General features: G+C 44.3%; 2 protein-coding genes and 1 pseudogene across 3 annotated transcripts; 1 reads left to right on the forward strand and 2 right to left on the reverse strand.

The window, feature by feature from the left end:
* The first annotated feature begins 1,842 nt into the window (after positions 1 to 1,842).
* On the forward strand, positions 1,843 to 234,144 carry LOC121531212 (annotated as a pseudogene).
* LOC121531236 (carboxypeptidase A1-like) lies at positions 66,108 to 71,746 on the reverse strand. The gene is made up of 5 exons (XM_045205127.1): positions 71,687 to 71,746; positions 67,417 to 67,507; positions 66,784 to 66,983; positions 66,442 to 66,526; positions 66,108 to 66,317 (listed from the first exon to the last, which is right to left on the reverse strand). Exons 1-5 carry the CDS (start codon positions 71,744 to 71,746, stop codon positions 66,130 to 66,132), a joined length of 624 nt encoding a protein of 207 aa, XP_045061062.1. The 3' UTR covers positions 66,108 to 66,129.
* LOC121532150 (leucine-rich repeat neuronal protein 3-like) lies at positions 184,280 to 197,927 on the reverse strand. Of its 2 annotated transcripts, none has more exons than XM_041837899.2 (2): positions 197,690 to 197,927; positions 184,280 to 187,321 (listed from the first exon to the last, which is right to left on the reverse strand). In XM_041837899.2, the coding sequence occupies exon 2, from the start codon at positions 186,939 to 186,941 to the stop codon at positions 184,851 to 184,853; it is 2,091 nt and encodes a 696-aa protein (XP_041693833.1). In that variant the 5' UTR covers positions 186,942 to 187,321; positions 197,690 to 197,927; the 3' UTR covers positions 184,280 to 184,850. The 2 variants fall into 2 exon arrangements, with proteins under 2 accessions (XP_041693833.1, XP_041693834.1); XM_041837900.2 differs by lacking the exon at positions 197,690 to 197,927 and adding an exon at positions 195,356 to 195,422.
* Positions 234,145 to 254,185: the final 20,041 nt, after the last annotated feature.

Consider the following 254,185-nt stretch of genomic DNA (forward strand, 5'->3'; position numbering starts at 1 on the left):
TCCATACCCAACCCTCCAGTACGTCGTGACGAACTCAGTTATAAAACTCTGTTTTGACCAAAATGATCCTATTTACACTTTGTAGTCAAATTTGACACTATAATTAATGTATCTGACTCATATCGATGTAACATAGGCTGTTTAAAACCAGATAAATTGGTTCTAAGGGGCAGTTGACCATTAATTGGTTAGGCGGTTGTGTCCTTGAGCGGATCTTGTTCTGTCCGTGTCTACCTGTCTCCTGTCTCCTGTTCTTTTCTCCTCTGTTCTGTCTGTTTGAAAGGCTTCTATTATTATACTTCTAAGGTTTCTATCTCCCTGAGTGGAAACACTTTTGAGGTGGGGGACAATACTGGTACCTACCTATTCAATAACATTCAGTAACAATGTTTGTCAAAAAGCTGTGCACGTTGATTTAGGCTAGCCTACATTTTGCACATTCAACCAACTAGCCCAACAGGTTGATGCAACACTGTATCAAGGAAGTTCAAATAACAATTAAACTATTTTGAAACAACTAATATTGTTGACAATTTTCACCAGCCGTGTGCAAACAGTATTTGCTCAGAGGGCTGTTATTCTTTCAAAGCAATAGCCACTGCTATGTTGCGATATGTGTTTTGTTTTGACTAGGATTTCAGACAGCCAGGACACCAGTTCGGGAAACACTATCAATCTTTTATGTAGACTTTATTTGACATTCTCACAAATGGGTGCTAGGTGTGCTGAGTTGAAGTTAATAAGCATAGTATTAGGTAAGGACATGAACCACCAAGGCCTCTTTGATGCACCTGCCCTCTGAAGAGGAAGGTTTGTCACAACAAAGTTTGAGTATCTGCCAGACGGGTATACTACTATTGAAGCTAGATCAATTCAGGCTTTTATAAAGCTAGCCAGCTTCAGTTAGCTTCACATTCCAGCTCAGGCTTTATCCATACTACGAAGGTGGATATTGATCTTGCAGCTGCAGCTAACTCAAGCAGGCTTGTAACTGCACGTGCATGTCGCACATGGCTAGTCAAATGCCTAACTATTCATTGAGACAATGCTGAACTATCAATCCATTGGTGAGTCATTTCTGCCAAAATAAACATGAAAGAAAAGTTATCTTGGAAATTCAGCAGGCTATGCTGTGAAATAGGTGCCGTTTTCTTTTGTTGCTATCGTTAAGGCCGTCTTTGATGTGATTTGGCGTTATCAATGCACAAGCACCTTTTTCCCCCACAGGTTTATTGATTAAAATAATTTACTGTGCGTGAACTTTCAAATGCATCATGCCATTACTAAATGTGTAATGTGATAAGTATTTTAATAACTATTTTGAACAACAATAACATTTTGATTAATAAAATATTTAAATCAGTCGTCTTCCTCAAATGAAGGGGATGATGACTCAATCTTTCAGAGAGGGAGGGAATCTGATTTCATTGGTCCTTTATTTGTTAGTTTTTTTGTAAGATATGTTTGTATATTGTGTTGTAATTGTTGTAAATGTATTGGTCCTCAACTTACCCATTTTCATTCAGGGTAAGTGGAGTTAGCCGTGAGTTAGCCTGACAAGGAGCAGGTTAGTTCTGAAGGATTCTCTACCTGGCTGAAAGGTGAGCCACTTTCATATGACCGGTTATCCCGAGTTGAACTCAGAGTTGACCAAAGTTACCTCGCTAACTCCTCAAACCTGCTTAGTAGTATAGGGCTGAGGTGGTTGTGTTATTCAAAGCCACTGATGCATTAGCCTGTCTATGGTCTTTGGTCTGTCTGTGTCACTGTGTTATTTCACACTTGTCTGGCCGTCCTGCTGTCCTCTCAGAGAACAGAGTATGAAAAATGCCTGCATGCAATATGTACTCTCTGAGTGAGAAATTACACAAATTACATTCTGATCTTCTCAATACAAACTCCCTACTATCTGATTCTCCATTGGTTGTTGCATGCCAAGTTCTTATGGCAGTGTTCCCATTCTGATGGTTTCTTTGATGGTGATTGGCTGAACTGTGTTCTTCTGTCCCAGGTGATGGCTCAGCAGGCGGGGCTGAGCGCACGTATATCCTGGCGTTCGTGAGCGGCTTCTTCATGGCAGTGCCAGTCACCATCACTGTTCTGGACCTCTTCGCCTATGTAGCACGAGTAGAGGGAGCTTCAATGCAGGTGAGACTCTCTCTCTCTGTCTCTCTCTCTTTCTCTCCCCCCCATCAATTCCTTCTGATCTTATTGTACTTTTTCAAAGCCCCACTTCCCTTTGTAGCAGAGTTAATGAAATCTAGGCATCATACCGTAAAGAGAGAGAGGGAGAGGTTCTCTTTACAATGGAAAATATTGGCCTCACCTCACCTCACTTGTTTTCAACCTTTATTTTTAATGCAATCATAAATACTCAAACCCATGTTTCATTCTGCTGTCAAACAGAGTTAATCTAGAGGTATACACATGTAGCTATACAGGTATCAAGATAAGGAAGTCAGGCAATTAAGACCCATTGGTTTCACCTCATTGGCTGGGTCTTGTCCTCCGTGTTCAGTGTTGGATGGCAACTTCAGCCTCTTGGGAAAGGTTGACTAGAGAATCCATACAGCGCGATAGCCTTCTAACATGGGAACTGAAGGGCCTTGTAGGAGCTCCATCACTGATAAAATAAATCTGGATTTCTATAGAAGAAGAATTGAAATTCCTAAATAAAGACATGCTTCAGTCAAGTCAAATGAAAATGTCAGTCCATATGTCACGACTTCCTCCGAAGCTGCCTCCTCTCCTTGTTCGGGCAGGCTTCGGCGTTCGTCGTCACCGGCCTTCTAGCCACTGCCGCTCCTCATCTCATCATTCCATTTATTTTGTCTTGTTTATTACACACACCTGGTTCATATCCCCTCATCAGTACCTGTATAAGTGTTCCCTCTGCCCCCTTGTCTTTGTGTTTGATTGTTTATTGTGGAGGTTAGATTAGCTCGGTGGAGCTCTTTGTATGTTGTATCGCTGGGATATTTCACCATTCGCCTTGTTGTTTTGAGTGTTTGATGCATTGTTGCGTACCACTGTGTTTTCAGAATAAACCTTTTATTCTGTGATTCCTTCAAAATCACTTACCACACCATAGTTCTTGTTTCCTTTGTACCATCCCTCATGATGTCCAATTACAGATAGTTACCTAGTATTTATATTGTTTTCTAAAAAATACATTGTGAAATGTAACAACTAATGTTTGCCTGAAGAAGATGGTTATTGATCTCTCTCCTCTCATCCTATAATACTACTTAGTGAATCAGTACGTTCACATACTGAAGGCTGTTTACACTGTTGGAGTTGTTCAGATTTCTCTATGTTAAAGTTGCATAGACAGACAGTTGTTTTACTTGGCCTCTCCTCCTACAAGACTGTTATAGCCCTCACAAAACCCCATGTCTTGCCTTAGGCTGCCTGCAGCACAAGATTGAATTGTTGACCAGACAGTCTTATTTTATTCAAATTTCTGGTGTTGTTGTTTTTCCGTTTTTATCAATTCTAGGGTGCTTTCCAGCTAGCAAGCTAGACAATACAGCATGTAATATGGTAAAATATGACTAAACGTGAAAATGATAACATATCCAACTGTAACAGATAAATTCCGTGGCTGGCAGCACTCGTAGGGATATTTATTTTCAGCAGACAGATAAGAGATATTCTGTCAATTACCTCAGCAAGCGTGAAATGGCCTGTGCACATCCTGTTTAATGAATCATTCTGCCTGTGTCATGTCACCCGCCGCTTGGAGTGGGGCTTTGTCACACACTAGCTCTTCGATAAAGTGACACAAACAGTTTGTGACAAACTAAGTTGTAAGAACAAATTATTTCTGGGGGGGATTTAATGGCCTATAGGCCTATATTATTGTACAATAGTTGCAGTTATGGTTGTTGGAGAATCCTGTGGAGTTTCGTTTCACACTGAGAGTGAAATGGTTGATTTAGGCTTGTTTATGGAGTCACTGGTTAGAGAAGAGAATTTTGGTGGGTTTGTTCAGTAGGAAACGAATCTGGGAGGTTCTGTCTGAATGTGTCCAACCCTGATGTACAGTTGTGGTCAAAAGTTTTGAGAATGGCACAAATACTAATTTTCACAAAGTCTGCTGCCTCAGTTTTGATGATGGCAATTTGCATATACTCCAGAATGTCATGAAGAGTGATCAGATGAATTGCAATTAATTGCAAAGTCCCTCTTTGCCATGAAAATGAACTTAATCCCCAAAAAACATTTCCACTGCATTTCAGCCCTGCCACAAAAGGACCAGCTGCCATCACGTCAGGGATTCTCTCGTTTACACAGGTAGGAGTGTTGACGAGGACAAGGCTGGAGATCACTCTGTCATGCTGATTGAGTTAGAATAACAGACTGGAAGCTTTAAAAGCAGGGTGGTGCTTGAAATCATTGTTCTTCCTCTGTTAACCATGGTTATCTGTAAGGAAACGCGTGCCATCATCATTGCTTTGCACAAAAAGGGCTTCACAGGTAAGGATATTGCTGCTAGTAAGATTGCACCTAAATCAACCATTATTCGGATAATCAAGAACTTCAAGGAGAGAGGTTCAATTGTTGTGAAGAAGGCGTCAGGGCACCCAAGTAAGTCCAGCAAGCACCAGGACCGTCTCCTAAAGTTGATTCAGCTGCGGGATCGGGGCACCACCAGTGCAGAGCTTGCCCAGGAACGGCAGCTGGCAGGTTTGAGTGCATCTGCACGCATAGTGAGGCGAAGACTTTTGGAGGATGGCCTGGTGTCAAGAAGGGCATCAAAGAAGCCACTTCTCTCCAGGAAAAACATCAGGGACAGACTGATATTCTGCAAAAGGTACAGGGATTGGACTGCTGAGGACTGGGGTAAAGTCATTTTCTCTGATGAATCCCCTTTCCGATTGTTTGGGGCATCCGGAAAACACATTGTACGGAGAAGACAAGGTGAGCGCTACCATCAGTCCTGTGTCATGCCAACAGTAAAGCATCCTGAGACCATTAATGTGTGGGGTTGCTTCTCAGTCAAGGGACAATTCTGCCTAAGAACACAGCCATGAATAAAGAATGGTACCAACACATCCTCCGAGAGCAACTTCTCCCAACCATCCAAGAACAGTTTGGTGACGACCAATGCCTTTTCCAGCATGATGGAGCACCTTGCCATAAGGCAAAAGTGATAACTAAGTGGCTCGGGGAACAAAACATCGACATTTTGGGTCCATGGCCAGGAAACTCCCCAGACCTTAATCCCATTGAGAACTTGTGGTCGATCCTCAAGAGGCGGGTGGACAAACAAAAACCCACAAATTCGGACAAACTCCAAGCATTGATTATGCAAGAATGGGCTGCCATCAGTCAGGATGTGGCCTAGAATTTAATTGACAGCATGCCAGGGCGGATTGCAGAGGTCTTGAAAAAGAAGGGTCAACACTGCAAATATTGATTATTTGCATAAACTTAATGTAATTGTCAATAAAAGCCTTTGACACTTATGGAATGCTTGTAATTATACTTCAGTATACCATAGTAACATCTGGCAAAAATATCTCATAACACTGAAGCAGCGAACTTTGTGAAGACCAATACTTGTGTCATTCTCAAAACTTTTGACCACGACTGTACTCTGTAACACACTGTAGGTGTGTTGTGCATCATTCTGTATGCATGTGTTGTGGAATAGATTCTTCTTGACCTCTGTACTGACCTTTGCCATGCTCCTGAGTTGTATGGTTTTAGAATCTTATGAAGCTAGTTAGCCTACAGCCATGTCTCAGGACAATTCTGACCCCTGGGCCCGTATCCACAAAGCATCTCAGAGTAGGAGTGCTGATCTAGGATCAGTTTTGCCTTTTAGATCATAATGAATACGATTATGTGGACAGATCCTAGATCAGCACTCAGATCCTAGATCAGCACTCCTACTCTGAGACACTTGGTGGATATGGACCCTGATCTCATAATCTGAACATAGAGCTGATAGACCTATTCTCAGAATGCTGAATGCTTCTTAGAATGCAGAATGCTTCTTTGAATGCTGTATGCTTCTTAAAATGCTTCTTGAAATGTAGAATGCTACTGAGTATGTAAATTCCATGGCAGATAATATATGCACACATTAATCTGACATTTAATATGGTTGAGTAACCTTTCCAAACCACTAAATTTGAAATGTAAGATGTTTTATAGAGGGCTACTGTGTTTTTCCACCCATATATGTCAGTGTGAATCAGTAGACACAGGAGGACATAGGCAAAAGCCATCACAGTATGGCATGGCAGGAGGATGCCACTTCTCTTTTCTGAGAAGAATATGTCACTTTGAGAACAATATGTTACTTTGAGAACAATATGTTACTTTGAGAACGATATGTCACTTTGAGAACGATATGTCACTTTGAGAACGATATGTCACTTTGAGAACAATGTCACTTTGAGAGGAATATGTCACTTTGAGAACAATATGTCCCTTTGAGAACAATAGGTCCCTGAGGTATTCAGTGTGTTATGTGTTCAGTCAGTCCCCTGGTTGTCCTTTCCTTGACCTTTGCTGCTGTACTTCTGTTCAGGAGGACACTAATGACAATGCTGCTGTACTTCCCCCCGATCCTCATATTTTTGTCTGACTCATCTTGTTTGTGTGTGTACGTGTGTGTGTGTATCCTCAGCCCTCTCTGAATCCTGAGGGGAATGTGACAGGGTCTGACGTGGTGCTGCTGAACCTCTGGAGTGTGAGAAACTACCAAGTATGACGAGATGACATTGTGTCAGTCCTGTAAGTAACTACAATTTAACCACGTTTACATCCACTGTTGTTTGTTTGTTTGCTGTCATACATACTGGGACCTTGTTTGTTGCTTAGATCAAGTGGATTTCACCTGTGGTACCATTGATGTTGTCACGACTTCTGCTGAGGCTGCCTCCCCTCCTTGTTTGGGCAGGTTTTGGCGTTCGTCGTCACCGGCTTACTAGCTACTGCCGATCCCATTCTCATCACTCCACTTGTCATGTCTTGTGTTGTCAATCACACACACCTGGTGCTCATTCCCCTAATTAGTATGTGTATAAGTGTTCCCTCTGTTCCCCATGTCTTTGTGAGTGATTGTTTATTGTGAGAGCGAGTAGCTCGGTTGAGCTACTCTTCCATTTGTATTTGCCAAGGTGGAATATTTTCCCTTGTTATAGTTTCGTTTTCACGCTGGGTGCGTTTTATATATGTAAACGGAATAAACTCTGGACTTCGGTGTTTTACCTCCTGCGCCTGACTCATTCATTCACACCTCGTCACAGATGTACTGTACATATCATACAGTGCCTTGCAAAAGTATTCATCCCCCTTGGCGTTTTTCCTATTTTGTTGCATTACAACCTGTAATTTAAATTGATTTTTATTTGGATTTCATGTAATGGACATACACAAAATAGTCCAAATTAGTGAAATGAAATGCAAAAAATAACTTCTTTCAAAAATGTCAAAAAAATAAATAATGGAAAAGTGGTGCATGCATATGTATTCACCCCTTTGCTATGAAGCCCCGAAATATAATCTGGTGCAACCAATTACCTTCAGAAGTCACATAATTAGTTCAATAAAGTCCACCTGTGTGCAATCTAAGTGTCACATGATCTGTCACATGATCTCAGTATATATACACCTGTTCTGAAAGGCCCCAGAGTCTGCAACACCACTAAGCAAGGGGCACCACCAAGCAAGCGGCACCATGAAGACCAAGGAGCTCTCCAAACAGGTCAGGGACAAAGTTGTGGAGAAGTACAGATCAGGGTTGTGTTATAAAAAAAGATCCGAAACTTTGAACATACCACGGAGCACCATTAAATCCATTATTAAAAAATAGAAAAGAATATGGCACCACAACAAACCTGCCAAGAGAGGGACGCCCACTAAAACTCATGGACCAGGCAAGGAGGGCATTAATCAGAGAGGCAACAAAGAGACCAAAGATAACCCTGAAGGAGCTGCAATGCTCCACAGCGGAGATTGGAGTATCTGTCCATAGGACCACTTTAAGCTGTACACTCCACAGAGCTGGGCTTTACGGAAGAGTGACCAGAAAAAAGCCATTGCCTAAAGAAAAAAATAAGCAAATACGTTTGATGTTCACCAAAAGGCATGTGGGAGACTCCTCAAACATATGGAAGAAGGTACTCTGGTCAGATGAGACTAAAATTGAGCTTTTTGGCCATCAAGGAAAACACTATGTCTGGCGCAAACCCAACACCTCTCATCACCCCGAGAACACCATCCCCACAGTGAAGCATGGTGGTGGCAGCATCATGCTGTGGGGATGTTTTTCATCGGCAGGGACTGGGAAACTGGTCAGAATAGAAGGAATGATGGATGGCACAAATACAGGGAAATTCTTGAGGGAAACCTGTTTCAGTCTTCCACAGATTTGAGACTGGGACGGAGGTTCACCTTCCAGCAGGACAATGACCCTAAGCATACTGCTAAAGCAACACTCGAGTGGTTTAAGGGGAAACATTTATATGTCTTGGAATGGCCTAGTCAAAGCCCAGACCTCAATCCAATTGAGAATCTGTGGTATGACTTAAAGATTGCTGTACACCAGTGGAACCCATCCAACTTGAAGAAGCTGGAGCAGTTTTGCCTTGAAGAATGGGCAAAAATCCCAGTGGCTAGATGTGCCAAGCTTATGGAGACATACCCCAAGAGACTTGCAGCTGTAATTGCTGCAAAAGGAGGCTCTACAAAGTATTGACTTTGGGGGGGTGAATAGTTATGCACGCTCAAGTTCTCTGTTTTTTTGTTTGTTTCACAATAAAACATATTTTGCATCTTCAAAGTGGTAGGCATGTTTTGTACATCAAATGATACAAACCCCCCAAAAATACATTTTAATTCCAGGTTGTAAGGCAACAAAATAGGAAAAATGCCAAGGGGGGTGAATACTTTCGCAAGCCACTGTATGTGTGTACATGAAGAATTATAAGATTGTTGTATTTCGCCCCAAGCCTTGGCCTGTACATCAACCATCCTTACTGTACTTCATGTTGACATGGAAACAACATATTTCCGTCCTTTCAATATCTGTGTTTCATCTTTTTCTATCCTGATATATCCAGCTGACCTTTTTGAGTCATTGACGACTCTCCCTAGCAAGGCTGATATGATTAGTGCTTCTCTCTAAGCCTCCGGGCTCCAGCCATGATACAATACACCAGTAGTTCCCAGCTCCGGTCCTCGAGTACCCGCAACAGTACATCTTTTTGTCGTCGTCCCGGACAAGCACACCTGATTCTACTTGTCAACTAATCATCAAGCCCTTGACAAGTTCAATCAGGTGTTTTTGTCCAGGGCTACAACAAACATTTGTGCTGTTGGGAATACTCGAGGACTGGAGTTGGGAAACACTGCAATACATAATGTGATCCATAGAGTGAAGGGCAGGCTGCCCATATGTCTGTGAGTTGCGTTGAGTTTCATCCTCTCTAAACTATTCTCCTAATCCTCATCCTCGTCCATGTCAGTAGATGACTTGTACCACCTTACTTACCTGCAATCACTCCTCCACTCCCCTGCCACGCTGAGGAGCACCCAGAGCTGGCTTGCTAACCCCCTCTTTAGCACTCTCTCTCTCTCTCTCTCTCCCTCTCACATGCTCTCTCCCTCTTTCCCTCTCACTCTCTCTGCGTGTTGAGTAGGCCTCTGCCCACGGCTGGCTGAACAGTGACGCTCTGCTCCCCTATAACTCCCCTGTGCCTTTTTTAAAGTAGAGAGCCTGTTGACACTGTTGGCTCCACAGCCGAGACTGGGGAGGGAGAGGGGGAGGGAGAGGGGGAGAGAGAGAGAGAGGATTATCAAGGCTCCAATTAGAGCGCCACGTTCCACGTCAAGGCTCCCTGCTTTCAGACACACTCTTTGTTCTGAAGCACCGTGAGAAGCCAAATGTGGCCCTGGCTGCTAATGAAAAAGTGTGCGTCACATATGGCACCGTATTCCCTATATAGTGCAATACATTTGACCGGGGCCCATAGGGATGTAAGGAAATAGGGTGTTATTTGGGAATCAGTAAAAATCTCCCCTGAAAAAAGTATCCTCTCTCGCACTCTCTCCTCGTAGACTCAAGTCCCTGGGCGCACTAATCCCAGCCTACTTATCTGTTTTTGTTTTTGCGATGGCTTCTGAGATGGCTTCTGAGACACCCCTTCTAGCTCTGACTCTACTGATAGCTATGATATTGAGGAAAAATTTACTTTCTATGCCTGTGATATGTGCTTGTCCCACCTAGCTATCTTAAGATGAATGTGCTAACTGTAAGTCACTCTGGATAAGAGCATCTGCTAAATTACTAAAATATAAAACGCAAATGTCTGATGCATTTGTGTTGTGTTGCTTTGATGGGATTCAGGTTTGATGTTGTTTGATGCGGAAGAGCAAGGGGTCATGAATAGGCAGACATGTTTTAGTTTGATTTATTCGCATAAAAGAAGACAAGCCCAAGAGGGCTTATATAAAAACCACACCTAAAAGATATGGTTAAGGAATATGTAACCGCATGATGTATTTTCTGTCTTCATCAGCTAAACTGGGTTTGACAACCTCTGTCTCCTTTGGTACATTGCTTCAGAAAGTTTTGATTTATTTTGGTTCTACATTACTATTCTAATTCAGCATGGATGTCCACATACCACTCATCAATGCAAGTCTCCCTTAGAAAAGAGGTCTTCTGTCCTCAATGTGGCTACCTGGTTAAATAAAGGTTAAATATAATAAATAATACATTGCTGTGAGGTTTGCTGTGATGTGCCCTGTGGATTGAGTCGGCTGAGACAGACAGACAGCGGCAGGCAGGCAGGAAAGCAGGCAGGATAAATCCCTCTTTCATAATTACCCCAAGATGGCAGCCTCTCCCTTCCCTTCCCTGCAGGGGACGTGTTGTTCAGCCATTACAGGGCTCTACAGTGAGAACATTTTACTCGCATATGCACCTACATTTTCCAACTTAGGCGCACATGTGCTCCTTGTAAGAAAGGTCAGCGTAGAGTCCTGCATTATGAAGCACTATTCCTGGCAGAGCGAAGAGAGGGAGTGAAGGAGACAGAGGGAGAGGGAGGGAGAAAGAGGGAGGGGGAGAGGGAGTGAAGGAGAGAGAGGGAGGGGGAGAGGGAGGGAGAAAGAGGGAGGGGGAGAGGGAGGGAGAAGAGGGAGGGGGAGAGGGAGTGAAGGAGAGAGAGGGAGGGGGAGAGGGTGGGAGAAAGAGGGAGGGGGAGGGGGAGTGAAGGAGAGAGAGGGAGGGGGAGAGGGAGTGAAGGAGAGAGAGGGAGGGGGAGAGGGAGGGAGAAAGAGGGAAGAAGACAGGGAGCTGGAAAGGTAGAAGGAGAGAGAGAGAGAGAGCTAGCGCGGAATGCTAATCTAACGTAATCTGACAGTGGGTTTAGCCTGAGAGCAGTAAACAGTAACTGTGTTTTCCACAGTCAATGCTAAGTGATACGGCAGTGTCTTATGGCAATGTAGTCACACACCATAGAAATATAATTACAGACTCATTGACTTGAATGAGAATACCCATTCTAGTAATTATATTTCTATGGTACACACACTCAGCATGTAGTGGTATATTGTGGTAATAAAACAGCTGTGTGTATTTGTGTCTGTTCACAGACTATCTACAGTTGAAGTCGGAAGTTTACATACACTTAGGTTGGAGTCATTAAAACTCATTTTTCAACCACTCCACAAATGTCTTGTTAACAAACTAGTTTTGGCAAGTCGGTTAGGACATCTACTTTGTGCATGACACAAGTAACTTTTCCAACAATTGTTTACAGACAGATTATTTCACTTATAATTCACTGTATCACAATTCCAGTGGGTCAGAAGTTTACATACACTAAGTTGACTGTGCCTTTAAACCTCTTCGAAAATTCCAGAAAATGATGTCATGGCTTTAGAAGCTTCTGACATAATATGAGTCAATTGGAGGTGTACCTGTGGATGTATTTCAAGGCCTACCTTCAAACTCAGTGCCTCTTTGCTTGACATCTTGGGAAAATCAAAAGAAATTAGCCAAGACCTCAGAAAAAAAAATGTAGACCTCCACAAGTCTTGTTCATCCTTGGGAGCAATTTCCAAACGCCTGAAGGTACCACGTTCATCTGTACAAACAATAGTACGCAAGTATAAACACCATGGGACCACACAGCCTTCATACTGCTCAGGAAGGAGACGCCTTCTGTCTCCTAGAGATGAACGTACTTTGGTGGAAATCAATCCCAGAACAACAGCAAAGGACCTTGTGAAGATGCTGTAGGAAACAGGTACAAAAGTATCTATATCCAAAGTAAAACTAGTCCTATATCGACATAACCTGAAAGGCCGCTCAGCAAGGAAGAAGCCACTGCTCCAAAACCGCCATAAAAAAGCCACACTACGGTTTGCAACTGCACATGGGGACAAAGATCGTACTTTTTGGAGAAATGTCCTCTGGTCTGATGAAACAAAAATAGAACTGTTTGGCCATAATGTCCATCTTTATGTTTGGAGGAAAAAGGTAGTAACTTGCAAGCCGAAGAACACCATCCCAACCGTGAAGCACGGGGGTGGCAGCATCATGCTGTGGGGGTGCTTTGCTGCAGGAGGGACTGGTGCACTTCACAAAATAGATGGCATCATGAGGAAGGAAAATTATGTGGATATATTGAAGCAACATCTCAAGACAACAGTCAGGAAGTTAAAGCTTGGTCGCAAATGGGTCTTCCAAATGGACAATGACCCCAAGCATACTTCCAAAGTTGTGGCAAAATGGCTTAAGGACAACAAAGTGAAGGTATTGGAGTGGCCATCACAAAGCCCTGACCTCAATTCTATAGAAAATGTGTGGGCAGAACTGAAAAAGCGTGTGCGAGCAAGGAGGCCTACAAACCTGACTCAGTTACACCAGCTCTGTCAGGAGGCATGGGCCAAAATTCACCCAACTTATTGTGGGAAGCTTGTGGAAGGCTACCCAAAACGTTTGACCCAAGTTAAACAATTTAAAGGCAATGCTACCAAATACTAATTGAGTGTATGTACACTTCTGACCCACTGGGAATGTGATGAAAGAAATAAAAGCTGAAATGAATAATTCTCTCTACTATTATTCTGACATTTTACATTCATAAAATCAAGTGGTGATCCTAACTGACCTAAAACAGGGAATTTGTACTAGGATTAAATGTCAGGAATTGTGATAAACTGAGTTTAAATGTATTTGGCTAAGGTGTATGTAAACTTCCGACTTCAACTGTATCTCTGGTATTGCGATGATCCCTGTTTTAGATCTGCACTATCACCCATGTACGTCATACGTAATAATACATAGGGTATATATTGCACTTTCCTAAGACTCAAACACACTTAATATCATATCCTAACCTTTTTTTATTATCTCATTCTTTTAAGCTTTGCATATCCACCAATCAACCTGCATGCTTTTGAGAATTATTAAAAATGGCAACATGTGAAATACTGTAGATCTGTATCGACAGCCTTGGTCGAGAGGGATTTTATTAAAACCACAAAAAGCTGCTTTCTTATCTGCCAAATAATCTCACCCTGGCCTGTACTGTATTTACATTTCAAAAGTGGTATTGGACTACTGCTACAGCAAGTCAGACTGATTTCCTCCTGTAATTGGTATTCATTTTAAACGCAAATTGTCCAAGGGAATATTCCGGTCCTCTGAGTAATTTCTTATTTACAGAATAGACTACTCCTCGTTTCAGGGCCAGGCCATAGTAGTGGATGAGGAAAATGGTTCTGTCACCATGTTTATGAGTGCATATACTGTATGGAAAGCTATCCACCGCATTGGGTATTTGTCCTGCTTTCAGACAAGACCATTACAAAGCTGATTGATTTTATGTTCTGCTGTGAACATAACCATTTGGTTCTGAGCAGCCCTGGAAACAGATTTCTGCAAAATATCATTTTCTTGTGGAACGGGAGAAGTGCTACTCCCCAGGTTATAAACAGGTGTCATAACAGATGACTAAATCCCCTTTCCTGGCTATGTGCTTTTGATTATGACAAGGTTTTACGATTACCTTCCTGGTACAAGACGAGAGAAAAACAGAAGTTTAAAGTTTTGACACAAAAGTTTTTCCCTTCTAAAAGTGTATGAATATTCATGGGATGCACAGCAGCAGCTCGGTAAACATTCAAAAGCTTCAAGTCTTCATTCTCTGAAGTTTCTTCTCTTCCTGTCACTCGTCTTTGAAGTGGGGATGCCAGGAAGAGAGAAACAGCATCCCTTCAGTTCGGTTGGACTGTATTGAGTTTGTGTAATTAGCATCAACAGAATCCAGTTCAGTTACAGCTCACAGAACTCCGGTACAGCCCAGCTTTGTTGAGCTGTGTTTTAGCCAGCCATGACCAAAGCCCATTGTTTTGGGATTGGGTTTAGAAAAAAAGAGAAGACAGAGGGGGGAAAAAAGGCAAGCAAAAGCCTCTGAGATACTTAATCTAGGAGACTCTGAGCTGACAATCTCTCCTCTGCAGAAATGTTGCTTGGGCAACAGCGGAACGCGGTTGGTGGAGGTAGGAGTTCCTTCCTGGAGACAGGAACAGGGGAGCTGACTTCCATGAGCCATGAGGTCCCTGCGGAAACAGAGGAACAAACTCCAGACCGCACACTCTGGCCCCTGGGGAGGGGATGGGAGGCCAGGGAAGGGAAGGAGGGAATGGAGGAGAGGAAAGGGGAAGTGTTGAGAAGGGAAGGAATGGTATGGAAGAGCATGTGGGAGGTTAACGGCGTTTGTTTTGCCAAAAGTGATCGCTTCTGTCTCCTATCTACCAGATATGGATGTTTTGACATGTCTGTTGCCTGGTGGTCGCTGGCTGTAAGAGTGTCATTATCTGTCATTTGTGTGAGTGCAGCAGGAGCGTGATGTCCGGGTAATGGCCATTGCCCTCTGAGCTAAGGATCCCTTCCTGCGAAACTGCAAGTGCACACGTGTGCACATTCACGCGCACACACACACGCACATAGTGCTCCGAGCATTCACACCTGCATTCACAAATGTGCTTATTTTTCTCTTAAATGTTCAATAAAGACGTTGTTCCCTCCAACTCGCTCAGAGGCAGCCATTTCATTCAGCATGTTAATAAGAATGGACTGAATTAGTAAATTAATTGAATGACCTGTGAAATCTCATCACTTTACTCATATTTATATATGTATGCATTCCTGTTCATCAGAGCAGTAAATTAAGTATTCATATCGTCTCTGCTTAAAGATTTATGGTCATGCTTTTACGCTAAGTAGCTGGTAAATATCCTCCATGTGCAGTTAGCCTCCTGTCACTGTTTCAGTGTGCTATCTATGCTATCAGGATGGTCCTGATGTTAAGAGTTTTTGATTTAGTCTGGAGTTAGATAGCTTCCTCTTCAGTGGCAAAAAAATAAAAAAGTAAATCTGTTTTATTAAAATAAATAGTCTTCAAATTCAACGCAAGATTGTATTGACAGTTTTTACTACTTTGGTGTCAATGGTCTCTCACCATTCGATACATAAAGTATTTCTTTCTTTCTCATTCTGTGAAATAGATTTTATTAAACTGAATGAACTGACCTTAGTCTTATATCACAGGTCATCTTCTTTATATAGTAAATTATCTGATGGAGTAGCCCACTACCATTGACATTAAGGATTGGTTATGATCCACCCCTTCCTGGTACTTTATAGGGTTAGTCCTATTCGGGATCCTTGGGATTTCCCTACCCTAAACCCTAACCTTAACCCCTACCCTTACCCTTACCCTAACCATGAACATAACCATAACCCTTACCTAACCATAACCCTAACCTTACCTTAACCATTTTAAGGACATCCCAAGGTTCCCGGATAGCAAGGACCTACTTTTTAGGCCTGTCTCCTCTGAACCCCCAAAGTCCTATATGCATTATTTGAACATGTTTTATCTGACATGTCAATTCTTAGATGTGGTTCAGTGGTAAGAGCATGCTGGAAAAACCAGGGTTGGAGGTTTGATTCCTGATTGGGCCACTTATACTGAATCCCGGCGTATGTGTGGCTTTGGATAAAAGTGTCTGCTAGCTAAATTATCATATTACACAGGGCTGACCCTGGGCTGACCAGCCAGTGCTCATAGCATGCATTTCACTTGCATGTCAGTCGTATTTCAGGAGCATGCATTTCAGTAGTATGCATCCTCACTGTCATAACACGGACATGGACTTCTAAAACTGCTGGGAGAGAGCGGAAGCAACAACAGTTCTAATTCATGGGGTTTGCATTTTTCCTAAGCCTGGCAATGCTTCTTCTTACTGGAGAGCAAATTATGATTATTTGAAGAATCGTTCGAATAAGTGCATTTTTTTGTGTCTGCAAGGCTGCACTTGTTATTCATCCATGCATTGGGCTATGAAACACATTTTTACGGCCACACCATTTGGTTAAGATGGCGTCGACGGAGGGCATCTCGCCTCGAGCTCCTACAAAACATTGCAGCGTTCTACTTTTTCTAGTGTTTTTCTAATGTTTTTCTCAAATGTTCTTACTCAGTTTGTTTTGTGCATGTAGTTACTAAAAGAAACACTTTTGCTGGTCCATGCTTGTGATGATAAGAAGATCCGCCGACACTGTACTCTGTTTTCAAAGGTTTATTATAACAAAGGTTCCAGCATCGAATTTTGACAAACACCTGCAGATGTCTGGAAAACAGCCCGAGCCAATCTGATTAGCTATTCCCTCCTTCTATTGTTCAAGACATGGTTTTATATCGTACATGGCCAGAGCATGGCGTGATTCTAACATCCAATCCCTGGCCATTACATATCCTCTTTTCCAGGAATTTAGTAATGCTTTCCAGATGTTTCAGCAAAAAGAGCCACGTTCAGCTGTTACACAATTTTGTAAACGTCAGCACAATCCTAGACTCTTAAGATACTACATATTTCCCCCCTTCGAGACTAATTAAGTCTCGAAAACAAAAAGAATAGGATTATGACAAATAACAATTCTTGCTCTTGAGTAACTTTAACAATAAACCAAAATTAATGGAGATTAAACACATGTTTATATAGACACATTTTTGTATGTAGTGTAAATACATTATTATGGAGTGTAAATAAATTGTCATGGAGTGTAAATGAATTGTCATGGAGTGTAAATGAATTGTCATGGAGTGTAAATAAATTGTCATGTAGTGTAAATGAATTGTCATGGAGTGTAAGAGCGAAAAACCTGTCTGGCAGCTTTCATTCCAAATATCCATCAGTCAGTCAAGACAGGAAAATTCTCTCACGGCCCCTCTGCCCTAGGCGACCACCTAAGTACTCCAGATCAATTCACATCTTCATGAATACATTTTAAGCTATGATGCAATTGAATACATATGAAACCCCAGCAAACAAAATACAATCAAAATGTCCACATTCAGGCTGGTCGACCCATCGGACCCTCCTGTGGATTCTCTCTGTCCTTGCCTAGACCCCATATCCCTAAACTTCAACGAAATAAACAAAAACATCTGAGGTCCCCACATGTACCCAACACAGAAAACATAATTCTTCAAAAATTAATACAGAAAGAATATAACACTGGAATGTAGTCCACAACACTTCATTTCCTCCACAGTGTCGTCTTTCAATGCAACGTTGATGATGGAATCGGAACATTTCCACTCCTTCCTTGTTCCACTTCCTCCAGTCCATTCATATTGTCCATGTTTGAGTATTTGAGTCCCTCTACATATTCCCCCATATGCTTCTGGAAGAAAAGAAAATACCAAACAGTATCTTTTGCAAAACAACATATGCAAATTAAAACATCAATGTCAACTAAAAATGATATATAAAATTAGATATAAAATGAATCACATTCCATTTCCCCCTTTGATTCATCACAATAATATAATCATCCCACAATCAGATATTCCAAATTTCCTAGAGTTATTTCAACCCTAGTTTTCATAACATTTTAGTCTGACTTTTTCCAATTTTATCTTTCTCTAATTTTTTTTTTTTTTTCAAAAACCCATTTCACTGATTTATTCACAAAACTCTTTCCCATTTTCTGAGGATATTAAATCGGGAAATTCCCACCTGCTGATGACTTCTTTACACAATAACTTTGCAACCGACTGAGCATATTTTAGCTTAGTTGAACATCTTATGCACCACTTGGTATATGAATGTAACCAAGAATAACAGTCACACATTATTTTTCGGACAGATTATGCACCTACCTATGACATAGTCAATCTATTCAAGAAAATATGGTTCCCAAAAACTCTACTCCTTTGTGATCTTTATCCTAATCTCCCCTTTTACAACATTAGCTAACCCATAGCTTCCTAAATCATCATGGTTTCTCCAAAACAATAATTGATTGCTACTCTAACGATTTTTCTCTTTCATTGTCTTCAAAACACTTGCTTTCGAAAGTCCTTCAATTTATGGTTCAATTCCTTGGATTGCTTCATCTTTCAATGGATGCTGATTCTTCCAAGGATGTCTGGCTCCTGGTCGAAGTTCAACTTTCACCTCAATTGAGCTCAATATCAGTCCTACTTTGATATCACAAACATTCTTGAACTTTTTTTTTTCAACATCTCTTCTTCCATAGATTCTCAATCCATCTTCACACTTCAAACACATTCATTTATCTTCCGTACAGCTTATGACTCTCCTTGTCCTTGAGCCAAAATCATCATTTTCAGAAATCGCTGATTTTCACTCCTCCAAATCCTTCTCATAATTAGTTGATTTGACATAGTGAGATGTGTAACCTCTTCAGGCTGAACACAGATAAAAGCCTTTCTGCTATCCATCATTACTTCCCATAGTCCATTGTTTACTTTCACTTCAATTGTTGGATCTTTTTCTCTTCTTCTCTAATCGGTGCTATCAGTTGAAACTCCTCCTTTTCGGATCTTCTGGGCACCTCTAGAATTCTTGCTCCTTTCCTCTAAAGGGTTCACCTGTCCTCCAGATGATCTTCACTTGCTCCTGTATCTTCCTCTGAAATTATTTCTTTCCAGAAACTATCTATGGATATGAAACAACTTGTACCACTAGTTGTGGCTGGTACAGTTGCATTTGACCTTGTTCAGTTGAAACTGTAGCAGTGATTGTTGATTTGGTTCACACTGATTCTGCATAACCAAAGCTTCTCTTCTCCTTCTTCTTCTCCACCAGTTGTATTTGATTGAGTTTTCTGAGAGTTTCTTGGTCCTGTTCTTTCTGGTTGTGTTCCTTTTTCCGGTACAGATCCACTTGATGGGCTATATGATCTGTATAGACACCTTTGTCATGCTCCCAAGTCCAATCACTTCTGCCAGTTTGCTCCTTACCGGTAAGGGCAGTCCCATCTGTAGTTTAGCTCTCAAGATTGACTGCTCAATTTGACTCACATCTGGATCATTTCCGGTAATATTTCTCCACACTTGATGAACTCTTGACACGTAGGCTCTTGGATTTTCTTGTTGTCCTAGTGGGTCAATCAGAATGTTGTCAGGATGCACATTTGTTGGAAACGTATCCTTCAGTGCTCTCCACAGCCGATTCCTACTTGCAGCCAACAATTCAGGATCGTTCACTGCAGTCCCCACATATCTATGAAGTCCAGCTCTCTGAAAAATTTCTTCCATGCCTGGAATCCCAAGGAGATTAGCCAAAAGTCTCTTGATGTCTCCTATGGCAGACTGTGTTCCCACCGTAATTTCTTCCAACTTTGAAATCCAAGGATATGCTCCATCTTGAAGAGTAGGCAGCTTCTCAAGTATATCTGACATATCGGTATTCTGCAAAGGCTTATATTCTAGGTTTTGTCCTCGAATGATCACCGGCATAATTTTCTTACTAGTGCCATCTTTCCTTGGCCTCAATGTATATCTCTTCTCAGATTTTTTGGGGATTCTTTTTCTCAGCAGCTTCCTTTCCTTCATCTTCAGCTTCTCGAGTCGTTCTTCTAGTTCTTTTACTTCTTCTAAATTATTGGCCTTATGCAGGAATGATACGCATCGGTCTATATCTCTTTGTACTTCTTCTGTGTTAGTCATTGGAGGATAAAATCCTCTTGAATATGAAGCACCTTTAGTCTCCAAATCTTCATCGCTGTCTCCATCTTCATTTTCATCAGGGCTTGAATCGCTTGTATTCTTCTTCTTCCAACTTCCATCACCCCTTCTTTCCGCTCTGGCCAACCTCTGTCTGATGACAGGGTCATATCCACCCATGATCTCTTCTGAATCACTCTGATCATCATCATCATCATCATCATCATCATCAAGTTCCATCCTCCTTGATCTCACTCTACCCTTAGTCTCCAGACATCTCATTTTCTTCCGTCTTCTGGATTCATCTTCATCGTTGTTTCTGCGGGTACCCTATCTATTATTAATCTATATTTCTGATGCAATAATCACTCCTGGATTATCATTGTAAGCTGAGAACAAACATCCCCAAGCTCTACTTTTTGAACCTATCTTATCGCTGAAATATTTTATCAATTTCTGTTTGAGAATGAAGGGCAATTTTTGTTTCCCTTGCCGGATAACCTAGCAACACTTTAATTAAAGGATTACCCCTATTTCAACCCGTGTAATGACTTTCATAGTCCTGATATCTTTTTTCCCATTGTAATGACTATGTTATGTGTTTCCCTCTTGTTTCCCTCTTTTTTTTTTTTTTTTTTAAATTAAAAAATATTTAATCAATTAATCCAATCAATCATTTAACCAATTAAAGCAATCAAAAATCTAATCAATCAATCAATCAATTACCAATCAAATCAATCAATCAACCAATTAAACCAAATCAATCAATCAATTAATTAAAAATAAAATCAATCAACCAATTCAATCAATAAATCAATAAATCAATTAATTAATTAAAAATAAAATCAATCAACCAATTCAATCAATAAATCAATCAATCAATTAATTAATGAACCACATCAATCAACCAATTAACTAAATCAATCAATCAACCAACCAACTAAATCAACCAATTCAATCCATCAATTCAATCAATATATCAATTTGTTTGTGAATTCTATTTTACCAAATTATTGATTGGTGGCAGTCTTACCACATCCGATCAGGAAAGGTAAAGGAAAGTAGTCAACTCCAGAGCAATTAAAAAAATAAAAGATCTGTACCAACTCACAACCCAATTGCTTAATAAGCACCTAATTACCTTAATTTTACAGAATAATGTTAATGCTGGATTTCCAAGACAACTCTAATCAATACAAGTCATTCACGGAAACTGTAATGTGCAATTATCAATTACATAAATTCATCAGTCTGTTGCCAAGCTCTTGCGAAATGGTCACAACATGAAATATTCTATGTAAACACAATGTATCAATTATATCCTGTAAGGGAAAGTAGATTTGTGAATAATGACAGCACTGGCCTTGATTTGGACTGGGTTGCCGTCACTGGTGTCAGTTGATGTCAGCCCCTCCTCTTTCTCTCTCTCTCTCTCTGTCTCCTCCTTCTCGTCTCTCGTATGACAGAAAGACAAAAGCACAAAGAAGAGTTTAGTGTATATATTTTTTCCCACATTCACGCTAAGAAATAAGCAAACAGCTTAACTCAGGAATATTATAAATAGCTCAATAACATTTTATTTTATTCATTTATATTATTATTATTATTATTAATCCGTCAATATATCTGTCATTCACCAACTCAACCGATTATCAACCAAACAGTTTTACAGTCAAGCAATAGTTAATTCAAGAGAAGATTTCACTTGTGTGCAAAATTCCCCCTCCCGTTTTCTATTTTGTCTGCACTGAAAACGGACTCTCCCGTTCTCTCTCCAGTTCAGTGCAGGGGAGTGGCTAAACTCACAAATCCTACGCGTGCGCAGTTCAGTCACCAATGTGATTTCAGAGTGGTAGGAGCGGACAGAGCAGACTGTTGCTCCGTTCTCTCCTCCCATAGACAATAACACTTAAGACTTTAACAGAGCTCACAAACTGAACACATAGAACATACAGAACACAGAACACAAACCCACTACCAAGCTTGTTATCTTTCACTTATCTGCAGATTTATAGTTATGCTGTTATCAATTACAAAACATCTCTATACACTCTTAAAAAGTCCTCCCTGTAGGCTCATGATTCGTTAGTAAACGTTCTCTTTTTATAGAGACTCATAAGATCTTTAAACTTATAGTCCTTCCAGGGGGCTCATAGTTTATATAGTTTAAGAATTACAAACGTTCTCACAAACAGAGACTCATAAGATATTTAACCTTAACTGTGTTGTAGGGGTTTCAACTTTTTACTCTAGGGGCTTAACATTTGAAAACCAAGATACCTAACACATTTATTTACAAGAGACTAAAAACTCTGCTCAAAACCTTAGTCGACACACATCTGGAAGTCATCAAGCCCGCAGCCACACTCACTCCGTTCCACACACACACTCGCTGACAGAGAAATGTGCTTTTTCCTCCTCTCAGACACACACATAGTTACATACAGGATCCATTAATACAAAGCAAACTTGCTCATCGCCGTTCCTTTTGTCTTTTAAATTCTTTTGCTAAATTTCTGCTACCTTCCGGTTTTAGACATTCAAAAGAGAGGATTACTTCAGACAGATGTTTCGTCAAACAAATTCAGAGCGGTAAACGTACAATTGAACATATTGTCTTAAACCAGCAGTCCCGAGAACTGACTTGAGAGTCAATCTAATAACTATCAAGATTTATGGCCCATCTCTAATGATCGCCTCGTTTGAGGGCTTCCTTAAATTAACGGCGCCCTAAAAGTATACTGTTAACTCATATCACGCGTTATCCTCTAAGCCTTTCATTGGACACTCCTTTCACTTTTATTCAAGGCAAAATATGTGTGTCCAAATCGGTGTGCCCTACAGACACTCCCCACTGTTTGCGTTGTTCTCAACGCAAACTAATTCAGAAAATTTAGAACGGAACTCCTACCACACAGCAAACACCAGCAAAACGCACGCACAAGTAATTTAACGGTACATCTCTAACGCACACACTCTCTGGACTCACAAAACGGCCAGCGTCCAATGTAAGGGATTAAACTCACCTTATTTTTGCCGGCTTCTTTGAGCGGTAGTCGTTTTGTAGCCCAGGAATGGAATGCAAAGAAGAGACGTAGCACGTCCCAAAAAGAATAAAAATAAAATAAAACTACCTCGTCGCCATTAATGTAGTTACTAAAAGAAACACTTTTGCTGGTCCATGCTTGTGATGATAAGAAGATCCGCCGACACTGTACTCTGTTTTCAAAGGTTTATTATAACAAAGGTTCCAGCATCGAATTTTGACAAACACCTGCAGATGTCTGGAAAACAGCCCGAGCCAATCTGATTAGCTATTCCCTCCTTCTATTGTTCAAGACATGGTTTTATATCGTACATGGCCAGAGCATGGCGTGATTCTAACATCCAATCCCTGGCCATTACATATCCTCTTTTCCAGGAATTTAGTAATGCTTTCCAGATGTTTCAGCAAAAAGAGCCACGTTCAGCTGTTACACAATTTTGTAAACGTCAGCACAATCCTAGACTCTTAAGATACTACATGCATTACTTCATACACCCGGTCAGAACTATTGGAATATGAATCACCATCCACCCAACCTTCCCGAATTGCCGGAGACGGCGGAACAATGGGCTAGCCTCTTCGGTGAGACCTCAGGCTGCCTGGGAGTCCTACCGGAGGGAAGGAAAAGGAGATGCCAACGGAGAGATAGACGTGGCGGGGTATTAGTGAGATTAAGACGCCGGGCGACCCTTCCTCCATTACCGAGCATACTACTCGCCAATGTTCAATCATCAATTAATAAAATTGAGGAACGTCAAATTTCTGCCCTGCTAGAGCTACCCCTGTCAACTGTAAGTGCTGTTATTGTGAAGTGGGAACATCTAGGAGCAACAACGGATCAGCCGCAAAGTGGCGGGCCACACAAGCTCACAGAAAGGGACCGCTGAGTGCTGAAGCGAATAGAGTGTAAAAATCGTCTGTCCTTGGTTGCAACACTCACTACTGAGTTCCAAACTGCCTCTGGAAGCACCGTCAGCACAATAACTGTTCGTTGGGAGCTCCATTGCCGAGCAGCCGCACACAAGCCTAAGATCACCATGCGCAATGCCAAACGTCGGCTGGAGTGGTGTAAAGCTCGCCGCCATTGGACATTGGAGCAGTGGAAACACGTTCTCTAGAGTGAAAAATCACGCTTCACCATCTGGCAGTCCGACGGATTAATCTGGGTTTGGCGGATGCCAGGAGAATGCTACATGCCACATTGCATAGTGCCAACTGTAAAGTTTGGTATAGGATAAATAATTGTCTGGGGCTGTTGTTCATGGTTCGGGCTAGGCCCCTTAGTTCCAGTGAAGGGAAATCTTAATGCTACAGCATACAATGACATTCTAGACAATTCTGTGCTTCCAACTTTGTGGCAACAGTTTGGGGAAGGCCCTTTCCTGTTTAAGCATGACAATGCCCCCATGCACAAAGCGAGGTCCATACAGAATGGTTTGTCGAGATCGGTGTGGAAGAACATGACTGGCCTGCACAGAGCCCTGACCTCAACCCCATCGAACACCTTTGGGATAGGCCTAATCGCCCAATATCAGTGCCCGACCTCACTAATGCTCTTGTGGCTGAATGGAAGCAAGTCCCTGCAGCAATATTCCAACATCTAGTGGAAAGCCTTCCCAGAAGAGTGGAGTCTGCTATAGCAGCAAAGGGGGACCAACTCCATGTGTTCACATACTTTTGTTCATGTACGACCTATGCAGATCGATCAAGATGGAGAAACACAAGTGTCGGGACAAAGTGGATGCAATTCAGCAACATGTATGTGGCAGGGGCCCCTAACAATCACTGATTAAAAAAAGAAAGCCAGCCACATCGCGGACATCAACACCGCCCTAATGGAAGAGCTAAACTCATTTTTATCACACTTAGAGCACAACGACGACTCTCAGTGTCCGAGGAGATCCTGAGGACAACGAGGGCTACGTACTTACGGTCTCCACGGAGGACGTGTGTAAGTCATTGAAACGTGTTAACCCTCGCATGGCTGCCGGCCCAGATGGCATCCCTAGCCACGGCCAATATCTTCTACCCCAGACCATCAGGCTGCTGAATAGCCACCACTAGTGTGTGTGAAGTGGGGATCTGACCAAGGGTCGAATTGCTCGCTCTTACTTAATCCATGGCTGTCCTACCTTATCAGAGACTGAAACCAGACTGTGGCCTTTTGCCTCTCTCCTCAAACAAAGTGGAAAGAGCGGCGCCAGAGTTGAACAGAGTTTAGACTAATCATGAGTAATTACAGCATGACAGGACGGAAGAGAGGTGTGGGTTTTGGGTATGTTTGAAAGATTAAGTGTGGACCTGTCATGTTCAACAATCAATCTTTAGGTCAAGCCAGGGAGAGCCAGGGTTGAACAGAGTTTAAAACGGAACATTATTATTTATGAATGACAAGGGCTTGATTGATTGTAATAATATTGTTTCTAAATTGAAGAGAAGTCAAATTTAGCCGCTATCATAGACTAAGGAAGTGGGCGGAGCGGTAGAGAGCAGGAAACTGAAGATAATGGTGGGGGAACCAGAGGGAGGGACTCTAAACTAGGATGTGTGTGAAAATGACTATATAAACGGAGAGCTGAGAGGGAAACGGGAGGTGCACTGCAGATCATCTCGGCATACGTTACTCTGTGTAATAAAATCTATCTTGATTCTACAAAAACTCTGGAAGAACTTTGATTTATAATAAAGTATAGTGATAACTTTCCACATCACACTACTACAGTTGAAGTCGGAAGTTTACATACACTAAGGTTGGAGTCATTAAAACTCGTTTCTCAACCACTCCACAAATTTCTTGTTAACAAACTATAGTTTTGGCAAGTCGGTTAGGACATCTACTTTGTGCATGACACAAGTAATTTTTCCAACAATTGTTTACAGACAGATTATTTAATTTATAATTCACTGTATCACAATTCCAGTGGGTCAGAAGTTTACATACACTAAGTTGACTGTGCCTTTAAACAGCTTGGGAAATTCCAGAAAATGATGTCATGGCTTTAGAAGCTTCTGATAGGCTAATTGACGTAATTTGAGTCAATTGGAGGTGTACCTGTGGATATATTTCAAGGCCTACCTTCAAACTCAGTGCCTCTTTGCTTGACATCATGGGAAAATCAAAATAAATCAGCCAAGACCTCAGAAAAAAAAATACAGACCTCCACAGGTCTGGTTCATCCTTGGGAGCAATTTCCAAACGCCTGAAGGTACCACGTTCATCTGTACAAACAATAGTATGCAAGTATAAACACCATGGGACCACGCAGCCGTCATACCTCTCAGGAAGGAGACGTGTTCTCTCTCCTAGAGATTAATGTACTTTGATGCGAAAAGTGCAAATCAATCCCAGAACAACAGCAAAGGACCTTGTGAAGATGCTGGAGGAAACAGGTACAAAAGTATCTATATCCACAGTAAAACGAGTCCTATATCGACATAACCTGAAAGGCCGCTCAGCAAGGAAGAAGCCACTGCTCCAAAACCGCCATAAAAAAGCCAGACTATGGTTTGCAACTGCACATGGGGACAAAGATTGTACTTTTTGGAGAAATGTCCTCTGGTCTGATGAAACAAAAATAGAACTGTTTGGCCATAATGACCATTGTAATGTTTGGAGGAAAAAGGGGGATGCTTGCAAGCCGAAGAACACCATCCCAATCGTGAAGCACGGGGTGGCAGCATCATACTGTGGGGGTGCTTTGCTGCAGGAGGGACTGGTGCACTTCACAAAATAGATGGCATCATGAGGAAGGAAAATTATGTGGATATATTGAAGCAACATCTGAAGACATCAGTCAGGAAGTTAAAGCTTGGTCGCAAATGGGTCTTCCAAATGGACAATGACCCCAAGCATACTTCCAAAGTTGTGGAAAAATGGCTTAAGGACAACAAAGTCAAGGTATTGGAGTGGCCATCACAAAGCCCTGACCTCAATCCTATAGAAAATGTGTGGGCAGAACTGAAAAAGCGTGTGCAAGCAAGGAGGCCTACAAACCTGACTCCGTTACACCAGCTCTGTCAGGAGGAATGGACCAAAATTCACCCAACTTATTGTAGGAAGCTTGTGGAAGGCTGCCCGAAACGTTTGACCCAAGTTAAACAATGTAAAGGCAATGGTACTAATTGAGTGTATGTAAACTTCTGACCCACTGGGAATGTGATGAAAGAAATAAAAGCTGAAATAAATCATTCTCTCTACTATTATTCTGACATTTCACATTCTTAAAATAAAGTGGTGATCCTAACTGACCTAAGACAGGGTATTTTTACTAGGATTAAATGTCAGGAATTATGAAAAACTGAGTTTAAATGCATTTGGCTAAGGTGTATGTACATTTCCGACTTCAACTGTATTGTCCCCCCTACTCAGCCTTTCTGCCTTTCTCCTTGCAGGGCTGTTGTCCCTCACAGTGTGTCAAATGGGCAATCTACGTAAACCTTTTCACCTGCTGTTTCTACAATACAAGGATTTTAGACGTTTAAACAACACAGGGGATTACTAATTTTCAACCTACCTCAACCCTTCTGCCTCTCTCATGCTCTGCTGTTGTCCCTCACATCCCCTCTCTCACACAGTGGCTCAGCTCCCTGTTCCATTCCACTTTTCAGATGTGATGAATGAATGCCTCCGCCTCTGGTAAATTTCTACGTTTAAATAGGTCGCCTTGAACTCGGATGTGCCTCCAAAAAGTTGATTGGGGTAAAATTCCAGTCAACAACCGAGAAAAATTGCAGCGAGTCCTTAGTGGTTGTATGTGTCAACATGAGATATGAAGGGAGAGAGAAGCAGCAGCAGGCCAATGTAATGAGAACCTCTGAAAGAAAGAGAGAGGCGCTGCGGGTAGATTGAAGCAGGGCAGCTTGGGGGGAATGAGCTATAGGTCTGGGGTTCAGTTATTCAGAACTCCTGCCAGTACATCTACAATGAGACGTATTCCTAATAATAGGATTGTACTGTAAATCAGAATCTATATCTGATAAAACACTGCGCTTGCATGAACACAATGAGGTAGGGTTGCATTCAGAGGGAACTGCGTAGATAGCAGTTTTTCATGGAATGTGGAAAATGCCCACTTGGCTGTGGTGATCTGTTTTCACTTCAACTACATTTATTACAGCCATCATTGGCTTTATTTGTTCCTCTCTCTCTCCCTTCCTCTTCTCCTGGTGATTTTCCTGATGTTCAGAACCTGCCTTTACAAGGAGAAAGTGAGAAGAAAAAACAGTTGGTCTCCAAACACAAATGATGTTGTTCATTACATGGGAGCCCTGTCATCAGCCCCAGCGGGTACTTTGCTTATGCAGCGAGGAGATATCCCTCTCATTCAGCCTCTGTGTAATTCTACAAACATCAAAGCTGCTTTCCTGGCATCCATCAGCAGGCATGCAATGAAATGGGAATTACCTCGACATGAAAAATTCCCTAATTTCTCCAAAAACAGAAGCAGCAGCAGCTTGGAAGCACCCTGCCCACACCAAGTGAGCTGAGCGCAGTGGTCAGGTTACTCACTTGACACATTGAGGGCATGATAAAAGCTTTAAGTTAAAATTGGGCTCTGGATGGAAGGAAATTGGTGTTTGAAATTTCACAGGGACAGGATTGTTAATTTAGGCTGTTAGTGACACATTTCCAAGTCAGAGAAACTATAAGCATTATCCTGGCTCTGCCCTAAATGGAGGATGTTTACGGAACCGAACCAAACTTAGTTGTGACCTGAGGGTTATTGAGTTCACTTGCATCAATAGTAGGGGTAGGTCTACAGACTAAATGACCCTGGATTGCTTCTTCATTGGTAGAAGTGTGTCAATGTAGGATAAGTGAAAAATTAAGTGAATCCTTGAGGGTAGAGATCTAAGCAGATAACCATATACTGACACAGTACATTTTGAATCCCCAGGGATTACCATATTTTATCCTTCCAAAAGTATTGGGACAGTGACACATTTTTTGTTGTTTTGGTTCTATACCTCCAGCAGTTTGCATTTTAAATAATACAATGACTATGATGTTACTAAACTATACTTTAGACTACTTTAATACATATATAAGTGAATTTGTCCCAATACCTTTGGTCCCCTAAAATGGGGGGACTATGTACAAAAATGGCTGTAATTTCTAAACAGTTCACCCGATATGGATGAAAATACCCTCAAATTAAAGCTGACACTCTGCATTTTAACCTCATAGTCATTTCAAATCCAAAGTGCTGAAGTACAGAGCCAAAACAACTAAATGTGTCACTGTCCCAATACTTTTGGAGCTCACTGTATGTCTTTTCTAAAATATGCCTTCTAAACAAGAATCCATCCAAGCATATTTTCAGAGCTCGACTTCTCTGAGGACTATTTGAAAGATTGCTGATGGTTTATGGTTCTCCCACATGCTATCCCACAGTGCTGTGTGTTAAATTCCCTGTCGCACACACACACACACACACACACACATACACAGAGCTGTGTGTTAAATTCACTGTCACACACACACACACACACACACACATACACAGGGCTGTGTGTTAAATTCGCTGTCAGTGTCGTTTTAGCACGGTTATGCTAATTGGGCTGAGGGTTAGCGTAGTGGTGGTGTGGTGATATGAGGGCTGCAGATTACGACCCAGCGAGCCACTGTCAACACACTAAACCGTAATAAGGACCTCACCCTGGATCTGACTGGAGGAGGAGAGCACAGTCAGAGCAAGGCAGTGTGTGGGTGGATGGGAGAAGAGAGCAGGATTATATAAACATGAATGTTCTTTCCTGTGGCAACCGAAAGAGCAACACAAGAACAGAGTTATCAGTATGTAGGAGGAGGATGATTAATATATGTTTTAGCTAAACTGTGCCTCTTAATGTTTCAGTGCTTCATGTTTTCTGAAGTGCTTCCCCTCCAGTAATGTATCTCTCTCTTTTTCTGCCAGGTTGGCAGGCATACATCAACTTAAAAATGGATTGTATCGCTGTGCGTTGGTAGTGGCACATCATTCCAGTCATTAAGGCTTGTGCTCCAGCATCACATGGGTCATGGATGTTCACACGCGTGTACCAGTCGCAGCACTGGTAACCGCTAGGCCTATACAGCTAGCTATAGGGGAGAAATTAGAAACAAAGCAGATATGCAGTCAATTTTCAGAGAATGGTCGTCTCTGCCAGGAAAATCTAAGGATGCTTCTTTCTAAGCTCAAGTACTGTGTAGGCATGAACAATTGTATAAGTGGACCTTGTGTCTCTGTATCTGCATGTAGCAGCTGCGTGTGGAGGCTTTACATTAAATTCAGTACGTTGTGGAAATGGTGTGTCAGTGCTAGGATTAGTGGGAGTTATGTAGCACTTATTATTCTATATTTTATATCGAATATTTTATCATAGAGATAAAAACCTGTTCTGTCTCTATGTATTTATATTATTATGTTGTCATTCTAGTTGAGGCGCCTGTTTTGGAGATAGTGGAGTTAACTGTAGCAATGGGTGGCAGCAGGCAGGCAGGCTCCTCACCTTTAGTTCAGATGTGGGTATTTATAAACCGTCATTGAGGGAGACGGATGGTTTGTCCTCAGGTGGCTGAGCTCCACTACACTTTTTTTTTTGGGGGGTGAGGAGTCGATTCTTCCCTCCTCTCCCAAGCTGATGGGGAGGCACAGGGCAGGAGCAGCCAGCCTGGCTGTTATTTTAGGTCTAGTGATTTGTGCTCTGCCTCAAGGGGTCTGGCCCCAAGGCAATCAGGCAGGGGCCTAGTACACAATACACACACCATCCATCCAGCCACTTCGTCCCTCCCTTCCCTTTTGTATTCATGACTTTGAGTGGATCTCTTGTTGTGAGGACAAATAGAATGCCGTAGGTGAGCTGTGTCTGTGTTTCGGCCACCGCAGGTGACAGGCTCCACAGCGGGGGGGTTGGGGGGTGGCAATAAGCATTCAGTCATCCGATCTGCCACTGGAAGCAGCGACCCAGACGCCACCTGGGCTGACTTAACCCATTTCTCATCTCACCTCCACTGAGCTCAGAGGAAAGGTAGGGAGATGGAATCTGCTCTGCAGCAGTCAATGCCCCATCGCTGAATAGGAATGAAATATATGAATGCAACAGCTCTTTTGCCAGGGTTCTCAAACTTTTTTGCTGCTCAACTATAAAACAGTCTGAAATGCACGTACATTTTGATGGAGTAACTCGTTTTTACCTATCAGGTTATTTGGTTAATTGATGATGCAGTCTACTTGCTTTTGGCAGGTCTTCCACTGAATAGGTTGAATTCAATCAATCAATCAATCAAATGTATTTATAAACTCCTTTTTACATCAGCAGTTGTCACAAAGTGCTTATACAGAAACCGATCCTAAAACCTCAAAGAGCAAGCAATGCAGAAGCACGGTGGCTAGGAAAAACTCCCTAGAAAGCCCGAAATGAGGTAGGAATCAACATGGTAGAGATAAAAACACAGCAAACAGAGGACATAGAAGGGACAGTATGTGGGTATGTGCAGGTATATACAGTATGTGGGGGGAGTGTGGTTGTGATGGAAGATGGTGTGTGTGTTTTTGTGATTGGAAAAGTGTGGTGAGTTAAGTGAGTGAAAAAGGAAAATGGTTGCAAATACCAGAGCCCATGTGTGTCTGCGAGCAGGAGTTGTGACAGAGAGAGTTTTCAATTTTGTGCAGTTATGGGATATACATCTTTACATAAATTACAAATATAGTCTATTTATTTATTGTCCTATCATGATGGAACGGTCCCCAACCCTATACCCTAGACACCCACCTGAGCGACCCACACACTAAGGGAAAGTCCTTATCTGTTTTATAGGCCTACTGCAAGTAGCCTATACGCAGCCAAGACAGAAAGATAAACGTGGTCAGAGACCCACTGAGCAGCACCGGCCCCTCAAGAGTCTGAGCCTGCCTGGCAGGGTTGGTCCAACAAAGCCAAAGCCCCCGGGTGGGTGAGCATAATATATAAGGAATTTCTCAAAGCTGCTAATGAGAACCTTAACGACATTGTACCTAGCCGGTGGGAATTCCGGTGGAGACTCCTACCCAGGTAGTGGCAGTGCTGGCAACACTAGCTGCAGTAACCAATGGGGAGGGGGTCACACTCTGACAATCAGAGAGGGGGCAAATTATTGTGGCCCTGGCGGCACAAAATAATCAAAAGGTCTGACTGCTCAGAGATGCTTGGGGAAATTATCACAATGGGGGACCAGCGTGTGTGTGTTTCAGGGGGAAGAAGTGTATCTGAGCTCCATCAGCTAGGACTTGAAATTGTTAAATTTTGCATGCCTTCTCAAACAGCTACAACTGTATATGCATTCGCACATCAAGTCTTCTCTTGAGTTGGACTCGGGGATGGAACAACTGTTGAACATCTGAGCTTGTGGTTGTTTGTGGGGGGAGGGTGGGGATAGTGTGTTTATGTATACCACATCTGTTGCTAAGGGGTAATGATGTTAGGGACTGTATAGGATGAATAACAATAATTGTTCCCAAAAATAATAATTGCTTGCCAAAAAATGTACTTTTTGTAATGCCAGTCCTTGTTATCGGTAACAATCCTTTGTATGAAGTGCCTACATTAGAGATAAAAACCTGTTCTGTCTCTATGTATTTCTATTATTATGTTGTCCTTCTAGTTGAGGCGCCTGTTTTGGAGATAGTGGAGTTAACTGTAGCAATGGGTGGCAGCAGGCAGGCAGGCTCCTCACCTTTAGTTCAGATGTGGGTATTTATAAACCGTCATTGAGGGAGACGGATGGTTTGTCCTCAGGTGGCTGAGCTCCACTACACTTTTTTGGGGGGCATGGAGTGAAGAGTCGATGCCCTCCTCCTCTCCCAAGCTGAAGGGGAGGCATATTATTCGTTAATTGTGGAATTAAATTAAGAAAATTGGAAAAGCATTCCAGGTGAAGCTGGTTGAGAGAATGTCAAGAGTGCGCAATGCTGTCATCAAGGCAAAGGGTGGCTATTTGAAGAATCTCAAATATAAAATATATTTGGATTTGTTTAACACTTTTTTGTTTACTACATGATTCCATATGTGTTATTTCATAGTTTTGATGTCTTCACTATTATTCTACAATGTAGAAAATAGAAAAATAAAGAAAAAACCTTGAAGGAGTAGGTGTGTCCAAACTTTTGACTGGTACTGTATATATATATTTTTTATAACAGTATACAATACAATTGAGGTGAGGGAGTTGGAAATGCTTTTGGCTGTTAATCTGCTTCTGTTCTGTAGGTGGCACTGTGTGCTCTTTTTAAAGGATGGGTCCCAATCTCTCAAAGGCCATTGGATCCAGGTGGACAGGGGTGGTCTGGGACAACAACCCAACTTGGGATAGGGGGAGGTTTTAGCGGGTGGAATAGTGGAGAACAATTGGAGGTTTACTCAGTAGCAGTGCAAATATCCTGGTAGAGCTATATGGACACTCAATCATCATGGTACTTTTTAATGGTAAGTTTACAAACATACAGTACCAGTCAAAAGTTTGGACACACCTACTCATTCAAGGGTTTTTCTTTACTTTTACTATTTTCTACATTGTAGAATAATAGTGAACACATCAAAACTATGAAATAACACATATGGAATCATGTAGTAACCAAAAAAGTGTTAAACAAATCAAAATATATTTTAAATTAGAGATTCTTCAAATAGCCACCCTTTGCCTTGATGACAGCTTTGCACTCTCTTGGCATTCTCTCAACCAGCTTCAGCTGGAATGCTTTTCCAACAGTCTTGAAGGAGTTCCCACATATGCTGAGCACTTGTTGGCTGCTTTTCCTTCACTCTGCGGTCCAACTCATCCCAAACCATCTCAATTGGGTTGAATTCGGAGGATTGTGGACGCCAGGTCATCTGATGCGGTACTCCATCACTCTCCTTCTTGGTAAAATAGCCCTTACACAGCCTGGAGGTGTGTTGGGTCATTGCCCTGTTGAAAAACAAATGACAGTCCCACTAAGCCCAAACCAGATGGGATAGCGTATCGCTGCAGAATGCTGTGGTAGCCATGCTGGTTAAGTGTGCCTTGAATTCTAAATAAATCTCAGACAGTGTCACCAGCAAAGCACCCCCACACAATAACACCTCCTCCTCCATACTTTACGGTGGTAACTACACATGCGGAGATCATCCGTTCACCCACACCGCGTCTCATAAAGAGACTCCAGACCAAAGGACAGATTTCCACCGGTCTAATGTCCATTGCTCGTGTTTCTTGGCCCAAGCAGTTCTCTTCTTATTATTGGTGTCCTTTAGTAGTGGTTTCTTTGCAGCAATTCGACCATGAAGGCCTGATTCACACAATCAACTCTGAACAGTTGATGTTGAGAGGTGTCTGTGACTTGAACTCTGTGAAGCATTTATTTGGGCTACAATTCTGCAGCAGAGGTGACTCTGGGTCTTCCATTCCTGTTGCGGTCCTCATGAGAGCCAGTTTCATCATAGCACTTGATAGTTTTTGCGACTGCACTTGAATAAACTTTTAAAGTTCTTGAAATGTTCTGTATTGGTTGAACTTCATGTCTTAATGTAATGATGGACTGTTGTTTCTCTTAGCTTATTTGAGCTGTTCTTGCCATAATATGGACTTGGTCTTTTACCAAATAGGGCTATCTTCTGTATACCCCCCTACCTTGTCAAAACACAACTGATTGGCTCAAACACATTAAGAAGTCCCCTGTAGCTCAGTTGGTAGAGCATGGCACTTGCAACGCCAGGGTTGTGGGTTCGTTTCCCACGGGGGGCCAGTAAAAAAAAATATATGCACTCACTAACTGTAAGTCGCTCTGGATAAGAGCGTTTGCTAAATGACTAAAATCTAAGAAGGAAATAAATTCTACAAATTAACTTTTAAGAAAGTACCCCTGTTAATTGAAATGCATTCCAGGTGACTACCTCATGAAGCTGGTTAAGAGTGTGCAAAGCTGTCATCAAGGCAAAGGGTGGCTATTTGAAGAATCTCAAATATAAAATATATTTTGATTTGTTTAACACTTTTTTGTTTACTACATGATTCCATGTGTGTTATTTCATAGTTTTGATGTCTTCACTATTATTCTACAATGTAAAAAATTGTAAAAATAAAGAAAAACCCTTGAATGAGTAAGTGTGTCCAAACTTTCATATTATATTATGATAAATAGAATTGAAACTTGTATCTCATTATGGTAAATGGTGAAATAAGTATAGCCACTTTTAATTGTAATGGCTTAGCAGATATTAAGAAAAGACAATCAATATTTACCATGCTAAAAGAGAAGGAACATAATATCTGTTTTGATAACAATTTTGGATGAAATTGTGTGGAAAAAGGACGGGGGGGCGAAATTAACTTCTCCCTTGGGCAAAGAAACTCAAAAGGGGTGATGATATTAATTAACAATAATTTTGATCCAAATGTGCAAATTGTCCAAACAGATCCGCAAGGTAGATGGGTTCTTTAAAATATTTTATTGGACCATAAACAGAATTGGCTCATTAATCTATACGGTCCAAATAATGATGATCCACGTTTCTTTGAAAATATATATAATAATTTATCAAGCCTACAAGCAATACAAGACTCTATTATTATGGTGGGAGATTATAATACAGTTTTAAATACCTCAATGGATCGTAAAGGAAATCACATTACAAACTATTACCCTCATGCACTTAAGGAAATCACGAATATTTTGGATATATTGGAACTAGTGGATATATGGAGACTTAAATATCCTGACCTAGTGAGATATATAGGGCGAAGGATTAATCAAGCTAGTCGTCTTGACTACTTTCTTATGACATTCTCACGGGCACCAAAAGTTTAAAAAGTGTTGAAAGGGGACAGAATTTCCACCTGGGCGAGTATATTGGAAATGTAATCAAACCTATTGGATGACAACTTGTTTTTAACCAGGACAGAATAATTTATAACTGACGTTTTCCAACATAACATAGGTATAGCAGATCCCCTTATTGTATGGGGCACTTTTAAATGTGCCTTTAGAGGCCATGCAATTCAATACTCGTCTTTAAAACAAAAGCAATTTAGGTCAAAAGGGTTCATATTAACAAAGAAAATAGAGGGACTAACAGTACAGATAGATAGCAATAAAAACTGTACCATAGAGATAAATAATAAGTTAGAGGAAAAACAAAAAGAACTGGAGGAACTTATTCAAGAAAGGGTAATATATTAGACAAATAAAGCGACCTAGATGGAGTATGGGGAAAAATGCACCAAATAATGTTTTAATCTTCAACATAGAAATGCTACCAAAAAGGATTCACCAATTAACAGAAGTGAATTGTAAGTTTTTTTTCTTCTATTAGTAATCAACAGCTGCACAGAAAGACTCATGTGAAGACCAAATTACAGAGGAGGAACTTCTTGATGCAATTTAAGCCTTTAAGTTCGGGAAAACTAAAGGGTTGGATGGCATACCAGTTGAGGTATATCAAACCTTTTTTGATGTACTCAGAGGACCGTTATTAGCATGTTTTAACCACTCCCATATAAATGGTAGATTATCAGATATTCAACTAGAAAGTCTGATTTCACTATTACTGAAACAGGACCCAGGTGGTAAATATAAATATGCAGTCCATTAAAAAAAGTGGAGGCCCCTTACACGTCAGTGTTGTGATGCAAAAATTCTAGCAAATGTATAGATTTAAAAAGGTATTGTCGGATATTATTTATCCTAATCAGACAGGTTTTTCACATGGACGATACATTGGAGATAATATAAGACAAGTACTGGAAACAAAAGAACACCATGAAAAATCTGGGAAACCAGGCCTGGTATCCAAAGCTGACTTTAAAAAGGCTTTTGATAAAGTACGACTGGAATTTATATATAAATGCCTGGAATATTTCAATTTTGGAGAATGTCTTATACAATGGGTTAAAGGTATAGTAACCCTAGATGTAAAATAGTTAATAATGGCTACTTCTCAGAAAGTATTAAACTGTCAAGAGGAGTAAAACAAGGTTGTCCACTATCGGCATATCTATTTATTATGGCCATCGATACGTTAGCTATTAAAATCAGATCCAACAATAATACCAAGGGGCTAGAAATCCAGGGCTAAAAACAAAGGTGTTACTGATGATTCATGTTTTTTTATAAACCAACAATTTGGATCCCTCCATAGCCTCATAGAGGATCTAGATAATTGTTCTAACCTCTATGGATTACAACCAAATTATGATAAGTGTACTACACTGAACAAAAATATAAACGCAACATATAAAGTGTTGGTCCCATGTTTCATGATCTGAAATAAAAGATCCCCGAAATTTTCCGTATACACAAAAAGCTTGTTTCTCTCAACTTTTGTGCACATTCACTACCAGTCAAAAGTTTGGACAGGCCTACTCATTCCAGGGTTTTTCTTTATTTTTACAATTTTTTACATTGTAGAATAATAGTGAAAACATCAAAATTATGAAATAACACATATGGAATCATGTAGTAAACAAAAAAGTCTTAAACAAATTGTGGTGTCTAAGGAATTTATGATTTTGCTGACGTTTGCAAATGGTGTGTTAGAGGAACTTGGCTCTGCTTGCGGAAACATCTGGAAAACATTATTATAGGGGCCCCCTAAAACAGAGGAGAGTCTGCTATGTAGGAACCCTGGGATTGGTCTGTATGGGAAAACACCCATATTATGTTACATAGGGCATAGGATATAAATACTTGGTTAAAACAAAGGAGGACAGAATAATCATATTTGAGATTGGGCGGTTATTCTCCAGATATTCTGCAGATATCTGTAAATTTAAGCTGGAACCCTTTGATATAAATAAACCTTTATAATCAAAGTACAGCGTCAGCGGATTTCCTTGTTTTCACAGCATAATTAGCAACGTTTTCTCGACACCACAAAATCAAAATATATTTGAGATTGGAGATTCTTCAAATAGCCACCCTTTGCCTTGATGACAACTTTGCACACCCTTGGCATTCTCTCAACCAGCTTCATGAGGTAGTCTCTTGGAATGCATTTCAATTAACAGGTGTGCCTTCTTAAAAGTTAATTTGTGGAATTTCTTTCCTTCTTAAGGCTTTGAGCCAATCAGTTGTGTTGTGACAAGGTAGGGGTTGTATACAGAAGATAGCCCTATTTGGTAAAAGACCAAGTCCATATTATGGCAAGAACAGCTCAAATAAGCAAAGAGAAACGACAGTCTTACTTTAAGACATGAAGGTCAGTCAATACGAAAAATTTCAAGAACTTTGAAAGTTTTTTCAAGTGCAGTCGCAAAAACCATCAAGCGCAATGATGAAACTGGCTCTCATGAGGACCGCCACAGGAATGGAAGACCCAGAGTTACCTCTGCTGAAGCGGCTAAGTTCATTAGAGTTACCAGCCTCCGAAATTGCAGCCCAAATAAATGCTTCACAGAGTTCAAGTCACAAACACCTCTCAACATCAACTTGAGAGGGGACTGTGTGAATCAGGCCTTCATGGTCGAATTGCTGCAAAGAAACCACTACTAGACACCAATAATAAGAAGAGAACTGCTTGGGCCAAGAAACACGAGCAATGGACATTAAACCAGTGGAAATTTATCTTTGTGAGACGCGGTGTGGGTGAACGGATGATCTCCGCATGTGTAGTTACCACCGTAAATCATGGGGAAGGAGGTGTTATGGTGTGGGGGTGCTTTGCTGGTGACACTGTCTGTGATTTATTTAGAATTCAAGGCACACTTAACCAGTATGGCTACCACAGCATTCTGCAGCGATACGCCATCCCATCTGGTTTGGGCTTAGTGGGACTATCATTTGTTTTATAATAGGACAATGACCCAACACACCTCCAGGCTGTGTAAGGGCTATTTTACCAAGAAGGAGAGTGATGGAGTGCAGCATCAGATGACCTGGCCTCCACAATCCCCCTACCTCAACCCAATTGAGATGTTTGGGATTAGTCGGACCGCAGAGTGAAGGAAAAGCAGCCAACAAGTGCTCAGCATACAGTGGGGGAAAAGTAATTAGTCAGCCAACAATTGTGCAAGTTCTCCCACTTAAAAAGATGAGAGAGGCCTGTAATTTTCATCATAGGTACACGTCAACTATGACAGACAAATTGAGATTTATTTTCTCCAGAAAATCACATTGTAGGATTTTTAATGAATTTATTTGCAAATTATGGTGGAAAATAAGTATTTGGTCACCTACAAACAAGCAAGATTTCTGGCTCTCACAGACCTGTAACTTCTTCTTTAAGAGGCTCCTCTGTCCTCCACTCGTTACCTGTATTAATGGCACCTGTTTGAACTTGTTATCAGCATAAAAGACACCTGTCCACAACCTCAAACAGTCACACTCCAAACTCCACTATGGCCAAGACCAAAGAGCTGTCAAAGGACACCAGAATGTAACGATCCCGGCAGTCTGAGTCGGGTCCTGTCTGTGGACTAGTTTTTCTGCTCGTGATCTCCAGTTTCCCGAGGGTTCTGGAACGCTCCGGGGAGCTCTCTTGAGTTCCGCACCTGCATCCCATCAGCAATCTGCACACCTGGTCCTGATCATCACCCTTCTTAGGCTCTGGCCTAACATCCATTCCCTGCCGGATCGTTAGCCATGAACAGTAGGTTTACCAGAGTATCAGTCTTAGAGCTTCTAGCGTTAGTTTTGTTGTTTTGCACCTTGTTGGTTTGTTGTTTACTTACCTCCGTTTTGTTCCATCTGCAGTCACTCGTCCGGAACCTTCATCCAACCTCTGCCTGGTGGTCGGGCGGCTGCCGAGCCATGACTGGATCAACCACTGCACCCCCAACAACTAATCAACGCCGCCCGCTCTGTTCCCTGGATTATTCAGCATCACTCTTGACTTTGTAAATAAACACTCACCTTCGTTTCAACTTACCTTGTCCTGGTCTGCTTCTGGGTTCTGGCTTTGTAACTCGTGACAGAACGATCCGGCCAGTAATGAACCCAGCGGACCTGGACTCTGTTCGCCATGCCATTACCCATCAGGAGAAGATGTTGGGCCATCATAGCACGGAGCTACAGGAGATCGCGTTGGCAGTTCGGAACCTTTCTACCGGTCTGACGGAGGTCCAGAACCAGCGCAAGTTTCCGGTGGAGGATCCACTACCGGTTTCACCCATCTCGCCTGCCGCGTCTGGAGCTGTGTCCTTCCGTGAGCCCAAGGTTCCGACGCCGGATAAATATGAGGGGGAGCTGGGAAGATGCCGTTCTTTCCTTATGCAGTGTGGGTTAGTGTTCGATCTACAGCCCTACTCTTATGCCACAGACAAGGCTAGGATAGCCTTTGTGATTGAGTTGCTGCGTGGTCGAGCGCTGGAGTGGGCTTCAGCCGTTTGGGAACGACAAGACCCCTGCATGGCTTCATACCAGGGGTTCACGGCCGAGATGAGGAAGCTCTTCGACCATTCCGTCCGAGGGAGGGACGCAGCTAGGCGCCTGTTTTCGCTTCATCAAGGAACTCGCAGCGTGGCCGACTTCGTGATCGAGTTCAAGACGTTGGCTGTGGAGAGTGGGTGGAATGAGGAGTCTCTGCAAGCGGCCTTTTACCAGGGTCTGTCGGAGCAGCTCAAGGATGAGTTGATCTCCTATCCGGAGCCTAGTGACCTGGACAGCTTGGTAGCCTTGTCTATTCGGGTGGATAATCGAGTCCGTGAGCGAAGGAGGGAGAAGCAATGGGGTCCGTCCAATCGATCAGCTTCTCAGGTTCCAGTCGGGTCGGGATTGGACCAGAATACGTCGATCATCGTCCACCACACAGGATTAGTGGAGAGGTCCTGTCTCCCGATTCTGAACCAATGCAAGTAGGGGCGGCACGGGTTAACCAAGGAGGAACGCCAACTCAGACGTAGGACTAACTGTTGCCTCTACTGTGGTGGTTCGGGACATTACCTCGCCACCTGTTCCCGGCGGTCGTCAAACTGCGCGGGCTCGCTAAAGTTGGGAGGACTTTTAGCGAGCCAGTTTCGACCTCTCAATACCTCTGTCAGACCCCGTTTCCCGGCTACCCTTGTGAACAGGAATCAGAGCTTAGCGATTAACGCTTTTATCGATTCAGGTGCCGATGGAAGCTTTCTTGATGCCGAGTTGGTGGAACAGCTGGGGCTTTCCAAGGAGCAATTGCCGGAAGCCATTGAAGCGACCACTCTGAACGGCAGTAGTCTGGCACGTATCACGATGAGGACTGAACCGGTTAAGATGCTGTTGTCGGGAATCATTCGGAGATGATTTCATTCTTCATTCTGCCGTCTTCCCATGTTCCTCTGGTCCTTGGATACCCCTGGCTGAAGGAACACAATCCCACGTTCGATTGGGTGACGGGCAAGGTAACGAGTTGGAGCCTTGATTGTCATGCTAACTGTCTCAAGACTGCCTGTCCCCATTCGGTTCCCAGTCAGGTGATTGAGGCTAAACCCCCAGATTTGTCCCTGGTTCCCGAGACATATCACGATTTGGGGGAAGTGTTCAGTAAGCAGAAGGCTCTGTCACTCCCTCCCCCACCGACCATATGATTGTGCCATCAACCTGTTCCCTGGAGCTGTCTACCCCAAGGGAAGGTTATACAGTATCTCCCGCCCTGAACGTGAGGCTTTGGAGACCTACATCAAGGAGTCCCTAGCTGCTGGTCTCGTTCGTCCCTCGTCATCACCCCTGGGGGCAGGATTCTTCTTTGTGGGTAAGAAGGATGGCTCTCTTCGACCGTGTATTGATTATCGGGGGTTGAATGACATCACGGTCAAGAACAAGTATCCCCTGCCCTTGATGAGTTCTGCCTTCGACTCCTTACAGGGTGCTACGGTGTTCACCAAGCTAGACCTACGCAATGCGTATCACATGGTCCGGATCAGAGAGGGAGACGAGTGGTTGACGGGTTTCAATACACCGATGGGTCACTTCGAGTATCAGGTGATGCCGTTTGGACTGACCAATGCTCCAGCGGTATTCCAGAGTATGGTGAACGACGTCCTGAGAGATATGATCGGTCTCTTTGTGTTTGTTTACCTGGATGACATTCTGATCTTCTCGAAGGAACCTTCCGACCACGTCCAGCATGTCCGGCAGGTTCTGCAGCGATTGTTGGAGAATCGCCTGTTCGTGAAGGCCGAGAAGTGCGAGTTTCACGCCCACACGACATCCTTTCTCGGGTACATCATCTCCAGGGGGGAGATTAGGATGGACCAGGAGAAGGTTAGAGCGGTTCTGGAATGGGCCCAGCCCGGTACGAGATTGCAGCTCCAGAGATTTTTGGGGTTTGCGAATTTCTACCGCAGATTCATCCGGGATTACAGCCGTGTGGCCGCTCCGTTAACTGCCTTGACTTCCAGTATCAGGAGCTTCAAGTGGAATCCGGAGGCGGATCGAGCGTTTCTGGATTTGAAGAGGCGATTCACCAACGCACCGATTCTCTCTCAACCGGACACGGCCCGTCAGTTCGTCGTTGAAGTGGGACGCGTCTGATGTGGGAGTTGGCGCCATCCTGTCGCAGCGATGCTCCACGGACAGTAAACTCCATCCCTGCGCCTACTACTCCGTCGCCTTTCGCCTGCGGAGAGGAATTACGATGTGGGTAACCGGGAGCTTCTCGCGGTGAAACTTGCCTTGGAGGAGTGGCGCCACTGATTGGAGGGGGCGGAGCAACCGTTTATTGTCTGGACTGACCACAAGAATCTTGCTTACGTGCAATCGGCTAGACGTCTCAACTCCCGTCAGGCCAGGTGGTCGTTGTTTTTCGGACGATTCAATTTTTTCCCCTGACGTTCCGACCTGGATCTAAGAACGGCAAGGCGGGACGCCTTGTCTCGGATGTTCTCCAAGACGGAGGAGAGTGGGTCCAAGACCGAGACAATTCTCCCCCGGAACTGCGTCGTGGGAGCTGTTAGGTGGAAGATTGAGGAGGAGGTGATGGCGGCCCTTCGGACGCAGCCCGGTCCCGGTAACGGTCCACCCGGTCGGTTGTTTGTGCCTGAGTCGGGTTCGTCCTGCGGTCCTCAAATGGTCCCACGCCAGCAAGATGGCTTGTCACCCTGGCGTGGCTCGGACGATGGCGTTTCTTCGCAGACGTTTTTGGTGGCCTGCCATGGCCGAGGATACTCGGGGTTATGTTGCTGCCTGTCCAGTGTGTGCGCAGAATAAGAGTACCAATCGGCCCAGCTCTGGACTACTTCACCCCCTTCCTATTCCCCGGCGACCATGGTCGCATCTGGCCCTGGACTTTGTCACTGGGTTGCCCGCTTCTGAGGGGAACACGGTCGTTCTGACTATCGTGGACAGATTCAGCAAGTTCGCCCACTTTGTGCCAATTGCCAAGCTTCCCTCTGCCTCGGAGACGTCCGAGATCCTGGTTAGGGAGGTTTTCAGGGTCCACGGTTTGCCCAGTGATATCGTTTCCGACCGTGGCCCTCAGTTTACCTCTGCTGTCTGGAAGTCCTTCTGTTTGGCCATTGGAGCTACAGTCAGTCTCACATCTGGTTTTCACCCCCAATCTAATGGTCAGGCGGAGAGAGCCAACCAGAAGATGGAATCCACGCTACGCTGCCTGGCCTCTTCCAACCCCACCTCCTGGGTCTCTCAGTTGCCTTGGGTTGAGTATGCCCACAATACTCTCCCCTACATCTGCCACTGGGATGTCGCCCTTCCAGTGCCTGTATGGCTACCAACCTCCCTTGTTCCCTTCTCAGGAGAAGGAGCTCTCAGTGCCTTCTGTTCAGGCCCATATTCGCGTTGCCACCGGACCTGGCATCGGGCCAGAAAGGCACTCCTTAGAGTTTCGGACCGGTATCAGCTCCAGGCGAATCGTCGCCGGATCCCCGCTCCCACCTATACCATCGGAGATAGGGTCTGGTTGGCCACACGGGATCTTCCTTTACGGACTGAGTCTAGGAAGTTGTTACCGAAGTTCATTGGTCCGTTTGTGGTGGAGAAGGTGATCAATCCAGTGGCAGTTCGACTCAAACTACCGAGGACGCTCAGAGTCCATCCCACCTTTCATGTCTCCTGCCTCAAGCCTGTTTTCCTCAGTCCTCTGTTGCCTCCTCCGCCTCCTCCTCCTCCTCCTCGGATGATCGGAGGTGGTCCTGCCTACACGGTGCGACGCATCATGGATTCCAGACGGCGGGGCCGGGGTTTCCAGTATCTCGTGGACTGGGAGGGGTATGGTCCTGAAGAGAGGAGTTGGATTCCGCGGCGACAGATCCTAGATGCTGACCTCATTCGTGACTTCTACCGCCTCCATCCTGGCGCTCCGGGGAGTCCGCCCGGTGGCGTCTGGTCGGAGGGGGGGCACTGTAACGATCCCGGCAGTCTGAGTCGGGTCCTGTCTGTGGACTAGTTTTTCTGCTCGTGATCTCCAGTTTCCCGAGGGTTCTGGAACGCTCCGGGGGAGCTCTCTTGAGTTCCGCACCTGCATCCCATCAGCAATCTGCACACCTGGTCCTGATCATCACCCTTCTTAGGCTCTGGCCTAACATCCATTCCCTGCCGGATCGTTAGCCATGAACAGTAGGTTTACCAGAGTATCAGTCTTAGAGCTTCTAGCGTTAGTTTTGTTGTTTTGCACCTTGTTGGTTTGTTGTTTACTTACCTCCGTTTTGTTCCATCTGCAGTCACTCGTCCGGAACCTTCATCCAACCTCTGCCTGGTGGTCGGCGGCTGCCGAGCCATGACTGGATCAACCACTGCACCCCCAACAACTAATCAACGCCGCCCGCTCTGTTCCCTGGATTATTCAGCATCACTCTTGACTTTGTAAATAAACACTCACCTTCGTTTCAACTTACCTTGTCCTGGTCTGCTTCTGGGTTCTGGCTTTGTAACTCGTGACACAGAAACAAAATTGTAGACCTGCACCAGGCTGGGAAGACTGAATCTGCAATAGGTAAGCAGCTTGGTTTGAAGAAATCAACTGTGGGAGCAATTATTAGGAAATGGAAGACATACAAGACCACTGATAATCTCCCTCGATCTGGGGCTCCACGCAAGATCTCACCCCGTGGGGTCAAAATGATCGGTGAGCAAAGAATCCCAGAACCACACGGGGGGACCTAGTGAATGACCTGCAGAGAGCTGGGACCAAAGTAACAAAGTCTACCATCAGTAACACACTACGCCGCCAGGGACTCAAATCCTGCAGTGCCAGACGTGTCCCACTGCTTAAGCCAGTACATGTCCAGGCCCGTCTGAAGTTTGCTAGAGTGCATTTGGATGATCCAGAAGAGGATTGGGAGAATGTCATATGGTCAGATGAAACCAAAATATAACTTTTTGGTAAAAACTCAACTCGTCGTGTTTGGAGGACAAAGAATGCTGAGTTGCATCCAAAGAACACCATACCTACTGTGAAGCATGGGGGTGGAAACATCATGCTATGGGGCTGTTTTTCTGCAAAGGGACCAGGACGACTGATCCGTGTAAAGGAAAGAATGAATGGGGCCATGTATCGTGAGATTTTGAGTGAAAACCTCCTTCCATCAGCAAGGGCATTGAAGATGAAACGTGGCTGGGTCTTTTAGCATGACAATGATCCCAAACACACCGCCCGGGCAACGAAGGAGTGGCTTCGTAAGAAGCATTTCAAGGTCCTGGAGTGGCCTAGCCAGTCTCCAGATCTCAACCCCATAGAACATATTTGGAGGGAGTTGAAAGTCTGTGTTGCCCAGCGACAGCCCCAAAACATCACTGCTCTAGAGGAGATCTGCATGGAGGAATGGGACAAAATACCAGCAACAGTGTGTGAAAACCTTGTGAAAACTTACAGAAAACGTTTGACCTGTGTCATTTCCAACAAAGGATATATAACAAAGTATTGAGAAACTTTTGTTATTGACCAAATACTTATTTTCCACCATAATTTGCAAATAAATTCATTAAAAAATCTACAATGTGATTTTCTGGATATTTTTTTCTCATTTTGTCTGTCATAGTTGACGTGTAATTTTGGCCCATTCCTTTTGACAGAGCTGGTGTAACTGAGTCAGGTTTGTAGGCCTCCTTGCTCGCACACGCTTTTTCAGTTCTGCCTACTGTCACGCCCTGGCTCTGGGGACACTTGTATGTTGAGCCAGGGTGTGAGTGTTCTTTGTTTATTCTAGTTCATGTATATCTATGTTGGCCAGAGTGGTTCTCAATCAGAGGCAACGAGTGTCAGCTGTTGCTGGTTGTCTCTGATTGGGAACCATATTTAGACAGGCTGTTTTCCCACAGTGTTTGTGGGATCTTGTTCCTGTGTAGGTTTGTGTTTTGCACCTTTGGACGTCACGTATCGATTTGTTGTTTTGTTCGTGTAATCATTTAATAAATAAGTATGTTCACCTTCCACGCTGCGCCTTGGTCCTCCTCCTTCAGCGAACGTGGCAGAAGATCCTACCTAGACTGGACCAAGCAGCGTGTCCAGGAGCCAACGCCAGAGGTATCGCTAAAGGACATCAACCTCGACTGGGTCAAGCCGCGGGAGGAGGAGAGAGGCTGGACTTGGAAGCAGAGGAGCAAAAGTCTGGAGAGAGCTATGGAGGCCTGGCCCACAGGGAGGAGAGACCCCCAGAACATTTTTAGGGGGGGGCTCACGCGGTGGACGACGGGGCAGCAGGAGGCCGCGATAGAGCGGTCCAGCGGGTTTGCAGAGGAGGCCGCCAGGTTAAGGGGGCCACTGGTCACAGAGGGGAGGGAAAGTGTAGAGGCACGGCGAGAGTTACTGTGGTGTGTTACCAGTCCGGTCCGGCCCGTTCCTGATCCCCGCGTAGGGCCAGTGGTGTGTGTCCCCAGTACGGTCCGGCCTGTTCCTGTTCCTCGCATCGAGCCTGTGGTGCACGTCGTCAGCCCGGCCCGGCCTGTTCCTGCTCCACGCACCAAGCCTATGGTGCGCATCGTCAGCCCGGTTCGGCCCATTCCTGCTCCCCGCACCAAGCCAGTGGTGCGCGTCGTCAGCCCGGTTCGGCCCATTCCTGCTCCCCGCACCAAGCCAGTGGTGCGTGTCGTCAGCCCGGTCCGGCACATTCCTGCTCCCCGCACCAAGCCAGTGGTGCGCGTCGTCAGCCCGGCCCGGCCCGTTCCTGCTCCCCGCACCAAGCCAGTGGTGCGCGTCGCCAGCCCGGTCCGGCCCGTTCCTGCTCCCGCGCACCAAGTCGGTGGTGCGGCGTCGCCAGCCCGGTCCGGCCTGTTCCTGCTCCCCACACCAAGCCAGTGGTGTGCGTCGCCAGTCCGGCACAGCCCGTGCCTGTTCCACCGGTGCCTGGTCCGGCACCGGTCAGCTGCTCCACGCCGGAGCTAGAGCAATCCGCTCCACCGGTGTTCAGTCCAGCTCCGGCCAGCAGGGCCAGACCGGACCAGGGGTATTTGGGGGGTTAGAGAGGGAGTGGGAATCATGCCCGAGCCGGATCCGCCGCCAAGGCGGAGGTGCCCACCGGTCCCTCCCCTGTGGTATTGGTTGGCGCGGTCGGAGTCCGCGCCTTTGGGGGACTGTCACGCCTGGCTCTGGGGACACTTGTATGTTGAGCCAGGGTGTGAGTGTTCTTTGTTTATTCTAGTTCATGTATATCTATGTTGGCCAGAGTGGTTCTCAATCAGAGGCAACGAGTGTCAGCTGTTGCTGGTTGTCTCTGATTGGGAACCATATTTAGACAGGCTGTTTTCCCACAGTGTTTGTGGGATCTTGTTCCTGTGTAGGATTGTGTTTTGCACCTTTGGACGTCACGTATCGATTTGTTGTTTTGTTCGTGTAATCATTTAATAAATAAGTATGTTCACCTTCCACGCTGCGCCTTGGTCCTCCTCCTTCAGCGAACGTGGCAGAAGATCCTACCTAGACTGGACCAAGCAGCGTGTCCAGGAGCCAACGCCAGAGGTATCGCTAAAGGACATCAACCTCGACTGGGTCAAGCCGCGGGACGAGGAGAGAGGCTGGACTTGGAAGCAGAGGAGCAAAAGTCTGGCGAGAGCTATGGAGGCCTGGCCCACAGGGAGGAGAGACCCCCAGAACATTTTTAGGGGGGGGCTCACGCGGTGGACGACGGGGCAGCAGGAGGCCGCGATAGAGCGGTCCAGCGGGTTTGCAGAGGAGGCCGCCAGGTTAAGGGGGCCACTGGTCACAGAGGGGAGGGAAAGTGTAGAGGCACGGCGAGAGGTACTGGGGTGTGTTACCAGTCCGGTCCGGCCCGTTCCTGATCCCCGCGTAGGGCCAGTGGTGTGTGTCCCCAGTACGGTCCGGCCTGTTCCTGTTCCTCGCATCGAGCCTGTGGTGCGCGTCGTCAGCCCGGCCCGGCCTGTTCCTGCTCCACGCACCAAGCCTATGGTGCGCATCGTCAGCCCGGTTCGGCCCATTCCTGCTCCCCGCACCAAGCCAGTGGTGCGCGTCGTCAGCCCGGTTCGGCCCATTCCTGCTCCCCGCACCAAGCCAGTGGTGCGTGTCGTCAGCCCGGTCCGGCCCATTCCTGCTCCCCGCACCAAGTCGGTGGTGCGCGTCGCCAGCCCGGTCCGGCCTGTTCCTGCTCCCCACACCAAGCCAGTGGTGTGCGTCGTCAGTCCAGCACAGCCCGTGCCTGTTCCACCGGTGCCTGGTCCGGCACCGGTCAGCTGCTCCACGCCGGAGCTAGAGCAATCCGCTCCACCGGTGTTCAGTCCAGCTCGGGCCAGCAGGGCCAGACCGGACCAGGGGTATTTGGGGGGTTAGAGAGGGAGTGGGAATCATGCCCGGAGCCGGATCCGCCGCCAAGGCGGAGTGCCCACCCGGTCCCTCCCCTGTGGTATTTGGTTGGCGCGGTCGGAGTCCGCGCCTTTGGGGGGGGGACTGTCACGCCCTGGCTCTGGGGACACTTGTATGTTGAGCCAGGGTGTGAGTGTTCTTTGTTTATTCTAGTTCATGTATATCTATGTTGGCCAGAGTGGTTCTCAATCAGAGGCAACGAGTGTCAGCTGTTGCTGGTTGTCTCTGATTGGGAACCATATTTAGACAGGCTGTTTTCCCACAGTGTTTGTGGGATCTTGTTCCTGTGTAGGATTGTGTTTTGCACCTTTGGACGTCACGTATCGATTTGTTGTTTTGTTCGTGTAATCATTTAATAAATAAGTATGTTCACCTTCCACGCTGCGCCTTGGACCTCCTCCTTCAGCGAACGTGACACCTACACATCTTCTATAGAATTGAGGTCAGGGCTTTGTGATCGCCACTCTGATACCTTCACTTTGTTGTCCTTAAGCCATTTTGCCACAACTTTGGAAGTATGCTTGTGGTCATTGTCCATTTGGAATACCCATTTGCGACCAAGCTTTAACTTCCTGTCTGATCTCTTGAGATGTTGCTTCAAGATATCCACATAATTTTCCTTCCTCATCTTTTTTGTGAAGTGCATCAGTCCCTCCTGCAGCAAAGCACCCCCACAGCATGATGCTGCCACCCCCGTGCTTGACGGTTGGGATGGTGTTCTTCGGCTTGCAAGCATCCACCTTTTTTCTCCAAACATAACGATGGTCATTATGGCCAAACAGTTCTATTTTTGTTTCATCAGACCAGAGGACATTTCTCCAAAAAGTACGATCTCTGTCCCCATGTGCAGTTGCAAACCATAGTCTGGCTTTTTTATGGTGGTTTTGGAGCAGTGGCTTCTTCCTTGCTGAGCGGCCTTTCAGGTTATGTCGATATAGGACTCGTTTTACTGTGGATATAGATAATTTTGTACCTGTTTCCTCCAGCATCTTCACAAGGTCCTTTGCTGTTGTTCTGGGATTGATATGCACTTTTCGCACCAAAGTACGTTCATCTCTAGGAGACATAATGCATCTCCTTCCTGAGCGGTATGACGGCTGCGTGGTCCCATGGTGTTTATACTTGCGTACTATTGTTTGTACAGATAAACATGATACCTTCAGGCGTTTGGAAATTGCTCCCAAGGGTAGCCGGAGAGTAGAGCATTGCAGTAGTCTAATCTTGAAGTGACAAAAGCATGGATTCGCTTTTCTGCAAAATTTCTGGACAAAAGATTTCAGATTTTTGCAATGTTACCTTCCATCAGCAAGGGCATTGAAGATGAAACGTGGCTGGGTCTTTTAGCATGACAATGATCCCAAACACACCGCCCGGGCAACGAAGGAGTGGCTTCGTAAGAAGCATTTCAAGGTCCTGGAGTGGCCTAGCCAGTCTCCAGATCTCAACCCCATAGAAAATATTTGGAGGGAGTTGAAAGTCTGTGTTGCCCAGCGACAGCCCCAAAACATCACTGCTCTAGAGGAGATCTGCATGGAGGAATGGGACAAAATACCAGCAACAGTGTGTGAAAACCTTGTGAAAACTTACAGAAAACGTTTGACCTGTGTCATTTCCAACAAAGGGTATATAACAAAGTATTGAGAAACTTTTGTTATTGACCAAATACTTATTTTCCACCATAATTTGCAAATAAATTCATTAAAAAATCTACAATGTGATTTTCTGGATATTTTTTTCTCATTTTGTCTGTCATAGTTGACGTGTACCTACGATGAAAATTACAGGCCTCTCTCATCTTTTTAAGTGGGAGAACTTGCACAATTGGTGGCTGACTAAATACTTTTTTTCCCCACTGTATGTGGGAACTCCTTCAAGACTGTTGGAAAAGCATTCCAGCTGAAGCTGGTTGAGAGAATGCCAAGAGTGTGCAAAGCTGTCATCAAGGCAAAGGGTGGCTATTTGAAGAATCTCTAATTTAAAATATATTTTGATTTGTTTAACACTTTTTTGGTTACTACATGATTCCATATGTGTTATTTCATAGTTTTGATGTCTTCACTATTATTCTACAATGTAGAAAATAATACAAATAAAGAAAAACCCTGGAATGAGTAGGTGTGTTGAAACTTTTGACTGGTACTGTATATACATATACAGTTGAAGTCTGAAGTTTACATACACCTTAGCCAAATACATTTAAACTCAGTTTTTCACAATTCCTGACATTTAATCCTAGTATAAATTCCCTGTCTTAGGTCAGTTACGATCACCACTTTATTTTAAGAATGTGAAATGTCAGAATAATAGTAGAGAGAATTATTTATTTCAGCTTTTATTTCTTTCATCACATTCCCAGTGGGTCAGAAGTTTACATACATTCAATTAGTATTTGGTAGCATTGCCTTTAAATTGTTCAACTTGGGTCAAACGTTTCGGGTAGCCTTCCATAAGCTTTCCACAATAAGTTGGGTGAATTTTGGCCCATTCCTTTTGACAGAGCTGGTGTAACTGAGTCAGGTTTGTAGGCCTCCTTGCTCGCACACGCTTTTTCAGTTCTGCCTACTGTCACGCCCTGGCTCTGGGGACACTTGTATGTTGAGCCAGGGTGTGAGTGTTCTTTGTTTATTCTAGTTCATGTATATCTATGTTGGCCAGAGTGGTTCTCAATCAGAGGCAACGAGTGTCAGCTGTTGCTGGTTGTCTCTGATTGGGAACCATATTTAGACAGGCTGTTTTCCCACAGTGTTTGTGGGATCTTGTTCCTGTGTAGGTTTGTGTTTTGCACCTTTGGACGTCACGTATCGATTTGTTGTTTTGTTCGTGTAATCATTTAATAAATAAGTATGTTCACCTTCCACGCTGCGCCTTGGTCCTCCTCCTTCAGCGAACGTGGCAGAAGATCCTACCTAGACTGGACCAAGCAGCGTGTCCAGGAGCCAACGCCAGAGGTATCGCTAAAGGACATCAACCTCGACTGGGTCAAGCCGCGGGAGGAGGAGAGAGGCTGGACTTGGAAGCAGAGGAGCAAAAGTCTGGCGAGAGCTATGGAGGCCTGGCCCACAGGGAGGAGAGACCCCAGAACATTTTTAGGGGGGCTCACGCGGTGGACGACGGGGCAGCAGGAGGCCGCGATAGAGCGGTCCAGCGGGTTTGCAGAGGAGGCCGCCAGGTTAAGGGGGGCCACTGGTCACAGAGGGGAGGGAAAGTGTAGAGGCACGGCGAGAGGTACTGGGGTGTGTTACCAGTCCGGGTCCGGCCCGTTCCTGATCCCCGCGTAGGGCCAGTGGTGTGTGTCCCCAGTACGGTCCGGCCTGTTCCTGTTCCTCGCGTCGAGCCTGTGGTGCGCGTCGTCAGCCCGGCCCGGCCTGTTCCTGCTCCACGCACCAAGCCTATGGTGCGCATCGTCAGCCCGGTTCGGCCCATTCTGCTCCCCGCACCAAGCCAGTGGTGCGCGTCGTCAGCCCGGTTCGGCCCATTCCTGCTCCCCGCACCAAGCCAGTGGTGCGTGTCGTCAGCCCGGTCCGGCACATTCCTGCTCCCCGCACCAAGCCAGTGGTGCGCGTCGTCAGCCCGGCCCGGCCCGTTCCTGCTCCCCGCACCAAGCCAGTGGTGCGCGTCGTCAGCCCGGTCCGGCCCGTTCCTGCTCCCCGCACCAAGTCGGTGGTGCGCGTCGCCAGCCCGGTCCGGCCTGTTCCTGCTCCCCACACCAAGCCAGTGGTGTGCGTCGTCAGTCCGGCACAGCCCGTGCCTGTTCCACCGGTGCCTGGTCCGGCACCGGTCAGCTGCTCCACGCCGGAGCTAGAGAAATCCGCTCCACCGGTGTTCAGTCCAGCTCCGGCCAGCAGGGCCAGACCGGACCAGGGGTACTTTGGGGTGTTAGAGAGGGAGTGGGAATCATGCCCGGAGCCAGATCCGCCGCCAAGTTGGAGTGCCCACCCGGTCCCTCCCCTGTGGTATTTGGTTGGCGCGGTCGGAGTCCGCGCCTTTGGGGGGGGGTACTGTCACGCCCTGGCTCTGGGGACACTTGTATGTTGAGCCAGGTTGTGAGTGTTCTTTGTTTATTCTAGTTCATGTATATCTATGTTGGCCAGAGTGGTTCTCAATCAGAGGCAACGAGTGTCAGCTGTTGCTGGTTGTCTCTGATTGGGAACCATATTTAGACAGGCTGTTTTCCCACAGTGTTTGTGGGATCTTGTTCCTGTGTAGGTTTGTGTTTTGCACCTTTGGACGTCACGTATCGATTTGTTGTTTTGTTCGTGTAATCATTTAATAAATAAGTATGTTCACCTTCCACGCTGCGCCTTGGTCCTCCTCCTTCAGCGAACGTGACACCTACACATCTTCTATAGAATTGAGGTCAGGGCTTTGTGATGGCCACTCTGATACCTTCACTTTGTTGTCCTTAAGCCATTTTGCCACAACTTTGGAAGTATGCTTGTGGTCATTGTCCATTTGGAATACCCATTTGCGACCAAGCTTTAACTTCCTGTCTGATCTCTTGAGATGTTGCTTCAAGATATCCACATAATTTTCCTTCCTCATCTTTTTTGTGAAGTGCATCTGTCCCTCCTGCAGCAAAGCACCCCCACAGCATGATGCTGCCACCCCCGTGCTTGACGGTTGGGATGGTGTTCTTCGGCTTGCAAGCATCCACCTTTTTTCTCCAAACATAACGATGGTCATTATGGCCAAACAGTTCTATTTTTGTTTCATCAGACCAGAGGACATTTCTCCAAAAAGTACGATCTCTGTCCCCATGTGCAGTTGCAAACCATAGTCTGGCTTTTTTATGGTGGTTTTGGAGCAGTGGCTTCTTCCTTGCTGAGCGGCCTTTCAGGTTATGTCGATATAGGACTCGTTTTACTGTGGATATAGATAATTTTGTACCTGTTTCCTCCAGCATCTTCACAAGGTCCTTTGCTGTTGTTCTGGGATTGATTTGCACTTTTCGCACCAAAGTACGTTCATCTCTAGGAGACAGAATGCATCTCCTTCCTGAGCGGTATGACGGCTGCGTGGTCCCATGGTGTTTATACTTGCGTACTATTGTTTGTACAGATAAACATGATACCTTCAGGCGTTTGGAAATTGCTCCCAAGGGTAGCCGGAGAGTAGAGCATTGCAGTAGTCTAATCTTGAAGTGACAAAAGCATGGATTCGCTTTTCTGCAAAATTTCTGGACAAAAGATTTCAGATTTTTGCAATGTTACAAAGATGGAAAAAGGCAACTCTTGAAATATATTTTATGTGTTCGTCAAAAGAAAGGTCAGCGTCCAGAGTAACGCCGAGGTGTACAGACGACTGTACAACCATCGAGATTCATTGTGAGATCCGACAGCAGATATCTTTGTTTCTTGGGACCTAGAACTAGCATCTCTGTTTAGTCAGAGTTTAAAAGTAAAACATTTGCCGCCATCCACTTCCTTATGTCTGAAACATAGGCTTCCAGGGTAGGCAATTTTGGGGCTTCAACATGTTTCATCAAAATGTACAGCTGTGTGTCATCTACATAGCAGTGAAAGTTAACATTGCGTTTCTGAATGACAACACCAAGAGTATATAGTGAAAACAATAGTGGTCTTAGAACCTTAGGAACACTCAAAACTTACCATTGATTTGTCAGAGGACAAACCATCCACAGAGATTAACTGATATCTTTCCGACAGATAAGATCTAAACCAGGAAAGAACTTGTCCGCGTAGACCAATTCCGGTTTCCAATCTCTCCAAAAGAATGTGGTGATCGATGGTGTCGAAAGCTGCACTAAGGTCTAGGAGCACGAGGACAGATGGAGAGCCTTGGTCTGACACCATAAAAAGGTAATTTACCACCTTCACGAGTGAGGTCTCAGTACTATGATGGTTTCTAAAGTGTTTCTATACATTATGTGTCTTCAGGAAGGCAGTGAGTTGCTGAGCAACAGCTTTAAAAAAAAGTTTTTTTGAGGAATGGGAGATTCGATATAGGCAGATTGGTTTTTTAAATGTTTTTCAGGATAGGCTTTATTACTGCTACTATTAGTGAGTTTGGTACACATACGGAGGATAGGGAGCCATTTATTATGTTCGACATAGGAGGGCCAAGCACATAAAGTAGCTTTTTTCAGTAATACAGTTAGAATATGGTCCAGTAGACAGCTGGAAGGTTTAGAGGCCATGACTATTTTTGTAAATGTGTCGAGGGATACAGGATAAAAAAACTTGAGTGTGTCCATTGATCCGAGGTCCTGGCAGTTCTGTGCAGACTCAGGACAACTGAGTTTTGGAGAAATACGCATTTTCAAAGAGGAGTCCATAATTTGTTTTCTAATAATAATGGTCTTTTTGTCTAAGAAGTTCATCACTGCTGAAGCGAAGGCCATCCTCACATGGGGAATGCTGATTTTTCGTTAGCTTTGCAACAGTATACATTTGTTTTTGTACTGTCAAACCCTGATCTGTTTCAACTGTCTTGTGCTTGTCTCGTCAAGCCTACCAGCGTGTTTTTCCAGTACTCCTGTTTCTCCCTTTCCCTGTTTTCTAGTTTTGACCACTGTGCCTGCTCTGACCCTGAGCATGCCTGCCGTTCTGTACCTGTCTGACACTGTCCTGGATTACTGACCTCTGCCTGCCCTGACCCTGAGCCTGCCTGCCCTGACCCTGAGCCTGCCTGCCGTTCGGAACCTTACTGACTCTGCCATGGATTACCGACCTCTGTCTGCCCTTGACCTGTCGTCTGCCTGCCCCCTGTTTTGTTAATAAACATCTGTGATTCGAACTGTCTGCATCTGGGTCTTATCCTGAGTTCTGATAGTACGAACTGGCCATGACTGACCCAGCAGACTCGAACCAGCTCCACAACGCCGTCTCCTCCCAAGGAGCCACCATTGGGAGGCACGAGGAGTTACTTCGAGGTCTTATGGAAGGATTCCAGATGTTGGCGGAACGCATGACCGTGCCTTGAATACATTGCTGGACCAATTCCGCAGATTATCTGTTAGGCAGCCAGCCACGACAGTAACCTCCCAGCCCCTCAGTAACCCCGCTGTCAGCAGCGCGTTTCTCCAGGCCACCCCGGCTTCTCGAGAACCCTGCTTACTTCCTCCGGAAAGCTTCGCTGGAGAATCAGCAAACTGTCGGGCGTTTCTCTCCCAGTGTTCCCTCATCTTCGAGCTGCAGCCCTCGTCCTTCCCCTCGGACCGCTTGAAGATAGCGTATCTCATAACGCTGATGTCCGGGAGGGCTCTCGCCTGGGCTACGGAGGCGTGGGAACAACAATCTGCCGTGTGCTTCAGTCTGGAGGAGTTCGTGGCTGAGGTGAAAAAGGTTTTCGATTCTCTGTTATCCGGGAGAGAGGCTGCCCGGAAGTTACTCCAGCTTTGTCAAGACTCCCGCAGTGTGGCGGCCTATGTGGATGATTTCCGCACGTTGGCTGCCGAGAGTGCCTGGAACCCGGAATCCCTGTTCAACATGTTCCTACATGGATTATCAGAGGAGGTTAAAGACAAGTTCGCAGCCCAGGAGCTGCCTACGGATCTCGACTAGCTCATCGCCTTGACCATCCGGATCGATGGGCGGCTACGGGAACGTAGGAGGGAGAGGAGGTCTGATTCCGGTCCCACTCGCTCGCCCAAGGATCCCACCTCGCCTCCGAGGAATCCCGGAAGTTCCCGGCGTCTACGTTCCTGAGAGAATCCGAGGTTACTGAGTTCCCACCGAGAGTCTCTGAGGATACGGAGGCTAACCGGATGTTTGTCCCAGATGCTGCCCGCTCCCCAGTCCTAGAATGGGCTCATTCCTCCAGGCCTGCCAGCCACCCTGGCACCTGTCGGACCCTGGCCTTTGTGTGACAATGCTTTTGGTGGCCCACCATGGTCCCTGACGTCTCCTCGTTCATCGCCGCCTGCACTGTCTGTGCTCAGAATAAGACTCCTTTGCAAACTCTGTCTGATGGCAACACCACTATCCTCACGGTGGTGGACAGGTTTTCCAAAGCCACCCATTTCATTCCCCTCCCCAAGCTACCCTCTGCCAAGGAGACGGCCCAGCTCATGGTGCAGCACGTCTTCCGGATCCATGGCCTTCCGGTGGACATGGTCTCCGACCATGGTCCTCAGTTCTCGTCCCGGTTCTGGAAGGCGTTCTGCACACTCATTGGGTCATCAGCCAGCCTGTCCTCCGGGTTTCACCCCCAGTCTAACGGCCCCAGTCTCTTCGTTGCCTCGTCTCCGCCAACCCCACCACCTGGAGCCAGCAACTGTCGTATAAATATTTGACAAAAAAATAGTCAACTCAAAAATATCTCTCAAGAGACTGGAGCTTGTGAATCCAGAAATTAGACTTTATTATTGCGTAACAAAGCCGTGCCACTCCATGGAACAGCTGTCTCTCTTTGGCTTAGAGATCTCTTATACACACACACAAATGCACAGTCATGTATACATAGCTTACAAAGCTACTCCCGTTAAGATCACTGATTAACATCTTTAACTGCCACGCCACTATTATCTTTGAAAGTCCAATAACACATGTTGTTTACTCCAAAAGGCCATGGGCGCTTTTGCCTCTTTCCCTTATCTCATTATATTGGTGGCATGGCTCAGACACTTTTAAAAATAAAATACATACATTCATCAAAGCATGTTTACACATTGTATTGACTATATTCCTTATTTAGACATGCATCTGGACTTATAAAATGTCAATCATGTTTACTATATTTTATCTTTGACATTTCCCAACATTTTCCTTAATGATACATAAAATATTACCATATAATCCCCCCTTTGGGACATTCCAACAATGTCCCAAATAATACAAAGATTAATTTTAAAATGAATGTAAGCATGCGCATTTACTTATTCTTATCCTTGCCATATGTGGTTACTTTTCATATGCATATATTTAAACCAATATATATTCCTCATTGTTTGACCCATCCTGTCAACGGGTGCTGAAGGTGGGTGTGGTGTATGAATCAGGCGCAGGACGCAGAGGCTCAGTCCAAAGGCTTTAGTGCAATATTCACAAAAGACAAAAGCACAATAAGCCCGAAGGCGAATACACGGCGCACACAGGCGACCAAACAAACGGCGCACAAACATGTGCAAAAAAACCTCTCCAAAACACTGGAGGGAAATAGTAGCTCCAACACGAAACAGAAGCGCAATCACACACAAAGACACACACAACCAACGAGAACTAAATAGGACACTAACGAGGACTAACAAGACACAGGTGTACAACATCAAGACAAAACCAAACGAACATGAAACATAGATCGGTGGCAGCTAGTACTCCGGGGACGACGACCGCCGAAGCCTGCCCGAACCAGGAGGAGGAGCAGCCTCGGCCGAAACCGTGACCGTACCCCCCCCTTGACGCGCGGCACCAGCCATGCGCCGACCCCTGCCTCGGGGACGACCAGGAGGACGCGGAGCAGGGCGCGCGGGATGGTCCCGGTGGAACTCCGACAGGAGAGATGGGTCTAGGATGTCCCTCCGCGGCACCCAGCACCGCTCCTCCGGGCCGTACCCCTCCCACTCCACGAGATACTGGAGACCCCCCATCCGGCGTCTGGAGTCCAAGATGGACCGAACGGTGTACGCCGGAGCCTCCTCGATGTCCAGTGGGGGCGGAGGAGTCTCTCCTATCTCATTGTCCTGGAGTGGACCAGCTACCACCGGCCTGAGAAGAGACACATGGAACGAGGGGTTAATATTCTTATACTCAACAGGTAGATGTAACCTATAACACACCTCGTTCAATCTTCTCAGGACTTTAAAGGGGCCCTCACAAACCGCCGACCCAGCTTCCGGCAGGGCAGGCGGAGGGGTAGGTTCCTGGTAGAGAGCCAGACTCGATCTCCGGGTGCGTACACCGGCCCCTCACTGCGGTGGAGATCGGCGCCCGCCTTGTGACGAAGGACGGCCCGCTGCAGGTGGACGTGGGCAGCGTTCCACGTCTCTTCCGAGCGCCTCATCCAATCATCCACCGCAGGGGCCTCGATCTGGCTCTGCTGCCACGGTGCCAGAACCGGCTGGTAACCTAATACACATTGGAAGGGGGTTAGGTTGGTAGAGGAGTGGCGGAGAGAGTTCTGGGCCATCTCGGCCCAGGGGAGGTACCTTGACCACTCCTCAGGCCGGTCCTGGCAATACGACCTCAGAAACCTACCCACATCCTGGTTGACACGTTCTACCTGCCCGTTACTCTCCGGGTGGTACCCTGAGGTCAGGCTAACCGAGACCCCCAAACGCTCCATGAACGCTCTCCAAACACGGGAGGTAAACTGGGGGCCTCGATCAGACACTATATCCTCGGGCACCCCATAATGCCGGAAGACGTGGGTAAATAGGGCCTCAGCGGTCTGTAGGGCAGTAGGAAGACCCGACATAGGGAGAAGACGACAGGCCTTAGAGAACCGGTCCACAACGACCAGGATGGTGGTATTCCTCTGAGAGAGGGGAAGGTCTGTCACAAAATCCACCGAGAGGTGGGACCATGGTCGTTGTGGAACGGGCAGGGGTTGTAACTTACCCCTGGGCAGATGTCGGGGCGCCTTACACTGGGCGCACACCGAGCAGGAGGAGACATAAACCCTCACATCCCTAGCCAAAGTAGGCCACCAGTATTTAGTGCTAAGGCAATGCACTGTCCGGCCAATACCCGGATGTCCAGAGGAGGGGGACGTGTGAGCCCAGTAAATGAGTCGATCCCGAATCTCGAGCGGAACGTACCTCCGACCCTCAGGACACTGTGGAGGGCTGGGGTCGGCACGCAACGCTCGCTCGATCTCGGCATCGACCTCCCACACCACCGGTGCCACAAGGCAAGACTCCGGTAGTATGGGAGTAGGCTCAACGGACCTCTCCTCCGTGTCATACCGCCGGGACAGCGCATCTGCCTTACCATTCTGGGACCCAGGGATGTACGTGATTTTAAATACGAACCTGGTGAGAAACATACTCCATCGAGCCTGGCGAGGGTTCAGTCTCCTCGCTGCCCGGATGTACTCCAGGTTCCGATGGTCAGTCAAAATGAGGAAAGGGTGTTGAGCCCCCTCAAGCCAATGCCTCCACACCTTAAGGGCTTGAACTACAGCTAACAGCTCCCTGTCCCCAACGTCATAGTTACGCTCCACCGGGCGGAGCTTTTTAGAATAAAAAGCACAGGGGCGGAGTTTAGGTGGCGTGCCAGACCGTTGAGAGAGAACGGCCCCTATACCTGCCTCAGACGCGTCCACCTCAACCTGAAAGGGTAATGCGGGATCCGGATGCGCCAGCACCGGAGCCGACGTAAACAGGTCCTTCAGTCTCCCAAAGGCCCTGTCCGCATCAGCTGACCACTGCAGGCGCACCGGACCCCCTTTCAGAAGGGACGTGATGGGGAGCTGCCACCTGTCCAAAACCCCGGATAAACCTCCGGTAGTAATTCGCAAAGCCCAAGAACTGCTGCACCTCCTTTACAGTAGTTGGGGTTTGCCAATTACGCACAGCGGACACACGATCCACCTCCATTCTCACCCCCGACGCGGACAACCGATAACCCAAAAAGGAGACCGACTCCTGGAAAAACAGACATTTCTCTGCCGTGACATATAGGTCGTGCTCCAACAGCCTCCTCAATACACGACGCACCAGGGTTACATGCTCGGCTCGGGTAGACGAGTACACCAGAATATCATCAATGTACACGACCACCCCTTGTCCCTGCATATCCCGGAAAATGTCATCTACGAAGGATTGGAAGACTGATGGAGCATTCATCAACCCATATGGTATGACCAGATACTCGAAATGACCTGACGTGGTACTAAACGCTGTCTTCCATTCGTCGCCCTCCCTTATGCGCACCAAGTTATACGCGCTCCTGAGATCCAATTTTGTGAAAAACCGTGCTCCATGTAATGACTCCGTCATGGTCGCAATCAGAGGGAGTGGATAACTGTATTTCACAGTAATCTGATTGAGACCACGGTAATCAATGCACGGGCGCAACCCTCCATCTTTCTTCTTCACAAAAAAGAAGCTTGAGGAGGCGGGAGAAGTGGAGGGCCGAATGTATCCCTGTCTCAAAGATTCGGCTATGTAAGTCTCCATAGCTTTTCTCTCCTCTTGAGACAAAGGATACACATGGCTCCGTGGGAGCGCTGCTCCTGCCTGGAGATCAATCGCACAATCCCCCTGTCTATGAGGAGGCAACTGTGTCGCCCTAGTTTTACTAAACACGAGAGCTAAATCCCCATATTCAGGCGGAATGTGCAGTGCGGGCACTTGGTTTGGACTTTCCACCGAAGTCGCCCCCCACGGAAACACCCAGACATCGCCCCTCGCACTGAGCAGACCACCCATCGAGAGCCCTCTGTTGCCACGAAATAGCAGGGTTATGGGTGCTTAACCAGGGAATTCCCAGCACCACCGGGTACGCAGGAGAGTCGATCAGATACAGCTGTATAGTCTCTTCATGACCCCCCTGCGCACACATTCTATGTGGCGCTGTGATCTCCCTAATCAGCCCCGACCCCAACGGGCGGCTATCTAAGGCATGAACGGGAAAAGGGTTTTCAACAGGTAGGAGAGGGATCCCTAAATCTAAACAAAACTTCCGATCAACAAAATTCCCAGCTGCGCCTGAATCTACTAGCGCCTTATGCTGGGAATGAGGTGCAACCTGTGGAAAACAAACAGGTATACAAAAGTGCGCAACAGAAAGCTCTGGGTAAGTGGGACGTCTACTCACCTGGGAGGCCCCCCCAGTGCGTGACCTGTTGTCTTCTCCCCCGGAGAACCCTCCCCAGCACCTGGCCGCAGTGTGCCCTCCACGACCGCACTTGGTGCAGGAGACAGACCCCCTCGGGCTCCTCCTCCTCCTGTCTCTAGCGCCGGCACCCCCGAGCTCCATAGGGCTCGGCTCGGAGGTGCCGGAGGGCGGAATGGAAGGACCCCCCTCGGGACGTCCACGGGTGGCCAGCAGGGTGTCCAGACGGATGGACATATCGACCAACTGGTCGAAGGTAAGATGGGTATCCCTGCAGGCCAACTCACGCTGAACGTCCTCCCGTAGGCTACATCGAAAATGGTCGATGAGGGCCCGTTCATTCCACCCTGCGTCCGCCGCTAGAGTCCGGAACTCTAAAGCAAACGCCTGTGCGCTCCTCCTCCCCCTGTCTCAGGTGGACTAGACGCTCCCCCGCCGCTTTGCCCTCAGGTGGATGGTCGAACACGGCCTTGAAGCGACGGGAGAACTCGGCGTAGGAGATGGTGTGGGCGTCCATCTTCCTCCACTCGGCGTTAGCCCACTCCAACGCCTTGCCCGTGAGACAGGAGATGAGGGCGGAAACGCTCTCGTGTCCCGAGGGCACCGGGTGTACAGTGGCCAGGTAGAGCTCCACCTGCAGGAGGAACCCCTGACACCCGGCAGCTGTTCCGTCATTCGCCCTCGGGAGCGAGAGCCGAATCCCCCTGGGTTCCGAACCTGGGACTGGTGGACCGACCGATGGGGTGGGCAGGGTAGGTGGAGGTGTGGGTACCCTGCTGGCCTCCCATCGGTGCAAGGTGTTGATTACGTCCTGTAGAGCGGTCTCCAGTTGTCTTATCTGGCCATCTTGCCCACGGATATGCTCCTCGAGCGACACAGGCAACACTGCCGATCCTGCTGATTCCATTATGGTGTGTGATTCTGTCAACGGGTGCTGAAGGTGGGTGTGGTGTATGAATCAGGCGCAGGACGCAGAGGCTCAGTCCAAAGGCTTTAGTGCAATATTCACAAAAGACAAAAGCACAATAAGCCCGAAGGCGAATACACGGCGCACACAGGCGACCAAACAAACGGCGCACAAACATGTGCAAAATAACCTCTCCAAAACACTGGAGGGAAATAGTAGCTCCAACACGAAACAGAAGCGCAATCACACACAAAGACACACACAACCAACGAGAACTAAATAGGACACTAACGAGGACTAACAAGACACAGGTGTACAACATCAAGACAAAACCAAACGAACATGAAACATAGATCGGTGGCAGCTAGTACTCCGGGGACGACGACCGCCGAAGCCTGCCCGAACCAGGAGGAGGAGCAGCCTCGGCCGAAACCGTGACACATCCTGATGAGGACCCAGAGCCCAGTCAGGTATTGGATACAAGTTTGGAAGGTTTTCCTCTAAATTAACCTCCAAGTTTTTCTATTAGGCTTTGTAACCATGGCAGGCCCATCCACCCCCAGGAACAACTTCATACAAACATTCAGGATTCCCAAATTCCCAAAATGTCCCATATTCATTTACCTACTGTCCTGGAGCTCCCTGAACTGGGTGTATTTCTTTATAAACATTGTTCCCCACTTTTGTTTAGTTATAGCATTTCCCATATATGTGTTAGTATCCTATCACATCAACATATGCAACTTTGTCTTAACAATAATATCTAGGACATGTTAAGAATGGTGTCAATATCTTTAGCTTACATAACCTTTTTCACCCATATCACAAGTATTATAACAATCAAAATAATCAATATCAGTATCTAATCCATTAATTGCAATGTCAACATCACTAAGCATTAATATTAATAACTTATTCAGATCAATCAGTCCACTTATAATTTACAATCATAATCAAATTAATTACCCAAAACAACTTTGGAATGACAATTCTTAGTTAGTCACCTTTGTTCCATCATTCAAAGTTAAAACTCTCACCTTGGCACATATTGACACTGGCGGAATGTATATTTATGTTATAATAATTCTAGCATTAACTTCCTCATAACGAGAATTACAACAGATCAGTATCTTAATGCATTCCTAGTCCAAATTACTATAAATTTAGTAGTGTAATACCTCCTTAATCAACATACTACCTCAACTAACAGTCCCTTCCTCTACCGGCACTCAATCTTCTGGCGTCTTCATTATGTTCTTCAGATAGCTTCATAGTTAATCTTGGATTACCCATGGCAATGTCCCTATTCCAATGTCACACCTGAACCGCCCCACCTTCACCATCATTCTGTTTTGTCCATTTGCAAACCAGTATACCCAAACTAGGAAGAACGTTGCATTTGCATAGACCTCTCTCCTCCTGCTCACTCCACATGGACTCCTGTCACATTCTTGAGAGAAAAGGCACAAAAGAGAAGGCAATTGATTGCTTTGATTTGATGCTGGATTCAGGTCTCCTGGCAGAGGTGGTGTCGGACAGGAACGTCTTCACCGCCTTTGTTGTTCCTCTTCAGCCGGGTAGAGGGTTTTTGGTTTTTATTGAGGTTTACACCGTTCTGGACCGAATTATTTCTGCTATGCATTACGACACCATCCGTAGTAACCTCAGGAAAGGACAGATCATAACAGTTTAGTTGAGTTAATTTCCAATCCAAAACATCCCTATTAACATTGTCTACATGACAAATCATTATGTTTCATCACTCATTCTTAATACCCATTTCTATCTAATGCCTGATAGATTTTTCTTTGAGGGGTCCCTGTATTCCAAAGGCTATCTGTTTAAACACCCCCTATTTTCACATTCTCCCTCGAATTCTCCCAAACTATATAACCCAATTGTTTTACTTTAACATTCCTATATTTTTGCTCATAATCTATTTGACATTACTCTGGTGTTTCCCTTTTCCTTGTTCCTATTCTAACAATTCAGCGCACATAAAACAAAATAAAATCCCATAAGACTTAAACCCCTAGGCTTTTCCTTAGCCGCACTGCTACCACTCCATCACCCCCAACATGCTTCGTTACCTCGAAATCTCAAATATGCTATCCCTTGCCTCGTTTGTGGTACTTTCCCACATGCCTGTGGCCCTAGCAGAGCAAAGGAAACAACTACTTCAAGGTCTCAGAGCGAGTGACGTCACCGATTGAAATGCCACTAGCGCGCACCGCTAACTAGCTAGCCATTTCACACCGGTTACACTCACCCCCCTTTTGACCTCCTCCTTTTCCGCAGCAACCAGTGATCCGGGTCAACAGCATCAATGTAACAGTTTTGCTTCCGTCCCTCTCCTCGCCCCTACCTGGGCTCGAACCAGGGACCCTCTGCACACATCGACAACAGTCACCCTCGAAGCACCGTTACCCGTCGCTCCACAAAAGCCGCGGCCCTTCTACCAAAATAGTTTACTAATGTGATGATGGTTTCCCCGTTACCTTCTGTGGACATACCCCTTCCTTAACTATTATTAGTCCCTCTGATCTGCATTTAATCTGGACCCCCATTCTACACAGTGTATTTCTTTCTACTAAATTAACTGGAATTTGTTCTGACACTAATATATGTACACGTAACTTTTTCCTGCTTTTTATTCTACTGGAATTGTCATATATATTAGCTGCGTTTGTCATGAACATTTTATTGTCTGTGCATCTTTGCCTGACATGGGGTTGGTGAGAGGCATAATTTGGATTTACACATGAGGAAGTTGTATATAATAATATGCCATTTAGCAGACGCTTTTATCCAAAGCGACTTACAGTCATGCGTGCATACATTTTTTTTGTTTTTTTTGTTTTTGTGTATGGGTGGTCCCGGGGATCGAACCCACTACCTTGGCGTTACAAGCGCCGTGCTCTACCAGCTGAGCTACAGAGGACCACATGTAATATGAAGTGAGAGGCTCAGAAGCACTACATGTTTGTGTGTGTGTTCTCATAAGATTTGGTGAAGGCATATGTCATGCAGCCTATGATGAAGCATCATCATGGTGGAGGAGGGCATTATGGGGTGGTAGTCATGGTTACCCCAAGAGGAGCACCTTGATACGTCCGATCCACGTGAAAATGTGAAACAGTATTTGTGCTTTATGATGTTGTAAACTTTGTTGTATTTTCTTTGTTGGCTATTTTTGAGGTGAAGATAAATTGCAGGGTCTTTTTAAAAAGTGCATTTACTGTAAAAAGTGGGCTTTTGAGGAGTGCAATACCTTTCTGAGGCTGAAGTCTGGCCTGTTTGTGTGTGTGAACCAGATGCAAGAAGCCTGTCATTTCAACTCCTGACAATAAACACATTAGCTCTGTCCATTACGCTCCATCCATTAAACTGGTTGATCTCAGTTTAGTTTTTCTATATTAAATAAAACGCACAATGTATATTCTGATGCGAACTGGTCATTTTGTTGAGCCTTTTTTATGTCACGTAGTGTTTGAAAACGTGAATTAAATGAACTAGACAACAGAAGACCGAAGGTCTCACGTATTCATTCATTGGTCCATTTTACTGACATGATTTCTAGTGCACTCTTGTGGACTTCATGGTATCATCAGCTTGAGCTACATACTGAATATCTACAACAGTACAGAAAAGCATAACTTTGTTTTACACAGGCGTTCACATGATCGTATCATAGAGATATATATATATATATATATATACACAATTGTAGATGTCATGGTGACCCCTCTAGTTGGTGTTGTCCTTGGTGTGCTCCATGATGGCCATCAGAGCCAGCCAAGCCTCCTTGGCTGTAGGAAGGATCTGATTGGCTGGCAGGATGAAACTATAGAGACCAGTGTCTCTCAGCTCGAAGGTGTAGGAGTATTTGATGCCTTGGTTGTAGGACCAGTCAATAGTGATGCCACTGGCTCGGTCTAATGGAAGATAAGCACATTATTTGTATACATTGTTCCTGTATTAGACCTTGTTGTGGCTGTGTTGAGCCTAAGAAGTAGCCTTTCATGTATTTTTTGTGAAAGTGAGTGGCCCGTCACTTACATATGGTGGTCATAACGCTGCCGTGTCTGTAGGAGGTTCCAGACAGGGTAGCCAGGTCAGTGATGGCCTTCCTAGCCAGGTCGTGCTGTGGGTGAAATGTAAAATAACGTCAAGAGACCTGTACAGCTTTTGACAATTTAAGGTCATGTTCGATGGCAAAACGTTTCCTTTTTGTGTATACTGAGCTTGACCTTGAATTGACCTGTCAAAGGCCTTAAGCAAAACCAGTTGTACCCTGTTTGATGATATAAAGTGCATTATTGCCTCACATACAAAACACAAATGACTGAGACATGGCTAACGGTCAAGGGAAGGTAGGAAGACTGTCTCTGCCAGACTCACCAGTTCTCTCTGGTCCTTGCAGGGGGTTGCAGTGTAGCCATAGGGGTACATTATCCTCTGGGAGTAGCTGTGGATGTCGATGAAGGCCTTCAGGTTGCCATGAGACTTGACAAAGTCCACGATGGACTTGACCTCAGACTCCGTGTGAGCCTTGGGCCCGCAGTAAGTCTGATCGCATGGGTTACTGCTAGAGCCGGCGGCTAGGGAAACAGAGTGGAATACAACCAACATCACGCCAGGGACAGTCCAACCACAACATTGACACACTTCCTTTGAAACTGTAAGTCACCATAGGGGAGGAGATCATTTTCTCAACAACAAAAAAACACAACAACGTATTTAATCCTGACAATTAAATAAGGCAGCATCCTGGGGACCCCAAGGGGTGCACATTTAGTTTTTTTTGCCCGAACACTACACAACTGTTTCAAATAATCAAAGCTTGATGATGAGTTGATAATTTGAATCAGTTGTGTAGTGCTAGGGCAAAAAACTAAATTGCACCCCTTGGGGTCCCCAGGACCGGGTTTGGGAAAGGCTGTAGTAAGACAAACTTTTTTGTGGACAGTTTATGCAATTTTAAACAGAATGTGTTGAGCATCGTTCAAGAAGCCGATAGAAGACATAGCTTACTTCCAAAACCAGCATCCCAGTTCCTGTTGAGGTCAGTTCCATCACAGGAAGAGCCAGGGTTGGGCTTCCTGCTCTTACGCCACATACAGTTCTGTGGAACATGCAAGGTCAACATATTCAATGGTTTGGTAAGACTCCATGCGCATTCACTCTAGCTGACAAGGAATGGATGAATGAATCAAATCAAATCAAATCAAATCAAATTTTATTGGTCACATGCGCCGAATACAACAGGTGCAGACATTACAGTGAAATGCTTACTTACAGCCCTTAACCAACAGTACATTTATTTAAAAAAAAAAAAGTAAGAATAAAACAACAACAAAAAAAGTGTTGAGAAAAAAAGAGCAGAAGTAAAATAAAGTGACAGTAGGGAGGCTATATATTCAGGGGGGTACCGTTGCAGAGTCAATGTGCGGGGGCACCGGCTAGTTGAGGTAGTTGAGGTAATATGTACATGTGGGTAGAGTTAAAGTGACTATGCATAAATACTTAACAGAGTAGCAGCAGCGTAAAAAGGATGGGGTGGGGGGGCAGTGCAAATAGTCCGGGTAGCCATGATTAGCTGTTCAGGAGTCTTATGGCTTGGGGGTAGAAGCTGTTGAGAAGTCTTTTGGACCTAGACTTGGCACTCCAGTACCGCTTGCCGTGCGGTAGCAGAGAGAACAGTCTATGACTAGGGTGGCTGGAGTCCTTGACAATTTTGAGGGCCTTCCTCTGACACCGCCTGGTATAGAGGTCCTGGATGGCAGGAAGCTTTGCCCCAGTGATGTACTGGGCCGTACGCACTACCCTCTGTAGTGCCTTGCGGTCGGAGGCCAAGCAGTTGCCATACCAGGCGGTGATGCAACCAGTCAGGATGCTCTCGATGGTGCAGCTGTAGAATTTTTTGAGGATCTGAGAACCCATGCCAAATCTTTTTAGTCTCCTGAGGGGGAATAGGCTTTGTCGTGCCCTCTTCACGACTGTCATGGTGTGTTTGGACCATGATAGTTCGTTGGTGATGTGGACACCAAGGAACTTGAAGCTCTCAACCTGTTCCACTACAGCCCCGTCGATGAGAATGGGGGCGTGCTCAGTCCTCTTTTTTTTCCTGTAGTCCACAATCATCTCCTTTGTCTTGGTCACGTTGAGGGAGAGGTTGTTGTCCTGGCACCACACGGCCAGATCTCTGACCTCCTCCCTATAGGCTGTCTCATCGTTGTCGGTGATCAGGCCTACCACTGTTGTGTCATCGGCAAACTTAATGATGGTGTTGGAGTCGTGCCTGGCCATGCAGTCATGGGTGAACAGAGAGTACAGGAGGGGACTGAGCACGCACCCCTGAGGGGCCCCCGTGTTGAGGATCAGTGTGGCAGATGTGTTGTTACCTACCCTTACCACCTGGGGCGGCCCGTCAGGAAGTCCAGGATCCAGTTGCAGAGGGAGGTGTTTAGTCCCAGGATCCTTAGCTTAGTGATGAGCTTAGAGGGCACTATGGTGTTGAATGCTTAGCTGTAGTCAATGAATAGCATTCTCACGTAGGTGTTCCTCTTGTCCAGGTGGGAAAGGGCAGTGTGGAGTGCGATAGAGATTGCATCATCTGTGGATCTGATGGGGCGGTATGCAAATTGGAGTGGGTCTAGGGTTTCTGGGATTATGCTGTTGATGTGAGCCATGACCAGTCTTTCAAAGCACTTCATGGCTACAGACGTCAGTGCTACGGGTCGGTAGTCATTTAGGCAGGTTATCTTAGAGTTCTTGGGCACGGGGACTATGGTGGTCTGCTTGAAACATGTTGGTATTACAGACTCAGTCAGGGACATGTTGAAAATGTCAGTGAAGACACTTGCCAGTTGGTCAGCACATGCTCGGAGTACACGTCCTGGTAATCCGTCTGGCCCTGCGGCCTTGTGAATGTTGACCTGCTTAAAAGTCTTACTCACATCGGCTACGGAGAGCGTGATCACATAGTCATCCGGAACAGCTGGTGCTCTCATGCATGCTTCAGTGTTGCTTGCCTCGAAGCGAGCATAGAAGTGGTTTAGCTCGTCTGGTAGGCTTGTGTCACTGGGCAGCTCGCGGCTGTGCTTCCCTTTGTAGTCTGTAATAGTTTTCAAGCCCTGCCACATCCGACGAGCGTCAGAGCCAGTGTAGTATGATTCAATCTTAGACCTGTATTGACTCTTTGCCTGTTTGATGGTTCGTCGGAGGTCATAGCGGGATTTCTTATAAGCGTCCGGGTTAGAGTCCCGTTCCTTGAAAGCGGCAGCTCTACCCTTTAGCTCAGTGCGGATGTTTCCTGTAATCCATGGCTTCTGGTTGGGGTATGTACGTACGGTCACTGTGGGGGACGACATCATCGATGCACTTATTGATGAAGCCAGTGACTGATGTGGTGTACTCCTCAATGCTGTCTGAAGAATCCCGGAACATGTTCCAGTCTGTGCTAGCAAAACAGTCCTGTAGCTTAGCATCTGCGTCATCTGACCACTTTTTTATTAACCGAATCACTGGTGCTTCCTGCTTCAGTTTTTGCTTATAAGCAGGAATCAGGAGGATAGAGTTATGGTCAGATTTGCCAAATGGAGGGCGAGGGAGAGCTTTGTATGTGTCTCTGTGTGTGGAGTAAAGGTGGTCTAGAGTTTTTTCCCCTCTGGTTGCACATTTAACATGCTGGTAGAAATTAGGTAGAACGGATTTAAGTTTCCCTGCATTAAAGTCCCCGGCCACTAGGAGCGCTGCATCTGGATGAGCGTTTTCCTGTTGATTAATGGCCTTGTACAACTCATTCAGTGCAATCTTAATGCCAGCATTGGTTTGTGGTGGTAAATAGACAGCTATGAAAAATATAGATGAAAACTCTCTTGGTAAATAGTGTGGTCTACAGCTTATCATAAGATACTCTACCTCAGGCGAGCAAAACCTCGAGACTTCCTTAGTATTTGATTTTGTGCACCAGCTGTTGTTTATAAATATACACAGACCGCCACCCCTTGTCTTACCAGAGTCAGCCGTTCTGTCCTGCCGATGTAGCGTATAGCCTGCTAGCTGAATGTTATCTGTCACGATTCAGACAGACGACCAGAGGACCACAATTGCGTCACACCAGAAAGTTTATTAAACTTAAGGGAAGGGAAGTAGGGAGTGAATGAAGGCTCCAGGGGTAACAGGGATCCCGTCCAAAGCGCTGGGTCTGTGCCCCCCCCAGTGGCAGCGATGCGTCCTATGAAGCCGGTGGTGGGTGGTCCAGAAGTCCTGGGGGGGGGGAGACACAGACACAACAGGGCGGAATGAAACCAGGCAGCAGTACAGTTCAAGGGAATCCAAAATACGTAGTAGCAAGGCAGAAGGCTGGTCAGAGTTACCGGGATTGAAGAGTAGTCAGGAGTCGTAATGGCAGAAGCAGGTCTGGATCTCCTAAGGCAGAAGAGTATCCAATAAACAGGCAGGTCCGGGGTCACAAAACCAGGGTGAGCCAGAAGCGCGAGCAAACAGGTTCCGGGTGTGAGCTTTGCAGACGATCTGACACCGGAGAGCTGAAAGACAGGGCCTTAAATACTGGGAGAGGTTAGTGGGTAATGCAGCGCAGCTGGCAGAGTAATTAGAGCCGAGCAGAGCAGGGACAGGTGGAGCTAGTTAGGCTGAGTAGAGAGAGGGAGGTGAGCAGAGTGGAAGATAGTGGAAACCAATTAAGGTGGTAACCCGGTGGAGTGAGAGGGCTCATGACAGTTATCATTGTTGTCGTTCAGCCACGACTCCGTGAAACATAAGATATTACAGTTTTTAATGTCCCGTTGGTAGGATAACCGTAATCTTAAATCGTCCATTTTATTCTCAAAAGATTGAACGTTGGCTAATAGGATTGATGGAAGAGGCAGTTTACTCGCTCGCCGTCGGATCCTTACAAGGCATCCGGATCTGCGTCCGCGATATCTCCGTCTCTTCCTCACGCGAATGACGGGGATTTGGGCCTTGTCGGGTGTCTGTATGATATCCTTCGCGGCCGCCTCGTTGAAGAAAAAATCTTCGTCCAATGCGAGGTGAGTAATCGCTGTCCTGATATCCAGAAGCTCTTTTTGGTTATAAGAGACGATGGCAGAAACATTATGTACAAAATAAATTACAAATAACGCGGAAAAACACACATAATAGTACAATTGGTTAGAGGGCTGTAAAACGGCAGCCATCTTCTCCGGCGCTGTTCAATGAAGCATCAGATCTGCCATTACAGAGGATCAGTGGATGGATTAGTAATGATAAAAACCCATTTCTGATGTTAGGAACTCACAGTATTATGGGTGTAGTAGTAGCCATCTGGGTTGGTCACAATCTCCAGGAAGATATCCATGTTGTCCAGAATGGCAGTGAGTGTGGCGTCACGTATCTTTCAGCTCGATACAGTCAAGCAAGTACGACTCTCTTTTACCCGAGAACTAGATCATGTATATATAATTATCATACACACCTCTATATCTCATCATTCAAACTTCAGAGTGCGACTCATTTACACCATTTATACCACTCTTATTCCATATTTATACAATGTTGTTCTCAAACACGCTTAATTACTATTTGTATAACCTACAGGAATATTTTATTCTATCAAAGGGCCCAAATTTGGAATGTTAACCCTATCCCAGTTATTATTTTACTGTAGTCAATTTATCATAATACTACATCACCTCTAAAGTTTCTAAATATAATGTCAGAAACATACCCTAAAAGATTGATCAAAATACAATGCATAGACATCATGTGATCACACCGGTACACGTGACCTGTTCCTCCAACAGGATTTATTCTACCCATTCTGGTAACGTGAATTTTCTACACTCAGTTGGTCAATGAATATCCACGCACCATTTATTCTTCTCTTTCCTAATGTGAGATTAGGCACGCCCTTTCTCCATCAGACAGAAGCTTCAAACGACCTCAAATATATTTCCTTTCCTTACAGAAAGGCTATTTACTTGCAGGATTTCTTATTATTCTCACTCACACAGATGAGCAGCCACTTGTGCCCAAATGAATCAGACAGTTTAATGACTCACAGTAGCCCAAGCAAACCACTCATCCACATGATCAGACCTACTCTATTTAACACTTTCTCTATATTTTGAAGCCTTAGTGACTGTTTAACCCGTTCACCTACTCAGAATGACCTGACTTTTTTACCTGATCGACCCTGCCTAACTTTGGCATCACCACAACACAGGATAACGCCCCACCTACCCGAGCAGACCTCTAACAATGAATTCCTCATTAGAGCGGTAACCGTAGGTCCCAAATTTAGCTAGCCACCTGCCCGTTCAGCCCTCTGGAGCGCTAATTTTAGCTCTCCAAAGCGGTATCCACAGGATTTCTATTTATTTAGCCCCCTAGGTGATACACTTCCTCGACACACCTGGACTTTTACTACGCTTTCCTAAGCGACCTGTAAATTCTTCCCTTCTTCTCTGATTTACTTCCTCGACACAGAAAATAAGCAGTATTGCACAGGATTTCGCCTACCTAAGCAGCCTATAAATGATACACTTCCTCGACACGTTTATAGCGGTATTCGTAGGACTTAACATGTTATTGTCTGATCGCTCAACCAGATGGACAACCGCCCGTGCCGAAATGACCCAGACAGAGCGATCAGCAGGATGAATCAAATGAATCAAATGAATCAAATGAATCAAATGAATCAAATCAATTGAACAGACGGTTCAGACGAACAACAGAGTGACATCGACATGTATTCTTAAATTCAAAAGCTCCCAGTCTCTAATTTTCTGGTTCTTAAATTTGGAGAGACCTACTTGGTATTTCTGCAGCTGATGCCGTGCCCTGGATCGAACCACACAAACGTTTATACTATATAAGTAAGAACTTGGCTTACCTTTTAAAAGCGGCCGCTTTTGTTTGTATGGTCCGTCCAAGCCGTTTCATAACTGCAGATGTACACCGTCTCTGGTCCCTTTTTTTCAACTCCTGGCAAGCTCGCCAAATATTTGACAAAAAAATTGTCAACTCAAAAATATCTCTCAAGAGACTGGAGCTTGTGAATCCAGAAATTAGACTTCATTATTGCGTAACAAAGCCGAGCCACTCCATGGAACGGCTGTCTCTCTTTGGCTTAGAGATCTCTTATATACACACACAAATGCACAGTCATGTATACATAGCTTACAAAGCTACTCCCCTTAAGATCACTGATTAACATCTTTAACTGCCACGCCACTATTATCTTTGAAAGTCCAATAACACATGTTGTTTACTCCAAAAGGCCATGGGCGCTTTTGCCTCTTTCCCTTATCTCATTATATTGGTGGCATGGCTCAGATACTTTAAAAAATAAAATACATACATTCATCAAAGCATGTTTACACATTGTATTGACTATATTCCTTATTTAGACATGCATCTGGACTTATAAAATGTCAATCATGTTTACTATATTTTATCTTTGACATTTCCCAACATTTTCCTTAATGATACATAAAATATTACCATACAACATGTGTGGGTAGAATACGCATTCAACACTCTCCCCTGCCCAGCCACTGGTCTCTCGCATTTCGAGTGTTCGATGGGTTATCAGCCCCCGCTCTTCCCTGAGCAAGAGCAAGAGGTCAACATACCCTCGGCCCAGATGTTTGTCCGCCGCTGTCGCCGTACCTGGAAGAGAGCCTGGTCTGCTCTTCTCAAGACCACCTCCAGGTATCGATGACAGGCGGACCGCCACTGGACCCCGGCTCCCCGTTATCGTCTCGGGCAGAGGGTATGGCTGTCCACTCAGGATCTGCAAACTTTCCCTCCTTTTTATCGGCCCTTTCCCCATCTCTAAGATCCTTAGCCCCTCTGCTGTTCGTCTTCTGTTGCCCCGCACCCTCCGTACACATCCCACTTTTCATGTATCAAGGATTAAACCTCTGTCTCACAGCCCTCTGTCTGACACTGCCCTGGATTACTGACCTCTGCCTGCCCTGACCCTGAGCCTGCCTGCCGTTCAGTACCTTACTGACTCTGCCCTGGATTACCAACCTCTGCCTGCCCTTGACCTGTCGTCTGCCTGCCCCCTATTTTGTTAATAAACATCTGTGATTCAAACTGTCTACATCTGGGTCTTATCCTGAGTTCTGATAACTCAATCAGGTTGGAAAAGTAGGCTAATCGAGCAGCAGTGAGGGCTTTTTGATATTGCACGGTACTGTCTTTCCAAGCTAGTCAGAAAACTTCCAATTTGATGGAGCACCATTTCAGCTCAAATGTTCTGGAAGCTTGCTTCAGGGATTGGATATTTTCTGTATAACAGGGAGCTAGTTTATTGTGACAGTTTTTTTTTGAGGGGTGGGGGTTTAGTGGTGCGACTGCATCCAGGCTATTACGCAAGGTAAAGTTTAGATCCTTGGTTAGGTGATTAACTGATTTTTGTACTCCGTCCTTGCGTAGGTGGAGTCTGGAAGTGCATCTAGGAATCTTTGGGTTGTATCAAAATGTATAGCACGGCTTTTGATAATCCTTGGTTGGGGTCTAAGCAAATTATTTGTTTTGCGATTGCAAATGTAATAAGATGGTGGTTCAATAGTCCAGGATTATGATGAAAAACATTTAGATCCACAATATCTATTCCATGGGACAAAACTAGATGCAGGATATGATTGTGGCAATGATGGCTCCGAAAGCACTTCTCTATGTGAATATTGAAGTCACCAAATATTTGAATATTATCTGCCATGACTGAGGTCCGATAGGAATTACAGGAACTCAGTCAAGAACAGTGTATACGGCACAAGAGGCCTGTAAACAGTAGCTATAAAACGTGATTGAGTGGGCTGCATAGATTTCATGGCTAGAACCTCAAAAGACAAAAACGCAGTATTAAATGTTAGCAACACCTCCGCCTTTGCAGGATGCGTGGGGATATGGTCACTAGTGTAACCAGGAGGCGAGGCCTCATTTAACGCAGTAAATTAATCAGGCTTAAGCCATGTTTCAGTCAGGCCAATCACATCAAGTTCATGTAATTATGTTCAGTGATTAGTTCATAGACTATGACTACCTTGGAAGTGAGGGATCTAACATTAAGTAGTCCTATTTTGAGATGTAAGGTATTATCACAATCTCTTTCAATAATGACAGGAATGGAGGAGGTCTATATTCCAGTGAGATTGCTAAGGCGAACACCGCCATGTTTAGTTTTGCCCGACCTAGATCAAAGCACAGACACGGTCTCAATGGAGAAAACTGAGCTGACTACACTGACTGTTCTAGGGACAGACTCCACTAAGCTGGCATGCTGTAAACAGCCTGCAGCCTGGCTTGCACCCTGTGTGGACTCCTGAGTGGCGCAGTGGTCTAAGGCACTGCATCGCAGTACTAGCTGTGCCACTAGAGATCCTGGTTTGAATCCAGGCTCTGTCGTAGCAGGCCGCGACCGGGAGACCCACGGGGCGGCGCACAATTGGCCCAGCGTCGTCCACGGTAGGGGAGGGAATGGCCGGCAGGGATGTAGCTCAGTTGGTAGAGCGTGGCGTTTGCAACGCCAGGATTGTGGGTTCGATTCCCACGGGGGGCCAGTATGAAAAATAAAATAATGTATGCACTCACTAACTGTAAGTCGCTCTGGATAAGAGCGTCGACTAAAATGTGAATGTAAATCTCATTGAGGAGTTAGAGCCCTGTCTATGTTGATATATAAGATGAGAGCACCCCTCCAGCTAGGATGGAGTCCAGCAGGCTGGTCCTGGTTGTGGGTGGGTCCCAGAAAGAGCACCAATTATCTACAAATGCATTATTTTGGGAGGGGCAGAAAACAGTTTTCAACTAGCGATTGAGTTGTGTGAGTCTGTATCACTCCCCCAAACAGGGAGGGGGCCAGAGACAATTACTCGATGCCGACACATCTTTCTAGCAAAGTTACAATCTATGTTGCGCTTGGTGACCTCTGACTGTTTCATTCTGACATTTCTGGTACCGACGTGGATAAAAATATCCCTATACACTCTACACTCACCAGTTTTAGCCTCAGTCAGCATCATCTTCAGATTAGCCTTTACGTCGATAGCCTGCCCCCTGGTAAACAATATATGATCGCTGGATGATTCATTTTAAGTCTAATATTGCTGGTAAAGGAGTTGCCAATGACTAGGTATTTCAATTTATCAGTGCTAATGGTTGGAGGCTTCAACGGCTCAGACCCCGTAACGGGTGGAGGAGAGGCCTGAGAAGGCTCTGGTGCTGACTCCAACTCGTTGCTTAGTGGGGAAAACTGGTTGAACGTTTCTATCGGCTGAATGAGCCACACCGGTTGAGCATGCCGACAGCATTTCTTTCCAGAAGCTGTCGGAAAATTGTCCAGCTGCGGGTACTGTGCGGGGGATTAACACTACTACCTGTATTTACTGGTCGCTGTTTAATCCTTTCCTACACTTAAATTGCCCTTGCCTAACGATTGCGTCTGAAGCCGGGATTGCAACTGGGCTATCCTCACCATAAGGCGATAGTTCTCCTAAATATTATGAGTACAGCGAATTGGTCTGTATACTGTGGTTAGTTCTGTAGGCTATGTCATGTTGTTAATGTGTCTATACTGTAGAGCTAACTCAGTGTTACCCACCCTAACCCCTTATCCTGTCAATGAAGATAAATGATAAGGAGAGAAGACCTGCAACCAAGGTTATAGCCTACCAACGCTGTTACCACGCTCCCCTCCTTCCGCTTAGGCTAAAGCTTGTGAACAGACTTAATGGTCAGTGCCTCTGCTCGGGGTGTGGTCCTTGGAGAGACTGACTCAATGGAGTGCGTGATAAACAGTCTCTTCCAACACCACTGTTAGGCAGACCTGGGTTCAAATACTATTTGAAATAATTTGAAATAATGAATCAGTGCTTGATTGAGCTTGCATGGCTTAATGAAAGATTAGAATAGTACCAAAACTGTAAACCCTGCACATCTGCCACTCCATGCAGACCAGAGCAAACACTCAGTGTTTGAAAGATTTCCAATAGCGTTTGAACCTAGGTCTGCCGGTAGGGGCTTTCTGTTATCTCTCATCTTAGCTGGGCAGCAGATCCAGACAGGAGGAGAGGAGAGGATGCTCCTTCCGTTTAAACGATGAAAGATGACCCATAGCCTTAGGCTGGGGTGTCTGTGCCACACTCCCGCTCCAAATCAACTGCTCAGGACCCAGGACGAGCTCCCACAGCGACCCTGCTTTAAAGATGATACATTACACAGGCACACCAAGGGCACCCTCTCGATAAAACTAGGAATCTTTCAATAAATGTGATGTTCTGTGACATGGATTTCCAATGGCTTCTATGACTCTGAATCTCACTATCTCATTGGTTTCATTTTAACAATCGAAGACCGTCGCCAAAAACACAGACGGTTCTGCCGAGTTGTTCTGCCGAGTTGTTCTGCCGAGTTGTTCTGCTGAGTTGTTCTGCCGAGTTGTTCGGAGAAGGAAAGAGATGAAGGCTCCACACCACTCTTTCACTTAAATGAGAATGTGTTCTCAGTCAACTTACCTGGTAAAATAAGGGTAAAATAAATTAAATCCCCCCCTCCCTTCTCCAGACTATCCCTGGAGACCTTCTCCCATTCCTCACTTCCCTCATCAACTCATCCCTGACCTCTGGCTGTGTCCCCTCTGACTTCAAAATGGCCCAAGTTGCTCTCCTCCTCAAGAAACCAACACTTGAGCCCTCTGGTGTCAAAAACTACAGACTGGTATCCCTTCTTTCTTTTGTTTCCAAAACACTTGAGCATGCTGTCTCTGACCAAATCTCTCACTGTCTCTCTCAGAATGATCTTCTTGACCCTAACCAGTCAGGCTTCAAGATGTGTCACTCAACCGAGACTGCTCTTATCTGTGTCACGGAGGCTCTCCGCACTGCCAAAGCTGACTCTCTCTCCTCTGTTCTCATCCTCCAAGATCTATCCGCTGTCTTCGTCACCGTGAACCATCAAATCCTCCTCTCCACCCTCTCAGGGCTGGGCGTCTCAGGCTCTGCACACTCCTGGATTGCATTCTACCTGGCAGGCCGCTCCTACCACGTGGAGAGGGTCTGTGTCTGCACCCCGTGCTCTCACTACTTCTCTCTATACACCAAGTCACTCAGCTCTGTCAAATCCTCACACAGTCTCTCCTATCATTGCTATGCGGATGGCACTCAGCTACTTTTCTCCTTCCCCCCTTCTGACACCCAGGTGTCGTCATGCATCTCTGCATGCCTGGCAGATATCTCAGCTTGGATGTTGTCCCACCACCTCAAGCTCAACCTCGACAAGACGGAGCTTCCCTGCTCCAAGACCTCTCCATCATGGTTGACAAATCCATGGTGTCCCCCCTCCCAGAGTGCAAAAAACCTTGGCGTGACCCTGGACAACACCCTGTCGTTCTCTGCAAACATCAAAGCAGTGACTCACTCCTGCAGGTTCATGTTCTACAACATCTGTAGAGTACGACCCTACTTCACACAGGAAGCGGCGCAGGTCCTAATCCAGGCAGTTGTCATCTCCCGTCTGGACTACTACAACTCGCTGTTGGCTGGGCTCCCCGCTTGTGCCATCAAACCCCTGCAACTTATTCAGAACAATGCAGCCCGCCTGGTGTTCAATCTTCCCAAGTTCTCCCATGTCACCCACTCCTCCGCACTCTCCACTGGCTTCTAGTCGAAGCTCACATCAACCACAAGACTAGGGTATTGCCTACGGAGCAGCAAGAGGTACTGCTCCTCCATACCTTCATGCTATGCTCAAACCCTACACCCCAACCAGATTACTCCGTTCTGCCACCTCTGGTCTCTTGGTCCTCCCATCCTTACGGGAGGGCAGCTCCCGCTCCTCCCAATCCAAGCACTTCTCTTTCCTGGCACCCCAATGGTAGAAACCAGCTTCCCCCTGAAGCTAGGACAGCAGAGTCCCTGGGCATGTTGTCATGTGATGTAGCACCCTCTCCTCTCTCCCTACACCTGTTTGTGTGTGCGTGCGCGTGTGTGTGCGTGCGCATGTGTGTGCGTGCGCGTGTGTGCGCGTGCGTATGTGTGTGTCCGTTGTCGTCTCGACATTAGAGGCTGCTGCTGCCTATTGAAATCACTGGCCACTTTAAGAAATGGAACACTAGTCAATTTAATAATATTTACATATCTTGCATTACTTATCTCATATGTACAGTATATACTGTATTCTATAATATTCTACTGTATCTTAGTCCATGCCGCTCTGTCATTGCTTGTCCATGTATATATTCTTAAATTCCATTCCTTACTTAGATTTGTGTGTATTGGGTATACAGTGGGGAGAACAAGTATTTGATACACTGCCGATTTTGCAGGTTTTCCTACTTACAAAGCATGTAGAGGTCTGTAATTTTTATCATACGTACACTTCAACTGTGAGAGACGGAATCTAAAATAAAAATCCAGAAAATCACAATGTATGATTTTTAAGTAATTAATTTGCATTTTATTGCATGACATACAGTGGGGAAAAAAAGTATTTAGTCAGCCACCAATTGTGCAAGTTCTCCCACTTAAAAAGATGAGAGAGGCCTGTAATTTTCATCATAGGTACACGTCAACTATGACAGACAAAATGAGAAAAAAAAATCCAGAAAATCACATTGTAGGATTTTTAATGAATTTATTTGCAAATTATGGTGGAAAATAAGTATTTGGTCAATAACAAAAGTTTCTCAATACTTTGTTATATACCCTTTGTTGGCAATGATACAGGTCAAACGTTTTCTGTAAGTCTTCACAAGGTTTTCACACACTGTTGCTGGTATTTTGGCCCATTCCTCCATGCAGATCTCCTCTAGAGCAGTGATGTTTAGGGGCTGTCGCTGGGCAACACAGACTTTCAACTCCCTCCAAAGATTTTCTATGGGGTTGAGATCTGGAGACTGGCTAGGCCACTCCAGGACCTTGAAATGCTTCTTACGAAGCCACTCCTTCGTTGCCCAGGCGGTGTGTTTGGGATCATTGTCATGCTGAAAGACCCAGCCACGTTTCATCTTCAATGCCCTTGCTGATGGAAGGAGGTTTTCACTCAAAATCTCACGATACATGGCCCCATTCATTCTTTCCTTTACACGGATCAGTCGTCCTGGTCCCTTTGCAGAAAAACAGCCCCAAAGCATGATGTTTCCACCCCCATGCTTCACAGTAGGTATGGTGTTCTTTGGATGCAACTCAGCATTCTTTGTCCTCCAAACACGACGAGTTGAGTTTTTACCAAAAAAGTTATATTTTGGTTTCATCTGACCATATGACATTCTCCCAATCCTCTTCTGGATCATCCAAATGCACTCTAGCAAACTTCAGACGGGCCTGGACATGTACTGGCTTAAGCAGGGGGACACGTCTTGCACTGCAGGATTTGAGTCCCTGGCGGCGTAGTGTGTTACTGATGGTAGGCTTTGTTACTTTGGTCCCAGCTCTCTGCAGGTCATTCACTAGGTCCCCCCGTGTGGTTCTGGGATTTTTGCTCACCGTTCTTGTGATCATTTTGACCCCACGGGGTGAGATCTTGCGTGGAGCCCCAGATCGAGGGAGATTATCAGTGGTCTTGTATGTCTTCCATTTCCTAATAATTTCTCCCACAGTTGATTTCTTCAAACCAAGCTGCTTACCTATTGCAGATTCAGTCTTCCCAGCCTGGTGCAGGTCTACCATTTTTTTCTGGTGTCCTTTGACAGCTCTTTGGTCTTGGCCATAGTGGAGTTTGGAGTGTGACTGTTTGAGGTTGTGGATAGGTGTCTTTTATACTGATAACAAGCTCAAACAGGTGCCATTAATACAGGTAACGAGTGGAGGACAGAGGAGCCTCTTAAAGAAGAAGTTACAGGTCTGTGAGAGCCAGAAATCTTGCTTGTTTGTAGGTGACCAAATACTTATTTTCCACCATAATTTGCAAATAAATTCATTAAAAATCCTACAATGTGATTTTCTGGATTTTCTTTTCACAATTTGTCTGTCATAGTTGACGTGTACCTATGATGAAAATTACAGGCCTCTCTCATCTTTTTAAGTGGGAGAACTTGCACAATTGGTGGCTGACTAAATACTTTTTTTCCCCACTGTAAGTATTTGATACATCAGAAAAGCAGAACTTAATATTTGGTACAGAAACCTTTGTTTGCAATTACAGAGATCATACGTTTCCTGTAGGTCTTGACCAGGTTTGCACACACTGCAGCAGGGATTTTGGCCCACTCCTCCATACAGACCTTCTCCAGATCCTTCAGGTTTCTGGGCTGTCGCTGGGCAATACAGACTTTCAGCTCCCTCCAAATATTTTCTATTGGGTTCAGGTCTGGAGACTGGCTAGGCCACTCCAGGACCTTGAGATGCTTCTTACGGAGCCACTCCTTAGTTGCCCTGGCTGTGTGTTTCGGGTCGTTGTCATGCTGGAAGACCCAGCCACGACCCATCTTCAATGCTCTTACTGAGGGAAGGAGGTTGTTGGCCAAGATCTTGTGATACATGGCCCCATCCATCCTCCCCTCAATACGGTGCAGTCGTCCTGTTCTCTTTGCAGAAAAGCATCCCCAAGGAATGATGTTTCCACCTCCATGCTTCACGGTTGTGATGGTGTTCTTGGGGTTGTACTCATCCTTCTTCTTCCTCCAAACACGGCGAGTGGAGTTTAGACCAAAAAGCTCTATTTTTGTCTAATTAGACCACATGACCTTCTCCCATTCCTCCTCTGGATCATCCAGATGGTCATTGGCAAACTTCAGACGGACCTGGACATGCGCTGGCTTGAGCAGGGGGACCTTGCGTGCGCTGCAGGATTTTAATCAATGACGGCGTAGTGTGTTACTAATGGTTTTCTTTGAGACTGTGGTCCCAGCTCTCTTCAGGTCATTTACCAGGTCCTGCCGTGTAGTTCTGGGCTGATCCCTCACCTTCCTCATGATCATTGATGCCCCACGAGGTGAGATCTTGCATGGAGCCCCAGACCGAGGTTGATTGACCATCATCTTGAACTTCTTCCGTTTTCTAATAATTGCGCCAACAGTTGTTGCCTTCTCACCAAGCTGCTTGCCTATTGTCCTGTAGCCCATCCCAGCCTTGTGCAGGTCTACAATTTTATCCCTGATGTCCTTACACAGCTCTCTGGTCTTGGCCATTGTGGAGAGGTTGGAGTCTGTTTGATTGAGTGTGTGGACAGGTGTCTTTTATACAGGTAACTAGTTCAAAAAGGTGCAGTTAATACAGGTAATGAGTGGAGAACAGGAGGGCTTCTTAAAGAAAAACGAACAGGTCTGTGAGAGCCGGAATTCTTACTGGTTGGTAGGTGATCAAATACTTATGTCATGCAATAAAATGAAAATTAATTACTTAAAAATGATACAATGTGATTTTCTGGATTTTTGTTTTAGATTCCGTCTCTCACAGTTGAAGTGTACCTATGATACAAATTACAGACCTCTACATGCTTTGTAAGTAGGAAAACCTGCAAAATCGGCATTGTATCAAATATTTGTTCTCCCCGCTGTATGTTGTGAAATTGTTAGATATTACTTGTTAGATATTACTGCACTGTCGGAACTAGAAGCACAAGCATTTCGCTACACCCGCAATAACATCTGCCAAACACATGTATCTGACAACTAAAATTTGATTTGATTTGATTTGTAGCGTAATCCTGGCTGTTAGGCTTGACTCTGAACCACTCTCTGCAAACTGCCACTTTCACTTACTGTGGTTTGTACCATTTCTGTCAGTCATGTCACATGATGTATTCAGCAGCCAACCTGCCTGTCTGTCACAACCGCCTACCTCGCTGGAGTACTACTTCTTCTGCCTGCCTATTCACACGTTGCTACGGTAACAAGTGGAAACTGTGGCTGTATTGCTATCTCTACCTCTACCCATGGATGACATTTTTCATAAATTTGGTGTGCAGGTAGTGGATGCAAATTGAAAAGGGAACGATGATTATGGAGGTGGCATTTAAATGAACAGGGATGTAGGGCTGCGATTGACTTCAGGAAAGACCAACAAAAATCATCCAACCACCATTTGTTATTTTCTTCATTTCTTTACAAGTACAGCATTATCTTTAAGCAGGCAGCTATTCTATTTATTTCTTAAATTCATACGTGAACTCAGGATTAGTTAAAGCCTCAGGTTCCTTATTTACAAAGAAGTGATAAGTCATTACCTATTCAAGCAGTTTGTTAATAAGATATTTAAGCACAATATATTTCATATTTTTCTATTTGGCTTTTATGGTCTACTGCACTAGACTCAGTATAGCAACAGTTTTAGACTCAGTATGGCAACAGTTTTAGACTCAGTATAGCAACAGTTTTAGACTCAGTATAGCAACAGTTTTAGACTCAGTATAGCAACAGTTTTAGACTCAGTATAGCAACAGTTTTAGACTCAGTATAGCAACCATTTTAGATTCAGTATAGCAATAGTTTTAGACAGGTTCACTTGTCATTATTCCCCCACAAAACACTAGATCAATTTTTGTTGTTGTTACACGGATGGTCAGGGGGCCGGAACATAATTACAAATAATTTGTAGACTGCAAATTGACTGCAAGAAGCCAAAACAGATCTAATATTTGACATAAAAAATCACCCGTGGGCCAAATTCTGTCCGACAGTTGGGAAACCCTGCACTAGACTACTGCAACAGCGTTTCCCCTGCCATAACCCCTCACATTGGTTTCACAAAAAAGAGAAGATGATGGGAAAGTGCTGTTTTTGGATATTAATTAGCGATTGTCAAGGATGCACAGAAATTCCAAAGTACAGTGCATTCGGGAAGTATTCAGACCCCTTCCCTTTTCCCACATTTTGTTACGTTACAGCCTTATTCTGAAATTGATTGAATACATTTTTTCCTTCATCAATCTACACACAAGACCCCAAAATGACAAAGTGAAAACTGGTTTTTAGAGCAAAGTACAGAGAGATCCTTCATGAAAACCTGCTCCAGAGCGCTCAGGACCTCAGACTGGGGCGAAGGTTCAGCTTCCAACAGGACAATGACCCTAAGCACACAGCGAAGACCACGCAGGAGTGGCTTCGGGAGAAGTCTCTGAATGTCCTTGAGTGGCCCAGCCAGAGCCAGGACTTGAACCCGATCAAACATCTCTTGAGAGACCTGAAAATAACTGTGCAGTAACGCTCCCCATCCAACCTGACAGAGCTGAGAGGATCTGCAGAGAAGAATGGGAGAAACTCCCCAAACACAGGTGTGCCAAGCTTGTAGCGTCATACCCAAGAAGACTCGAGGCTGTAATCGCTGCCAAAGGTGCTTCAACAAAGTACTGAGTAAAGGGTCTGAATACTTATGTAAATGTGATATTTCCGGGTGGTTTTAAAAATACATTTGCAAAACATTCTAAAAAACTGTTTTTGCTTTGTCATTATGGGGTATTGTGTGTAGATTGATGAGGAACAAAAAATGATTTAATACATTTTAGAATAAGGCTGTAACGTAACAAAATGTGGAAAGAGTCAACGGTTCTGAATACTTTACGAATGCACTGTATGTGTGGTTTTTAGTTCCGATTATTTGTTTGCCATATGTGATCTATAAGAGAGCTTCATAAATTGTTTATTCGATTGTGGGGTCTGAATAGTGTGAGAAGACAACAATATATTTGGTGAGAATCACAACATAGGGTACAAAATCTATTCTAGCTCTTAAAAGGTCAGTATCCTACATTGGGTGTACAATTTTCAATTACAGCATTATTTAATCTGCAGTTATTCTTCTGCTATTTATACTGTTACCAATAATATTTACATGTTAATAGTATCTTCTGATAACAATTATTATGTCTCATACTAAATGCAATCTATTAGCTTCCAATATGTAGGTATGTACAGTGCAATCGGAAAGTATTCAGACCCCTTGACTTTTTCCACTTTTTTTTCCCACTTTTTTTCTACTGAATTGGTTTTCATCAAGGATCTCTCTGTACTTTGCTCCGTTCATCTTTGCCTCGATCCTGACTAGTCTCTCAGTCCCTGCCGCTGAAAAACATCCCCACAGCATGATGCTGCCACCACCATGCTTCACCGTAGGGATGGTGCCAGGTTTCCTACAGACAGGACGCTTGGCATTCAGGCCAAAGAGTTCAATCTAGGTTTCATCAGACCAGGGAATCTTGTTTCTCATGGTCTGAGAGTCTTTAGGTGCCTTTTGGCTAACTCAAAGCGGGCTGTCATGTGCCTTTTACTGAGGAGTGGCTTCCGTCTGGCCACTCCACCGGATTGGTGGAGTGCTGCAGAGATGGTTGTCCTTCTGGAAGGTTCTCCCATCTCCACAGAGGAACTCTAGAGCTCTGTCAGAGTGACCATCGGGTTCTTGGTCACCTCCCTGACCAAGGCCCTTCTCCCCCGATTGCTCAGTTTGGCCGGGCGGCCAGCTCTAGGAAGAGTCTTGGTGGTTCCAAACTTTTTCCATTTAAGAATGATGGAGGCCACTGTGTTCTTGGGGATCTTCAATGCTGCAGAAATGTTTTGGTACCCTTACCCAGATCTGTGCCTCGACACAATCCTGTCTCGGCGCTCTAAGGACAATTCCTTCGACCTCATGGATTGGTTTTTGATCTGACATGCACTGTCAACTGTGGGACCTTATATAGACAGGTGTGTGCCTTTCCAAATCATGTCCAATCAATTGAATTCACCACAGGTGGACACCAATCAAGTTATAGAAACATCTGAAGGATGATCAATGGAAACGGGATGCACCTGAGCTCAATTTTGAGTCTCATAGCAAAGGGTCTGAATACTTATATAAATAAGGTATTTCAGTTTTCTATTTTTAATAACTTCACAAAAATGTCTAAAAGACTGTATTCGCTTTGTCAGTATGGGGTATTGTGTGTAGATTGCTGTGGAAATTATTTATTTAATCCATTTTAGAAGAAGGCTGTAACATAACAAAATATGGAAAAAGTCAAGGGGTCTGAATACTTTACGAAGGCACTTTATATCTAGCTGTCAGGTAACACGTTCTGATGAAATGGCTTGTCCTGCACTTTGTAAAAACCCAGAGCGCATTGAGTGAATGTTGGAAAAAGATCTAGATTCCTTTCTAAACATAGCAATGTGAATGCAAAGAGAACTCGGACCACAAAATAGGTGAAGTGAACTGGCAAAAGAGTTGAGTCCTCATTCAAAGGCAAGGGCAGTTTGAATACAAAGAGAACTGAGTTCTTTAGCTTTTTTTACCACCGAGTTCACTTTAAAGAGGACTGAGATCGGTTCTTTTAAAGAGGACTAGATGTGAAAACACCCTTAATGTTGTTCATACGTCACCTTTCCAGAGATTTGCTTCAGCATGACATTATTACATCCCTTTATTGAAGAGCCAATGATCAGTGGTGTAAAGTACTTAAGTAAAAATACTTTAAAGTACTACTTAAGTAGTTTTTTGGGGTATGTGTACTTAACTCCGTACATGGAGTCTGACAACAAAAAATACTTGTTACATTTTGAATACTTAGCAGGACTTGAAAATGGTCCAATTCACGCACTTATCAAGAGAACATCCCTGGTCATCCCTGCTGCCTCTGATCTGGAGGACTCACTAAACACACATGCTTCGTTTGTAAATTATGTCTGAGTGTTGGAGTGTGCCCCTGGCTGAAAAACAATAAAATGGTGCAGTCTGGTTTGCTTTATGTAAGGAATTTGAAATGAGTTATACTTTTACTTTTGTTTTTAATACTTAAGTATATTTTAGCAATTACATTTACTTTTGATACCTAAGTATATTTAAAACTAAATACTTTCAGATTTTTACTCAAGTAGTATTTTACTGGGTGACTTTCACTTTTACTTGAGTCATTTTCAGTGGCGATTTTAGCATGGAAATGTTAATGGGGCAAAAATATAAAATAATTGAGGATGCATGCTAGTAAAGCCACTACACAACACAACACAACACTAAACAATACATGAATTGCACTATAACAGTGACAAACGGTGCCCACAAACTGTTAGGGCCTACATAAAGCTGTTCCAACAGCAGTCCCAACATCTTACCACTGCTACACCTGGCTATCAGCAGAGCCTTGTCTGGCAGCCTCATTTACTGCCTTTAAAAAAAACATAGCTGACATGGCTGACCTGCTTAAACAAATGTGGTTTCTACTGACAATTGAGATGTACAAACTATGGCATAAGGGGACGACAAGCGGATAAGACATTAATGAGCAAGCTAGGACGAACGTAGTCAATATAACTATTTGTGCAGCACTTTTGAAATGTACAGCGACAGAATTCAGAACATGGGCCGTTCTTACAGTGTTCTCCCTGTACACCAAGTCAGAACCGTAGGATAAATAAAGGGGGCATATAAGCAGACAATGAAAGCTCTTACAATATTAAATGATTACATTTCTCTAAAAACAGGCTATAGGCTACATGTGCACCACCAAGTCAGAACAGTAGGCGAAATTAAGAGGGGAAAATAGACCAAATTATTAGGGTGAGGCACATGGGCTACTAACAGCTTACATTTTAGTCATTTAGCAGACACTCTTATCCAGAGCGACTTACAGTTAGTGAGTGCATACATTTTTCATACTGGCCCCCCGTGGGAAACGAACCCACAACCCTGGCGTTGCAAGCGCCATGCTCTACCAACTGAGCTACTGGGGACTACACAACTACTACACAACATACACTTAGTATTACTTTCTTAGCTACAGTATACATATCTCCCTGGCATATTACATCTTTTATGCAGCAGCATACAATACATTTTTGGACTCACCTTGTTGTGCTGTGCTCACTTGAACAGGAAGGTGGCGCGGCGGTCCTTCGTGGGCAAATTTTGTCATCAAACTTTGTCATCAAAGTCTGGCATTCTCTGGATTTATGGTGCTTTCAAGTCAACTGGTAACTCTGAAAAAAACAAGGTTGAATCATGATGACGTCAGTGATCTTCAGGTCGTAGCTCTAGAAAGAGGCCCGAGTTCCTGACTTACAATTCTGAGTTGGATGACCGTTCAAAACGTATTTTCCCAGTTGGAGCTAGTTTTTTCCGAGTTCCCAGTTGTCTTGAACTCACTGAAGTCAGATTTCCCAGTTCCGAGTTAACAGTTGTTTTGAGTGCGGCAGAAATCATGCTGGATTGACAGCATGGCCAATGTTGAATGTTTATAATTTTAAGCTTGGAAAAGAGACCCTTAAACCCAGATTTGGGACCACACAGACACTCCACTGAATAGCAGGCTAGTGATTGCTTTGCAATGCTTGCAGTTAGCCACTGATTCCTTCCAAACACTCATTGTTGAATTTGTGATTTCCAATTTGTTGTGTAATGTTTATGTCCAATGGCCAATGAGCACCGATACATTTTATCTATAATTTCTCTTCATAATTTCTCTTCATATGACAAGGATTAAAAAGGATTTGCCAGTAGATTGTCGACTTGATTCATGATGATGACTGTTAGCTAAGATTTTGAAAGTATGATGTTGACATGATCAGTCCAATCAAAGCTACTGTAGATATAACGTGATTTGACGTCATTTTATCTGTGGCCAATGACCTTGAGCCTTCTTGGATCGGCACTTCTAATGTAACTCTATGGCAGCACCCAAGGGACTTGAATTTTCGAGCTCTACCCTTAGATTTGGCGGTGACGTAGTGTCCCCATAAGTGACAGAACACTGAGCCAATCACGGCGCAACTAGAGAACATGACCAACCCCTACGCTCCGTATTTTCCGCTGGCTACCACAAAAAGCGCTGAGCTAGGCTGAAACACCTGCATTTTGGAGCTGCCTTACTCAAGAAAGCAAAAAAGAGACCATGTTTGTATGCGGCTTTATTAACTCAATGATGAAAAAAAATACATATATATATATTGTTTGCACACTGATATGTGACATTAATGCCAAAATAACATGCAAAACAGGCAACCCCCCCAAAAATGTGGGGCTCAAAACAGGTGGGGCTCTGCCTCACCTGCCCTGAATGACGGGTCGCCACTGGTCATTTTCTATTAAGGTGTCTTTACTTTTACTCAAGTATGACAATTGGGTACTTTTTCCACCACTGCCAATGATTTCCTGCTCTTGTTCCATTGACTTTCATTTGCATAGTGTTATTTGTAGATTATACTTAGCTAGGTCCTTTGAGTTCAAGACAACAGCAACCAATAGGCTGTGGTGTGTAACACTGTGAATTTTCACAAGAAGCACACCTTTTGCTTAATTCATTCACAAAGTAAAATATAATGTGGATAACAAAAAAGCTAAACCAAGTTCCAACCATAGAGATCCTATTAAATGATTGTTCTAATTCTATTGCTCCAACAACCAGAGCTGGGGTACAGTGAGGAAAATGTCCAAAGACTGACAGAAGTGGGGATGGGATCCTTTGTTGCTGGCTCAAAGGAAGTGAATGATTGAGTGAGTGAGTAAGTGAGTGAGTCGTTTCATCTGGCTGAGTAATTTAAGACTAATTAAGTGGTGGTTGCCATGGCCCCCGTCCTCTGGCTGGCTGACAGGTGGCAGTAGAACGCATGACCTTGCTCTCTGCTGGTTACTATGACAGCCAAGAGCTTCCTGGCTCCCCTCCTTTCCCCTGCCATGACACTGCAGGAGTCTGCTTTGGATTGAGCTGCTTTGATGGTTTATTTCTTCTTTATGATTTGTTCATGATGCATCATGTGTGGTGGATGTTATTGGCTACAGGCAGTTAGGTTTGCAGTTTGATGGGTCTGTATTTTGACAGTATTCAGTCAAACAGTCACTTATTCTTACTCCAATGTGGATATCTTAAGTTAGATGTAATGAAACAACATCAAAAGTGTCCTCCTCAAACATGATATCGTTTCCTGTCACATCCAAATAGGAATCTGAATATTTTCCTTTGCCTTACTGAGAGTAAAACTGTCCTGTGGAGAAAGATTTTGCCCATGAAAGCTGCCTGCTATTCTTACAGATTGTTTTAGCTCCCCCAGAAATAGCCAGTTCATATCAGTTTGTATTTTTCTAAGCATTTCTTGATTTTTTAAAACTCAATTTAGGGGCCTATCAAAAACCAATGTCCTTTTGCAAAGGGAATGTCATGTGTTCGCCGAATGCTCAGGTGTATTCATTGGGCTATGTCATTCAAGCACCAAAGTAATTCAAATGTTTGGTCTTAATTAGTAGAAGATTTAGTCATCCCTTTCTCCTTTTGCTCTATTTTCTGCCTTGTTGTGTAGGATTCTGCCTTGTTGTGTAGGATTCTGCCTTGTTGTATAGGATTCTGCCTTGTAATAATAATAATAATAATAATAATAATCCTTGTTGTGTAGGATTCTGCCTTGTTGTATAGGAGTCTGCCTTGTTGTGTAGGATTCTGCCTTGTTGTATAGGATTCTGCCTTGTTGTGTAGGATTCTGCCTTGTTGTGTAGGATTCTGCCTTGTTGTGTAGGATTCTGCCTTGTTGTGTAGGATTCTACCTTGTTGTATAGGATTCTGCCTTGTTGTGTAGGATTCTGCCTTGTTGTGTAGGATTCTGCCTTGTTGTGTAGGATTCTGCCTTGTTGTGTATAGGATTCTGCCTTGTTGTGTATAGGATTCTGCCTTGTTGTGTATAGGATTCTGCCTTGTTGTGTATAGGATTCTGCCTTGTTGTGTAAAGGTTTCTGCCTTGTTGTGTATAGGATTATGCCATGTGATAATCATCTCAAATTAATTTAGCATGGGTGAGAGGAGAAAGAGAAAGCACTCATTTCTAGTTCAAACACAGCAAGCAAGCACACAGTTCAAATTAATCTTACATTATCATAGGTCACTGAATTAATTTTCCAAATGGCAATTGGTGTGATTTCTCCTGGGAAAAGTGACTGGCACGTTGGCCTGGCTGGTGTATTTCTGCATGTGAATTTCCAGTTATGATGAGATAAGATGCAGTCGACATGATTTGTCGGGTAGAGGCAGGCAACCTAGGATGTGTCCCAAATGGCACCCTATTCCCTTTATAGTGCCCTATGGGCCCTGTTCAAAAGTAGTGCACTATATATGGAATAGGGTGCCATTTGGGATGCAGCATAACATGCTCTGTCTGTTGGGAGATGCAGGCAACCTAGTGTGTAACTGAAATGGTAATCTCAGTCGTAACCCAGAACCAGTACTGACTGAAATGGCTGCTCACTCAGCTCTGTCCAGTGGATGGAATCCAGGCAGATAAAACATGATGAAAAGCATTGTGAGTCGGTGGGTGTGGAATTTATGAGTCGAAGATGTTATAGAATTAAGTAGATGCACCTTGAAAGGCATAATTTAAACTAGAGCAGTAGTGGTAAGCCTATTCACTATTCACCTCTACTCAGTCACTGAGGACGGACTAAACATTTCTGATGGTTTTATTTCATCCCATTTACTTAATTAGTCAATTATTGGATTGATGGATTGATTGGCCAGAGTGGTCAATCACAAATCACATCACCTGGTTTCCCATGCAGGTCTTAGCCAGTTAATGATATAGAATTTAAAATATACCTATGCTGTGAAGCTAGACTACAATTCTCTTGATTATCCTGTTGAGACACAACAATTTGCCCCCTGTAGCTGTGTGACATTTGGTGAGGTAGACTGTTTATCCATTGAACCGTAGGAAACCAGTAGGAAAAAATGAGTAGATGTGACTTTGACTAATTGCCTCAAATGAGTAAGGCGGGAAGTTCAGGATTGTTTCCATTAATTAAACTTCAGCTGCTAAGTAATTGTCGCTCGGAGACCGAGAGGTCTGTAAGTTACAGTAACTGTTCTCTGGCCATATTGGACTAGGAGAACAACTCCAAAAGCCTTGAAGTGCTCTCCACCAGTAAACTAAGCTATTGCCTCACAAACCCACACACAACTCCAGCCATTACTTTAACAGGGCATGGCTATATTTTCCCCAGCCTGTAACTACTATTGGCATGGGGCAGTTTATGTGTTACTTGTGTAATTACATCTTTGGATACCCTTCTGAAATCAATAGGAAGTGCCAGCATAAAGCACAGCCATTGAGCTGGACACGGTCCTGTGTTGAAGGCCGTGGTAAGAAACAGTGCGGCTTGCAGCAGATATTGCATGCGTCCCAAATGGTACCCTATTCCCTTTATAGTGCACTACTTTTGACCAGGGCCCATAGGGCTAAAAAGGGAATAGGGAGCCATTTGGGAATCATCCATTACTCACCAATGACAGAACAGAACAGAACAGAACAGAGGCCTTGGGAGGATTCTAGAACTAGAACTCCCCAGGAGGCTGGTGTCATCATTTGAGGCTATTTGACATCAAAGTCACTCAACAATGTGACGTCTTCTTTTTAAAAATCAGTGGACCTGTGTACAGATTGCCATTACGCAAGCAATTAAGTCTGTGGTGTTACCAAACTTAAAGTAGTGCAGCCTCTCAGCTTGTTCATTTTTAATCTAGGCCCATTTCTGGAGGTGGGAGTGATCATCGTTTGTAGGTACCGCAGGCTAATTTTCAGTAGACTACAGGGAGCTAAAATCTGCTGTTGCTTGTCAATGCTACTGATGACTGTTCATCATATACAGTACCTTTAATGCACACTTAGTACATTGTGGTCCAAGCCAAGACGAAGATCCTATTATAGACGAAGATCCTATTATAGACAAAGATCCTATTGTAGACGAAGATCATATAATAGACGAAGATCCTATTATTGACGAAGATCCTTTTATAGACTAAGATCTAATGGATCCACTTCAGTACGACCAGCTTTTTGCCAATGGTGGCTACGTCCCAAATGGAACCCTATACTCTATATTGTACGCTCCTTTTGACCAGGGCCCATATGGTAGTGCGCTCTATAGGGAATAGGATGCCATTTGGGAGACATGCATCGTTTTTACACTTCTCTATCTGGAGGAGGAGACGTGTTGTGTGCCAATAACGTCACTGGACTATAGTCTCTAATGTTATGTAAATGAAACGCTCTAGTCTATTTTTTATGAAATATTCATCCTGTAAGGCATGGAAAAACACCTCTATTTTTCTCCCTATAATGGCTCATTTGAATTATAATGTGTCATATTATTGTTGTCTGTTTTGTTCCTAGTTCCTGGGTGTATAGCCCAGTGGCAGGTCATTATGCACCTGTATGTAAGCGGTGTCTGGTCCGGAATGCATCCCAAATGGCACACTATTCCCAAAATTGTTTTTATTTAACCTTTATTTTGACAGGGAAGTCATACAGAGACTAGAGTGTATTTTACAGATGAGCCCTGCATAAATAAACTATACACATACAATATACAAAATTAGAAAACAAATTAAGAAAAACAGACACATATATCAGCATAGAGGTCTCCGGTCATTACGCTGAACTGACCAAGGGGGACCAGAACATCTCATTTCAGAGAGCTCTGTAAATTGTTCCACATAAAGGGCTAAAGAAAACTAAAAGCAGCTTTAACCAACTCTGTGGGGACCGATGTGACCTCCAGTGTTATCCAAGCCTGAGACCAGGTTTGGTAATTTGTAAGTCTAAATAGAATTAATGATGATAGATACATAGTTTCTGCATGAGTGCCTTGTAGATAAACACAAGAAAATGCTGCTCTCTCCTTACATACAAAGAGGCCCAACACACTTTTTGATACAAAACACAATGGTGAGTTCTATAAGCATCACCAGTAATAAACCTAATGGCACAATGGAAAACAGCATCTAGTGGTTTAAGTTTAGATGCTGCTGCATGCATACTGTATATACTGAACAAAAATATAAACACAACATGCAACAATTTCTAAGATTTTACTGAGTTACAGGAACAGGAAATCAGTCAATTGAAATCAATTCATAAGGCCCTAATCTATGGATTTCACATGACTGGGCAGGGTTGCAGCTAGGGGTGCAATCATTCTGATTGGCTGGACCTGCACCCATTGGCTGGACCTGCCCCCCCAGATGATCCCGCAGGTGAAGAAGCCAGATGTGGAGGTCCTGGGCTGCCATGGTTACACGTGGTATACAGTTGCGAGGCCGGTTGGACATACTGCCAAATTCTCTACAATGACATTGGAGGCAGCTTATGGTAGAGAAAGGAACATTACATTCTCTGGCAACAGCTCTTGTGGACATTCCTGCAGTCAGCATGCCAATTGCACACTCCCTCAAAACTTGAGACATCTGTGGCATTGTGTTGAGTGACAAAACCGCACATTTTATTTAGTGGCCTTTTATTGTCCCCAGCACAAGGTGCACCTGTGTAATGATCATGCTGTTTAATCAGCTTCTTGATATGCCACACCTGTCAGGTGGATGGATTATCTTGGCAAAGGAGAAATGCTCACTAACAGGGATGTAAACAAATTTGTGCACAACATTTTTGAGAAATAAGCTTTTGTGCATATGGAAAATGTCTGGGATCTTTTATTTCAGCTCATGAAACATGGGACCAACACTTTGAGTTTCTATTTTTGTTCAGTGTAGATAATATCCCCATAATCTAAAATGGACATAACAGTGGCCTGGACAATTTCCTTCCTATTAACAAAAAATTCACCAGCTCAGTGACATGTTTTTTAAATGAAAGTTTGTCATCAAGCCAGATACCAAGATATTTGTAGGAAAGAACTTGTTCAATTTGTGTACCGTTCAAACTAGTCTTTACAAATTCATTTCAATCTGGGTTATGGGACCTAGAAAAAAGCATGCATTTTGTTTTGTTTGCATTTAGCACTAACTTTAGATCCAATAGTGACCTCTGCAGTGCTTGAAAATCAGACTTAAAATGTGAAAAGGCTTGGCCATCCGATGGAGCAATGGAATACAACACTATCATCTGCATACAAATGAATATATATATATATTTTGAAACCTTCGGCAAGCATCAGTACCCAACCCTATCGAGGACAGCTTATTTAACAGAATAACATGGTGTACAGTATCAAAGCTTTTGACAAATCTAAAAACATGGCAGCATAACTCTTTCTATCATCTAAGGCATTTGCAATATCATTTACAACAAGCATGGTAGCCGTAGTGGTGCTATGTTTAGGTCTGAATCCGGATTGATTAACATGAAGAATACCATTTACAGATAACGTAGCTGTTTGTTGACCAATTATTCTAGTATTTTCACAAGACAAGGGAGCCTGGAAATGGGTGGATAATTATCAAGATCACTACTATCCCCGCCCTTATGGAGTGGTAGCAACAGAACGCTATGACCAGAACTGTATGACCAGAACGCTATGACCAGAACGCTATGACCAGAACGTTATGACCAGAACGTTATGACCAGAACGCTATGACCAGAACGTTATGACCAGAACGCTATGACCAGAACGCTATGACCAGAACGTTATGACCAGAACGTTATGACCAGAACGTTATGACCAGAACGCTATGACCAGAACGTTATGACCAGAACGGTATGACCAGAACGCTGTGACCAGAACGGTGTGACCAAAACGCTATGACCAGAACGTTATGACCAGAACGTTATGACCAGAACGCTATGACCAGAACGCTATGACCAGAACGGTATGACCAGAACGCTATGACCAGAACGCTATGACCAGAACGGTATGACCAGAACGCTATGACCAGAACGTTATAACCAGAACATTATGACCAGAACGCTATGACCAGAACGTTATGACCAGAACGTTATGACCAGAACGTTATGACCAGAACGCTATGACCAGAACGCTATGACCAGAACGTTATGACCAGAACGCTATGACCAGAACGTTATGACCAGAACTCTATGACCAGAATGCTATGACCAGAACGTTATGACCAGAATGGTATGACCAGAACGCTATGACCAGAGCGTTATGACCAGAACGGTATGACCAGAACGCTATGACCAGAACGCTATGACCAGAACGTTATGACCAGAACGGTATGACCAGAACGCTATGACCAGAACGCTATGACCAGAACTCTATGACCAGAACGCTATGACCAGAACGCTATGCGGTCCTTGGTCAAAAGTAAGGCAATGTGTAGGGAATAGCATTTGGGACACTGCCCAGGATGTGAGTTGACTCTGAACAGTCCGACAGGATGTTGTTAGAATAGTTTTGGCATGGCTGTCGTTATGTGAAGGTGTCTGTGTGGCTGTCTGACTGTCGTTATGTGAAGGTGTCTGTGTGGCTGTCTGACTGTCGTTATGTGAAACTGTCTGTGTGGCCGTCTGTTTTCCTACAGTGACAGGCCTAGTTCACGACCCTGCCCCAGGGATAGTTCTATTCTAGCCTTCATGTTAGCCTCATTAACTGGAGTGTTGGAAGAGTTTTACATCCACATGTCACATCTGTCAGAGGAATAGACCATAGATGAGTGCATTCCCAAATGGCACCCTATTCTCTTTATAGTGCACTACATTTGACCAGGGCCAATAGGGAACAGGCTGCCATTTGGGAAGCAGATGTAGTGTTGGAAGTTTCACGTCCATGTCTCATCTGTCAGGAGAGTGGAGCTGTGGAGGTGGTTTGAAAATGACGGTCCGCCTGTTTTTGCATCCTTTTCATAGCCGCTCCTCAGATTGCTATGCATGACTCATTAGTATCATTATTGGGAGCCAAAACAAGGAGAGGAATCTCACTAATAAAGGAGGGTGCATGGTGTCTATGATCCGCTGGCTGCTGTGCTGTGTCCTAAATGGCACCCTATTGGCTAGTGCACTACTTTTGACCAGTGACCTGACCAAAGCCTATGGGTCCTGGTCAAAAGAAGTGCACTATATAGGGAATAGGGTGCCATTTGGGACGCATCCTTAGCCTTAGCACAGAGGAAATGTGTCTTGTAACTATTGTTGTGTGATGTTCTCCGTCTCCCATCAGGACTCATGTTTAAAGCATGTTTAAAGCATGCTTCCAAAAATCAGGCTGTCTGATTTTTGGAAGTCGTCTTATTTCGCTGCAAATAGAGAATGCGTCACAAATGGCACCCTATTACCTACATAGTGCACTACTTTTGAACAGAGACCTATGGGCCCTGATGCACAAAATAGGGAATAGGGTGCCATTTGGGACACAGCCTGAAAGAGAGAGCTCATCTCTGGGCCGGCCAGCAGGACGTCTCTCTGTGATTTTGATAATGGAGACTGAGACGGAGACGGCAGCTGGAGAATCTATTGTTGCTGCTACTCTGTTGGAGGCATCTCTGTTGGAGCCTGAACGCCTTGTCAGACTTTCCGTCTGATAGAGTTACACACATATCATTTAGCCTGTCTGTTAGCTGCCCTGGACTCTTTTGCTGAACAACTATTTTAGCCAAAAAATGTATTCTGTTTGATATTCCATGTTCTCCTTTTTGTTTTTTTGGACCAGGATGTTGTAACTTAACAGTTCCCTCTGGTGTTAACAGTTCCCTCTATTTCTCTATTTATCTGAGCTTCAGAGTGTCGGTTTGTTTAGTCTCCCTCGTAGTTGTGTTTGTAGGGGTCAAACATAAGTCACTCTGCGTTTGTGTTCTGTCTCATCAACGCCCTGTTGGACAGCCTGCACTGTTCATTATTTTAATATTCCATATTCCCTATTTAATTCCCTGTTTCCTATTCACATTCACATTCCCTATTCCCTATCTACTACTCCCTATCCACTATTCCCTATCCACTATTCCCTATCCACTACTCCCTATCCATTATTCCCTATCCACTACTCCCTATCCACTACGCCCTATCCACTATTCCCTATCCACTATTCACCACATCGACTCCTGTTGACGTTTAGAAACCCTCTGTTTCAGTGTGAAAATGGCACAGGGCATCTGGTCTGTGTTGTTCTGTGCCGTGAGATGAGACGCCATCCAGTAGATATAACACCACCGGTCACAGCGAGCCCAGTGTGATGGTGGCAATACATAGTGATGATTGCTTCCCATGATAAGACAGACAGCAGAATGAGATGACGGGCCTCTCCTGTGAGGATGTGTTTATGAGTCTGAGACGTCTCACAGTGTAATGTCTTTTGAAGGGCCTGTTTTTGTAACTCTCTAACACAGATAATCTATCTCTGTCATACATCTAGATGTACTCCCTCCTATGGTTTGTTTCTGTCTCCCACACTCCCTTGTGTTTCATATAATGAACGAAAGTGTCAGTTCGTTCAGGCAGTTGGACAGACAAACGTTTATTTATTTATTCAATCTTTATTTAGCCAAGAAAGTCAGCTAAGAACACTTTCTGATTTACAATGACACCTGATATTTACCTGAATTGAACTGATATTGACAAGTTTCAGTATTATAGCAATTAGCTGGTTTTCCTGCCATTAACATGAAGCTGGTTTGAACTGTGTGGTTGATAACACACTGCAAATGACTTGATTAGTGTAGAACATGGGTTGATGAAATGGGCCTCATTAGTATGAAGATAGCACTGTGTTTGTTTGGCTAATTGCTTTTCAGAACTCTATTTACAGTCATGATGAATGTAGATACAGTGGGGAGAACAAGTATTTGATACACTGCCGATTTTGCAGGTTTTCCTACTTACAAAGCATGTAGAGATCTGTAATTTTTATCATAGGTACACTTCAACTGTGAGAGATGGAATCTAAAACAAAAATCCAGAAAATCACATTGTATGATTTTTAAGTAATTAATTTGCATTTTATTGCATGACATAAGTATCTGATACATCAGAAAAGCAGAACTTAATATTTGGTACAGAAACCTTTGTTTGCAATTACAGAGATCATACGTTTCCTGTAGGTCTTGACCAGGTTTGCACACACTGCAGCAGGGATTTTGGCCCACTCCACCATACAGACCTTCTCCAGATCCTTCAGGTTTCGGGGCTGTCGCTGGGCAATACAGACTTTCAGCTCCCTCCAAAGATGTTCTATTGGGTTCAGGTCTGGAGACTGGCTAGGCCACTCCAGGACCTTGAGATGCTTCTTACGGAGCCACTCCTTAGTTGCCCTGGCTGTGTGTTTCGGGTCGTTGTCATGCTGGAAGACCCAGCCACGACCCATCTTCAATGCTCTTACTGAGGGAAGGAGGTTGTTGGCCAAGATCTCGCGATGCATGGCCCCATCCATCCTCCCCTCAATACGGTGCAGTTGTCCTGTCCCCTTTGCAGAAAAGCATCCCCAAGGAATGATGTTTCCACCTCCATGCTTCACGGTTGTGATGGTGTTCTTGGGGTTGTACTCATCCTTCTTCTTCCTTCAAACACGGCGAGTGGAGTTTAGACCAAAAAGCTCTATTTTTGTCTCATCAGACCACATGACCTTCTCCCATTCCTCCTCTGGATCATCCAGATGGTCATTGGCAAACTTCAGATGGGCCTGGACATGCGCTGGCTTGAGCAGGGGGACCTTGCGTGCGCTGCAGGATTTTAATCCACGACGGCGTAGTGTGTTACTAATGGTTTTCTTTGAGACTGTGGTCCCAGCTCTCTTCAGGTCATTGACCAGGTCCTGCCGTGTAGTTCTGGGCTGATCCCTCACCTTCCTTATGATCATTGATGCCCCACGAGGTGAGATCTTGCATGGAGCCCCAGACCGAGAGTGATTGACCATCATCTTGAACTTCTTCCATTTTCTAATAATTGCGCCAACAGTTGTTGCCTTCTCACCAAGCTGCTTGCCTATTGTCCTGTAGCCCATCCCAGCCTTGTGCAGGTCTACAATTTTATCCCTGATGTCCTTACACAGCTCTCTGGTCTTGGCCATTGTGGAGAGGTTGGAGTCTGTTTGATTGAGTGTGTGGACAGGTGTCTTTTCTACAGGTAACGAGTTCAAACAGGTGCAGTTAATACAGGTAATGAGTGGAGAACAGGAGGGCTTCTTAAAGAAAAACTAACAGGTCTGTGAGAGCCGGAATTCTTTCTGGTTGGTAGGTGATCAAATACTTATATCATGCAATAAAATGCAAATTAATTACTTAAAAATCATACAATGTGATTTTTTTATTTTAGATTCTGTCTCTCACAGTTGAAGTGTACATATGATAAAAATTATAGACCTCTACATGCTTTGTAAGTAGGAAAACCTGCAGAATCAGCAGTGTATCAAATACTTGTTCTCCCCACTCTATGAACAGCCTCTGACATTTCTGTTGTAAATGCGAGAACATTACCCCACGCTTGTAGTATTTGTATTAATTTACCGTTTATCCCAGAAGGTAACAATATGGAAGAGTGCTTGTCTATGAATTGTCATACAATTCTGTATCATACAGCAGTGGTCAGATTGAACCCTATTCACCATCAGTCAGAATCTACAGTATGTAACCAACCTCTGACTCTGGCTGAGAGGGGTCAGGCTACACTGTGTCCACTCTCAATGTCAGGCCAGGAGTCAGGACACAGGAGAGTAAAGTAACGCTAACATTACGTATGGTTGACGTTACGTATGGTTGACATTACGAATGGTTGACGTTACGAATGGTTGACGTTACGTATGGTTGACGTTACGTATGGTTGACATTACGAATGGTTGACGTTACGAATGGTTGACGTTACGTATGGTTGACGTTACGTATGGTTGATGTTACGTATGGTTGACGTTACGAATGGTTGACGTTCCGAATGGTTGACGTTACGTATGGTTGGATTTACGTATGGTTGACGTTACGAATGGTTGACGTTACGTATGGTTGACGTTAGGTATGGTTGACGTTACGTATGGTTGACATTACATATGGTTGACGTTACGTATGGTTGTCCATCAAAATCTATTTTACAGTATGTAACCGACCATTGATTGAGAGGAGTCAAGCTACACTATGTCCAACTGCCCACGTCAGGCCACATGGGTACAGTACTTCAGCAAGTAAAGCTAACACACTGGTATCCCAGTGAGTGGATGTTATGTACGGTTGGTCAGGTAGGGTCGTCCATCTCTGAGTCCGAGCAGTGGTGAGTCTCTAAGGGCTCTAGTGCCGGTCCTTGCTGGCCCTCCCACCCACCGTGATGGTTGATTATGTTAAGTGCCAGCCTGTGGACACAAGGGCCCAGTCAGAGAGATATGTAACTTTTATAAATTGTGTCTGCCTCTTTTGTCACTGGTTCTTATCACCATTTTAAATTAGACAAAGTGAGAGACGGAGATGAGAGGGAGGGAGGGAGGGAGGGATAGAGGGAGGGAGATGAAGGGGAGGGAGGGAGGGATAGAGGGAGGGAGATGAGAGGGAGAGAGGGAGGGATATAGGGAGGGAGATGAGAGGGAGAGAGGGAGAGAGGGAGGAGAGGGAGAGGGAGAGGGAGGGAGTGAGAGAAAGGGAGATGAGAGGGAGAGAGAAGGAGGGAGAGAGGGAGGGAGATGTGGTCCTCTGTAGCTCAGCTGGTAGAGCACGGCGCTTGTAACGCCAAGGTAGTGGGTTCGATCCCCGGGACCACCCATACACAAAAAATGTATGCACGCATGACTGTAAGTCGCTTTGGATAAAAGCGTCTGCTAAATGGCATATTATTTATTATTATAGATGAGAGAGAGAGGGAGGGAGATGAGAGGGAGAGAGGGAGGGAGAGAAAGGGGGGAGGGAGGGAGATGAGAGGGAGAGATGAGAGGGAGGGAGAGAGGGAGGGAGATGAGAGGGAGGGAGGGAGATGAGAGGGAAAGAGAGGGGTAGATGAGAGGGAGAGAGGGAGGGAGAGAAAGGGAGATGAGAGGGAGAGTGGGGTGGGGGGAGAGCAAGAGAGAGAGGAAGAGAGAGATGAGAGTGTGAGAAAGGGACATGAGAGAAGGGGGAGGGAAAGCGAAAGGGAGGGAGGGAGAGAGAGATTTTTTGATAGCATGCTGGAGGACTGTGGGATGAATGAGGGTCTGGTTGGACTTACTGTAGTGAGAAAACACTACCCACCTGCAGAAATGCTCCCTTCACTGCCTCACAGCATTATATCCTATCCAGTGTATTTTTACTGTAGTATTAGTATATGCATGCACAAGAAACATGCTGTTGGTAACAAATCATATGCAGTCGGGTGGTGTCTGGTATAGAAAGCCGGGCTACAGTACAGAACTGTATTGTGTGTGCTCAGATAAGACTGCCATTCATTTCAGTGTGTTGTAGAGTTGTTGACAGATGTACACAGAGGATGAGGTTGATACAAATCAAACCTGTTCTGTAGTACGAGACTGCTGCACAGCTGTCAGACGCAAAGAAGCCGAACAAGTCTGTTGCACGGTTCCCCGGGAAACGCTCCAGTACCTTTACCTTTATGCTTGCTCCCCCTCCCCTCCCCTCCCCCTCCCTCCCCTCCCCTCCCCTCCCTCCCTCCCCTCCCCTCTCGTATCATCTCTCTCTCTCTCGCTCTCTCTCTCTCTCTCTCTCTCTCTCTCTCTCCTTCCCTACCGCTCTCGTTCTTTCAAAGAAGCCAAACAAGTCTGTTGCATGGTTCCCCGGGAAACGCTCCATAGCCTTTACCTTTATGCTTGATCTATGCCTCCCCTCCCCTCCCTCTCTCTTTCTCTCTCTCTCTCTCTCTCTCTCTCTCTCTCTCTCTCTCTCTCTCTCTCTCTCTCTCTCTCTCTCTCTCTCTCTCTCTCTCTCTCTCTCTGTTTCCACTCTCTCCTCTCTCTCCCCTTCCCTACCTCTCGTTCTTTCTATGTCTCTCTCTCTCTGCGTCTCACTATCTCTCACTGTTTTCTCTCTCTCTCCTTCCCTCCATCTTTCGTTCTTTCTCTGTCCCTCTCGGTCTGTCTCGCTGTCTTTCGTTCTTTCTCGGTCTCTCTCTCTTTCTCTTGTCTCTCTCTTTCTATCTCTCTTCACCAAGTATAATCTAGTTCTACAACTAGCCTATCTTCCTATTGTTTCATTCAAATCCTGCCACCTGTCATATCACCTCTACCTTACCTGTCACCCTAGACCCACTTCAATTTGCTTACCGCCCCAATAGATCCACAGACGATGCAATTGCCATCACACTGCACACTGCCCTATCCCATCTGGACAAGAGGAATACCTATGTAAGAATGCTGTTCATTGACTATAGCTCAGCATTCAACACCATAGTACCCTCCAAGCTCATCATTAAGCTCGAGGCCCTGGGTCTGAACCCCGCGCTGTGCAACTGCGTCCTGGTCTTCCTGACGGGCCGCCCCCAGGTGGTGAAGGTAGGAAACAACACTGGGGCCCCACAAGGGTGCGTGCTCAGCCATCTCCTGTACTCCCTGTTCACCCATGACTGCGTGGCCATGCACGCCTCCAACTCAATCATCAAGTTTGCAGACGACTCAACAGTAGTAGGCTTGATTACCAACAATGACGAGACCGCCTACAGCGAGGAGGTGAGGGCTCTGGGAGTGTGGTGCCAGGAAAATAACCTCTCACTCAACATCAACAAAACAAAGGAGATGATCGTGGACTTCAGGAAACAGCAGAGGGTACACCCCCCTATCCACATCGACGGGACCGCAGTGGAGAAGGTGGAAAGCTTCAAGTTCCTTGGCGTACACATCACCGACAAACTGAAATGGTCCACCCACGCAGACAGTGTGGTGAAGAAGGCGCAACAGAGCCTCTTCAACCTCAGGAGGCTGAAGAAATTAGGCTTATCACCTAAAACCCTCACAAACTTTTTCAAATGCACAATTGAGAGCATCCTGTCGGGCTGTATCACCGCCTGGTACGGCAACTGCACCGCCCACAACCGCAGGGCTCTCCAGAGGGTGGTGCGTTCTGCCAAACGCATTACCGGGGGCAAACTACCCACCCTCCAAGACACATAGAGCATCCGATGTCACAGGAAGGCCAAAAAGATCATCAAGGACATCAACCACCCGAGCCACTGCCTGTTCACCCCGCTATCATCCAGAAGGCGAGGTCAGTACAGGTGCATCAAAGCTGGGACAGAGAGAATGAAAAACAGCTTCTATCTCAAGGCCATCAGACTGTTAAATAGCCATCACTAGCACATTAGAGGCTGCTGCTGCCTATTGAAATCACTGGCCACTTTAAGAAATGGAACACTAGTCACTTTAATAATGTTTACATATCTTGCACTACTCATCTCATATGTATATACTGCATTCTATTCTATAACAATCTTCTGTATCTTAGTCCATGCCGCTCTGTCATTGCTTGTCCATATATGTATATATTCTTAAATCCCATTCCTTACTTTTTTGTGTGTATTGGGTATATGTTAGATATTACTGCACTGTCGGAGCTAGAAGCACAAGCATTTTGCTACACCCACTATAACATCTGCTAAACACGTGTATGTGACAAATAACATTTGATTTGATTTGATTTGTCTCAAATTGGATCACATCTCCAGATACTGATGTATTTTATGGTACGAGCAGTGGAAGAGAGTGGGATAAAATGACAAAGTGAACTGTTGAATGAATGGTCTGGTGTGCCGCAGTACTGTGTGTGTGTGTGTGTGTGTGTGTGTGTGTGTGTGTGTGTGTGTGTGTGTGTGTGTGTGTGTGTGTGTGTGTATGACGGAGAACAGAGAGAGAGGGGAAAGTAAAGCAAAGGGAGGGTTAGCTGCTGTCAGTGTGCGACAGCGTCTGGATCTATCTTCCCTCGCTTAAACCCTTGTTTGTTACTGATGGCGAGGCGCGTCTACGGGTCCTGCTATACAGATGAAGGATGGGGGCCGGTGGAGGATAAACAGAGCAGCCCTCTCCCTCTCTCTCTCTCTCTCTCTCTCTCTCTCTCTCTCTCTCTCTCTCTCTCTCTCCCTCCCCCACTCCCCTTCTGTCTCTCTGCTGAATGTGACTATATTTCTATGGTTTTATAGTCTGGCCTTGTATGAGGTTATGAGCCCCGTGTGGGTGGGTGGGTGTGTGTATGCATGGAGAGACACTGGCTTTGGATCTGAAAGGATTTTGATTTGCCCTGTGGTCTCTCATACCATCTCACGGATGACACAGCACCATTAGCCTGTTTTCTGAGGTCTATCCTCAGTTGTTGTCCAATTTGTTGAGGGAGCAGCTGGATGGCTCCTTCCTTATGCCCCTTTGGGTATACACTATTCAAGAGCTAGTCAGAAAATAGCTCCTTTTGACATAAAAGTGGAATCTTCTTCGCGTTTGGATTTTTATCAATGTATGATGTGCTTTCAGAATGTGTCCCTCACTTTGTTGAAGTAAACATCCTTATAGTTTTGAAAGACGTAAATGATGACGAGACAAGCAGTGCTTGTTATTTTTAAAGTTAGAGTGAACCTTCATTTATACGTGTCATTGTAATGTTGCGCAACTAACACAATTCGGTCTGGGCAGCCAGTAGTTCGTCAACACGTTTCTCCGTCTTGAACATTACTCAGAGAAGAGACTTTTATTTATTTCTCTCTCTCTCTCTCTCTCTCTCTCTCTCTCTCTCTCTCTCTCTCTCTCTCTCTCTCTCTCTCTCTCTCTCTCTCTCTCTCTCTCTCTCTCTCTCTCTCTCTCTCTCTCTCAATTCAATTCAATTTAAGGGGTTTATTGGCATGGGAAACGTATGTTAACATTACCAAAGCAAGTGAAGTAGATAGTAAACCAAAGTGAAATAAACAATAACTTCCTTTTAAGTGGTTATAGAATTTAACGGCTCTTTTCTGGATTTTGATAATTAGCGGGTATCGGCCTAATTCTGCTCTGCGTGCATTATTTGGTGTTTTCTGTTGTACAGTGAGGATATTTTTGCAGAATTCTTCATACAGAGTCTCAATTTGGTGTTTGTCTCATTTTGTGAATTCTTGGTTGGTGAGCGGACCCCAGACCTCACAACCATAAAGGGCAATGGGTTCTATAACGGAGTCAAGTATTTTTGGCCAAATCCTAATTGGTATGTTGAATTTTATGTTCCTTTTGAGGGCATAGAAGGCCCTTCTTGCCTTGTCTCTCAGATCTTTCACAGCTTTGTGGAAGTTACCTGTGGCGCTGATGTATAGGCCGAGGTATGTATAGTTTTTTGTGTGCTCTAGGGCAACGGTGTCTAGATGGAATTTGTATTTGTGGTCCTGGCAGCTGGACCTTTTTTGGAACACCATTATTTTTGTCTTGCTGAGATTTACTGTCAGGGCCCAGGTCTGACAGAATCTGTGCAGAAGATCTAGGTGCTGCTGTAGGCCCTCATTGGTTGGTGACAGAAGCACCAGATCATCAGCAAACACTTGACTTCAGATTCAAGTAGGTTGAGGCTGGGTGCTGCAGACTGTTCTAGTGCCCTCGCAATTCGTTGATATATATTTTGAAGAGGGTGGGGCTTAAACTGCATCCATGTCTCTCCCCATGGCCCTTTGGAAAGAAATGTGTGTGTTTTTTGCCAATTTTAACCGCACACTTGTTGTTTGTGTACATGGATTTTATAATGTTGTATGTTTTTCCCCCAACACCACTTTCAATCAATTTGTATAGCAGACACTCATGCCAAATTGAGTCAAAAGCTTGTATGAAATCAGTGGTCCTCTGTAGCTCAATTGGTAGAGCATGGAGCTTGTAACACCAGGGTAGTGGTCTGTCGTATGGTAATTTGGTAAAACGCCAATTTGACATTTGCTCAGTACATTGTTTTCACTGAGGAAATGAACTAGTCTGCTGATAATGATAATGCAGAGGATTTTCTAAAGGTTGCTGTTGACGCATATCCCACAGTAGTTATTGGGGTCAAGTTGTCTCCACTTTTGTGGATTGGGTGATCAGTCCTTGGTTCCAAATATTGGGGAAGATGCCAGAGCTAAGGATGATGTTAAAGAGTTTAAGTATAGCTAATTGGAATTTGTGGTCTGTATATTTTATCATTTCATTGAGGATACCATCAACACCACAGGCCTTTTTGGGTTGGAGGGTTTGTATTTTGTCCTGTAGTTCATTCAATGTAATTGGAGAATCCAGTGGGTTCTGGTAGTCTTTAATAGCTGATTCTAAGATTTGCATTTTTTATTGTAATTTTTTTATTTCACCTTTATTTAACCAGGTAAGCCAGTTGAGAACAAGTTCTCATTTACAACTGCGACCTGGCCAAGATAAAGCAAAGCAGTGCGATAAAAACAACACATAGTTACATATGGGGTAAAACAAAACATAAAGTCAAAAATACAACAGAAAATATATATACAGTGTGTGCAAATGTAGCAAGTTATGGAGGTAAGGCAATAAATAGGCCATAGTGCAAAATAATTACAATTAGTATTAACACTGGAATGATAGATGTGCAAGAGATTATGTGCAAATAGAGATACTGGGGTGCAAATGAGCAAAATAAATAACAATATGGGGATGAGGTAGTTGAGTGGGCTAATTTCAGAAGGGCTGTGTACAGGTGCAGTAATCGGTAAGGTGCTCTGACAACTGATACTTAAAGTTAGTGAGGGAGATAAGAGTCTCCAGCTTCATAGATTTTTGCAGTTCGTTCCAGTCATTGGCAGCAGAGAACTGGAAGGAATGGCGGCCAAAGGAGGTGTTGGCTTTGGGGATGACCAGTGAGATATACCTGCTGGAGCGCATACTACGGGTGGGTGTTGCTATGGTGACCAATGAGCTAAGATAAGGCGGAGATTTGCCTAGCAGTGATTTATAGATGGCCTGGAGCCAGTGGGTTTGGCGACGAATATGTAGTGAGGACCAGCCAACAAGAGCGTACAGGTCACAGTGGTGGGTAGGATATGGGGCTTTGGTGACAAAACAGATGGCACTGTGATAGACTACATCAAATTTGCTGAGTAGAGTGTTGGAGGCTATTTTGTAAATGACATTGCCAAAGTCAACGATCGGTAGGATAGTCCGTTTTACGAGGTCATGTTTGGCAGCATGAGTGAAGGAGGCTTTGTTGCGAAATAGGAAGCTGATTCTAGATTGAACTTTGGATTGAAGATGCTTAATGTGAGTCTGGAAGGAGAGTTTACAGTCTAACCAGACACCTAGGTATTTGTAGTTGTCCACATTCTCTAGGTCAGATCCGTCGAGAGTAGTGATTCTAGTCGGGTGGGCGGGTGGGCGGGTGCCAGCAGCATTCGATTGAAGAGCATGCATTTAGTTTTACTAGTGTTTAAGAGCAGTTGGAGGCTACGGAAGGAGTGTTGTATGGCATTGAAATTCGTTTGGAGGTTTGTTAACACAGTGTCCAATGAAGGGCCAGATGTATACAAAATGGTGTCGTCTGCGTAGAGGTGGATCTGAGAGTCACCAGCAGCAAGAGCAACATCATTGATATACACGGAGAAAAGAGTCGGCCCAAGAATTGAACCCTGTGGCACCCCCATAGAGACTGCCATAGGTCCAGACAACAGGCCCTCCGATTTGACACATTGAACTCTATCTGAGAAGTAGTTGGTGAACCAGGCGAGGCAGTCATTTGAGAAACCAAGGCTATTAAGTCTGCCAATAAGAATGCGGTGGTTGACAGAGTCGAAAGCCTTGGCCAGGTCGATGAAGACGGCTGCACAGTACTGTCTATTATCGATCGCGGTTATAATATTGTTTAGGACCTTGAGCGTGGCTGAGGTGCACCCATGACCAGCTCGGAAACCGGATTGCATAGCGGAGAAGGTACGGTGGGATTCGAAATGGTCGGTGATCTGTTTGTTAACTTGGCTTTCAAAAACTTTCGAAAGGCAGGGCAGGATGGATATAGGTCTGTAAGAGTTTGGATCTAGAGTGTCACCCCCTTTGAAGAGGGGGATGACCACGGCAGTTTTTCAATCTCTGGGGATCTCAGATGTTACGAAAGAGAGGTTGAACTGGCTAGTAATAGGGGTTGCGACAATTTCGGTGGCTATTTTTAGAAAGAAAGGGTCCAGATTGTCTAGCCCAGATGATTTGTAGGGGTCCAGATTTTGCAGCTCTTTCAGAACATCAGCTGTCTGAATTTGTGTGAAGGAGAAGCGGGGGGCATGGGCAAGTTGCAGCGGAGTGTGCAGAGCCGTAGCAAAAATGCTTGTTGAAATTCTCGATTATTGTAGATTTATGGTGGTGATAGTGTTTCCTAGCCTCAGTGCAGTGGGCAGCTGGGAGGAGGTGCTCTTATTCTCCATGGACTTTACAGTGTCCCAAAACTTTTTGGAGTTAGTGCTACAGGATGCAAATTTCTGTTTGAAAAAGCTAGCCTTTGCTTTCCTAACTGCTTGTGAATATTGGTTCCTAACTTCCCTGAAAAGTTGCATATCGCGGGGGCTGGTCGATGCTAATGCAGTATGCCACAGGATGTTTTTGTGCTGGTCAAGGGCAGTCAAGTCTGAGGAGAACCAGGGGCTATATCTGTTCTTAGTTCTGCATTTTTTGAATGGGGCATGCTTATTTAAAAGCACCTTTAAAGAACAACCAGGCATCCTCTACTGATGGAATGAGATTGATATCCATCCAAGATACCTGGGCCAGGTCAATTAGGAAGGCCTGCTCGCTAAAGTGTTTTAGGGAGCATTTGACAGTGATGAGGGGTGGTCATTTGACCGCGGACCCGTTACGGACGCAGGCAATAAGGCAGTGATCGCTGAGATCCTGGTTGAAGACAGCGGAGGTGTATTTAGAGGGTAAGTTAGTCAGGATGATATCTATGAGGGTGCCCATGTTTATGGATTTTGTGTTGTACCTGGTAGGTTCCTTGATAATTTGTGTGAGATTGAGGGCATCTAGTTTGGATTGTAGGATGGCCGGGGTGTTAAGCATATCCCAGTTTAGGTCACCAAGCAGTACGAACTCTGAGGATAGATGGGGGGCAATCAATTCACATATGGTGTCCAGGGCACAGCTGGGGGCTGAGGGGGGTCTGTAGCAAGCGGCAACAGTGAGAGACTTATTTCTGGAAAGGTGGATTTTTAGAAGTAGGAGCTCAAACTGTTTGGGCACAGACCTGGATAGTTTGATAGAGCTCTACAGTAGATTGCAACTCCACCCCCTTTGGCAGTTCTATCTAGACGGAAAATGTTGTAGTTGGGGATGGAAATTTCTGAATTTTTGGTGGCCTTCCTAAGCCAGGATTCAGACACTGCTAGAACATCAGGGTTGGCGGAGTGTGCTAATGCAGTGAATAACTCTTAGGAAGGAGGCTTCTGATGTTAACGTGCAGAAAACCAAGGCTTTTACGGTTACAGAAGTCAACAAATGATAGCTCCTGGGGAGTAGGAGTGATACTGGGGAATGCAGGGCCTGGGTTAGCCTCTACATCACCAGAGGAACAGAGGAGGACTAGAATAAGGATACGGCTAAAGGCTTTAAGAACTGGTCTTCTAGTGCGTTGGGTACAGAGAATAAAGGGGGCAGATTTCCGGGCATTGTAGAATAGATTCAGGGCATTATGTACAGACAAGGATATGGAAGGATATGAGTACAGTGGAGGTAAACCTAAGCGTTGGGTAACAATGAAAGCGATAGCATCACTGGAGGCACCGATTGAGCCGGTCTTGGCTTGTATGGGGGGTGGAACAAAGGAGCTATTTGAGGCAGTTTGAGAATGACTTGGGGTTCTATATTGAAATTGTATAATAAGAACTAACTGGAACAGCAATAGGCAAGGCATATTGACATGGGAGAGAGGCATAAAGCAAGCACAGGTGTTATTAGAGAGAGCTAAGACAACAACTGGTAATGGCGATGAAAGTTTGGGCTGAGGCTAAACAGATAAACAGGACAGGGTACCGTGTAAAGGAGCATTTGATCATGTATATATTTTCCCAGAAGTGGTTAGAGTCTATGGATTCTTCAATTACATTGAGCTGATATCTGACATGCTGTTGCTTCTTTTTCTGTAGTGTATTTCTGTATTGTTTAAGTGATTCACTATAGTGAAGGCTCAGGTTTTCTGGGTCTCTATGTTTTTGGTTGGGTAGGTTTATCAATTTCTTTCTTAGGTTTTTGCATTCTTCATCAAACCATTTGTCATTGTTGTTACTTTTCTTCGCTTTCTGTTAGATATTTTTAGATTTGATAGGGAAGCTGAGAGGTCAAATATACTGTTTAGGTTTTCTACTGCCAAGTTTATGTAGTGTCTGAGGGTCTATGATTTTGCTGACATTTGCAAATGATGTAATGGATGAACTCTACTCTGCTTTGCTGAAACATCTGGAAAGCATTACTACATAGGCTTCTTGGAATAGAGGACATTTGGAGATATGTGGGGAGGCCGGGGATTGGTCTATTAAAATCACGCCATATTATGTTACATAGGATATAAATACCATGTTTTGAACAAAGGACGGGGAGAGACAACATATTAACAGATTGGGCCGTTGTTCTCCAGATATCTGCAGATGTCTGTAAATTGACGCTGGAATACTTTGAAATAATAAACCTTTATAATCAAAGTACAGTGTAAACGGACTTCTTATCATCACAGCATGGATCAGCATCGTTGTCTCTGACACCACATAAATGGCGATGAGGATGGGATCGTGCTACGTCTTTTCTCTGCATTCCATTCATGGGCTGCGAAGTGACTCCCGCTCAAGACGCCGGCAGATAAGGTGAGATTTCTCACAGTTTTGGGCGCTGGTTGGTTCGTGTGCTTGTGTGTGTGTGCGTTTAGATGTACCGTCAAAGGACTTGTGTGTGCGCTTTGCTGTTATTTGCTGTGTGATGGGAATCCGTTCTAAAATTCTAAATTTGTTTGCGTTGGGAACAACGCAAACAGGGGGGAATGTATATAGGAATTATTAACACTGGGCACACATATTTGGCTTGAAAATGCATGAAGCAATAAGGCCAGGAAATAAGGAAAAAGTATACTTTTAGGACGTCGCTGATTAAGGAAGCCCTCAAACGAGGTGATCATTAGGATGGGCCGAAAATCCTAAAAGCGCATTAGGTGAATTTAGGTCAGTCCCGGGGACTGTAGTTTGTAGAAGATACATTCAATTGCACGTTACCTCTCGGAATATAGTTGACGAAGTATATGTCCGAAGTAACCTCTCATTGAATAATCTGCAACTCGAGGTAGCACAAATTTAGGAAGGAACAATGACAAATAAGGAGCGACGGTAGCATGCTTAGTGTATTGTATGAACGGATGCATTCTTGTTTGAATTGTGTGTGTGAGAGCCTATGCGTGTGTGTGAGTACATGGAGAGGTCTCTGCTGTGTTCCAGCTGTGTGTCGACTAAGGCTATGACAACAGGGGTTTTAGTTTTTTGTAAGGAAATATGTTAGTTATGGTTAAAACCTTATGAGTCTCCATTAGAGAGAACTTTTAATACTTGTTAAAAAACTATGAGCCCCTGGGAGCACGATTATTTGTAATGGATTAGAAAATAACTATAAATCTGCAGATTAGAATAAGTGACAATAACAAACTTCGAAGTAGGATTTGTGTTCTGTGTTGGTTTGTGAGTTTTGTTAAGTGTTACTGTTTGTCAAAGGGGGGAGAGAACGGAGCGACAGCGGGTCTGTCTACTCTGTTGTTTAGACTTGGAGAGAGCTGCCTGAGAGCTCCATCCACTCTGAAATCGCACTGGTGAATGAACTACGCACGCGTGGGATTTTATGTGTTTAGAGTTACGTAGAGCAAATATGCCACTCCCCTGCCTGCACTGAGCTGCTGTGACATGCAGATAGAGTAGAGAGGGAGATGGAGACTTACATACGATTAAAGTATTCTGTTTGATAAGTGGCTGTTGTTTAACTATGAAACTATTTGATTGAATTGATAAATGAGAGATATGTTGACAGATTAAAAATAATTAAATAAATAAATAAAATAAAATGTTATTGAGCTATTTATAATATTCCTGAGTTAAGCTGTTTGCTTATTTCTTAGCGCGAATGTGAACATAGGTATGCATAAAATACTAAATTATTGTCTGTTCTTTGTTCTTCTGTCATGTGAGAGACGAGAAGGAGGAGAGAGAGAGAGAGAGAGAGAGAGAGGAGGTGCTGACAAGTGCGTCACGCGACAGGGTGTGCTGCAACAGATCAAGTCCAACTAAGGCCAGTACTGTTCTATCCACAAAACCCATGTGGTATCTGAGGAATTGATGACTTTGCTAATGGTTTCAAATGGTTTTAGAGGATGTTGACTCAGCTTAAAGGGAGCATCTGGGGAGTAGTTCTATAGGGGCACCCTAAAGCCGAGGAAGTCTGTTAGGTGGCCTCCTGGGATTGGTCTGTAGGGAAAATACCCATATTATGTTACATAGGGCATAGGATATAAATACCATGTTTTGAACAAAGGAGGACAGAATAATCATATTTGAGATTGGGCGATTATTCTCCAGATGTCTGCAGATATCTGTAAATTGAAGCTGTAACCCTTTGATATAAATAAACCTTTATAATCAAAGTACAGCGTCAGCGGATTTCCTTGGTCTCACAGCATTATTAGCAACGTTTTCTCGACACCACAAAATGGCGACGAGGTATTTGGTCGTGATGCGTCTTTTCTCAGCGTTCCATTCATGGGCGCCGAGCTGACTTTCGCTCCAGAGTCCGGCAGATAAGGGTGAGTTTTCTCACTACTTTGGGCACTGGTTAGTTCGTGTGTCTGTGTGTGTGCGTTGAATGAATGCACCGTTAAGAACTTGCACGTGTGCTTTGCTGTTATTTGCTGTGGGATAGGAGTCCGTTCTGAATTTGTTTGCGCTGGTAAACAACGCAAAAAGGGGGGAGTGTCTATAGGGATATTTTGCTTGAATAAAATTCAAAAAGAATACAATGAAGGAATAAGGCCAGGAACTAAGAAAAATGTATACAAATTAGGCCATTGCGAATCTATGGAAGCCCTCTAAGGAGGCGATCATTAGGATGGGCCGGAAAATCCTAAAAGCACGTTAGGTGTATTTAGGTGAGTCCTAGGGGGCTTGAGGTAGTGGTATATATATTCGGTTGCATGTTACCTCTCAACATATGGTTGACGAATTATATGATTGATGTGACCGCTCATCGGATGTCCGCGGAACTCGTGGTGGCAAGAATTTAGGAACAATGGAATTATACGGCGCAATGGAGGTAGCATACTGCCTTAGGGGTCCATAGGAATGGGATAAGCCTCTTAAACTGTATGTATGTATGTATGTATGTGTATGTGTGTAGAAGAGAGTAGGATTTGTGTTCTATGGTTTGTGAGCTCTGTTAAAGTGTTACTGTTTGTCTATGGGGGGTAAAAGAGAGGAAGTACAGCGGGACTGTCTACTTTCTGTTGTTTAGGCTTGGAGAGAGCTGGGAGAGAGCTCCCTCCACTCTGAAATCGCAGTGGTGAATGTACTACGCATGCGTGTGATTTTATGAGTTTAGAGTTACGTAGGGCAAATGTGCCACTCCTCTGCCTGCACTGAGTTGCTGGGAGACGCAGACTCAGAACAGAGCAGACAGAGAGAGAGGAGTGGGGGATTTGAACATGAATGGAGAGTTCTGTTTGTTAAATAGGCTGTTGCTTAATGATGAAACTATTTGAGATCTATTGAATTGATAAATGAGAGAGATATGTTGACGGATTAAAAATTAAAAATATAATTAAATAAATAAATAAAATAAAATGTTATTGAGCTATTTATACTATTCTTGAGTTAAGTTGTTTGCTTATTTCTTAGAGCGAGTATGACTAGAGGAGTATTGAATGGTTGAAATAACTCAGTGAGTGCCTAAACTACTAAATTATTGTCTGTTTCTTTGTTCTTTTGTCATATGAGAGACGAGAGAAGGAGGAGACAGAGAGAGAGGGGAAGTGCTGACGAGTGCATCAGGCGACAGTCTGCTGCAACGGATCAAGTCAAATCAAGACCAGTACTGTTCTATTTACAAAACGTACCTTCCCATAGAGGATATTTTGTGTGCCTAGCATATTTGATGTTATGACAATTTGACAAAAACTTGGCAACAGACTGATCAATTGATGAAATTAAGAATTGCATTTTGGAGTTTTTGTGCATGAGTGGGTTTGATTAGAGATGAGGGGCAATCGAGTACTGACATTATTCTGTAAAATTAAGGTAATTGGGTGCTTATTAAGCAATGGGGTTTGTGAGTGCTGTAGTGTTGCAGGATTAGAGGTCTATCTTTTTTTGGGTTGCTCTGAAGTTGACTACTTTCATTTACTTTTCCTGATTGGATGTGGTAAGATTGCCACTAATCAATAATTTGGTAAAATAAAATAAAATAAAATGAATAAATAAATAAGTAAATTTATGAATAAATTAATAGATTAATTAATTAATTTGGGGAAGAAAAAAAAAGAGGGAACAATAGGCTACATAGTCTAAAATAATGAAATCATTCACAATAAAGGAATATAAAAGAGTTGTTACAAGGGGGAAAAAGGACATAAAAACTATGAAGGTAATTACTCCTGTTGATGTAGTAGAAAATAGTAATCCTCTAGTTAATGGTATTGCAAGGTTATCTGGAAAGGGAATAAACGTTGGCATGACATTGAACAACCATAGCTAGTGGAAGGGATTCTTAACCCTGACGTCATCAACATGATGAAAGTGATTGAATAATAGAGAGAGGAGAAGCAGAAACGACCATAAAGATGAATCCAAAACTCAAAAAGTAAGAAGAAAATGAGATGTCTGGAAACTAAGGGTGGAGTGAGGTTCAGGAAGATGGAACTTGAAGATGAAGAAGATGATGATGATGATGATGATGATCAGAGTGATTGAGAAGAGATCATGGGTGGATATGACTCTGTGATTAGAAGGAAGTTGGCAAGAGAGGAAAGAAGAAGGATACTAGAGATGTGATCTCTGATGGAAGTTGAAGGAAGAAGAAGGATACTAGAGATTCGATCTCTGAGGAAAGTGAAGATGGAGAAAGCAATGAAGATTTGGAGATTAAAGGTGCTTTATGTTCAAGAGGATTTTATCCTACAATGATTAGCAAAGAAGAAATAGAAAGAGATATAGACTGATGTGTATTATGCCTGGATAAAGGGGAATAATTTAGAAGAGACAAAGAGAACTGAAAGAACAACTCAAGAAGCTGAAGATACAGAAGAGAAGAGAAAAAACTGCTGAGAAAAGGATCCCAAGAATTGGAGAAGAAGTATACATTGAGGAAAGGAAAGAGGGCACCAGTAAGAAGATGATGCCAGTGATCATTCGAGGACAGAACCTAGAATATAAGCCTTTGAAGAATACCGATATGTCAACAACTAGAAAGAACAGGACCAAGAAAGACTCAGAAGACTTGATGAAATACAACTGGGGGGAGAATAAGAAGGAGAAGAAAAGCTTTGGTTATGAAGAATCAGTGTGCACCAAATCAACAATCACTGCCACAGCAAGGTCAAATGCAATTGTACCAGCCACAACTAGTGGTACAAGCTGTTTCATATCCATAGATAGTTTCTGGACTGAGAAAGAATTGGAGAGGAAGAGGACGAGAAGGCTTAGAAAGAGGAAGAGGAGGAAGATTTAAGCCATACTTCCAGCAATCTTAAGAAGTGGGTTATAGTTGTGGACAGGTTGGTGACTTTGCCTGTGAGAGTAATGGGCCAGAAGGAAACACAAGAAATAATTTCAGAGGAAGATACAGGAGCAAGTGAAGATCATCTGGAGGACAGGTGAACCCTTATAGGGGCAAGGAGCAAGGATTCTAGGGGTGCCTAGAAGATCCGAAAGGGGGGTGTCAGCTGGTAGCACCAGTTAGGGGAAAAAGATCCAACAATTGAAGTGAAAATAAACAATGGACCATGGGAAGTGATGATGGATAGCGGAAAGGCTTTTATCTGTGTTCAGCCTGAAGAGGTTACACATCTCACTATGTCAAAATCAACTAATTAGGAGGGGGATTTGGAGGAGTGAAGATCAGCGATTTCTGAAAATGATGATTTTGGCTCAAGGACAAGGAGAGTCATAAGCTGTACGGATGACAAATGAATCTGTTTGAAGTGTGAAGATGGATTGAGAATCTATTAAAGAGGAGATGTTGCAAAAAGTTCAAGAATGTTTGTGATATCAAAGTAGTACTGATATTGGATTTGTGAAATCAGCCCAATTGAGGTGAAAGTTGAACTTCGAAAAGGAGGCAGACCTCCTTGGAAGAATCAGTATCCATTGAAAGATGAAGCAATCCAAGGGATTGAACCAGAAATTGAAGGACTTTCAAAAGCAGGTGTTTTGAAGACAATAGAAAAATCCTTAGAGTAGGAATCAATTGTTATTTGGGGAGAAACCATGAGGGGTTGATAGTAGCACCTCTGGACCTGAAGTGTAGTGGACTACATTCCAGTGTCTGCAATGATATATAGACATATTTGCATGTGTAATACATAATTTGTGTTATATTCTTTCTGTATTAATGTTTTGAAGAATTATGTTTTCTGTTGTTGGGTACATGTGGGGACCTCAGATGTTTTTGTTTATTTCGTTGAAGCTTAGGGATATTGGGTCTAGGCAAGGACAGAGAGAATCCACAGGAGGGTCCGATGGGTCGACCAGCCTGAATGTGGAAATTTTTGATTGTATTTTGTTTACTGGGGTTTTCATGTGGTTTTCATGTGTATTCAATTGCATCATAGCTTAAAATGCATTGATAAAGATTTATAAATTGATCTGGAGTACTTAGGTGGTCGCCTGGGGCAGAGGGGCCGTGAGATAATTTTCCTGTCTTGACTGATTGATGGATATTTGGAATGAAAGCTGCCAGACAGGTTTTTCGCTCTTACACTCCATAACAATTTATTTACATTCCATAACAATCTATTTACACTCCATACAAAAATGTGTCTATATAAACATGTGTTTACCCTCCATACATTTTGGTTTATTGCTGAAGTTACTCAAGAACAAAAATTGTTATTTGTCATAATCCTATTCTTTTTGTTTTTGAGACTTAATTAGTCTCGAAGGGGGGAAATATGTAGTGTCTGAGGGTCTTTGATTTTGCTGACATTTGCAAATGATGTAATGGATGAACTCTACTCTGCTTTGCTGAAACATCTGGAAAGCATTACTACATAGGCTTCTTGGAATAGAGGACATTTGGAGATATGTGGGGAGGCCGGGGATTGGTCTATTAAAATCACGCCATATTATGTTACATAGGATATAAATACCATGTTTTGAACAAAGGATGGGGAGAGACAACATATTAACAGATTGGGGCGTTGTTCTCCAGATATCTGCAGATGTCTGTAAATTGACGCTGGAATACTTTTAAATAATAAACCTTTATAATCAAAGTACAGTGTAAGCAGACTTCTTATCATCACAGCATAGATCAGCATCGTTGTCTCTGACACCACATTTACACCTTCACTATTACAGTGGAACGTTTTGTCCAGGAAGTTGTCTAAAAGGGATTGAATTTGTTGTTGCCTAATTGTTTTTTGGTAGGTTCCTTCCATCTATAGCATTTCTTAATATTATTCAGTTCCTTTGGCTTTGATGCCTCATGATTGAGTATTGCTCTGTTCATGTAGACTGTGATTTTGCTGTGGTCTGATAGGGGTGTCAGTGGGCTGACTGTGAACGCTCTGAGAGACTCTGGGTTGAGGTCAGTGATAAAGTAGTCTACAGTACTACTGCCAAGAGATGAGCTATAGGTTTACCTACCATAGGAGTCCCCTTGAAGCCTACCATTAACTATGTACATACCCAGCATGCGACAGAGCTGCAGGAGTTGTGACCCGTTTTTGTTGGTTATGTTGTCGTAGTTGTGCCTAGAGGGGTATATGGGGGAGGGAATGCTGTCACCTCCAGGTAGGTCTCTCTCTCTCTCTCTCTCTCTCTCTCTCTCTCTCTCTCTCTCTCTCTCGGTCTCTGGGTGTCTCTCTGTCTCTCTGTCTCTCGCTGTTGCTTTTCTATTAACGGGGGAACATTTCAAAGAGAGCAGAACCACACTGTACGGAGTACCGTATGGAGATAAACAGGCTGTTTTGATGTTTGAGGACAGAATGGCTTTGAGGAGGTAGACTAGCAAGAGAAAGATAAAAAAAACTATTCTCCATTTAATGTCTGTGTTGCATGATGGACCAGCGCTTGGCGACATTGGATTTCAGGAGCTACGCACAGAATGCTAACTCTGTGTCCCTGGTGCTATAAAAGACCCCAGCCACCCCTGGAGTGAACAGTAGAACGGTAGAGGTTGGTTACTGGAGTGAACAGTAGAACGGTAGAGCTTGACTACTGGAGTGAACAGTAGAACGGTAGCGCTTGGCTACTGGAGTGAACAGTAGAATGTTGGAGCTTGGCTACTGGAGTGAACAGTAGAACAGTAGAGCGTGGCTACTGGAGTGAACAGTAGAACGGTAGCGCTTGGCTACTGGAGTGAACGGTAGAACGGTAGCGCTTGGCTACTGGAGTGAACAGTAGAACGGTAGCGCTTGGCTACTGGAGTGAACAGTAGAATGTTGGAGCTTGGCTACTGGAGTGAACAGTAGAACAGTAGAGCGTGGCTACTGGAGTGAACAGTAGAACGGTAGCGCTTGGCTACTGGAGTGAACAGTAGAACGGTATGGCTTGGCTACTGGAGTGAACAGTAGAATGTTGGAGCTTGGCTACTGGAGTGAACAGTAGAACGGTAGCGCTTGGCTACTGGAGTGAATAGTAGAACGGTAGCGCTTGGCTACTGGAGTGAACAGTAGAATGTTGGAGCTTGGCTACTGGAGTGAACAATAGAACGGTAGCGCTTGGCTACTGGAGTGAACAGTAGAACGGTAGCGCTTGGCTACTGGAGTGAACAGTAGAACGGTAGCGCTTGGCTACTGGAGTGAACAGTAGAATGTTGGAGCTTGGCTACTGGAGTGAACAGTAGAACGGTAGCGCTTGGCTACTGGAGTGAACAGTAGAACGGTATGGCTTGGCTACTGGAGTGAACAGTAGAACGGTAGCGCTTGGCTACTGGAGTGAACAGTAGAACGGTAGCGCTTGGCTACTGGAGTGAATAGTAGAACGGTAGCGCTTGGCTACTGGAGTGAACAGTAGAATGTTGGAGCTTGGCTACTGGAGTGAACAGTAGAACAGTAGAGCGTGGCTACTGGAGTGAACAGTAGAACGGTAGCGCTTGGCTACTGGAGTGAACAGTAGAACGGTAGCGCTTGGCTACTGGAGTGAACAGTAGAACGGTAGCGCTTGGCTACTGGAGTGAACAGTAGAATGTTGGAGCTTGGCTACTGGAGTGAACAGTAGAACGGTAGCGCTTGGCTACTGGAGTGAACAGTAGAACGGTAGCGCTTGGCTACTATAGTGAACAGTAGAACGGTAGCGCTTGGCTACTGGAGTGAACAGTAGAACGGTAGCGCTTGGCTACTGGAGTGAACAGTAGAACGGTAGAGCATGGCTACTCTACTCTCAGGCCCCGTTTTATAGCTGGCCTTCTTAAGTTTACTTCATACAGGCAAGAATAGAATAACTGGAAATCACATTGACTGGTTTGAAGCCCCCCCACCCCCCTTGTAGTTGAGGTCCAAGAAGAGACTTTCTGTCCACTCATTATGAATGCATGATCTGAGTCCTCAGACAGTCAGTGTATTACTTGGTAATCATGTCACATTACTTAATTGTCCCCTAATTTACTGGGGGATATTTTCCTAATTAAAACCCATTAATCATAACTTGTATCATGTGGATTATGCCAATCAGACCAGCTGTGTTGGAATGTTGAATACTCATAAAGTAACCGACGGCTGCTGGCAAGTTTTAGGAACTAGTAGCACAGGTTCACATGACATGAGACACTGTGGCTACTTGATGTAGTCTTCACCCCCTCTGCAATACACTACTGCGAGTGTGTCTTTGTCTGTGTTAAACTAAGAAAGAGCTCTTGGTAGAATATTATGATCGACCAGATCATCATTTCTGACCATGTGTGAACACAAACAACAACGACAGGTTTTAAATGGTTGTATCATGTAGCGATATAAAGATTTGTGTCCTGCTGTTAGGGTTTATGGACTCAAATCAAATCAAATCACATTTTATTTGCCACATGCGCCAAATACAACACGTGTAGACCTTACAGTGAAATGCTTACTTACAAGCCCTTAACCAACAATGCAGTTTTGAAGATAATTTTTTAGTGTTAAGTGTTAAGTAAAAGATAGATAAGTATAACAGTAGGGAGGCTATATACAGGGGGTACCGGTACAGAGTCAATGTGCGGGGGCACCGGTTAGTCGAGGTAATTGAGGTAATATGTACATGTGGGTAGAGTTAAAGTGACTATGCATAAATAATAAACAGAGTAGCAGCAGCGTAAAAGAGGGGGTTGGAGTGTGTGGTATCTAAATAATGATGCTAATTATGCTGTGAGGACAAGGAATCCGCTGACGCTGTCTTCGATTATAATAGTTTATTACATCGAAGATTTCAACCCCAATTTACAGACTTCTGCAGACATCTGGAGAACAACTGACCCAATCTCTAATATGTTGTGACTCCTCGTCCTTTGTCCCAACCATAGTATTTATAATCTGTAACATGATATGGGTGGTTTCCCCTACAGACCAATCCCAGGACGCCACATAACAGACTTCCTCTGTTTTAGGGTGCCCCTATAGTAATGCTCTCCAGATGCTTCCACAAGCTGAGTCAACTTCCTCTAACACACCATTTGCAAACATCAGCAAAGTCATAAACTGTTTATACACTACATATTTCCCCCCTTCGAGACTAATTAAGTCTCGAAAACAAAAAGAATAGGATTATGACAAATAACATTTTTTCTTATTGAGTAACTTTAACAATAATGGAGAGTAAACACATTTTTCTATGGAGTGTAAATACATTTCTATGAAATGTGTGTGAGAGCGAAAAACCTGTCTGGCAGCTTTCTTTCCAAATATCCATCAATCAATCAAGACAGTAAAATTCTCTCATTGCCCCAGGCGACCACCTAAGTACTCCAGATCAATTCATAAATCTTTATCAATGCATTTTAAACTATGATGCAATTGAAAACACATGAAAGCCTCAGAAAACAAAATACAATCAAAAATGTCCACATTCAGGCTGGTCGACCCATCGGACCCTCCTGTGGATTCTCTCTGTCCCTGCCTAGACCCAATATCCCTAAGCATTCACGAAATTAACAAAAACATCTGAGATCCCCACATGTACCCAACAACAGAAACCATCATTCTTCAAAAATTAATACAGAAAGAATATGACACAAATTATGTATTACACATGCAAATATGTCTATATATCAGTGCAGACACTGGAATGTAGTCCACTACACTGCATCTCCTCAGCAGTGTCGACTTTCAATGAAACATCGATGATGGAATCTGAACATTTCCACACCTTCCTCGTTCCACTTCCTCCCGTCCATTCATATTGTCCATGTGTGAGTATTTGAATCCCCTCTACACATTCCCCTATATATGCTTCTGGAAGAAAAGAAAACACCAACCAGTATCTTTTGCAAAACAACACATGCAAATTAAAACATCAATATCAACAATAATATAAAAATTATATATAAAATGATATATAAAATGAATCACATTCCATTTCCCCCTTTGATTCATAACAAAATACTAAATATCACAATAATATGTAAAAACGTGAAAAATGATCGGATATTCAAAATGGATATCTATCCATCAATACTCCATCCAGTCCCACTTGTTCATCTCCATCTAGATCAGTAACAGTTAACAACGGCATCTGAGTGTTTTCTCCAGGCAACCCATCTCAATATCATAGCCTTCGCAAAAGTCAATAACAAAGTACAAAAGCAAAACATCACACACAGCACTATAAGAGCTGCTACTAAAATCTGAACTATCACTGCTCCCACTGGGCCTAACTGATCTTGCAACCAAGACTTCGCTGACCATCCAGCTCCTTCAGATCTACCAAACGCATCCCTTATATTCTTCAATGCATCCATAACACTAGTGATATTATCGGAACTGTCGGGGATCAAAGTATAACAATCATCCCCCGTCAAGTTCATAGCCAAACATAATCCACCTTGTTTTGCTAAAATATAGTCAAGAGCCATGTCATGTTTCAACAGCGTCAGTCTGTGACTTCTTTGAGTATTTGACAGAAGGTTAAACCCTCTTATCGTTTCATTTGCAAAACCCTGCAAAGTATAGGTAATATTATCAATGTGATCTGCCAAAACTGTTACCCCATACCATGGAAAAAGTCCAAGTCCCCACTTCTCTCCTAGACTTATCCTCCAATGGTAGGCTTCCAGACTATGAAATTTCGCCATGTCCCTTTTCACCCTATTTCCAAACCTAGAATCAGATTTATCTGTTTCCGGTGCTTCCCCTCTTTTAATGGTAAAAACCTCATATGGAAGCTGCAACGTCGACATGTAACAACATCCTGTCCATCCATAGGGTAAGAATATATATGCTTTATCACCACAAACCCACCAAATATCTCTAAAATTCCCAATAGTCACATTACCAGGCAAAAGCTGATCTTTCACCATCAAAGTCCTGCTCTTCTTACTAACTGGAACATAAAAAGTTACATTATATTTCTCATTACTAACCTTACGTTCATGCTTACCCAAAGTCATCATATAATCATCACAATCTGATATTCCCATAAACATACCCTTTCCATCATATGTTTTATTTGAACAAAAACAGCTTTTAGCCCTCACAGGTTTCACCTCCAATGCTTCAGGAATCGCTGTTAACTGATTTTCCTTCCGATCTAACAAATTCACATAGGGTAATTCATTTAACCAATAACACTTAAACCTAGGCCTAAACAAATGCTTCGACAACGACATTATTATATCTGTTAATGATTGTTGCTGATACAACAGCCATGATAAAGCATAAGATTGACACGTACTTGATAGAGGTTGAGCCACCGTCTCTAAGATTGAACCCCATGTGCCTGGTGCTGGAATTCTCAACAGACATGGACGCTCAAGATTCCTCACTGATCTTACAGAATGAGTTAACTGCTGGAACCATAGATTCCTACCTGCCCATCCATCTTTAATTTGCAAAACAGAAGAATGCCTTCCATTTAGTTTCTCTCTTCCCTAACGAGCGGTATTGATCAGATATATCTTCTTGTCTTCCATCAAAATCAAAGAACTCATCCTGTACCTCCAGGATAGTATTCTGCACTATTTCAGATGAATCTACATCATTCTCTACTACCATCTGCTCTCCTATTTCAACACTATCCTTACTACCATTCACAGCACTCTCCATCCGTATCATAAACTTCTGAGTCACTCTTACTACATCCTTTAGTTTCAGAAAAGTTGTTGTTGGTGTCTGTGTCACATTTCTTAAATTTGTTATTGCCTTCGTAACATTAATCTCTTTCAAAGTTACTGTTAAAATAGTTGCTTTAGTTGATGTATTAACACTCTTAATTATTTCCAGTGGCAAACTGACAGATATCCTCTGTGTATTATTTACTGTTGGAGTGGCTACTGTAATATACATCTCCTGAACTTCTTTGGTGACTGTGGAAGCTTCAACAGACTTTAAATCTTCCATCATAAGCGTCACCTTACGAGTTACATAGCCTTTTAACCAATAATTCTTAACCGGAACAAATTTTAACGCTGGCTCTAAATAAGTACACATATATTCTCCCTGATCTTCCCATGTAACATTACGCAAAATAAGTTAGCAATCACTCATAACCCTCTTCCACTTCATATCGTTGTACAAAATATACTTCCTTTGACTAGGGGGCACAGCTTCTACTTCTGGTCCTGATAACAACACTTCTTCTCCATAATTATCTCTCCACGTGGGAGGAATGTCACCACCCCACTCCTTCTCTCACATCTACAAGGAAGCTGAGCTGACTGTCCTAGAGTTACTTCAACCCTAGTTTTCGTAACTTTTTTTAGTCTGACTTTTTCCCCAATTTTTTCAAAAACAATTTCACTGATTTATCCACAAAACTCTCCCCCACTAATTTGAGGATATTTGATCGGGAAGACCCCACCTGCTTATGACTTCTTTACACAAGAACTTGGCAACCAATTGAGCATCATTTAGCTTAGTTGGACAGGCCTCCGGCCATCGTGAAAATCTATCTACAACCACCAACATGTATCTTTTCCCATCAACTGGTTTTATCATATCAACAAAGTCGATAACCAACTCACGCATAGGACCTCTCGGTGTAGGAATGTAACCAGGAAGAACTGTCACACCCCTGCGAACATTATTTTTCAGACAATTTGTGCACCTGCCTATGACATAGTCAACCTGTTCAAGCAAATATGGTGCCCAAAACCTCCTAACCTCCCCCCTTGCAACATGAGCTAACCCATGTGCTTCCTGAATCATCAGACCTAATAGGTCTAGAGGCGCTACTATCAACCCCTCATGGTTTCTCCAAAGACAACAAAGGATTGCTACTCTGAGGATTTTTTATTATTGTCTTCAAAACACCTGCTTTTGAAAGTCCTTCAATTTATGGTTCAATCCCTTGGATTGCTTCATCTTTCAATGGATACTGATTCCTCCAAGGAGGTCTTGCTCCTCGTCGAAGTTCAACTTTCACCTCAATTGTGCTGATTTCACAAGTCCAATATTGGTACTGTGTTGAGACCTCAAACATTCTTGAACTTGCAACATCTCCTCTTTCACAGGGTCTGAATCCATCTTCACACTGCAAATAGATTAATGTGTCATCCGTACAGCTTGTGGCTCTCCTTGTCCTTGAGCCGAAATCATGATTTTGAGAAATCGCTGATCTTCACTCCTCCAAATCCCCCAAATTCTCTTTCATCAGTACAAAAACAGCTTTCTCTGCTTCTGTCATAATTTCTCCTATTTGCTTCTGCTCATAGCCTTCAGAAACCAACAAGGTCACATGTGGCACACTCTTCTCAATCTCCAATTCTTTATCCAGATAATCGTCTGTGTTTATCTTCATAGCTGCTTGTGGTCCTAAAATTATGCAACATGAGCTGAGTTGAACTTTCTTTGGTTGATGACTCGTTGGTATCTTTCATCAGTTTTTGTCCTTCATTTTCAGACAGCTTAAGAACACCCAGCTCTCTTTGTCTCTTTTCTTTACGTTGTTCCCTTTTTTTCTCCTTCTTCTTTTAATCACCCAATTACCTTAATTTTACAGAATAATGTCAGTGCTGGATTTCCAACACAACTCTAATCAAACCAGCTCATGCACAAAAAACTCCAATATGCAATTCTTAATTACATCAATTGATCAGTCTGTTGCCAAGTCCCTGTCAAATTGTCACAACATGAAATATGCTAGACACACAAAATATCCTGTATGGGAAGGTAAGTTTTGTGAACAGAACAGTACTAGCCTTAATTGGACTGGATCCGTTGCAGCACACCCTGTCGCGTGACGCACTCGTCAGCACCCTCTCTCTCTCTCTGTCTCCTCCTTCTCATCTCTCATATCACAGAAGAACAAAGGAACAGACAAGAATTTAGTATTTTATGCACTCACTGGGTTATTTCAACCATGCAATACCCTTTTAGAAATGCCTATGTTCACACTCGCGCTAAGAAATAAGCAAACAGCTTAACTCAGGAATATTATAAATAGCTCAATAACATTTTATTTATTTATTTTTAATCCGTCAACATATCTCTCATTTATCAATTCAATAGATCTCAATCAAATAGTTTCATCGTTAAGCAACAGCCGATTTAACAAACAGAATACTTTATTCGTGTGTAAGTCTACCCCTTCTTCTCTGTCTGCATGTCACAGCTGTCACGCCCTGGCTCGGGGGACTCTCGTATGTTGAGCCAGGGTGTTAGTTTCTATGTTTTGTTGTGGGTCTAGGTTATTGTATTTCTTTGTGTGAGTGACTCCCAATCAGAGGTAACGAGTGTCAGCTGTTGGCTCGTTGTCTCTGATTGGGAGCCATATTTAAACTGTCGGTTTTCACTTTGTGTTTTGTGGTTTCTTGTTCTCGTTGGGTTGTGTTCAACTGTAGACGTCACGTTTCGTTTGTTATTTTGATCGTATGATCATTTATCTAATAAAAGATGTTCACCTTCAACGCTGCGCATTGGTCCTCATTAGACGATCGTGACAGAAGAAACCACCAAGATGTGACCAAGCAGCGTGTCCAGGAGCCATCGCCAGGGAGATCCCTGACAGATCTCCTTCGCCTCCTGGACTGGGTCGAAGCCGAGTGAGGAAGAGAAGGGCTTGACATTATGGCAGAAGGGCGAAAGGCTGGCGAGGGACATGGACACCTGGTCCACGGGTAGGAGAGACGCCCCGAAAATTTTTAGGGGGGGGCTCACGACGTCGGACCAGCAGGAGGCCGTGATAGAGCGGCCCAGTGGGTTGCCGGAGAAGGCCGCCGGGTTACGGGGGCCACTGGTCGAAGAGGGGATGGAGGAAGTAGAGGCACGGCGAGAGGTACTGGCGTGTGTTGCCAGTCCGGTCCGGCCCGTTCCAGATCCCGGTGTAGGGCCAGTGGTGTGTGTCCCCAGTACAGTCCGGCCCATCCAAGCTTCCCGCACCAAGCCATTGGTGTGCGTCGTCAGTCCGGCACGGCCCGTGCCTGCTCTCCGCATCAAGTCTACGGTGCGTCTCGTCAGCCCGGCTCTGCCCGTTCCTGCTCCCCGCACCAGGTCTGTGGTGCGCGTCGCCAGCCCAAGTCCGGCCCATTCCTGCTCCCCGCATCAAGCCTGTGGTGCGTCTCGTCAGCCCGGCTCTGCCCGTTCCTGCTCTCCGCACCAGGTCTGTGGTGCGCGTCGCCAGCCCAGTCCTGCCCATTCCTGCTCCCCGCATCAAGTCTGTGGTGCGTCTCGTCAGCCCGGCTCTGCCCGTTCCTGCTCTCCGCACCAGGTCTGTGGTGCGCGTCGCCAGCCCAGTCCGGCCCATTCCTGCTCCCCGCATCAAGTCTGTGGTGCGTCTCGTCAGCCCGGCTCTGCCCGTTCCTGCTCTCCGCACCAGGTCTGTGGTGCGCGTCGCCAGCCCAGTCCGGCCCACTCCTGCTCCCAGCACCAAGTCTGTGGGGCGTTTCGTCAGCCCTGTCCGGCCCGTGCCTGTTCCCCACACCAAGCCAGTGGTGTGCGTCGTCGGTTCGGCACGGCACGTGCCTGTTCCACTGGAGCCGGATCCGCCGCCTAGGCGGAGTGCCCACCCGGTCCCTCCCCTGTTGTGTTTCGTTGGCGCGGTCGGAGTCCGCGCCTTTAGGGGGGGGTACTGTCACGCCCTGGCTCGGGGGACTCTCGTATGTTGAGCCAGGGTGTTAGTTTCTATGTTTTGTTGTGGGTCTAGGTTATTGTATTTCTTTGTGTGAGTGACTCCCAATCAGAGGTAACGAGTGTCAGCTGTTGGCTCGTTGTCTCTGATTGGGAGCCATATTTAAACTGTCGGTTTTCACTTTGTGTTTTGTGGTTTCTTGTTCTCGTTGGGTTGTGTTCAACTGTAGACGTCACGTTTCGTTTGTTATTTTGATCGTATGATCATTTATCTAATAAAAGATGTTCACCTTCAACGCTGCGCATTGGTCCTCATTAGACGATCGTGACAACGGCAGCTCAGTGCAGGCAGGGGAGTGGCATATTTGCTCTACGTAACTCTAAACTCATAAAATCCCACACATGCGCAGTTCATTCACCAATGCGATTTCAGAGTGAGAAGAGCTCCCAAGCAGCTCTCTCCAAGCTAAACAACAGAAAGTAGACAGACCAGCTGTCCCTCCGTTATTTCCCCAACACAGACAAACAGTAACACTTAACAGAACTCACAAACCAACACAAAACATAGAACACAAATCCTACTTTGAAGTTTCTTAACTTCACTTATCCTAATCTGCAGATGTATAGTTATTTTCTTATCCATTACAAAACATCTCTATACACTCTTAAAATCCTCCCTGTAGGTTCATAATCTTTTAACAGTTATTAAACGTTCTCTTTTTATAGAGACTCATAAGATTTTAACCTTAACGTCCTTCCAGGGGGCTCATATATAGTTAACAATTATTAACGTTCTCACCAACGGAGACTCATAAGATTTTAACCTTAACTTACATATTTCCGTACAAAAAACTAAAACCCCTGTTCTCAACCAAAACATATATATGTATATATCTCTAACATAAATCTTATCCTAACATGAGTCGACACACAGTTTAAACACAACAGAGACGTCTTTATTTTATTTTATTTTTTTCTCCCACACACACACACACAATTCAAGAGGAATGCATCCGTTCCTACGGTCCTCTAAAGCATGCTACCGTCGTTCCTTATTTTTCATTGTTCCTAAATTTCTGCTACCTCGAGTTTGCAGATATTCAAATGAGAGGTTACATCGAACATATACCTCGTCAACTATAAGTCGAGGGGTAACTTGCAACCGAATGTATCTACCACAAACCCCAATTCCCAGAACTGACCTCATAAATCAACCTAGTGAGTTTTCAGGATTTTCGGCCCATCCTAATGATCGCCTCGTTTGAGGGCTTTCCATAGATCAACGACGTCCTAATTTTTATACATTTTTCCTTGGCCTTATTCCTTCATTGTATTCTTTTTGAATTTTATTCAAGCAAAATATCCCTGTGGCCAGTATTATCAATTCCTATAGACACTCCCCCCTGTTTGCGTTGTTTCCAGTGCAAACAAATTTAGAAATTTAGAACGGACTCTTATCCCACAGCAAATAACAGCAAAGTGCACACATAAGTCTTTCAAACGGTACATCTCCTCAGCGCACACACCCACATAAGCAAACGAACCGACCAGCGCCCAAAATTGTGAGAAATCTCACCTTATGTGCCGGCGTCTTGAGCGGGAGTCACTTCGTAGTTCATGCATGGAACGCTGGAGAGACGCAACACGTCCCAAAGGTCCTCATCGCCATTCTGTGGTATCTAAATAATGATGCTAATTATGCTGTGAGGACAAGGAATCCGCTGACACTGTCTTCGATTATAATAGTTTATTACATCGAAGATTTCAGCCCCAATTTACAGACTTCTGCAGACATCTGGAGAACAACTGACCCAATCTCTAATATGTTGTTACTCCTCGTCCTTTGTCCCAACCATAGTATTTATAATCTGTAACATGATATGGGTGGTTTCCCCTACAGACCAATCCCAGGACGCCACATAACAGACTTCCTCTGTTTTAGGGTGCCCCTATAGTAATGCTCTCCAGATGCTTCCACAAGCTGAGTCAACTTCCTCTAACACACCATTTGCAAACATCAGCAAAGTCATAAACTGTTTATACACTACAAGTGCAATCTTAGTGCCAGCATCGGTTTGTGGTGGTAAATAGATGGCTACGAAAAATATAGATGAAAACTCTCTTGGTAAATAGTGTGGCTTTTTCATGGTGGTTTTGGAGCAGTGGCTTCTTCCTTGCTGAGCGGCCTTTCAGGTTATGTCGATATAGGACTCGTTTTAATGTGGATATAGATACTTTTGTACCAGTTTCCTCCAGCATCTTCACAAGGTCCTTTGCTGTTGTTCTGGGATTGATTTGCACTTTTCGCACCAAAGTACGTTCATCTCTAGGAGACAGAACGCGTCTCCTTCCAGAGCGGTATGACGGCTGCATGGTCCCATGGTGTTTATACTTGCGTACTATTGTTTGTACAGATGAACGTGGTACCTTCAGGCATTTGGAAATTACTCCCAAGGATGAACCAGACTTGTGGAGGTCTACAATTTTTTTTCTGAGGTCTTGGCTGATTTCTTTGGATTTCCTCCAATGTCAAGCAAAGAGGCACTGAGTTTGAAGGTAGGCCTTGAAATACATCCACAGGTACACCTCCAATTGACTCAAAGTATGTCAATTAGCCTATCAGAAGCTTCTAAAGCCATTACATCATTTTCTGGAATTTTCCAAGCTGTTTAAAGGCACAGTCAACTTAGTGTATGTAAACTTCTGACCCACTGGAATTGTGATCCAGTTAATTATAAGTGAAATAATCTGTCTGTAAATGAATTGTGTCATGCGCAAAGTATATGTCCTAACCGACTTGCCAAAACTATAGTTTGTTAACAAGAAATTTGTGGAGTGGTTGAAAAACGAGTTTTAATGACTCCAACCTAAGTGTATGTAAACTTCTGACTTCAACTGTAGCTAGGTATGATCAACTCTCTGAACTCATTTACTATTCTCCTACCGTTTTTTGGGGGTAGGGTATTTCATGAGTTTTAGGATATTTCATGAGCATTAACATTCCAACACAGCCTGTATCTCAGCACAGGGTTCATTACACCACCGCTAAATCAAGAGACATCAAGGCCTGTAACATACTTTGTTTCACAGAAACATGGCTCTCCTGGGATATTCTGTCGAAATCGGTCCAGCCAGAGGGGTTCTCAGTTCATCGCGCAGACAGGAATAAATATCTCTCTGGGAAGCAGAAGGGCGGAGGTGTGTGTTTCATGATTACCACTCATGGTGTACAGTCGTGGTCAAAAGTTTCGAGAATGACACAAATACTAATTTTCACAAAGTCTGCTGCCTCAGTTTTGATGATGGCAATTTGCATATACTCCAGAATGTTATGAAGAGTGATCAGATGAATTGCAATTAATTGCAAAGTCCCTCTTTGCCATGAAAATGAACTTAATCCCCAAAAAACATTTCCACTGCATTTCAGCCCTGCCACAAAATGACCAGCTGCCATCATGTCAGTGATTCTCTCGTTAACACAGGTGAGAGTGTTGACGAGGACAAGGCTGGAGATCACTCTGTCATGCTGATTGAGTCAGAATAACAGACTAGAAGCTTTAAAAGGAGGGTGGTGCTTGAAATCATTGTTCTTCCTCTGTTAACCATGGTTACCTGCAAGGAAACACGTGCCGTCATCATTGCTTTGCACAAAAAGGGCTTCACAGGCAAGGATATTGCTGCTAGTAAGATTGCACCTAAATCAACCATTTATCAGATCATCAAGAACTTCAAGGAGATAGGTTCAATTGTTGTGAAGAAGGCTTCAGGGTGCCCAAGAAAGTTCAGCAAGCGCCAGGACCGTCTCCTAAAGTTGATTCAGCTGCAGGATCAGGGCACCACCAGTGCAGAGCTTGCCCAGGAATGGCAGCTGGCAGGTTTGAGTGCATCTGCACACACAGTGAGGCGAAGACTTTTGGAGGATGGCCTGGTATCAAGAATGGCAGCGAGGAAGCCACTTCTCTCCAGGAAAAACATCAGGGACAGACTGATATTCTGCAAAAGGTACAGGGATTGGACTGGGGTAAAGTCATTTTCTCTGATGAATCCCCTTTCCGATTGTTTGGGGCATCCGGAAAAAAGCTGCCATCAGTCCTGTGTCATGCCAACAGTAAATCATCCTGAGACCATTCATGTGTGAGGTTGCTTCTCAGCCAAGGGAGTGGGCTCACTCACAATTTTGCCTAAGAACACAGCCATGAATAAAGAATGGTACCAACACATCCTCCGAGAGCAACTTCTCCCAACCATCCAAGAACAGTTTGGTGACGACCAATGCCTTTTCCAGCATGATGGAGCACCTTGCCATAAGGCAAAAGTGATAACTAAGTGGCTCGGGGAACAAAACATTGAAATTTTGGGTCCATGGCCAGGAAACTCCCCAGACCTTAATCCCATTGAGAACTTGTGGCCAGTCCTCAAGAGGCGAGTGGACAAACAAAAACCCACAAATTCTAACAAACTCCAAGCATTGATTATGCAAGAATAGGCTGCCATCAGTCAGGATGTGGCCCAGAAGTTAATTGACAGCATGCCAGGGCGGATTGCAGAGGTCTTGAAAAAGAAGGGTAAACACTGCAAATATTGACTCTTTGCATAAACTTCATGTAATTGTCAATAAAAGCCTTTGACACTTATGGAATGCTTGTAATTATACTTCAGTATACCATAGTATCATCGGACAAAAATATCTAAAAACACTGAAGCAGCTAACTTTGTGAAGACCAATACTTGTGTCATTCTCAAAACTTTTGACCACGACTGTACAGACAATCACGGACTACAAAGGAAAACCAGCCACATCGCCGACACCGACGTCTCGCTTCCAGATAAGCTAAATACCTTCTTAGCCCGCTTTGAGGATAACATAGTGCCACTGACGAGGCCCACTACCAAGGACTGTGGCCTCTCCTTCTCCGTGGCCGACGTGATTAAGACATTTAAGCATGTTAACCCCCGCAAGGCTGCCAGCCCAGACGGCATCCCTAGCCGCATCCTCAGAGCATGCTCAGACCAGTTGGCTGGTATGTTTATGGACATATTCAATCTCTCCCATTCCCAGTCTGCTGTTCCCACATGCTTCAACATGGCCACCAATGTTCCTGTACCCAAGAAAGCAAAGGTAACTGAACTAAATGACTATCACCCTGTAGCACTCACCTCTGTCATCATGAAGTGCTTTGAGAGACTAGTCAAGGATCATATCACCTCTACCTTACCTGTCACCCTAGACCCACTTCAATTTGCTTACCGCCCCAATAGATCCACAGACGATGCAATCGCCATCACACTGCACACTGCCCTATTCCATCTGGACAAGAGGAATACCTATGTAAGAATGCTGTTCATTGACTGTAGCTCAGCATTCAACACCATAGTACCCTCCAAGCTCATCATCAAGCTTGAGGCCCTGGGTCTGAAAACCGCCCTGTGCAACTGCGTCCTGGACTTCCTGACAGGCCGCCCCCAGGTGGTGAAGGTAGGAAACAACATCTCCACTTCGCTGATCCTCAACAATGGGGCCCCACAAGGGTGCGTGCTCAGCCCCCTCCTGTTCTCCCTGTTCACCCATGACTGTGTGGCCAAGCACGCCTCCAACTCAATCATCAAGTTTGCAGATGACACAACAGTAGTAGGCTTGATTACCAACAATGACGAGACCGCCTACAGGGAGGAGGTGAGGGCTCTGGGAGTGTGGTGCCAGGAAAATAACCTCTCACTCAACGTCAACAAAACAGAGATGATCGTGGACTTCAGGAAACAGCAGAGGGTGCACCCCCCTATCCACATTGACGGGGCCGCAGTGGAGAAGGTGGAAAGCTTCAAGTTCCTTGGCATACACATCACCGACAAACTGAAATGGTCTACCCACGCAGACAGTGTGGTGAAGAAGGCGCAACAGAGCCTCTTCAACCTCAGGAGGCTGAAGAAATTTGGCTTGGCACCTAAATCCCTCACAAACTTTTACAGATGCACAATTGAGAGCATCCTGTCGGGCTGTATCACCACCTGGTACGGCAACTGCACCACCCGCAACCGCAGGGTTCTCCAGAGGGTGGTGCGTTCTGCCGAACGCATTTTCGGGGGCAAACTACCCACCCTCCAAGACAAATACAGCACCCGATGTCACATGAAGGCCATAAACATTATCAAGGACATCAACCACCCGAGCCACTGCCTATTCACCCCGCTATTATCCAGAAGGCGAGGTCTGTACAGGTGCATCAAAGCTGGGACCGAGAGAATGAAAAACAGCTTCTATCTCAAGGCCATCAGACAGTTAAATAGCCATCACTAGCACATTAGAGGCTGCTGCTGCCTATTGAAATCACTGGCAACTTTAAGAAATGGAACACTAGTCACTTTAATAATGTTTACATATCTTGCACTACTCATCTTATATGTATTTACTGCATTCTATTCTATAATATTCTACTGTATCTTAGTCCATGCCGCTCTGTCATTGCTTGTCCACATATGTATATTTTCTTAAATTCCATTCCTTACTAGTTTTGTGTGTATTACGTATATGTTGTGAAATTGTTAGATATTACTTGTTAGATATTACTGCATTGTCGGAGCTAGAAGCACAAGCACTTCGCTATAACATCTGCTAAACACGTGTATGTGACAAATAACATTTTATTTTATTTTATTTTATTTCATCCAAACAATTTGATTCTTAATTCTGGACCTGGGTAGATATAATAACTATGTCTGTCTGGAGTGAACCATTCTAATCCCCTGCCTATTGACGTTCATGAGTTTAATCAAGGAAATATCCTGCTTCCAGGTCTTTTGAATGTGAACAAATGGAATAATCATAATATTCAACCTTTTGAGAGTCATTGAACTGAAATTCCCTATTTCACTCTACCCTTTATACATGCGTCTGAACAGTGAGCATACATAAAGTTGAAGTCGGAAGTTTACATACACTTAGGTTGGAGTGATTAAAACTATTTTTTCAACCACTCCACAAATGTCTTGTTAACAAACTATAGTTTTGGCAAGTCAGTTAGGACATCTACTTTGTGCATGACACAAGTCATTTTTCCAACAATTGTTTACAGACAGATTATTTCACTTATAATTCACTGTATCTCAATTCCAGTGGGTCAGAAGTTTATATACCCTAAGTTGACTGTGTCTTTAAACAGCTTGAGTCAATTGGAGGTGTACCTGTGGATGTATTTCAAAGCCTACCTTCAAACTCAGTGCCTCTTTGCTTGACATCATGGGAAAACGAAAAGAAATCAGCCAAGACCTCAGAAAAAATGTGTAGACAATTCACAAAATAGATGGCATCATGAGGAAGGAAAATTATGTGGATATATTGAAGCAACATCTCAAGACATCAGTCAGGAAGTTAAATCTAGGTCGCAAATGGGTCTTCCAAATGGACAATGACCCCAAGCATACTTCCAAAGTTGTGGCAAAATGGCTTAAGGACAACAAAGTCAAGGTATTGGAGTGGCCATCACAATGCACTGACCTCAGTCATGTAGAATATTTGTGGGCAGAACTGAAAAAACGTGTGCGAGCAAGGAGGCCTACAAACCTGACTCAGTTACACCAGCTCTGTCAAGAGGAATGGGCCAAAATTCACCCAACTTATTGTGGGAAGCTTGTGGAAGGCTACCTGAAACGTTTGACCCAAGTTAAACAATTTAAAGGCAATGCTACCAAATACTAATTGAGTGTATGTAAACTTCTGACCCACTGGGAATGTGATTAAATAAATAAAAGCTGAAATAAATAAATAATTCTCTCTACTATTATTCTGACATTTCACATTCTTAAAATAAAGTGATGATCCTAACTGACCTAAGCAGGGAATTTTTACTAGGATTAAATGTCAGGAATTGTGAAACACTGAGTTTAAAAGTATTTGGCTAAGGTGTATGTAAACTTCCGACTTCAACTGTATACCAACTAGGTTAGCATAAATCTGAGGTTGATGCTACACATTGAACTCCATCTAAATATGATGGTAAGGAAAGTGAAGAAGTACTAGATGTAATTGTTGATTTCATGCACTCCAAATTACTGTTGGAGTGGAATAATAGGCCTATACCCTGATCATGTGTGTCAATCATAATAATGCTATTCTTATCCAGCTCCCCAGACTGAGCCTTTGTTTTGGCTTTGGCATGATCAATCAGGTTGAAACGTTGTAGATTTCAGAAAAATGTGTAGGCGACATTTCTTGAAAAAAAAGGGAAAGTAAAAAGCAATTAATTACTTACAACTTGAGAAGTGTCTCTCTCTGGTATTTAATGTCCTCATATCACCATTGATCTATCAGATGACAACACCAAAAACATCCTAATATTAGTCTAGTCAATATGTGTTTTGACTGCATGTTGAGAGAGAGAGGAGATTGAGAGAAAGGCTACTCATTTTAGCAGAAAATGGTTTGAAACCACTTGCCATATTCTGAAAATGAAAAACAACAAGTATTCCCTAAATAATGTGTTCCATATTCATAATTATGATATTAATGATTTATTACACCAATAAAGCAAACATGCTTATCAACATATTTGTAATCACATGTAAATGAATGCCATACATTCCTAGTATCCTGTCTTCCTCTCCTCAGATGGTGAATTAAAATGGTATCTTAAGTGTATGTTCAATAGCTGTATGTTCAGTACCGTCCAGCTCCATACGAGGACCAAACTATGAATTGTAATTGCAAGAGACCAATATTCCAATTTCCTACACGTTCCTACACAAATTCCTATTCCAATATTTCAACACATTCATTCCTTTCAGAACTCTTCAGTATGACCCAACATCAGCATTGAGATTAGAGTGAATTCTGTGTTGTTTATCATGACTTCTGAAGGAGTTCGGAATCACAAGTTGAACTAATTACACTAGCCAAAGCCCAGTGCTCATTACGAGCAAAACAATTATAATGCAGGACGAAAAGAAATACACCCCAGAATATTTGATGTTGACTAGACCTCTGCATATCCAGTTATCTCCCTCCAGATCTAATTTAATTGTACTGTTTGCGCACCTCACTTAGGGGAAAAGTCAACTTAAACAATCTAATAAACTGAGGAAGCTTTAAAGATAAAAGTCCAGGGCACATTAAAGTAAACATTTTACACCACATCAAAAAAGAATATGCAACCCTCAGTGTCCCAGTGCAATTGCCGGTGAGGAAAAACAGCCTTGAGTGGAGACTAATCCTGAATGGCACCTTATTCCCTACATAGTGCACTACCTTTGACCTGTGCTCTATATAGGGAATAGGGTGCCATTTGGAATGCAGCCCCAGATTCCAGCCTACAACCACTGCTATCAGATGGCTTATCTAGCTACCTACCTCCTGCCTGGCCTGTACTGTATGCCAATAATACTTTCTAAGACTTGTTTTTTTATAAAAAAATGTAAAGCAAAGATATACACAAATAATTAATTGTCTGATGAAATTGCTTTAGTAAGGGGTACATAACAGGGATGCCCTCTGTCCCCCTTCTTGTTTGCACTGGCAATTGAACTGCTTGCAGAAAGAATTAGACAGGACCAAAATGTAAAAAGTATCAGTATTTTTAAAATGAATATAAACTAAACTTATTTGCAGATGATCTCCTGATATGCTTGCCCAATATTGAAAATACATTTTCAGAATACTATAATTAATACAAATAATGGCAATAGGAAAAATAAATCTAATTAAATAGAACAATATTGCCATTGTCACGACTTCCGCCGAGGCTGCCTCCCCTCCTTGTTCGGGCAGGTTTTGGCCTTCGTCGTCACCGGCCGATCCATTTATCATCACTCCACTTGTCTTGTCTAATTAATCACACACACCTGGTCCTTATCCCCAATTAGTCATTGTATAAGTGTTCCCTCTGCTTCCTTGTCTGTGTGGGTGATTGTTTGTAGTGAGCTTTGTGTAGCTCGGTTGAGCTACCCTTACCTTGTTGTTGCCAGGGTAGATATTTCCCCTGTGCCTGAGTTTTGTTGTCGCATGCTTGCGCAACTGTTTATTGATGGAATAAACTCTTTGGATGCGTATTACTCTCCTGCGCCTGACTCCTTCTATCACACGCATCACAGAATCACCCACCCGCTATGGAGTCAGCGGGAGAAGAGCGCATGCCTGGAGTCGTGGCACGGGTCCAGGAGCACTCCATGATGCTGGCCAGCTTGGGGGAAGCGATGGATCGGGTTCTTCAGGTCGTCCAACGCCTGGAGAGGAGCAGACGCGATCTGTCGAGACCAGCTGGCCAACCAGATCCAGCCACCTACACCCCAGCACCATGAGGGATCCAGATATCCCGACCACGGGCGTTTGAGGGGACAGCGGCGCTGTGCCAGGGATTCCTCCTCCAATTGGAGCTTTACTTCGCCAGCATCAGGCCGGCACCACCGGAGCAGGTGAAGGTGTCTGTCCTCGTTTCCTGCCTCTGTGGGAAAGCCCTGGAGTGGGCCAATGCGGTGTGGGACGAAGGAGGAACCGCGTTGGAGGACTACAGGGAGTTCGCTTGCCTCTTTCGGGTGGTATTCGACCACCCGCCCGAGGGTCGAGAGGCGGGTGAGCGACTGGTCCACCTGAGGAAGGGGACGAGGACCACGCAGGACTTCACGTTGGAGTTCCGGACGCTGGCAGCGGGGTCCGGGTGGAAGAGCGGGCCCTGATCGACCATTTCCGGTGCCATCTGCGGGAGGACGTCCGACGGGAGCTAGCCTGCCGGGACACCATGTTGTCCTTCGATAAACTGGTGGACATGGCCAATCGGTTGGACAACCTTCTGGCAGCCAGAGGACGTCCTGGTAGGGGTCTGCCCGTTTCCACCCCGGAAGACTCAGATCTCGAGCCGATGGAGCTGGGTGGAGCCGCCGGCCGAGAGAGCGGAGGAGGACAGCGACAGTGCCACTCTGGTGGCACGAAGGGACAATCCACCACATGTCGTAGTAAACGTTATTTTGGGCCTGGAGGCGGCAGGCAGGGCACTCATGCATCACCCCAGGTATCGAACACCAGAACTGGTTCAGAGCCCTCTGTTGCGCACTGTACCCTACCTATCCACTTTCCCGATCACATGGTAGTTCCCCAGTGTAAGGCGCTAGTCGATTCAGGTGCAGCTGGGACCTTTATGAATAGGGCATTCGCATGCCGTCAAGGCATTTCATTGGTTCCCCTCTCCATTCCATGTCCCCTCAGAGCATTCGATAGTCGACCATTAGGGTCCGGATTTGTTACGGAAGTCACTATACCACTCACCATGATCACCCAGGAGAATCATTTTGAGCAGGTGATTTTTGCGATTATTGAATCTCCTGCTTTCCCTGTGGTTTTAGGTATCCCTTGGTTAGCACTCCACAACCCCACCTTCTCATGGCCGCAGAGGGCTCTCACGGGGTGGTTGCGTGAGTGTCAGGGTAGGTGTCTAGATGTTTCCGTTGGTGCAACCAAGGTGGAAAGTCCAGATAGTACCTCCACCGTGCGCATTCCCCCCGAATACCGTGATCTGGCGCAAGCGTTCTCTAAAACGCAGGCGACTAAGTTACCACCTCACCGGGCGGGGGATTGCGCGATAAACCTCAGGGTAGACGCTGTACCTCCCAGGAGTCATATATACCCCCTGTCACAGGCGGAAACGGTGGTTATGGAGACATATGTCACCGAGTCCCTGCGTCAGGGGTACATACATCCCTCCACTTCACCCGCCTCCTCAAGTTTCTTCTTTGTGAAGAAGAAGGACGGAGGTCTGCGCCCGTGCATTGATTGTCGACAACCTGGTGCGTATCCGAGAGGGAGATGAGTGGAAGACAGCATTCAGCACAACCACGGGGCATTATGAATACCTGGTGATGCCCTATGGTTTGATGAATGCTCCCTCAGTTTTCCAGTCCTTTGTGAACGAGGTATTTCGGGACATGCTTGGTCGCGGTGTAGTGGTCTACATCGATGACATCCTGGTGTATTCCGCTACTCGCACTGAGCATGTGTCCCTGGTTCGCAAGGTGCTGGCCCGACTGTTGGAGAATGACCTTTATGCTAAGGCAGAGAAGTGTATGTTTTTCCAGCAATCCATCTCCTTCCTTGGATACCGCATTTCCACCTCAGGGGTGGAGAGGGAGGGAGATGGCATTTCAGCCATGCGTAATTGGCCGACTCCAACCACGGTTAAGGAGGTGCAGCGATTCCTTGGCTTTGCCAACTACTATCGAAGGTTTATCCGGGGCTTTGGCAAGGTCGCAGCTCCAATCACATCCCTGTTGAAGGGTGGGTCGTCCCAGCTCCACTGGTCTGCTGAGGCGGATCTGGCCTTCAGGAGACTGCGGGGTCTGTTCACCTCAGCTCCGGTACTAGCCCACCCCGATCCATCACTACCGTTTGTAGTGGAGGTGGATGCGTCCGAGGTAGGGATGGGAGCTGTCCTATCCCAACGTTCGGGCACGCCACCCAAGCTCCGCCCCTGTGCCTTCTTCTCGAAGAAGCTCAGCCCGGCGGAGCAGAACTACGACGTTGGTGATCGGGAGCTGTTGGCTGTTGTCCGAGCTTTGACCGTGTGGAGGCATTGGCTCGAATGGGCGAAACACATTTTCCTCGTCTGGACGGACCACCGTAACCTGGAGTACATCCGGGCAGCGAGGAGGCTGAATCGTCGCCAGGTCAGGTGGGCCCAATTCTTCACCCGGTTTGATTTTACATTGTCATACATTCCGGGTACGAAGAACGTAAAGGCAGATGCACTGTCCCGGCTGTATGACACAGAGGATAGGCCCAGAGACAACACCCACATACTCCCGGCCTCCCGCATTGTGGCGCCGACGCGGATATAGCGCAGGCATTACGCACAGATCCATCTCCACCGCAGTGTCCAGCTGGACTGCTGTACGTGCCTGCTCTTATCCGTGATCGTCTGATCATCTGGGCACACACGTCACCCTCCTCTGGTCACCCAGGTATCGGTCGTACAGTGCGCTGCCTGAGTGGAAAGTACTGGTGGCCTACCTTGGCTAAGGACGTGAGGGTGTACGTCTCCTCCTGCTCAGTGTGCGCCCAGAGTAAGGCACCTAGGCACCTCCAAGCGGGTAAGCTACAACCGTTACCAGTTCCACAACGACCATGGTCTCACCTTAGCATTGATTTTCTGACTGATCTTCCCCTCTCCCAAGGTAACACCACCATCCTGATTGTTGTAGACCGCTTCTCAATGTCCTGCTGCCTCCTTCCTCTGCCCGGTCTCCCCACGGCCCTGCAGACTGTGGAGGCCCTGTTTACTCACGTCTTCCGGCACTACGGGGTACCAGAGGATATAGTGTCTGACCGAGGTCCCCAGTTCATGTCCAAGGTCTGGAAGGCGTTCATGGAACGTCTGGGGGTCTCGGTCAGCCTGACCTCTGGGTTCCACCCCGAGAGTAATGGGCAGGTGGAACGGGTAAATCAGGACGTGGGTAGGTTCCTGCGGTCCTACTGCCAGGACCGGCCGGGGGAGTGGTCGTTGTTCTTGCCATGGGCAGAATATGCCCAGAACTCTCTCCGCCACTCCTCCACTAACCTAACGCCTTTCCAGTGTGTTCTAGGTTACCAACCGGTTCTGGCACCGTGGCACCAAAGTCAGACTGAGGCTCCTGCGGTGGATGACTGGTTTCGGCGCGTGGAGGAGACGTGGGATGCTGCCCACGTTCACCTCCAACGCGCCGTGCGTCGTCAGAAGGCCAACGCTGTCTGCCAACGCAGTGAGGCCCCCGTCTTTGTACCGGGGGATCGGGTCTGGCTCTCGACCCGGAATCTGCCCCTCCGCCTGCCCTGCCAGAAGCTGAGCCCACGGTTTGAGGGGCCGTTCAAAGACCTGAGGAGAGTCAACGAGGTCACATATAGGTTATTACTTCCCCCTGATTACCGTATTAACCCCTCGTTTCATGTGTCTCTCCTCAGGCCGGTGGTAGCTGGTCCGCTCCAGGAGTCTGAGGTGCAGGAGGTCCCTCCACCTCCTCTGGACATCGAGGGGGCCCCGGTGTACTCGGTCCGTTCCATCCTGGATTCGAGGCATCGGGTGGGGGGCCTTCAGTACCTCGTGGAGTGGGAGGGGTACGGTCCGGAGGAATGGTGCTGGGTCCCGGTGAGGTATATCCTCAATCCCTCCATGTTACGGGATTTCCACCGTCGCATTCCGGCTCGCCCTGCTCCGCGTCCTCCTGGCCGTCCCCGAGGCCAGGGTCGGCGCGCTGCTGGAACCGTGCGTCAAGGGGGGGTACTGTCATGACGTGCTTAGTCCCCTCCTGTACTCCCTGTTCACCCATGACTGCATGGCCAGGCATGACTCCAACACCATCATTAAGTTTGCCGATGACACAACAGTGGTAGGCCTGATCTCCGACAACGATGAGACAGCCTATAGGGATGAGGTCAGAGACCTGGCCGTGTGGTGCCAGGATAACAACATCTCCCTCAAAGTGATCAAGACAATGGAGATGATTGTGGACTACAGGAAAAAAAAGAGGACTGAGCATGCCCCCATTCTCGTCGACGGGGCTGTAGTGGAGCAGGTTGAGAGCTTCAAGTTCCTTGGTGTCCACATCACCAACAAACTAACATAGTCCAAGCATACCAAGACAGTACCAAGACAGTAGTGAAGAGGGCACGACAAAACCTATTCCCCCTAAGGAGACTGAAAAGATTTGGCATGGGTCCTCAGATCCTCAAAAGGTTCTACAGCTGCACCATCGAGAGCATCCTGACTGGTTGCATCACTGCCTGGTATGGCAACTGCTCGGCCTCCGACCGCAAGGCACTAAGAGGGTAGTGCGTATGGCCCAGTACATCACTGGGGCCAAGCTTCCTGCCATCCAGGACCTCTATACCAGGCGGTGTCAGAGGAAGGCCCTAAAAATTGTCAGAGACTCCAGCCACCGTAGTCATAGACTGTTCTCTCTGCTACCACACGGCAAGCGGTACCGGAGCGCCAAGTCTAGGTCCAAGAGGCTTCTAAACAGCTTCTACCCCCAAGCCATAAGACTCCTGAACATCTAATCAAATGGCTACCCAGACTATTTGCATTGCCCCCCCCACACCTCCCTTTACGCTGTTGCTACTCTCTGTTTATTATCTATGCATAGTCACTTTAATAACTCTACCTACATGTACATATTACCCCAATTACCTTGACTAACCGGTGCCCCCGCACATTGACTCGGTACCGGTACCCCCTGTATATAGCCTCGCTATTGTTATTTTTACTGCTGCTCTTTAATTATTTATTACTTTTATTCCGTATTATTTTATATTGTATTTTGTTGTGATTTTTTTTGTATTCTTTCTTAAAACTGCATTGTTGGTTAAGGGCTTGTAAGTAAGCATTTCACTGTAAGGTCTACACCTGTTGTATTCGGTGCACGTGACAAATAAAATGTGATTTGATTTGATTTGATATTAAGCTATTATAAACTGGTTAGAGCAGTAAAAATAAATGTTTATAAACGGTCTGATATACCACGGCTGTCAGCCAATCAGCATTCAGGGCTCAAACCACCCCGTTTATAAATTAGTTTATACTGGATTAAGCGTACATTTTCGTAACTGTAATTTCGTTAGTTATGTTCCAACATTCCCTCCATCTTGAGCCAATATCAGTTATTTTTAAGTCTTGGTTCCAATAGTTAATATTTTTTTCCTATCCAACTGATATCATGTGATATCATGTGAATATCATTTTCTGACTCAAATAGGAATCCTTCAAGATTGCTCTTAAAATCGAAATTTCGTGATATGAAACTTTTAAGTTGCATGTATTTGAAAATATCTACATTGGTCAGTCCAAAATTGCTTTTTAATTCTGTCATGGAAATAAATGTATTTCCTATTACCAAGTCATTTACGGTTTCTATGCCTTTAATTTCCATGTGGACTAATTTATCGGTGAATTCTGAAAAGCTATCCAAGGATTGTTCCATAGGGGTGTGTTTTAAGGGAGTAATATTGGTTCTTGTAGAATATGTTTAATTTTCTTCCATATTGTTATACTGTTCTTAACTATGAAGTTGTTAACGTTCTTAGATTTAACCTTTAAAAATAGACATGTGAAAAGAATCTGGGGATGAGCATGCTTATCTTCAGTGTGTACCCATTGTTCCTCTTTAGTGTCTTTTAACTATATGTCGCAAGTAAAAGCCTTGGGTGGCGAGATGATTCAATTCCAAATCTGGAAGGTTAAAACCACCCTCAGACACAGGAAGATGTAAAACTTCCCTATTTATTCTATGAGTTTTATTTGCCCATATAAAGTCAGTTATGACTGAGTATACTTTTTTAAAGAATGTATTTGGTGAGGTAATTGGTATTACCGAGAATAAATATAAAAACTTTTGGAGCCATGACATTCTGAAGAGGTTTATTCTACCTGTAAGATTTATGGCAATATTGTTCTATTTAATTAGATCTGCTTTCATATAGTTAAGTCATGGGATAAAGTTATCTTTATATATTTGTGGTTTGTTGTCACTTATTAAGTATTTGATATTTTTTGTGGTCCACTTAAAGGATTGCTGTAGATCACAAGTTTTTCTTTTTCTTTTCCTATTGCTATTATTTGTATTTTCTATAGTATTCTGAAAATTGATTTTCAATATTGGGCAAGCATTTCAGGAGATCATCTGCAAATAAGTTTAGTTTATATTCATTTTTAACAATACTGATACCTGTTACGTTTTGGTCCTGTCTAATTCGTTCTGCAAGCAGTTCAATTGCCAGTGCAAACAGGAAGGGGGACAGAGCACCTTTCTAAAGCAATTTCATCAGATCATTTATTATTTGTGTATATTTTTGCTTAAAAAAATTAATAAAAAAACAGGTCTTAGAAAGTATTATTGGCATACAGTACAGGCCAGGCAGGAGGTAGGTAGCTAGATAAACCATCTGATAGCAGTGGTAGTGGGCTGGAATCTGGGGCTGCATTCCAAATGGCACCTTATTCCCTATATAGAGCACTGGTCAAAAGTAGTACACTATGTAGGGAATAAGGTGCCATTCGGGACGCAGCCTGGATTAGTCTCCACTCAAGGCTGTTTTTCCCACCGGCAAATTGCAATGGGACACTTCCCTGCCCAGATCCACGGAGTCTGAGGGTTGCATATTCTTTTTTGATGTGGTGTAAAATGTTTACTTTAATGTGCCCTGGACTTTTATCTTTAAAGCTACCTTCATCCCCTCTATTAGATTGTTTAAGTTTACTTTTCCTTTATGTGCGGTGCGCTAACAGTACATTTAAATTAGATCTGGAGGGAGATAACTGGATATGCAGAGGTCTAGTCAACATCAAATATTCTGGGGTGTATTTCTTTTTGTCCTGCATTATAATTGTTTTGCTCGTAATGAGCACTGGGCTTTGGCTAGTGTAATTAGTTAAACTTGTGATTCCGAACTCCTTCAGAAGTCATGATAAACAACACAGAATTCACTCTAATCTCAATGCTGATGTTGGGTCATACTGAAGAGTTCTGAAAGGAATGAATGTGTTGAAATATTGGAATAGGAATTTGTGTAGGAAATTGGAATATTGGTCTCTTGCAATTACAATTCATAGTTTGGTCCTCGTATGGAGCTGGACGGTACTGAACATACAGCTATTGAACATACACTTAAGAGACCATTTTAATCCCCATCTGAGGAGAGGAAGACAGGATACTAGGAATTTATGGCATTCATTTACATGTGATTACAAATATGTTGATAAGCATGTTTGCTTTATTGGTGTAATAAATAATTAATATCATAATTATGAATATGGAACACATTATTTAGGGAATGCTTGTTGTTTTTCATTTTCAGCCTATGGCAAGTGGTTTCAAACCCTTTTCTGCTAAAATCAGTAGCCTTTCTCTCAATCTCAACATGCAGTCAAAACACATCTTGACTAGACTAATATTAGGATGTTTTTGGGGTTGTCATCTGATAGATCAATGGTGATATGAGGACATGAAATACCAGAGAGAGACACTTCTCAAGTTGTAAGTAATTAATTGCTTTTTACTTTCCCATTTTTTTCAAGAAATGTCGCCTACACATTTTTCTGAAATCTACAACGTTTCAACCTGATTGATCATGCCAAAGCCAAAACAAAGGCTCAGTGTCACGATCGTCTAAGGAGGAGGACCAATGCGCAGCGTTGAAGGTGAACATATTTATTTCGAGAATGATCACACGATCAAAACAACAGACGAAAACGTGATGTCTACGGTTGAACACAAACCAAATAAGAACAAGAAACCACAAACAATGAATGCCTAACGGCTACCTAAGTATGACTCCCAATCAGAGACAACGAGCTACAGCCCTCTCTGATTGGGAGCCACCCTGGCCAACATAGAAATACAACGACTAGAACATAAACAAATGAACACCCTGGCTCAACATACGAGAGTCCCCAGAGCCAGGGCGTGACACTCAGTCTGGGGAGCTGGATAAGAATAGCATTATTATGATTGACACACATGATCAGGGTATAGGCCTATTATTCCACTCCAACAGTAATTTGGAGTGCATGAAATCAACAATTACATCTAGTACTTTCCTTACCATCATATTTAGATGGAGTTCAATGTGTAGCATCAACCTCAGATTTAAGCTAACCTAGTTGGTATATGTATGCTCACTGTTCAGACACATGGAGAAAAGGCTTCTTCTCTAGTATAAAGGGTAGAGTGAAATAGGGAATTTCAGTTCAATGACTCTCAAAAGGTTGAATATTATGATTATTCCATTTGTTCAAATTCAAAAGACCTGGAAGCAGGTTATTTCCTTGATTAAACTCATGAAATTCAATAGGCATGGGGATTAGAATGGTTCACTCCAGACAGACATAGTTATTATATCTACCCAGGTTCAGAATTAAGAATTTGGATGAAATTATATGGGAGCTCTGTTTTCCTCGTATAGCTAACACTCATTACAATCTCATGGCTCGTTTAGGGGGCGATAATTCATCATAATATGTATTGTGGTTTTATGCTTTAGGCATTACTAATGTCCCTCATCTTCTGCTGTCATGACAACCTTTCAGCTATACTGTAGCAATGGGTGTGAGAGACTTTTTCACAATCAACACGCATTGTTGGTTATAAGTTGTTGGTTATAAATCTCGACCATAATGGTGCTGTCAAATACAATCTTATTAGTGTTTGAATATACTGTAAGCATTCAGTAATGCACCATATAGAGGTAATTAGTCAATGGTAATTGGGACACAACATTTAATGCAGTACAATATTATATATCCCTGTAAAGGACATTACTGCATCTATTTCAGTCTGTCTGTCCCATAGCTAAATAACATTTAGTTATGTCTCTGTGGTCTGTCCTCTCTAGTGGGAAACACTTTTTCTGTGGACATCAGACTTGTGTCATGGGGTTCAGGTGTCATGTTTTATAACCTTTATATATAGGCCTATTAGATGTACAACTTAGATAATGCTCTCTAGCTGACTTCCTTTCACCTGGATAGCTCTTCTTTTTTTTTCTTTTTTCCTTCTTTCTTTTTTTCATGGGGATAGATCAGCTTTAATATTGCAGATAGATTGTAACTTCCAACATTAGTTATTATGTTGTTATTAGTTGTTGTTAGTTGTTATTAGTCCCATCCTTCAGCTCCATTCAACACCTCCCATCTATCTCTTAACACCATCCATATTGGATTTCTATTTGCCATATATTTTTCAACATTTTTTTTATTTATTTTTTATTTTTTTTATTTCACCTTTATTTAACCAGGTAAGCCAGTTGAGAACAAGTTCTCATTTACAACTGTGACCTGGCCAAGATAAAGCAAAGCAGTGCGATAAAAACAACACAGAGTTACATATGGGGTAAAAAACATAAAGTCAAAAATACAACAGAAAATATATATACAGTGTGTGCAAATGTAGCAAGTTATGGAGGTAAGGCAATAAATAGGCTATAGTGCAAAATAATTACAATAGTATTAACACTGGAATGCTAGATGTGCAAGAGATTATGTGCAAATAGAGATACTGGGGTGCAAAAGAGCAAAATAAATAACAATATAGGGATGAGGTAGTTGGGTGGGCTAATTTCAGATGGGCTGTGTACAGGTGCAGTGATCGGTAAGGTGCTCTGACAACTGATGCTTAAAGTTAGTGAGGGAGATAAGAGTCTCCAGCTTCAGAGATTTTTGCAATTCGTTCCAGTCATTGGCAGCAGAGAACTGGAAGGAATGGCGGCCAAAGGAGGTGTTGGCTTTGGGAATGACCAGTGAGATATACCTGCTGGAGCGCAGACTACGGGTGGGTGCTGCTATGGTGACCAATGAGCTAAGATAAGGCAGGGATTTGCCTAGCAGTGATTTATAGATGGCCTGGAGCCAGTGGGTTTGACGACGAACATGTAGTGAGGACCAGCCAACAAGAGCGTACAGGTCACAGTGGTGGGTAGCGTATGGGGCTTTGGAGACAAAACGGATGGCACTGTGATAGACTACATCCAATTTGCTGAGTAGAGTGTTGGAGGCTATTTTGTAAATGACATCGCCGAAGTCAAGGATCGGTAGGATAGTCAGTTTTACGAGGGCATGTTTGGCAGCATGAGTGAAGGAGGCTTTGTTGCGAAATAGGAAGCCGATTCTAGATTTAACTTTGGATTGGAGATTCTTTATGTGAGTCTGGAAGGAGAGTTTACAGTCTAACCAGACACCTAGGTATTTGTAGTTGTCCACATACTCTAGGTCAGACCCGTCAAGAGTGGTGATTCTAGTCGGGTGGGCGGGTGCCAGCAGCGTTCGATTGAAAAGCATGCATTTAGTTTTACTAGTGTTTAAGAGCAGTTGGAGGCTACTGAAGGAGTGTTGTATGGCATTGAAGCTCGTTTGGAGGTTTGTTAACACAGTGTCCAATGAAGGGCCAGATGTATACAAAATGGTGTCGTCTGCGTAGAGGTGGATCTGAGAGTCACCAGCAGCAAGAGCGACATCATTGATATACACAGAGAAAAGTGTCGGCCCAAGAATTTAACCCTGTGGCACCCCCATAGAGACTGCCATAGGTCCAGACAACAGGCCCTCCGATTTGACACACTGAACTCTATCTGAGAAGTAGTTGGTGAACCAGGCGAGGCAGTCATTTGAGAAACCAAGGCTATTTAGTCTGCCAATAACAATGCGGTGGTTGACAGAGTAGAAAGCCTTGGCCAGGTCGATGAAGACGGCTGCACAGTACTGTCTATTATCAATCGCGGTTATAATATCGTTTAGGACCTTGAGCGTGGCTGAAGTGCACCCATGACCAGCTCGGAAACCGGATTGCATGGTATTCGAAATGGTCGGTGATCTGTTTGTTAACTTGGCTTTCAAATACTTTCGAAAGGCAGGGCAGGATGGGATGATTTTAACAAAAGTTCTGAACCCTTCTATTCTCATTGTTTCTACAGATTGTAAATTGAAAATAAACATTTTTGCTAAAAGTATTATTATATTATTGATCGATTGACTATGACTTTTCAGATTACCCAGTAGTGCTGGGTTAGCTCCAGGTAAATATTGCAATCCTTCAGCAATTCCTGGACCTGTGACCAAAAACAAGCTACAAATGGACAGTACCAAAACAAATGATCTAAGGATTCTGTCTGTTCGCGGCAAAATCTGCAGAGCTGGGAAGATTGTACCCCCCATATAAATAACATTCTATTGGTAGCAAGAATTTTGTATAATAATTTAAATTGAAAAATTCAATGTTTTGAATCCTGCGTCGTTTTGAGTATCAGTTCATAAACACTATGCCATGGAATCGGTACGTCAAAAATCTCTTCCCAACTATTTTGCAATCTATATGGGACGGCTGTCAATCTTTTGGTCCTTAAATGAAACTGTTATATATTTTTATTTATCACAATTTTATTTAACCAATTATGTTATTTAATGCAGGGCCGACAGACACGTTCCTTACCTTTTCCCCCTTCCACTAATTTCTGTCCTCCAAATTCATAGTCATTATATAAATAGGCCCATTACATTTTTTTCTGGCTTGCCGTTCCAAATAAAATTGAATATTTTTTTCTCATATAATTACAAAAACTATTCGCAAGACTATAAGCAAATAGGTAAACTGGGATAATACTAAAGAGTTAATCAGGGTGATTTTTCTACAAATAGACAGGTATTTACCTTTCCATGGTAGTAAGATCTTATCTATTTTTGCTAACTTTCTATTAAAATGTATTGGAGTGAGATCGTTTATTTCATTTGGGATATATATTCCGAGTATATCCACATCACCATCAGACCATTCTATTGGTAAACTACATGGTAATGTAAAAATTGTATTTTTTAGTGATCCAATACGTAATATAGTACATTTATCATAATTTGGTTGTAATCCAGAGAGGTTAGAACAATTATCTAGATCCTCTATGAGGCTGTGAAGGGATTCAAGTTGTGGATTTAAAAGAAAACATCAATCATCAGCGTACAATGACACCTTTTTTTAAGCCCTGGATTTCTAATCCCTTGATATTATTGTTGGATCTGATTTTAATAGCTAACATTTTGATGGTCATATTAAATAGATATGCCGATAGTGGACAACCTTGTTTTACTCCTCTTGACAGTTTAAAACTTTCAGAGAAATAGCCATTGTTTACTATTTTACACCTAGGGTTACTAGACATGATTTTAACCCATTTTATAAGAGATTCTCCAAAATTGAAACGCTCCAGGCATTTCTATATAAACTCCAGTCATACTTTATCAAATGCCTTTTCAAAGTCTGCTATGAATAGCAGGCATGGTTTCCCAGATTTTTCATAGTGTTCTATTGTTTCCAGTACTTGCCTTATATTATCTCCAATGTACCATCTATGTAAAAAAAAACCTGTCTGATTAGAATGAATAATGTCCGACAATACCTTTTTAATTCTATGCACTATACATTTTGCTAGAATTTTTGCATCACAACACTGAAGTGTAAGGGGCCTCCACATTTTTTAATGGACTGGATCTTTATATTTCCCACTTGTATCCTGTTTCAGTAATAATGAAATCAGACCCTCTTCTTGAGTGTCTGATAATCTACCATTTACATAGGAGTGGTTAAAACATGCTAATAACGGTCCTCTGAGTATATCAAAAAAGGTTTGGTATACCTCGACTGGTATGCCATCGAACCCTGGAGTTTTCCCAGACTTAAAGTCTTTAATTGCATCCAGAAGTTCCTCCTCTGTAATTTCACCTTCACATGAGTCTTTCTGTATGGCTGTTAATTTTACATTATCAATAGAAAAAAAATCCCCACAATTAGCTTCAGTTAGAGGAGATGGAGGCGACTGAAAAAAAAATATATGCTTAAAGTACTTTGCTTCCTCCTTCAAAATATAATTTGGTGAATCATGGGTGACTCCGTCATTTGTAACCAGTTTCAGTAAATTCTTTTTGGTAGCATTTCTATGTTAAAGATAAAAAAAATATATTTGGTGCATTTTCCCCCAAATTCCATCCAGTTTGCTTTATTTTTATAATATATTACACTTGATCTTTCTTGAATAAGTTTCTCAATTTCTTTTTGTTTTTCCTCTAATTTATTCAGAGCCTCTATGTTACAGTTTTTATTGCTATCTATCTGTTCTGTTAGACCTTCTATTTCCTTTGTTAGTATGGACTTTTTTGACCTAAATTGCTTTTGTTTTCGAGATGAGTACTGAATTGCATGGCCTATAAAGGCTTCTCTCTTCTTAACGTTGTTAACACATAGCCTTTACTAACTCTCCCAATGTTCAAGAAATTGATAAAATCACCAACATTGTCTTATCAGCAGCAATCAATAGAGCTTGACTGTATTATGCAGTTCACAAGGGACCAGTTGACATGCACTTACTGTTGCTAGTACTATTTCCATGTCCTCTGCTCCATAAAATATTTTATAAACTAATGCATTCAGGGAAGCTGGGGGTGAAACACTGCTTTTCAAATATACAGGTTGTGATGTGCTCAGAGTAGGTTAGGTGTCAACGACTATCATGTTACAACGGTCAAACCATTTCCCAGGAAGGAATTCCAAGAGGCAGCATCACAAAACAAGCAGCAATTCAGCAGAGAACTGTGTAAATATAGAAACAGAACCCTGTTGGGATCTGTTAGAACCCTGCACGAAATCGAAACGGAATGCTTGTTTCATTCAGAGACTAGTAAGGATGGGGGTGGGCCCTCTGCTAAACGATCTGTTTATACGAACTGCCTCTACTCAGCTTTAGATAACCACACACAAGGCTGCCGGATTCATTTCCAAGGCTTTTTGTGGACTCTCTTCAATTGAACAGTTGCCAAGGAAACCTCCATGTCCAAGGCTAGTCCTATTGTGTGTGCCCACATACTCCCTGAATGTTCTGGCCTAGATTACCATCCTCCATAGTGATTCTGGGAAACCATGAACCAAGTATTTATCTCTTACATATTTATGTAATCTGTTTTAAAAGCACCCACTAGACAAGGGAAACAGTAAATAATGGTTGTACGTCCTGTACTGTACAAGGGCGTAAAGTTATGATGTTCATATACTGTAGCAGTGAACAGGAGAGTTTGAAAAAGGTTTCCTAATACCATTCCTAATCATCTATCCATCTTCTCCCCTCATCACTCAATTAGATTGTGTATTCTTCTGTCCTCGTAAAAAAAAAAGACTTTATGAATTTCATAACTCAATCTTTATCTTTTCCTCTCTCAGGACAACTCCCGAACTCTTTAATTTCCTCCCAGAATAGGATTAGATTGGCCAGGGCTGGGTTTCTGGGAATATGTAATTGAAAGTTGGCACTGTCATATATCAAAGGAAGGCAGGCTGTGGCTAACTGTACTGTGGCTCTGAGCTCCCCCGCTGGGGCATCAATATGGGGCTGGGCTGGGCTGGGTAAAGGAGATGGAAGTGTCCTGCTCTATGAAATAGTGTGACAGATGCATCACCTTAAGTGCTCCCCCACGGGTCATTAGCATAACTGAACAAAGGACTGGACTTACTGTTTGTGTGTGTGTGTGTGTGTGTGTGTGTGTGTGTGTGTGTGTGTGTGTGTGTGTGTGTGTGTGTGTGTGTGTGTGTGTGTGTGTGTATGTGTGTATGTGTGTGTGTGTATGTGTTGCGAGCATGCCTGCACCCTGTGTGCAGGCGTGCGTATATCTCAATGAGGATAATATTTTTTCCCTAATTGGTCATTTGACCAATCACATTAGATCTTTTCACATCAGATCTTTTTCAGAGCGGAATTAGTGGAAAACATATCAGAATTGGGATGCCTGTCTAAATGCAGCCATTGAGCCACAGAGCCAGGCTGGATCATGTTTAATGTAAATAGCGCAAGCCGCAGACCGTAATTAAACCCAGAGAGAAATCATCAGAGATGAGGAAGGCCTTACTTACTCTGCCAGAGAAATCATCTTCACCCTCTCTTAATTCTCTCCTCCTCCTGCTCCCCCTCCTCCCCCTGCTCCTCCTCCTCCTCCCCCTGCTCCCCCTGCTCCTCCTCAACCTCCTCCTTCTGCTCCTCCTCCTCCTCCTCCTCCTGCTCCTCCTCCTCCTCCTCATCTTCTTCCTTGTCTTCTTCCTCCTCCAGTTTTTTGTCCTCTTCTTCTCCTTCCTCATTGGCTGTAGTTCTTCCTCTACCTCCTTCTCCTCGTCCCCCTCCTTCTTCCTCTCATTCCTCTTACTCCTCTTCCTTCTCCTCCTCTTCCTCCTCCTTCTTCTTCCCCCTCCTACTCCCTGTCCTCTTCCTACTTATACCAACAGGCTGGCTAAGTCCAGATGCACTCCTCTCCTCCTCAGTCCTCTCTGAGTCACCCAATCATTTTCAGGCCGATCCATCAATCACTTTATTTACTGCCAATCAATAGGAGGCTGTTATCTATCAGCTGTCAGGGGCCTCATGTCACAGCCATCGATCTGCTGCTTTATAGATGACCTACACCCAGCTCTGCTCTACTGGGGTCACAGGGTCAACTGCCCAGGCCTGTCGATATCCGATCATGACTAGTTATCTTCATTGAGTCATAGACATGACCACTCTTCAATATCTCCTGGGTACCTCGTCTGTCAATGAAGTTAGACTAGAGGGCCTGTTCTGGAGTGAAGATTACTGTGGCTGTGGGTCATTACAGTTCCAGTCAGATAGTGTGTATAGTGTGTGTAATAGTGTGTGTAATAGTGTGCAGTCAGAGTTATACAAGTGCTTTTGAACTAGTGAACTGTCAGGTCAGGGCTGTGTGGGAAATGGGAACCCAGTTTTTCTGGGCAAGCAGTGATAAAATGTCCACATGAGTGTTTGATGCTGTGTGTGGAGCGGTCCATGGTACTGCGAATCTCGTGTGACACCTCACTCTTTTTGTTACACTGAACATGTCTGTACTCAAATTACTCCAATAAAGGTTTCTTATTTATCCCCTACATGAAACAGATCTCAAGTATGTTTTAGCATATTTATTTTCTTCAAGGACTAAAACGTGGACAAACTAACTAAACATTAGATGATTCAGAGGACAAAATGCCTGAGAGTTTGTTTCCATTCCCTATTCACAGTCATACCATCTAGGGCTAGGTCTATATTGTATAGGTTGTCCTGTCAAATGTCAGAATAATACATATTCCATGATGTCAACCCTGGGATGGAGAGGATCAAGGCAACTAAATATGATTAAACTATTTTCAAACTTATGACGGAACATGAAAGGAAATGCATGTATTGATGTGTTTTGTTGCTGCTTTTGTTGCAAAAAAGCAGTAGGCTTAATTTGAATTCCTTCCATGTCTTGTAGAGTGTTCAAAATAAATGCTTTCAGAAGATTTTATTTAAATCTTCGTGTGTAGGGAAGTGCCAGAGTTTTTTATAGTATATTTTCCTAAAATGACCACGTTGTATATGTTTTATGTGCTGTATCTCTATAGTGTGTTGTGCTACATTTTATATTTACTATGCCCAGCTTGACTATTCTCCATTGTATACTATTAAGGAGGACAAATATACTGCAGTAAGGTTAAATGTTCTCAAGCCCACTGGACTGTAGCCCTCTCTATCTGGACTAGGGCATGGACCTCTAGCTGGTTCTGCTAGGCGTGTGTTATGTCTTCTCTACCCTGATGCTCACCTCAATAACCTCCTGTAATAAAGGCCTGGCTACTCAGCCCAGCGCAGAGCATTCAGCTTGGACACCAGGGACTATTGATTGGCAGAGTTAATGGTTATGGTTATCTGATGTTCCTGTAAGACCACCTTTTAGAGTCCTTAAATGCCCTTGAAGATAATGACAGATCAAAATCAGCAAGCACACACACACACACGCACACTGACACACATACACACATGCACGCACACACGTGCACACACACTCCATCAAAAGACTGACAGAGCAGCATGTTAAGTTTGACTATGCAGGACTGTCAGTCACCTACAGTGCAGTGAGACAGCCATGAAGGACGTTGTTAATCAACCATGCTAACCTAGTGATGGCACTGATGTCATTTCAAGGGCGTCTGTCAATCGTGCTGTCTTTTGAGGCTACAGATGTAGGATCTTAATTTGATCACGATGTTGCAGGAAATGTACAATTTTTAGGGTATTTAAGATTTTAAAAGGCTTCTGTTACGTCTCCTCCCGTTGCTCCCCTCCGGCGCTCTAATTCGCCAGTCTACTGAGCCACCGGTCTGAGCGCACCACCTTGGCAACACCGGAATGGAAACCCAACGCACCCTAATCACCTCCAGCGCACCTGCATCTCATCATCTCATCACCACCCCTATATAGCCCTGGACTGTTCAGTGTTGTGTTGTGTGTGATTGTTAGTGTCGTGTCGTGTCCTCACGCTTTGTTCTCTTGCTCAGTGTTAAGTAAACCTCTACATTGTTGATTCCTGCGTCTGTGTCCTGCCTCCTTTTATCCTCAGTACTCATCACAGCTTCTGAAGTTTGTAAATTCCACTTCATTTTCCCTTACAGAAAATGTATCAACCACTATAAAAATGTCCATTAAATATAATCCAGATAATAATTCACATTTCCTGTTGCTGCAGGATTATTGTCCTGCTGTAGGTCATTCCCATGTAAAGGGACTCATGAGCACCAACGTGAAGTTCATAGGAGTTCATATCAAACTGTCAAATGAAAGCTAAGAGTATTTATATTTTTGAGAAATTAAGGAATATATACATTTTTCAACCATTTTCCATCCTAAACATTTGGAATAAGCAAAGGCTTTGATTTCTGGTCAAACAGATGGAAAAGGGGTCTTACAAAACATCTACCAGAAAAAGTCTTAAAATGTGTTATAAATACATCAAAACACAATGTTGAAGTAAAGAACCTTGCCAACTAATATCAACACTTATATTTACACTTATATTTAGTTTAGCGACTGGAGGCCGCTTTACCGCCGACACTGTTTGAAGGCACACCTGTTAATTGAAATGCATTCCAGGTGACTACCTCATGAAGCTGGTTGAGAGAATGCCAAGAGTGTGCAATGCTTTCATCAAGGCAAAGGGTGGCTACTTAATATAAAATATATTTTGATTTGTTTAACAATGTTTTGGTTACTACATGATTCCATGTGTTATTTCATAGTTTTGATGTCTTCACTATTATTCAACAATGTAGAAAATAGTAAAAATAAAGAAAAACTCTTGAATGAGTAGGTGTTCTAAGACTTTTGACCGGTAGTGTATATATATATATATAGTGGTATAATTGTTTTTTGTACCCATTGCCTGATTTATGAAAGTCAACAAACATTTGACTATTTTCATTTGTGAGTTCTTTGCCTTTCCCCGTGGTGATGGATGACAAATGGATTTTACATGGTTTTACCTTATTTGTATTTGTATTATTTATTTCACACAGTCTTTTTTGCTCATCTTTATCAAGGGTGCAAATGATTTGGGTCGTGACTATAATTGTATGTAGGAACTGGAGAGATGTAGACTACATGAAAAATGACGTGAACATGTCTAAAGAGAGAGGAGCAGGAAGCTTATTTCTGAGAAAGCATAATGGAGCTTTCCATAGCCAGAGAGAGACAGAGCAGCTAAGAGGGGCCTTTACTGAGACGAGGCAGCTGGGGAAAAGTGCTTATTTTACATTTTTATCACACAATAAGGCAAAAACCCATCCTTTATTGATAGAACCATCTAGAAAATAAAGCTTTGGAGGTTCAAAGTACAGCAAACATGACAGGATGCAAGGGGTTTGACTGGATCTGGGGGAGGAAAAACAAGCAAGCAAGCTGTGAAGATTGCTTCACAAGAACTTAAAGCATATGAATAACAAACTTGGACAATGGTCACTACATCTGAGTCAAGAAAATACCAAATCTACACAAAACATCCCATACTCAGATTAGCACCCAATTCCTTGAAACTCTTTATAGTGCTGGCACACCTTAATACTTCAAAACATGCTTTTCTTTGCTTTGCTGAAAAGAGAGCTGCCTTGATGCTCGTGACATTTCCTGATTTTGTATGTTATATAAGCCTCACATTCAAACACCTGGAAGTTAATCAGCAGTGAATTCCGGCAATGACAGTTTGAAAGAATGCCAAAGAAGCCCATTATCTGATAGCTATCTCCAAGAGAAACAACAAAGCATCTTGAGTCCTAATGTGCTGTTTCCCTCTAAAGAATGCCTCAGCATTGTGTACCATTAGATATGTCACCTTAGGTAAGCAGCCCAGTGTGGTTAGATCAATGGGTCAGTCTAGTCTGAACAGTGGAGTCAGTCTGCTTTTGGTTAAATGCCTCAGAGATTGATAGCATTACAACTTCCCTCGGATGAGCTCAGGGCTTACGTCCCAAATGGCACCCTATTCCCTATGTAGTACAGGGCCCAAAGGGCTCTGGTCAAAAGTAGTGCACTACATGTATATAAGGAATAGGGTGCCATTTGGGACTTAGCCAGGGTGTACTTTTGGAGGCCAGAGAGAATCGTTTCCTGCCATTGAGTTGTATAGTCTTTGAGGAGTGAGTCAACAAATGTTTTGGACACATACAGACTCAAAAAAAGCGAGAGAACCAAAGAGAGAACCATTCAATTAATCTTTCTGGGGGTTTTCTTGTGCCACGGTGACATTCAAAGCATCATTCTGTGTGGCAATGTAATGTTGAAAACTGAAAACAGTGACTGAACAATTTCTAAACATGGCTGGTGACCCTATTTGCTCAAGACAGCTTGGAAAGTGAATAGATAAATTAATGTGTTTCCCAATTTGATTACCCTTTCCATAAAGTCTCTCGGCTGTTGATATGACTATTCTTTTGTACTCTACTTCTGAGAAACCTTGCTCTGCATCAACTGGTAACAGTAATGAATGAATTCATTTTGTGTAAATTCAGCTGGAAAATAAATGGTTACAGCCATATTATGATGAGTTATACTGATTCTTGTCCTACAGTTGTTTCTTTACATTAATGAGTAGCGTGTCTCATCACCTGTACTACTCGCCCTTGTATTCTCTCTCTCTCTCTCTCTCTCTCTCTCTCTCTCTCTCTCTCTCTCTCTCTCTCTCTCTGACCCCCCCCACACACACCTTTTTAGCGGACACAAGTTGCAGCTGTGTGGTTTCTGCGGTGCATCTCCCAACACACCTGCTTGTTTCAAGCAGTGTAACATCTCAAACACCTCTCCAGCCGGCGGATAATGAAAGATGGGGTGAAATATTAAGTGGCCGTAATGAAAGATAGAGCTGTGATCCCAGAGGAGGAGGAGAGGAGAGGAGAGAGGGACGAGGAGGAGAGGCACCAATAAAATAATGGAAGTAATAGAGAGGCCTTGGTTCAAAGGGCAGCTCGCCGAGCAGAGAATAAAACAAGCGCTACATAAATCACTCCACACCGGAGGTCTGACACCAGCACTCCTTCCATATGGCACGACACCTGGCGGAAAGAGAAACCAACCCCACTATCTCAGCATGGAGAAGAGGAGAGACAGAGAGTTGTCCTGGCTGGGTAGGTACTAGGTTATCTCCACAGACACAAGGGTAATGTCTACACACACAACTCAATGTGCTAAACAACCTCTGTAATGTACAGAGGGCAGTGTGTTAGCTAACAATTTTGGCTGCAGGAATATAGAGTCATAACGCCTGGGATTCATGAGAAAAACCCACCCCACTGTCTCAGCATGGAGGAGAGGAGAGAGCATTGTCCTGGCTCTGGCTGGCTGGGTAGTACACAGGTACCCTCCACATACACAGGGGTTATGTCCACACACACACACACCCACACGCACATACACACACTCTGTGCTGAACAACCTCTGTACCAAACAGAAGGGCGTGTTACTTTTCGCTATATATTTTGTCTTCAGGAATATACATTTGGAAAATACTGTAGCCTGGAATTCATGAGAGGAAACTAACTTGTGACATATTCTTAGTATAGCATAGACAGCATTTCAAAATGTATACGATTCAGAGAAAAACCTTCAGGGACCATATAATAAAGAGAATGCTGGGCCAATTACTACAATACAATGTCATATGCTAATAAAACATTCACAGTACGCATGTTGTTGCCATGTGATTTTTTAAATAATGTATAGAATAATGAATCCTATTAAGGTGCTTTTATGTTTCTCTTTGTCAAATTATGTAAAAGACTCTGTGGCATTTGAGTACATGCTGTGTACAAAGACTAGGGCAGGAATTCAATTGTTGCAGATTGTGGATTTTTTTCTCAATGTACTTGCAAACGGTTAAATTCTGGCCTATGGTGAATGGCTGTACTACCTCTGTTATTGAACATACACTACCAGTCAAAAGTTTGGACACACCTACTCATTCAAGGGTTTTTCTTTATTTTTACTATTTTTTACATTGTAGAATAATAGTAAAAACATCAAAACTATGAAATAACACATGTAGTAACCAAAAAAGTGTTAAACAAACCAAAATATATTTTATATCTGAGATTCTTCATAGACACCCTTTGCCTTGATGACAGCTTTGCAAATTCTTGGCATTCTCTCAACCAGCTTCATGAGGTAGTCACCTGGAATGCATTTCAATTAACAGGTGTGCCTTCTTAAAAGTTAATTTGTGGAATTTATTTCCTTCTTATTGCGTTTGAGCCGATCAGTTGTGTTGTGACAAGGTAGGGGGGTATACAGAAGATAGCCCTATTTGGTAAAAAATTACAGTCCATCATTACTTTAAGACATGAAGGTCAGTCAATATGGAACATTTCAAGAACTTTGAACGTTTCTTCAAGTGCAGTCGCAAAAACCATCAAGCGCTATGATGAAACGGGCTCTCATGAGGACCGCCACAGGAATGAAAGACCCAGATTTACCTCTGCTGCAGAGGATACGTTCATTAGAGTTTCCAGCCTCAGAAATTGCAGCCCAAATAAATGCTTCACAGAGTTCAAGTCACAGACACATCTCAACATCAATTGTTCAGAGGGGACCGTGTGAATCAGGCCTTCATGGTCGAATTGCTGCAAAGAAACCACTACTAAAGGACACCAATAAGAAGAAGAGACCTCCTTGGGCCAAGAAACACGAGCAATGGACATTAGACTGGTGGAAATGTGTCCTGGAGTCCAAATTTGAGAGTTTTGGTTCCAACCGCTGTGTCTTTGTGAGACGCTGTGTGGGTGAGCGGATGATCTCCGCATGTGTAGTTCCCACCGTAAAGCATGGAGGAGGAGGTGTTATGGTGTGGGGGTGCTTTGCTGGTGACACTGTCTGTGATTTAATTAGAATTCAAGGCACACTTAACCAGCATGGCTACCACAGCATTCTGCAACAATACGATATCCCATCTGGTTTGGGCTTAGTGGGACTATCATTTGTTTTTCAACAGGACAATGACCCAACACACCTCCAGGCTGTGTGAGGGCTATTTTACCAAGAAGGAGAGTGATGGAAGGCTGCATCAGATGTCCTGGCCTCCACAATCCCCCGACCTCAACCCAATTGAGATGGTTTGGGATGAGTCGGATGGCAGAGTGAAGGAAAAGCAGCCAACAAGTGCTCAGCATATGTGGGAACTCCTTCAAGACTGTTGGAAAAGCATTCCAGGTGAAGCTGGTTGAGAGAATGCCAGGAGTGTGCAAAGTTGTCATGAAGGCAAAGGGTGGATATTTGAAGAATCTCAAATCTCAAATATATTTTGATTTGTTTAACACTTTTTTGGTTACTACATGAATCCATATGTGTTATTTCATAGTTTTGATGTCTTCACTATTATTCTACAGTGTAGAAAATAGTGAAAATAAAGGTGTGTCCAAACATTTGACTGGTACTGTATATATTTATATATATTTTAAAACATATATATGGGGGATTGAAGATGATGCAGACAATTACATTGATGGAAGCTACAATCTATCTGCAATATTAAAGCTGATCTACCCCCTAAAAAAAAAAAGGGCAGTCCATAGGCGCAGACAGAAGGATATCAAGGATCTGGAAAGATTCTGTATGGAGGAATGGTCTAATATCCCTCCCAATGTGTTCTTCAATCTCATAAAACATGAGGCTAAAAATCATTATCCTCACAAGGGGAGGGTGCACAAAGTATTGAAAACAGGGGTGCCAATAATCTTGACACCTGTCTTTTAGAGTATTTATATTTTTTCTTTGAGCAATGTTATAAAATAACATCATTTCCCCTTTTTTTGCATGCTACACTGAACAAAAATATAAACGCAACATTAAACAATTTCAACGATTTTACTGAGTTACAATTCATATAAGGAAATCTGTCAATTGAAATAAATTCATTAGGCCCTAATCTATGGATTTCACATGACTGTGCAGGGGCGCAGCCATGGGTGGGCCTGGGAGGGCATGTGTATGCATGTGTTGGTCAAAGATACCTTAAAAAATAAAGGTAGGGGTTTGTATCAGAAAAACAGACAGTATATGGTGTGAGCACCATTTGACTAATGCAGCTCGACACATCTCCTTCGCACAGAGTTGATCAGGCTGTTGATTGTGGCCTGTGGGATGTTGTCCCACTCCTCCTCAGTGGCTGTATGAAGTTGCTGATATTGGCGGGAACTGGAACACGCTGTCATACACGTAGATCCAGAGCATCCCAAACATGCTCAATGGGTGACATGTCTGGTGAGTATGCAGGCCATGGAAGAACTGGGACATTTTCAGCTTCCAGGAATTGTGTACAGATCCTTGTGACATGGGGTCGGGCATTATCATGCTGAATCATGAAGCGATGGCGGCGGATGAATGTTACAGCAATGGGCCTCAGAAACTCATTACGGTATCTCTGTGCATAGATAAAAGGAAATTGTGTTCATTGTCCTTAATAATCATGCTGTTTAATCAGCTTCTTGATATGCCACACCTGTCAGGTGGATGGATTATGTTGGCAAAGGAGAAATGCTCACTAACAGGGATGTAAACAAATTTGTGGACAAAATTTGAGAGAAATAAGCTTTTTGTGCGTATGGAACATTTCTGGGATCTTTTATTTCAGCTCATGAAACATGGGACCAACACATGTTGCGTTTATACTTTTGTTCAGTATATATACTGTATCTCAGTATTTGTATTATTTATTTTATACAGTATTTTTTGCTCAACTTTATCAAGGGTGCCAATAATTTCGGTCGTGACTGTATGTCCTTTGACAAAGGAGAGGAGGTTGTGTAGAAAGCCACATCATTTATAAAGATAATATGACGCCCAGTCCGTAATGGTGGATGGCTGGATGCACTCTGCTGGAGGCTACTGCTGGGTGCATTGTGCATCCACTCTTAGATGAATTGAATAGATGGGCCACCATTAACAGAGTCCTACTTAACAGTAGTAGCACTCAAAAGGCTTTGTAGTGTCAGAGACAACGATGCTGACATGTTGTGATGACAAGAAATCCGCCGATACTGTCCTTGATTATAATGGTTTATTACATCAAAGATAACAGTATCAATTTACAGACTCCTGCAGACATCTGGAGAACAACTGACCCAATCTCTAACATGTTATTCCCCCCCGTCCTTTGTTCCAACCATGGTATTTATAATATGTAACATAATATGGGTGTTTTTTTATAGACCAATCCCTGGCCTTCACATAACAGACTCTCCTCTGTTTTAGGGGGCCCCTAAAGTAATGTTTTACAGATGTTTCAGCAAAGCAGAATATGCAAACCTCAGCCAAAGTCATAGAATCTTCAGATACTACATATTTCCCCCCTTCGAGACTAATTAAGTCTCGAAAACAAAAATAATAGGATTATGACAAATCTTGTGTAACTTTAACAATAAAACAAAATGTATGTAGTGTGAACAAATTTTTATGAAGTGTAAACAAATCGTTATGGAGTGTAAGAGCAAAAAACCTGTCTGGCAGCTTTCTTTCCAAATATCCATCAATCAATCAAGACAGTAAAATTCTCTCACGGCCCCTCTGCCCCAGGCGACCACCTAAGTACTCCAGATCAATTTATAAATCTTTATCAATGCATTTTAAACTATGTTGCAATTGAAAGCCTCAGAAAACAAAATACAATCAAAAATGTCCACATTCAGGCTGGTCGACCCATCGGACCCTCCTGTGGATTCTCTCTGTCCCTGCCTAGACCCAATATCCCTAAGCTTCCACGAAATAAACAAAAACATCTGAGGTCCCCACATGTACCCAACAACAGAAAAAATTATTCTTCAAAAATTAATACAGAAAGAATATGACACAAATAATGTATTACACATGCAAATATGTCTATATATCATTGCAGACACTGGAATGTAGTCCACTACACTGCATCTCCTCAGCAGTGTCGACTTTTAATGCAACGTTGATGATGGAATCTGAACATTTCCACACCTTCCTTGTTCCACTTCCTCCAGTCCATTCACATTGTCCATGTTTGAGTATTTGAATCCCACTCTACACATTCCCCCATATGCTTCTGGAAGAAAAGAAAACACCAACCAGTATCTTTTGCAAAACAACACATGCAAATTAAAACATCAATATCAACAATAATATAAAAATGATAGTCTGACTTTTCCCCCAATTTTTTCAAAAACCATTTAACTGATTTATCCACAAAACTCTTTCCCACTAATTTGAGGATATTTGATCGGGAAGTCCCCACCTGCTTATGACTTCTTTACACAAAAACTTTGCAACCGATTGAGCATCTTTTAGCTTAGTTGGACATATTATGCACCTCTTGGTGTAGGAATGTAACCAAGAATAACAGTCACACCCCTGTAAACATTATTTTCAGACAGATTGTTCACCTGCCTATGACATAGTCAACCTGTTAAAGCAAATATGGTGCCCAAAAACCATACTCCTTTGTGATCTTTCTCCTAACCTCCCCCCTTGCAACATTAGCTAACCCATGTGCTTCCTGAATCATCAGACCTAATAGGTCTAGAGGCGCTACTATCAACCCCTCATGGTTTCTCCAAAGACAACAAAGGATTGTTACTCTGAGGATTTTTTATTGTCCTTAAAACACCTGCTTTCGAAAGTCCTTCAATTTGTGGTTCGATCCCTTGGTTTGCTTCATCTTTCAATGGATACTGATTCTTCCAAGGAGGTCTGGCTCCTGGTCGAAGTTCAACTTTCACCTCAATTGGGCTGATTTCACAAGTCCAATATCGGTACTGTGTTGAAACCACAAACATTCTGGAACTTGTTGCAACATCTCCTCTTTCATAGGGTCTGAATCCATCTTCGCACTGCAAATAGATTCATGTGTCATCCGTACAGCTTGTGGCTCTCCTTGTCCTTGAGCCGAAATCATTATTTTGAGAAATCGCTGATCTTCACTCCTCCAAATCCCCAAATTCTCTTTCATCGGTACGAAAACAGCTTTCTCTTCTTCTGTCATCATTTCTCCTATTTGCTTCTGCTCATAGCCTTCAGAAACCAACAAGGTGGCACACTCTTCTCAATCTCAAATTCTTTATCCAGATAATCGTCTGTGTTTATCTTCATAGCTGCTCCTTGTGGTCCTAAAATTATTCAACATGAGCTGGGTTGAACTTTCTTTGGTTGATGACTCAACCATTCCTCTGAGTTCGATTGGGCAGCATTCTTGAAATACTTGAGCGTACAATGAAATTGATATTCCCGAAGCCTCGCATCTGGCATATTTGCCACAATAAATTTCTCCCATATCTTAGCCTGCTTCAAAAAATCTTCACTGAGATTTCCAATCCAAAATACTGAAGAAGAATCCATCTCTGTCGTCATCAACAATTGGTAAACCTTTTCCTTTGGCACTTCTACCAGACAGCCGTCTGGTGTACATTTTATTGTACAGTTCAATTTACACAATGCATCTCTTCCCAACAATGCAATAGGTGTATGTTCTGATACCAGTATGGGTATTTTAATTTTCTGATTTTCATAGCAGAGCTCAATTGGTTCCGAAAGAGGAATCAGCTGTTTCACTCCCTCAAATCCCATTGTCCTAATTAGTTGATTTGACATAGTGAGATGCAGTGGCGGCTCCTGAAAAAATTCTCAGGGGGGGCAATTTTTCTGATGATTTAGGTGACCTACACACATTTTAAAAAAGATATGTCCAGCAACAACATGAAGACAGGGGCAGCATATAAGTCAATACTGATATACACATTACTTGCTTCAAAAAGGCCTCATGGTTGAATTGGAAATATGTGCACCTGAGCATAATTCACAACAAGCAAGCAGGAGCTTTTGATAGAGGCTACTGGAAACATTGATGCAAGTTATTGGTAATAAGAAATTTTTATAGACTTCCATATTCTGCCCTCTTGTATAGATTTGTGAAAATGAACAGTGATAGACATTTTGCCTGAAAACAGAATTTGAAAATAATTTATAGAAAAGGTAAACACAGCTATCTGTATGGCTTTGTAAAAATGAACAACCATATTCTGGCCAATTGTATAGATTTGTAAATATGAACAACCATATTCTGGCCAATTGTATAGATTTGTAAAAATGAACATGAACAGATTTTTTTTTTTTTTTACTTTTTTTAAAATGAAAAATAACTATTTTAAACAACATCAACTGTGAACTGATTTGGGCGTGTGTGTGTTAAAGAGCCAGACTGGGAGGGACAAAGAGAGAGAGAGGCTACATTACTTGTACTGAAACTGTTCTAGCTTGCTGCATGATCAAATTCAGCTGATGCGCATAGCAATGCACGTAATGGGCATTCTTGAAATGCTCACGCACCTTTTGCTGCACACCAGCCTTCTCTCCCCTCATCACACTGGCTCCATCGTAAGCTTGCGCAATGAGTTTGACTTTCTCGTCGTCGGCAAAAAGACCGTTCAGTCTCTCCAAAAGCACACTGGCGATTGAGACTGAGGTTGATTCCGAGATGGGAAGGAACTCAAAAAAGCGCTCCTGCACTTTGTGGTTGCTATCTATGTACCTCAGCACAAGCACCAGCTGTGTCTGTGTAGAAACGTCCGTGGTCTCGTCAGCTTGGATAGCTACGAAGTTCGCCGACTTCACCTCCTCCACAATATGTTCCCTCATGACCGCTAGCATACACTCCAGTAGCTCGTTTTGAATGGTCTTTGATGTGCCCTTGAAAACTTTAGCATTTTTAAGATGGTCATCAAACACCTCATCTAATTGTGCCACAAAGTTGACAAGTCCAAGAAAAATACCAGGGTTGGTGGAGCCCTCAGTTTCATCTTTGCCTCGCAAAGCTAGCTATCTTGACAGTAGTACGTGAATTGATTGACGCTGCTACCCACTCTTTTCTTAGTTATGTTCATGGTTACTTATGTTACGTATGACGAAAGCGCGTAAGTGCAAGCCCTCCCGGAACCCATAGAGATTGTATTGAAAGCTCTGATATTTGAAAAAAAAAATATTTTACATGAGAGTCTATGAGAGACTCCTGGGCGATTTTCAACCTGACTGAAATCGCCCCAAAAGGGGCGGGGCCATTTGAAGCACGACTTTAGCCTGATTGGACATTTAGTGGCAGATCAGACGTCTAGATTAGAACACTGATAACTACTGTTGCCGTGATATAATTGATTAGAAAAAAAATCCCTTCCTTTTCCCGTTTGGCAGTGCGTCGCCCATATCGCCCTAATGAACACACCGCCCCTGGTGAGATGTGTAACATCTTCAGGCTGAACACAGATGAAAGCAGCTCCGCTATCCGCCATCACTTCCAATGGTCGGTTGTATACTTTCACCTCAATTGTTGGATCTTTTTCTGGTCCTGATGCTACCAGCTGACACCCCCTTTTCGGATCTTCTGGGCACCCCTAGAATCCTTGCTCCGGGCCCCTATAAGGGTTCACCGGTCCTCCAGATGATCTTGACTGGCCCCTGTATCTTCCTCTGAAATTCCCTCTGGTGTTTCCTCCTGGCCCATTACACTCACGGGCAAAGTGACCAACCTGTCCACAATTATAACACACTTCTGAAGATTGCTGGAAGTATGGCTTAAATCTTCCTCCTCTTCCTCTTCCTAAGCCTTCTCGTCCTCTTCCTCTCCAATTCTGTGTCTGTCCAGAAACTGGCTATGGATATGAAACAACTGGTACCGCTATTGGTGGCTGGTACAATTGCATTTGACCTGGTTCGGTTGAAGCTGTGGCAGTGATTGTTGATTTGGTGCACACTGATTCTGCATAACCAAAGCTTGTTTCTTCTCCTTCTTATTCTCCACCAGTTGTATTTGATTGAGTTTTCTGAGAGTTTCTTGGTCCTGTTCTTTCTGGTTGTGTTCCTTTTTCCTGTATAGATCCACTTGATGGGCTATATGATCTTTATAGACACCTTTTGTCATGCTTCCAAGTCCAACCACCTCTGCCAGTTTGCTCCTTACTGGTGAGGGCAGTCCCATCTGCAGTTTAGCTCTCAAAATTGACTGCTCAATTTGACTCACATCTGGATCATTTCCGGTAATATTTCTCCACACTTGATGAACTCTTGATACATAGGCTCTCGGATTTTCTTGTTGTCCTAGTGGGTCAATCAGAATGTTGTCAGGATGCACATTTGTTGGAAACGTATCTTTCAGTGCTCTCCACAGCCGATTTCTACTTGCAGCCAACAATTCAGGATCATTCACCGCAGTCCCTACATATCTATTAAGTCCAGCTCTCTGAAAAATGTCTTCCATACCTGGAATCCCAAGGAGATTAGCCAAAAGTCTCTTAATGTCTCCTATGGCAGACTGTGTTCCCACCATAATTTCTTCCAATTTTGAAATCCAAGGATATGCTCCATCTTGAAGAGTAGGCAGCTTCTCAAGTATATCTGACATATTCTGCAAAGGCTTATACTCCAGGTTCTGTCCTTGAATTATCACTGGCATCATCTTCTTACTTGCGCTCTCTTCATTGTAGGATAAAATCCTCTTGAACATGAAGCACCTTTAATCTCCAAATCTTCATCGCTGTCTCCATCTTCACTTTCATCAGAGATCGAATCTATTGTATCCTTCTTCTTCCAACTTCCATCACCCCTTCTTTCCACTCTGGCCAACCTCCGTCTGATCACAGGGTCATATCCACCCATGGTCTCTTCTGAATCACTCTGATCATCATCATCATCATCTTCAAGTTCCATCCTCCTGAACCTCACTCCACCCTTAGTTTCCAGACATCTCGTTTTCTTCTTACTTTTGGAGTTTGGATTCATCTTTATGGTCGTTTCTGCTTTTCCTCTCTCTACTATTCGTTCATCTTCATCTCTGATGCAATAATCACCCTCCTGAATGATCACTGGAAGCTGAGGATAGACGTCCTTAAACTCTACTTCTTCCTCGTAAGGTGGGGGTCTTTTTGCTGTTCTGCTTGTCCTTTTTCCCCATTGTAACAACTCTTTTATATTCCTTTATTGTGAATTTATTTGTATTTTTTTTTTAAACCAATAAATTTGTAAACCAAAAAATTATTTAGACTATGTAGCTTATGTTTTTTTTATATTATTAATTAATGTATTTATTTTTATTTTATTTTATTTTACCAAATTATTGATTAGTGGCAATCTTACCACATCCAATCAGGAAAAGTAAAGGAAAGTAGTCAACTTCAGAGCAATCCAAAAAAGATAGACCTGTAATCCAGCAACACTACAGCACTCACAAACCAATTGCTTAATAATCACCCAATTACCTTAATTTTACAGAATAATGTCAGTGCTGGATTTACAACACAACTCTAATCAAACCAACTCATGCACAAAAAAACTCCAATGTGCAATTCTTAATTACATCAATTGATCAGTCTGCTGCCAAGTCCCTGTTAAATTGTCACAACATGAAATATGCTAGGCACACACAATTGTCACGGTTTCGGCCGAGGCTGCTCCTCCTCCTGGTTCGGGCAGGCTTCGGCGTTCGCCGTCCCCGGAATACTAGCTGCCACCGTTGTATGTTTCGTGTGTTGATTGCTTTGGTCTGTCTGGTACACCTGTGTCTGTTTGTCCTAATTACGTGTCCTATAAGTTCCCTGTTTTGTGTTAGTTATATTGTGTGTTGTTGTCCGCGTGTCGTTTGAGCTGCGTGTTTTGCGCTCTACATGTTTTGTTTTACGCATGTTGCGTACTGTTCTCGCCTCTGTATTTCGAGGTCGTGTAGTGATTATTGTTCACTTTACTATAGTAAAGTTTGTTGGACTAAACCTCTGTGTCCTGCGCCTGACTCAGCAGGATCAGCGACGACAACCTGGTCGCTAGAAGAACGGCTCAGTCAGCAGGACTCCATGATCCGGCAACTGGAGGCCGTTCTGGGCGAGGTGTCCAATTCTCTGCACCGGTTGGCTAATGGAGAGGTGCCCACGTCCTCATACACCATCCCATCACCACCGGTCAGTCCTCCTCTCTCAGCGCCGGAACCCAGTGGTATTCGGCTCTCGCTCCCGAGGGCATATGACGGTTCTGCAGCCGGGTGTCAGGGGTTCCTCCTGCAGGTAGAACTATACCTGGCTACTATACACCCAGCGCCCTCGGGATACGAGAGCGTCTCCGCCCTCATCTCCTGTCTATCCGGAAAGGCGTTGGAGTGGGCCAACGCCGAATGGAGGAGAATAGACGCAGCTACCATCACCTACGCTGAGTTCTCCCGCCGCTTCCGGGCAGTCTTCGATCACCCACCTGAAGGGAAGGCGGCGGGGAGCGTCTGTTCTACCTCCGACAGGAGAAGAGGAGCGCACAGGAGTTCGCACTGGAGTTCCGGACGTTAGCTGCGGATGCAGGATGGAATGAGAGGGCCCTCATCGACCAGTACCGGTGTAGCCTGCGAGAGGACGTTCGTCGTGAGCTGGCCTGCAGGGACACCAACCTATGCTTCGACCAGCTGGTGGACATCTCCATCCGGCTTGACACCCTGCTGGCCACCCGCGGACGTCCCGAGTGGGGGTCGTCCATTCCATCCTCCAGCACCTCCGAGCCAATTCCTATGGAGCTCGGGGGTGCTGGCGCTAGAGAGAGGAGGAGGGAGAACCCGAGGGGGGCCACCCCCTGCACCAACTGTGGCCGTGGAGGACACACCGCGGCCAGGTGCTGGGGAGGGTCTTCTGAGAGAGGGGACAACAGGTCACGCACTGGGGAGTCATTTCAGGTGAGTAGGCGCCCCACTTACCCAGAGCTCTCTGTTGGTCACATGAGTATTCCTGTGCGTTTTCCACAGGTGGCACCTCATTCCCAGCATAAGGCGCTAGTAGATTCAGGCGCAGCTGGGAACTTTATTGATCGGGCATTTTGTGCTAGGTTAGGAATTCCCCTTCGGCCGGTAGAAGTTCCATTCCCTGTCCACGCATTAGACAGCCGGCCGTTGGGGTCGGGTCTGATCAGGGATGTCACAGCACCGCTGACGATGACGACGCAGGGGGGTCATGAGGAAATCATTCAGTTCTATCTGATTGACTCTCCTGCGTACCCAGTGGTGTTGGGGCTTCCCTGGTTAAGCACCCACGATCCTACCATAGCGTGGCAACAGAGGGCTCTTATGGAGTGGTCTGCCCAGTGTGTAGGGAGATGTCTAGGTGTTTCCATAGGGGCGACCTCGGTAGAGAGTCCGAACCAAGTGCCCGCACTGCGCATTCCCCCGAGTATGAGGGATTTAGCACTAGCGTTTAGCAAATCGAGGGCAGCACGGCTACCTCCTCATAGACAGGGGGACTGTGCGATAAATCTTCAGACCGGAGCAGCTCTTCCCAGGAGTCATGTGTATCCCCTGTCTCAAGAGGAAACTGCGGCTATGGAGACTTACATAGCCGAGTCCTTGGCACAGGGATACATACGGTCCTCTACTTCTCCGGTCTCCTCGAGTTTCTTCTTTGTGAAGAAGAAGGACGGGGATTGCGCCCGTGTATTGATTACCGTAGTCTCAATCAGATCACAGTAAAATACAGTTACCCACTTCCACTGATTGCGACGATGACGGAGTCATTACGCGGACGCGGTTCTTCACAAAGTTGGATCTCAGGAGCGCGTACAATTTGGTGCGCATTAGGGAGGGGGGATGAATGGAAAACAGCATTTAGCACCACCTCGGGTCATTACGAGTATCTCGTCATGCCATACGGGTTAATGAATGCTCCTTCAGTCTTCCAATCCTTTGTTGACGAGATTTTCCGGGACATGCATGGGCAGGGTGTAGTGGTGTACATTGACGACATTCTAGTGTATTCTTCTACACGAGCCGAGCATGTAGCCCAGGTGCGCCCGAGTATTGAGACGACTGTTGGAGCATGACTTGTATGTCAAGGCAGAGAAATGCCTGTTCTTCCAGGAGTCCGTCTCCTTTTTGGGTTATCGGTTGTCCGCGTCTGGCGTGGAGATAGAGGTAGATCGGGTAGCGGCTGTGCGTAATTGGCAAACTCCAACCACCGTAAAAGAGGTGCAGCGGTTCTTGGGTTTTGCTAATTACTACCGGAGGTTTATCCGGGGCTTTGGACAGGTTGCAGCTCCCATTACGTCCCTGCTAAAGGGGGGTCCGGTGCGCTTGCGGTGGTCAGCTGAGGCGGACAGGGCATTTGTCAAGCTGAAGAACCTGTTCGTCTCAGCCCCGGTGCTGGCGCATCCGGATCCCTCTTTGCCTTTCCAAGTAGAGGTGGACGCGTCCGAGACCGGTATTGGGGCAGTCCTGTCACAACGGTCCGGCACGCCACCTAAGCCTGGAGTACATCCGGGCAGCTAGGAGATTGAACCCTCGTCAGGCTAGGTGGAACATGTTCCTGACCCGGTTTGTTTTTAAGATCACATACATCCCTGGGTCCCAGAACGGTAAGGCAGACGCCCTGTCCCGGCAGTATGACACAGAGGAGAGGTCTATTGAGCCTACTTCCATACTGCCGGAGTCTTGTCTGGTGGCTCCGGTAGTATGGGAGGACGATACGGAAATCGAGCGGGCGCTGCGTACCGACCCTACTCCCCCCGAGTGTCCTGTGGGGCGGACGTACGTTCCGCTCGAGGTTCGTGATCGGCTTATTTCTTGGGCTCATACATCACCCTCCTCTGGACATCCTGGTATTGGTCGGACGGTGCACTGCCTTAGCGTGAAATACTGGTGGCCAACGTTAGCCAGGGATGTGAGGGTTTATGTCTCCTCCTGCTCGGTGTGTGCCCAGTGTAAGGCACCTAGACATTTGCCCAGGGGTAAGTTACATCCTCTGCCCGTTCCACAACGACCATGGTCCCACCTCTCGGTGGATTTTGTGACCGATCTACCCCCTTCCCAGGGTAATACCACCATTTTGGTCGTTGTGGATCGGTTTTCTAAGGCCTGTCGTCTCCTCCCACTGCCGGGTCTCCCTACTGCCCTACAGACCGCCGAGGCCCTCTTTACCCACGTGTTCCGGCACTATGGGGTCCCCGAGGATATTGTGTCCGACCGAGGTCCCCAGTTCACCTCCAGAGTCTGGGGGCGTTCATGGAACGCCTGGGGGTCTCGGTTAGCCTTACCTCGGGGTACCACCCAGAGAGCAATGGGCAGGTTGAACGTGTGAACCAGGATGTGGGTAGGTTTTTGAGGTCCTATTGCCGGGACCGGCCGGAGGAGTGGTCGAGGTATATCCCCTGGGCAGAGATGGCCCAGAACTCTCTCCGCCACTCCTCCACCGGATTAACACCTTTCCAGTGTATTTTAGGGTATCAGCCGGTCCTGGCACCGTGGCACGAGAGCCAGACCGAGGCCCCTGCGGTGGACGAGTGGATTCGGCGCTCGGAGGAGACGTGGGACGCTGCCCATGTCCATCTGCAGCGTGCCATCCGTCAACACAAGGCGAGCGCCGATCGCCACCGCAGTGAGGGGCCGGTGTACGCACCGGGAGATCGAGTCTGGCTCTCGACTCGAAACCTGCCCCTCCGCCTGCCCTGCCGGAAGCTGGGTCGGCGGTTTGTGGGGCCCTTCAAAGTCCTGAGAAGATTGAACGAGGTGTGTTACAGATTACAACTGCCTATTGAGTACAAAAATATTAACCCCTCGTTCCATGTGTCTCTTCTCAGGCCGGTGGTAGCTGGTCCACTCCAAGAGGAGGAGATAGGAGAGACCCCTCCACCCCCTTTGGACATCGAGGGGCACCGGCGTACAGGGTCCGGACTATATTGGACTCGAGGCGCCGGAGGAGTGGTCTCCAGTATCTCGTGGAGTGGGAGGGGTACGGTCCGGAGGAACGGTGCTGGGTGCCTAGGAGGGACATCCTCGACCCATCCCTCCTGACAGAGTTCCACCGTGGGCATCCCACGCACCCGGGTCCGCGTCCTCCTGGCCGTCCCCGAGACCGGGGTCGGCGCACGGCTGGAGCCGCGCGTCAAGGGGGGGGTACTGTCACGGTTTCGGCCGAGGCTGCTCCTCCTCCTGGTTCGGGCAGGCTTCGGCATTCGCCGTCCCCGGAATACTAGCTGCCACCGTTGTATGTTTCGTGTGTTGATTGCTTTGGTCTGTCTGGTACACTTGTGTCTGTTTGTGTCCTAATTACGTGTCCTATAAGTTCCCTGTTTTGTGTTAGTTATATTGTGTGTTGTTGTCCGCGTGTCGTTTGAGCTGCGTGTTTTGCGCTCTACATGTTTTGTTTTACGCATGTTGCGTACTGTTCTCGCCTCTGTATTTCGAGGTCGTGTAGTGATTATTGTTCACTTTACTATAGTAAAGTTTGTTGGACTAAACCTCTGTGTCCTGCGCCTGACTCCTCATCACATCCACATCGGTGCCAAACTGACAACAATATCCTTTATGGGAAAGTAAGTTTTGTGAACAGAGCAGTACTGGCCTTGATTGGACTGGATCCGGAGCAGCACACACTGTCGCATGACGCATTTGTCAGCACCTCCTCTCTCTCTCTGTCTCCTCCTTCTCGTCTCTCACATGACAGAAGAACAAAAGGAACAGACAAGAATTTGGTCTTTTATGCACTCACTGGGTTATTTCAACCATACGATACCCTTTTAGACATACCTATGTTCACATTTGCGCTGAGAAATAAGCAAACAGCTTAACTCAGGAATATTATAAATAGCGCAATAACATTTTATTTTATTTATTTATTTTTTATTTTTTATTTTTAATCCGTCAACATATCTCTCATTTATACATTCAATAGATCTCAATCAAATAGTTTCATAGTTAAGCAACCCCCGATTTAACAAACAGAATACTTTATTCGTGTGTAAGTCTCCCCCTTTCTTCTCTGTCTGCATGTCACAGCAGCTCAGTGCAGGCAGGGGAGTGGCATATTTGCTCTACGTAACTCTAAACTCATAAAATCCCACGCATGCGCAGTTCATTCACCAATGCGATTTCAAAGCGAGAGGAGCTCCCAAGCAGCTCTCTCCAAGCTAAACAACAGAAAGCAGACAGACCAGCTGTCCCTCCGTTATTTCCAACACAGACAAACAGTAACACTTAACAAAACTCACAAACCAACACAGAACATAGAACACAAATCCTACTTCGAAGTTTCTTAACTTCACTTATCCTAATCTGCAGATTTATAGTTATTTTCTTATCCATTACAAATAATCGTCCTCCCAGGAGCTCATAGTTTTTTAACAATTATTAAACGTTGTCTTTTATAGAGACTCATAAGATTTTAACCTTAACTTCCTCCCAGGGGGCTCATAGTTTCTTAACCGTAATTAACATATTCCCTTACAAAAAACTAAAACCCCTGTTCTCAACCAAAACATATATATGTATATATCTCTAACATAAATCTTATCATAACATGAGTCTGCTGAAGCACAACAGAGACGTCTTTATTTTTTTTCTAACACACACACATGAAAATAATTCAATCAACAACAATGCATTCATTCATACGATACTCTAAAGCATGCTACCGTCGCTCCTTATTTCTCATCGTTCCTTCCTAAATTTCTGCTACCTCGAGTTGCAGATATTCAATGAGAGGTTACTTCGAACATATACCTCGTCAACTATATGTCGAGAGGTAACTTACAATGGAATGTATCTACCACAAACTCCAGTTCCCAGAACTGACCTTAAAAATCAACCTAGTGAGTTTTCAGGATTTTCGGCCCATCCTAATGATCGCCTCGTTTGAGGGCTTCCTTAAACCAGCGACGTCCTAATTAGTATACATTTTCCTTAGTTCCTTATTCTATTCCTTCATTCTATTCCTTTTCCCTTTAATTTTATTCAAGCCAAATATCCCTGTGCCCAGTGTTATCAATTCCTATAGACACTCCCCCCTGTTTGCGTTGTTCCCAACGCAAACAAATGTAGAAATTTAGAATGGATTCTCATCACACAGCAAATAACAGCAAAGCGCACACGCAAGTCCTTTGACGGTACATCTCTTCAATTCACACACACACACAAGCACACGAACTGACCAGTGCCCAAAGTGGTGAGAAAACTCACCCTTATCTGCCGGACTCTGGAGCGAGAGTCAGCTCGGAGCCCATGAATGGAACGCTGAGAAAAGACGCAACACGTCCCAAATTCCTCGTCGCCATTAATGTAGTGTCGAGACAACGATGCTGACATGCTGTGATGACAAGAAATCCGCTGATACTGTCCTTGATTATAATGGTTTATTACATCAAAGATAACAGTATCAATTTACAGACTCCTGCAGACATCTGGAGAACAACTGACCCAATCTCTAATATGTTATTCCCCCCCCCGTCCTTTGTTCCAACCATGGTATTTATAATATGTAACATAATATGGGTGGTTTTTTATAGACCAATCCCTGGCCTTCACATAACAGACTCTCCTCTGTTTTAGGGGGCCCCTATAGTAATGTTTTCCAGATGTTTTAGCAAAGCAGAATATGCAAACCTCAGCCAAAGTCATAGAATCTTCAGATACTACAGCTTTTATGTGCTGTTATGTTGGCTGCTTTAAATCAGACTGTTAACAAAAATGTAGAAACAGTAGTGGTGTGGTGGCAGCTCTAGGATAGCAGTAGGAGTAGCTGATGCCCAGCATCTGCAGTCTGCAGGCCGAGACTCTTCCTGATTCACTGATTGATTCGAGGATAATTTGTTGTTTTTCCTAACTGACGAGACAGGTTTTAACTGATGAGCCATCTGGTTATTACAGATTTATGGCACAGCAGGCTCTGCCTCTGTGAGGAGAGCTGTTGAAGTTGTCACTTCCTCCAAATGGTCTTTGATTTAGAAGCATGCAGAGGGACGGTCGGAGGGACGGCAGGCGTTAAGTGATACGGATCACGCAAACACATTAAGCTTTTAGTCCTTATTGATGCTGTTATCTTCAGCCAATACTTAATAGTCACCTTCAAATAGGCCCTGCTGGGGAGACTGTTGGTTGGTGTATTGTTTTTGGCGAGTCTCTTTCCAGGCCCATTTTGGTGACAGCAGCAGTTGCATTTGTCTCCCTAATGTTCACATGATGCATCTCTCTCAGCTTAATGGTATCATATTGCAGTATTGAGCTTGTGGTTTACATATGAAGGTTTTGTGAAACTGACACTGGTGAAACGGCACTGACTGAGCCAGCATCTCAGTTTTAGTGTTTGAGTAGCTACACATTAACTGTTTGCATCACTCTGTTCTGTCCCCCAATCGAACTTGTTGATAAGGATGCCGCTCCAAAATGATCTTTGTAGTGAGTCCCAAAGAGCTTTTAACCGTTCCCGTTTTTGCTCATTTACAATTCAAATAATTTAAATACCCAATTAGTGCTAAATGCAATTATCGTCATTACGAAAGAGCGGCGTGTGTTTCTTGGCTGTGATCTTTCCTGATTTGGCAGATTTGTCTTCACAAAGGTTCTGGAGTGCCTGCTGGAGAGTGGGGAGATGAGGGGGGGTAAAGAGCGAAATAGAGAGAGCGAGAGAGAGATAGAGGATGTAGAAATTATGAACATAGAGCACTTCACAGCACCAGCCAATGGTTATTGTAGTGTGCAAAGAGCCTCCAGAAAAGAAGCAAAGCTATTTGGAGTCAACTCTCCAGAGTGCCCTACATTCAGCAGTACTAGAGGACCTGTGGTAGGCTCTCTGGTTTCCTCGGTTACTGAAGCCATGGTGAGCGGAATACGTCTGAACCTATGTAACAGGTTCTATAGTGTGATGCACTCACTCACATAGGCTACCCACTTACTACCAGAATGGGAAGTGATGTGCTGTACGGCTGTGAGGAATTATTTAGTTTCAAGCACTCCACTCCTCTAAGCAAAAATGCCATCCATCAAGTGCACTCAGCATGGGAGCCCGTTCCAGAGAGGATCCCAGCGACCTGAAAGCCCTGCAAACTGAGCGCGCTGAAAACGCAAGTCACAGAGAGCAGTGCATTTATAAAGCTTCTATGCTCAGACCAATGTTTATACAGCACTCTGTGTGCAGAAAAACATTCATGGATAGAGGGCCATTCTTGCGACAAGAAATACTCCCCCAAAAAGGTGCTGCTATACTCTAAGGAACATTGTGAGTGGCTGGTTTACTTACAGTGCTTTAGTGGTAATAGTAGCGTACTCTGTGAGCGTCTCTAACAGGTTGTGGTATAACTGGCAGGTACAAGGCCATCTCAGATTGTGGTGAAGTTGTTGACTACTAAGAACACTATGATGTTCCCTCAGGAAAGCAAACCTTCTTTGTCTAAGATGATGTCTGGCAGATGAATGGAAGGACCATTTAACACAGAGTTTGTTTGTCTCTTGGTGGCAGTGTGGTTTCCAAGGCTTAATCAGACTTGTGTTAATGTGCTGCGGTGACATTTCATTTGACCAACATGGTGGGTTGGGTCCAGCGTTAATGAGAGTGATGCCCCAGCAGCACTCGCTACAGCGGTCGGTCTATGGGATTGACAACCTCTCCTGAGCCACTGGTAATTCCCTCTAATCTACCTCTCTCACCTTGGCTACCTGCTATAATCACCGCACTAGGAGGAGGAAGACGGTGTTTAAAGGAACCAGCTTAACGGGTCATTAGGAAAAGGTAAATTATTCATTACGGAATGTGTAATCATAGCAGGGCCTTTGGTGGCAGGCAGCTGCATAGCATAGCGCCGCTCGCTGCTTTGAATTCCACATACGCTGCTGGAAGAGGGATAAGGGAATTCTCTCAGTCCCCCCTTTGAGAGCTAGCTAAGCTAGCCACGCCCGCCCGCTCGGCGCTCAGCGCTCGCTCACGTTGGCAGGAGCCATGAAGAAGCGCTGGGATCAGAGGATCCAGGAAGAGATTAGGGAGCTGTGTGTAAATAGAGTTGGTAATTAACTAGGAATCAACTCAAAATGATCATCACTAATGCCAGGGTTGTGAACTGTGCATGTGCATGCACATACATTTGTGTTTAGTTTGTTGTTGCTGCAGTAACAGTTGCCCCCCTACTGTGAAGCTCTTTGCTCAGTGAACAAAAAGCAGATATAGCCTCCTGTGATGGACTGTAGGCCTACATGTGAGGTGACAATTGACTGTCAACCAGAACTAAAGCCATTCTGGGAATCATTAATAACGTTATCACACAGTTTATACAGTTCTAAAGGGTGGATTAGCTATGGTAGCCTCATCACTTACAGATATAACCATGATAGAACTAAATAGAATGTAATTTAATGTATCATATGGATAATGTATCCTATGGATATAACCACTATACATTTGATATATTCACATTCACATCCTACATACTGTAGAGCCCTCGCTCATAATTGCCTTTCATTAGATGTTTCCTGGGTATGTATGTAGGAAGTGATATTTTACATTGAAGAGAGGCTGTAATCATGTTTGATGATGAATATGGTACTACCGGTATGTATACTGAACAAAAATATAAACGCAACACGTAAAGTGTTGGTCCCATGTTTCATGAGCTGAAATAAAAGATCCCAGAAATGTTCCATACACACAAAAAGCTTATTTATCTCAAATTCTGTGCACAAATGTGTTTACATCCCTGTTAGTGAGCATTTCTCCTTTGCCAAGATAATCCATCCACCTGACAGGTGTGGCATATCAAGAAGCTGATTAAACAGCATGATCATTACACAGGTGTACCTTGTGCTGGGGACAATAAAAGGCCACTCTAACATGTGCAGTTTTGTCACACTGCCACAGATGTCTCAAGTTGCAGGAATGTCCACCAGAGCTGTTGCCAGATAATTTAATGTTATTTTCTCTACCGTAAGCTGCCTCCAACGTCATTTTAGAGAATTTGGCAGTACGTCCAACCGGCCTCACAACCGCAGACCACGTGTAACCACGCCAGCCCAGGACCTCCACATCCGGCTTCTTCACCTGCGGGATCGCCTGATGGGGAGGGTGGGGGTGCTGAGGATTATTTCTGTCTGTAATAAAGCCCTTTTGTGGGGAAAAACTATTTCTGATTGGCTGGGCCTGGCTCCCCAGTGGGTGGGCCTGGCTGCCAAGTGGGTGGGCCTATGCCCTCCCAGGCCCACCCATGGCTGCGCCCCTGCACAGTCATGTGAAATCCATAGATTAGGGTCTAATGAATCTAGTGTATTTTAGACTGATTTCCTTAATCTAGACTGATTTCCTTATATGAACTGTATAACAGTAAAATCGTTGAAATTGTTTTTGCTCAGTATAAATGAATTAGCGGAGGAGCTTCAAATGTAGCTGCTTGCTGACTTCCATCACTCTGCCCACAGTGTGGGTCTGTACAGCAGTAATGAATGCTTTGGAGTGCTTGCCCGCTTCCTGCTTTAAACTGTGGATTGACTCATAAAATACAATTTCCTCCTCAGTTATTATATTACAAAAGACTTTGGTAGTTCTAGTTCTAGTGAAGCTCTGTGAGAGTTCTCCTATTTCCTGCTTCCTGTGGTGAGCTGCAACTCCTCAGAAACAAAACACTCACTGGTTGGTTGTGCCAATATGAGAGAGTGCCATTTCTCCCTTTGTTTGCGTTTTATTTCTGTTTTATCCAATATCATTTTGTAAAAGAATGGGTATAAAAGTGAGTAAGGGAGAGCTGTCTTCAACTCCCATTCAAACACTCAAAAACTAATCAAAAGTATAAGAGAACCAGTGTTTTTAGTTGTTCATAATCATATCCAGTTTATCAGCAAAGATTAAGGATCCCTGTTTCAGAGTTTAGAATTTTAAAATCACACAATGCCCCATTACAAGATCGCACAAAGTCACCAGTGTTGTTTTGACTTAATGGACCACTGAGTGGGGAAATAATTACTTGAAGCCCAAGGGTGCAGTTTGAGGAAAGCTTGAAAAATTTGAACATTTCCATTTTTATGTCGTAGGCTACATTGACATTTACATTTACGTCATTTAGCAGACGCTCTTATCCAGAGCGACTTACAAATAGGTGCATTCACCTTATAGCCAGTGGGATCACCACTTCACAATGTTTTATTTTTTTTATTTTTTTGGGGGGGTTGGGGTTTGGGTTGGGGTAAGGGGGGGGGGGTAGAAGGATTACTTTATCCTATCCCAGGTATTCCTTAAAGAGGTGGGGTTTCAAATGTCTCCGGAAGGTGGTGAGTGACTCCGCTGTCCTGGCGTCGTGAGGGAGCTTGTTCCACCATTGGGGTGCCAGAGCAGCGAACAGTTTTGACTGGGCTGAGCGGGAACTATGCTTCCGCAGAGGTAGGGGAGCCAGCAGGCCAGAGGTGGATGAACGCAATGCCCTCGTTTGGGTGTAGGGACTGATCAGAGCCTGAAGGTACGGAGGTGCCGTTCCCCTCACAGCTCCGTAGGCAAGCACCATGGTCTTGTAGCAGATGCGAGCTTCAACTGGAAGCCAGTGGAGTGTGCGGAGGAGCGGGGTGACGTGAGAGAACTTGGGAAGGTTGAACACCAGACAGGCTGCGGCATTCTGGATGAGTTGTAGGGGTTTAATGGCACAGGCAGGGAGCCCATCCAACAGCGAGTTGCAGTAATCCAGACGGGAGATGACAAGTGTCTGGATTAGGACCTGTGCCGCTTCCTGTGTAAGGCAGGGTCGTACTCTCCGAATGTTGTAGAGCATGAACCTACAGGATCGGGTCACCGCCTTGATGTTAGCGGAGAACGACAGGGTGTTGTCCAGGGTCACGCCAAGGCTCTTCGCACTCTGGGAGGAGGACACAACGGAGTTGTCAACCGTGATGGCGAGATCATGGAACAGGCAGTCCTTCCCCGGGAGGAAGAGCAGCTCCGTCTAGCCAAGGTTCAGCTTGAGGTGGTGATCCGTCATCCATACTGATATGTCTGCCAGACATGCAGAGATGCGATTCGCCACCAGGTTATCAGAAGGGGGAAAGGAGAAGATTAGTTGTGTGTCGTCAGCGTAGCAATGATAGGAGAGGCCATGTGAGGATATGACAGAGCCAAGTGACTTGGTGTATAGGGAGAATAGGAGAGGGCCTAGAAATGAGCCCTGGGGGACACCAGTGGTGAGAGCACGTGGAGCGGAGACAGCTTCTCGCCACGCCACTTGGTAGGAGCGACCGGTCAGGTAGGACGCAATCCAAGAGTGAGCCGCGCCGGAGATGCCCAGCTCGGAGAGGGTGGAGAGGAGGATCTGATGGTTCACAGTATCAAAGGCAGCAGACAGGTCTAGAAGGACAAGAGCAGAGGAGGTCTGGCTACTCCAAGCAACGAGCAGGAGGTCTGGCCCAAATACAACAGCCGGATAATGGGGCAATATTTCGAAATTGGACGAGTTGAGTTGTTTGTATTTCTTTGGTTGTTGGGTAAATATTCAAGGATTATACATTTACCATTCAAGGCTTTACATACCTGTATCCCATATTTTCACATAAATCACTGCATAAATCTCTGAATTCCCTCTGTGTAGAATTTGCCGCCTTCAATGATAATATCCTAATTGCAGATGTGCAGTCAACCCAACACTGTTCTGTCCTGGCTGATAGATGATATTAAAAACAACAATTTATTACTTTGCCTGCTAATTTTCCCAGATCTCCCCATTTGTCATGCAGGGCGTATTTCCCTGAGATAATGATCAGTGGGTTAATCATATCTATACAAGATGACCGCCCAACGGTGTTTGTACTGTTACTGGTGAGGGATTGGGTGATTTAACACTAAACACTCCCCCTCGGACCAATATTAACTTGATTCACTGAGAGATATGGCGCCTACATTTTTTTCCATGTTGGTTGACACTGGTGTGCAGCAGACATCGATATCCGAAGGGGTTGAACTTGTTTATTGTTAGAAACAGTTTCTCAGTGCTATTATGGCAAGGAATTTTAACAGTTAAAATTCCTTGTAATATGGAACTGTAGGAGTTTATGTGAGGAATCCTAAACTGATATAACAGTTTCTCTCCTGTTTTTTCTCACCATAGTGCGTGCCCCCGGGTGGTGCAAAACAATAACAACAGAAGGGCATATTGCCATCGGGCCTTTATTGGAAAATAGCTTTTTTGCATGTGTGAAAATTTTATGAGATGTCTAATATTATTTCATTTTCTCTGAGTGGATTGCATAATGACACATAATTTGCTCTCAAGTGGGGTTATCTGGAGTTCAAACTAGGCGAACGGAGGAGTAAAAAATATGTGTAGAAACCTCAGTGGAGGTCCTGTCAGTTCTTCTCTGAGAGCTCTCCTTTCAAGTAAGCTACCCTAATGAACCAGGGAATGTACTAAAGACTCAAGTTCGCTTAACAAGCATTCTTATCTTGTTGTTATCTTGTTGTGCAATTATCTCGCTGTGCAGTCAAATAAAAACATACACACATCTCTAATACCTACAGCAGTACTGTTGTTCCTTCTTCAACATGTCAAACCTGCTCCTTGTCTATCCTGTCCCTGTTCCTACTGACTTCTAGCCCTAGTAGGCACCTTGTCCTCGTTTTACGCTCTGTTTGTCTCCTTCCCCTCTTGGTGGGCGGCTTCAATGTGAAGTGCTTAACAAACGAGCCCGAGAGTTGCTGAGATGTTCCTGTAATGGCGTCCGTGTCTCACCAGTGTCACGGAGGGAAGGTGCGCACCACACCGCGCTCCGGTGCTAGTAGCCTCCATGTGTTATCGCTGACCTATGCACTACCTGCGCTCTAATGGGTCATATTTTAGCTCCCATGGCGGTGACAAATGTCTCCACTCTGAAAGCCCTGTCCAAGGTGCTGAAACTCAGTTGATATATGGCGGAGTCCCTCTGATAAATGCCTCCCATCAGTCCGCATGTGACGCCGATTCATCACCTCTGTGAGGTTTATGTTAGGAATCCATATTGGTTTTTTAATGAAAGAGAATATAATGCAATTCAAAGTCAATGGGTTTCTCTGATGCCGCACACACACATACACATTAAGTACAGTGTGTAAGTTATATACACACAAACACACACGCTCTCCTACTCCCCAGTCATTGCCAAAACACGTTGTCCTGCCTGAGATTGCATTTTAGTAACAATGTTAAAATGTCCGCCTTCAAGGGCAGTCCCAGTAATTGTGTTTGTCTACATCACACTGTTTTCCTTTTGCATGGTTTAGACAGTGATAAGGAAAGATTTATGGGATTCATATTTATGAATTATAACATTTTGCATTTCATGGACAACTGAATGTTATTGATGAAGGAAGCTTAGATTTTTCCTTTAAGAGCATCCCAATATCGTATTCAGATTGTTCTAAGCAAGTCATCCTTGAAGTTGGGTCTTTCGTAAATTACAATTTCAAGTAAGTAAGAGAAAGCATTACATTTCGATTAATAGACAATGTACTGTTTTTAATGAAAAAAAAAATATTGATCATAAAATTGTTTACATATACACTGTTATTGTCTACTAGTCTAACAAGTTTTGCCCATTATAAACTGTATACAAGTGGTATTTCTTACTTATGGCCCTTGAGTGTTATTTAAACAGCACAGAAAATATTCCTCATTGTGGACCACAAAGACATCTCAAGTCAATAACTGAGAGAGACGACACAGTCTTCGTGCTGTGCTTTATTGCAGTTGCACTGCATGAATGACCGACCAGTAGCCACGTATATCACAATCTAGATACCTGTCTGTGCACGTTTTTGCTGCAATGACACAAATCTGTTGTATAAAAGAGTCTGTGGGTCTGGGATTAGCTGGTTACGTATATATGCGTGAGGGCGCCGGCTTCTGATTCCATCATGTGTTCCAAGTTCCAGGAGTTCCAGAACAGGATGTACTGTCACTGTCATGAAAAGAGGGCACATGAATCACACTGTTCTGTGTCCAACACTCCTTCACCTTGTTTAAAATCCAGAACATTCATTTTCCTGCTCCAAGGACGTTTCTTTCATTACATGGAGTTGTCTGGCAAGTCTATTACGGTCGCTCTCACCTTGACTCCAGCCACACAGAGTTCTGTGAGAGGACCCAGCAATGACTCGGATTGGTCCACCATCAACTTCCTGTAAAACTGTTGGCTTTGCAGAGACGTGTATATGATGGAGCAAGCCACAGCGACCACGATGAAAAGCACAGCACATGCAGCCATCACCACTGTGTCCCACTTCTCACTGCTCTCTACGGGGTGAGCCAGTCCCTTTGTGGTGACATTGACACAGTCCCTGTTGTGTCCGAGCTGCATGCTCGTGACTTCCACACACACCCGGTATTGGGTGGAGGGGTTCAGATGAGTGAGACAATACATCTTCACATCAGTTGGTACTCTAGCAGTGTATGCCATGGAGGGGTGCTTAGCATTCGCCACTGTGAACCACTTTATATTGGATATAAGACCACCATGAGTATTATCCCAAGACACTGAAACAGAGTTGGGCTGCACTGATCTAACGTCCACATGTAAAGCATTACCAGTATCAGAAGGATGTGGAAAGTATCCATCTACCACCACCAACACAGACTTGAGGTCTGCACCAACAAGATTGTGAGCGACGCAGGTGTACAGCCCTGCCTCAAGCACGGTAGTGTCATAGATGTCAAAGGTCCCCTCGGGATGCATGTAGTACTTATCAGACACACTGTTGGGCAGGACTCTGTCCCCGGAGGGGGTAACCCAGTAGATCTCTGGCTCCGGCTCTCCAAATGCCCGGCAGTGAAGCGTCACCGAGCTCCTTTTCCCAACGGTGACCTGATCTGGGAGGCTCCCGGGCGAGATGAGCGGGAGGCAAATCTCGGTCATCTCCCTGAAGTGGACCTGGTGGACGTGCTGGCCCTGGAACTCCGGCGGCTCCACGCAGAAGAGGGAATCTGGCTCCATGAAGCGCACGCCGGTCTGGTTCATGTTGATCCAGCGGATGACGCAGTCACAGCGGATGGGGTTGCTGTGCATACTGACCTCACGCAGGTTGGGCAGGGAGTCTACGGTGTTGTGGTGCAGGGCGCTGAGAGCATTGCTGTTCAGCATCAGTGTCTCGAGTCTCGGCAACTTGTGGAAGGCGTTTGGATGGATGTAGGAGAGCTTGGGGTTGTTGGTGGCCTCGATCTTGGTCAGCTCAGGGAGATTGCTGAGGGCGAAGCTGTCGATGGACACCAGCGCAGGCATGCTGTTGATGCCCAACTCTTTGAGGTGGAACATGTCCACAAAGTCCCCTCTCTGAATCCTCTCGATGGGGTTCTTGTTGAGATCCAGAAACTTCAGGCTCTTGGCTTTCTTCAGAGCAGCCTGGGGGACTCTGTCAAACAGGTTGTCGAAAAACGAGACACTCTCCAGGTTGTCGAGGCCGACCAGAGTGTCATCTGGGATTTCGGACAGATTCATCCTGGCCAGAACCAAGCTGCGTAGGTTGACCAGGGGCTTGAAGTTCATGTCTGACAATTGGACGATGGGGTTTTCCCCGATCATCAGGATCTCCAGGCGGGGCAGAGGCTGAAACCACACCCTGCTGATGCCCCTGAGGTGATTGGAGTTGAGATGGAGCCGCAGTAGCCTCCCCAGCCCTCTAAAGGCACCAGGACTGATGGATGAGATCAGGTTGTGGTTAATGTAGAACTCCTGGAGGTTGGGCAGGGATGGTAGACAGCTGTCTGACAGGGCCTGAACCCAGTTCTCCTCCATGTGTAGTGACAGCAGCTGGGGAAGAGGACCCAGATGGACATCCCTCACAGAGGATATGTTATTCTGGGATAAATCTATCTCTGTGATATTAGCCAGGTAATCCAAAGGATTCTCAACGCTGATGATATTGTTGGTCTGTAACAATAGCACCTGTGTGTCTGAGGGCAGTCTCTCCGGCAGTGTCGATAGGCCTAAGTCATTACAGTCCACCGTGGGAGCCTCGGTATAAATAGAGCTTGGAGAGAACCAGGGTCGTATCTCACACCGACACAATGCAGGGCAATGAGCAGCGCCCCCCTCTGAGGCCAGAACAAAGGCAGTCAGAGCTAGCTCCGCTAACAAACAAGCCAAGAACGCGCTCTTCTTCATCTTGGCCTCCTATTACCTTGAGCTAGAAATTGGTCCTTATGGAGTCAGCTGTTAGCACTGTTAACTTCACAAATAAAGGCTCATTTGTTACTGCAGTGAGACAGAACGGATTTCTGCTGATGCCTGTTCCCTAAAGCTTTGGCCCTGTTGTGGTCGTTGCCTAGTCCTTGGCAGAGAGGAGAAGAACAACCTTTCAATTTACCCTGTGCCAGGTTGTCAGGCAAGTTGGATGTGTGAAGGTCAATGTATCCTTCAGGAAGTCTGTCAGTGAAGCGCAGGAAGGGTTGAGGAGGAACGCTCTGGCTTGGGCTGGGGATGGATTACTCTGTCTTCCATCATTATTATCCTCAATCACTGTCACTCGTCGTGTCAATTTCCATCTGGGGAGAAAAATATCAGAAAAAATACACTCAGTACTACATGGCATTATTGGGAGACTGAAGCATATATTGACATTTAGGGATATTGAGACATATACTCTGCGCTCGTTTGATTGTATTGGCTTTCACTTCACCATCAAAATGATGAGTTATGATTGACTTGACCTTATATATATTATTTGACAGGTTGGTGGCTAATAATGGATGCATCCCAAATGGCATTCTATTTCCTATTTATTGCACTACTTTTGACCAGAGCCTTATGGGACCTAGTCAAAAGTAGTACAATATAGGAAATATGGTGCTATTTTGGATGCACACAATAGCACTTTGGAGTCACTTAATATCACTGCAGGGCAAGAGATCTGCCGGAGGATCTGGAATTTTAAACAGCGATTCATATCTTGCTCATAGCAATAATGCAAATCCCCCAAAACACTTCCCAAAAACTTTGCATCAAGAACAGTTTGAACAGCTAAAACATTGTGAGCCAGAGACTATCCCAGTTTTACCATACACCCTAATTAGCTGAATTCCGTCATCCACCCTAACTCTGCCGTTGTGAACTACATGTACACATGCACAAGCAACTGTCGCACTCACACACAACCACCCATGATCACTTCACCTGAAGTATATGACCTCAAGGCATTTCAGATTCTCCCAAAATATCTCTGAAGCTTGCTACAGGTCTTGTTCTGTCTCGTCATCCTCTCCTGCATTATTTATGAGGAGTTGAATCAAAGTTGTTCCTACAGGTGACAGGTCTGTGCCGGGGGTTTGCTTGTGTCGACTGCACATATTGATGCTTTGATTCATTTGTGACCTTGAGTGCAGAAGCCACGGCTCTGTGTGCGTTAGTAGATGAAGCTGTCTGTAAGGCTATAACAGCAGGGCTGCTGATGAAGACACACTATGACAGAGCACCGTGCATATATTAGCTTGTTTATGGCAGTCAGTCAACACACGCAGGTGGAATCAAGCTGCAAAGATATTTTTTCTGGTTGTTTCTTTTTTTTGTGCCTAACGCTCTCGTGCTCAGCCATCTGTGTAGGACCTGTGTTCAGATTCTGTCCAAGCTGCTCTGTGCCTGATATTATACAGCATGTGTAATATTCACACATATTTGGTGTTTCATTTCTAAGCTATTTATATCAAGTGTCGAAATAAATACTTAAGTGTGGTAATGCTATCTATCATTTGCAACGACCATTTTCAGACACCTTTATTTTATGGTTTCATACATGGGAATGGTTTTATTGGCAAGAGATTCCTCCTCATGGCCCAGGTGGGAGAGTGTATGTAACCATATTATGTAAATATGTTTTTCACAGTAGATCAGAAAAATATATTTAAAAGAAAACAACCCCCATGCTAATAAGGAGAGCATGTATTGACGCTCTCCCTTTTGCTTCCACGAAGCTCATGCTAATTTCCCTTTTTATCACTTAACGCTAAGAGCCTGCCGTTACTTCACTCACATGCCTTCCGCTCATAATTAGATCAAATGGAGGTTTGAGTGGTGGTAAATGTTCTTTCAACATGATGTAAATAAAGCATGTTTAGTTACGGAAAGAATAGTTGAGATGAGGTGAAGATGCATTGGAAAGCTGCTGCTGTTGCTTTGTGATGCCATTTCAATGGAAAGGCTTGTGTCCGACGGGTAGCTTCCACTCCTTGCTTGTGTTTAACACGGATGATAACGCCATGGACTTGCATAACGTTTTTTCTAATTATTTATCCTATTTAGCTCCCTTAGGGATTTCTTTTCCACTTGTGTTTTGTTTAATATGCTGCAGCTGTTAAATAATAACATCATCAGAACACCCCTTATTTAATGTATTATTTAACCTCTCTCTCCCCCCCTCTCTCCTCCTCCCCCTTCCCCCTCTATCTCCCCTTCTCTTTCTCCTCCTCTCTCTCCCCCCTTACTTAATATATTATTTAACCTCTCCCTCTCTCCCCCATCTCTCCTCCCCCTCTCTCTCCTCCTCTACCTAGAGGCCAGGAGGTTGTGGTAAGAGGAAACAATTGATTGTGCGAATAAGTCACGGAGTGTTGACCTCTGTGGACTCATTTGGGCTGAGGAAACAGAGGGATCAGTCCACACACAGCCTGCTTCAGCCGCTTGCCACTTAGTAGAGAGTGCATTGCATTCACAAGTCCCAAATGCTACAGTTAGGCACAGTACAAAGGCAGCACTCTTTTTTAAAACACTACACAAATACAGCACAGATACAGAAATCCCATCAAAGACTACACAAATAGAGTTGTGTTTGTTACTTCTATAAAATAGGGAATTAGGATAACAATGCACTATGTTTTTAAATTTTCTTTATTTAACCTTTATTTAACCAGGTAGGCCAGTTGAGAATAAGTTCTCATTTACAACTGCGACCTGGCCAAGATAAAGCACAGCAGTGCGATAAAAACAGCAACAACAGAGAGTTACATATGGGATAAACAAAAACGTACAGTCAATAACACAATAGAAAAATAGAAAATCTATATACAGTGTGTGCAAATGTAGTAAGTTATGGAGGTAAGGCAATAAATAGGCCATAGTGCAAAATAATAACAATTTAGTATTAACACTGGAGTGATAGATGTGCAGAAGATGATGTGCAAATAGAGATACTGGGGTGCAAATTAGCAAAATAAATAACAATATGGGGATGAGGTAGTTGGGTGGGCTAATTACAGATGGGCTGTGTACAGGTGCATTGATCGGTAAGCTACAGTTCGTTCCAGTCATTGGCAGCAGAGAACTGGAAGGAATGGCGGCCAAAGGAGGTGTTGGCTTTGGGGATGACCAGTGAGATATATCTGCTGGAGCGCATACCACGGGTGGGTGTTGCTATGGTGACCAATGAGCTAAGATAAGGCGGGGATTTGCCTAGCAGTGATTTATAGATGACCTGGAGCCAGTGGGTTTGGCGACGAATATGTAGTGAGGGCCAGCCAACGAGAGCGTACAGGTCACAATGGTGGGTAGTATATGAGGCTTTGGTGACAAAACGGATGGCACTGTGATAGACTACATCCAAGTAGAGTGTTGGAGGCTATTTTGTAAATGACATCGCCGAAGTCAAGCATCGGTAGGATAGTCAGTTTTACGAGGGCATGTTTGGCAGCATGAGTGAAGGAGGCTTTGTTGCGAAATAAGAAGCCGATTCTAGATTTAACTTTGGATTGGAGATGCTTAATGTGAGTCTGGAAGGAGAGTTTACAGTCTAACCAGACACCTAGGTATTTGTAGATGTCCACATATTCTAAGTCAGACCCGCCGAGAGTAGTGATTCTAGTTGGGCGGGCGGGTGCAAGCAGCGTTCGATTGAAGAGCATGCATTTAGTTTTACTAGCGTTTAAGAGCAATTGGAGGCTACGGAAGGAGTGTTGTATGGCATTGAAGCTCGTTTGGAGGTTTGTTAACACAGTGTCCAATGAAGGGCCAGATGTATACAAAATGTTGTCGTCTGCGTAGAGGTGGATCTGAGAGTCACCAGCCGCAAGAGTGACATCATTGATACACACAAAGAATAGAGTCGGCCCGAGAATTGAACCCTGTGGCACCCCCGTAGAGACTGCCAACAAAGTCTCTATGCTATGCTAACAAAGAATATCTGGGAAATCAGTATAGCCATATGAAAGCTGTCTACCTCACCAAAAAGTATTGTACTCAACTATATTTTACCACTTTTAAGTGCTGAATATTGACATTCTCCAAATCGATTAGGGGTGTACGGCAGAAAGGGGGGTGATATACCTAAAATATGAATGTCCTTTTTCATACAGTGAAACAGACTCTGTACTGGATTAGAGCCCACAGGCCACAGTGCAGTGTGTTCCTTCCCGCCACCTCCTAATGTAGTAGACATGTCATAAAGTGGTTCCAATCCACCATGTTTTATTCACCAGCTAGTCAGGCAGCGAGTGACGAGCAGGCTGCAGCTACAGTATACAGGGGAAATAATGTGCAGCGTGCCACTGCGCCAAGGGGATCTGAATGGCGCCGGAGAAGATAGCTGTTTTTTTTCTCGTTATTTGTCATTTATTCTGTACATAATGTTTCTGCCACCGTCTCTTATGACCAAAAAGAGCTTCTGGATATCAGGACAGCGATTACTCACCTCGTACTGGACGAAGATTTTTTCTTCAACGAGTCGGACGCGAAGGATATTCTATAGACACTCGACATGGCCCAAATCCCCATCATTCGCATGAGAAAGAGACAGAGATATCGTGGACGTAGGTCAGGGTGCCTTGTAAGGATCCGACGGTGAGCGAGTAAACTGCCTCTTCCACCAATCCTATTAGCCAATGTTAAATCATTTGAAAACAAATTGGATGACCTAAGACTAAGGTTATCCTACCAACGGGACATAAAAAACTTTCACAGAGTCGTGGCTGAACGACGACATGGATAACATACAGCTAGCAGGCTATACGCTACATCGGCAGGATAGAACGGCTGACTCCGGTAAGACAAGGGGTGGCGGTCTGTGTATATTTGTAAACAACAGCTGGTGCATAAAATCTAATACTAAGGAAGTCTCTAGGTTTTGCTCGCCTGAGGTAGAGTATCTCATGATAAGCTGTAGACCACACTATTTACCAAGAGAGTTTTCATCTATATTTTTTGTAGCTGTCTATCTACCACCACAAACCGATGCTGGCACTAAGATTGCACTCAATGAGCTGTATAAGGCCATACTGGAAAACGCTCATCCAGAGGCAGCGCTCCTAGTGGCCGGGGACTTTAATGCAGGGAAACTTAAATCCGTTCTACCTAATTTCTATCAGCATGCTAAATGTGCAACCAGAGGAAAAAAAACTCTAGACCACCTTTACTCCACACACAGAGACCCATACAAAGCTCACCCTCGCCCTGCATTTGGCAAATCTGACCATAACTCTATCCTCCTGATTCCTGCTTATAAGCAAAAACTAAAGCAGGAAGCACCTGGTCAGATGACGCAGATGCTAAGCTACAGGACTGTTTTGCTAGCACAGACTGGAATATGTTCCGGGATTCTTCAGATAGCATTGAGGAGTACACCACATCAGTCACTGGCTTCATCAATAACTGCATCGATGACGTCATCCCCACAGTGACCGTACGGACATACCCCAACCAGAAGCCATGGATTACAGGCAACATCCGCACTGAGCTAAAGGGTAGAGCTGCCGCTTTCAAGGAGTGGGACTCTAACTTATAAGCTTATAAGAAATCCCGCTATGCCCTCAGACGAACCATCAAACAGGCAAAGAGTCAATACAGGACTAAGATTGAATCGTACTACACCGGCTCTGACGCTCGTCGGATGTGGCAGGGCTTGAAAACTATTACAGTCTACAAAGGGAAGCACAACCGCGAACTGCCCAGTGACACAAGCCTACCAGACGAGCTAAATTACTTCTATGCTCGCTTCGAGGCAAGCAACACTGAAGCATGCACTCCAATTTGCATACCGCCGCAACAGATCCACAGATGATGCAATCTCTTGAACTCCACACTGCCCTTTCCCACCTGGACAAGAGGAACACCTATGTGAGAATGCTATTCATTGACTACAGCTCAGCGTTCAACACCATAGTGCCCTCAAAGCTCATCACTAAGCTAAGGATCCTGGGACTAAACACCTCCCTCTGCAACTGGATCCTGGACTTCCTGACGGGCCGCCCCCAGGTGGTAAGGGTAGGTAACAACAGGGGGGCCCCTCAGGGGTGCGTGCTTAGTCCCCTCCTGTACTCCCTGTTCACCCATGACTGCATGGTCAGGCACAACTGCAACACCATCATTAAGTTTGCCGACGACACAACAGTGGTAGGCCTGATCACCGACAACGATGAGACAGCCTATAGGGAGGAGGTCAGAGACCTGGCCGTGTGGTGCCAGGATAATAACTTCTCCCTCAATGTGATCAAGACAAAGGAGATGATTGTGGACTACAGGAAAAAAAAAGAGGACCGAGCACGCCCCCATTCTCATCGACGGGGCAGTAGTGGAACAGGTTGAGAGCTGCAAGTTCCTTGGTGTCCACATCACCAACGAACTATCATGGTCCAAACACACCATGACAGTCGTGAAGAGGGCACGACAAAACCTATTCCCCCTCAGGAGACTGAAAATATTTGGCATGGGTCCTCAGATCCTTAAAAAGTTATACAGCTGCACCATCGAGAGCATCCTGACTGGTTGCATCACCACCTGGTATGGCAACTGCTCGGCCTCCGACCGCAAGGCACTACAGAGGGTAGTGCGTACAGCCCAGTACATCACTGGGGTCAAGCTTCCTGCCATCCAGGACCTCTATACCAGGCGGTGTCAGAGGAAGGCCCTAAAAATTGTCAATGACTCAAGCCACCCTAGTCATAGACTGTTCTCTCTGCTACCGCACGGCAAGCGGTACCGGAGCGCCAAGTGTAGGTCCAAAAGGCTTCTCAACAGCTTCTACCCCCAAGCCATAAGACTCCTGAACAGCTAATCATGGATACCCAGACTATTTGCACTGCCCCCCCCCCCCCACCCCACCCATCCCCCTCTTTTACGCTGCTGCTACTCTGTTTACTATTCATGCATAGTCACTTTAACTCTACCCACATGTACATATGACCTCAATTACCTCGACTAGCCGGTGCTCCCGCACATTGACTCTGTACCGGTACCCCCCTGTATATAGCCTCCCTACTGCTATTTTATTTTACTGCTGCTCTTTAGCTATTTGCTTTAATTTTTAATTTTTCTTAAATAACACTATTTATTTTAAATTTTTCTTTAAAAAACTGCATTGTTGGTTAAGGGCTTGTAAGTAAGCATTTCACTGTAATGTCTACACCTGTTGTATTCGGCACATGTGGCAAATACATTTTGATTTGATTTAATTTGATTTGATCTAGTGGAAAGTGACACCCTGATATTCTGCCACATTAATGTACCATGGTATTGTGACAGATCTGAAAGGATCTTACTGGTCTTTATGTTGTTGAGCCTAATTAATCTTTGGATGGTAATAGCTTTTTGGACCACGGACGAAAATTAGCTCTGTTGCGAACTCCACCACTTTAACGTTGATGTGAAAACTAGAATGTTGATGAATGAATGTCATTGTTACTTCACAAAGAAATGTGACAGAATGGGGTTAGAGTGCACCGGTTGGGATAGAGTAGACAGATGAAACAAAGCATGTGTACTTAAAAACAGGTATGTACAAGAGGCAGTGTGACAGACAAAATTGAGGATGGAAATAGTGGCCATTTAAAAGCTGCTGGGGACTAAGTGGTGTTTTATTTGTGCATTTACAGTTGCCCAGTAGAGCAACACATCTCTCAACACAGTCTTTTAATCGGTGCCCGATGTCCAATTCAGTCACATCCTCCACTTTCTCTCGAAATGCCTTAAATGTGCCACCACTTTGTGAAGCATCAGCAGGGTTGTTGACTTTTCTAATGTTCAGTATCAGTCTTGTAGTTTGGAGGGGAGGTGAGGGGGTGAGGTGAGGGGGTGGGAGGTGAGGTGAGGGAGTGGGAGGTGAAGTGAGGGGGTGGGAGGTGAGGTGAGGGAGTGGGAGGTGAAGTGAGGGGGTGGGAGGTGAGGTGAGTGGGTGGTAGGGGAGGGGAGGTCAGGTCAGGTAAGTGGTGGTAGGGGAGGAGAGGTGAGGGGGGAGAGGGAAGGGGAGGGGAGGAGAGGTGGTGGGAGGAGGGGAGGTGAAGGGATCGGAGGAGGGGAGGTGAGGGGATCGGAGGAGGGGAGGTGAGGGGATCGGAGGAGGGGAGGTGGGGTGAGGGAAATGGAGTGAGGTAAGTGCCCCCACCTCTTTTTATTGATTTACCATTAAATCTGTCCAAGCTAAAATTGTCCTTTCAACGTGACCTGCTCCCTCGTGTTCCCTATAGCGCTACCTGCTACAATATCACAGCCTGCTATATGTTGGGCTGCCTGAGCAGCCCACCATGAAAGCCTGCATTAGCTATGCTAGCACTGTGCCTGTCATTAGCATTAGCTGTATGGCTACATTCATTAGGCCAACTCACTGTGTGGTATCCATGCATAATGACATCTGAAGAGAAGCGCTTCCCCCTTACATCTGCTCAACGCTGCCTGCAAATAAGCAGCAATTCAACAATTAATTAGGAATCGATGTTAAGCTGTCAACTACCCCAGGCTTCCTACCAACCCCCTCCTCCTCCTACCTACCCTCTCTCATATGGTCTACTGTCACACAGACACACACACACACACACACACACACACACACACACAGGTATGGTGCACATGTAAACATGACCTGCCTGTTGATTTACGATGTTATTTGTATGTATACACCATATACAAGGAGTTTTGCAGGGTACAGTGAACTCGCCACACATACATTTTTCACTATGGATTAATCTATCACTATCACAGCTCATTGCATAAATACCTAATGTAATACATTAACTGGTAATGCATGGGGTGTTAGCTGTCAACATTCCCTTTTCCACAGGCCCAGGTAGGACTAGCTCTGCTGCTCTGACTGTAAAATGCATGGGATTTACTTTGAAAAAAACAGTGCTTCAGAATCATACTGTATCTATTGGGAATGTGTTTTCCCAGTGTATCAAATGTTTAGCCCTTGAATCCATGTACTACGGTACACTAATATTCTCATAGTGGGGATTTTGTAGGGTAGGTAGGTTGTGTGGCGTGGTTTTCATTTGACTCTTTATTGAGCGATGAAAGGATTGTAAGGAAGTTCTCACAAATTAACAACAACAACAAACACACTAAATCTGTCTATGGCTATGACAAGGTATGGTATACACAGGAGTTTGAGGTTTGCATGTGAATCTCAAGTCAAGATTTTAGTAACAAATTGAAACCCTCTGATAGTAATGCTATTTCACATAATTGATATTAATTAGCCTGCTTAATATATATATTTTTTGATAGACTAAATAGTGTCTATTGAGAGATGCACACATTACCGCCATTATTAATGCATGGAATGGTGTTGAGTGTGAGGTACAGAGTCTTGTAGCGTTCTATTCCTCTCCAACTTTGTTTCTGTACAGCCAGTCAGTGTGTTTTGCTTTAGTGCTGTCTGCAGAGTGACATCAGAGATTCAACGTGTACACTTTCACTTTTTTGTCTTATACGTATAAAGCACCAGTACTGCTTTCTCTTGTGGATTCATCACTCCAGTCCCCACCAGTCTGCATAGAGAACCTTGGGAATGCAGGATGGCCATAGAAGAGTACTATAGGACAACTGCCTATTTAAATCTGTTCCTAGCCAGGCTATTCAGCATGATATTGGTGCATTTTTGGCATGGAAATAGACCATTTTATGCATGATTAGGCTACATCTTGAAAACAGAATGATGCAGTCATCTTTCTGACCCCATTTAGTAGCTAACATTGTGACTGTGCTGAATGAGATCTGCTGCTCACTAAAAATGCCTCAGTGTGACGTTGTTTAATTATGAACAAGCCCTAAATACAGCCGAGTGATGGGCGATGGCGAGAGAGAACGAGGGAGATGAGGTGAAAGAGAGTGAGAGAGAGATGGAGAGACAGAGGGGGGAGAGTGTGCTGTTCTGGTAAATTAGGCAGGCAGTGGTGGGAATGTATTATTCTCTGGTTAGAGGAGAATTCTCCACAGCCCAGCACTCCAGCTCTTGCCTCATTTTGACCTGTCTCACCTGGATTCCTTAAAGACGTGGACAAATCCTAAAGAAATCCTCTTACAAAACCTCTATGTTCCTCCTCTTGGCACACACAGCCAAATAGTGTCCAACTCTATACAGTACTTATGTGTTATGATCTATCAGTGAAAACGGAAAGAGGTTTCTTTACTTCAGGCTTATTACTGGTTTACCTCATTGAGTTCTGGTATTTTCTACTGACGGCAGATTCCCTGACTTGTCTTCTTTTCTGTTCTAGCCCCGACAGACACACAGAGGCGAGTATACATCAGTTTAGTTATTTTTCTCAGATGTACCTGTAGAGCGATGCTGCCGAGATAACACCAACCACACATCTCTCTCCCCACTTCCAAAATACATCCTTGTGCCAATAACAGGCAGTTCCTTCTCTAAAACCTCTGCAGCTCCTACATATTCATCCAAACGTTTCCTTAAGCAGCGACGACAAAAGCCTGTGTTAGACTCCGCAGCCTTTCCTTTCCTCAATTCCCCCCTCAGCCAAGCCTCCCACATAACTGCAGGCTGTGCCTTCTGCCTTCTCGGCTGCTAACTCCCTCCACACAGACACAGGTTCAGCTCAAGGACTACCGCATTGTCACACTGGAAAACCAACCCTCTACCACCCCAACCAACCACACATGACTCATACACACATAGGAGAGAGAGAGAGATGGAAACTTACCAGTGGGAGTGAGTCCCTTCACAAACTGTATGGACCAGCAGCAGGTGTTCCCCTCATGCCTGGGACCCACATGCTTTAAAGCAGCAGTCCAGCATGACAGCGTGAGACTCAGATCACAGCAGGTTTTTCATGTGTATTTCCAAGAACATGCGTCTTCTTCTCCTTTCGTTGCGAGAGAGGCAGAGAGAGAGAGAGAGAAACAGGAGAGGGGAGGGAGAGATGGGTAGCTCCAGCTCTAAAACCGTTCCACTGTGTGTGTGTGAGAGAGAGAGAGAGAGAGAGAGAGAGAGGGAGAGAGAGAGAGAGAGAGAGAGAGAGAGAGAGAGAGGCAGAGAGAGAGAGAGAGAGAGAGAGAGAGAGAGAGAGAGAGAGAGAGAGAGAGAGAGAAACAGGAGAGGGGAGGGAGAGATAGGTAGCTCCAGCTCTGATACCATTCCACTGTGTGTGTGTGTGTGTGTGTGTGTGTGTGTGTGTGTGTGTGAGAGAGAGAGAGAGAGAGAGAGAGAGTCAGAGAGAGAGGTAGAGAGAGAGAGAGGTAGAGAGAGGCTCTCTTGGTTGTGTGTGTGAGTGTGTGTGTCTTTGCTTGCTAAAGATGCTGGGTGCAGAGCAGAGCGATAGGGTGGGGGCTGTTCTCTGTCTATCCTTCCTTTTCTCCAGCGTAGTTAGAGAGCAGATCACTCAGCTGATCAACCATCACTCTGCTCCGCTGCTGCCAGCTCCACCGTCATTTATAACACACACACACACAGGCCAATCCCTGTTCAGATCGCAGGCTCTGTTCTTGGAGCTGCTGGTAATTATGATTGGTTGAGCGGGCTGTCAATCAGTCATGATCCCCTGTATCCCTGAGGCAAAGAGAGTCCAAATATGTGTGTATGTGTGGGAGAGAGTGGGAGGAACGGAGTGACAGAGAGAGTGTGTATGTGTCTGTGTGTTTGTGCCTCTGTGTGTGTCAGTGTGTGTGTTAAAGAGAGAGTGATGGAGGGAGACTGAGTGAGAGAGCATGGGAGGGAGGGATGGAGGGAGACTGAGTGAGAGAGCATGGGAGGGAGGGATGGAGGATGGATGTGGCTTCTTATTAAGACTGGCATTTCGGTTTGAATCTCCGGGGGTTTGAAGGCAGCGTTTAACAAACTGCGGTTTCTGTGGGTCATTATTCAATGCCTTTGTGTCCCTCATTTGGCCAGACACTCTGAACTGAACACCTTTGTACCTCTGGCTCCCTGGTAGCCTCACAGTCATCTATAAAATCTGTGACTGGAATATAAGCCCATGAATGTTGATAATTACAACCCTATTGATCATGTCCTTGAACAGCACGCCCAAGCGAGATACATTTTTTGTACAAATCTTTTCTATATTACCCAATTATTAAACTCATTTTGTATCCGTTATGTGAATGCCTTTGCCATTTGTTGGTTACGCAGAAGTAGTTTGTGGCTTGGCAAAGGAGGTCATTGCTGTGTTGTTAATGGTCATAGAATTCATTAACTGAGCATTGTGGTATTTTGGGTTATTAAAAATGTCCTCCAGCGATAAAAAAAACAAAAACTTTTCCTGTTGAAAAGTGATATTCTGAGTATAAATACAGTAAAGAACACACACTAAAGGGTTAAAAAATATATGCAAACTTCTAGGAGTAGGACATTCAAGGAATTGGTCTGATGGTGCCTTCTGATGTCATCGGCCACCCCCTTTGCTTGAGGAACAATAGAGGAGCTTGTGCCGTGTCATGAGGATACCTGGATCACCTATTGAGATGTTCATGTGTTAAATGAGCTGAAGAGGAGACTGGAGTAGGACTTGAAGGGTTAATTAGAAACAAAGTGAACAATCTTTCTCTACCATGGGCTGTGGATGAGCATATTTTTTATTTCTTTTTATTTCACCTTTATTTAACCAGGTAAGCCAGTTGAGAACAAGTTCTCATCTACAATTGCGACCTGGCCAAGATAAAGCAAAGCAGTGCGATAAAAACAACAACAACAACACAGAGTTACATATGGAATAAACAAAACGTACAGTCAATAACACAATAGAAAATCTATATACAGTGTGTGCAAATGTAGTAAGTTATGGAGGTAAGGCAATAAATAGGCCATAGTGCAAAATAATAACAATTTAGTATTAACACTAGAGTGATAGATGTGCAGAAGATGATGTGCAAATAGAGATACTGGGGTGCAAATGAGCAAAATAAATAACAATATGGGGATGAGGTAGTTGGGTGGGCTAATTACAGATGGGCTGTGTACAGGTGCAGTGATCGGTAAGCTGCTCTGACAACTGATGCTTAAAGTTAGTGAGGGAGCAAGTGTCTCCAGCTTCAGAGATTTTTGCAGTTCGTTCCAGTCATTTGCAATAGTGAACTGGAAGGAAAGGCGGCCAAAGGAGGTGTTGGCTTTGGGGATGACCAGTGAGATATACCTGCTGGAACGCATACTACGGGTGGGTGTTGCTATGGTGACCAATGATCTAAGATAAGGCGGGGATTTGCCTAGAAGTGATTTATAGATGACCTGGAGCCAGTCGGTTTGGCGACGAATAAGTAGTGAGGGCCAGCCAACGAGAGCGTACAGGTCACATATGGGCCTTTGGTGACAAAACGGATGGCACTGTGATAGACTACATCCAATTTGCTGAGTAGAGTGTTGGAGGCTGTTTTGTAAATGACATCGCCGAAGTCAAGGATCGGTAGGATAGTCAGTTTTACGAGGGCATGTTTAGCAGCATGAGTGAAGGAGGCTTTGTTGCGAAATAGGAAGCCGATTCTAGATTTAACTTTGGATTGGAGATGCTTAATGTGAGTCTGGAAGGATAGTTTATAGTCTAACCAGACACCTAGGTATTTGTAGATGTCCACATATTCTAAGTCAGACCCGCCGAGAGTAGTGATTCTAGTTGGGCGGGCGGGTGCAAGCAGCATTCGATTGAAGAGCATGCATTTAGTTTTTACTAGCGTTTAAGAGCAGTTGGAGGCCACGGAAGGAGTGTTGTATGGCATTGAAGCTTGTTTGGAGGTTTGTTAACACAGTGTCCAATGAAGGGCCAGATGTCTACAAAATGGTGTTGTCTGCGTAGAGGTGAATCTGAGCATCACCAGCAGCAAGCGCGACATCATTGATATACACAGAGAATAGAGTCGGCCCGAGAATTGAACCCTGTGGCACCCCCATAGAGACTGCCAGAGGTCCAGACAACAGGCCCTCCAATTTGACACAATGAACTACATTTTACATTTTAGTCATTTAGCAGACGCTCTTATCCAGAGCGACTTACAGGAGCAATTAGGGTTAAGTGCCTTGCTCAAGGGCACATCGACAGATTTTTCACCTAGTCGGCTCGGGGATTAGAACCAGCGACCTTTCGGTTACTGGCACTACGCTCTTAACCACTAAGCTACCTGCCGAACTCTATCTGAGAAGTAGTTGGTGAACCAGGCGAGGCAGTCATTTGAGAAACCAAGGCTATTTAGTCTGCCAATAAGAATGCGATGATTGACAGGGTCAAAAGCCTTGGCCAGGTCGATGAAGACGGCTGCACAGTACTGTCTTTAATCGATCGCGGTTCTTATATCGTTTAGGACCTTGAGCGTGGCTGAGGTGCACCCATAACCAGCTCGGAAACCAGATTGCATAGCGGAGAAGGTACGGTGGGATTTGAAATGGTCGGTGATCTGTTTGTTAACTTGGCTTTCAAATACTTTCGAAAGGCAGGGCAGGATGGATATAGGTCTGTAACAGTTTGGATCTAGAGTGTCACCCCCTTTGAAGAGGGGGATGACCGCGGCAGCTTTCCAATCTCTGGGGATCTCAGACGATACGAAAGAGAGGTTGAACAGGCTAGTAATAGGGGTTGCGACAATTTCGGCAGCTGATTTTAGAAAGAAAGGGTCCAGATTGTCTAGCCCAGCTGATTTGTAGGGGTCCAGATTTAGCAGCTCTTTCAGGACATCAGCTATCTGAATTTGGGTGAAGAAGAAGCGGGGGGACATGGGCATGTTGCAGCGGAGGGTGCAGAGCTAGTGACCGGGGTAGGGGTTAGCCAGGTGGAAAGCATGGCCAGCCATAGCAAAATGCTTATTGAAATTCTCGATTATCGTAGATTTATCAGTGGTGACAGTGTTTCCTAGCCTCAGTGCAGTGGGTAGCTGGGAGGAGGTGCTCTTATTCTCCATGGACTTTACAGTGTCCCAAAACTTTTTGGAGTTAGTGCTACAGGATGCAAATTTATGTTTGAAAAAGCTAGCCTTTGCTTTCCTAACTGCTTGTTTATATTGGTTCCTGATTTCCCTGAAAAGTTGCATATCACGGGGGCTGTTCGATGCTAATGCAGTACGCCACAGGATGTTTTTGTGCTGGTCAAGGGCAGTCAAGTCTGGGGTGAACCAGGGACTATATCTGTTCTTAGTTCTGCATTTTAATGGGACATGCTTATTTAAGATGGCGAGGAAAGCACTGTTGAAGAACATCCAGGCATCCTCTACTGACGGAATGAGGTCAATATCCATCCAGGATACCTGGGCCAGGTCAATTAGAAAGGCCTGCTCGCTGAAGTGTTTTAGGGAGCGTTTGACAGTGATGAGGGGTGGTCGTTTGACCGCGGACCCATTACGGATGCAGGCAATGAGGCAGTGATCGCTGAGATCCTGGTTGAAGACAGCGGAGGTGTATTTAGAGGGTAAATTAGTCAGGATGATATCTATGAGGGTGCCCATGTTTACGGATTTAGGGTTGTACCTGGTAGGTTCCTTGATGATTTGTGTGAGATTGTGGGCATCTAGATTAGATTGTAGGACAGCCGGGGTGTTAAGCATATCCCAGTTTAGGTCACCAAGCAGTACAAACTCTGAGGATAGATGGGGGGCAAGCAATTCACATATGGTGTCCAGGGCACAACTGGGGGCTGAGGGGGGTCTGTAGCAAGTGGCAACAGTGAGAGACTTATTTCTGGAAAGGTGGATTTTTAGAAGTAGAAGCTCAAACTGTTTGGGCACAGACCTGGATAGTATGATAGAGCTCTGCAGGCTATCTCTACAGTAGATTGCAACTCTGCCCCCTTTGGCAGTTCTATCTAGACGGGAAATGTTGTAGTTCGGAATGGAAATTTCTGAATTTTTGGTGGCCTTCCTAAGCCAAGATTCAGACACTGCTAGAACATCAGGGTTGGCAGAGTGTGCTAACGCAGTGAATAACTCAAACTTGGGGAGGAGACTTCTGATGTTAACATGCAAGAAACCAAGGCTTTTACGGTTACAGACGTCAACAAATGATAGCGCCTGGGAGGTAGGAGTGATACAGGGGGCTACAGGGCCTGGGTTAACCTCTGCATCACCAGAGGAACAGAGGAGGAATAGAATAAGGATACGGCTAAAGGCTTTAAGGACTGGTCTTCTAGTGCGTTGGGTACAGAGAAGAGGGGCAGATTTCCGGGCATTGTAGAATTGATTCAGGGCATTATGTACAGACAAGGATATGGAAGGATATGAGTACAGTGGAGGTACACCTAAGCATTGGGTAACTATGAAAGAGATAGCATCACTGGAGGTACCGATTGAGCCGGTCTCTGCTATGTTTGTGTCCCGCTGTGTTGTGAGGTCCACCTGCTGAGAGATGGAGAGGAAAGAGTGGAAAGACAGTGATGTGAGGGGGAGGAGTGAGATCCTGGTACCTAAACCCCACACAACACTCACTGCAGTATAGTCCGTTTCTGTCTGCTGCTGGGAAGGTACACTGATTCTAGTTCAGTCTAGTGTTGTGAATAGGGTATTTTTTTATGTTATTTTTATTGAAGAGTTGACAAGAGTAAATAGGGTCACTTTACAGTACAGACATAAAACTTGTATTTATTTTACTTCTTTGTGTATTTGGTGTTCATGGTTAATTTTTTATTATGACCTCATAGCTGTATCTTTATCATATATATTTATTGATATAGTTTATCGTTATTGTTCCAGGTCTCCCAAAAACCCTCAGCAGAAGATCATCAAGAGGGTCATAGCCCGGGAGGGAGACTTCATTAAGTACGTACAGAATGAGCTCTTTCCCCATAGCTTTATCAAATCAAACTTAAAACACAAAGGATGTCTAAAATAACAATAGAATCCCTCACTGATTAAAGGCCTATATGAAGACTTCCTATGAGAAGAATTCCTATGTGAAGACTTCCTATGAGAAGACTTCCTATGACAAGACTTCCTATGACAAGACTTCCTATGAGAAGACTAATAACTAAAGAGCAGCAGTAAAACAATAAACCTTATTGGCAATACTGATTCAGTCTGAAGCCTATTCTAATGAGAGCATGTGGACAAACTGTACAGAAGGAGCTCTACTCAACTACATCCATATTTAATTTCATATTACTAGCTTCAAATCTTCAATGAGAAACCCCAAACACACATTTCTCTATGGTAACCTCTGCAGTAATGCATATTATTTTCCTTTAGCTATGTAACCCCTGGCTTGAGTCCACCCATGATAGGTCTATGTTAGCATATGTAGTAGTGGTTATGTGACTCAGGACAGGTCCATGTTGTCTTAGGTGGTAGTGGCTATATGAGTTGTGACTCAGGACAGGTCCATGTTGTCTTAGGTAGGTAGTAGTGGCTATATGAGCTGTGACTCAGAACAGGTCCATGTTGTCTTAGGTGGTACTAGTGGCTATATGAGTTGTGACTCAGAACAGGTCCATGTTGTCTTAGGTGGTAGTGGCTATATGAGCGTCTGCTAAATGACTAAAATGTAAAATGAGTCACAGCTCATATAGCCACCACCACCTAAGACAACATGGACCTGTTCTGAGTCACAACTCATATTTATTTATTTTACCTTTATTTAACTAGGCAAGTCAGTTAAGAACAAATTCTTATTTACAATGACGGCCTACACCGGCCAAACCCGGACGACGCTGGGCCAATTGTACGCCGCCCTATGGGACTCCCAATCACGGCCGGTTGTGATACAGCCTGGAATCAAACTCATATAACCACCACCACCTAAGACAACATGGACCTGTCATGAGTCACAGCTCATATAAACACTACTACCTACGTAAGACAAAATGGACGCGTCATGAGTCACAGCTCATATAGCCACTACCACCTAAGACAACATGGACAACAGGACAGGTCCATGTTGTCTTAGGTAGGTAGTAGTGGCTATATGAGTTGTGACTCAGGACAGGTCCATGTTGTCTTACATAGGTAGTAGTGGCTATATGAGTTGTGACTCAGGACAGGTCCATGTTGTCTTACATAGGTAGTAGTGGCTATATGAGTTGTGACTCAGGACAGGTCCATGTTGTCTTACATAGGTAGTAGTGGCTATATGAGTTGTGACTCAGGACAGGTCCATGTTGTCTTACATAGGTAGTAGTGGCTATATGAGTTGTGACTCAGGACAGGTCCATGTTGTCTTAGGTGGTAGTGGCTGAATTACTCGTTACATATAACAACTCCTCCCAGTGTTCTCCTTCAAGGTGACAGGGGAGTCACACTCAGTGATGGCCACACTGAAAAGACACACACACACAATCACACAACCACACCCACACACACGCACACACGCACATACACAGGAAATTATTACCATTGCGACGGTTATGAGCAGCAGTGGGAATCGGCCAACAAGGACTATTACCTCTTTCTTGATCAGAGGGCGGATCGTCTATTTTCTGTCACAGCTGCTTTTCTATGGTGAATTCAAATACAAGGCTCAGGCTTGGTTGTTAACGTAGCCAATTGATGACGTCCTCCAAAGTTGTACGAATTATGGAAATGTGGACCTACCAGTATATGAAGAAATGTACCAACGCCTTAGTTACAGTACTTTGTCATTGGCAATGGCAATACAGTATGTGACCTAATGAAGTTCATTTTGCAAAGTTGCAAAGACATTCATTACATTCATTCCCCTGAACCACTGAGTGTAGTCTAGCCAGGCTTTCTAATCTCGGCACCAGCCGAAGCGAACGGTTGATAGTCAGTGGAGCTCTAATTGAAATGACATTGGGAGAATTAGACAGAGGCGGGTGCCACTAGTCATAACACATCGTCGCCATGTAATTCACTCTGGCAACAATTTGTGATGTGCGCCGCTGAACAAATTACAGGTCACTTGTATTGCCTGGGGGGAGATAGAGGAATAATTAACATGGGGGTTTGATGGCTGAGGGGGGGCGGTGGGATGGTCGTTGTGTGTGTGTGTTGCCTTTGGGGCCAGCCATGCTATAAATCACAGCTATGGTTTTAATCTCGCCATGCACAGAGAGACTGTCTTCTCTGCCTGACAGAGGAAGAGGCCTCTCAGCCAATTACAGCCCTCTGAGTGGTGTGTGTGTGTGTGTGTGTGTGTGTGTGCATGTGTGCGTATGTGCGTGTGTGTGGGTGTGTGTGTTTTGCAGCAACAGGAAATGATTGACATTTTTGTAGGGGTTGATACATTTTTCGTAAGGGAAAATCAAGTCTGAAATTTCAAAGAGGAAGTTACAAACTTCAGAAGTTCTCCTGCAACAGGGTGTTCAAATTAAGATCCTACATATGCAGCTATCTCGAGATGTAGATACTGGTGTTCTAAGAGGGAACAGAACAACCCAGTCTGGTGTGCCAGGCAGGCTGTGAGACACACGGCTAGTGAACAAGACTATGGCTGTGTTCCCATGTCCATGCTAGCATACCACTTAGGATGCATGCCCAACACATTTGGTTCATTCTCAGTGGTATTCCTTCTAGTGTGGATATTGGAACCGAGCTTAAGTTTGACTTAACCTGTCCAATTCACCTCAAGCTGTTACTCATCATCGTCATCGTCGTCATCATTATTGTGTTTCATATGTCCATTATCATGTGTATCTGTGCCCTATATACCTACCCCATTAACCTCCATCCAACCGCCACTGTACCAGGCAGCTACTGTTTAAACCCACCACTGATAGGAGAGTTAGGGAGCATAAATATTTAAGACAACTCAATGCTGAGACTGTCTGAAAATCTCCCCCAAACTCCTGAACTCCTGAATCTCCCCGACCCTTTGTAGCTGCTAGACACTGCCAGGCAGCGAGTCGCATGCTAATAGCATTAATACAGGAGTCTGTATATTCACTTTTAACTGAAACTGTTGTTACGTCCCAAATGGCACCCTTTTCCCTATTTAGTGCACTACTTTTGACCAGGGCCCATAGAGCTCTGGTCAGAAGTAGTGCACTATGTAGAGAATAGGGTGCCATTTGGGACGTAACAACAGTTTCAGTTAAAAGTTTTTGTCTTCCCACAAAACTCTGACTGTTCTTTTTCCTGAGCATTTCAGAATCTAGCATATGATCACTAGATTCTGAAGTAGCCAGTATTATGTTATTGTATTGGTTGTGTTCAGATACTGTATGTAGGCCTAACCCCTGACATTTAAAGTCACTGAACCTCAGTTTGCTGGAGAACAGACATTAAGTTCAGTTTTCCCAGCAGCCAAATCAATATTTCTGTCCCAAGGTCTAAAGCAGTGGTGTCAAACATAATATAAATATATATAAAACAAACAAAAAATGTATATATATATATATATATATATATATATATATGTATTTATATATATGTATTTATATAACATTTTTGGGGAGGGGTGGGGGGACAAACTCAATATACTTTCAAATGACTAAAACCAAATGGAAACTGTAGAAATGATAATGGAGCTACATTCATACCCTTTCTTGACTGTGTCCAGCTCTCTAATAACCACCTAAATGAAAGCTAGACAGTCAGGGAGCATCTGATTTCCAAAAAACTATGGATTGAGGAATATTTAGTGCACATTTTGACGGCGAGGAAATATAACCACTTTTCAGTTTGTTGAAGACTAAATGCGACCACCGGGGCAAAATGAGTTTGACACCCCTGGTCTAAAGAGTAGACAGTTAGACTCCTGTAACATTGACCTAGAAAGGAATAGGATAAAAATGGTCATTTAAAAAGTAATGTCTCCCATAATTTACAATGTTCCTGTGATGAACCATACATCAGTCACGGCTAAGTACCCAGGTGATTGATGGTGTGTACCAACCTGTCCTCACTCCTCACAAAGGCGATGAGAGGCAAAATAGTTGAAGCTAACTAGTGTGGAGGGGAACTGATCAGACAGAGGTTATGTCCCAAATAGCACCCTATTCTCTTTAAATAAATAAAAATAATCTAATATAGTGTACTACTTTTGACCAGGGCCCATTGGGCTCTATAGAGGGAGTAGTGTGCCATTTGGGACACAATCAGACACTAGACCTAAGGGAGTGAGCTATCCTGTCCATATCTCATTAGTCATTACACACAAAGCATGTTTGTCTTCATTCGGTTTGTCCTTAAATGTCATCTGATTAGATTGTTATCTAATCTAAAGGGAGCATATGAGAGGATGACTGGCACATGGATGATTTAGTAGAAAGGTGATAAAATAGATAGACTAACTTTATTCTCCATTCTCAAAGTTTTGTCTGATTTCAATGTTTTTATTGTTGTTTTCAATTGAGCCCGTAGCTCAATAAATGTTAACGACCGCCTTTCTTTTATAGCTAGGTTCTGAAGTAAATGTGGGTTGTATAACTGGCTAATGTGTTTATCCATGATCCAAACCTCTGCCCTCCCTCTCTCTCTCTCCAGGACGCTTGGTTATAAGAACCGCTATCTGAGAGTCCCTGACTGCCACTTTTGGATCGAGGGGGACCATCAAGGCCACGGTCTGGACAGCAACAGCTTTGGACCGGTAAGCCACTTCTCTGCTTAAACTCCCTATTGTACACTGCTCTTCTCAAAGTTCTCCACTACACAATGGGAATGGCCCACGCCAAAGCCTTATACACTGCTCAAAAAAATAAAGGGAATACTAAAATAACACATCCTAGATCTGAATGAATGAAATAATCTTATTAAATACTTTTTTCTTTACATAGTTGAATGTGCTGACAACAAAATCACACAAAAATTATCAATGGAAATCAAATGTATCAACCCATGGAGGTCTGGATTTGGAGTCACCCTCAAAATTAAAGTGGAAAACCACACTACAGGCTGATCCAACTTTGATGTAATGTCCTTAAAACAAGTCAAAATGAGGCTCAGTAGTGTGTGTGGCCTCCACGTGCCTGTATGACCTCCCTACAACGCCTGGGCATGCTCCTGATGAGGTGGTGGATGGTCTCCTGAGGGATCTCCTCCCAGACCTGGACTAAAGCATCCGCCAACTCCTGGACAGTCTGTGGTGCAACGTGGCGTTGGTGGATGGAGCGAGACATGATGTCCCAGATGTGCTCAATTGGATTCAGGTCTGGGGAACGGGCGGGCAAGTCCATAGCATCAATGCCTTCCTCTTGCAGGAACTGCTGACACACTCCAGCCAAATGAGGTCTAGCATTGTCTTGCATTAGGAGGAACCCAGGGCCAACCGCACCAGCATATGGTCTCACAAGGGGTCTGAGGATCTCATCTCGGTACCTAATGGCAGTCAGGCTACCTCTGGCGAGCACATGGAGGGCTGTGCGGCCCCCCAAAGAAATGCCACCCCACACCATGACTGACCCACCGCCAAACCGGTCATGCTGGAGGATGTTGCAGGCAGCAGAACATTCTCCACGGCGTCTCCAGACTCTGTCACATCTGTCACATGTGCTCAGTGTGAACCTGCTTTCATCTGTGAAGAGCACAGGGCGCCAGTGGCGAATTTGCCAATCTTGGTGTTCTCTGGCAAATGCCAAACGTCCTGCACGGTGTTGGGCTGTAAGCACAACCCCCACCTGTGGACGTCGGGCCCTCATACCACCCTCATGGAGTCTGTTTCTGACCGTTTGAGCAGACACATGCACATTTGTGGCCTGCTGGAGGTCATTTTGCAGGGCTCTGGCAGTGCTCCTCCTGTTCCTCCTTGCACAAAGGCGGAGGTAGCAGTCCTGCTGCTGGGTTGTTGCCCTCCTACGGCCTCCTCCACGTCTCCTGATGTACTGGCCTGTCTCCTGGTAGCGCCTCCATGATCTGGACACTACGCTGACAGACACAGCAAACCTTCTTGCCACAGCTCGCATTGATGTGCCATCCTGGATGAGCTGCACTACCTTAGCCACTTATGTGGGTTGTAGACTCCGTCTCATGCTACCACTAGAGTGAAAGCACCACCAGCATTCAAAAGTGACCAAAACATCAGCCAGGAAGCATAGGAACTGAGAAGTGGTCTGTGGTCACCACCTGCAAAATCAGTCCTTTATTGGGGGTGTCTTGCTAATTGCCTATAATTTCCACCTGTTGTCTATTCGATTTGCACAACAGCATGTGAAATGTATTGTCAATCAGTGTTGCTTCCTAAGTGGACAGTTTGATTTCACAGAAGTGTGATTGACTTGGAGTTACATTGTGTTGTTTAAGTGTTCCGTTTATTTTTTTGAGCAGTGTATTAGAATAGAAAAGCCTTATATTAGAATAGAAAAGCCTTATATACACTGAGTTTACAAAACATTAAGAACACCTGCTCTTTCCATGACATAGACTGACCAGGTGAATCCAGGTGAAAGCTATGATTCCTTATTGATGTCACTTGCCAATTAAATCAGTGTAGATGAAGGGGAGACAGGTTAAAGAAGGAATTTTAAGCCTTGAGACAAGTGAGACATGGATTGTGTATGTGTGCCATTCAGAGGGTGAATGGGCAAGAAAAAAAATGTATGTGCCTTTGAACGGGGTATGTTTTTCACGCTCAACAGTTTCCCGTGTGTATCAAGAATGGTCCACCACCCAAAGGCCATCCAGTCAACTTGACACAACTATGGGAAACATTGGAGTCAACATGGGCCAGCATCCCTGTGGAACGTTTTCGACACCTTGTAGAGTCCATGCCCTGACTAATTGAGGCTGTTCTGAGGGAAAAGGGGGGGGGGGGGTACAACTCATTATATTTGGATATAAATGTAAGGCTCTGGCCGATGCCATTGAAAAGCTAAGCACAGCTTGTCTGAGTCGTGATGTGTGTCCAGCAGCTCCACATTGGAACTACAACAATGGGCCTAAAAAGCCCCTGGGAGTCCTTAATGAGGAAAAGGAAAATACTTGAATAACCATGCTTTGGTGAACAAACCTGGGTTCCAAATTTGTAATTTGTGTGCTGCTCATTAGGACAAAGCTGTTCCCTCAGAGGGAAGAAACTCTGAAAATTTTCTCCACACAGTAGGTAGGCAGGTAGGTGGCAAAAAAGTAACCAATTGTCATACTTGAGTAAAAGTAAAGATACCTTAATAGAAAATGACTCAAGTAAAAGTGAAAGTCACCCAGTAAAATACTGCTTGAGTAAAAGTGTTAAAGTATTTGGTTTTAAATATACTTAAGTATCAAAAGCAAATGTAATTGCAAAAATTGTAAAAGTATAAATCATTTCAAATGTTCTTGTTTTTTAAATTTACGGAGAGCCAGGGGCACGCTCCAACACTCAAACATAATTTACAAACGAAGCATGTGTTTAGTGAGTCTGCCACATCAGAGGCAGTAGAGATGACCAGAGATGTTCTCTTGATAAGTGTGTAAATTAGACCATTTTCTTGTCCTGCTAAGCATTCAAAATGTAACGAGTACTTTTGGGTGTGAGGGAAAATGTATGGAGTAAAAAGTACATAACTTTCTTTAGGAATGTAGTGAAGTAAAAGTAAAAGTTGTCAAAAATAGTAAAGTACAGATACCCTAAAAAACGACTTATGTAGTACTTTCAAGTATTTTTACTTAAGTACTTTACACCACTGGGTAGCACAGTCAGTGCTGTTACTTTCTGACAGGCCTCACTGGGCATGTGGGCCCTGCAGCCTCGTCTGACTGTGTGGATGCCTGCCTTGGTTTATTTCACTGTTGTGTTTTCCATACGTATTCTCATCCTTGTCAGGCAATAACAAATGTGTCTTGATAAGGGTATGAAAGTAGTTACGAGGAGTGAGTGATGGGGCAGCGGGCCGCTCTGTGCCTTTTTGATTTTGGCAAAGTATTTCAGGGAGCTGTCATTGGATGGAGGAAGGAAGCAGCATAGCAGAGCAGAGGCCTGGGAATTATCTATCTGTGGCATTCCAATCCTTTAAAGGAACAACTTTGTAATTGACATTTAACTGGGTCCATCAAACCCAGCTGCTGGTTTTTGGGGGACCACCAGGTGATTGAAGTTTGTTTTGGATGGTTCTGTGTTAGTACTGTATCTGTAGCTGGATCACAACTTTTAAAGTATTTGGTTAGAGTGAAGTTTTAGGGAGGATTTTGTGGATTACGGTATTGTGACCAGTTTATTTACCGGCCATGAACAGAATACTAAAAGTGAAACTGTTTCCTTTCCTCATCTTATCCTATAGTGCAGTGACACATAGGCCTACCACTGGAAATACGTACCCTCTTGTGGCTTCTTATGCAGGCCTATACAGTGTAGTATGCATGCAAATATGAACAATATTTCTGCATGTATATTAGGCCTACTTACGTATCACCTCAATACAAAATGCATTGGTCTTACTGACATTGTGTCATTTGTTTGTGTTGTTTTCCTGAACACAGTAGATACCATCTCTCAGATATGCTGGTCACAACAGCTAAGAATTGAAATAGTTGCTGTCCTCATTTTTACTTACTCTCTCTTTGCACTATTCAGGTTTTTCTAGCAGGACCGAGAAGTATAACATATTAAAATACATGCTGTACTCCACATAATGGTGGAGATGGAGTATAGGATCTGTTCCTAAAATGCATTTAAAAGAAAAAGCTTTGAGCTTCCCTGACCTGTGAATTGTAGAATGTATAACAATACATGTTTTAGTGCTCTGGATTTACATTTCAGAAAAAGTGTGTTCCACCGATGTGAAAGGTTCTTTGTTACTAATATATCTGGATACTGGTTATATGAAAGTTAGTCCATGTTGCGGTAGAGGAACAACCAAAGAGCAAGAAATGTTCAATTTTTCTATTGTGCTGACTTCTATTGAAATGGGTCTACTGGGCACGGAACATTGTTGCTAGGAAGTGAATAAACACGCCTCTCAGTAAAGCACTTACCTGCCTGCTCCCTCGCTCTCTCTCTCTCTCTCTCTCTCTCTCTCTCTCTCTTCTCTTTTGTTACTCTCTCTCTCTTTTGTTTTTTCTACTTGTCTATGACCCAATAGGCTCCCTGGGCCTCCTGGAGAGCCAGGTTCAGTATAAAGTGCTGTGTGACATGTAGTCGCTGAGTGAGCTGTCAGGTCAGCTAGAGCTAAACAAATATCCCAGTAATACCTATAGTCTAAATCAGATTATGTATTTATTGTAGCTTGAAATATGCTGAATGTCTGAAACTGTGTTCAACGGTTGCTTTGTCTACGGGTTTGGGGAGGCCAAAAAACAAAAATAAATGTTGCTTTATCGTATTGTGGTGCTTCGATGTCTTATTCCTTTTCAGGCACTGAAAAATATCACATTTCTCAGTAGCATAGGGGTCTGTGGTAATTTAATTATGTTATATTTGTTGATATTTATAACTGAAATCTAAAAGGCAAGCATATTTGTTGTCCAGATCAAGTCCATAAATGGCCCAGTGGTTATCACCCACCCAACTACAGCAATAAGCAAGGGAGAATTTGACCAAATCCATTCCGATGTGACAACCAGCTCTTTTTGCCACTCTCAGTCCCTACACTAAGCCTTCTGAGGAAGAAGGGAAAGGTGTTGGTATCAGAGGCTCCTGATGTCTACAATCATGGTCAAAAGTTGAGAATGACACAAATACTAATTTTCACAAAGTCTGCTGCCTCAGTTTTGATGATGGCAATTTGCATATACTCCAGAATGTCATGAAGAGTGATCAGATGAATTGCAATGAATTGCAAAGTCCCTTTTTGCCATGAAAATGAACTTAATCCCCCAAAAAGTGATTCTCTCATTAACACAGGTGAGAGTGTTGACGAGGACAAGGCTGGAGATCACTCTGTCATGCTGATTGATTTAGAATAACAGACTGGAAGCTTTAAAAGGAGGGTGGTGCTTGAAATCATTGTTCTTCCTCTGTTAACCATGGTTACCTGCAAGGGAACATGAGTCGTCGTCATTGCTTTGCACAAAAAGGGCTTCACAGGCAAGCATATTGCTGCTAGTAAGATTGCACCTAAATCAACCATTTATCGGATCATCAAGAACTTAAAGGAGAGAGGTTCAATTGTTGTGAAGAAGGCGTCAGGGTGCCCAAGAAAGTCCAGGAAGTGCCAGGACCATCTCCTAAAGTTGATTCAGCTGCGGGATCGGGGAACCACCGGTGCAGAGCTTGCTCAGGAATGGCAGCAGGCAGGTGTGAGTGCATCTGCACGCACAGTGAGGCAAAGACTTTTGGAGGATGGCCTGGTGTCAAGAAGGGCAGCAAAGAAGCCACTTCTCTCCAGGAAAAACATCAGGGACAGACTGATATTCTGCAAAAGGTACAGGGATTGGACTGCTGAGGACTGGTGTAAAGTCATTTTCTCTGATGAATCCCCTTTCCGATTGTTTGGGGAATCCGGAAAACACCTTGTCCGGAGAAGACAAGGTGAGCGCTACCATCAGTCCTGTGTCATGCCAACAGTAAAGCATCCTGAGACCATTCATGTGTGGGGTTGCTTCTCAGCCAATGGAGTGGGCTCACTCACAATTTTGCCTAAGAACACAGCCATGAACAAAGAATGGTACCAACACATCCTCAGAGAGGAACTTCTCCCAACCATCCAAAAACAGTTTGGTGACGACCAATGACTTTTCCAGCATGATGGAGCACCTTGCCATAAGGCAAAAGTGATAACTAAGTGGCTCGGGGAACAAAACATTGACATTTTGGGTCCATGGCCAGGAAACTCCCCAGACCTTAATCCTATTGAGAACTTGTGGTCGATCCTCAAGAGGCGGGTAGACAGACAAAACCCCACAAATTCTGACAAACTCCAAGCATTGATTATGCAAGAATGGGCTGCCAAGTCAGGATGTGGCCCAGAAGTTAATTGACAGCATGCCAGGCCGGATTGCAGAGGTCTTGAAAAAGAAGGGTCAACACTGCAAATATTGACTCTTTGCATAAACTTAATATAATTGTCAATAAAAGCCTTATACTTCAGTATACCATAGTAACATCTGACAAAAATATCTCATAACACTGAAGCAGCGAACTTTGTGAAGACCAATACTTGTGTCATTCTCAAAACTTTTGACTACGACTGTACAAGGCCTTGGCACTAATTTTTCCTGTGTGAGGAAAAAGAGTGGGAAAGTTAGTTTAGCTTTCTAGGCCACCTCGCCTCACCTCTGCAGCCTTGAAATGTCATTTGAGAATTGTATTGTGGATTAATGAAAGGCTTGGCATCTGTCTTCAGTCTGTTGTGTGCGTTGAAACCTAAAAAATGCACAGTCCGAAACATATTGCTTTTGTCTTTCTTTATCATTATCCCGAAGTGTCTGGTTAATAGTTTATGCCGGATCATTCCTGATCCCTGCCATGTCAAACAGAAAGTCCTAAAGGACCGTACATCACAGGAAATGGGCCTAAAACCACACCATGAGCATCTGCCACACCACAAATAAGATAGCGCCGACAGACACGGCAGCTCTGTGTAGTGTATTAGGATTATGTCTTTGTTAATGTTTTTTAAGTGGAACTGAAAGGATGTTTATTTTAGTTCAAAAGTAGCCATTTGTAGGGTGACGCCCCAGGGGAGACAGGTGATTGGACAGCAGAGGGAGCAACCCATATTTTTGCATTCTTTATAAGTATAGGCTGGAGGCAGAGGGGGTTAGAACAGACAGATTATCTTTGGACACTGTTCTCCAGCCCTGCAGGGTCTGTAAACTTATGCTGACATCTTGTGATATAAATAAAACTTATAAACAAAGTACAGCCTAAGCGGACTCTTTGTTTGACAGCAATAAGTACCAGCATTGACAAGAGACGACAAATGGAGGCTCCGCTGAGATTGGTCTGCATCTTCCCTTTGTTTCATTCGTGAGCCGCGAGGTGACTACCGCTCAAGCCGGCTATAAGGTGAGATTCCTCACAAATTATTGGCCGTTAGTTGGTTGGCTGGCTTATGGATGTGCGCTGGTGAAGGTGTACCATGTAAATTACTTGGGTAGATGTGGTTTTGTTGCTGTCGACTAAGGGTCTGTAATAATTATTCTAAAATTTGGTTGCATTGGTAAACGGCGCAAATAATAGGAAGTCTAGAACAATTGATGGTAGTGAATAAGGCAGATGTGAAAGGTAGATATACGTATACGATTTAGAGCATTGCAGGATTTGGCAAGCCCTCGGAACGAGGCGACCTCATGGTGGGCCATAAATCCTGGTAACGCGCTAGGTGTTTTCAGGTCAGTCTTGGACTGGGGTTTGGTTATAGATTTATTGTAAGTTGCTGCTCATCTTCTATCCGACGGGGTATCTGCTTGGGGGGACCTCTCATAAAATATCCATACTCACGGCAGAATAAAGTTAGAAACATAGAAAAATAAATTTAAGGCGCAATGCAGGTTACATTGTTTCATGCTACATTGTACATAAAGGTTAATGCTAAATGCTAATGCTAAATGCTAATGCTAATTGTGTTACATGCTACATGCTAACGTGTGACCTTAGAGGTCCACTGCGATGGAATAAAGCCTCTTAAATTATGTTTGTGGGTGTAGAATTTACGGTCTATGCTTTGTGAGCTCTGTTAAGTGTTATTGTTTGACTATAAGGGGTAAAAGAGAGGAGCTGTGGCGGAATGCTAACGTTCTGTTGTCTGGAAGTCGTATCGTTGAATGTATTGCGCATGCGTTTAATTTTACGGCACTACACTACAACACGGGGGAGTTTACGGCACTAGATTATGACACGTTTGATTTTACGGCACTAGACTACAACACAATGGATTTTACTAAAACTACAACACGGGGGATTTTGGGTAAATTGGTCATATTTCTGTGACACTGGGTGCTGCGGGGAGAGACGGACACAGAGATTTGAAAAAATGAATGGAATGGTCTGGTTGTTACGTCGGCTGTTGTTTGAAAATGAAACTATTTGTTGAGATCTATTGAATTTATAAATTAGATATATGTTGACGGATTAAAATAAATAAAATAAAATGACGGATTAAAATAAATAAAAATGTTATTGAGCTATTTATTCCTGAGTTAATTCTTAGAGCGAATGTGAGTGGGGGAATATTGAATGCTGGAAATAACTCAGTGAGTGTATAAACTTTAAATGCTTGTCTGTCATTTTTGTTCCCTTGTCATATGAGAGGCGATAGGACGAGAGGAGAGAGAGAGAGAGAGGAGGTGCTGACGTGTACAGCACATGACAAGGTGTGACGTGACAGAGGATCGAGTCAGATATCAGGCTAGTTCTGTTTACAAAATCTTCCCCTACAGGATATTTGATGTTATGACAATTTCGCAGACGCTTGGCAACAGACTGATCAATTGAATAAAATCTGCATTTTTGAGTCTCTGTGCATCACTTGGCTTGATTAGGGGTTCTGTTGGAAATCAAGTACTGACATTATTCTGTGAAATTAAGATAATTGGGTGCTTATTAAACAATGGAATTTATGAGTATTGTAGTGTTGTAGGATTGGAAGTCTTTGTTTTTTGGGATTGCTGTGAAGTTGACTACTTGTATTTACTTTCCGGATGGGTTGTGGTAAGATAGCCACTAATTGATAATTTGGTAAGATAGGATATACAAATAAAAAATTGGTTTTAATTATTCATAATTTTTAATTGATTTTATTTTATAATATTCATATTTTTATTGATTGATTTTTGATTGATTGATTTTTTTTGGGGGGGGGTTGTTTAGTTTATATTAATAATTAAAGGGGGGAAGCCATAGGCTATATAGTCTAAAATAAAATAATTCACAATAAAGGAATATAAAAGAGTAGTTACAATGGGGAGAAAGGACAGCAAGGCTATGAAAGTCATTACACCGGTTGATATAGTTGAAAATAGTAATCCTTTAGTTAAGGGTATTGCGAGGTTATCCGGCAAATGGAACAAACGTTGGCCTGACATTGAACAACCATGGCCAGTGGAAGGGACTCTTAACCCTGACGTCATCAACATCATGAAAGTGCTTCTGTCAATTTACAAGGCAGATCAAAAGAAGGGGAAAAAAAGGGAACGACGTAAAGAAAAGAGACAAAGGGAGCTGGGTGTTCTTAAGCTGTTTGAAGATGAAGGACAAAAACTGATGAAAGATACCAACGATAAGAGAAACAAAGTTATAGAGAAAATGCTAAAGGAAGAGAAGGCGACAGAAAAACTAAGGGCAGAAGTCAGTATACCTTTCTCACATACGGATTCAGCGAAAAGACCCCCACCTTATGAGAAGGAAGTAGAGCTTAGGGATGTTTATCCTCAGCTTCCAGTGATCATCCAGCAGGGTGATTATTGCATCAGAGATGAAGATGAACGAATAATAGAGAGAGGACAAGCAGAAACGACCATAGAAATGCATCCAGACTCCAAAAGTAAAAAGAAAACGAGATGTCTGGAAACTAAGGGTGGAATGAGGTTAATAAATAGGATGAAACTGGATGAGGACGATGATGATCAGAGTGATTCAGAGGAGATCATGGGTGGATATGATCCTGTGATCAGACGGAGGTTGGCCAGAACGGAAAGAAGGGGTGAGGAAGGTCTGAAGAAGAAGGATACAAGATATTCTAGTTCTGATGAAGGCAAAGATGAAGACAGCGATAACAATTTGGAGACTAAAGGTGCTGTGCATTCGAGAGGAGTTTATCCTACAAGGACTGGCACAGAAGAAATAGAAAGGATTTCGAAATTTGAAGAAATTACGGGGGAACACAGTCAGCCATAGGAGACGTTAAGAGACTTTTGGCTAATCTCATTGGGATTCCAGATATGGAAGAAGTCTTTCAGAGAGCTGGACTCATTAGATATGTAGGGACTGCAGTGAACGATCCTGAATTGTTGGCTGCAAGTAGGAATCGTCTGTGGAGTGCATTGAAAGATACATTTCCAACAAATGTGCATCCTGATAATATTCTGATTGACCCACTAGGACAACAAGAAAATCCGAGAGCCTATGTGTCAAGAGTTCATCAAGTGTGGAGAAATATTACTGGAAATGATCCAGATGTGAGTCAAATTGAGCAGTCAATTTTGAGAGCTAAACTGCAAATGGGACTGCCCTCACCAGTAAGGAGCAAACTGGCAGAAGTGGTTGGACTTGGAAGCATGACAAAAGGTGTCTATACCGATCATATAGCCCATCAAGTGGATCTGTACAGGAAAAAGGAACACAACCAGAAAGAACAGGACGAAGAAACTCTCAGAAAACTCAATCAAATACAACTGGTGGAGAATAAGAAGGAGAAGAAACAAGCTTTGGTTATGCAGAATCAGTGTGCACCAAATCAACAATCACTGCCACAGCTTCAACCAGAACAGTTCCAAACGCAATTGTACCAGCCACCAATGGCGGTACCAGTTGTTTCATATCCACAGCCAGTTTCTGGACAGACACAGAATTGGAGAGGAAGAGGACGAGAAGACTTAGAAAGAGGAAGATTTAAGTCATCCTTCCAGCAACTTTCAGAAGCATGTTATAATTGTGGACAGGTTGGTCACTTTGCCCGTGGGTGCAATAAGTCAGGAGGAAACATCAGAGGGAATTTCAGAGGAAGATACAGGGGCCAGTCAAGATCATCTGGAGGACCGGTGAACCCCTACAGGGGTCCGGAGCAAGGATTCTAGAGGTGCCTAGAAGATCCGAAAGGGGGGTGTCAGCTGGTAGCATCAGGACCGGAAAAAGATCCAACAATTGAGGTGAAAATAAACAACCGACCATTGGAAGTGATGGCGGATAGCGGAGCTGCGTTCACCTGTGTTCGGCCTGAAGATGCTACACATCTCCCTATGTCCAATCAACTCATTAGGACAATCGGATTTGAGGGAGTAAAACAGCTGATTCCTCTTACGGAACCAATTGAGCTCTGCTATAAAGATCAGAAAATTACAATACCCATACTGGTATCAGAACATACACCTGTTGCATTATTGGGAAGAGATGCATTGTGTAAATTGAACTGTACAATAAGATGTACACCAGACGGCTGTCTGGTAGAAATGCCAAAGGAAAAGGTTTACCAAGTGTTGATGATGACAGAGATGGATTCGTCTTCAGTATTCTGGATTGGAAATCTCAGTGAAGATTTTATGAAGCAGGCTAAGATATGGGAGAGATTTATTGTTGCAAATATGCCGGATGCGAGGCTTCCGGAATATCCATTCCATTGTACGTTCAAGTATTTCAAGAAGGCTGCCCAACCACACTCAGAGGAATGGTTGAGTCATCAACCGAAGAATGTTCAACTTAGCTCAAGTTGCATTATTTTAGGACCACAAGGAGCAGCTATGAAGATAAACACAGACGACTATCTGAATAAAGAATTTGAGATTGAGAAGAGTGTGCCACATGTTACCTTGTTGGTTTCGGAAGGCTATGAGCAGAAGCAAATAGGAGAAATGATGACAGAAGCAGAGAAACTTATTTTCAGACCAATGAAAGAGAATTTGGCGATCTGGAGAAGTGAAGATCAACGATTTCTTAAAATAATGATTTCGGCTCAAGGACAAGGAGAGCCACAGGCTGTAGGGATGACACATGAATCTATTTGCAATATGAAGATGGATTCAGACTCTATGAAAGAGGAGATGTTGCAACAAGTTCCAGAAGGGTTGTGGTCTCAACACAGTACCGATATTGGACTTGTAAAATCAGCCCAACCTGTGAAAGTTGAACTTCGACCAGGAGCCAGACCTCCATGGAAAAATCAGTATCCATTGAAAGATGAAGCAATCCAAGGGATTGAACCACAAATTGAAGGACTTTCGAAAGCAGGTGTTTTAAGGACAACAAAAAACCCTCGGAGTAACACACCTTTGTGGCCTGTGGAACTTATCGTGTGGTTCATGATTTGAGAGCAGTAAATGAGGTAGTGACTGACTTTCCAGCAGAAGTGCCAGACCCTCATACCTTGTTAGCCCAAGTTCCTCCTGATGCGACACATTTTACAGTGTTAGACTTATGTGGAGCATTTTTTTGTGTTCCACTTAGTGTAGAGAGTCAGAATTTATTTGGGTTCACATATAAGGGACAATTCTATGAGTACAGTAGAATGCCACAGGGGTACCGGCATTCTCCTCATATCTTCAATAAAGTACTGAAGGATGATTTGGTAGGGATAGATCAGATATTGCAGAGCACTGTCATTCAGTACGTAGATGATATAATGGTTTGCTCACAAAATAAGGAAACATGTCATAGAGACTCAATTAAATTGCTACAGGTATTGGCAGAAAAGGGGCATAAGGTTTCACAGAAAAAGCTGCAATATTGTCAGGAGAAGGTTGTGTATTTAGGTCAAAACATAACGCATGGCCACAGAAACATTTCGTACAGGCAAGTGGAAGCTATTCGTAAGGCTCCAAAGCCTAGAACGGTCAGAGAGATGATGACATTTCTGGGTATTGTTGGTTATTCCTCAGCTTGGGTGGAGGGTTATACTAGTTTGATGGCACCTTTGAGAGCTATGGTTAGGGGTACTGAGAGTGGTCAACTCCATAGCAATCTTTCCTGGACACAGGAAGGCCATGTGGCATTTGAAACGATCAAACAGAGGTTGCAGGAGGCACCTGCACTTACACTACCAGATTACTCAAAGAACTTTTTGCTATATGTGTCTACTTCTACTGGAGGTAGATATGCGTGTGCAGTTCTTTGTCAACCGACAGGCACGGGGACGAATCCTCAGCCTATTTCCTACTACTCTACTGCTTATTCAGAGGTAGAACTAGGGTTACCACTGTGCTACAGAGCAATGGTGGGAGTATATTCAATGTATGACAAAGCATCATCGGTCACTATGGGCTACCCAGTAACAATTCTTACCCATCATAGTCTCAGAAATCTTCTGAACTATGGGAAATATACATTGACTATGCCTAGGCTCAGAGACTATCATAGGCTCTTAGAGCAGGAGGATGTCACCCTAGTGAGGTGTGATACAGTAAATCCAGCCGAGAGTTTACCAACTTCAGAGGATGGTGAGCCACATGATTGTGTCCAAGAAGCAGAGAGATATTCGAGGCTTAGATCAGATTTACAAGCCTTTCCATTACGTGAGGCAGACCTGGAGTATTGGACTGATGGGTCTTGTTATCGGGTGGGAGATAAATTGTGTGCTGGTTATGCAGTAGTTAAAGGCAGGGGAACTGGATTTGTTGTGGAAAAGGCTGAAGTAATACCACAGCCTGCGTCTGCACAACTTGCTGAACTTGTGGGGCTAACAGAAGCATGTTTGTTAGCAGAAGGAAAGCGAGTAACGATATACACTGATTCAGCATATGCACATAGTGTATGTCATTTGTTTGGGGCAGTATGGAAAGGTCGAGGGTTTAAGAAAACGGATGGTTCTCCGATACAACATCATGCGCAAATAATGAAACTGTTGCATGCTATGATGAAGCCTAAAGAGATAGCGATAGCTAAGTGTGCAGCTCACAAAACAGATATGTCAAGAGTGACACAAGGGAACAAAGCTGCTGATGAAGCTGCAAAAGCCGTCACAGGAGCGGATAAATTGGGAAAAGTTTTGCTGGTCACTCATGGAGTGGACTTGGAAGACAAAATTACGCTTCAGGATGTAATGTTGATGCAAGAAGCTGCTTCTATGATCGACAAACAGCTATGGCTAGACCGAGGAGTGGTCAAAGATGCTACTGGTCTGTGGAGAAACCATGAAGGGTTGATAGTAGCGCCTCTAGACCTCTTAGGTCTGATGATTCAGGAAGCACATGGGTTAGCTCATGTTGCGAGGGGGGAGGTTAACAGAAAGATCACAAAGGAATATGGTTTTTGGGCTCCATATTTGTTTGAACAAATTGATTATATGATAGGAAGGTGCACAATTTGTCTTAAAAATAATGTTCGAAGAGGGGTAACTGTTCATCCGGGTTACATTCCTACACCAAGGGGTCCTATGCGTGAGTTGGTTATTGACTTTGTTGATATGATAAAACCAGTTGATGGGAAAAGATACATGTTGGTGGTTGTAGATAGATTTTCACGATGGACGGAAGCTTGTCCAACCAAGCGTAAGGATGCTCAGTCGGTTGCCAAGTTCTTGTGTAAAGAAGTCATAAGCAGGTGGGGATTACCCGATCGAATATCCTCAGACAATGGAAGGGAATTTGTGGATAAATCAGTTAAATTGATGTTGCAAAAATTGGGAATTAAGCAACGTCTTGGAGCAGTTTATCACCCACAAAGTCAAGGGATGTGTGAAAGAATGAACGGTGTCTTGAAAAATCGCATTGTGAAGATTTGTCAACATACTGGTCTAAACTGGATAGCGGCGCTTCCTTTAGCACTAATGGTGTGTCGCTCAAGTGAGTTGCGTGATCTACGTATGACACCCCATGAGTTGGTAACAGGAAGAAGGATGCCTACGCCTTGTTTGCGAACAAGCGGAAAGGGTCCAAGCTTGGCTCTGTTGGAAGATGAAATGAGAGTGTTCGTTACATATATGGCCAATTTTCATAAAAAGTTGTCCACATATGTTTCTGACAGGCAAAGACAAGAAGAGGTGCAGGAGGAGCTTGAGGAGGAAAAGAGGAATACAGTACAACCGGGGGACAAAGTATTCGTAAAGGTATTCAGAAGGAAGTGGTATAACGAACGTCGTGAAGGACCATTTGAAGTGGTTCGTAGCACTGGAACAGCTGTCCAGGTTAAGGGGTCTCCTACGTGGTATCATTTGTCACATTGTGTTAAAGCGCCTGGAGAAGAGGTGCCACGCGCAGAGAGAGAGGATGGAGATAGGGGAGAACAGGAAGAGGGAGAGATTGTCAATGTTGGGGATAACGTTGATAATGTTTACACTTCTGATGATGCCAGAGATGACTATGCAATGGATGGAAAGGAAATGGGATTTTGGGGAAATGGATTTTCAATACATCCCAGAAGCAACAGGGAATATTTCAGTGGAATGTGAAGCAGCAGAGAGCACCAAGGGCAACTCCGTTGCAGGAGAAGTTAGTGATTCAGTTAGACAAAGTAGGCCTAGACCAGTTAGGAGAAAAGTCAGACCAAAACGTTACGAAAACTAGGGTTGAAGTAACTCTAGGACAGTCAGCTCAGCTCCCATGTAAGTGCACGAGAGAGAACAGTGGTGAATGGAAATTTAGAGTTCAGTGGGAAGATAGATATGGTAGGAGTTTAGATCTGTTAGGAGCAGATGCATTGAGAAAGTATGCGTTGCTAAATGATGAGAGAACAATAAAGATTGAGGGTGATTGCGGTATCTACAGTGGGGGAAAAAAGTATTTAGTCAGCCACCAATTGTGCAAGTTCTCCCACTTAAAAAGATGAGAGAGGCCTGTAATTTTCATCATAGGTACACGTCAACTATGACAGACAAAATGAGGAAAGAAAATCCAGAAAATCACATTGTAGGATTTTTAATGAATTTATTTGCAAATTATGGTGGAAAATAAGTATTTGGTCAATAACAAAAGTTTCTCAATACTTTGTTATATACCCTTTGTTGGCAATGACACAGGTCAAACGTTTTCTGTAAGTCTTCACAAGGTTTTCACACACTGTTGCTGGTATTTTGGCCCATTCCTCCATGCAGATCTCCTCTAGAGCAGTGATGTTTTGGGGCTGTCGCTGGGCAACACGGACTTTCAACTCCCTCCAAAGATTTTCTATGGGGTTGAGATCTGGAGACTGGCTAGGCCACTCCAGGACCTTGAAATGCTTCTTGCGAAGCCACTCCTTCGTTGCCCGGGCGGTGTGTTTGGGATCATTGTCATGCTGAAAGACCCAGCCACGTTTCATCTTCAATGCCCTTGCTGATGGAAGGAGGTTTTCACTCAAAATCACACGATACATGGCCCCATTCATTCTTTCCTTTACACGGATCAGTCGTCCTGGTCCCTTTGCAGAAAAACAGCCCCAAAGCATGATGTTTCCACCCCCATGCTTCACAGTAGGTATGGTGTTCTTTGGATGCAACTCAGCATTCTTTGTCCTCAAAACACAACAAGTTCTATTTTGGTTTCATCTGACCATATGACATATGACATTCTCCCAATCCTCTTCTGGATCATCCAAATGCACTCTAGTAAACTTCAGACGGGCCTGGACATGTACTGGCTTAAGCAGGGGGACACGTCTGGCACTGCAGGATTTGTGTCCCTGGCGGCGTAGTGTGTTACTGATGGTAGGCTTTGTTACTTTGGTCCCAGCTCTCTGCAGGTCATTCACTAGGTCCCCCCGTGTGGTTCTGGGATTTTTGCTCACCGTTCTTGTGATCATTTTGACCCCACGGGGTGAGATTTTGCGTGGAGCCCCAGATCGAGGGAGATTATCAGTGGTCTTGTATGTCTTCCATTTCCTAATAATTGCTCCCACAGTTGATTTCTTCAAACCAAGCTGCTTACCTATTGCAGATTCAGTCTTCCCAGCCTGGTGCAGGTCTACAATTTTGTTTCTGGTGTCCTTTGACAGCTCTTTGGTCTTGGCCATAGTGGAGTTTGGAGTGTGACTGTTTGAGGTTGTGGACAGGTGTCTTTTATACTGATAACAAGTTCAAACAGGTGCCATTAATACAGGTAACGAGTGGAGGACAGAGGAGCCTCTTAAAGAAGAAGTTACAGGTCTGTGAGAGCCAGAAATCTTGATTGTTTGTAGGTGACCAAATACTTATTTTCCACCATAATTTGCAAATAAATTCATAAAAAATCCTACAATGTGATTTTCTCAATGTTTCTTCCTCAATTTGTCTGTCATAGTTGACGTGTACCTATGATGAAAATTACAGGCCTCTCTCATCTTTTTAAGTGGGAGAACTTGCACAATTGGTGGCTGACTAAATACTTTTTTTCCCCACTGTATATTTACAATTCCCAGCAGGAAGATCAAGGTGATTATAAATGTAGTTTTTATAATCAACAGGTTGAAAGTAAGGGATTAGAGTTAGGACTGATAGTTAAGGTAGTGACACTAGTGGTGATAGATGGGAATACAAATAAAGAGTTAAGGGTCTTAGGGGGAATGGATGAAGTAACAACAATGACATCAACACTTCAGTCTATTATAACAACAGTGAGAAGCAATTTAACTCTTTCAACATTGATAGTTATTAAAGCCATAAATATATCGCATTTGATTACAAGGGAACCAATAGCTCCAGCACCAATTTTAGAAGAAAAGACTGTTATTAAGGTTAGGAGGGGTGAGACAGCTCATCTTCCTTGTAGCTGTGAGAGATGGAGTGGGGGAGGGGACGTTCCTCCCACATGGAGAGATAATTATGGAGAAGAAGTATTGTTATCAGGACCAGATGTAGAAGCTGTGCCCCCTAGTCAAAGGAAGTATATTTTGTACAACAATATGAAGGGGAAGAGGGTTATGAGTGATTGTTCACTTCTTTTGCGTAATGTTACAGAGAAAGATCAGGGAGAATATATGTGTACTTATCTAGTGCAAGCGTTACAATTTGTTCCGGTTAAGAATTATTGGTTAAAAGGCTATGTAATTCGTAAAGTGACGCTTATAATGGAAGAGTTGAAGTCTGTTGAAGCTTCCACAGTCACCAAAGGAGTTCAGGAGAAGTATATTACAGTAGCCACTCCAACAGTAAATAATACACAGAGGATATCGGTAGCTTTCCAACTAGAAGTAGTTAAGGGTGTTAATTCATCAACTAAATCAACTACTTTAATGGTAACTTTGGAAGGGATTAATGGTACGACGGCAATAACAAATGTAGGAAGTATGACACCGACACCGACAACAACTTTTCTGAAATTAAAGGATGTAGCAAGAGTGACTCAGCAGATAGTGATAGAGAACAATATAGATTCATCTGAAATAGTGCAACATAATATCATGGAGGTACAGGATGAGTTCTTTGATTTCAACATAACATCAGAAGATACATCTGATCAACACCGCTCGTTAGGGAAAAGAGAAACTAAATGGAAGGCATATGGATTTGATTCTTCTGTTTTAAAGATTAAAGATGAATGGGCAGGTAGAAATCTTTGGTTCCAGCAGTTAACTCATTCTGTAAGATCAGTGAGGAATCTTGAGGGTCCATGTCTGTTGAGAATTCCAGCACCAGAGACGTGGGGTTCCATTTTAGAGACGGTCGCTCAACCTCTATCGAGTATGTGTCAATCTTATGCTTTGTCATGGCTGTTGTATCAGCAACAATCATTAACAGATAAAGTAATGTCGTTGTCAAAACATTTGTTTAGGCCTAGGTTTAGGTGTTCTTGGTTAAATGAATTACCCTATGTGAATTTGTTAGATGGGAAGGAAAATCAGGTAACAGCGAACCCTGAAGCATTGGAGGTGAAAGCAGTGAGGGCTAAAAGTTGTTTTTGTTCTAATAAAACATATGATGGAAAGGGGATGTTCATGGGAATATCAGATTGTGATGATTATATGATGACTTTGGGTAAGCATGAACATAAGGTTAGAGATGAGAAATATAATGTAACTTTTTATGTACCAGTTAGTAAGAAGAGCAGGACTTTGATGGTGAAAGATCAGCTTTTGCCTGGCAATGTGACTATTGGGAATTTTAGAGATATTTGGTGGGTTTGTGGTGATAAAGCATATATATTCTTACCCTATGGATGGACAGGATGTTGTTACATGTCAACGTTGAAGCTTCCATATGAGGCTTTTACCATTAGAAGAGGGGTAGCACCGGACACAGATAAATCTGAAGCTAGGGTTGAAAATAGGGTGAAAAGAGACATGGCGACATTTCATAGTCTTGAAGCCTACCATTGGAGGATAAGTCTAGGAGAGAAGTGGGGACTGGGACTTTTTCCATGGTATGGTGTAACATTTTTGGCAGATCATATTGATAATATTACCTATACTTTGCAGGGGTTTGCGAATGAAACAATAAGAGGGTTTAACCTTCTGTCAAATACTCAAAGAAGTCACAGACTGACGCTGTTGAAACATGACATGGCTCTTGACTATATTTTAGCAAAACAAGGTGGCTTATGTTTGGCTATGAATCTGACGGGGATGATTGTTATACTTTGATCCCAGATAGTTCCGATAATATCACGAGTGTTATAGATGCGTTGAAGAATATAAGGGATGCGTTTGGTAGATCTGAAGGAGCTGGATGGTCTGCGAAGACTTGGTTGCAAGATCAGTTAGGCCCAGTAGGAGCAGTGATGGTTCAGATTTTAGTTGCAGCTCTGATAGCGCTTTGTGTGATGTTTTGCTTTTGTACTTTGTTACTGACCTTTGCGAAAGCTATGATATTAAGATGGGTTGGAGTTGTGATGCCTGGAGACAACACTCAGATGCCGTTGTTGGCTGTTCCTGATCTGGATGAAGATGGACAAGGGGGTCTGGATGGAGTATTAATGGATAAATATCCTTTTTGATTATTTGATCATTTTTCAAAAAAAAAATTCAATATTAGTGTGATTTTAGTATGATGTTATGAATCAAAGGGGGGAAATAGGATAATGTGATTCATACATCATTTATATATAATTTTTATATTCTTAGTTGATATTGATGTTTAATTTGAAAGTGTTGTTTTGCAAAAGATACTGTTTGGTCTTTTCTTTTCTTCCAGAAGCATATGGGGGAATATGTAGAGATTGAAAAACGCAAACAAGGACAATATGAAAGCACAATGACTGGAGGAGATGGAACAAGGAAGGGGTGGAAAGGTTCCGATTCCATCATCAACAATGCATTGGAAGTCGAGACTACGGAGGAGATGAAGTGTAGTGGACTACATTCCAGTGTCTGCAATGAAATATAGACATATTTGCATGTGTAATACATAATGTGTGTCATATTCTTAGGTATTAATTTTGTAGAATGATATTTGATGTTATTGGATACATGTGGCGATCTTAGATGTTTTTGTTTATTTCGTGAATGCTTAGGGACAGGGAGTCTAGGCAGGGATAGAGATCCACTGTAGGGTCCGATGGGTTGACCAGCCTTAGAGTGGACATTTTGGATAGTATTTTGTTTGCTGGGGCTTTCATGTGTATTTAATTGCATCATAGTTTCAAATGCATTTATAAAGATTTATGAATTCATCTGGAGTACCTAGGTGGTTGCCTGGGGCAGAGGGACCGTGAGAGAATTTTACTGTCTTGATTGATGGATGGATATTTGGAACGAAGGCTGCCAGACAGGTTTTTCGCTCTCACACTCCATAAAGATTTGTTCATATTTCATAGTAATGTATTCACACTCCATAAACATTTGTTCATATTTCATAGAAAGGTATTTACACTCTAGAGAAAAATGTTTTTGGTTTAATGTTAAAGATACTCAATAAGATAAATTGTTACTTGTCATAATCCTGTTCTGTTTGTTTTCGAGACTTTTAGTTCGTCTCGAAGGGGGGAATGTAGTGTATTAGGATTATGTCTTTGTTAATGTTTTTAAGTGGAACTGAAAGGATGTTTATTTTAGTTCAAAAGTAGCCATTTGTAGGGTGACGCCCCAGGGGAGACAGGTGATTGGACAGCAGAGGGAGCAACCCATATTTTTGCATTCTTTATAAGTATAGGCTGGATGCAGAAGGGGTTAGAACAGACAGATTCTCTTTGGACACTGTTCTCCAGCCCTGCAGGGTCTGTAAACTTATGCTGACATCTTGTGATATAAATAAAACTTATAAACAAAGTACAGCCTAAGCGGACTCTTTGTTTGACAGCAATAAGTACCAGCATTGACAAGAGACGACATCTGCTTCTAGCTCCTAAGCAACTTTGCAGTCTTTAAAAAAAAAAAAATTACATTATTAGCTCAGATAATTTTTTGTGTTATTACATACAGCCAGAAATAACTTTTGGATATCAGACCTGCGGTATCTCACCAACCAGGAATACAACTTTCCCGATTTGGATCCTTTGTTCGTAACCCCCAGGGGAATTGAACTTGGCTGCTCCAAGACGCCACCGGCGGAGAAGAGGTATTCGGGGTGGACTTCTAGTCCGACTCAGGAGGCATGCACACCATCCACCGCTTCCGAGTATATTACTCGCTAATGTTAAGTCTCTGGACAATAAAGTAGACGAGCTCAGAGCGAGGATCTCCTTCCAGAGAGACATCAGGGACTGTAACATACTCTGTTTCACGGAATCATGGCTCTCTCCGGATATACTGTCCCCGTCCATACAGCCAGCTGGGTTCTAAGTACATCGTGCCGACAGGAATAAAGAACTCTCCGGAAGAAGAAAGGGGGTGGTATATGTTTCATGATTAACTACTCATTGTGTGATTGTGATAACATACAGAAACTCAAGTCCTAACGCTACTGAAGTTCTATCAACACATTGACTGTAGTACTCGCGCTGCTAAAACGCTCGACCACTGCTACTCCCCCTTCCGGGATACCTACAAGGCCCTCCCCCGCCCTCCCTTTGGCAAATCAGATCATGACTCCATTTTGCTCCTCTCTTCCTATAGGCAGAAACTCAAACAGGAAGTACCAGTGCTAAGATCTATTCAACGCTGGTCTGACCAATCGGAATCCATGCTTCAAGTTTGTTTTAATCACGCGGACTGGGATATGTTCCAGGTAGCCTCTGAGAATAACATTGACGTATAACAGACACGGTGACTGAGTTCATCAGGAAGTGTATAGGGGATGTTGTTCCCACTGTGACTATTAAAACCTACCCAAACCAGAAACCGTGGATGGATGGGAGCATTCGCGCAAAACTGAAAGCGCAAACCACCACATTTAACCATGGCAAGGTAACTGGGAATATGGTTGAATACAAACAGTGTAGTTCTTCCCTCCGTAAGGCAATCAAACAGGCAAAACATCAGTACAGAGACAAAGTGGAGTCGCAATTCAATGGCTCAGACACGAGACGTATGTGGCAGGGTCTACAGACAATCACGGATTACAAAGGGAAAACCAGCTACGTCACGGACACCGACGTCTTGCTCCCGGACAAGCTAAACACCTTCTTCGCCCGCTTTGAGGATAACACAGTGCCACCGACGCGGCCCGCTCCCAAAGACTGTGGCTCTCGTTCTCTGTGGCCGACGTGAGTAAGACATTTAAGCGTGTTAACCCTCGCAAGGCTGCCGACCCAGACGGCATCCCTAGCCACGTCCTCAGAGCATGCGCAGACCAGCTGGCTGGAGTGTTTACGCACATATTCAATCTCTCCCTATCCCAGTCTGCTGTCCCCACTTGCTTCAAGATGTCCACAATTGTTCCTGTACCCAAGAAAGCAAAGGTAACTGAACTAAATGACTATCGCCTCGTAGCACTCACTTGTGTCATCATGAAGTGCTTTGAGAGGCTAGTTAAGGATCATATCACCTCTACAGTGGGGGAAAAAAGTATTTAGTCAGCCACCAATTGTGCAAGTTCTCCCACTTAAAAAGATGAGAGAGGCCTGTAATTTTCATCATAGGTACACGTCAACTATGACAGACAAATTGAGGGAAAAAAATCCAGAAAATCACATTGTAGGATTTTTTATGAATTTATTTGCAAATTATGGTGGAAAATAAGTATTTGGTCAATAACAAAAGTTTCTCAATACTTTGGTATATACCCTTTGTTGGCAATGACACAGGTCAAACGTTTTCTGTAAGTCTTCACAAGGTTTTCACACACTGTTGCTGGTATTTTGGCCCATTCCTCCATGCAGATCTCCTCTAGAGCAGTGATGTTTTGGGGCTGTCGCTGGGCAACACAGACTTTCAACTCCCTCCAAAGATTTTCTATGGGGTTGAGATCTGGAGACTGGCTAGGCCACTCCAGGACCTTGAAATGCTTCTTACGAAGCCACTCCTTCGTTGCCCGGGCGGTGTGTTTGGGATCATTGTCATGCTGAAAGACCCAGCCACGTTTCATCTTCAATGCCCTTGCTGATGGAAGGAGGTTTTCACTCAAAATCTCACGATACATGGCCCCATTCATTCTTTCCTTTACACGGATCAGTCGTCCTGGTCCCTTTGCAGAAAAACAGCCCCAAAGCATGATGTTTCCACCCCCCATGCTTCACAGTAGGTATGGTGTTCTTTGGATGCAACTCAGCATTCTTTGTCCTCCAAACACGACGAGTTGAGTTTTTACTATTTTGGTTTCATCTGACCATATGACATTCTCCCAATCCTCTTCTGGATCATCCAAATGCACTCTAGCAAACTTCAGACGGGCCTGGACATGTACTGGCTTAAGCAGGGGGACACGTCTGGCACTGCAGGATTTGAGTCCCTGGCGGCGTAGTGTGTTACTGATGGTAGGCTTTGTTACTTTGGTCCCAGCTCTCTGCAGGTCATTCACTAGGTCCCCCTGTGTGGTTCTGGGATTTTTGCTCACCGTTCTTGTGATCATTTTGACCCCACGGGGTGAGATCTTGCGTGGAGCCCCAGATCGAGGGAGATTATCAGTGGTCTTGTATGTCTTCCATTTCCTAATAATTGCTCCCACAGTTGATTTCTTCAAACCAAGCTGCTTACCTATTGCAGATTCAGTCTTCCCAGCCTGGTGCAGGTCTACAATTTTGTTTCTGGTGTCCTTTGACAGCTCTTTGGTCTTGGCCATAGTGGAGTTTGGAGTGTGACTGTTTGAGGTTGTGGACAGGTGTCTTTTATAGTGATAACAAGTTCAAACAGGTGCCATTAATACAGGTAACGAGTGGAGGACAGAGGAGCCTCTTAAAGAAGAAGTTACAGGTCTGTGAGAGCCAGAAATCTTGCTTGTTTGTAGGTGACCAAATACTTATTTTCCACCATAATTTGCAAATAAATTCATTAAAAATCCTACAATGTGATTTTCTGGAAAAAAAATTCTCAATTTGTCTGTCATAGTTGACGTGTACCTATGATGAAAATTACAGGCCTCTCTCATCTTTTTAAGTGGGAGAACTTGCACAATTGGTGGCTGACTAAATACTTTTTTTCCCCACTGTACCTTAGCTGACACCCTAGACCCACTTCAATTTGCATACCGCCCCAATAGATCCACAGACGATGCAATCGCCATCGCACTGCACACTGCCCTATCCCATCTGGAAAAGAGCAATACCTATGTAAGAATGTTGTTCATTGACTATAGCTCAGCCTTCAACACCATAGTACCCTCCAAGCTCATCATTAAGCTCGGGGCCCTGGGTCTGAACCCCACCCTGTGCAATGGGGTCCTGGACTTCCTGACGGGCCGCCCCCAGGTGGTGAAGATAGGAAACAACACCTCCACTTTGCTGATCCTCATCACAAGGGCCCCACAAGGGTGCGTGCTCAGCCCCCTCCTGTACTCCCTGTTCACCCATGACTGCGTGGCAACGTACGCCTCCAACTCAATCATGAAGTTTGCAGACAACACAACAGTAGTAGGCCTGATTACCAACAATGACGAGACCGCCTACAGGGAGGAAGTGAGGACCCCGGCAGAGTGGTGCCAGGAAAATAACCTCTTCCTCAATATCAACAAAATGAAGGAACTGATCGTGGACTTCAGGAAACAGCAGAGGGAGCACCCCCCTATCCACATCGACGGGAACGCAGTGGAGAAGGTGAAAAGCTTCAAGTTCTTCAACGTACACATCACTGACAATCTGAAATGGTCCACCCACTCAGACAGTGTGGTGAAGAAGGCGCAAGGCTGTCATCAAGGCAAAGGGTGGCTACTTTGAAGAACTCAAATCTCAAATATATATTGATTTGTTTAACACTTATTTGGTTACTACATGATTCCATATGTGTTATTTCATAGTTTTGATGTCTTCACTATTATTCTACAATGTAGAAAATAGTCAAAATAAAGAAAAACCCTTGAATGAGTAGGTATGTCCAAACTTTTGACTGGTGTATATGCTGCTGCTACTGTTTTTGTTCTTCAAATCATAGTCTATTTAACTGCTGTTGTGACAACACAACTAAGAGAATAACTCAATCAATTCCATCCTAAAAATAAAAAACTGTTTTTAATAGAAACATTTTCTTGAGACATTTTTTGTATTATCAGATGCCCCCAGTTACCATCTTATTTTTTACTTGAAAAAGACTGCCAGCACTAGTCACAATGGACATGTTTTGGCCATCAAGCATACGGCAGCAATGTTATTAACGCCATAGAACTGCCCCTTGATTCTAATGATCATTTAATGAGCGATAGTATGATAATTTTTTGACCAGGCTCCTCTCCTCCTTGTCCTCCTCTCTCTCATCCTCTCTCCTTTCCTCCCTCTATTCCTATCCTCCTCTCCGCAGGTGTCTCTGGGGTTGGTCCACAGCCGTGCCTCCAACATCATCTGGCCGCCCAATCGGTGGCAGAGTATCGAGCTGTCCTTCCCCGCAGAGCGGAGACCCCTGCTGAAATGGCACGTGGACACAACAGAGGAGGAGGAGGAGGAGGACTGAGGAGAGGCTTGCTCATGGCCATTTACATACTGTACCTACCTACACACTTTCTCTCTCTCTGTCATACATGTGAACATGTCATAGTCCTCTGATGTGGCACATCTACTGTATGACATCTCTTTGTTGTCGAAAAAGCTGAATATGTCAATGGATAAGATTTACATTACCCATATGTCTCATTGGCCAATTGTAAAATATGTTTTTGCAACCATGTAATGTGAACAACTGAATGCAGAGATATAGATTTGCTTTTCATATTCAAGAACCACTTGAAACATGTCCTACATGTTCAAAACCGTACATTCAAATCAAATCAAATTCTATTTGTCACATGCGCCGAATACAACCTTACAGTGAAATGCTTACTTACAAGCCCTTAACCAACAATGCAGTTCAAGAAATAGAGTTAAGAAAACATTTCCTAAATAAACTAAAGTAAAAAATAAAATAACAATAACGAGGCTATGTACAGGGGGTATCGGTACCGAGTCAATGTGCGGGGGTACAGGTTAGTCGAGGTAATTTGTACATGTAGGTAGGGGTAAAGTGACTATGCATAGATAATAAACAGCGAGCAGCAGCAGTGTAAAAACAAAGGAGGAGGGGGGCCATTTGATTAATTGTTCAGCAGTCTTATGGCTTGGGGATAGAAGCTGTTAAGGAGCCTTTTAGACCTAGACTTGGCGCTCCGGCACCACTTGCCGTGCGGTAGCAGAGAAAACAGTCTATGACTTGGGTGACTGGAATCTTTGACAATTTCTTTGGCCTTTCTCTGACACGCCTAGTATATAGGTCCTGGATGGCAGGAAGCTTTGCCCCAGTGATGGACTGAGCCGTACGCACTACCCTCTGTAGCGCCTTACGGTCGGATGCCGTTGACCTGTTTAAAGGTCTTGTTCACGTCGGCAATGGAGAGCGTGATCACACAGTCGTCCGGAACAGCTGGTGCTCTCAAGCATGCTTCAGTGTTGCTTGCCTCGAAGCGAGCATAAAAGGCATTTAGCTCGTCTGGTAGGCTCGCCTCACTGGGCAGCTCGCAGCTGGGTTTCCCTTTGTAGTCCATAATAGTTTGCAAGCCCTGCCACATCCGACGAGTGTCAGAGCCGGTGTAGTAGGATTCAATCTTAGTCCTGTATTGACGCTTTGTCTGTTTGATGGTTCGTCTGAGGGCATAGTGGGATTTCTCATAAGCGTTAGTGTCCCACTCCTTGAAAGCGGCAGCTCTAGCCTTTAGCTTGGTGCGGATGTTGCTTGTAATCCATGGCTTCTGGTTGGGATATGTACGTACGGTCACTGTGGGGACGACGTCGTTGATGCACTTATTGATGAAGCCAGTGACAGAGGTGGTATACTCCTCAATGCCATTGGATGAATCCCAGAACATATTCCAGTCTGTGCTAGCAAAACAGTCCTGTAGCGTAGCATCCGCGTCATCTGACCACTTCCGTATTGAGCAAGTCACTGGTACTTCCTGCTTTAGTTTTTGCTTGTAAGCAGGAATCAGGAGGATATAATTATGATCAGATTTGCCAAATGTTGGGCGAGCTTTGTATGTGTCTCTGTGTGTGGAGTAAAGGTGGTCTAGAGTTTTCTTTCCCTCTGGTTGCACATGTGACATGCTGGTAGAAATGAGGTAAAACGGATTTAAGTTTGCCTGCATTAAAGTCCCCGGGCCACTAGGAGCGTCGCTTCTGGATGAGCATTTTCTTGTTCGCTTATGGCATTATACAGCTCGTTGAGTGCAGTCTTAGTGCCAGCATCAGTTTGTGGTGGTAAATAGACGCTACGAGAAATATAGATGAAAACTCTCTTGGTAGATAGTGTGGTCTGCAGCTTATCGTGAGGTACTCTACCTCAGTCAAAGCAATACCTCGAGACTTCCTTAATATTAGACATCGCGCACCAGCTGTTATTGACAAATAGACACACACCCCCACCCCTCGTCTTACCAGACGTAGCTGTTCTGTCCTGCCGATGGATGGAAAACCCAGCCAACTGTATATTATCCGTGTCATTGTTCAGCCACGACTCAGTGAAACATAAGATAATACCGTTTTTAATTGGTAGGATAGTCTCGAATGGAGATCATCCAGTTTATTCTCCAGTGATTGCACGTTGGCCAATAGAACGGATGGTAGAGGTGGGTTACCCACTCGCCGATGAAGTCTCACATGGCACCCCGATCTCCGCCCCCTGTATTTCCGTCTTTTCTTCACGCGAATGACTTGGGCCTGGTCTGGGAGAAGCAGTATATCCTTTGCGTCGGACTCATTCAAGAAAAAATCTTAGTCCAGTTCGAGGTGAGTAATCGCTGTTCTGATATCCAGAAGCTCTTTTCGGTCATAAGAGACGGTAGCAGCAGCATTATGTACAAAATAAGTTACAAACAATGCGAAAAAACACACAAAATAGCACAGTTGGTTAGGAGCCTGTAAAATGGCAGCCATCCCCTCCGGCACCATTATGTACACACTAAGTGCAATTCGAGAGGAAGTTGTAATCAGGATGGCGTTTAAGTGTATCCTGTGATATGCATTAATAACAACAACGACCTGGAATGTTGTTTACGTTTGTGTTAGTTTTTGTTTAATTTCCAACATACCAGTCAATCTTAAAGGCACAGTCAACAAGATGACATCATTATACACAACGGAGCGACTTCCTACTTACAGACAACATCAACAAATTGTGTTTTGACAGATTTGAATTATGTCATTGTTGTTGGCTGCTGTAAGTAGGAAGTCAAAAGTCAAATTGCTGAGGGTACCTTTAATTAACCTTTAACGTTACAATGCTGTTGTGCTGACATGATGAAAGTGTTTACTGCCAAGAGAGATCTTCCACTGCTTGTGAGTACACGCTTAGAAAAAAAGGTGCTATCTATAACCTAAAATAATTATTCGGCTGTCCCTATAAGAGAACCCGTTGAAGAACCCTTTTTGGTTCTGGGTAGAACCCTTTTGGTTCCAGGTAGAACCCTTTCCCTAGAGGATTCTACCTGGAAACAAAAAGGGTTCTTCAACAGGTTCTCCTATGTGGACAGCCGAAGAACCCTTTTGGAACCGTATTTTTCCAAGAGCATAGGTATGTTTTATTATTATTATTGTATTTCTTCTGAAACCCCAGATCCATGTTGAGTCCCCACATGACATATTTGTTTGAACTCGTAATTTGACTTCAATAGACTGCAACAGAGAAAAGGAAGTTCACTACAATTAAGGTTTTATTGAAGCATTTTGGAGCCAGAAATGGATTTACATAAAACCGATTGATGAACTCTTCTTCTAGTAAATGGAGCAAATGGAGCTAAATGGTTGACTAAATGGTTGACTTTACGATGAGAACAGCTATGTCTGGCATGAGACTGGCACATAGAATAAAGTCTCACAGCAGGTGTCTTTGGCCCTCCCACTGAGTCAACACACACAGTGCTGTGATTATAAAATATGCATACTAAAATATGCATACTTTTAATAGTCTGAAATGTAATACTGTAAGATTTCCAGTCCCAAGACCATAAATTCCTGTAAATCCATGCAAACACAATCAATGGCTTAGCAATTTGTCCCAATGCTTGTTTTTAATAACAAACACATTTGAGTTGTATCTACCATATTCCATAGTATTCGCTAAGAAGCATGTATATCCAACATGTCTGTACTACAGACTGACGACTTAAAGCCCCTTTGAACTGTTGAATTATTACTTGCATCTACCATGTTTACACAAAGCTGAAAAGGCTGACCTCTTCATAATCTTATATTTCGTTACCTTGCCAACACAACATGCATGCTGCAGCTGCTACCATACTCGGGTCCTCTTGGTGAGATATGCCCTTATTTAGGCTGCTAGGATACTCAGGTCCTCTTGGTGAGATACAGTTGAAGTCGGAAGTTTACATACACTTAGGTTGGAGTCATTAAAACTTGTTTTTCAACCACTCCACAACAAACTATAGTTTTGGCAAGTCGGTTAGGACATCTACTTTGTGCATGACACAAGTAATTTTTCCAACAATTGTTTACAGACAGATTATTTCACTTATAATTCACTGTATCACAATTCCAGTGGGTCAGAAGTTTACATACACTAAGTAGACTGTGCCTTTAAACAGCTTGGAAAAGTCCAGACAATGATGTCATGGCTTTAGAAGCTTCTGATAGGCTAATTGACATAATTGGAGTCAATTGGAGGTGTACCTGTGGATGTATTTCAAGGCCTACCTTCCAACTCAGTGCCTCTTTGCTTGACATCATGGGAAAATCAAAAGAAATCAGCCAAGACCTCAGAAAACAGACACCTGTTTCTCGTTTAGCGTAATTAGTGTCCTATAAGTTTCTCGTTGTGTTTGTCTAGTGTTGTGTGTTATTGTATTATTTGCTGTCGTTGTGTTGCTTGTTTGTTGCATTCTCGCTCGGTTGAGCTTCACTCCACTACGTTGGAGCATTTTCGCACATGTTTAGTGCGCCATTATTTTGTCGCCTTCGTGCGTAATTTCGCCTTCGGGCAAGTGTGTTCATATTTTCCTTGTTGGAAATATTACTAAAGTCTTTTGGACTATACTTCGGTGTCCTGCGCTTGATTCCCCCACTACACCCACCTACAGCACGCTTGACAGAATAACACACCTTTAAGAATGGAATCAGCAGGAGCCGCAGCAGCCCAGGCGACGCTGGAGGACAAGGTCCGGGAACAAAGTGACCAGATCCTGCAGATGGGGACCGCACTGCAGGAGGTGATCACCACCATCCGAGGCTGGGGGACGCCTCCACCGCCATCCTCCCTGCCAGCACCATCGGCCAGTCAGCCCATTCCCGCACCGGAACCCCGAGGAGTCCGACTCTCGCTCCCGAGGGGCCTACGATGGGACCGCGGCCGGGTGTCAGGGATTCCTTCTCCAGGTGGAGCTGTACCTGGCCACCGTGCACCCGGCGCCCTCGGGACATGAGAGCGTGTCCGCCCTGATCTCCTGCCTTTCCGGGAAGGCGTTGGAATGGGCCAACGCGGAGTGGAGGAGGATCGACGCGGACACCATCACATACGACGAAGTTCTCCCGCCGCTTCAGGGCGGTGTTTGACCATCCCCGGAGGGGAAAGCGGCGGGGAGCGTCTGGTCTTCCTCCGGCAGGGGAGGAGGAGTGCCCAGGAGTTCGCCCTAGAATTCCGTACTCTAGCGGCAGATGCAGGGTGGAATGAGCGGGCGCTCGTCGATCACTACAGATGTAGTCTCACGAGAGGCGTCCGTCGGGAGCTGGCCTGTAGGGACACCAGCCTCTCGTTCGACCAGTTGGTCGACATGTCCATCAGGCTGGATAACCTGCTAGCTACCCGCGGACGTCCCGAGGGGGTCCGTCCATTTCACCCTCCAGCGCCTCCGAGCCGTGCCTCATGGAGCTCGGGGGCGCTGGCGCTAGAGAGAGGAGGGGTCGGCTTTCTGGGGGGTCTATCTCCTGCACCAACTGTGGTCGGGGAGGACACACCGCGGCTAGGTGCTGGGGATGGCCTCCTAGGGGAGAGAACGACAGGTCCCGCACTGGGGATTCCTTCCAGGTGAGTAGGCGCCCCACTCACCCAGAGCTCTCTGTTGCACATTTCTGTATACCTGTGAGTTTTCCACAGGTAGCACCTCATTCCCAGCATAAGGCGCTGGTAGATTCAGGCGCGGCTGGGAATTTTGTTGATAAGAAGTTTTGTTTAGCGTTAGGGATTCCCTCTTCCTGTTGATGTCCCTTTCCCCGTTCATGCCCTAGATAGCCGTCCGTTGGGTGCGGGCTTGATCAGGGAAGTCACTGCGCCACTTAGGATGTGTGCGCAGGGGGGTCATCAGGAGATGATTCAGCTATTTCTGATTGACTCGCCTGCGTATCCGGTGGTGCTGGGCATGCCCTGGTTGAGTACCCATAACCCATTTATTTCGTGGCAGGAGAGGGCTCTGATGGAGTGGTCTGCCCAGTGTGTGGGTCGATGTTTGGGCGTTTCCGTAGGGGCTACCTCGGTGGAGAGTCCAAACCAGGTGCCCGCATTGCACATTCCCCCTGAGTATGGGGATTTGGCTATTGCGTTTAGTAAGTCGAGGGCGACGCGGTTGCCGCCCCATAGGCAGGGAGATTGTGCGATAGACCTCCAGGCAGGAGCTGCGCTCCCACGGAGCCATGTGTATCCTCTGTCTCAGGAGGAGAAGAAAGCTATGGAGACTTACATAGACGAATCTCTGAGACAAGGATACATACGGCCTTCCACTTCCCCTGCGTCCTCGAGTTTCTTTTTTGTGAAGAAAAAGGATGGTGGTTTACGCCCGTGCATCGATTATCGTGGGCTCAATCAGATCACGGTGAAGTACAGTTATCCACTCCCGCTGATTGCGACCATGACTGAGTCATTGCATGGGGCGCGTTTCTTCACTAAATTAGATCTCAGGAGCGCGTACAACTTGGTGCGCATCAGGGAGGGCGATGAATGGAAGACAGCCTTTCAGTACCACCTCGGGCCATTACGAGTATCTTGTCATGCCATACGGGTTGATGAACGCTCCGTCAGTTTTCCAATCATTCGTGGATGAGATCTTCAGGGACATGCAGGGGCAGGGGGTGGTTGTGTACATAGATGACATTCTCGTGTACTCGCCTACCCGTGTCGAGCATGTGGCCCTGGTGCGCAGAGTGTTGCGGAGGCTGGTGGAGCACGACCTGTATGTTAAGGCAGAGAAGTGTCTGTTTTTCCAGGAGTCGGTCTCCTTTTTGGGGTATCAGTTGTCTGCGTCAGGGGTGAAGATGGAGGTAGACCGGGTGTCAGCCGTGCGTAATTGGCAAACACCAACCACTGTGAAGGAGGTGCAGCAGTTTTTGGGGTTTGCGAATTACTACCGGAGGTTTATCCGGGGGTTTTGGACAGGTGGCAGCTCCCATCACGTCTCTTTTGAAGGGGGTCCGATGCGTCTGCAGTGGTCTGCCGAGGCGGACAGGGTGTTTGGGAGGCTGAAGGACCTGTTTACCTCGGCCCCGGTGCTGGCGCATCCGGATCCCTCTTTGCCATTTCAGGTAGAGGTGGACGCGTCTGAGGCCGGTATAGGAGCCGTGCTTTCACAACGGTCAGGCGCGCCACCTAAACTCCGCCCCTGTGCTTTTTATTCCAAGAAGCTCAGCCCGGCGGAGCGAAACTATGACGTAGGGGACAGGGAGCTGTTAGCCGTGGTACAGGCCCTAAAGGTGTGGAGGCACTGGCTTGAGGGGGCTCAACACCCTTTCCTCATTTTGACGGACCACCGTAACCTGGAGTACATCCGGGCAGCGAGGAGGCTGAACCTCGCCAGGCGAGATGGAATATGTTTTTGACCCGGTTTACATTTAAGATCACGTACATCCCTGGGTCACAGAACGGTAAGGCAGATGCACTGTCTCGGCGGTATGACACGGAGGAGAGGTCCGTGGAGCCCACTCCCATACTGCCGAGTCGTGTCTGGTGGCACCGGTAGTGTGGGAGGTCGATGCTGAGCTCGAGCGGGCGTTACGCACCGACCCTAGTCCACCGCAATGCCCGGAGGGTCGGAAGTACGTTCCGCTTGAGGTTCGGGATCGATTGATCTATTGGGCTCACACGTCACCCTCCTCTGGACACCCTGGTATCGGCCGGACAGTGCACTGTCTTAGTGCCAAGTACTGGTGGCCCACGTTGGCAAGGGATGTGAGGGTTTATGTTTCCTCCTGCTCGGTGTGCGCCCAGTGTAAGGCGCCTAGACATCTGCCTAGGGGTAAGTTACTACCCCTGCCCGTTCCACAACGACCATGGTCTCACCTCTCGGTGGATTTCCTTACTGACCTTCCTCCTTTTCAGGGGAATACCACTATACTGGTCGTTGTGGACCGGTTTTCTAAGGCCTGTCGTTTGCTCCCCATGCCGGGCCTTCCTACCGCCCCTGCAAACTGCCGAGGCACTATTCACCCATGTGTTCCGGCACTACGGGTACCCGAGGATATTGTGTCTGATCGAGGTCCCCAATTTACCTCCAGGGTCTGGAGAGCCTTTATGGAGCGGTTGGGGTCTCGGTGAGTCTCACCTCGGGTTACCACCCGGAGAGTAATGGGCAGGTGGAACGCGTGAACCAGGATGTGGGTAGGTTTCTTAGAACATACTGCCAGGACCGGCCGGAGGAGTGGGCAAGGTACATTCCCTGGGCCGAGATGGCCCAGAATTCCCTACGCCATTCCTCCACTAACCTAACCCCTTTCCAATGTGTGTTAGGTTACCTGCCGGTTCTGGCACCTTGGCAGCAGAGCCAGATCGAGGCTCCTGCGGTGGATGAGTGGGCACGGCGCTCGGAGGAGACATGGAACGCTGCACACGTCCACCTGCAGCGGGCCCTCCGACGTCATAAGGCGAGCGCCGATCTCCACCGCAGTGAGGGACCGTGTACGCACCTGGTGATCGAGTCTGGCTCTCTACCAGAAACCTGCCCCTCCGCCTGCCCTGTCGGAAACTGGGTCGGCGGTTTGTAGGGCCATTTAAAGTCCTGAGAAGGTTGAACGAGGTGTGTTACAAATTACAACTACCTGTTGAATATAAAAGTATTAACCCCTGTTCCATGTGTCTCTTCTCAGGCCGGTGGTAGCTGGCCCACTCCAAGAAAGTGAGATCAGGAGACTCCTCCGCCCCCATTGGACATCGAGGGGGCACCGGCGTACTCCGTGAAGTCCATCTTGGATTCGAGACGTCGGATGGGGGTCTCCAATATCTAGTGGAGTGGGAGGGGTACGGTCCGGAGGAACGGTGCTGGGTGCCGAGGAGAGACATTTTGGACCCGTCTCTCCTGACGGAATTCCATCGTGGGCACCCGACGCACCCTGCTCCGCGTCCTCCTGGTCGTCCCCGAGGCCGGAGTCGGCGCACGTCTGGAGCCGCGCGTCAAGGGGGGGGTACTGTCACGGTTTCGGCCGAGGCTGCCTCTCTTCCTTGTTCGGGCAGGCTTCGGCGTTCGTTGTCTCCGGAATACTAGCTGCCACCGTTGTATGTTTCATGTTCGTTTGCTTTTGTCTGTTTGTTGTGACACCTGTTTCTCGTTTAGCGTAATTAGTGTCCTATAAGTTTCTCGTTGTGTTTGTCTAGTGTTGTGTGTTATTGTATTATTTGCTGTCGTTGTGTTGCTTGTTTGTTGCATTCTCGCTCGGTTGAGCTTCACTCCACTACGTTGGAGCATTTTCGCACATGTTTAGTGCGCCGTTATTTTGTCGCCTTCGTGCGTAATTTCGCCTTCGGGCAAGTGTGTTCATATTTTCCTTGTTGGAAATATTACTAAAGTCTTTTGGACTATACTTCGGTGTCCTGCGCTTGATTCCCCCACTACACCCACCTACAGCACGCTTGACAATGGGACCACGCAGCCATCATACCGCTCAGGAAGGAGATGTCACGATCGTCTTGACGAGAAGGAGTGGACCAAGGCGCAGCGTGTGAAATGAACATGACTTTAATTGATAAAGCACAAAATACAAAACAAAAGACGACTCGTGAAGTCCACAGTAACAAAGACTGAACACGGAACAAAAACCCACAACCCCAAGGTGAAAACACACAGTTTAAATATGGCTCCCAATCAGAGATAACGAGCCGACAGCTGACACTCGTTACCACTGATTGGGAGTCACACGAACAACCAAGACAACACACCCAAAGACAACCAACCAAAACACAACAAAACGAACACACCCTGGCTCAACATACAAAGTCCCGGAGCCAGAGCGTGACAGGAGATGCGTTCTGTCTCCTAGAGATGAACGTACTTTGGTGCGAAAAGTGCAAATCAATCCCAGAACAACAGCAAAGGACCTTGTGAAGATGCTGGAGGAAACCGGTACAAAAGTATCTATATCCACAGTAAAGCCACTGCTCCAAAACCGCCATAGAAAGGCCAGACTACGGTTTGCAACTGCACATGGGGACAAAGATCGTACTTTTTGGAGAAATGTCCTCTGATCTGATGAAACAAAAATAGAACTGTTTGGCCATAATGACCATCGTTATGTTTGGAGGAAAAAGGGGGTTGCTTGCAAGCCGAAGAACACCATCCCAACCGTCAAGCACGGGGGTGGCAGCATCATGCTGTGGGGGTGCTTTGCTGCAGGAGGGACTGGTGCACTTCACAAAATAGATGGCATCATGAGGAAGGAAAATTATGTGGATATATTGAAGCAACATCTCAAGACATCAGTCAGGAAGTTAAAGCTAGGTTTGCAAATGGGTCTTCCAAATGGACAATGACCCCAAGCATACTTCAAAAGTTGTGGCAAAATAGCTTAAGGACAACAAAGTCAAGGTGTTGGAGTGGCCATCACAAAGCCCTGACTTCAATCCTATAGAAAATGTGTGGGCAGAACTGAAAAAGTGTGTGCAAGCAACGAGGCCTACAAACCTGACTCAGTTACACCAGCACTGTCAGGAGGAATGGGCCAAAATTCACCCAACTTATTGTGGGATGGTTGTGAAAGGCTACCCGAAACGTTTGACCCAAGTTAAACAATTTAAAGGCAATGCTACCAAATACTAATTGAGTGTATGTAAACTTCTGACCCACTGGGAATGTGATGAAGGAAATAAAAGCTTAAATAAATCATTCTCTCTACTATTATTCTGACATTTCACATTCTTAAAATAAAGTAGTGATCCTAACTGACCTAAGACAGGGAATTTTTACTACGATTAAATGTCAGGAATTGTGAAAAACTGAGCTTAAATGTATTTGGCTAAGGTGTATGTAAACTTCCGACTTCAACTGTATGCCCTTATTTCGGCTGCTAGGATACTCAAGTCCTCTTGGTGAGATATGCCCGTAATTAGGCTGCTAGGATACTCGGGTCCTCTTGGTGGGAAATGCCCTTATTTAGGCACACAACCATCTGACTCAGACTCCAAGCAATGACAGGAAATAATCTTTAGAAACACATCTTAGCAAACACTGCAATGCACAGAGAGGCCCATCCTTCTGCTCTGCTGTCACTGGAGAGAGACAGAGACAGAGAGAGAGAGAGAGAGAGAGAGAGAGAGAGATGGAGACAGAGAGAGAGAGACAGAGAGAGAGAGAAAGAGGCCTCCGTTCACACTTGTTTTTATGCACAATTTATGGGCTGTTCAGGATGTGTTGTCGCGCTGACAAATTCATTAAATCATACGCAGGGAGATTTTATGCATGAAGTGATTTAAGAATTCTGACAGAACAGTACATCTTGAGATAATAGGAGTATCAGTCAGCCATATGTCAGTATGACGTTTCTACTCAAGGACAGTTCCTTTCTGCTGCTTATTAGTATGTTATTGCTGACCAATGTTGTGTCTATTTTCACTGTTCCTTAGTCCCCTGAGGGTGGCATTACAATACAATATTGTATAACTACAATAGTATTACCTTACACCAAGGTGCCACAGCCAATCTTAAAGTGAGAATAACTTGAGAATAATAACAAAGAGATTAGTCATTGCTAAACTCTGAACGTTAATACTGAGCAGAGGGGAATAAAAACCAATCATTGAAGAAAAAACTCTCCTCCATTTAAATGCCAATGTGTTCATACATATTGCAATCGTTTTTGCCCCGGTATTGCCCTCTGTCGGTTTTCCCTACTCTGTAATGAAATCTTGAGGCCGTCAGTGACGCGCCATGCCTCATTTGACCGTTTGATTGCTCCTCTCTTAGCTACGGTCTTGACCAGTTTGAAATGCAATTATGCTAATCGGAGAGCGTCCAGGGTCACTCCAGCACTTTGGAGCTCTTACCTTACCTCCTCCCAACCCCCACACCCCAAAGGCGTTTGGATGATCAAGAGGCGTATCATCTGGCCCTGTAATAGATATTAAACAGTGAGTGGCTGCTGTACGTAGAGGAGCACAGGAAATTAACCTTCTCTCAACTGAGGTCACACCACCACCATACATGGTAGGAGGCTAGGAGCAGAACAATAATCTCTACTTTAAATTAACCTTGCCGCGGTGGTTTGTGCCCCTGGTCCACCTTCCAAAAGGTTGACAACGCTCAAAGCAGCAGGAGCAACCAGTCCTTTATTGTAATAAAAGGCTCTGGGAGAAACCGGCGCTTTAAGTCATGTTTGACCCCTAACAAGTGGTCTAACCCCTCATGATGAGTAGGAGTGTTTACTGTGGGATATTAATACTGTATTGTGTACGGAGCTACAGGTCGGTGGGCAGAGCGGAGCGGAGCAGAGCAGGGTGGCAGATGTGTGTTTAAACGCCTGGATTAAATGTGCCATGGGCTTACACTGATATAATAACCCTGAGAGTTAGTTACTCTCACTAGCCTATTCTGGGATAACTGTATATGGTTAGTCAGTGTGAGCACTGAGCACCCATTAACCTGTTATTTCTTCATCAACACTTAACATCCAACCAGATCAGGGAAGAAGAATGTCTAAAAGCAGAAGTAACATTTTTAAAACAGGCCTTTTGTTTTATTTAGCAGACAGTAGTCATAGATAATGGTTGGCAGAATGTTTAGAAGTATTACACCTTTAAAACCCATATGAATAGCCAATAACAATCATAAGTACAATAGTATACATTCAGTGTCTGTCACGATCGTCGGATACAGAGGACCAAGGCGCAGCGTGGAAGGCGAACATACTTTTATTTATTAGAATAATCACCCGAACAAAACAACAAATCGATACGTGACGTCCTCGGTTCAAACACCAACCTACACTGGAACAAGATCCCACATAAAACAATGCCAAACGGCTACCTAAGTATGGCTCCCAATCAGAGACAACGAGCTACAGCCGTCTCCGATTGGGAGCCACCCTGGCCAACATAGAAATACAAAACTAGAACAAACAAAGAAAACTCACACCCTGGCTCAACATACAAGCGTCCCCAGAGCCAGGGCGTGACAGTACCCCCCCCAAAGGCGCGGACTCCGACCGCGCCAACCAAACACCACAGGGGAGGGACCGGGTGGGCACTCCACCTTGGCGGCGGATCCGGCTCCGGGCATGATCCCCACTCCCTCTCTAACCCCCCAAAGTACCCCTGGTCCGGTCTGGCCCTGCTGGCCGGAGCTGGACTGAACACTGGTGGAGCGGATTGCTCTAGCTCCGGCGTGGAGCAGCTGACCGGTGCCGGACCAGGCACCGGTGGAACAGGCACGGGCTGTGCCGGACTGACGACGCACACCACTGGCTTGGTGTGGGGAGCAGGAACGGGCCGGACCGGGCTGACGAAGCGCACCACTGGCTTGGTGCGGGGAGCAGGAACGGGCCGGACCGGGCTGACGAAGCGCACCACTGGTTTGGTGCGAGGGACAGGAACAAGCCGGACCGTACTGGGAACACACACCACTGGCCCTACGCGGGGATCAGGAACGGGCCGGACCGGACTGGCAACACACCCCAGTACCTCTCGCCGTGCCTCTACATCCTCCTTCCCCCTGGTGACCAGTGACTCCCGTAACCTGGCGGCCTCCTGCTGCCCCGTCGTCCACGGCGTGAGCCCCCCCCCTAAAAGATTTCTGGGCGTCTCTCCTCCCCGTGGGCCAGGCCTCCATAGCTCTCGCCAGACTTTCGCTCCTCTGCTTCCAAGTCCAGCCTCTCTCCTCCTCCCGCGGCTTGACCCAGTCGAGGTGGATATCCGCTAGCGATACCTCTGGCGTTGGCTCCTGGACACGCTGCTTGGTCCAGTCTTGGTGGGATCTTCTGTCACGATCGTCGGATACAGAGGACCAAGGCGCAGCGTGGAAGGCGAACATACTTTTATTTATTAGAATAATCACCCGAACAAAACAACAAATCGATACGTGACGTCCTCGGTTCAAACACCAACCTACACTGGAACAAGATCCCACATAAAACAATGCCAAACGGCTACCTAAGTATGGCTCCCAATCAGAGACAACGAGCTACAGCCGTCTCCGATTGGGAGCCACCCTGGCCAACATAGAAATACAAAACTAGAACAAACAAAGAAAACTCACACCCTGGCTCAACATACAAGCGTCCCCAGAGCCAGGGCGTGACAGTGTCGGCATCTCTACTTCACTTTTATTCACAAACATCATGAACTGCCCTGAGGCTGCAACGGTTGACCCACTACATACTAGCGGTCTATCTATGTCCCATATGCCTCCAGTTTTTGCCTCTACCGCTGACTGTACTCAGGAGGAGTGTCATTTAGGCCTGCTATAGTGGATATCCTCCATTTTGAAAAGCTAGAGTTGCATATGGCACCAAGGCTTTGCCCTCGGCCATGGCTGATGCTGGTGCGGCAGTGAGATTTCAGTCAGAGTTCATACTGGAGATCGGTCGAAAGAAGGACATTTGCTCCAGGAGTCATATTAGTCCTATATAAGGAATCATGTAAAGTCTGGGAAGGTTTCTGTGCCAGAAGATAACCAATAACACAGCATAATAACTAACTAGCTGTATTTTGAAAAGGTTAAGCCAGGCCTTTGTTTTCTTCTCAAAGCTTCTGGCAATATCTAAGCCTCTACACGTGCTGTGCTGAAGCTTTTTATCAATCCATTTCAGCATCAAGAGAGCACCATGTCCAACGCTTTTCTCATCGGGATGGATACATTATTCACTGACAATGACAATAATATTGGTTTAGCGAGATAACTGATGAGGACTCCTTTAAGCATATTTAAAGTTGCATGATGATAAAGGTTTTGTGCAGCCTTGGACAGAAATTAAAGTTCATTATCTGCAGGCGACATCCTCGTTTGGAAAGATAATGGAAATGAAAATGGGAAAAGAAGTAGGCCTAGCTATGTTTTGGGGGAATTTAAAACTGTAACGATAACAATAATGGCAGTATTACCAGCAATGTTGAATTAAGCTTCAATAGATCTATATATCCTCCATTAGCCACAACCTTGAATACATATCCTTAATAATTTATCAAGAAAGTAGCTTTTAATATGTATTTGTCATGTAAAGTTGATCCAATAATGTAATATTTAAAGATAATGAAGTATGTATGTATTATTAGATATTAAAACATAGTATTATTATCCCATTATAGCTTGTATCCACAGGTTGACAAACTGATATTTAAGGATGAGATGGCCAATTCTCGAAAATGCTGTGGGGTTCCAAAATTCTAAATCCAAGCACCCTCCATTATGTCCGCTCCATCTATCAAATCAAATCGTATAGGTCACATACACATATTTAGCAGATGTTATTGGTCACATACACATATTTAGCAGATGTTATTGGTCACATACACATATTAAGCAGATGTTATTGCGGGTGTAGCGAAATGCTTGTGTTCCTAGCTCCAACAGTGCAGTAGTATCTAACAATTCACAACAATACACACAAATCTAAAAGTAAAACAATGGAATGAAGAAATATATAAATATTAGGACGAGCAATGTTGGAGTGGCATTGACTAAAATACAGTAGATTATATCATGAAGGGTTCTAAAGTATGCTTTGTCTCTCTTGAATGAGAGCACCAATACAACAGGCTGTGAGTGTAGCGCATTGTCCTTGAGCTACCTGGCAGTTGTACAGTAGACTACTTTAACAAGTTATCATTTGGGTTCATGTTGACACGATCTCTGTGAAGCTAGCTCCCAAATTCATGCAGCAAAAGACAGGAGACGGTTCAGGAGATTTAAAAAGATGTGGTGTGTCCCTGCCCTGTCATTTTACTGAAAGCTTTAACTGAAATGTAATTGCTTTAAAGAGAAGAGAATGGCTGTTGAATTACTCTGTATTGGATCCACATACAACTGAGGTAAAACAGATTTCAAACTGAACGCAGTGTTACCAAATCACCGTGGCAAAAAGCCTTATTGAACTTCTTCTGTAGCAGAGGAAGCATTTTTTGGCTCCTTTGTGCTGGCAGTTGGGATAAATGGTGAAATAATCCTTTATGGAACATGTATAATTATTTTATTATTATAAATCAGTTATAATGATTGCTTAATCTCCCCTACAATACAAGTGACAACCATTTCTCAAATATGAATGGCAATAACACATCACTATCCGTGAGAGAAGGTTGTGATCTTTAATCAGGTATAACATCGCTGGTGTAGGTAAATGCAACTGGACAAAGGCTTCATTGAGCAAATTAGAGACAAAGCACTTTCAACCTGTATTTTTTCCCCTCAAGTGTATTGACATTAATATGACATTTATTATGCTCCAAGTGCCCTAAAATGAATCTATTTCCATGAACCCTTGCCTTCACACCTATTCCTTCATTGTATGACATTGTTTTGACACTGTTAAAGAGCTGTTAAAGTCCTGGCTCAAAAATGTCCGTTCCAGAAGTTCACCTTCACTCTTTCTCACTTCCTCTCCTTCAGGAAGGTCAGACAGAACAGGACACGATGGTAGAATAAAGCCAGTAAGCTCTAATGTGAGTCAAGAAACACAGGTCAATACAAATTTCCTCAAGAGCCTGTGATAAGTTCAATGGCCATTGAACACAGATCAGCAATGACATCCTGCAGAGTTATTGTGCACCTGAGGATGGTCTAATCAAGATGGCAATGGTCTCGCCCTCAACACTTTCTAACAGGATGACTAGAGATGGGTCACGCAAGGAGGCCCCTCGGATTTTACCTGGGAAAGGTCTAAAGTAAAAGGGAGATTATGTATTGGTTTAACCATCAAGACTATTAGTGGAGGGTCCTCTTTGAAAATAATGAATGGAGATGATGGGTCATGTTAGGAGACCATCTACAGAGGTGGTCCTCTGTAGCTCAGCTGGTAGAGCACAGCGCTTGTAATGCCAAGGTAGTAGGTTCGATCCCCAGGACCACCCATACACACACAAAAAAAGATGTATGCACGCATGACTGTAAATCGCTTTGGATAAAAGCGTCTGCTAAATGGCATATTATTATGATTATCTTGGATTTGAACTGGGAAAAGTCCAAGTAAAAGCCATTAACCACTGGGCACAGACGTCAGTTCAACGTCTAGTTTTGATTTTCACTAACGTGAAATAAACAAAAACAATTCATTGGATTTAGGTCAAAAGTTGGGGGGAAAAAGACAATGCCATTAAGTTGATGGCGTTTTGCAAATCCAATCAGTTTTCCACGTTGATTCAACATCCTCACATAGATTTATTTTTTATTTTTTATGAAGTGTAAACAGTGCTGATTCAAAAAAAAAAGTCCAGTGGGTAGCTACTTTTTTACAATTACGCTGCCATGGCAAACCTTTAATAACCGCTAAGTATGGAGTATTAGAATCATTGCTGAAGATACTTTGTTTCATTAATATCTAATGACTCACAGTAATTGAAGACAAGGGGAATTTGAGGGGGGTTGCTTACTGCAAGTTATGAGGGGGGGATGCCTGACTGAAAAGAAGTCAAACAATACTTATTTTGACTATGTTATCATTGTTAGTACCAATCTCTGTATTTTTTTGCTTTTCAAAAATAGCACTGTTCATGGAATGGCAAAAATCATACATACCAATATATATTGATGTTTACTCTGTTGTTCTAAATCACAATACAAAACCCATTCATTAATTTGACTTCATATTGACTTAAAAACATCAGTGTACACTATTTGCATAACTTTGCCACAAAATAAAGGCCCCCAGACATGGCAGCTCATAAACCGTTCAAAATGGCTCCTCCAGTCTTCCAAGTAAACAAGCATTGTTTGTAAGAAAACATATCATTCAAATAAGCTTTTAATCTGTTCAAGAATGACCAAGAGGACAGCCTCTGTCACAGCCTTTTATTCCAGTACCCCAGGAATCCCTTGGATGAGCAGCATTATCTTATTGAACATGACAATCATATTACTGACACAGCAATAGAAATGAAACGGTAAATTGAATTCATATAACCGAGTGAAGAGAATGTGGTTTTTACAGTGGAGAAACGCTGAGGAAAGTGGATATTTGTGTCAAAATCACTTACAGGAGGGTTTTCAGGGCCTGACGTTTGGGGAGTCTGAGCAATTTCCTTTTACACTCTACTGCTTACTCAGGCTGCAACATGTCTAAACTGAGCACAGGTCACGGCGCTATGAGCGATGCCCATCTGAAATTCAATTCCCCTGCGCTTGGAGGAGCGCTACCTCCAAATGTCAGCGGTGACTATCCCGCTATCTTCAAATGCACTGGGCAGTGCAGTGCACTGAGGCTGGGGGGAAGGGGGCTTTCAACCATGGAGGTGTGAGAGACCACCTTGACTCCAGCGCACTCCACTAGCTCTTACGGATTAAATATAGCATAGATGAGATTAACCTTGATCTATTGATTTTGTAAACAGCACAGCAGTAGCAATGGTTAATTTACATTACTTATGCACTCTAGATTCACTGCATAATGGTTCACAATTCATTGAGCAGGGAGGGTCTGGACTGCATGGACATACATCTGCATTGTTTTTGTAGATTTTAAGGGTAGAATAAAATTCTCTGACTGCATTTCATATCTGGGCAGCTTTAATATTCATGAAAATGTGATTATTCAAGGCATCATGACAGTGGATGTGCTGCTGGGAGACTTGGGTCACCAGCTCTTGAACCACAGCCTCCTCCGGGAGGCATCATGTGCTAAATTATGGATTCTGATATCCACCGTCACCTGACAAGTGAAACCCACACACAGATGGGGTCACGCAGGGCGTTTAGCCCAAGGCCTGAACTCCTTGGCTTTACCCCGTTGGAGGCAGCAGCGGGAAGGAGGGAGAGAGGGACAGATGCAAACGAGATAGGAACAGCAGCGGGGGGAAATATAAGAAATATTCTAAGTGAGATATTTGCTGAGAGCCAGCTCAGTGCTCACAGTGACTACATAATATGGGCACTCAACCCAGTCCAAGCCAAAAGGTACACACAGTAACAGAGAGCGTGCCTACTAGATAAGATTCCTCAGTCTAGCCAGGAAGCTCTGGACCCCTGGCTTGCTTCAGTTCATACAGTGCCTTTAGAAAGTATTCCCATCTATGGACTTTTTTCCACTTTTTGTTGTGTTACAACCTACATTTAAAATTGATTAAATATAGACTTGTTTGTCGTCACTGGCCTACACACAATACACCATAATGTCAACATGGAATTCAGTTCAGAAATTTTTACAAATTAATTACAAATGAAAAGCTGAAATGTCTTGAGTCAATATGTATTCAACCCCTCTTATGGCAAGCCTAAATAAGTTCAGGAGAAAAAATTGGCTTAACAAGTCCCATAATAAAGGTTAATCGACTCTGTGTGCAATAATAGTGTTTAACATGATTTATGACTACCTCATCTCTGTACCCTACACACACAATTATATGTAAGATCCCGCAGTTGAGCAATGACTTTCAAACAGATTAAATCACAAATACCAGGAGGGTTTTTCAATCCCTCGCAAAGGGCACATATTGGTAGATGGGTAAAAAAAAAAAAAACTGACATTGAATATCCCTTTGAGCATGAAGTTATTAATTACACTTTGGATGGTGTATCAATACACCCAGTCACTACAAAGATACAAGCAACCTTCCTAACTCAGTTGCCGGAGAGGAAGGAAACCGCTCAGGGATTTCACCATGAGGCCAATGGTGACTTCAAAACAGTTTAAATGGCTGTGATAGGAGAAAACTGAGGATGGATAAACATTGTAGTTACTCCACAATACTAATCTAATTGACATAACGATACAAAAAGAAGCCTGTACAAAATAAAACATGTTCCAAAACATGCATCCTGTTTGCAACAAGGCACTAAAGTAATGCTGCAAATAATGTGGCAAAGCAATTAACTTTTTGTCCTCAATACAAAGTATTATGTTCGGGGCAAATCCAATCCAACCCATTACAGAGTGCCACTCCATATTTTCAAGCGTAGTGGTGGTGGCCAGACACTGGGAGATTAATTCACCTTTCAGCAGGACAATAACCTAAAACACAAGGCCAAGTCTACACTGGAGTTGCTAACTAAGAAGACAGTGAATGTTCTTGAGTGGCCAAGTTACAGTTTTGGCTTAAATCTGCTTGAAAATCGATGGCAAGGCCTGCATTTTTTTTCTAGCAATGATCAACAAACAATTTGACAGTGTTTGAATTTAGAAAA

This window comes from Coregonus clupeaformis, chromosome 19, assembly GCF_020615455.1.
Source record: "Coregonus clupeaformis isolate EN_2021a chromosome 19, ASM2061545v1, whole genome shotgun sequence".
Taxonomy (NCBI): domain Eukaryota; kingdom Metazoa; phylum Chordata; class Actinopteri; order Salmoniformes; family Salmonidae; genus Coregonus; species Coregonus clupeaformis.

Bases quoted from the DNA above. Each gene is read 5' to 3' on its own strand.
- LOC121532150 (XM_041837899.2), bottom strand. From the start codon at position 186,941: ATGAAGAAGAGCGCGTTCTTGGCTTGTTTGTTAGCGGAGCTAGCTCTG.
- LOC121531236 (XM_045205127.1), bottom strand. From the start codon at position 71,746: ATGGATATCTTCCTGGAGATTGTGACCAACCCAGATGGCTACTACTAC. The intron at 67,508-71,686 runs GTGAGTTCCTAA...CATGTTCCACAG, and splicing joins ACTACTACACCCATAATACT to AACTGTATGTGGCGTAAGAG. The intron at 66,318-66,441 runs GTAAGTGACGGG...ATCTTCCATTAG, and splicing joins CAGCGTTATGACCACCATAT to ACCGAGCCAGTGGCATCACT.